The sequence below is a fragment of the Macrotis lagotis genome, chromosome X (genome assembly GCF_037893015.1).
Source record: "Macrotis lagotis isolate mMagLag1 chromosome X, bilby.v1.9.chrom.fasta, whole genome shotgun sequence".
Lineage (NCBI taxonomy): Eukaryota > Metazoa > Chordata > Mammalia > Peramelemorphia > Peramelidae > Macrotis > Macrotis lagotis.
In genome coordinates, this window is record NC_133666.1 from 406,166,406 (window position 1) to 406,454,763 (window position 288,358).

The window sequence follows — 288,358 nt, forward strand, 5'->3', positions numbered from 1 at the left end:
GAATATTCTAAAACCAAGAGAAATTCATATGTATAAAAGCAAAATAAAAATCTTAAGCTCTAATATTATTTTTTTAATTTAGACTCCCCATTCAGGTATCATATCTTCTCTTTTTTGAGAAATGGACTTCAAAAACTAAGGCAATTTTTTTAGCTTAAATGTTTAACTTCTTTCCTGTTTACTTACTTTCTTTTGAGTGACTCTCTCTCTCCCTCTCTCCCTCTCTCCCTCTCTCCCTCTCTCCCTCTCTCCCTCTCTCTCTCTCCCTCCCTCCCTCTCCCTCCCTCCCTCCCTCCCTCTCTCTCTCTCTCTCTCTCCCCCCCCCCTCTCCCTCCCTCTCTCTCTCCCTCCCCCACCCCCATCTCACACCTCTCCTTGAAGCCAGTACTCATGGGGAAGATGCCTCTAGCAGGGACAGGAAGGAAAGTGAACAGCTTTCCCATGAGGTTAGGCCTAATTGGGGCTTTATGGATCACTCAGCAGGGGTTCTCTTGATAATAGTGTCAATAGAATTCTCCTCTACCAACTGTCTGACCTTTCTATAAACTGTTTGTTTTTCCTTCCACCACACAAAATAGCTGTTTATATGTCATGCCATTGTTTATCAGATCCATATATTTAAGTTTGTTACTTATTGAAAGCTTATCAAATCAGAAAAATCAAATAATCTTAAATCCTTGACATTTAATTCACCACCTTTCAATATGCCTAAAATATCATTATTGGAATTTCATAGAATTATATGTCACACAGTAGGGATTTTATGAGTCAGTTCTAATTAATAAATATAAAGCAGAAGCTTTTAAAATTTCAGAATTTAAAAGAGCCAAAACCATGAAAATTGAGCATGTTTCATATTTTCAGGCATGTTTTTTAATTTGCCAACAAAAATCTTTAAAATGCACAAACAAAATAGTTATGAATCCCTAGGGAATCTGCTCCTTTTATTCCTTCTCTGATTGACTTTGTAGCTAATTTATTCAGAAAGAAACCCTAATTTTACTTCTTCCTAATCTCTTAGACTAATTAATGATGATGCAGGGTCTAGTTTAATGTCATTGTAATGCTTTTATGTAAAAAATATGTGCCCATTGAAAGCCTAATATTCCGCCCCCCCCCAATTTCAACCTCTTTAAGTATCCAAGGACAAAAAAGTTTTAAGCTTTATTTACATTTTGTCTACCTCTTTAAGTATTTATATAAACAAACCAAGACTGTTGCTTTCATTAACATGTAACACAGGGTCCCATTTCCTTACCTCACAGAATTTTACTGAAGTAAAATTCAATGGCCAAAGGCAACTTGATCTCCTACATGTATGATTCTAGATAAAACTTTACAGTACAGAAAAAAACTCCAGATTGTATAGCTATTGACAGTGCTTAATAAAAACATCTAGAATAATGGTGCTCCTGGTTGTGTTTCCAATAGGGATGTGATTGCAGTACACTGTGGATTAGGTTACCAGTCCTTTGAATTCTGACCTTCTGTCTAAAACAGCTTTAGAGGTTACTTCCCCCCCCCCATTTGAGAGATTGCAAGGAAAGGTTGGGGAGGGGGGACATTAATGCTGCTTGAAAGAAGAAAAAGTTTTGATTAGTTTGTCAAGATTTGTACCATGGCAGTCATTTTTTTTTTTTGCTACAACTATTGCTTTCCAGTTCTGAATATTTAAACTATATGCCAAAATCTGTCATGTGACTTATACAGCTTTACAAATGTAATTACTTCCTTGGTGAGCAAAAGATTTGTTCATGATGTAACTGCTATTAAAGATCAAAGCCAATCACTTCAGTTTAATTGAAATTAAAGCAAGCAATAGGGAAGCAATTGATGGTACTATGAAACAAGTTATCCATGAAATTGCTTCTTGTAAACTCAAATATTCACTTTCTCCTTTTCTTTCCAAAATAGAAAATTTTTATGAACTACAAATATTTATCTATTCTTGATCATCATTACAAAGTGATTTTATTAAATGCTTCAAATTAAGGATACTTATTTATATTATATTCAGCTTAATCAAAGATTTTTTTTTAAGAAAGTTATAAACCAACCCTTAAAATATGCTTAGGAGCAATATCCCTAGTGATTGGAAATAGTTAACACCCTATTTTCTTTGAAATTTCACAAATTTAAGCATTTTAGCTAAAAGACTGCTACTTTTCTGGATGTATTAAATTTTGCATGTGTTACCTTTCAAAAAAGAATGGTACAACCCTTGACTCACCTAGGTTGCCTAATGACCCAGTGCTCCATCTACTGTTGAATAGTGAATTTAACAGTGTTATTAAAATGGGGTAGCACAACAATGTAAATATTTAGGAAAAATTTTAAAGCAGAATACAAATAAGCTGTTCATAACCATGCTTGGTTGAGATGTACATTATTTTTGAAGAAGTTTTTCAAAACTTTTAGTTGGGTTGTAATTCAAAACTGGGATACAAAAAAGCAAATTTCCAGCTTTTATTACTTTTTGTGAGAGGAGCTGCCAAGATTGGTTTTGCCCATGCCAGGGGAAAAATGGTGGAAAAAAAGATCCCCTCAGTCTGCTAGGCTGACTCATGTCAATATAAATCTAATATATTATGTATAGTGGACAAATTATCTCATTGCTGTGACCAAACAGCCCATGTGAACCAGTTTGATTGTAATAATTTAGAGAAAAGAAAGAAAACTAAAGGAACTTCATAGGGTGTAGTTCTCTTTGTTGTTTTGGAGAAAAAGTAGACAATTAGTCCTGTCAAATGCTATCATTAATGATAGGTTAAAAATGTTAACAACTTTTTCATTCTTCCATTAAAATTTTGCTGCTATTCTATTATTAGCCATGAATAGATTTTTAACATGTTCACAATTTATATTAACAATTATTTTTAAAAACTCCATAGATAATCATTGTTGAATTTCTGAATTCATACTCCATAAACATATTATGTTTGACAATAAATGATATGCTCATTAAGGATTCAGGAAATGGGCTGTGTTTTCATATTGTGGTGTCCTAAAAGCACCAATCTAATTCATCACAAGTCATTTTCCTTGGAAGTTTATAATTTTCTCCCTGCTAAGAACTCTTCATGGTAGAGGCAACTAAAAGACAGCTAAATACTGTTAGATAGTTTAGTCAATTTCATATCATTCTTAAAATATATTGTGGATGTTTTCCTTGGCAGAGTTTCAGCAGCAGTTATTGGGAATTTAATTCAGGATCATAGTACTGGATTTTGTAACTCTTGTGTCAATGGAGAAAGAATAATTCACGTAAGTGACAAAGGAAGCTTCCAGGAAGCATGGCAAAATCTTTAATTACTTCATGAATTTTTCTACCAGCAGTTACTTAGAATATTCAGAAATATGTAGTCACAAAACAAATCATGAAAAAGATAAATGATAAATCTGGAATTAGTCTGATATTCTATTAATTTTGGATGATTTTGTTATTAAAATGCTGAATACTTCAAGGAACAATTGATATAAATAATATGAAAGAAACAGTGCAGTCTTTGATTTATACATGTTTCCTTTTAAAAAAAGCAATTATTAGTCTCTAGCTGTATTTTTAAATTGGATGATACAGTTTGATATACATTTATTCTCAAAGGATAACAATGTCACATGCATTAAAGATTCTGATAGGTTAATGGATTATCCTCACAGGTAACACAATGCATATTTAATTCTGAAGTATTTAGTTGCAAGGTTAAATAGGAAATATAAAAAAAAAGCTAAAACAAATGTTTCAGTGAGATATGTGTGTGTGTATATTTATGTATATATGTCTTTATAAAGGATATTTTATACTCCTATGAAAGTAGTACTATCAAAACTAGAAAAGATCAGTATCTTTCAGCCCTTAAAGATTTCAGTTTGTTGTTTTATGTTCATTGTATTTGAATTGAATAATCTAATTTTAGAAAATATACAATTACATTTGTGCATTTTCTCATAAAGTCTCCTAAATCTTTTTTTTCTTTTAGAATTTTAATGGAAATAATTACTTTTCTTATCTTTGTAATCAGTACAGATTGGTTCCTTCTTTAATCTTGAAACACTAAGAAAGCCTGTCAAAATTTCAAACTTTAGTAAAACTAGGCATGTAGCTAAGCAACAGCTTGCTGTGTAAGATAAAACCTGTTTGGAGATGCAGTATAGGGAATAATATTATGCTTTTTATGGCCTTCAAATATTATGCTATAGTTTGATATTCAAAGTATTTTGCTTTAGCAACTAAAATAAACTTTTGAACATAATATTTTTTAATTGGGAAATAAGCATGATACTGATCTCTCTATGCCTCTATTCACATGAATTTTAATACTAGATTGATGCAACAAATTAACATTCATTATTCCCTCTTACAGCACCTGCCTTTATTATCTGTATGGTATGTTATTTAATTTTCAGGAGTTAATTTCCTAAATTATGCCATTGATAGGCAGGAAAGTAGTTTATACTTGTATAACTTCATTGATCAGTTAGAATTTCATGATAAACACACAATTTTTCTAAGAGATAATCCAAGTGCAAGTATACAATGAACACAGTACATGCAGGATGTAATAAATGATGAACTGAGTTGTTTTTTAATACTAATCCTCCCTTCCTTCCTCCTCCCCTCCTCCCTCTGTCTGATCTACTAGAAATCACGACATTTAATTTTTCTTAATTTATATTTAAAGCTATGAATAATAAGTTCAAAAAGATTCCAGTGTGACTATACCAAGCTGTGGCAAATGTTCCCTTCATTGTGTTAAAATGGGTATTACTTGTTTATTCAGATGACTTGAAGTATTTATATTGATAAATGCCAATCTTTAGCTATACCATTATGCCAATTAGTGGCTGCTGTGAATGTATCATACTTTTGGTACTTTTCTTCATAATTGCACTCAATAGGTTGTTTAAAGATAGCTCACTTAGCTGTATAAGAGCAAGGAATTAAATTTTAAATTAAAAATGTATCATGTAAATATAATTCAATCTAGTTGAATGATTTTCTTATTTGTGACCTCCATTGCATATCACATCTGCTAATTATTATCTTAAATGGTTAGTGTTTCCTATATTTACCTATTACACATTTTTATAAACTACCAAAAAAATTTGGAGATTTTGAAGTTTGGTTATAATTTTTAATATTATATGGTATATAGTTCAACTCATAGATTTTTATTGGAATAACTGAGATGCTATATATATATATATATATATATGGCTAAATAATTCAGTTATCAACTCAATTTTAAAAGAGATGGTGTTTTAAAATTTATCTTTGGTAATAGTTACAATTTAAAAGTAATTACATTTTCATGATTGATAGATTAAATGAATAATAAGTACATTTTATCTGATAATACTAAAACTTTCAATTACAGTGATATAGTTTATGAATTGTTAACTTTTTTCCAAATAATATCTGTTTACAGTATAAGAAATAGTAGGTAGCAAGTAAAGTAGTTCTATATCTGTTGGGGATATGGACAGGTCCAATAGAAATTTATTTATTTTGAATGGCTTCCCATATATCCAAGATTCCTTTCTTGTCTGTACTACATAAAATAAAATCTTAGGTGACGCTTCATTACAGGTTTGCCAAAGCATTCTCTTTTTCTGAGGAATTTAACCTGGCATCCTTTCGGGTACAAAAAAAGGTCATTGCTTGTATTTCATAAATAGAAGCTATTTCTTGAAACAGCTGTCATTTATACATAAATAAAGAAAGGTAAAAAATAAATCTTATTAATCTGTAGAACCAGGTTGGTGAAAAAACAATACTGTACTAATCGATGTCCTCAAAGCCTAATTCAAACATCACATGATTTACCTGTAGCAACCCAATTTTAACAAGGGCTTCTTTATAAATCATTACCATGTCTTTTTTTTTAAATGGACTTTGTTTTTTTGATAGAAAGGTCTTGGCACCCAGAAAAAAGGTTTCATATAATAATAAAAATAGTTGGAAAAAACACCTTAATATATAACAGAAAGGAATTTATAAGAATTCCACTTTATTTTTTTATAATATAAAACTTATGATGAAAGTGGCAAAAACACAGACATTTGTACTTAGACTTTGATCTAGGGCTTGTCATGTGAAATATGTGCTTAGATTTTTTATTAATGGGTTTAAATATTTAGAATAAATATATTATTAAAATCAATGACTTTCAACTTCAGAAGTCATTTGATAGTATAAAATGTAATGTTAAGAAATTGTAAAAATGCAGTTTTAAATTATATTCTTAATTATAATATTCACTCAAAAGGTATAGCATTCCATAGATTCTGTGTTTAGTTACAAGTATCTCAAATAGCAAGCTGCAAAGCTCCTAAGTATATGAGAAGAGACTTTTCTCCTAAAATGGATTTTAAATTAGAGTATTAAAGACTGAATCCTATTCATACACGTGATAATATAGAACTTTATGAAAAGGTAGTGTTCTAGGAATGTTGGGAAATGCCTTTATTACAACTCCAGTAGATTGACCATAAAGCTTTGAGTTAGAATTTTGTTCATTTGTAAATTAGACTTGGGTTTTTTTTTGTCTTGTTACTTACTAGAAGTTAGCAAAAAGTAAACTGACTTCCAAACCTGTAAATCAGGTAAAAATTATGGGAAAAGATTTAGAAAGCATTGGTTCCACTAGTTTCCAGAAGGGACAACAATAACCACAATAAAAATCTTTGGAAAAGTGCTTAAAAATCGGTTATACAGCAGTTCGCCAAATAAATGTATTGGTAGTTGCTGCTATTACTGAGGGTGTGCTGACAGAGTGCTCCCACCAAGCAATTCTCACACAACTGTTTAATCCAGATAGCAAGAGACTCATTCATTTACATAAAATAAATTTTTCTAAAGAAGCAAGATCGAGTCAGACAGAAGAGTGCCCATTTCAATTGTTACATTTAACCAATAAGGTTAGGACAAGAGAATAGCTGTGGTTTGCGTTGCAAAAACAAAACCAAAAAAAAAAAAAACGAACCCTTAGGCTACATGGGCAGACCTACAAGACTGAGCAAACAAATAGGAGGGATGAAGATTCTGCTGTTTCTTTGTCTAAGGATCTTAGATATTATCTACTGCTGTTTGGTGAGGGGGGAAGCCCACTGCTCAAAGCTGTGACTAAAGAGAACAGTGGGAGCTGATGGCTCAGGGGTTGGTGCTAGATACAAACTCTCTAGTACCACTTCCGACTTTAAGTCTTCCTGTTAAAGTCCACTGTGGTGGTTTTCTTCCTCGAGGAACAGTTTTCTCACAGACACTCAGCAGTCAGAGCCTCCAGCAGCAATCTGGGAGCTTTGCCTTTAGCTTGGGTTTGCCCTCCAGAGACGCTGCACTTCTGTTCTTAGGCTCCACTGAAAACTTTTAAAAATCACCCTCACAGTCGTCAGCACAAAACTATACCTTCCCCCAGGAATCTAAATATGCACAGAACGGAGATTTGTTAAACCAGAGAACGGGAGAGGAGGACGGGAAGCTAGTGGATGCAGCAGCAGCAGCAGCAGACAGGAGCTCTGTAAGTACAAGCTGGTTGTTGATTGTGGAGACTGAACAAAACTGTCCTGTGGGCAAAGTCCCAGATAGATAACAGGAGGGATGAGATTGTCCTTCCCCCTCCCTCCCCGGTAAAGGGTTTTTCCTTCTTTTTAAACGCAGAACAATACTTAGACCTGGCCAAATTTGTGAGGTAATTTCTATTGCTTCATTTATCCTGATGTGCCATTCTAAGTAGTCTAATTATTTACCTACAAGCATGATTCTAATAGTTAATGATAGATCATCCCCAAACTTTTAAGTTAACATGTATTCTATCTTTACACTGTAAATTTAAATAGGGGAAATATTGCTGGGCTGTAGTAATTTTTCACGGACACTATTTGGCACTTCTATGATGAATGTCCTCTCCAAGTTAATTTGGAATGGAGAAAAGTGCTTTTATGCATATGTTCTATTGCTTATATGCAATAGCAATAGCAATATTTTTCATTGCCTTACTCAAAATCAATACCTGAACATGAAGAAAAAAAGGTTAAAATTTGGCAGAATGCAAACTAAAGATAAGTTGGTAGCATATTTTAGAGGAAAGGCATTTTCTTTAATATGTTTAAATTTTCCCCAAAGATAAAAACATGTGAATCCTCAGAAAGAACTTTTTAAACTGGGAATATATGCATTTTTATGCAAATAAAATCCTTGGCTTTCATTGACATCTCATTTGACTTATAGATACAGATCTATCACTTTGAAATCAAGCTGTTGATTTTTAAAAGATCATTTAGCTTATTTCACATCCGAAGTTAATACAAGAATCACCAACTATTTGTGAAAGTATATGTCCTGGAATAAGTATTTTAAAATAGAATTCAATACAACAGTTCATGAACTTAACAAAATTTTGATCTGTCAATGTATTTAGTAGGTTTTCCTTTTTCATGTTTTGACTCCTAAGTGAATGGCAAGGGCGAAATAGGGGAAAAAAAGTTAGTGATAAGTTACAGTGTAATGACCTTAAAACTTTGTCCTATAACTTTTTTGCAGATATTACTTCATACTATTCATTTTTGGAAGCAATATACTTATTTAAAAACAGTACTCCTATGTTGTCAGATGCTTGATATTTGACTGCCTTAACGGCTAAGGCCCAGTGTACTCTCTGAGTGAACAGCCGTAGATTTTCAAACCTGAAAATACTTTGCGGTGACAGACAGGGAAGCCTAATTGAGCCACTGTTCAACATTAGGTTGCCTACTATTTAAGCATACAATTCCAAAGGAAAGACCAGTCTTATGTGTTAGATAGATATAATATATTTTCTTAAAAGAAAATTACCCCTTGGAATTTTTTGAAAATCAGTGGTATTTTCTAAAAATCAGGCTTCATTGGAAAGGTAATATATACTCAAAGAACAAATCAGTTTACATTTAGTCAGATGTCAAAAGTATTTCATTCAAAGTTTACATAAATGTTTCTAAGTCAACTAAACTTTGAAATTTCTAGATTCTACGCAGATCAATTATTTAATTATTCCTATTACACAAGAATTCCATTTCTTTATTTGCTTTGAACTATGTGACCAAGTCAAAAATATAGTTTGTCAGATGAAGAGAAATCCAAAACTAATTCTATTTGAAAACATTTCATTTACAAATCACATATAAAGGATTAGAGAATAAAATTAGTAAAGTGTAAAGGACACATGTCTGCCTAGAGATGCTGTTGAATTTGTGTTTTTGCTTTTTTACAATAGAGTTGCTGTGGGTAAATTCTGATTGGAGAAAACTTTTAACAAGAAAAATATTCTGCTTGGAAAGCAGGATTATCATTAAGACAGGTTTTCCCTATGAAATAGTCTGATAAAAAATGCCATTGTCTTTCGGATTTTGTGGCTGAACAAAACTAGCTTGCCTGCCAGCTCTATTTATTTGGATAATTTTGGTACTTTCACTTTGAAAATTTCTTTTCAGTTAAAAAATGTTTTGAATTACAGTCATTTTATAAAAATTGCTTTTAGCAAGCAAAAAAAAACTATGGAAAATCCATAATTTAGACAAGTACCTATGTTTTATTTGCTCTGTGCTGCTGAGATTTAGAATCCCTTACCATTTACAGTTTACTTTTCACAGAACATTATTAACTTTTTGGCTTCATACATGATCTTCTGTCAGATGCTTTTGATTTGTAATTTAGCAAAGTATAATAAACAGTGCAAAAGTCATGAATTTTCTTCTGCATCCCTAGCTCTGTGGTAGGGAAAATGTGATAAAATGTATACCTTAAGTCTTGTTTGATGATCTCTCAAAGCAAGTTTGCCTTCTGGAAATAATTTCTGGGGTTGAAGAGCATGGTATTAACAGATTTAATGTGGCTATTCAATGGATTGGTGAAGTACTCTGTGAGGTTTAACAAAATGAGAGAGACAAATTGAACATCAACAAAACTTACATCTGTGAAGAATTATAAATTTAATTAGAAAAAAAGGCAAACTTAAAAGACCTCATTAACTAATCAGAAGTCAATGTTACCCGTTTGAGTTTCTTAAATGTAGAATTCTGTGACTTTCTTATTGATTTTATTTTCTTTTATAAAAACCTCTCCATCAGATATTCCTATTTTGTAAATAAAAGAGGAAATGCTTTAAAATTAAGCATTTGAATTATATAAAACTATGTGTGATACGTTACAGGAAATACATATACAGAAGTCACTCAAAACTCCAAATAATGACGCTACAGAGAATATGTTTTACAAATATATAAAGAAATGTAAATTTGAATTAACCAGATGCCTCACTATATCTCTAATGAAGTTTAGTGAAATGTGTGTGTTTTTTCTACATCCTAATGAAAATAACCTTAATCAATTTTGGAAGGTACTATAACTTAGAATCTTACTAAGTATAGCAACATTTATTAAGAGTAATGCATCATAAGAGAAAATCAACACCACACAGAAATAGGTGTCCTTTTGGATAAGTCATTAGAAGCGTATATTTCCTTACTGTATTGTAATGTTAGGCTACATATAAAAAACTAAAAGCATGTGAAGTGTAGCATTTTGTAAACTGTAACTAATTTTGCTCACATCTGTGTCTAATTGTTGTCTGCATTCGCATTCTTGAGAGTAGATTTATTTTTCCTGGACCACTATGTGGATTCAGCTGACCAGCCTAAGTGAGGATTAGTTGTTTTAAAGTTATTTTGATTAAAGAGTCATTTTTAAATACAGTAACACACAACACATGGTTTAAATAATCCTTGAGACACAAAGGAATATATCTGAAGTATACTTAATGAAATGAAGATCATGGATGTGGACTTTCAGAAATGTTAGAGTGTAAAAAGTACAGTACATGATAACTTGTACCAAGTTCAATGGAAATAAGATGTAGTCTTGAAAACACCTTTAAGTTGTTTTTTTCTAAAAGAGAGTGTTTAGATTCATTTGTGCTCATATTAAAATTTCCTTTAGGGTTAAAGGCATCTAATTTTCAAATTGAAATTCCATAAGTTAAATCTCAAATATAAAAATATAATCATTTCAAATTATTTAATACCAAAGTGATTACAAAGATATCTAGTAAATATATAAATAGAAATATCAATAAAATAATTTTTTGTAATCAGATAGTGTCATCTAAATAAGCTCCCATATGACTCAACCAAGATTACTTTTAAAAGAGTTCTCACCTATAATATATTCCAGATATATAAAAACAGCAAGAGGAAAATATATCTTTGAGGCATATTGCTGTACTTTCTAATCTTTTTATCTTGAGCTTAAGCATTTTTAAGACTTTTAATTTCTAGAAACATGTCTCTGCTTCCTCAAACTGATTGTTTATTTGAATATTTTAAAATTTTATTTCTCATCTAATCCTTGACACTTAATTTTTGAATTAAGGTTTTTTTCCCCATATTTACAAAATAGAAATGCATTCTTTGAAATAACATCTCATGTCAGACTTTGAGAACTTAATTCTTACGCAAAAATTTTCTTAATTTTAAAATTAGAAATAACAAATTTCAACCAATTATGTTATCTGGATAATATTTATACGACTTAAGATATTTTACATTTCTTCCCTAGTCTGTAATTATTAATGATAGCAGTTCAAATTGAAGGAAGACACATAAAAAATCTGGAATTAAGTAGCATGGAAATAATAGGTAGACTATATATACTCTTAACTGGTGAAGACTTACCTTATGCTTCCAAATCAACAGCTAATCTTCACCTGAACTTTTTCACCTGCTGGCGATTTTCATTGTCCCTGGAAGAAGGACTGTGATATCAAAGACTGCATATTAAACTATTCATTGCATCCTAACTAAAGACATCTTAGTAACAAAAGGGGCCTTCATAACACTGTTTCATCAAGGTGTTAAGTTGATTATTGAAATACTAAATATACAGATCTTCTAGTCAAATCTTAAAAACTGATAATTAACTTTCTGATTCTGAAGATAATGAAACAAGATTATTTTCACATGAGAAAAGTAGCATGGCTTGTATGTGGAATATGCCATGGAAAATACATTTTTCACATTTTAAGTCAGGCTAACATAAAGTGGAGTTTCCCAGAAACTGTTTTTGTTAAGGTTAAAGGAAAAATAGTAAGAATAGAAAAAAATCAATGTGATAATGATAAGTAATTGCCAAGACTTAAAGGGGAGGGTGGTAAATTTATTTCAACCAGTGATAGCAGAAGATGAAAGATCTTTTAAGGATGTTGGAGGGTTAATGTTTGAACTATTTGTGTTAACCGTGTTGATTGGGTGAATAGCTACCTTTCCTAGGCACCCTTTCCAAGCTGCCTTCCCCAGGCTGCTTTGCATGTTGATTGGGGGGAGGGGTAATCCAGTTTGCAGCTGTCATAGGCCAGTGATGAATCACTATCCCGTCATTTGGCTGCCTTCCCCTTTACACAGGGTGGAGGATAGACCTGCAAGAGGAAACAACAGTTAAGACTTCAACTTATAGACAATATGCCTTTTACTGCTGCACGATTCCCCCTTTTTTTCCCTTTTGGTTAAAGGCTATATTGTCATCCTCAGCCATGTGCTTTGCAAAATTAAGCCTGGACACTGAGGCAGAATAACAACAGCGTCTAATTTTTCTCCCTGACCACAGGTGCAAAAATCTCAAACCAGTTCAGATGTTGCTGTTTCCTCAAGTTGCAGGTAAGGGCATTACTGACACTGGACTTTTATTGAGGAGGATACTTTATAATCCCCATCAATTTTTACATAGTTTCTTAATTTCTTACTATTAATAACAAAAATTTTCATTGTAAACCATTTAGCAGATTTCTGTGCATGTAAAATTGTTGTTTGTAAGAAGGGATGGAATAAGGAACTGAGCTTGAAAAAAAGTGTTATGAACCAATAATCATTTTACCAATTGTAAATATCTGGCAAGTCCATAGAATTAAGTATCTGCTGAAATAGATCAGAATTCATTGCATTTAAAGGAATTTATGGTTAGAACTAAGTAGTGAAGGTAAATTTGATTAGTTTTAAAAGGAAAAAAAATAGAAAGTTTTTAAACTTCTTATTGAAATATTAAGAATATTTAAATAACCCTGCATAATTGATTCAACTGAAATATTTAACTTAAAAATTTAAATTTAATAGGTTTGAGTTAGAAGGTGAAGAGTAAAGTATACCACCTTATGTGAGTATATGTACATAGTTACATGTGCAAGTTGTCCCAAAAGTCTTGTTGCAGTTTTAAACTATTAAAGTTAATGTTTATTTAAGTTATTAAAGTCTAAAACTGCAGCAAGACTTTTGGGACAACTTGTATAGCACATAAATGCATGATATTCATGTACTTCTACATATATGTATTTATAATATGTACAGCCTCTTTTGAGAAAGACAAACTTTAAGTTATTAAAAACTTAGATGTCCTGGAGAGTTAGAAAATAAAGCAACATGTAACTATGCTTTTTTGTAGCAAAATAAAACCCCTCTCCTCACCCCACCCACATCTATTAATAAAAACAGATTACAGAATATAAAATGGCAATTCTATTTGGTGAACATGACTAGTGACTTCTGTACCTTTAAAGAATAATTAACTGTTGAATATAAGAACTTTCAGAGGGAATTTCACTGTTTTTATATTATTAAAATGTGAAGTTATAGCATTGAAGTAGAATTGTTCTTATTTCCCTGACAGCTGAGGTACCAGCAAGTGCTAAGGCAGCCTAATGCCTGTATGGATTCCCTGTAAGTTGGCCTTATCCCTTTTCAATTGGGCACGCTGTATATAATCCACAAAGCAAACAAGTGAGCCGACATAATAATGTTTTAATGCTGCATTTGTTTCAAGGGAAACAGAGGAACAATTAAGTAGTTTGCCAGAGTAAACACATGCATCAGGAATATCTCATTCCCTGTCACTAGACTGTAGGCTTCAAGTGTTTTATTTGGTTTGGAGACTCATTAAATTACAATTGGGTGGTAAATTCTGAGGGAATACACAGTGCTAATTTATTGCTTCTTTGGAGCATACTCTGCCATAAAATGATAGTCCTTTAAGTTATGTATATACATAGGTAACTTTTCTGTTGCAAAAAGTGTTTTTAAACATTTTAACAAACATTTTAAACAAACATTTAAACAAATCCTGTTTCGTATTTTTGAAACATGATTGTAACATACATATGTGTGTGTGTATTTTTAAATCATGCTATGATCTTTGATAGATATAGGCTTTGCTATCTCTCATTAGTTCTTAACATATTAGGACTAGAAAAAGTCAACATAAGAAAATCATTTGGATCACAAAAAAATCCAAGAAAAATTTGTACAAATATATTTCAAAGAAGATATCAATTAGAGAGCACATTAAGTAATGGTGTTATAAATTTAATACATCTGTCAAATGGAAAACTTCTTGTTTTAGGTCTATGGAAATGCAGGATCTAACCAGCCCACATAGCCGACTGAGTGGTAGTAGTGAATCCCCCAGTGGTCCAAAACTTGATAACGCTCATATAAATAGCAATTCCATGACACCCAATGGCACAGAAGGTGAGTGGTTTTTTTTTTCTTTCTGATTATGATTTAATTATTATTTTCATTTCTTAATGTGGAACTCTTTTTTTGAAGATTGCTATTGTTTGAAATGATTATATTCATGAATGTCACTATTAGTATTTTATTTCCATTGCTGAAATGATAATTGCAAATAATTAACTTTCTATGTTATTCTAAAATGAATTATTTTGTGTTTACATACAATGAAAAGTATTGCTCTTGATTATTGTTACTTATATCCCATTTTTCTCCATTCTTAAATATCAATAACTGGTCATTGATAATTTTTTCAATTAAATGAACAATAAAAATGCCTAATTATCTTCTTTTATGCTACTCTTCAATAGACATAACTAACTTTGGTAAAATGTGAGATTTCAAAATAATAAAACATTTTGTTTATGTACTGATGTTATTCAAGCCATGGCTATATTGAAAAGTCAAATCACTGGTTTATAAAAATTTAAAATAATAAAGCATCTTAGTATTAAAATAAGTAATTCATCTTAATTAAATTATGTTGTGAATATATTTTTAACTCATTTTTATAGTTTCTAAATAATAGGTTTAATTCATCTATAGAGTTCCATATCTGATTGCCTATTTTAGATACCATGTATTTGGGTATTTTTTAAACTTATTTACATAGATGTAATTTAGAAATCATTAGCTATAATAACATGAATCATGCTTGTCTCTGCACAGAAATACAGTATCTTTAGTTTGATTACTCCTGGTCCTAGAAGAGCAGAGACAGCGAACCACTGCAATTTCTAAAACTTAAAATTTCTGTATACTGGGAAAGAGATTTTGTTTCCAGTAGAACTTCAGGAAATTGTATCTCCTATAAGTCATTATGATAAAAAATAAGATATTATATAAAATAAGCTGTTTTTCAGATAATTTGAGATTTATATTTTTGTACTCAACAGAAATTTTTAGTAAGATTTTAAATAGCAATTGATCCTGTAATTTATAATAAAATGATGACATATTAAATTGGCTTCCATTACTTCAGAAAGAAATTATCTTCTTTAGAAATAATGAATTACTATCCAAAAATCTTTTTCTTCACTTACATTAGAAAAAAATACCCAAACTTTATTTGAATTGTAGGAATATAGAAGAATTTTTAGATTTATGTGACATCTAGCACAAAGTCGAACAATTCTTGTTTTCTTTTTGTTTTTCTTTTGGCCTTTCTCTTCAGGTGACAACATGACTCTGCTCAACACTGCAGCCTGGTTTTTAAATATGAGTACTCAGACCACTGCAGGTTTGTGTGACTGTGGTGAACACAAACACACAGGTGTTAGCGGACATTCACAGATCCTGGCAGAGAGCTTAGGAGAAGTGTCACAGAGAAAATAGGCAACCCTTCCAAAGCTTCTTGGTCATTTCAAACACTGGGGAAACCACCTGAGGGTCATTGTGTAGTATACTAGTGGATGATAGACTTAAAGACAAGAAGATAGCTTCAAATCATGCCTCTGGCATGTGTGACTAGGGATGTGTCACCTCAGCTTTCTAAGCCTATGAATTATAGACTTGTGGTGGCTCAGCAAATAAGAAACAATATATTTAAGTTTGTTAAATTATTCATCAATTATTTTGCTCATAATCCATTTTCATTTATCAGGGAAATGCCTCAACCATAAGTTGAAGTGGTTTTAACAAATGAATTAAGCATAAGTAATTAAAAAAAAAGCTTTCCTACCCTTTTATTGAACATAATCTTGTTCAGTATGGAGCCATATCATTTTGACATATCTTAAGTGTGTGATAACTTTCTCTTTGGAATGCTGCTTTGTTGTGATGTGTGGTTTGTTATTTTTTCTTGCATGTGGAATGGTTAAGCTTCTTTAAGCATACACATTTTACATCAGTTTAAAGGTGATTTGGAACAGTGTAGTTTTGTAAATTTTGTATATCAGGAGATTATTTTTGTTGTGAGCAGTCAACCATAAGAATCTAAAATCCCAATTCAGTCAACAGGCTAAGTGGACACTGCTCTATAACCTAGAGAGCCTAAGTTCATTTCCAAATTTCCAAGCAGAAAAGGGAGATGACAAGGGAGAAGCATCTGCCATATAATGGCTATATCAAGGCGGCTAGGTGGAACAGAGGATAGAGCACCAATCCTTAAATCAGGAGAACCTGAGTTCAAATATGACCTCAGACATTTACTAGCTGTATGACTCTGGGCAAATCACTTAACCCTGATTGTCTTATAAAAGGGGGATGGTGGCAATAAAATGACTATTATAAAACTTCATATCACTTATCTGGCTCAACACATTTCCAGACATGTATTGCACTGATGTAAAAATGGAATTTTTTAGATTGATTTTTGTATATCATTATTGCAATTTTTATATTCTTGCCACATATAAGGATTTAGTTAGCCTACTGAACTGTGTAATTTTATGTCCTTACACTGCTTTGAAAGAGTAGACCTTGTGTTTCAGAATAAGCCAATACCAACCTGTTCTTTTTGAAATGATAGGGTTTAATTTATATTTAATATACATAAAACTATTCAGAAATTTTTGGAAGATTCGAAGCTAAGATTATTATTATCCAACTTAGGCTTCAAATTAATTGATTATTGTTCCTATCTCTTCCTTTATATGTTTCCTTCATAGAAGAATGAAGATTAAGAGATGCTACATTACTGTTGCCCAAGAATCCTCTCTATGATCTTGTCATTAATGATATAGATTTTTCCTTGTTACATTTACCTATTTCAAAACAAATAAGATTTTTGCAATTATCAATAATAAAAATAATAGCTAACCATTATATATGAGAAAATATTTATAAAAGTACTTAGCACAGTGCCTGAACATATAATATGTGCTACATAAAATTTTTTTCTTTCCCTCATTCCTCTTTAAGGTTTGCCAAGGGGTTTGCAATTATTATCTCACTTTTATCCTCACAACAAATCAGGCAAGTCTCTTGTGGATAATGATGATATGGAACACTGGAAAACAAAACAAGAAAACTAAATCTTAAACTCTTATTACTAGAAACAAGTCAAGATGTCAACCTCTGCTCTTCACAAAAACAAAATATTGATTCAAAAGAAGGGAGAAGCCAATGATCAACATAGTTTTGTTTTTTTAGAAATTTAGGAATATAATTGGAAATAGTTTTATTAATCAGTTCCAAAAATCATTAGACCAGCAGGGCCTATATATTTTTATACTCACTTTGCCCACATTCTTCCTAGCAATCTTAACACTTCTTCTACCTATTTTAACTTATCACTTCTCTTCTCCAAGAAAAAGAAAACACAGGGATTTGTTTTCAGGAACATCTACCATCACTTCATCAGAAAAACAAATGGGGGGAATGTAAAGGAAACACAGTGTGTCACATTGTATGTGTAGCCTCTGGTTATGAGGTCAACACATGTCTTTTATGCTCTAGTACACAGGCCAGTGCCTATTTTCATGGTCAATCAAAAAGATAAATAGAAAGAAGACATGCAACCATGATTTTAAATACTGTGCTTTTCCTTTCTAGTCTCATCTTATTTAGAATAATAAGTGCTGATCTCTTTGTAATAATAATAATAATAATAATGATAGTTTTTATGCAGCGCTTTAAACTCCACAAATCTAGGCTTATAAGGTTGATAAACATTTAATTTTATTGTCAGTACAACCCTGGAAGACAAGCATTATGATTATCCCCAAATTAGGAACTTGAAGAAAACAGAGGTAAAGTGACTTGCCCAGTGTCACAAGGCTAGAGTCTAAGGTCATATTTGAATTCATATATTTGAATGTACTTGACTCCAGGCCCAGAATTCTAGCTATTGATCCACGTTACTGCCCATATCTTGTGACTAATTCTTTAGATTCGTCTAGTCCTTGCAGTTCCTAATTTTTTCTGAGTGTTGCTTATTGTTATTGTCATTTCTGTCATCACCATTATTATTTTTCAGATTCTCCTCCTGATTGTAGTTAAAATAAGGTAATAAATAAGGACATGTGTTAGCCATAGAGAAAAAAAGTCAAAGTGGAAGAAATAGAATAAAGGGAGGAAATTGATGAAAATTTTTAACACAATTTAGACTTATGTACACACATATATATTTCATAGTTTTTTTCATCAACACAACAAATATTTTAGTTTTGAAAGTACTATAGTCACAGGGGAGGATCAAGGCAACTTATAGGGAAGACTATCTTTCTCTATACCTCTTTATATTCTTACTTTCTCTACTGTTATCAACATCACATTTAATTTCAAGCTGGAAAGAACCTTAACTTTTTTTCCAGTCTCATCTATGACTTTACCTCATGATGTAACTAAGACCTAGCCAATTAAAACAAATTTGATTAAATCTTGAATTTCCTAACTTGTTATTCAATGTGTCACATTATTCTTTTGATGATCTTGGTGGACTTGGGGAATTAAATCTAAGGAAGCCTTTAATGATTTGATGTGAAAACTTAATTTGTAACTTCTCCCAAGAATAGTTGTGTATTAAGAAAGCAGCCTAAGGAATGATGGTCTGAGAGGGATGCTTTGATGTTACAATAGAAAGAAACTGGAACTTAGGAAATGTAGGTGATAGAAAAGATTTAAAAAAAGAAGAGTGAAAGTGGAGAGTGAAAGGACCACAACTCCAATACTCTGTCTTATTCTACATGCATGACTCTGGGAAACTCACCAAACATTTCAGAGCCTCGGTGCAACTTTCCTAGGCTATGTTTTCTTCATCTGCAAAATGAGATTTCTGAAGACCCTTCTGGCTTGAGAATTCTATTATTATCCTAATTTTTGAGGCAATAAGTCAGTTTTTTTCCTTTAGATCTCTGGTTGTCATTCATCTATTTGGAATTTAGGTTGAACATTTTTTTATTATAGGTTTTTAGGTACAATTTTTGAGGGGGTGCTATTTACCTTAGAGCTATAAGTATTACTTTTCACTTCCCCTATAAACATTAAACCAAATTTAAGAAAATTCTTATTTTTTTTCAACACATCAATTGACTGTTTTATTTGAGAGAAGCCAAATTAGATGTGATTAGAATCTTCATCTGCTACACTATGGTTTGGATGGCAATTTAAAGAGCAATTCTGAGATGATAACTCATATTTATAATATGATGCAGAGAGAATCTTAAATTAAGTAGTTGAATTGTATAGATTTTGAAATGAACTTTAGATATGTTTGCGTTTAGAAGGAATGATTGGTTAATTTAATTTTCATGTCTTTTCTTTAATTATAGAGGATATATTTATGATATTGTTTTTAGGCTTTTTTTTGCAAGGCAAAGGGGGTTAAGTGGCTTGCCCAAGGCCACACAGCTAGGTAATTATTAAGTGTCTGAGACTGGATTTGAACCCAAGTACTCCTGACTCCAAGGCCGGTGCTTTATCCACTATGCCATCTAGCCACCCCTATTTATGATATTTTTAAAGATATCTTAAAGATGCTCCATATTTTTCTCCTTCTTAATATGGTTTAATGTAGGTTGCTAGTAACATATGTGTTTTTTCTCATGTGTTCTATTATTCTAACAAATAATACTTCCATATATGTGTGCTTTCTCATTTACCTATGACCACACCAAGAAATAAAAATATTTAGATAGATAAATGAATGGATAAATAAACAAATAAATACATAAATAAACAATCAAATAGTTTAAGGGTAGGGCAATGAGTTGGCGCAGTGGATAGAATCCTGGACCTAGAGTCAGGAAAATTCATCTTCCTGCATTCATATCTAGCCATAGACACTTACTAGCTAAGTGACCATGGGCAAGTCACTTTAGCCCTGACCTTGGTTTCCTCATCTTTAAAATGTGTTAAAGAAGAAAAATAGCAAACCACTATAGTATCTTTGCCACAAAACCCCCAAATGGGATCAGGAGGAATTGGACATGATTAAAAAACAATTGAAAACTACTAAAGAACAACTTTTCTTGCATCTCAGGATAATTCATTCAAAACATTTTAAACATTTTAAAGGATTAAGATGTTTAAAATGTTTATGATTAAATATCCTGAAATACAAGAAAAGTTGTTCTTTTTCATTCTTGTTCATCTATTTATTCTTTGTAAAATTTAGTGTTTGTGGACTTGGAATAAACACATTGCAGGTAGAAATATTTCTAAAATGCAGCATATTAACTTGATTGCTTGTGATTGAACTATTGTCCTTCTAGGAATATTTCTTCAATATTTAAAAAAATAACAAGAGGCAGGAAAATCTTTGTATAATTTTGATGTTAGTGTGTATTTTGTAGTTTAATATCTTTATATAAAGAAGATTTAAAACTTATTATAATTCACTGATGCTTTAGCAATACCATTGAAAATCAACCCCTTGTGCTATAGAATATAATTCTACCACATAAGACAAATGTATATGTGTGTGTGTGTGTATATATATATATATATAGCATTCAATCCATCCACTGACCTCTAGAAGCCCAAAGAAACTTTATTTTTTTCTATTAATCATTTCCATGGTATGAAACCAAAATATAGTTGATAATGAGGTTCCATGGTACTACTTACACAGAGTTCAAAATACAACAGATGTGTAAGGTAACTTTCTTACTAACTTTCAAAGTATCAGTTTCATTTTAATTAACAGGCTCAGTAAGAAAAAGTGTGATTGTCACCTTTTGATCTGGTCTCGTTTTCATAGTCTTGTTTGTCACTTAATTGAATTTCTGATTTCATTAGTATGTTTACTGCCATATTTAATAGATACCTATTCCATCTTTTCCATATTATTTAATTCTTATTTCTATTTTCACATTATTTCTTCATAAAGGGTTCTGTTACCAAAACAAATGAATATCTTTCTTTTTTTTCCCCTTTTAATGCCATGGTGGTGGGGGGGGGCAGAGACACCATTTGGGCTATATCTGTTGACCTTCTTTCACTATATATTACCAAACTATCAATATAATATTCATGGCAGGGAGGGCTGTTTTTCCTTTTGTGTTGGGCTAATAATAATATCGATCACTTCAGTACTTGAAAAGATTTATTATTTCATCAGTTGTTTCATTCATTATAGCATTTATAAGCATTTATGTTTCAGGCATTGTGCTAAACATATGGGATCCAAAGGCCAAAGTAAAATAGTCCCTACCTCAATTATTTTTCAGTCAACCAGGCATTAATGTAAATATAAAATAATTCTGAAGCAAATACTAGCAACTGTGGAGATCAAGATGGGCAGGAAATAGAGGAAGTAGCACATGAATTGAGCCTTAAAGGGGACTAAGAATTCTATAAGGCAGAAGGGATCGGAGTGCATTCCTGGCTTGGAGTCAATTTGACATTCCAAGACATAAGAGAAAGAAGATGGAATGGAATGTTTGGGGAGCAGTTATTAGGCCAGTTTGTAGAGTATATCAAAGAGAGTAAAACACATCAAGTCTGGAAAGGTCAATGGAAGCCAGATAATGAAGTGTTGTTTTGAGTGACAAGCAAAGGAGATGATTTCTTTTTCCATAAGCAAGTCTCTGCCACTGGTGGAGAAAGTGGATTGGAGAGGTTTGAGATCTGTTAGGAAACCATGCAATGGTTTAAAACAGAAGTGGTGATGTCTTAAACTAGGTTGAGATCATGTGAATGAGAAAAGACAGATTTGAGACAATTTGTGGAAGTAGAATAGACAAGATGGGACGATTGGATAAGAGGGACCAAGAAGATTGAAAAATTGAGTATGTGACCCTGACTGACTGGAAAGACAGTTATGTCCTTAACAGAAGTAGGAAAGTTAGGCAAAGGGGAAAGTATGGGGACAAAGATAACGATTTCTGTTTATTGCCATGATAAACTTTAAGACACTTATGAGATATCTAGTTGTTAGTTACCAATAAGTCTAATACATGCAAGCTAGGAATTTGGAAGTGCACCTAGGTTTGCATGCTTTTGTGCATGTGCATAGATGCATGTATTTGTGTATCTAGTTCTATCTACTGGGTGTATTCATATATATATATATATATATATATATATATATATATATAAAAGGATATATTTATATACATGTATCTATAGTTATTCATAAAAATAAGTTTTTATGTAGATATAGAAGAATTTATAAATATAGAATTTTTGCCATAGAGAGGATAGTTGAACCCATCATAACTGACAAAATTACTGAAAAAAGATATAAAGAAAAAAGAGAGCCTCTGACATAACCCAGGAATATATTCATACATACTAGGTAGAATCTGGACTGTAATCCAACGGAGATGCCTGAAAAGATTCAGCATGATAAGTAGGAAAAGAAATTTTTAAAAATCATACCTAAGACAAAAGAGACAAGGGGCAATGTTAACTCCTAAACTCACAAGGTAATTTAGAGATTGTGGGTAAACTTGGAGAATATAAATTGCAGGTGAGCAATGAGGTCAGAAGTTAGATTACAAGGAATGGAGAAGAAAAGGCAAGGAGAAAGAAATGCCCTCCATTATGAGTTTAACAATAACAAGAAGAAAAGATATAGAATGGTATCTTGAGATTATAGTAGGGTCAAATAGTTGTTTCTTTAAGAATGGGGAGAAATTGAGTATGTTTGTAGAAAATAGGAAAGGAGCCAGAAGATAGGAGCATATTTAAAATTATAAAGGAATTGAAATAATTGCAAGGTTAAACTTTTAGGGCAGACAGAAGGAAATAGGATCCAAGATATAGGTAAAAGGGGTAGACCTTGATAAGGACTAGGTGTCTTTTTTTTTTTTTATCAAAGATGAGACAAAGGAAATAAAATTATTAAGGTTTATATCAATGATAACAGATTGAGGAAAAGGAGCTCATGACAAAGAGTCCCTATTTTCTCAGTGTGAATTATGAAGATATCTCCTTTGTTGATCATGAATTGATGTCAAAAATATTTATCATTTGGAGTCAACTTTCTTAATGAATTTATAACTAGAGTGGGTTTCAGAAGATAGACTGATATCAGGACTTATACTTGAAACTTTTAGCACTTGATAGGATTTAAGTAAAGTATGTTCTGTACTGGTACAAGTTTAGAGAACCTTGGTGAGTCATAGGAATTGGGCTGTAGTAGAAATATTATGCATTAAGAAGGAAATTTTGATAACACTTTCAAAATTCTTTCAGTCTCAGAAAGCATTTCAATTTAAATGTTAAGTCGGTTTGCAATTTCCCCTTTTGAGTTTTCCTTCAAGAATTTTGTGAAGTTCACCAATAAATCAGATTTAACAAACGAATTAAGACTACTCCAAGGACTATTAGTTTTCTTACAGGAATCATAGATGACATAAGACATCACATAAAGATGATGATAAGGTATTCTCCCTGAGTGCTACCAACACAATATCTTTGAATCCTTGAAAACAAAATTCCCTTTTCTTGAGGATTTGTTTATTAATTGGGGAAAATGAGACAATGTCTCTGACCAATATGATAATTTTAAATCCTATCCCTTCAGGAATATTGCTAAATTCTAAGGTATAAAAAAGCCATGCTGAGATATATATGCCTAATTACATTTTTAATGGGGATTTTTTTAAGCTTGTTATCTTAACTTGATTTATTGCATATTGTTATTCTGTGATGTAGTAAAAAGAAGGCTGGAACAAGACTTAGGAAATCTAGATTGAAACTCTAGTTTGATGAATACATTATAAGTTACATGATGAAAAACAAGCCATTAACTGGTTTGACCTTATGTTTCCTCATCTATAAAAAGAAAGAAACTCATATTTGTATTGCCTATATCCCAGAGTAGTTTTAGATAATTTTCTTTGTAGACTTTAATGCCCTGTAGAAATGTCTTTTATTGTGATTTTTATTGATCACAATTCTGAAGGGGAATTCTGATAAACTCCTAATTTGTGTCAAAAAAAACCTGTAATGCATTTTCAGACAAAAAGTAACTTATAAAGCATACTCATTTTTTCATTTTAATCTGCCAGGCACAGTAGAGAGGGTCTTCAATTTTTATTTCAGTCCTTTCCTGTTACCACTCAGGGAAACATTCTAATGAAATATCGTTCATGATGATTATGATGATATATACAAACACACATTTGCACCCATACACATTTCATGCTCTTAAAATCAGTTTAATCCAATAAAATATGAATTAGAAATGTTTATCCTATCACTTCTTTTGTTAATGAAGAGGCAACACAGCATTGAAAATTCCTACTATGTTGTATTTATATTGCCAGATTCAAAAAATATTTTGTCAGCATTTTAAGATAGCTAATATTTTTAACGTATCAAAAAGAATGTTTGGATAATGATAAAATTGTGAAAATTTATTTTTATTCTCTAATTCCTTAGTGCTAATTCATAAAAGTGATATTTCAAATATAAAACAACTTTACAATTTTCTATACAAAACTATAACAGACTGTCTTAAGGCTCTCAAGAAATTTTTCTAAAACTTTGAAAATAGCTATTTCCTCATGAACTTATGTTGCATTTATTCCATTTAATCAAAGTTAAAATTTGAATTTTTATTCATAAAACTGTGTTCATATTTATAACTGGATATTCCATATACTTCTTTTTCATATCTGCTAGAACTATACCTATGTTAGCAATAACCTTGAGGTTTCTAGGACATCTGAGGATACTGTATCTTTCTATTGTTAACAATTAAGCAAAAATATTCAGGCTGTATTCACAGCTGAAAATACAGCAAAAAAAAAAAAAGCCAGACTCTTCTAGCTTGGATAATAAGGGAGAAAAATTGGAAGAGTACATTATAAGAAAAAGACACTAAGGGAACAAGAATATTTGGACATTTGGAAGTAGAAGGGATACTTGGTATATGTTATAAATAACTAGGACAACAGAAATTTGTGGATTTTTTCCTATATAAAATTGAATCTGCCCAGTGACCTGGGAATTGGGCTTCAGGATGAATGACATACACTTTGATACTTGAATAGGTGTTTGATCTCATTGGTGTGGGTCCCCTTCCAGTCCTATACATTACAACCTATCCAAACCTTTTAAAATATTTTATTTATATATTTTAATTTTATTTTTTATTATTTATTTATATATTATATATACATATATTTAATTTTATATTTATTGTTTATATAAATAGGCATCCAGGAAATATTTCTCTCTATCCTTCCCCACTTCTAGCCTCTGTCCACATTTTTTAAAAAGCATAATTAAGAGAAAAAGTCAGAAAAATATATCAACACCCTTAAAAAACAATCTATACATGGGGGAGGCTAGGTGGATAGAGCACTGGCCCTGGAGTCAGGAGTAATAATTACCTAGCTGCCACTTAACCCCATTGCCTTTCAAAAAATACATACATTATATAAATATAATTTTATTCCACATGGACCTCTCTGCAAAGGAATTGCTAGGAGGGGAAAGGTATTTTCTTTGGGATCAAACTTAGTCTCTTTATAATTTTACAACATTCTTTTTATTGTTTTGATAGTTATTCTATTTTCATTGTAATCATTGTGCATTTTGTTAATTGTTTATGCTTACTTCTCTTTGCATCAGTTCCTACTATAAGTTATTCCATGCTTCTTTGTATCTATTGTTTCCTACATAAAATTTCACTACACATTCATGTGCCATTTTTCTTAATTTATTCTCTAATCACAGGGCATATATTTCATTCGTATTTCTTGCTATTATGAAAAGTGACACTTCAAATATTTTGTTACATATGGATCCTTTCCTTTTTTGTCACCTCCTTAGGACATATACCTTGCAGTGGATTTTTCTGTCAAAGGGCATGGCCATTTTAGCATTTAGTTTGAATAATTTCAAAGTAACAGAATTGCTCTATCAATTTACAGTTCCTCCCAAAATGCTTTAGTGTCCCTACATTTTCACTACCTCTTCAATATGGCTCCATCTTTTGTCATTTCCTATTCACACCATCTGACCTGTATGACTTCTCTTCATCTTCCAGTAAATCCTCCAATAAAAGCTCCTTTTACTAGTGGTCCACTTGATATTCTAGGGACCTTGCTCTAGACCTTTTGACATTATGTGATACTAGTGAATTGTATGAGTCAGCCTTTTTGTTAATATATCATCCTCACTCAATTGATTCAATTATATTTAGCAAGTATTTATTAAGAATCAATTGTATATTAGGTACCCTGCATCAAAAGACAAAAACCCAGCATTCTCTGACTTTGCTTATATGATGTTAACCCACTTCATTTTTCTGGCCATATGGCTCTTTAATGACATCTTTATTGCTGCTTCCAATATTCATTTCTCCATGGCAACATATCATAGTTTATTTATTTCCACCATTTATCACCTTAAAAGAATCTTAACTCTCTTGAAAAAGTGTTATGTGATAAATGGACATCCTTCTGTTAACATTAGCCTCCTGTGATAGATTGAAAACTTATTAAGACAGTGATCATGTCTTCTTCTACTACTTTATTCTTGTACTACATCAGATGCACAAAAAGCATTCTAATATTGTTGAATGAATTATGAACTATTTGATGAATTACTTACATGGCATATTTTTTTAATTCGTCTGGGTAGATGTAAATGGACAAGAGGTATGTATGTATGTATATTTGACTAAGGGTAGAATATGTATGCATTTTGTAGGCTAACTAAAAGATCTAATGATTTTCTTGACTCATTTAGTTGATGTTCTAAATCATGAGCAGGTGATTATCTACATTCAATTTTCACTGATTTCATGGAGATTAGAACCATATCTTGATTTTCTTTAAATCTCTCACAGTACCTAGCATTGAACTTTGCATATAGTAAGGACTAAATAAATGGGTGTTGGATAAATGTATTAATTGCTGACCAGTTGGACGAATGAAGAATTAATATAAAAGCTACTTTGCTATCTAATCCATAATATGTTTAAAAGTTATAACTATCAATGATTCAACTATTTTGTGTTCCTTTGCTTTTTTTTAACTTTTCTTTTTTGCTGCCTTCTATTTGAATTATAAGTATTTTACTAGAGGGGCAAAGAAAGGAGAGGAAACACTTCTCAATAAGTTTTGTTTGTTTAATTTATGTATACTTTTTCCTATAATCCTTAATTAGTCCCTAATGATGCCTAAATCTCTAATCCATCATAAATTGAGAAATGGTTTTATCTGAATGCATACAATCATATAAGTATTTATTGAAATTCTTTTTGCCTGCCTTACAACAGTTTTGACTGTTATTGATCCCACTAAACCCATGGATTTTTCTTTTTTACAAAAACTTTGCTATGTAATATAATTTCCTTTTTAAAAATCCCAATCAGAACTGTACAGTTCTTTCTATGCATCTTCATTCTCTTTGTCCCATAGTTCTATACTATCTAGATTTTTTCCATATTTCAGCTTGGTCATCCAACATGCCTTTGTTACTTGTCACCTGAAAATTTGATAAGCATAATTTTTATGGCTTTATCCCCATTACTGTTATGGTTGAGCAGCGCAAGGTAAAGGACAGAACCTGTAACTTATGTAGAAACTTCACCTCAAGTTGGTCATCAACTAATTAATACTTATCCAACTATTTTAAAATACCATTAAGTCTTCCATTCTGAATTCTTAGTATTTTTCGTGGTCCGTTCTTACCCTTCACCATTTTTATGTTCTGTTACTAAAGTCTAAAGTGATCTGAAAGTTGTCCACCAATGTTGTTGTCCAACCAATAGCACTGAATTTCTGGTTAAGAATATTTAATACAGAAGTATAGGAAAGCTTCTGAAAAGGAAATGAAAAATTCTTATAATGGAAATAGTTTTGTCCTTATTCATTATCATTTAAGAAATGTTGATTTGTTCTACAATCCCTTGGTTATTTTCTCTAAGATTCTGAGATAAATCTATTCCTGTTTTCTTTATTGTGGTCCTAGAAAGGATACTAAATTTGATGTAGGCTGTTACTGGAGATTAGGGTAACCACAAACTTTTTTCTTCTAAGGATATTCACCACTAAACCTGTATTTTAAAACCTAAAATATGGTCATAAAGTTGTTTGTATCTTTTCTTTCCTAAATTCAACTTGAATCAATAAAAACTCTCAAAAAAAGTGTATTCTACACAAGGTAGATAGATGATCGGCAAAATTCATGGTTAGAATAAAGTCATAGATAGCTGGTATCTTAAATATTAACAATAAGGAGTACCAGTGTATTTTTAAGCAAGGAAGTGATATCATTAGTTCAATGTCTTAGAAGTCTTATTTCAATATTTGTGTCAAAATATTGCATGGGGAAGAACATGGAAGCAAAGAGACTAAATTAAATGCCATTCTAACAGCTCATGTGAGAACTCCTCTTAATTAGGGTTATACTAGTTGATTGGTTAAATGGGAGCAAATGTGAGAGAGAAATCACAATATTTGACCACTGATGTGAAGAAGAGGGAAGAATCAAAATTTGAGGTAGATTCACAAATTTGAAGATCATCAGTGTAGAGATATTTATTGAACCCAGGAAAGATAAATGAAATCACCAGAAAGACGTTCAGGTAGAGGTGACAAGCAGTTAGTTGGTAATGTGTGACTACAGTATGTGTTGAGATGGAGACTAGATATATGGTTTTGGATATCATCACAAAGAGGATAATTGAAGTTCTGATTGTGAGTTTATAGAGAGAAGGCTAAGGAAAAAACTTGTAGAAGCTAATTCTTAATGACCACAGTCAGACATAAAAACACTGGTTATGCTCAGCATATTTTAATGTTTAATTTTGTTTGTTTTATTTTTTAGGTTTATATATTGAGGTTTAATTGTTAATTTTAAATTTGTTTAATTGATTTTGCTTTATAAATAAAAATAGTGTATTTCTATTTTTCATTGACCATTCAAGAAATTTTTACCTTAAAAATTACCCCAAAATTTCCTAGGCAAGCACTATAATGAAACAGACTATGTCGATTATTATTTTTCAAAATATGTTAGAGATTTGAGAGGTCAGATAGGAGAAAAAGCAGATAGCAAAGTAGAATAGCAAGGAGATATACTAAAAACCAGGATAGAGAGAATATCAAGAAGGGTGAGGTGATTGCCAATGAAAAAATGTTGCAGAAACATCAAGCAGGATAAAGAGTGAAGAAAACAGTCCATTATTTTTGGCAGTTACAAATGGATAGTCCTATCATGAGAAAGAAACATTAGACTTGTTTATGCTTAGCTCCAGAATATAGAAATAGAATTAGTGGGTAGAAGTTACAAAGAAGCAGATCTAGGTATGATGTACAGTAAAAAAGGAAAAGGGGGTAATTCCTTAATAATCTGAGCTAATTCAAAAGGGAATTGGCAGTCTATAAAGCAGTGGATTCACATAATTGAAGAATTTTAAGAAGTTGTAGGAATACTTCTTAATGGTCTTGGGCTCATGAATTTAGAACTGATCATCTAATTCAACTGTCTTTTTTTTATAGAAGAAGTTGTAAGAGGTTAAGTGACTTGCCTATGGTTGTATAATTAGAATGTTTCTGAGATTATTTTTCTGACTCCATGTTCAATACTGTATCCACTATGCTGTGTTTCCTCTACGAGCCAATTCATTTATTTTCCTCTCTGAGCCAATTTATTCATTGACTTGGTAATAAGCAAGTGAAAGCAGGAAAAATGAATTATTATACATAAGATTTTAACAGATAGAAGCAACAGTTTGAGAGTATGTCAGGGAAAGGATTTTTATAGGATGATCATGTTTGTAGGCAAAAAGTAATGAGCCAGTAGAGAAATATTAGAAGGAGAAGGAATTATCTATTTATACAAGTTCCCTAAGGATACTGAAGGAATTAGATCAAAGGCATGGATGGGAAGAGGGAAAGGGACTTACTCTTTTGTAAAGAAAAGGACATGGTCACCCTTTAAGCCTGGAGGGAAAGGGAATTAGGTAGGTGTGGATAGAGAGGTTTTTGAGATGTGAAAGAGTTGAATGGAGGTACCTCACTTATCATAAATCACCCTAATCTCCTGTGTAAAGTAGGAGATGAGGTTATCTGTCAATTAGAAATAGAATATATAGAATATGTGAAATCAAATAGAGTACTAAAAGACCAAATTTCTATGTGAGGTCCAAGGAGAGAAAAAATATTTTCTGCTGAAGTCTTCATATGTTTTGAAGGATCCATAGGATTTCATCAGGTAGAGGAAGGAATTCCAAGGATGGGAAAACAGCATGAGTGAAGTTGTCAAGGTGGGAAATAAGTTATGTGAAAGAAAAGAGAGTAACCCTTTAACTGAAACCTGGAATGCTCGGAGGAGAGTAGTGTGAAGTCTAGTAACAGTTTGTAGAAAGTCTTCATAAGACAGGGGGACATAATTGGATGTTCATATGAAAAATTAACTTTGTAGCAATGTGATTTATGAGTTGCAGTTATCAGAGACTAAAGAAATTATTACAGTACAGGGGAACAGTATGGTGAAGGGGATCTGTAGTTGTCTGGTAGTGGTGATGAGGGAATAAGAGATGGATATAAAATATAGATGAGTAGGATATTGTGAAGACAACTCTGAATTTGGATTACTGGTTCCTGGCTCTGGTAATTAACTATCTATGGGACTTTGAGCAACTCAGGTTGCCTAGGCCTTAATTTTCTTTTCTATAAATTGAAGGAATTGAACTTGGCCTTTGAGAGCCTTTGCAGTCGTAACAGTCTATGGTTCTAGATACAATTGATAGGACTTGACAATTGCTTGGATATAGGTCTCAAGGGAAAATGGTTGAAATTCCAAGATGGTATGCCTTAAATGACTCCATCATTATTCCCACACCCATTGTAGAATCTGAGACTGTTCTCTCCTTATGTTCTTCACAGGCCAGGCAATGGAAAGAGAAAATTCCGCAGCCCTAAAGCTCTGAGGATGATTTCTTTAGCCAAGGATAAGGGTAAAGATTTTAGGGAAACAAAGAATCAGGAAAATGAAGTTGGGAAAGGAATCATGTAATAAAGAAAATCTTTTCTATGACGGTTCGTTTTTCACTTAGAACCAGCAATAATAATAATAATAATAATAACTAATTACATTTTAAGGATTATAAAGCCCCAGCTTAAAAAGAATGCAAAAATTAGAGAGATAGAGACTTGTTGTGTGAAATGGATTATAATTCAAAAGAGTTAACAGAGAAGGAGAGTATAGATAGAAGACAACCACTTGAGCATGTCAGGGAAAGGGTTTTTATAGGATAAATGAGATTTGATCATGTTTGTAGGAAGAAAGGAAAGAGCTAATAGAAAAGGAGAAGAAATGATATATTTATACAAGTTCCGAAAGGAGCCCGAGGGAATTAGATCAAAAGCATGTATAGCAAGAGGGAAAAAGGACTTAGTCTTGGAAAAGAAGGACAATGCCACCCTTTAAGACTGGAGGGAAAGAGAATTAGTTAGGTGTGGATAGAGGTTTTGAGATTTGAATGAAGCTGCTTATCATATAATGACTTGAGAGTCATCAGTCTTGAGATAATAGTCAAAGCTATGAGCATGGAAGGAGAAAGTATAGTAAACATTCTTTTTTTGTTGTTGCTGCTGCCAGATCAAATCAGATCAAATCAGTGTCAAAGTTGAACCCAGCTCTTCTGACAAGCAATCTTAGAATTTTTCTATGACACCATATGAATGTTATAACTTTGCTCGTTAAGAACAAAAGTGAGATTCATGTCCTTTAAAAAGGGCAAGGTTATTGCAGTTCTGGACATTTACTAATGTGCACACAGACGGTAACTCTTGGGGGGAAGAAAAAGATTGTCTCTCTGTTTGGGACCAGAGAGTACTACTTATGAGATCAGTCCTGGATCAGTAAACAGAAAATGAATTGAAAACAATCATAAATAGAAAAGTAATAAAAAGAGTAGAATGAAATCCAAAGCCAAAATATGAGAGAAAAAGAAAGTTTTTGTGGTCATTAGCTATTCCTGGAAAGATGAACTGAAGTCAGATTGTAAAGGTTTTTTTAAATATCAAAAAAGAGAAGTTTGTATTTTATCAGAGCTTCTTGAGCAAGTAAAATGTCAGACTCAAATTTTAGAAATACTGCATAAGTTTGGCAGCTGTGTAAAACAGAGTTATCCAACATGCAATTCAACACACTCTCAAACTTGGCCCAAAGCAGATTAAAATGAAGTTTTTTTTTTTTCTAACTTTAATGTGTTGATGTTTTAATGATATATAGATACATATGCACATATGCTAGACAGAGAATGAAAGACATGCGATTTTCAAAGTCAATATTCAGACTTCAGTAATCCTTATTTATTGCTTAATAGTCCTTGTTCTAGTTAAATTTGACACCTCTGGTATAGAGGATGGGAACCAACTGAATGCTTGGAGATATAAAAGTCTAGATTTAGAATATTTGGGTAGTAGATATATTTAAAAATGTAATATATATATATATATATTTTAAGTATTTAGAATTTAAATCTATATTTAGGTTATTGCTGAAACCTACCTGAAAGTATATAAAGAAGGAAGAATTTATTAAACACCTCTATGTGCCAAACACTATTCTGTTTCACAAGTTTTTCTTGTTCTTACAACAACTTTGGGAAGTAGGTGCTGTTATTATCCCTACAAATTAAGCACAACAATTTAACAAGCAAACATACAGTTTCAGGGACTGTTTTTATTTAAAGTATATATTATCTTATTTGATACTGGGGATATGTAATATTATTATAATTTTTTACTATTGAAGAAATTGAGGTAAACAGAGAATAAGTGACTTGATGAAGGTCAAAGAGCTAGTAAGCCTTGACACCCAGGAATAGAGTAGATAGATAACAGTTTTGTGAATGAATAAATGGCTGTTAGGGCATTTATTAAATGCTGTGTAGCAGACACTATACTGAGTGATGCCATATCATTGAATAGCTCTGATTAAAATATCTGATACTTGAGAGGTATATGTTATATACATATGTAAATATAGAAAATTAAAGAAAATATATAAGATCAAAAATTAAGTCTTGAGATAATCTACACAAGAGAATAGATATGAACAAAACCATTTTCAAAAGAATAATGCAAATTATTAATAATCATATAAAAAATCTTCCAAAACACTAATAAAAATGTAAATTAAACATTCATATTTCAAATCATACCCATCAAGTTGCAAAAATGATAGAAGACATTAGTTCAACTATCTTGTTCACAGCTCTGCCAGTGATGTATCAATGTCTCAATCCTCCCACAACCTCTCCAACATTGATCATTTTCCCTTTTTCTCATCTTAGCCAATCTGATAGGTGTGAAGTGATATCTCATAGGTGTCTTAATTTGCATTTCTCTAATCAGTAATGATTTGGAGCATTTTTCCTTTGATTATATATAGCTTTAATTTCTTCATTTGGCAATTGTCTTTTAATATCCTTTGACTATTTATCAATTGGGAAATAGTTCAACCATTCTAGCAAACAATTTAGAATTAGATGAAAAGATATACTGTTATTCATATACACTGGGCATATGCTGGGCATATACACTAGGATTCAAAGACTAAATAAAAGTCCTATATATACAAAAATAGTCATCACTTTTTGTGATAACAAAAGGGAGGGAAAGTGCATATTCATCAATTAAACAATGGATTAAAAAAACTTGTGGCATAGGATGTAGTGAAATAGTATTGTATTATAAGAAACAGGGAGATGCTGATAAATCTAGAAAGTTTTGTATGAATTAATACAGAATGCGTTAAGCAGAACTAGAAAATCAGTATGCACAATGATTGCAATAATGTAATAAAAAGAAAAAGAAATCCAAATCTTTTTAATTATAATGGTCAATTTGAGATAAGATGAGGAAATGCTTATTCCTCCCACATGTATGATTAGTCCATCTACCTTATTATATTTTTCTAAACTTATTTGAGAGGTTATCAGCCATTATCTGTTCCCTATGCCTGTTCAGTCTTCTCCTTTGTCATCTTTTTTATGTTTTCTTCTGGTGAACTACTATAATTTAATGTATTTAGTTATTAATTTCATATAGATGACTCCAGATCTATGTATGTAGACCTAATATCTCTGCTGAATCACAAACACATTTATCCAACTGCTTCCTGGAAATGTCTTCCTGGTAGACCTGCCAGCATCTTAAACCTAACAGGTTCAAATCTGAACTCTTTTTTTCACCAAATTTGCCATTCCTCCAGACCTTCCTATATCTTTTGATAATATCACCATTTTTCCCAGACTTAAAACTGCAGTCAATTGTTTTATTTTATATTTTCAATTATTTTTTTTACCTATGGGGAAAAGAAAAAGAAAACTCTTTTCACACACACACACACACACACACACACACACACACACACATATAAAATCAAATAAAACAAAATCCCACCCTGACCATAACCAAAAGTATATGCCTCAATCTGGAATCTGAGTCCATTATCTCTCTTAATCAACTTTGACTCCTCTCCATGTTCAGTCACTCCACAAATCCTGTCATTTCTCCCTCCTCAAAATCTTTTATATTGTCTCCTTCTCTCTACTCCTTTGTTCAGGATCCCATCTCTTAACACTATAATTGTCTTTAATTGTTCTCCTTTCTCAATTATAACCAGTCCTCACAGAATAGCAGAATAATCCTCCTAAACCACATCTGTCCACAATCATTACCTTGCTTGAAAATTTCATCTTCATCTTTTGAATCTAGAATAAAATACAAACTGTAGCATTGTATTTAAAGTTCTTTATGATCTACATCTAACCTTTCTTTATAGATTTACTTCCTAAGTCCCTTCACATATTTTATGTTTCTGTCAAATGGAACTACAAGTTATTCTCTAAATCCACAAGCTTTGTTCTGTCTTCATGCATTTATACTTATTATCCTTATTCCTAGAAGATATTCCCTTGTTATTGAAACCTGATAAAACCTTCTCTTCCTTGAAGCTTAAACTCTGGTATTTCAAGGACCAGACTTCCAAGGTGCCTTCCAGTTATATTCCATAACCCTATAATCTTCAGTATAGCATTCCCTGAAATCTCCTTTCAACTCTGCTGGAAGTATTTTCTCCCTAAGGTATTTTGCATTTCTGCTTCATCCCATCAAAATCTCCCTGGTAGTCTACTTATCTGCATATTTGCTGTATTTCCCTTTTTAGAATGCAAGATTCTCAAGTACAGGCTCTATTTTTTTTTAATCTTTTTATTCCTCAATGTTGAGCATAGCCTTTTGATGAACCCTGGGAGCATTTATCAAATGAAACATGTATGTAAACATAACACATATGTATGCATGTATGCATATATATAATTATATAATAATGACTCTTTATTGTCATATTTCTAATTCTTTCTCCATGAGGAAGGTACTATAAAGCTATAATGAAATAAGCAAAAATGTACCTAAGAACTAAGCAAAACTGTTTTGCCTACATTTCAGTTGGTATTTGTAGTATTATTCTCTCAGAGAAGATTTTATGTTCTAATAGCCTAGTTATTTGGAGGAGAGTAAGAGAGGATTTAGGAGATAGGATGGAGAAGAATGGCATTGGGTGAAGGGAGCCAATGTGAACTTAAAGGTCTATAAAACATCTATATCATAAAGACTTTTGGAATCACTAACTCTTCACAGGAAAAGCGACCTTAAAACTTTTTTTAGTGCCTTCTAATACCTTTTACAATTTATTTATTATGTATTTTATTGCCTATGCTTGAATAAGCTACTACTTTGTAATATGTTACTTATATAGAGTAGAAAATTGTCTGCCATTCATTGGCCGAGGACATAATTACAGAGTTTCTAAGGTACACTCCATAAACTTAAATCTCCCAGTTAAAAAAAATACACCCCTAAGTAAACAAGTAATTTGCAGTTAAATTCTTATACCTCTTTCAATATTTTTTTAGAAACTGAGTAGAACAAGATTGACATCAGAAGACCAGAGTCATGTTATCCTAATTTTTTAAAAAGTGAATATAGTACAAGGAGTCTTGAGAAACTGAAGACCAGTGAGCTTGACATTTCATCTTTGTCAAAATTCTAAAACTAATTATTAAATGGATGGCATGTCAGCACTTAGAAATTGGAACAATGGTCACTAATAGTAAGCATGGCTTCAATTGACAGGTTTACTAGACAGGTAAATCAGGATAACTTGCAGACAGAGTATATCTGGGATTCATTAAGGAATGTGATCATTTTTCACATTCGTTTGGACAAGATGGAGATAGGTGGACTGGGTGATTAGATTTTGGTCCACTTCATGTGTAACTGCTTAAATTACCTCACCCACCGGAGTGGTAATTAACACAAAGAGAATAGAATACAAAGAATCAGTCTAGAAGAGATTTCTAATAACATGTCACATGACCATGTCCTCAATCTTGAGGCAAACAGGGTTAAGTGACTTGTATTCCACTGAGTCAACTCATAATGCCTGTAAAATTCCTGACCAAAGGGCCCTTTCCTTGGCACCACTTCCTTATGTGTATTAATTCCTCCTATATAATTCCTTGGGGGCAGGGACTCTTTTGCTTCTTTTCTATTTTTAGTCCCAGTTCTTAGCACAATATTTAGCACTTAGTAATGACTTCATGATTATCTTTTCATTCATTCATTCAGTTAATTTATTTTCATGCTAGGACAGATTGGAGCTTTGAATTAAAACTAATAAGATAGCATTCAATGAAAATAAATTTAATGGCTTACATTTGAATACAAAAAAATAAACTTCACAATTACAAGATGGGGAGGAATTTTTCTGAAAAAAAAAGTGAAAGTGTAGATTGCAAACTCAATATGGCCTACCAGTAGAATGTGATAACCAAAAGAGTGAATGTGGTATTGATTGGGCTGTATTTAGTATAGTTTCCAGAAATAAGCAATGATAGTACCACTTTCAGACATCATCTGGAGTTTTTTGTTTGGCTGTGATAGTCATAATTTCAGAAATAAATTGATTGGATACAGAATATCTAGTGAAGTATCCTGTGAAAATAGGTTGACAGGACTAGTGCAGACCTGGACATGTTCAATTTGAAGAAATAAATTTCTAGAGGGAGAGAGGGATTAGATATATTCTATGTGGGTTTTCTTTCTTTTTTTTAAATTTAACTATTATTTATTTATTTTTCTAACTATATGCAATGCTAGTTTTCAACAAACTTTTTTTTTGCAAAGTTTTGAGTTTTACATTTTCCCCTTCCTCCTCTCCTTCCCCTCCTCCCCATATTAGAAAGCAATCTAATATAGGTCATACATATGTAACCATGCTTAAATATAGATCTTGATGATCGATTTTTGACAAACATGTTCTATTTGACACCAGGGGATATACAGTCAGTAAAAAAAAATGAGTTAAAGCTGCAAAGAAGCAAATTTAAACTTGATGTGAGGAAAAATTTTCTAATAATTAAAATGGATAGCAACAGACTGTTTTACATGGTTGCATCCCTCCTTTCTTAAAACTCTCCAAGCAAAGGCTAGATGACTGTATTTTGGGTTTATTTTAATGGGATTTCCTTTTGTGTATTTTTTGGAAAATGTGACTTCTTAGATCCCTTCCAATTCTCAAATTCCATGACATGCGTATATACACCTATTCTTCTTGTAATAAAAACAAAATTTCCTCAAAAAATAGATGAGAGAAGCTTAAAGAGAGATTAGTTTGAGATCCAGCTAAATAAAATTATTCCCCAAATGCTCATAGATGCAAGCAGAAGAAGGCAGCAAACTGGCGTCTAATAAAATATGTCTGCCAGGATTTTTATGTGATTTATTTTCATTGGCAACAATAGTGGAACCACCACATTTGGACTCAACCCAAAGTATGTACTATGTTGAGAAGTGGCAAGTGCACATAAGCAAGTGAAGCATTAATTTTAAAACTTTCAAGGATTGAGCTTCCTAAAATCTCAAAAATAGCCAAAGAAATGGAAAAGATAAAAAATAATTCTGTTATTTATTATGATTTCTACAACATCTTTGGAAATGTTCCATATAGCATTTAATTTAAAATACTCTTGATTTAAAACTTTAGAAGGGAACATGTATATTTTCCTAAGAAATTATATATATATATGTATATATATATATGTATATTTAGTATATATAGTTTTTTTGAATTTTTTTATTTAAGGCAATAGGATTAAGTGACTTGCCCAAGGTCACATAGCTAGGCAAGTATTAAGTGTCTGAGACCAGAGTTGAACTCGGGTCCTTCTGACCCCAGGGCCAATGCTCTAACCACTGCACAACTTATCTGCCCCAAGATTTTATTTTTAATCAGACAACTGACTAAAGCATTTAGAGAATATAAAATCCTGATGTGTTTATTGTAAATAATTTTTAATGAGTAGTGCAATTTATTGAAGTAAAATGCACTAATGAAGACTCTACTCAGTCACAATATTTTTCACATGTACTTCAAAATTATAAATACTTTATGACAAGACACTACTATAAATAATGTTGCGTTTCACTGTTTTCATAAATATTGATGTCAAGCGAAGTGCTAGTACACTCTAATATCATGGAAGCAATCCTGCACAACATCCAATGAAAATAATGGCATTTTGTTCTTGGCAAATTTCTCCAAAATGTCTCTGTTTACAAATTTTATTGAGCAACTATGAAATTCACAGTATTGATCAATAGCTGTGTTTGATCATTTACACCAGAATAATGAAGTGGATGAAAAAAAAAGCATTACAGGCATTATGATGTTCCTGTGGACTTTCAGTCCAAAAATTAATTTATTCATATTAATATTTTAGTTAGATTCTTGAAACAAATTCCCAAAACTGAATAATAGGAAATTGCCTGGATAATATTGAGAAATTGTTTGATATTTCCAATACTTCTAAGGTTCTTAATGTTTCAAATATCCATCTCTTTATCAAAATTATCTTCTATGTGTCAATAATTAAACACTATGATTTGGGAAAAATGAAGAGAAAAATATTTGTTAAACAAACTTCTATATGCTTTCATGATTTTCATTCAGCCAGTAATAGAAAGGACAGTAATGAAGATATTAATAATTAGAAAATAATTTGATTTGGATAACTAACTAGAATGATAGACAATGGGAGAGAATAGGAAGACTTTTGAAGTGATAATACACACTAGATCATAACTTTGTCCATCTCCTAACCCCTCACTATTTGACAAGTTGCTCCCATGCCTAAAAATTGTGGTCCTTCTTCACTCCTGTCTCTTAGAATCCTTCAACTTCTTCAGAGCTGAAGTACCTCCTCCTACATAAAATATTTCTGGATCCCACCTAAGTCAATTGTTAGTGTCCCATTTAATCTTTGAAAACATACAGCAAGTTGGCTAGTGCATATTAAGAACCAAATAAATGCTTCCTGATAGATTGATTGCTCAAGAGAACTCAAAAATTAGCACATTATGGGTATTTGTGGTGAACTAATGGAGGGAAATGAAATAGAGTCCACTGAATGGGCAGACATGGATACATTATAAGCTGGATCATTGGAGGGAATATTCACATCAATAAGATCACGATCACAGATCCATAGAATGTATTGCCTCAGATAATTAATGAGAAATTTACAGTGTGTATGTTCTTATAAGAGGTTCCTATTGTTAATCATACAAATGATTAAAAATCAATTCACTTCTAAATAATTTATTATATTTGCAACATTAAGATTAAAATATCTTTAACTTTTGGTTTAAGTATAAGAAGATATTATATTAGGAATTGTATGACTGATCAACTTTTTTAAAGAATTGTCTACAATAGTTTTTTTCTTATATTTGTTAAAGTAATTTTACTTATAAGTGACATTAATAAATATTATTGATGCTCTCAAAACTGCATTTAATTTCTCCAAATTCTCCCACAAGGGAAGGATAGCATTCTCTTTTTGTTTCCTATAATTTTGATAGCTGATTGTGGTTTAGATTTATATACATGTGTTTAATGTGTGTGTATGTGTGTGTAATACACCATGGCTCTCTAGATAATTCATAGATATACACACATTATATAGGCTATTTCTTTTTTAGTTAAAACAGAGCCAATGAGCAGCAGTGAGATTGCTACAACAGCAGCAGACGGATCTTTAGACAACTTCTCAGGATCAGGTATGAAGCTTAGTCCTTGTGCCAAATGCTCTTTCCTCTTCCTTTCTACTCCATTAAGGAACAAACTCCTTTACTCATCTTGAAAATTTTATGACCTCATTTAAATGATGTGATTTATTGATAATTTAATTATTATAATATCATGCCTAAAATCTATCTATGGGCAATTCAACAAAAATTAAGCCAAAGAGGTTTGACTTTACTGATGGCTTCATGAAAAATAGTATACAGAAGGGAAGACCCTTAAATAAATATAAAGAGCATATAACTAGTGGAAACAGGTACTTTTGTGGTAGAACATATATATGAATATATATATATATATATATGAAATAGGAAGTGTTTGTGGTAATATTTATAATAGTTGCAAAGAACCAAAGAAGTATGGACTTGCCACAACAGCATCATAAACCAAGATGAGACATAATTGATGTTTGATTATGAAGCATTTCAGAACTTTTTCTGGGAGAAAGGTCCTATGCTAAAGATGCATTTATGTTTTAACTGCCTTAGTATGTCCATCTAGAAAAAATACATTGATTAGAGATATAACCTTTCAAAAACATATAGAATCAGTTATGTGTGATTTGAATGTTTTTGATTCTTGCAGTCTGAAATATATTCATTCAATCACTGAATTTTTGTTTCTCTCAAATGTTGAAGAATACAATATCAAAAGAAATAAAAAGCTTAGATTATATATATATATATATGAATCTTAGCTATCATGTTTTTGAGTTATTGTTGACAATTGATAATCTATAATTTATATATTATATATATATATAGTATATATAAAATGTTGTTTTAGAGCTAGAAACTAGTCAATGTTTTTATAGTAATCCATTTCAGAATTAATGTATTCTAATCTGGGCCTAGAAGGTAATTTGGATAGCCTGTTATGTCCTTTTTAAAACAATTTGTTTCCTCTGCTTTTATTACATTCCCAACAGTAGTTAGTTTTGTATACATTTGGAATGTATATAGAACATAACACTGTTCTAACAGTCACTTAAAAGTATAATAACAATATAATTCTGTCCATGTGAAGTGTTGGAAATGCTTAGTTAACATTTTAGATGGGTTATTTTAGGTATGTAGAAATCTATATTACTGTCCATATTTTCCCTTCTTTTCTAGCAATTGGAAGTAGTGGCTTCAGCCCAAGACAAACACATCAGTTTTCCCCACCACAGATATATCCTTCCAAGTAAGATGTATTTTCTCTTAATAAATATTTTAATAAGAAAAGTTTTGCCTAATTTCAAATCATAATTGGTTCCATGTGTGAAATCATAATTTAAAATCAAAACTTGTTCTTCAGGGAGCTTAATATATTTACTTCTCATTTAAAGTAGGTATTTGCTTTAACTATTGTTTAGAAGGTTTCTTTTCTATAGAAGTGTATTACAATGTCATATAGCAGAGTTATGATATAATTGTTACTCAGAAACCTTGCATGTTTCCATCTAATGCATGGGCTTTCTATTTTCTGTCATTTTTGACAAATAGCAGACCATACCCACATATTCTCCCTACCCCTTCCTCACAAACTATGGCTGCATATGGGCAAACACAGTTTACCACAGGAATGCAACAAGCTACAGCATATGCCACATACCCACAGCCAGGACAGCCATATGGAATCCCCTCATATGGTGAGTACATTATTAGCAGCATTATGTAATATTTTATGCTTGTGTATTTAAGATTCACTTGATGGAGCCTTAGTAAGACTCAACTCTGAACCAAATTTTCAGAAAGTATTTTCTTATCCTTTGGTTTCCAAATTCCCCACAAGATTGAATATATATGTATCTAGCATCGGTGATAGGTTGCATATTCTACATATACTTTTTAAATTTTAATACTCTTTATGTTAGCTATTTAATTTTTTTATATTTTTACACTCATAAAACATCATTTTATGCATTTTTTTCTTAGAAAAGAATGAGTGAAGTTTAGTATTGGGACAGTTTTCTATTTCTCAGAAATCCAGCATTTCTCAGGGGAAGTAGAAGAGAGAATTAACAAGCTCTCCTTATGCGCTTTTCTACGGCAATATTGTTGAAGGTCAGAATAATCAACAGTCAGGAGAATGAAACAAACATTATTTTCTATAATGGGTTTTGGGTGAAGGCAGATCAGGAAATATTTGAAGATCATGTATGCATTCAAAATGTTCATATTTGGAGATTTATGGTTAACTCTGGTCTGAAAAATATGGATCTTGGAATTCACTTTAGCCCATATGAATTTTAAACTATCTTTTAAAGTCATATGACTTTAGAGCAAGCATTCAATATAAAGTTTTAGTCATTTGAAGAGTGAGTTTTTGGCCATTTTTCATCATGATTATTTTAAATAGTGATCACTTCAGTTTATCCATAGGTGTTGCTTTTATTACACAAGTGAGATGAAAGGAAGGAGGGGAGGGGAACTGTACTCTAATTCAGTGTGGTTTCATCAGGTTTAAGCATTAGAAATGAAGATATCTAAGTTAAAATTCACTTCATGTGCTTTATTCTTCAATTGTCTTGAGTTTAGTAACAAATATTTTGCTTTCAAGTATTTTTTAATATTAAAACTGTAAGAATATCATTTAAAGACACAATAGAAATTAGGATAGGGAGTTCTGTTCTTAATCTGTTTCCTTCAATGCCTTAGGAAACTTCCTTGATGTCTTTATAATTTAAAAATTCGCCTAAAAATGAAATGAGAATAACAAAGATATTGTGCATTTTAGATCTTAAGAGCAGTTTTTTTAAGTATCGAAGTAAATTTTTTCTTTTTAATTTCCCCCATGTCCTTCCTTCTTATCCCTCCCCCTAAATACTCAAATAGTTATTCAGAGAATTATTTTCCTGTTTTTTCCAAGCTGGAATTAAAACACTTGCACATTTATAGTTATTTTTAATTATGGTCCAGATGTAATGACTGGATCTCTTTATTACCAAGTTCTAGTCCTGACCTTGGGAACCTTAGCATTGGTAAATTTTAGCATTGGGAACTGTTTTATGATGTTATAAATGCATAGAGAGGCAACATGATGTAGCTAGCCTCAATCTTAAAATTCCAAAAGTATGAGTTTAAGCTCTGCTTCTAACAAGTTAGGTAACTAGGCAAGTCACTTAACTTTTCAGAGTCCTAGGCCACTCTTTAAGACTTTAAATAACCAAACAGTTGTTGATCTTAATTGATAGAGTTTTGTTAGTGAGATTTATTTTTAACAATAAGGGAATTTCCAACACCAATGAAATCAGATCTGAAATAATAACAAAAGGGTCCAAAGGATTCAAAATTTCCATTTTATAATATTAACTATGATTTAAACAAAAGGAGGAATTAAACATTTGGAATACATGAAACCAGTATAAAGAGGGGGAAAAAGAAACTGTTGACGAACATTGTGTATTTTGTATGCAATTTTTAAAATAGTGCATTTTGGAGAGACAGTAATATGATAAAGAAGCCTTTAAATCAGGAAGATCTAAGTTTAAGTTCTTCTGAAACATACTACTTCTGTGACCATAGAACACAGCCATCACATTTCTCAAACTATTCTCTAAGGAAATAATTCACACAAGAGTTGTTGATATGGACTGGGAGGAGATTTCACAATTGGACATAATGGATCCAGAATCTCTATTCTCCACCCCCCCAAAAAAATTATAGATAAACATTTTTCTTCCAAGTTCCCTCTAACCCATCATTCATCATGATTTGAATGCTATAAATTTGTTCCAGGAAGATATCAAGAGGCAAATTGCTTCCCTTTTTACTTAATTCTATGCCTGACAAAATTCCCATTGACTTTAAAGAGAAATATTCTGGTAGAATCACATTTGTTGTGAACAGAGAAAAATGGAGCAATCTTGTATACACATTAGATCTTAATATCCATTTTAAGAGTTGGTTGCTGAGGCAAAGCCAACAGGGGTTTCAAAGTTCCCAAGTGCTAAGCTTGTGGGCAGCTGGCAAGAAGCAAAGATGACATTTTTGTGCCCTGTTTAACCCATGGTGACAGTTGGGTTTTCATTTTCAGCCTCATCCAAAATCTCTTATTGAATAACACAGATAAAAGAGAATGATAGGAATGCACTATCCCAATTCTTTGAAAAAAATAGTCCATATAAATCAAATTTCATCCCTTAGTGTTATTACTTGCTTTACAAAAAAACAGAAGTATGTATAGTTAAGATAATTTTTTTTCTAGATGAATGATTTGGGCAGAAAAAACTTGAACTTTTTTTATATTCCATTTTAGAATAATTCTTTATTTGAACTTGAAGGTTAATGATAAAATATCCTTGTAAATTTATATTCCCTTGTTCTTAATAAAAGTTTAACAGCTAGTTGGTTTGTGACTAAATCATTGCTCGTTGTATGCTATTATATTTCTACCAATTTTTGAATCTGAACAAATAGATAAGCTATTACTAACTGATTTAGGTGCATTGTGGGCAGGCATCAAGACAGAAGGTGGATTGTCCCAATCACAGACACCTGGACAGACAGGATTTCTAAGCTATGGAACAAGCTTTAGTACTCCTCAACCTGGCCAGGCTCCATACAGCTACCAAATGCAAGGTCTGTATCTTTTTTTGGCATTATATTTTTCCCCTGATTTCATTTACCAAGGGGAATGGGGAAGAAAACCTTTATTATATACCTATGGGCACTGTGGCAAGCATTCTACTGTTAATCTCATTTAGAATACTAAGCTGAATTCTGTAATAATAATCATGTGCCCATATAGTATAAAGTTACTGAATTTGGAGAAAGTAGACTGATTAAATGGAAAAACGTTTTAGAATATTTTAAGTGTATTGTTTTCATGCAAAGGAAATGCTTTATTATGCAATATGGTCATGTCCTGTGTTAACAACAATAGCAGCAACAATAACAATGACATAGTCTTGCTGTTTAAGAGGAAAGGCTTTGTAACTGGAGCCAAAGTACCTGAGTTTGAATGTCATCTCTGCTCTTTTATGTGTGACCTTAAAAAATCATTTAACTTCCCTGGGTCTCAGTTTCTTTATCTGTAAGATGAAGCATTTGGTTAAGACTAAATGACTTCCTTTCATTTCTAAATCTATGATCCTAAGAAGTTCATCAATGAAAAATAAATGAGAAATAAATGAAAAATAAAAATAAATGATTTGTTCATTTGTTTTTTAGGGATATGGTATTCTACCTTCCTTGATAGGAATAGTAAATGTTAACAAAATATATTAAACACAATCCTGAAAATAAACACAACCTTTTAAAATCAATACCTTTCTTTTTCTTTTTCATATACCAAGGTAAAAATGTTTCATGTCCCAGTCATGGACTTAATATCTTGCTGTGTATCAACTTTGTATCAACCTTGCTGTGACTGGAGAAGTTCATCACCAGATTGACTGCAGGGTGATTGATTTTTTTTAGTCATGACAATCCCCAAAGGTCATCTACTAAGATAGAGAAGGAGTACTCCACACCATTGGTTTCCATGTCTTTAGTGGTTCATGAACCCCTTTGGGGTTTATGATGGATGGTCAAAGAGATTCATGCTTGAAATTCTTAAATAGCACCTTAGTAAATTATTGCCCAGTAATGTTACGAATACATTTTTCCTCTGGAAAAGGCTTAGGTATAGGTCTGGTTATGGACATTCTCTGGTATCCAAGTATTGTTATTGTTGTTGGCCAGTAATGTCCAATGCTTTGTGACCTCATTTGGGGTTTTCTTAGCAAAGATACTGGAGTGGATTGCCATTTCCTTTTTCTAGTTCATTTTGCAGATGGAAAAACCTGAGGGAAAAAAGGGTTAAGTGAGTTGACCAAGTTTATACAACTAGTAATTCTCTGAAGCTAGATTTGAGTTGAGGAAGATGGGTCTTCCTGAATCCAGGTTCAATATTCTATCCACTGTTCCACCTAGCTGCCTCATTATCCAAGTAGAACCATTCTGGCTAAGTCATAGTTCCTTAGCCTTAAAAGGATAATGATTAATTATGATAATGATTTTCCCATCTCAATCACTTAATAGATATGTGACCTTAGGGAACCTGCTTTGTTTCTCAATTTTCTCATTGTAACATAAGGGTATTGGGCTAGATCATCTCTTAGGTCCCTTCCAACTCTGTGACTATGATTCTTTGATAGTTTTTACTATCTTTAATTTTGCTATAATGATTCATGATGATAGTCTAAGAAAAGAAGGAGTTGTAATTTGATTAGGAAGAGGGAGTAATCATAGTGATGAAATCAGTAAATCTTCAGTAGTTCTGAAATGGTATGAGTGCTTATTTTGAAATTTATTATTTTTCTGATGAACCTTTAATATCTTGGTTAATAGAAACAACAAATCAGGCTTCTACATTACCTTTTAATAGTTGAAGTCACAAATAGTAATCCGGATTCCTTAGTCTCCAGTAGAATGACAGTGGATAATAAACTGAATTTTTGTTTGTAATAAATGTTTGTTGAATTGATTAGAACAAGTTATTTGCATGTAATCACTTCTTAAATGCTTGAGAATGAATGTTTCTTCTATGATGTCTTGTCTTTGTTATAAATGTTTAAAATCATTTAAACTTTTTTTCTATACTACATAACTAAGTTTTATTACCAATTTTTATGGAAGAATAGAATCTTGACTATGAAATTTTATTCTATGAATTTTTCAAGGTTAAAAACTTTCTTATAAAAGTGTCTTGGAGGATTGATGTTTTATATATATATATATGTGTGTGTGTGTGTGTGTGTGTGTGTGTAATGTTTCTTCTTTAAAAGATCTCAATAACCATTTATCTTCCCTGTCACAGGCCCAGTTAACGTGTTCTGAAACCCTTCTGTTCTACATTGAACTTTTTTGAAAATGATTCATATTATTTCCTCTCACAATAAAGAAGAAAGGATAAAGAAATAATAAGGAAAGAAGGAAAATCAACTCACTTCTTTCCTGTGCTTTCAAATGCAAGCACAAGCAAAGTGTCATGCTAATTCTTTTAGTGGATTAATAATTGGCATATCAAATGCTTAATAATGTTTGCTCATTGATTTCAGATGTTAATAAAGGTTTAGTCCAAGTAGAAGGTAGATACAACCAACCATTTTAATACATGGAGAATTTTCTACCCTTCTTACTAGCATACTTATTGTGATTTTATTATTTTTTTTTGTTGTTCAGGAGTATCCCTGAAATATTGGTTTGGTAAAGTGCATCCTTTATGCTGTGATTTCCTTGAAAGTAGGGACTGTTTTGTATTTTGTATTCCTAATCCTTAGTATAGTGTCTGGCACATTATTGTTGTCATTGATCCTTCATTCTCAACAACCAATTTTTGGTGATTTTACCTAGGTAATTCTTATTTAAAGAAATTTTTGTGATGATATCTGCGTCTTATTTTTTAAAATTCCAATAATACTCAACATGCACTCAACAAGAGTAATTTTAACATCTCAGAAACATTTAAATCTTGTAGGAGTTATTAAATGAACTATGTAAGAATACAGATATTTTAGTCTTATGCAAAATGGTAGGAAGAACTTTGTATATGAATTCACCTCTTGCCTCTGACACTTATTAGCCTTGTGACCCTTTGGCAAATCACTTAATCTCCCTCAGCCTAAGTTTCCTCATTTAATAAATAAAGAAAATACAATTCCTATATCCTTCCTTTCCCTGGAAGGGAGTTGTATAAAGAAATTGCAATCTTAATATATTCTAAAACTTTGTACAGATTTTTTTATTTATCTTCTATTCTTTTACTTATATGCCAGGTTAAATGTTTAGTGGTTACATTTCTCCATGGTAACATAAAAATACTTGTCTTTATTACTCAGTGTAGATCATTGAAGACCTAGAACATCTCCACTGAATGTATAGTGTTAGCATTTCATATGTATTCCTGTCTTTCATTTTTTTAGGGTATTTCATATGTATTCCAAGCAGCCAACTGAACCTTATTCACACTTAAGAAATTAATCTCCTCATTGAAGACCAGTCAGTCAGTGCAGCTCAGCACAAGAGCATCTAATGGATGCAGTAGGGCAGTGACTAAGTCATTATAAATTCTGAACTGTGCAGTGCTTGACAATTCTGTTATTCTGCATAGCAGAGCTTATATAATAGTAAGCCCAAAGCCTTTTTGAGAATATGAATTCCAAATATCCCCCCAGTGAATGACAAAGGAAGAAGCATAAGAAACTTGTGCAAATTTTGCTATTAAGGAAAGGGAAGGGATGCATTTGGGATAGAGGGAATTGGTTCAATAATTTTAAGTGTGGCGAGAACTGTATCTACTGATATAGACTGGCCACTGCAATTTAGCCTATATGATTTATATTTTGCAGAGATTACCTGTGCTAATTTAACATGAGAAAATAGACCAGAAAAAGGGCAGCTCCAGGAAAAGCAAAATTAAAAGAAAGATAGTAAACACCAACTATGTGCTAGACATTGTGGTAAGTGAGAAACATATAAAACAAAGCATTACTTGACTTCAAACAACTTTCCTGATATCACAAAAACCAACTTATAAAAAAGATATTTACATACATTAATGGATCCTACTTAGCTTAGAAGGGGAACACTAGCAGTCAGAAGACATCTAATATAGGGGTTACTTCAGCTGAGTTTTGAAGGAAGCTAAGGATTGGGAGAGACCTGAAAGGAATTGATTGGTGACAGCCTGAGTCTGGTCATGGAGACAAGTGATAGATTGTTGTGTTTGAAGAGCAGCAAATAAATCAGTTTAGTTGAAACATGGATTGAGTGAAAGGGAACAATATGGAATAAACCTGGCATGGAAGATTTGAGACATATTGTAAAGGGCCTTAAATGCCAGAGTAATTGACAAAAAATGTTGATGGAATTGTACAGGTGGTTAGCTATTCAAATGTCTTGTAACCGAATCATTGAACATTGTTTTGCCTTTCACATATATGATTCAAAGTAAATGACTTAGGTTGTGGACTTTTTAAAAAAAAGTTATATGGAACATTTAACTGGCAGAGGTGAATCAAGACAGTGTTTTAAAAAAAATTTTTTTTTCTTCAGAGAAAGGCTTATCCATTGTACTCTGGATGAGTTGACTCTGTGATTGACCCAAATATAGGAAACTTGAGCTTACAATTTGTGGTAGTAGGATACTGATTTCATGCTTTTCTGTGAAAGGAGAAAAAGACTACATAGAAACACTTGCCATCATTAAATTCATTTTTAATAGTTGTAAAAATCAGCAGACTACTTTAGTAAAGCAAAAAAAATTGGTAATTTTTGTCTTAACATTTCAAAAGGACATGTTTTAAATATGTAGGACTCTTCTTTCCTTAACAGCAGTAGGAGGAGTTGGTCCATGGGTATAGAATATTGCATAGAGGACCAACCCCCCCCCCCAATATATTGAACATAGTGATTTTTAAAGTCTTTCTTATATGGGATGTCTGTTGCTATTGTTTGTCCTTCATTCTCAAAAAGGAACAGTGACCTCACAAGGATGATGTCTTGGCTTGCTCATGAATTGGATTTTAGTGAGACAATGCTGCACAGAGCTGATTCCCTAGTTTTTGGAGGCCAGCATAAATACAAAAATCAAGACAATTGGTGATGATTGACAATGCAAAAGCAGAGGGATAGAATTTAGGAAGGAAAGTCTTTTAAACATCACCTTCATTTATACATTTTTACTTATTCATATTTGTATGTGTTTGTGTTTGTACATGCTTGTGTATATTTATCTTAACTTTTCCTTTCCCCTTTCCTAGGATTCAGCCCCTATAAGAGAATAAAAAGGTAGTCCAGCAAAATTAACAGCAAATTATTGAATGTAACAATATATCTGTATCCTGTGCCCATAGTCACTTATTTCTACAAAGAGAAAGGGAAGTTTTCTTATATTCTTTGGGACCAAGTTTGCTTAAGATTTTGTGCTCAGTTTTGTTATTTTTTCCTTCTATTTATATTGTTATCATCATTGTATATATTGCTTTCTTGCTCTTACTTAGTTCACTTTGAACAGATTAATTTTTTCCAACTACTTTTATTCTTCATAGTCATAATTTGCGTCAACTCATTTATATTCTATTATATGCATGTACAACAATTTGTTTAGCCATCTCCCAATCGATAATGAGCTTTGCTTCCTGATCTTTGCTAGCATTAAAAGGCACTGTTATCAATATTTTGTCATATAAGGTACCTTTCTTTATATCATTGACTTTCTTGGAACATATTATTTTGAATCAAAAAGTCTGGACATTGTAGTTTCTTTTTTTTTGATAACTCCAAATTGTTCTCTAGCATAACAAATTATATACTTCTTTAAAAATGAACAGCAATTTTATACTCTTAGAAAGAAATTTTGCTTTTATAATTTTGATACTATGGGATTATGGTGAAGTATCTGACACCTACTGATAGAAAGTATACTTTGACTACCGTAGAATGAAATAGCTCAACAATTGAATAAGTAAAACTTCAGTTTGAGGTAAATTATTGCAACTTTCATTAATGCTTAAAATATATAGCCTCCTGCTTTTCCCTTCAGAGCCTTAGGCTATATGCTTATTTTTTAGTGGTCAGCTTACTAGGATTTTATTGTAAATTTCTTATCTTAATACTATAGCTAATTACTGAAGCATCTTTCCTAACTCTTACATAATTAAGATTTTTACATGTTGATTGACCTCTGCTGCTCTCAGGCACTGGGATATTTAACCAGCAAAGCCTGTTAAGGTAACTTTATTTGAATAGTTTTTGTCAAAATTTCAAGGACAGTAAGATTGGACATTTACCCATAAAAATACATGTGAAGACTTTAGAATGTTTATCACCAAGGCAAAATTGTATGGGGGTAGATAAATAAGCTCTAAGACAAGTGGAAAACCTTTAACAAGGATTTTTAAGTGACATAAGAAAGCAGGGAATACCTTGATTTTTTAAATAGCCCATCTGGCCTTCATAGGCTTTTCCCCAGAGTTTCACTAACGTCTGCCACATATATTGTGCCCTGATGATAGACATAGCCCATGGCAAAGAGGCCAGTGAAGGAAAGCAAATGGACTTCTGTAGAAAATACACAAGAGACAACAACCTCCTGCTCCCTGATTAAATGCTAGAGAAAGGTCCTCCACATGGGAACTACAGACAAGACCCAGCAGGTTCCAACATTCTTCCTACCCTGGCTGAGATTCCTAGCTTTAATGTGGGTCCTTGTTCTTTGCTAAATAGACCTTTGACCTAGAAGTTACTGCTTTTATCATGTTTGAAGTTATAACTGGGAAGTTTATTTTAGGTTAAATCACTAAAACTTCTGTTATCTTTCATTTATAGAGTTTCAGATTTTTTTCTTTATAGATAGCAGTATACCCTGTGTTGACACAATTCAGTTTAATTAACAAATCAAGTCTTTCCCCCCTTCTATTATTACTTGGCAATCATAATCCTGGATGGCCCAGACGTCTTCCAAGAAGGCTGTTTCTTGTTTGTTACGGTTGGTGAGACTACTACTCTTCATCTGTAGGAATCAATGATGTTGACAAGATGAAAGAGAATTTTTTTGTGATTATGCTAAATAGGAGGTCTATTTATTTACCATTTTAAACAGTTTCTCAGCTAGAAAAGATAAGATTATTTTAAAAACTCAACTTTTAGATATAACACTTTATTTTCTATCTTTTTAATTATAAATATTATGGCACTATATAAATATGAGTTGCTATCATTATCAATATTATCCTGTAAATATCCTGATTTCTACCTTGTAGGTTTATTTGTACAATTTTCTTACTTTGAGTATCAGTTCTCATAAATACATTGTACATGAAAATGAAATGAAGAGTCTCTTTATGTAGTTTAGAAGAAAGAGCTCCAGATTCAGTTTCTGGTCCCTTTACTTGCTCTATAACCTTTTTAAGGTTGCTTTAATCAGGTGAAAGGCATTTATTAAATACCTTCTACGTGAAAGGTACAATGACGGTCATTGAAATTAAAGGAATTGCGATTCTACTGGAACCTTATTTACTCCTTTCATAACTATTTCCTCAGCTATAACTCAATGAGACTTCCTGATAAAAAGTATAAATATATAATTATAATATTGTTATATAATAAATATAAAATATATTGTACCCTTGCCTTGATGGGAAAGTTTTAATAAAAATAAAATATGTATCTAGTTTTAATCCTGATATATTATTGACTGAATTTTGAAGGCCTTTGTCAGCAAAATAGAAATCCTCCCCAGGCCCACCCAAAAAGAAGCTTCAAGCATTGTCTAATGACAGACTATTATCCTAGTTTTATTAGAAGAGTCTTAACACCCAAATTATGACCATCAGACATTGAATTACTTTGGCCACAAAAATCCATAAAGACCCTCTCCTAAAGTTGCAATATAAAGGGTTCCAAAATGAGTCAGTGTAAGGAATGCCCCATTTAAGAGACTGAAATATTACAGATTGATATTCTCAGAACAATGTTGTCTCCAAACTAGTCATCTATTTGACTTTACTCTATATTCAGCCTTCTCTGGGACAACTTAATAAAATTTTTTATTCATGTATTTATTCATTCATAGATATATTCTCCCATCTCTACCACACATAGGAAATGAATTCATGGATTTATCATAGCTTTTTATCTTCCCTAACTTAAATGCTTGAAGAGTTGAAAGGGAAGGACAATCATTTTCTAGATCTCAATTAAAAAGCCTGAGGTATTAGAGTTGGCTCATAAGTAATTTTGATCCTTGAGGAATGTTGTACATAATCATTATCTAAGTTTTGTTCAGTGTTTATTCTTACCTATAATCTCATATTTGATTAAGAAAATCTGACTAATACTTCTTTTCTTCCTTTTCAACTATCTTATCCCTCAATCTCTTCCCTAGTTCCTAAAATTTGTCCTATTTTGACAAAGTGATTCTGTAGTGATTAGCCCCAAAGTCAATGAACCAATATAACTGCAACATAAAACTTAAACTAAGCTCTTCTTGACTTTGAAGCTAGTGCTCTCCTCATTACACCATGATGTCTATTTTATGTTTTCCTAACTCCTATAAAAAAGAAGGAATCATAGCTGTATTTATTTGTATACTGTCTTTCCTTGTGATCTACAATAGTACTATACCAAATGAGGTTTGGAATCTTTATCCTTGGGGACATCTGAGTGGCAAAATGAATACAGCACCAGTCCTGGAGTCCTGGAGTCCTGAGTTCAGATCTGTCCTCCAACATTTAATAATTATCTAGCTGTATGACCTTGGACAAGTCACTTAACACTTTTTCCTTGTAAAGAAAACCCTCCAAAATAATTATCCTTAAACATACCTATTAACAATGTTATAAATTAATATCTCATATTTACAATGATTTTATATCATTATGCCTAATATCATTTACCTAATTTGCTTTGCTTACCAGTAATATCAAATATTTAGAATTGCCATTTTATATTATTACATTTTTGATAGGGTTACATAGGATTAGGTTTTTTTGATGGGGATACTTGAATATATATTGAATTCTTCAAAGTTACTTATATAAGGGGGAAAAATTAGTCATTGTTTTAAAGACAGACATTTTAGGGATGGAGCAAAATTTATGTGGAGACAGAGGCAAGTGGTAGAGTATGCAGTAATTCCAAAAAGATTGTCTAGACACTTTAAGGGCTTTAGAAGGCAGACAGATGGGGTGCCTCCTAGGTGGTACAATGGATAGAACACTGGCCCTGGAGTCAGGAAGACCTGAGTTCAAATTCAGACTCAGACACTAAATAATTCCTAACCGTGTGACCTTGGGCAAATCACTTAACCCTATTGCCTTGCAAAAAGAAAAACAAAAATAGGCAGGCAGATAATTTGAAGTTTATCTTAGAATGAGCCATTTGAGCCTTTAAGGAACTAAAGGAAAGGTGAATGTAAAAGAATCAGACTTGTGTATTCTTGTGTTAGTAATATCAATACAGCTGCTACAAGGACTATGGATTGGAAGAAAAGAGACTGGTTGCTGGGAAACTAATTAGGATGCTTTAGTAGTAGTCCAGGTGAAAGATAAAGGTCCAAAAAAGGCAATGAATATATAAATAGGGAAAAGGAAATGGATTCAAATCATTTTGGGTATGTAGTATCAAATCCAAAAGAAGATAGCTAAGATGATATAGGAACTCAAAAAACATTATATGAGAACAGTATAGGAACTGGAAATCTGTAATCTTTTGAAATGGAGCAACTTAAGAAAATAGGATAGCTACCTTCCCATATTTGAAAGGTCATTGTATTAAAGAGAAATTAAATTTATTTGCATAATTCAAAGGGAAACAAGTGGAGTTTATAGGCAAAAGGTACAGGGGAGCAGATAAGGAAATATGAAGGAAGAATTTTCCTACAAACCTATACACTAAAGGAATGGGCTCATCATATATTTATTATGCTCCTAGTTACTGAATATATACAGAAAATTAGGGAAAACTTAGTGAAAGATGCTAGAAAAGGGATTCCTGTGTGGTTTAAGAGATTGAATTAGATGACCTTTGAAATCTCTTGCAAAACTAAGATTATGTGATTCTTTTACTCAGCAATAAAAAGGGAAATACATAAATGTATGTCATAAAAGGAATTGTACACATATCAAACCTAATCCTTAGATCTAAAGTTTGAAGAAAAAGCCTCAATCAAATCATATAAAAACCCTGAATTTTATTCTATTATTGGAATAACTTGTCATCCCATTTGAAATCCATACACTCTGTATAGGAGTAAAAATAGCTGGCATCATTAACAATTGCAAATCCAGTTATCAAATAGTAGTCAGAGACAGGGAAATGACAGTTTGGTAACTATTATTACATAATACATGAGTCTGCAAAACCACTTTGGTAATGTCCGTGATCTTAAGAGTTTTCTAAACATCTATGAATTGTGTGTTGAAATTTATTGATGCTAAAGATGCCAGCTATAGGAAAGTGATCTTTTTTCTTTTTTTCCTGAACCATAGATTCAGTTTTTTGGATTAAAAAATTTCTCTCCTCTGTAGAAAGAAATTATTGTTACCTGTTGGATTTTTAGAATTTGTTTTACTCTTTAATATCTACTAGATGAGATGTTCTTTGGTTACATCAATTTGTTCCATTCAGTTATACCCTGCTAGGATAGTCTTTGTTGATCTTCTTTTTCAATCTTTGACTGCCTTTGCTCTTGGAAAAGCATTGACACAAAGCAACACAGAATTTTGGTCACACTGTTTTAATGTTACCATATCTTTGATTCAGATCATTGATTATTGGATTAATCCTAAAGTCCCCTTTAGGATTTTAGTTCAAGTATAATAGAAGAGATTATGTAAAAACTCTAAGCATCAAATCAATAATATATTATATAACTCCTATTAATATATTGTTAATAATGCCAATGATTACCTCTGATTAATTTAATCTTACTCCAGACAAATAGGAAGCATTAGAAAAGACTAATTTAGAGAAAAATTTGTTGTTATTTAAATAAGATTTTATAAATGTATACTACTGTATACTTTAGTATATACTCTCCCTGGAAGGAAAATACTTTTGAAAGTTGCCTCAATTCTTAACATGCCACTGGGGAGTCATTAAGTAAGTAACTACTTCAACATTCTAAGTGGTATCCCAGTAAAGTCTCCAGTCAGCCAGCAAATGTATCTCAGATACTGATGTAGAGTCTTGCAAGTACCTTTAAGTGTAGGTGGTCACTTTGGTACCATTTTTGTAAGTCATAGTATAAGTTATTCAGTAGTATTCCAATGGCCTATAGGTCGACAAATAGTTTTCAAAATTACCTCTTCCAAAAGAGTAGGCTTCCACAGGAAGGAGAATCATTATTCTAAAAGTAAACTTTAAATGTGTGTATAATATTGAAATAAATAAATAGTATATAATAGTTGTAGGTAATACAAGGTATCCTTCTGTTGCATTAAATTCACACCTTTTTTATAGAAAATGTTGATTTGTACAATCATTTCAAATCCCTATCCATTTGTTCTGTGTGAAAGATAATACTTTCATATTTAAAGTCATTATTAGCACTACAATTATATATATATGGATAATGATTAACAAATCCCTATGCAGAAAAATTTCATCCATATGAAAAATTAATATGAATTTAATAGACTGGTCATTGTTTTTGCAAGGCACTGGGTTTAAGTGACTTGCCCCAAGGCCACACAGCTAGGTAATTATTAAGTGTCTGAGGTTAGATTTGAACTCAGGTACTCCTGACTCCGGTGCTCTATCCACTGAGCCACCTAGCCACCCCTTCATTTTGTTTTTTAATGAAAATAATTTTGTTCATTTAAATTGGAGTTGTTTGAGTATATTTTACCAGTGTACAAATGTTCTAATTATACTTATTGCCGAAGGTAGATGCACAAACTATTTTTACTTGTATGGTACAAAAAAGTTATATCTTTGCTCAACTACATTATACTATTAAAAATGAGTCAATGTGACTGAGACAGAATTTCTCAATATGAAATATTCTTATGTTTATATTAATAAAATGTAATTTTTGAAATATGACAGATTTTTGTTTTTAGAGCTGTTAATTGAATATCATACATATATTGACAAAGGAATATTGTATGAATACAAAAGAAAATCTTGGAAATATTTTCTCTCAGTATGTTTGATATAATCATAACAGATTGTTGGGGCAAACTACTTGAAAGTAAGAGGAGAGACTTTGTTTTTAATTTTTAAAAAATTTTCTCTTGTGACTTTTTCCAGATTTTTCTCTTATATATCAAATTCATATTATTGACAAGTTCTAAGAGTAGGAACTTTGTGATTATTATATATCTCAATAGTTGTCAATGAAGTAATTTGTAATTGATCATTGGAAGTAAATCCTAATAGATAAAATTTTGGTTCAAGTTTTCCATGGATTGATATATATAATAAATTACCCTGAGGGCTTTAATTTGAACATATTTGCAAGAATATACACACACACACACACACACACTAGTTAATATATGTGTATGTTAAAAAAGGTAAATATATAATGCACATATACACATATGTATATCAATTTATAAAGCATTTATAGTTCTCCAGAATAAAGGTAATAAATGAACCTACATATTATTTTTAAAAGCAAAAACGTTCATGGAAGGACTGATGGTTTAGAATTAAAATTTTTTTTGTTATATAAATTTCAGGTGAACCAGGAAATCCTTTGGTTCCAAATTCTAATAATTTAGGCCTATAGATTTATGGATTTGGAATTAAAAAGAATTTTAAAAATCAGCTATATTTCTCAGTCTTAAAGATCTAAATAATTTACTAAATGTTTAAATTTAATCTTTAACAATTATAAGCTAATATTTGAAATTATTAGTGTATCATACCATATGCAACTACATCACAGAATAGTCCTGATAGAGCAAATACTTTCCAGAAAATTTTAGTAATCATGATTTCTGTAATATATTTTGTTCCAGGTAGCAGTTTTACAACGTCATCAGGACTATACACAGGAAATAATTCACTCACAAATTCTTCTGGATTCAATAGCTCACAGCAGGTAAATTTGTAAAGTAAAAATCTAAAAATATGTGGAATTATATAAAATATGTAATAGATGTTCCTCCATTTTTCTAAAATGAAGTCTGATTTTATTAGATTTCCTCTGCCCCCATTTCTTTGTATTTGTTTTTTTTTCGTTAAAATATTTATTAATGAAATTGTGTATTGTTTAGTGACAGGCTTAATTTTTGCTAGTAATATGCATCTTTTTTGGATGGAAAAGTGTCAAAAACATTCTCAGTCTTACATAAGATTTATGTTTGCAAGTATAAACAGATCAGCCTGTGTTTATTTTGTTTGTCCTACTGTGTGAGGTGCAGAGAAAACATTGCAATATAAACATATGTTTGCTATTATGATTTGGAAAGTTTAATGCAGTGTTTTGACAGAATCCCATTATGTTGTTTTTTGGTTTGGTAGGAATATGCATCTTATACCAGCTTTGGCCAGGGTCAGTATGCACAGTATTATAATAGCTCACCATACCCATCCCATTACATGACAAGCAGCAACACCAGTCCAACAACACCTTCTACAAACGCAACATACCAGCTTCAAGAACCTCCATCTGGAATCACCAGTCAAGCAGTTACAGATCCCACTGCAGGTAATTATAGGAATTTTATTAGTCCTGCAGGCCATATTTTTGCTGGTTCACATGTATTTCAATGGTTAGAACAATTTTGGCAAGGCATAGAACTATATTTAACTATATTTAACAAGAAGTTGTGATGTACTGTTTAATATATTTCATTCTTCTATTTTTATTTAAATTAATATTGAAGTTTAAAACAGGAAATACTAATTTTTAATGATATTATTTTGTTATTGTTATCAATAATTGTGAATTTTTATATACAATTTTTAAAAGATATAATATTCATGACTAGAGATGATATATAATAGCACAATAGCTTTACCTAGGAATAGGAAAATATATTAGTCATCTTCATAGACATAATTCTATATGTTGCATCCTACATACATTGTATAGAATTCTATCATTATATTCATTATATCCTACATCAAATATATTGCATTCTATACATGATTTTTTCTGTAAATGTTTGTTAGTATTATGCAATTTTCTATAAAAATCCAACTGTCATTGAAAAGTTTAGTTTTTAATATAGATGGACCTCATGCTTTAAATAGGGTTTGGCCTAAAGCATTATAGATTTAGAGCTAGAAAGGATCTTAGAGATAATCTAATCCAAACTTTTCATTTTATTGATGAAGAAAATGAGTCTAAAGGTCATACTGATAATATGTGACAGGCCCAAGATTTGAACTCACCCCCTCTAACTCTTAACCTCATGTTTCTACTCCATAAGACACAGTGACCTTCTGAGATCCCTTACAGTGCCAAGTCTATGATATACTGCTACTATTGCAATCAATAAAATACATGTATTGTTCAGTAAACAAAGTCACTGTTGTGGTAATATTGCCTGGTAGAATTTTTCCTACATTACAAAATGGAACCAACTTTTTAAGGCATGAGATTCTCTATTCTTTTTCACTTTGTTTTGGTGAAAGCTCTTGCCCAGTAAAAGTGAATGGTCCTCAAAATAAGAGAACAGAGCCCACTGAGATAGACAGGGAGAGAGAGACAGAGACAGAGAGAGACACAGAGAGACACAAAGACTCAGAGAGAGAGACAGAGACAGAGAGAGAGAGAGAGACAGAGAGAGACACAGAGAGACACAGAGAGAGAAAGGGAGGGAGGGAGAGAAAGAGGGAGGAGGGAGAGAGAAAGAGATAACTATTACATGGTGCATGGTGTGATATCTAGATAGCTAAAAATAACGTAGCACCTATAGTTTAATTATATTATCATTACAAACCTTCGCAGTTTCTATTTTTAAGAATAATTCATTCTTTAAAAGATTGAATTTTAGAAGTAACCTAATGTCTCAGTGCTCTAGAAACCTTTCTAAAATTATAAGGTACAGAAAAGGTGTTGACTATCACTTGCCTAGAAATTCTCTATACTAATGAACTCCCAGGTTCAATATCCCTTATATACAGAGGTAGGAAAATTAAACATAACTCTTGAGAACACTTTATTAAAAGAAAAGGGATTAATTTGTAAATATGTCCCCAACCTGACTTTAACAGCTCCATATAATTGTTGTATCGTTCAAGTCTAGAGTTTCTTAACTACTGGTCTTTTAAATAAAGTTGTTTATATTTCCTTGAAGAGTATTAGGCTAGTATAATATCTTCACACAGTAGTAAACTTTCAGTATATATATTGTTGCCTTTGTACACACTCAAATCATGTAATGCTCTCATTCATAAGCTACATTTTGAGCTTGAAAGGCATTAAAATATATACTTATTCCACACATTACTCACAAATGTATAAAAAAGTTGTAAGGAAGGTCAACTTTAGAATTTAGGACCCTTCTATCTTGATTTTATCATTCCTCTTATTTGTTAGATTGGATGTCCATAGGAAAGATGGTAAATTTACCCCACACCCTTTGTAAAAACTGTATCATTCCGTTATTTTAAAATGCTTATTTAGTTTTGGAAAATTTCCTGGGGATTGGAGAAGGCTTTAAACGAGCAGAATTCATTCATTGGTTTGAAGTTTGCTATCAAAAGCATGTGGAAGTGAGTAAAAGCAATGTGAGAGTGGTAGCTTCACTTCATTTGAATGGCACAGAAAGAAGAGGATATGAGAAAAGTGAAAAATTGCTATCATTTTGTTATTTTATCAAGGAGAGTTGGATAATGTAAAAAATTCACTGAGGTTTTCTCCTTATTAGGATGGTATACTGAACTCTGGCTAATTTTCCCCCCATAACTATTATTGATTATAGTGGAAATGAAGTGTCATACAAAGTCAACATCACTACTCCTAGACAACCCAAGCAACGGTGATCTTCTGTCTTGCTGACAAAGCATCATCTCCATATCCATAATGTTAAGATTTTTAATATCCTATTTTAGATCCTAAATCAGCTTCAATACAAGTTTTATTTATAAACTAAAAATGTTTATTTGAATAGGTATCTGATATTGTAGAATAGATGCCATTCTCTTAGAACCTCTACACACACACACACAGCGACATACACACACACACAGCAACATACACACACACACACACACAAACACACACACATACAAATTCAAGATGTCTTATGAGTATACCAGTTTCTGGTCAAAATGGAAATATTTAAAACGTGTTTCTTTTTATACAAACTTTCATATTTATACTTAACTCCTAGGAGTTTGTGTGATTAGAAATTGAAAAGAAGTAGATTATTTCCAGAGTTAAAGGAAGATTTAGTTGATGTTTATATTATGTTGGTGTTGTATTTTTAAAAAGAACCCAATTAATTTGGCAACCATTAAGTTGTCTCTTTCTCGTTCTTCATAAAACTAAAGACCAGATGCACTTGATGAAAGAATAGTTTACTGATCTTTTGAGAGCCAATTTTAGGGGCTCCTTCAACTAAGGTTCTGGGAGATAATCTACCAAATATGTAAACTCCATAATGGTAGGGGCAGTGCCTTATTTAAACCTCATCTGCCAGAGAAACTTATTTAGTTTTCTATATAAAATAGGTGCTTATGAAATTTTAGTTGAAATGAAACTAATTTTTTACGCTGATTCTAAGAGCGTAGTGTGCTACTGTTCTCATTATTTATGAAAAGATTTTCCATCAAGATCATGGTAATTGTCTTTCCTAAGTAGTAATTCTGAGATAATAATTTAGCCTTTTTTCATTATTTTAGTATTTTCTTTGACTTTCAAGAGGTATTTACATTTAGACTGCTGCTCAGTCCAAGAAACCTGGATTCTAGTTATATTTTCATCCTATATCTTAGAGGAATTAATTTAATTCTTTCTGCTTATTATATCTCTGTTTCTTTAAATGCAAATTTCAATTTTTACCTTTCTTACAAGAATTTTTAAAAGACTTATGAATTTGTAAGGTTGTCCTGATGATTTTTCCAAAAATAATTTATAAAAATATAGTTTTCAGAATCTGTAAGTTCTATGAAATGTTCAGTTATTATATATGAGTGTGTATATATTTTTATAAACACACACCTATATATACACACACACACATATATATAATGTATAGATATATATATGTATATAATAGTTCCTTATATGTCCTAAGTATAGCTCTTATGTAGAATGAACTCATTGTTAAATGCTGATTCTGTGTTCTTCTTTGAATGTGCATATGTAATCCATTAAGAGTAACATAAGTAGAATATAAAAGTCCAGACCAAAGTACATCATCAGTCTATTTCAAGAATACAGTATTCTTAAAATAATTTCTTTAATATTTTTTCAGGGATGTATTAAATATCAAAACAAAGAAATCATATCACTTAGAAATACATGAGACCATAGCCAGTCTTAACTTTCTACCAAAATTTAGTGAATCTTCTCATTTAAAAGGACTTTATACAAAGACACTTCTTTCTTTAGTTCCTTATCTATTATTAAACAACAACCACCAAAAGAAATCCTGTGTGGTCTTTAAAAGAATTTTCCCCTGGGGTCTAAAATCATCCAGTAAGTTAGTGACAGGCTTAATTTTTGCTAGTAATATGCATCTTTTTTGGATGGAAAAATCATCCAGTAAGTAATGTATGACTAAAGCTTCATTTTGTGTGCTAATTATGTTTTTAATAGATTTTTAAAAAGTTGTTCTGTTATTACTTTCTAGATGCTTCATTTTAGGAATCAATTATTTGAAAAACATAATTTGATTGCTGAACAACACAAATAACAGAATTGTGGAGTTAAAAATGTACTACTTCATTGATAATTTGGTGTAGTTATTTTTTTTTCAAATGGGGAAACTGAGATTCAGAAAAAGAAATGAAAGTTCCCCAGTTTTAATAGTCTTCTTAAGTATTATTAAAGAAAAGATTTAATGTTTCAATTATGGTGGGGAAAAAAAGCACAAAATGAAAATTACCTTACATTGCCAAGGAGAGAGCTAGAGTCAGTGGTAAGACCACTGTCTCCTAAGTCAGAACACCTGGGTTCAAATCTGTCCATCTTCAGCCTATCATTTAAACATCATGAAGATCAGAGATTTTGTCTAGATAACTTTTGAGGTCCCTTGCAGTTTTAAATCTGTACTGCTATAAATTTCAGCCCCTTAAATTGTAGTGCAGCTCACAACTGGAAACACTGATTGGAAGATTTTCTTTTGAGGGGAATGTGATTTCATTGATATATAGAATTCCCAGGGAAGAAACTTCTAGTGCCAATGGAAATCAGCATCTGTTCTGCAACTACAACTCTATGCCTGATGGGCATAAGAGAAGCTAAATGACTTGTCCAGTCACAGCCAGCAAAGATACTTGAATAGAGACCCTAAGGCCAGCCTTCTTTCTACTACAGCACTCTGCCTTCTCTATGGAAAAAAAAATGTTCTTATTGAAAAGATATACATTTGTTTTAGAGAGAAACTTCATGTCATTTAAAATAATTTTATAATTCTTGGAAGACAATGGTCTTTGGTGTATTGAAGGGAGGGAAATATTCATAAAGGATAATCTTTTAAGGTCTCCTCCCAATGTCTCTGCTTCCTCTCCTTTCTTGTCTCCTTTCCTCCTTATCTCTTCTTTCTCCTCCTCCATCAAACGACAGATTGAAGAAAGTACCAATTTTACAAGAATTACCCCTTTTAAAATTAGTTGCAAGTATTTTCTCTCATTTCAATTGACCTCCTGAAACACTTAATTCTTTTATAGGAGAAGTAGTATTCTTTTATCCTTTCAAAATATGTTGAGATGAAAAAATAAAAAAATGGATTTTAAGATGTTTTCTTTTTGTGATGAGATTTGAACCAGTACATTAGAATATCATTCCTTAGCCACTGAAGTGTAAACAGTATGTTGTTACCTTGCACTGAACCCTTAAAGCTTAAGGCATATCATTACCAAAGTAACCTAATATTTTTCAGTGATTCAAGATATTTTAACCATTTAGGTAGAAACAATATTGTCATAAAAAGAATATTTCTAACTCTTCCTAAGTGTTTTTCTCCACGTCTACCCAAGTCAAATTTGATCTACATGGAAAGTAATTTATTTCAACTTATATTTTAAAATTCAAATTTTCTTTTTAAAGCTAAATAATATATTTAATCTGGGTAGCCAAGTGGTGTAGCAATTACATTGTTAGGCCTAGAGTCAGGAAGACTGCAGTTCAAATTTGGTCTTAGCTATATGTACTAACTGACCCTGGGCAAATCATTTAACCCTGCTTGCCTCAATTTGGAGAAGGAAATGAAAATCATTCCTATATCTTTTTCCAAGAAAGCCTGAAAAGGGGTTTCAAAGAATCAAACCTGACTGCAAAATAACTAAACAACAATAAATGTGTTTAAAAGTTAAAGTACCAGATTTTATGTAGAGGATTTATGTATTACCTTGTAAATATATGTCATAGATGAATTAATGTTATACACAGTTGCAATGTTGATTACTTTTATTATTTGTTATTTCAGTAGTATATATATATCCCTGTCAGAAGTAAAAGATATCAACATAAAAATATTAACAGAATTCATTTGCTTTAGCTTCATATCTCTATGATATATACAATAATTTCTAAATAAACAAAATAATTTAAACTTTTTAATTTTCATGCTATAACATTAAATTATATAGATAATTAATTTTTGAATTGCTCAAAATCATGTTTCAAAAATCCAGTTCTTTAGTTTCAGTGTCATTTTGGAAATATCATAAGAAAGCAACAATTATTCTTTTTTTCCTTCATAATGAATGATGTTAGAAAATTTTGAATGAAGTTACATATTGATTGCAAATTGACCAAGAAAAAAACAACCACAAGTTATGTCAATCTAAAAAATGTGATAATGAAATAGACATGAGCAGAATACAATAATCACTTATATATGCTTAACTGGTTAAGGTGGTGTATAGTAAAATCTTGCTAATATTGAATTTCAAATGAGAGGGAAAAATCAGCATAAGAGGGAATTCAATATGCATGGGAAACCATTTGCTCCTTCTACTTCTTTGATCCCTGCCAAGGCATTAGAAAGTAGAGCAGAGAGCCTCATAACAACACTGAAACATTCTTGTGCAGAGTTCCATGAGAATACTAGACCCTCAAAGGAATTCAGTAAGACAGGGTTCAAAACTAGGTAGCTGTCGTTACTAATAGTGTATGCTGGAAACTGAGGCCACGGCTATACTACCAAATGCTAATTGTGGCAAAAGTCCAAACATTTCCAGAAACAAGCATACTGACTTGGTTTTTGCTGAGTTAAAATTTTTGAAAATGTTTAGTCCATACTTGCACATTTTTACAGATGGGCCTATGAACAGCAGTCAATCATGGAAACATTTGCAAGACTGCAATTAGTTAAGCTCAAAAACAAACCATTTCACTGTAAAAGAAATGAAACAAACATTTTGGAAACATTTGTCAGCAAAATAAATATTTGTAGCTAAAATAACTGAACCGGTAAGATGTGAGAAAACAAAACAGATGTTTGGTTTTTTTTGTTGTTGTTGTTGTTTTGTTGTTGGAGTAGGGCTTTTAAGGCATTCATTTTATTTTTCCAATGGAAAAGTCACTTTGTCAGTAAAATTTTCAAGTCAGTGAAATGAAGTCTACCCTCTATTTTCTATAGACAAAGAAATTTAGCTTTTATAAAAGATTTCAGGCAATACGAAAAGTGAAAACTCATGCACTTAATAATTGTCATTTTATCTACATGATGCTCAAATAAGCACTCTGAATTTGCTTTTAACTGATTTAGGTAGTTATTCTGATCCTACATGATCCAAATGCACATAGACTCCAATGTGCAATAAAAATTCACATGTCTAACAAAACACAAAAAATTTTCTTCAGTGTTTAGTTTTAGAATCTGAAAAAATTGTTAATTTTTGAGTATCACAAAGGACTTCTTCAAATTAATTTAGAAGAACTTTGTGTGAGATTTCAGATATTTTTGTACTCTCTCACTTCCAAGTTAAGAATATTCAAGTTGAGAATGGATGAAGGTTAGCAGCTATCTCTTGTATTATATATCATATCTCCACCATACATATTTTGCATAGAATTATAACTGATAAGTATGAGAATAAAATTAGAATAAAGGAAAATTTATGAAAGCTATTACTAATACAGCACTAGTATAGTTATACGAGAGGTTTTAAACAACATATTTCTTGCTGAATCAACCATATAGTATTGTGAGTGAAGTTTCATATAAAAATAGTAATGGAAATTCAGGACTAGAAATTGTAAAAATAATGTCTCCCTGTTGAAATGAATAATACAATTAAGAAATAAGGTGAGATGAAATGCAAATTATATATTTTAGAGATGCTTCAAATTATAATTACTAAACTTTCAGGTGACTAATAGATGGAAAGTTAGGTTGATGATGGGGCAGAGAGAGAGAGAGAGAGAGAGAGAGAGAGTGAGTGAGTGTTTATTTTGCTTTCATCCATCACAGGACCTACTGTCTTCTTCCCACAGCATCCCCTTGACCTGGGGCAGAATGAAGAACTCATTATCTTAGTCACTCTTCCAACACTGACTCCTCTTTGCTTTCTCAGAAGAAGCATGCACGTCCCATGCTCCTCACTTTTCTCTTTCATCACTTGTAGTTTATGGCAGCTAAATATTAGAATCATTCCAAGGAAAACTACGAGTCTCAAAATGAAATCAGGGTCTTTTTCTTTTATAAAAAGAACACATCTCTGGCCAAAAATAACCTTTGAAGTCCTTAGAAGTTCAGTTCAGAATTTCTGTCTACCTCCTTACCTGCTAATGAAAGTAGCTTTTTCAAATATACAGTATTTATGTTAAGCTAAAAGTTAAATGTGCTTGTATGATCTAACTTTGGAAGCTAATCCTCATTTAAGAAATTGTCATGTTTTCCCATAGTTATAATGCTTTGGGGGAAATGAATTATTATTTCCAGGTGACCAACTTACAAATGAACTTTTGAAACAATTCACATGCAACTTTGACTTTATGCCTTTAAATCTGATATGATAACCTTGTATTTCATGTCGTGGAGAATGGGAAATCACTGAATATTTAAATTAAAAAAGACCTTAGATGTCTAATCCAACAACTTTGGTGGAGGGAGAAACATGTGTGAAGAAGAGTGACTCACCTAATTTCACACATCTAGCATAAAAGCTTTGTGAATATTCATGTTTCTCTTCTATTCAATATTTTCTAAAGAGAAGGTTGAGAATACCCAAAATGCATATTTACAAATGGAGGAAATATATAAGCCTGAAATAATGTTTGAAAGGGTTATTACTTCCTGAATATTGAATACAATGTACTGTGGAGTGGGTATATAGTCCATTAATTAAATCTACTTTCATCAAAAGACCAGACCTAGGATTGAGAATTCCCTTCTTTTGTCAGTTTTTGAAGACATTGGGAAATATGGACACATTTGGGAATTATTCTAAGCAAGTAATTAAAAACATTCCAAGACATCCCAGAGCTAAGCATATATTACAAGGAGATAAGAGATAAAATGAAAGGACTTCTAGACATCAAAATATTCATAAGAGTGGTAGAGAATTAGAAATGGAGTACATGACTATCGGTTGCAGAATGACCAAAAAGGTTGTGATAGATAAATAACTTAAAATATTGTTGCACTCCAAGAATTTTTATAATGAATGCAAATAATCATAAGATTTATATAAACTGACATAAATCCAAATAAACAGGAAGATAGCATAAACAATTATTATAAATAAATGGAAATACCACCACTAAGAAAATAAAACACTGAATTCTTTGGAATTATAAAGACTGAGTTTGTTCTTTAAAAAGATTAAATAAGTGTGCATCTCCTTTCTTTGCAGAAGGATGTATAGAATGTGGTAGATATATATATATGTGTATATATGTATATATATATATATATATATATATATATATATATGTCAGACTTGGGTTGATTTTGTTTCATTTAAAAATATATTATAAGAAAATATAGTTCTTTCCATAAGGAAGGAATTAGGAAATGTGGGTGATCTAAAAAAATGGTAATTATTTAAAAATAATCAATCTATTAGGATAGAGTAAGGGATCTATATATTGTTGTTTATAATTCTTTTGCCTCATTCTTATCTATCATCTCCTTATCTATTTGTTCTATGTGATTTCTTCATTTGATTACAGAATTTTCTGTGGAACTTTTTTTTCTCATTTAATTAGTTAGCACTTATTAGATCATATGCTAATTGACTAAGCACATTTATTAAGTACTTGCTATATGTCAAACATTGTGCCTTAGTACTTCTCAACCAGACTTTTGCAAGTATCTCTTATGATCTATCTGCCCGATTAACTTTTTCCAGTTGTTCTCTGCTGATTTTCATATATATCTAATGAATATTATTAATTTTGAGTTTGTATTCAGTAGAAAAAAGCATTCTTCATTTGAAATTTCTTGCTTAATCATTTTTCTTAATTTCAATGTTCTACTCTATCTTCTATTCTCTTAAATGCCTAAGAAATCAGAAAGAACAGCTTTTTCCACAGTTTATTTTGCTATTAATTAAGTAGTAACTGTCAAATATTTGCAATTAGCAAATATATATATTAAATGCTTATTGAATGTTCTGCAATGGAAATGCAAGTAAAAAAGGCAGTCACTGTTCTATGAGAACCTACATTATACCCATGGTCAAAGATCTTTTTTTTTTAATACATATAGAAAATATGTGATTTCTTCTGTGATTTGCTTCAATTAGGAAATTCATATGAAGTTCCTTCCACTAGTACAGGCTAGCATTTTATCTTTATTATTCAGGTTTAGAGAACTGTCTACAGTATTGAGATTAAATAACAAGCGTAGACTCAACCAGTCACTATGTGGCAGAGGGATAATTTGTTATTAGTCTTCTGAATTTGAGGCTAATTCTATGCACTGCCATATTGCTCATACAAAATAAATACATTATGAGTGGGGTGCTGCAACATTTTTACCACTCCAGTTCAACCACTTCAGAGATGCCAAGGGGATTTTTCTCAAGCACATCTCTGAGATTCTCACTCTCAGTAAGCTTCAGTAGTTTCCTATTACTGTATATACTGATATCTATACTTCTTGAATCCTCCATTAAAATGTAAGCCTTTAATAACAGTAATTGTTCTGTATTTTCTTTTTTTGGTATTCTAACAGAATAACTTTATTAGATGCATAATAACTAATTCTTGATTGATGGATGACATACAAGTCAATATATATTTACTGAGTCCCCTTTATGGTACTGTGCTGAATATTGGGGATGTTATAAAAGAAGACAACCCTTCTCAATTAAGTGCCAATCAGACTTGGCAGAAAGAAATTGGTTAATCAATCTGAAAACAAAAGAAACCTATATATAATTGGGCACTAAATCTTATGTTACAAATAAGTGATTTATAAATTTAGAAATACAGTAGATTTATTGCAGAGCATACAAGAAAATATTGTTTGGGGCAATCAAATATTCTGGTTAATAATAACTATCAAGGTAATAAAATTGCCAATTTGCAAGCAAATAGAGTACAATAAAATACATAAACTTAAAACTGTATTAGACATCATTTGATCATTCTATAATAATGCAGATAATATCTTAGGATCTTATATTACCTCAGTTTCATCAATCAATCAATAAGCATTTATTAAGTTCTCATTCTTAAGGAATTGGTTCATCATGATGAACATGAATTCTACATCAGTTAGAGACTTATATATAGAGAATTATATATAGAGAGAGAGACTTATAACATTATTGATGTCATTCTCTCTACTGGAACTTTTATAGATCTATCCATACCTTCTCATCTTGTACACTGATTTCCCATGTCATTCCATAAAACTTCCACAGATAATCTATCCAATATGCCAGAGATTCTTCTTTGCATTATAAAATGATTAATGAACTTTTTTTGTTCTCATTCTTGTTTTAATTTCTTTTTTTGCTCTTACATCCATAAACAAATTTCATTATTCACTTTTAAGAGCATGAGTTCTGAATTCTGCCCCTTCTTCTCACCCCAGTCCCCCTCATTGAGAAAGCAAATTATTTGATATAAGTTAAAGATGTGCATGAAAATCATTACCATTATAGTGTCATTATAAAAGTAAATATAACTCCTAGCCAAAAAGGGAAACCTCAAGAAAAATAATCTATTCAGTCTGCATTCATTCACCATCAGGTCTGTCTTTGGGATAGTTGGTATTCTTTCTCATAAGTCTTTCTGAGTTCTCTTGGGTCACAGTGTAAGTCATTCACAGCTGATCATCCTACAACATTGCTGTTACTTTTTATATAATATATTTTCCATTACTTCTAGCCATGTAAGTTTTTTTTTTACTGAGAGTATCCTGTTCATTATTTCTTATAATAGAATAGCATTTCATCTTAACCACATAACACAATTTTTTCAGCTACTCCCTAACTGATGCACATCCCCTCAAATTACTAATTCTTTGCCACCAGAAAAGAGCAACTATAAATATTCTAATATACATTGATCCCTTTTCCTTCCTGTTTTTCATCTCTTCTGGAATATAGACTCTTCTAGGTCAAAGGGTAGGCATGGTTTTATAGCCCTTTGAGGAATAATTGCTTTATAGAATTATTGAATGCTTCTCTAACAGTATATTCAAGTCACATTTTTCTCAATCCCATTCAACATTTGTCATATTCTCTTTCTGTGAAATATCTCAATTAATATATTAGATATTACACAGTACCTCAAAAGTATTCCAGTCCCATTTCTCCTGTCAATGGTAAATTAATACATTTTAAAAATAATTTAAATAGGTTGCATTGATAACTTCATCCAAAAACTTCATTTCTTTTAATCATTTATCAATAGGGAATTGGCTCTTATTTTTTTTATAAATTTGACTCAGTTCTCTCTGAAAAAATGAGGTCTTCATTAGAGAAACTTGTTTCAGTATTTTTCCCATAGTTGCTATTGCTGACTATATTTCCTTCCATCCTCTTCCCCCCACCCCCTTTATTTTATTGTTTCTCTCCTTTCACCCATTCTCTCCTCAAAAGTATTTTGCATCTGATCACCCCCCTCCTATAATCTTTCCTTCCTTCTATCACCTACCCCATGCCTTTCTCCCACCTCTTTCCTCCCCAACTTTCCTCTAGGGTTTGAAAGCTTTCAATACCTAATTGAGAGTGTATTTATTCCTTCTCTGAACCAATTCCAATAAGAGTAAGGCTCACTCACTCTCCCTCAGCTCCCCCTCAACTCCACCCTCTTCCACTCTGCTGCAAAAAGTTTTTTTGTCTCTTTTATGTGAAATAATTTACCCCATTATACTTCCCCTTTCCCCTTTTCCCAGTACATCCTTCTCTCATCCATTAACTCTATCTTTTAAATGTATTATCCCTTCAAATTCAACTCCTACCTGTGCCTTGTCTATATATGCTCCTTCAAACTGTCGTAATAAATGAGAAAATTCACAAATTTATTATTATCGTCTCATTCAAGAATATAAACAATTCAACATCATTAAGTCTCTATGATTTGCCTTTCTTGTTTACCTTTTTATGCATAACTTGACTCTTGTATTTGAAGATCAAATTTTCTGTACAGCTCTGGTTGTTTCATCAGGAAAGTTTAAAAGTTCCCTAATTCATTGAATCCATCTTTCCCCCATGAAAAAATAGGTTCAGTTTTATCAGGTAGTTGATTTTTTTATTGTACTCCAAACTCTTTTGCCTTCTCAAATTATATTCTAAGTCCTATGTAGAAGATGCTAAATCTTGTGCTATCCAGATTGTGGATACACAATAATTTGAATTGTTTCTTTGTCTGCTTGTAATATTTTCTCCTTGACTTGAGAGTTCTGAAAATTAGCTGTAACATTCCTGTGACAGGATTTTCTGCTTCCAAATTGTCTTTAGCAATCTCTGGGTTGAGAGATAGGGAAACTGCCACTGCTGCTAGTGATCCAATCATTTCTTATAATATTCGATTGAGAATTTTTTTCAGGATGTGATTGGTAAATTCTTTCAATTTCTTTTTCCTCTGTTTCAAGAATAATTTCTTGAAATTTTTTTTGCTCATGGATTTCAGGTAGATAAATAATTTTTATTTTTTCTTTCCTGGAACTGTCCAGGGAAGTTTATTCCCAATGAGCCATTTCACATTTTCTTTTAGTTTTTCATTCTTTTGGTTTTGTTTTATAGTTTCCTGATTTCTTTGTTTTATAGTTTCCTGATTTCTCTCAAAGTCATCAACTTCCCTTTGTTCCAGTCTATATTTTAAGGAATTATTTTCTTCAGAGAGCTTTTGTATCTCCTTTTCCATTTGGCTAATACTGTTTTTAAAGGTGTTATTCTCACTGAACTTTTGGATCACTTTATCCATTTGACTCACATTGGTTTTGAAGATGTTATTTTCTTTAGTATTTTTTGTATCTCTTTCACCAAGTTGCTGACTTGATTTTCATGATTTTCCCCACATCATTCTCATTTCTCTTCCCAAATTTTTTCCTATACATCACGTACTTGATTTTATACATTTTTGAGCTCTTCCATGGCCTGTAACAAATTCATATTTTTCTTGGAGGTATTTTGATCTTTCATATGACAAAGTAATTGTCTGTGGTGGGATTTATTTTTCTTCTGTTATTTGCTCATTCCCCAGCCTATGGGCTTGATTTTAACTCTTAAGGTGGGGCTCTGTTTCCAGTGACACACTGTCTCAAGCATTTGAGAATTTTTGTAGTTGTTTTCAGAGCTACCTCCAGGAATCTGCCAAGTTCTCAATTCCTCCAAGGTTTTATGAGAGGCTATGACTACTCTTCTCATTTGTGCTCTAGTTTGTGGATGGCCAAAGATTTTATTTTTTCTTCCCTGAAACTTTGAGGAGAGTCCCTGCTCAACTATGGCAGTAAGTTGTAGTATACTTCTACTCCAGTTCCTTTTGTATCATCCAATGTCTTGCAGTGTTGGGAACATGCCCTTTCCAGATGAGATCTAGCCTTTGTAGAGAGATAGTCCAAGGCACAGGTACTGATAGATAAATTTAGTAAGCTACTTTATCCAACTTTCTGTCACTTCAGGAGGGAAGTTTTTGTTTACCTGATTTCCTGATTTTTCCTTTGTGGATTGGATGGCTAGATCATTCTTTCTCTCTCTCTCTCTCTCTCTCTCTCTCTCTCTCTCTCTCTCTCAGGTTTTTGCAAGGCAAACAGGGTTAAGTGGCTTGCCCAAGACCACACAGCTAGGTAATTATTAAGTGTCTGAGACCAGATTTGAACCCAGGTACTCCTGACTCCAGGTCTAGTGCTTTATCCACTATGCCAACTAGCCGCCCCTGATCATTCTCTTCTGAGTAGCCAAGGGTCTGATTGAGGAGATAGGTCCCTGTGTTTGATGCATTCATTCACTGTAATCCACAAGCCAGGAACTGTAAACTTTTTTTAAACAACTACTGTGTGCCAGGCCTTAAGCAAAATATACCTATTCTCAAGAAGCTCACAGACTAATAATGGTAGATGAGATGCAAATAACCCTGTCTAGGTCACATACAGTATAAATTTTGAATAATCAAATGGCAAAAAAGCAATAGTATTAAGAGGCATCAGGAACCAGTTCTTGAAGAAATTCAGTGAAACCAGGAGACAGAGATGAGGAGGCATGGAGTTAAGATATAGATTATCTTGTTCAAAAACCTTCAAGAATGAGGCAGGTAGGTGGCACAGTGAATAGAGCACTGGCCCTGGAGTCAGGAATACCTGAGTTCAAATATGACCTCAGACACTTAGTAATTACCTAGCTGTGTGCTCTTGCACAAGCCACTTAACCTCATTGCCTTGCAAAAAAAAAAAACAACCTAAAAAACAACAACAAAATAAACTTCAAGAAGTCCAGAGTCACTGGATCACTGTGTATGTGGGACGGGGGGCATAAGGTGTAAGAAATAAGGAAAGGGAATTGTTGTAGGTATAAGGGTTTTCAATATCAGAGGATTTTATATTTGTTCTGGAGGTGATAATCATTTAAGGGTTAAGTCACTTAATCTCTATTATACTCAGTTTCCTCATATATACAAGAGATAATAATAGTGCAATGTTGAAGTTCAAATGAAGCAAAATTTATAAATCACTTTGCAGATCTTAAATCTTATTATATAAATGCTAGCTATTAATAATGATTAATTATTGAACAACCAGAAGTGTATGGTTGCATCTTTCAAAAAAGTTTTTATTTTGATGTTATATGTAAAGTACTTTAAAATCCTGAGAAATTTATGTCAGTTGCTAGTGGATAGAGAATAGAATAGAGTATTCTAATCCTTATAGTTTTATCATACATTTTAAATAAATACTATTTCATGAATATGTGTCCCTACAAATGAAATTTAGGGTAGATATGGAAGTAGAAATTCAGGACAGATTTAAGGCCTAGATGTTGAAAAAAACAATAAAATTAAGAGATGAGGAGAATTTTTCTCAAAGTTTATGAGAAGATTTTGTGTTCTATCTTGGCTAGAAGGTTGAAGCAGGGCCTATATTTTCTCTAATATTTGAATAATATTCCCTATCATATTGAAAAAAAAATTCTTCCTGGTGCTAGAGGACAGAATTAAGAGTAATGGATAGAAATTGTAAAGGAACAAATTTAAGTTAAATATAATGGGGAAAACTTCCTTAGAATTATAGTTGTCCTGAAGTAGAATAAGCCCTATCTGGAGTTATTGAATTTCCCCTTGTTACAATTCTTCAGGCAAGGTTGGATGATCACCTGTTGGATATATTACAGGAAAAAATTTATTTTTCTGGAATCAACAAAACTAAGCAACAATTCAGTGAATCTGCCAGTTTAGGAAATGTTTCATAGGCCTAGTCCTTTCTATAATGAAGGAAAAGTGATGGGTTTTGATATCCCTTCTTTGGAACTAAATTTAGTCAAAAGCATCATTTTTATATTGCTTGGTTAACATGTGTCTCTCCTGACATTTCATGATGATTCTTTACTATTTTATAACAATTACCTTAGATTTTCAAAAACTGAATTAGAGGCCAAAATTGTCTGAGATCCTGCAGCAATGGAAAAGCCTAATGATGAAATTTTAGATAATAACTAGTCCAGTTAAATTTAGAGAAGCAGAATACTAATAAAGTTGATTATAAGGAGATGTATTTTTTTCAACCGTTGGAACACATGAAAATGTCTAGTAGATTCACACCAATAAAATCATAGTCTTTTCTTTTCTTTCTTTTTTTTTGGTGGGGATGGTGTGAGGTAATCATGGCTCAGTGACTTGCCCAAGGTCACATAACTAACAAGTGTCAAGGCAGAATTTGAATTCAGATCTCTGACTTCAGGGCTGGTGCTGTATTTACTCCATCATCTAGTTGCCCTGAAATCATGGATTCTTGATGCAATTAATTAGAAAGCAAGAAGCAGGTTAAGAACCAAATCTTATTCTTGGTTCCATCATCCTCTCTCCCCCAATTGTTGTTGTTCAGTCATTTTTTAGTCATGTCTGACTGTGTGATACTATTTGGGATTTTCTTGGCAAAGATACTAGAATTGTTTACCATTTCCTTCTCCAGTTCCAGATGAGGGAAGTGAGGTAAATGGGGTTAAAGTGACTTGCCCAGGGTCATACAGTAAATGTCTGAGGCCAGATCTGAATACAGGAAGATGAGACTTTTTGATTCTAGGTCCAGTACCTTATCCACTAACCCATCTAGTTTCCAATTTTATTCATCTCCTTTAGTTTTGAACCATTATTGTAATGATTAGAGTAAAATATTTGTCTCATTAAAGAATCCATTTTTATTTCTAGCTATATGCAACTGCTTATAATTAAGGTGTAAGTTTCATGTTTTCATTCAATACTCATTCAACAAATATTTTTGGGAGCTATGTACAATGTATTGTAGTAGATGTTAGATATCTAAATGAATAATAAAGTCCCTTCTCTTAAAAAGCCTACAATCCCCAGTAAAAGGAATATTCCTCATAAAATGCTATATTGCCCATAACTTCCATAAAATTATTTTTCAAAAACAATCTTTCATTTTTCTAAAGTCTATCAAATTGATAAATCAGTTTTAAATTATCTGAATAAATTTGCATTTAAATGAAGTTGGAACCTACTTTTCCAGCTTCCTTTTCCTCTGCTTTGCCTAATTTTCTCCATATGGAGCAGTTGGGCAGAGAGAATATACAGTGGCAGAATCTTTCAGGCTGCCCCCTTCTTTCAGAAATGTAGCCTAACCCATTGTCCACTATCATCAGCATCATTTGTTGTCTGCATATAATTTGAATGTGTTTGCTTCCTCCAGATTCAAATACAAAGAATCCAATAAACAAGCAATCCTCCTCAGCCACAAGGTCATAGGCTCAAGCTGCTTCTCAGTTTACTTCAGTTATGTTAGGCTTAATGCCAGCTTGTATCCACTCTATCGTATGTTGGAACTCTGAAAACTACTCAGGATGGTTGTGTTGAGTGCCAATATCAACAGAAGAAAAGTTTGTAATCCACCCTACATTTGGACATTGCCATCTTCAAGATTTTTTTTTAAAGTCTTCCAATTCTTGCCTGTCTTGAGCATTCCAGAGGGAGACAAACTGTTTTTAATGCCCACTTTTCTTTTTCTAGTTCTGGTTAGGCATTTTGACAAATAGAGTAATACAGCTGATTTTGTCCCCCAGCCAATCTTATAAAATTGTAACCCCCCCATACAATGTCCTTATGTACTTGAAATATTTAGTATTTTCTATAATCTCCACTTTGCACATGAGAGGTAAGTACCTGTTCTTTGCACTTTGCTATTCCCTGTGCTTTAAAAATGTAAACTTAAAATTCCTATTAATTTCAAGATGTTTAGATTCTTTATACTTTTATCTAAAATTTTTTTCTAGTTCAACACCTGCCTTTTTTTGGTAGCACTGCTAAGAAGTTACCTAATATGCACACTTGCTTAAATTGCAAGTTATTTATTTAGGGAACATGATTAAAATTTCCTTGATAATTCTTTCCATTGGGTGCTTGATAGATATTCAGTAGAATGAAATTCTTTTAGTAATAGATCATTCTCACTATAGACTATGCTAAGTTCAAACCAAGCTAAACTCTTAAATTAATCAAGTTCATCTGGATCAGTGCCAGTATACCTAGCTTCTTAAATGTTTAGATATGAAGCTGACTCATCAACAGAGTAGTTGTGACATTAAAAAAAAATCTCACAAGGTAATAGAAATTCAGTTTGTGGCATAACATTTTAAGTTTTGGCCAAATCGTGGATTAAGTTACTTGAGACAATAGAGTATAGTAGAGAAAAAGACCAGATTGAGATTAATTTGATCTCTGTTCTAGTCCTGGAACTCCTATTATTTGCTTTGTACCCCAGGATAAGTTAGGAGTAAGGGATGGCAAACTAGTTGGAGAAATAAAGTAAATGTGAGTACATAAAGTGCTATAAGACAGATGAGGAGAAATCGTCTGAAGAGGTAGGGATGGTTTATGATGAGAAAAATAAAGTTCTATGAAAAACTGTAAAGTGATGTCTAATTTCACAGATAGAGATGTCTCAGTTTCTTTAGTGTAAGAGTAGATGAATTTTAAGACCCCTTTAGGAGTAGATTTCTGCCCATCTGATCCAGGGACCTTTGCTCTACAAACATTTCTTTAGACAGTTTATAATCAAATAATAACCAGGACTTACATTTAAATTGTGTTTAAATATGTTGAATAGTGTTTAGTCACTTGTCTCCTGTCTCCATTTTTACATGTTTTTCTAATTTTGAGTTATCATCAAAAAAGTATTGGAATGCCCAGATGGGCATGGTGCTATACAAAAAAAAAGATAAACATAGTCCCACCCTGTAGGAATTCATAGTCTAAAATAGGTAACAGACAAGTACACATAATCAGCATTTCATTATCCATGGTAATAGAAGGTATATCTATACTTGCTTTAGAAAATTTAAAACAGCATATAAACCAAAAATCAAATCTATTTATCTTTGGAATGCATTTTATATCCCAGTCTAATTATGTTTTGCTCAGGCTATAGAAAAATGAGTATACATTCACTGAACCATATGTGACTGATGGAAGATCCTAGCCATGAACTTGTTAGAGTATACCAATATGGGATTCAACTAAACTACTTCAAGTAACACATCAAGTGAATTCTTTACGAATGAATAATTGATAGTTTACTGTAATCAGTTAAGAGATATCTGATAAGCATCTACCAGCTACCCAACAGAGCTGTTTGCAAGACTGGAAAATTTTGTCCTCTATGGACTCTGAGCCTTCACAGTAATATCTCAAATTATGTTGTTGTTTGTTTTTTGCAAGGCAATGGGTTTAAGTGACTTGCCCTAAGGTCACACAGCTAGGTAATTATTAAGTGTCTGAGGCTAGATTTGAATTCAAGTTCTCCTGACTCCAGAGCAGTGCTCTATCCACTGCATCGCCTAATTACTTCTCAAATTAATTTTAACATGAATAAATGCAATCTATGGTAAATGAACTTTTCTGGCATTGAAATTTATATACATATACAACATGATATTCATGAATATTACTAATTTCATATTTTGTATATCTTTACTACATACAGTAACTTGCCTTATCACTCCTGCCCAGCACTGTGATAAACTTTAAGAACAATTCAATGGGATAAAATATGATAAGGAACTTCATACATTAAACAATAAAAGAACTATTAAGCACAAAACTATATGGTGCTTACTTAAGTATAAGAGGATTTTAGACTAAGCAAAAACCTAACTTTATGTTGGAGTCATCAGATTTTTTTTAACATGATAAGATAGCAACTGAACTTGGAAGATGAAGTAGGACTTAACATATTTAATAGGAATAGGAAGGAAAGAAGATACAGTCAATGAAGTGGGAAAGATTATGTGTCATATGGGGAATATGATTCAAATATAGATATGGCAGTCCCCTGATCTTACTGTCACATACAAATGATATATTTCTGTGTTCATGAACTCTGAAATTCCCTTATTTGAACAAACTCTGTTATCATTTAGCTTCCATCTTATAATACATAACCTTGTTTTTCATACATGCCAAAATCTCTTGAACATCTATCCCTCATTTTTTCCCAGATTGTCATCCTGGTACTGTCTATATCCTCCTCCTTTTCTCATATTGCCTTCTTCATGAAATAGTTCATCTTTCCATTGACCTTTTTTCCTTGAATTCCACACTCCCTTATCCTATTACCAATCTAGCCCTGTCAAACTTCTACCTTGAATTATTCTCACCATCCACTGCCTTTGCTTCTACACATGTACTACTGAACAAAGCTGTGGAAAATCATGAAACTGAGTTAACTGGATCCACTACAGATGTATGTTCTATAATCTTAACTTGGTCCTCACTGCAGCAAAGAAATCCATTTATAACTCTTTAATTGATTACGTGATCCCATTTACACAGTAATTCTTCCAAACCTTTTCCTCATTTTTTTAAACATTCCAAAGTGTAAGACCCACTTTCTCAACTGAAATCCTTGTCACAAATTATGCTTTAAAAAAGTAGGACCATTTTCTGGGAAATTTCTCTTCCCATTTCTCTTTGCTCATCTCATATCATTGCCCAAGTCCACAAGAGTGACTTCTGCCATTCCCTCCTCCTTCACCTCTCTTTCTACTCTCACTTTAGAAGTTGCCTTTTTCCTGATCAAGACAAACTACTCAAGTACAAAGGATTGTATTCTATCTTGTCCTCTCTAGCAAACCATTCCTTCTTACTAATCTCACTTACTAATCTCCAGTCTTTCCCAGTCTACTAAATCATTCTACAGTTTTGAATCTCAGCTCTGACACCACCTGTATTACTCTGGGCAAATCATTGTACCTTTCTGCTCCTCAAATTTCCCCATATGTCAGATGAGAAGATTGTACTAAATTAAGCCTCTTCTACATCTGGATCCTGTGACCCTTATGAGGGGCCTAGAAACACTGACTTAGACAAGGCCATACAGCTATTATAAAACAAATTGAAATCAGGTATCCTTTCTAGGCTATTTAAAATATGCTGTTTCCCTAATTCCTAGAGGGATAAAGATCTATCCCTATATAGAGTCAGAGGTATAGTGTAATGAATTATAGGATCAAAGATTTAAAACTTGAAGTTAGAACTATAATCTTAGAGAACCTCTATTTTATGAATAAGAAACATTAGATCCAGAAAGGATGTGACTTGTCAAAGGTCACTCACATAACTCATTAAATGATAAAGTCAGGAATTGAAAGTAGGTCTTCTTACTACAAATAAGTCATCTTAGTTGGGCAGGACAGATCTCTTCACTGGCAGATATTTGTGCCTAGCTGCCAATAGTCATATTTACATCTATGAGTTAAAACCATCTTAGAGGACACAATTTAAGCATTATGGAGAGAATGGAAGATATAAAGAAAAATTTAATTGTTGTTTCTGTTTAATCATTCAGTTGGCCCTCCCTACTCTTTGTGTCTCCACAGACCATACTGTCCATGTGGCTTTCTTGGCAAATATACTAGAGTGGTTTGCCATTTTCCTCTCCAAATTTTATTTTAGTTGTAAGCAAAACTATCAAGTCTTCAAGTCCTTCTCACCTTTCACCTATTATAATTGCCCCCTAATAGCATGATAGAAGGGGTGGTTTGCTAGAGAGAACAAGATGGAATAGGTTCCCTTGTACATGAATAGTTTGCCTTGATTAGAAAAAAGTCAACTTCAAATGTGAGAATAGAAAGAGAGGTGAAGGAGGAAAGAGGTTAAGGAAGTCAACTGAATAATATGAGATAAGCAAGAGGAAAGGGGAAGAGCCTCCTTGCCTCTAGCTTCTACCCTCTTCAAATCATCCTTCATTATTGGAAATAGATGAAATTATCATCATCTTATTGAATAGGGCTTACCATATTACTCCCTGATCAAAAATGTTTAATGAATTCATATTGCCTAGAATAAGGATCCTTCAATATTTTTATCATACTCCCCTCTCAGAAAAGAATTGATCATCCAACTTACCTTTCCAAACTTATTTCACCTGACTCCCACCTCAAACACTTAACATTTCATTCTTTTTGAATAATGCTATTGCCTCATCTACTCTTTTCTCATTTCATCTATTCAGTCTTTCTCTCATACCTTTAACTTGCTAACTTTTCATTTGAAATAATCCAAGGAGTCATCCTTTCACTTTCTAGAGGAGGAAATATATGCATATTAGTGTATTTATAACTTTATAAATTATATATAGTTGTATTAGTATAAATATCTGCCAATGATCTAAAATATTTCTTAAAAATTTTATGTATTGATACAAATATGTGATATGCATATTAGTGTATTTATAACTTTATAAATTATATGTAGTTGTATTAATATAAATATCTGCCAATGATCTGAAATATTTCTTAAAAATTTTATGTATTGATACAAATATGTGATATCTTTGAAATACCTATTATAATTATGTAAAGTTTTTAATTTCCATCAATTGTTCCTGAAAACTAATAATGAGGTATTATGTTATTATATTTATAAGTAATGAATTCCAAAAAACCCACTGAAATTTTTGTTTAGAAGAATTTAAAACAGATTAGAAAATTCTATTTCCAAGGTTAAGTATCTTGATATGAGTTTTTATAAGTGACATACATTATTTTCAGCAACAGAAGCTTAATTTTAAGTCTTGTTAATCATAATGATGTCATCATTAGTTGTTCTCAAGAATATTATACATTTAGTATGAAGTTCGTTGTTCATGACAGAGGGCACAAATCTTTATTTTAAATGTTCTTGGTCATTTCATTATTTTTAGCCAACTTCTTTTCAGATCTAATTAGATCAGGATTATAGTGTGCTCATGATGTGGATGATAAATGTTTCTTTAGGAATAGAGGAGTTAGATCTATTATTTTTCTTACTTGTGCCTAAATTATTAGTGTTATCTTCAATCCATGATTTTTGTTGGGGTTTTTTTCAAAACTTTTTCAACCACTTGTCCAATGTGTGAGAACTATTTATTTGGGGTTCTTTGTGTTGTAGATCCCTTAGGTATTCTGGTAAAGCCTATAGACTGCTTCTCAGAATTATGTTTTTAAATCATTGAAAGAAATGCTAAAATTCAGTTAGAGGTTAGTGAAAATAAAGTCAAAAATTTTCCCATCCAATTTCATGAGCTCCCTGAAATCTCTTAACATACCCCTTGTGGATCAGTGCAGCTCAGATTGGGAACCCCGGTTTAAATAAAATTAGGTACTATAATTCATGTAATTATTTATTCCAGAATATATAAATTGAATTGTTTCACAAGTGTACAAGCAAGTGAGGATGTCAATTTGAACCCTTTCATGTTGTGGAATTCACATTGTTCTCACATACTAATGTACCATATATCATATATGGCTATTGAATGAAATTTATAGTGTTATTAATAATGTGCATATTAAATATTAGTAAAGAATAATTTCTTTATTGTCTTAGATAGAAAGAAAAAGTTCCACTTCTTTTATTCTTGCATCTCAAAGGACCAACTTGAGCATTCCATGAGTTATATGCACCATACTATAGAAATTACTGGTCAATAGAATAAATACATTCAGTACCTTTCACAAGCTGGCTTCAACTTATATTTATACCCTTATTTTTAATCCTTCCCCCTGAAATAGTCTGAATTTCAGTTCAAATGACAGGGTTAGCTTCTTCCTTTTGGTTCAGATGTTCTTATGTTTAGAGGACTAATCCCTTAGAAGTACATACATTGAACTGAACTGATTCCACAGGCCATTCTCTCATTTTCTAGATGAGAAAACTAAGGCACATAAAGGCAGAATTACATATCCAAAGTCACACAATGTTGGAGGCAGGATCAGATGCAGGTTCTCTGATTTCAATTGCTGTTTGCTTAACCACAATCTTCTCATGTCTACTATTAAAATTCATTGTCGCTCTCCGAGTTCAGGTCAAGTATTATCTCTTTCCTGAGGTCTCCTCTACTCTAAATGAAAATGTTTCCTCCTTCCTTATGTTTTATGTTATTTTATATAGCACTTGTCTTGAGTCAGTTCTTATCATTACTTTGAAACCAGAGACCACGTCATTTCCTTTAAGTTTACACTCTAAACACCAAACACAGAAATTGTCTATAATAGACTGTTTGTTCAATTTAACTGATATATATTTACAAGGAAAAGAAATAATCTGAGATATGATTAGAATGTTAGTTTAATCTTTGTGAAGACATTTCATATTAGAGTTTGGAAGAGAAAAAGACATTTTTGAGTAGTGCTTTTTTTCACTCATTCAGACCATTACATGTGGATACACATATACACATAGGTTCTCCCTTGGTCTCTGTCTCTATCTCTCTCTCAACTTTCATTCTTTAAATTAATTTTAAAAATCATTGCCCATGCAAATTTTTTAACAAGATACACAATAAAGGCAGAAATTATTTGCAATTAAACCAAAAATTTGACAGATGGAGTTGCCTAATACTATATAACACTTGATTTCTTTTCACCTATGTAACATGGTTCCCTCATTCATTTATCTCAGGATTCCTGGTAAATATCTTCTCGAAAATTTTCTTCCTCTTCTTTAAGTGACTAAAGATTAAAACGCTTATCTTAAAAAGTCCTTTTCATCCTCTCTTTTATTCTATGTTTGTGAATGGGAGAGATGTATACATTTTATTCACCCTTTCCTCAATCATGACAGAATATTGCCCCTTCCCATATGATCTTTCACCCTCTTTGCATCTATATATTTAGATCTACATTCAGCTTACAAACAAAATAAGAGATGAGTAGCCTCTCTGCTCAGAGAACGTGTGCTTCTTGAAGGGTGGAAATAATAATAACCAGGTTATTATGACATATATTAGGTAGGGGGTTGGATGTAGTAACTTTTAAGATTCCTTCCAACTTTTAAACTGTATAATTCTTTGACAGTTTATTTCACTATAAAAATAAATAATTCAAAGCTTGGAAAATCTCAGAAATGATCTCATACAACTCTTCATTTTATACAAGAAGAAACTGAGACCTAAAGAAATTCAACAACTTCTTGAGGGCACCCAGTGACAAAATCAGGACCAGAGCTCACATATGCTTCTTTCTAGTGAAGTTCTCTTTTCAGCATGCCATACTGACTCTTATAATTTGGGAAGAATAGGGGCAGGGTAGGGAGAGGTCATGATCTAGGTTTCATCAAATGGGGTAATTCCTGATCCAGCTCAGCAACTTGTCTGTAACTGTATGATTTTAGAGAATTGCTCCAGTGAGAAACTATTTGATTTGCTTATGATAAAACAGCTAACAGGATCTGAAGCAAAATCTTCCTGACCCTAAGACCTGTTCAGAAAAAAATTTAATAATTTTTCTGCTTTTATTTTGTCTTTGTGTGTATGCAAAACCATTGTTTTTATGTATGATACGTGTGTGTAGATTGATATTTTTGTAACAGCATCAAGCATATGTTCAAGGTGATAAAATATTCAACTTTATAACATCTGGGTTCCTAAATTTTAAAGCTAAAGATCATTTTCTCTCACATAATTCTTAAAAATAATAGGTATAGACCCTGCAGGATGCCCAGGGAGGAATCCAGGAACTGAAATCATTGTAAGACCACAGGGGAAAAATTGTTTACAGAAAGATTAAAAAAACTAAATAAGTGCTATATAATTTAGTTAAGCTAAGCAATAACTTAACTGAGGAAAGATGATTTCCATTTCTTATTAAATATATGAAGGAATATAAACAGTGATTTATATTTATTATATATACACAAATATATGTATGTATGTATATATATGTGTGTGTGTGTGTATGTATATATATATATATATATATATATATATATATATATATTTCAATGCTGAGATTATAACAAGCAGGAAAATTCTAAAACAGAACATTTCAAACAAATTTCAACTCAGCAAGAGAGATTATATAAAAAAATATTCCAAAGACAATTGGTTGAAGCCCTATTTCTTTTTAATATTGAAAACTAGATTGGAAAATATACTGTAAGGCAGCATTTTTTAGGTTTCCTAAAGAATAGGCAGTTATTTTTGTTGACCTTCTTCCCCATTCTTCATTCTGTTTTAACTAATAAGGATTGACTTTTTTAAAAAATGAAATAAAAAACAGAATAAAACAAAGGGAGCATTATACCGTTGGAAAATTTAACATTGTTGATGTGATTAATTTATGCATTTTCAAAGATGATATGATAGAAAATATAGTAGAAATATGCAGTTAGGTTTCAAATGTAAATCATATTACTACACATAGAGATGTAAAAAATTCAGGATTATGACCCTGTTTAAAAGAAAGTAGTTTGTAAATTTCTTTTAGTAAGCATTACATGATTATAGCATTATCTCTCAATAGAAAAAAACCATTCTTAAGTAGGGGTAATCTCTCTCATCTCCCTAGTAAAATGATTTCACTTAATGTTGTTCATTTATTTATTCATTAGAGGCAAATTATTTGGAGCTTGAAGTAAGTATTTATTTTCATGGTAACAATTATCTTCCATAATACCTAGCATTTGGTGAAAGTTAGTATATTGAAAAATATTGGAGAAGTGAATTATGAAAAATATTTTAGGAATAGTAGAAAACCAGTTTTGTATTGAATTTCTTAATTTATTAGTGGTATCAGAATACATATTTTCTCAAATTGAATATACTAGTAGAATACTAATCATTAACCCTAATATATTACTTTTTTTAAATATTCAAGTAATTTCTCATAAGTGAACAACAGCATATCACAAATCTATAGAGGAAGCCCTCTGGAGTTTTGTAAAGAGTGATTTCACCTGGGATAACATTAGAGAGGCAATTTTGTATACAGCTAAACTCCTATCTTCAACTCAGAGTCTGCTTTTCTTTTCATCCTTTTTCCATGAACCAAAAAAGTCTTCTCTGGGATATTAGTCAACTAGAACAGCTACTATGACAAATTAATGATTTTCTTGGCATAACCAGGCACTATTTATTTAGATAACTTCTGGAGAATTTAAGAGGGAACTGACAAAATATTTTTGCTACTATATAACGTTGAACATATACTGTTCTTTTACAAAGAACCATAGATGGGAAAATAAACTATATTAAGTTATAATGTGATTTATTTTGACGAATTTCAAATCAAAGTGTTATTGTGTAATCACACTGATGTTAATGGTTTTTGTCCTTTAAAAAAATCTATATTCCTATCTAACATTTTTGCAAACTAATTGCCTTCCAAAAGATTTCACCTGTATCATTACAGGTTAATCTATAATTAAGGTTAAATGAAGTATAAATAGTTATTTAAAAAGTTCCCTTTGAACTAAAACAATTGGTACCATAGTATTAAAACTAAAAGGTGAAAGTCATTTGTGTATTTCAGCAGAGTACAGTACAATCCACAGTCCTTCAACACCTATTAAAGATTCAGATTCAGATCGATTGCGCCGTGGTTCAGATGGGAAATCACGTGGGCGGGGCCGAAGAAACAATAACCCTTCACCACCACCAGATTCTGACCTTGAGGTATGTTATATGCCTGGACCCAAAAGGAACAACTACATGGTGGTCCTAGGTGTATTTACATATGTAAACCACAAAATAAGTTTTAGTTCCTTATTTGTAAGAGAAATTACATAGTAGAGCAATTGTGACTTCTTGATATTTCATCTCCCCCCCACAGTATAAAAGCAAATTATGTATCTATTGCTTATAAAGTCAATTTTATCCACAAATTCCACATTTCCCCTAATTTCCTATTAAATAGTAGGAATTCTATAAATTATTATAATACCATAATATAGAATTTGACATTTTTTATTTTTTTTTACTTATGGCAATAGGATTTAAGTGACTTGCCCAAGGTCACACAGCTAGGCAATTATTAAAGTGTCTGAGGCCGGATTTGAATTCTGGTCCTCCTGACTCCAGGGCCAGTGCTCTATCCACTGTGCCACCTAGCTGCCTTGACAAATTCTTTATAAAAGTAGTAAAGAATGGTTCTATATTAAGGCAGGTCATTAGCATTTTTTAATTAAAAAACAGAAGACCTTAAAAATAGTTCTGAGTCCACTATAATAAAAATTTTATTGCTTGTCAACTTGTAGGCCAAAGGAAAACATTTTAGTCTACTTGTCATTTTGTATGGCAGTGGTAGTGGTTAGAGAGAGAGAGAGAGAGAGAGAGAGAGAGAGAGTCTGTGTGTGTGTGTGTGTGTGTGTGTGTGTGTGTGTGTGTGTGTGTGTGTGGCAAGGGGGGGATGGGGTGTGGTTTGAGCAAGGAGAGAATAGAAATAAGAAAGCATTATAATCCTTGGGGTCCTCTTCAAAATTCTTATAGTTCTTATCACCAAATTCAACTGTGGTGTGTAGGGAATGACACATTTTATGCAAGTATTATTTTAATTGCTAAATAATTTACCAAATAACTCCACCTTTGGAAGGGTATAAAATCCCAAAATAGCATTTCGTTATTTCTTCTTAGCAGCCCTTAAATTCCTACAAGGTAAGAATCTGTTATAAAATGAGGATCATCAAGTTACAGAACTACTAAAACTTTGCTTTTTAAAATAGAGAGGAAAATTGAATAAGGAACAAACAAGAATCTGATGGTCTACTTTTTCTCTGTCTATACTGGAACAAAGAACAGAATAGTCCTGCCTCTTCATTACAGAACTAAGACTGAGATTGTGCCTATTCAGCAGGTGGATAACTAAATAATTGTATACATATTGTTACATAGGACACTTCCTTGTGTATATGTGTGTATATATATATATGCATATATATATATATTTTTTACTAATATAATTTTTAGAATTCTGTTGATTAAGTTTAGTAGGATTATTGGATATCTAAAAGCTGTATCTGATACTCCTTTATTTGTTGTTGATGTCTCTGATAGAATATTGAAAAAATTGTGTTTTCAGTATTTCAATATCAATGTTAATTTGAGTCATAAATTTCTGTAATTTGTACAAAGACACATTGATTTGATTCTGTTTTTGCAGAGGGTTTTCATCTGGGATTTGGATGAGACAATCATCGTTTTCCATTCCTTACTTACTGGATCCTATGCTAACAGATATGGAAGGGTGAGTTTTGAGAAGCAAATAAGCCAATTTGTAGCTTCTTTGAACTGAGGTTTAATCTTGGCATCCAAATAACAAAATTAGCTACAGATAATAATTTAGGAAAGTACCTTTGAAATTTCCACTGGGATATGTATGTTCAGTGGTTTGTAATCATTTATCACAATGGAAACAATTTTTTAAAGGAGTTATAAAAAACCTCCATAGTCATTTTAGGAGAAAGTCTTTCCTTTTAGAACCAAGAAAATAATCCTGGGTCTGATACTGAATGAATTTCTATAGAATAGGGTATCAGTGCCCACAACTTCCATTTCTTGATCGGCACAGTGAGAATATTTTAGAAATGTTATAATTTCTTATAGTCTGAAATCAAGAGCATCTTAACCTAAAAAACAGAATAAACACAAAAATGTAGCTTCATTCAAACCTTTTTTTTTGACCTAGGAAAGATGCCCCCAATCTTAGCATATTTTATAGTTACAAGTTAAAGCAGATAGAGTAGGTGGTCCTCATAGAATTTTTCCTCACTGAGCTCAAAAGTTGAAAGAAAACTAATTTGAAATATCACGGGGGGATGTCCCCAGCTTTTTTAACATTTAAGATGCATGTATCTTGCTTTAGAGAGAATAAATTTAACTTTATCACATTTTATTTTTAGTACAGATTTGTTTGTTTATTGAATCTTTATATCTATATTCTTTTCTTTATTTTAGATGGAGGAAATAGGTCAAAAAAATTCTGACCTATTTCTAAGAACACTGATTATAGATTGAAATATGTCATAAATTGCTGACTAGTATTCAGGTCATTAGAAAACCTGAGTCTACAGGACTTTTATGTAAACTTCTGTTCATAAGCCTGTAATAAACATGATATGGAATTTTTTTTCTCCAAAATAGTCTCCCAGGAATTAATGGACACTCTGACCAGACCTGGAAGCTAAATATCTTATTTTAGGATACTCTTCATTTTCTCAGTGATTTGGAAGGTCTTGAAAAAGAGTTCAGGTGGCTCAGTAGGAAGCCTGATTTAACTCATCTTAGATTTACTGTGGTAGGGATAAATATGTGGTTGTACTTTACTATGTATGTTATAAGGAAGTGAATGCTGGACAATGGACTAGCAGTTCTGTCTCTATAGGAACCAGTTACTTGAGATCTAGCTTAGTCACAGGGGGTTAGATGATTGAATGAGAAGGCTATTCAGTAAGTTGATACTGGATTTCATTGATATAATACAAAATTAGAGCAAGTTACAGCAATATGTACTTCCCCTAAAAAAAGTTTGAGAGTGTCCCTCCTTCGTCGTAATCCTATCTGTGGGAAGAATGTATAATGGGGGTGTTATGAGGAAATGTTGTTTTATAATAAAGGTGATGGGAACAAAGAGAAGGAATGTTGCACACAGAACAGCATGTAGGAAGAGGAAAAATCATAGTATCTTCTGGGAAAAATGAAATCCATAAGAGTCGCCATAAATCTGTTTTTAATAGTTACTATGATACTTATTAATTTACAAAATTAAAGGCATACTATAATCTCCTCTTTTATCCTGGTAATATATTAAAATGCAAGCAATGTAAATATTAGACACCTGAAAAAGGAATTATTAGGCAGTTCAGCAATAGACAAATATTTCTCCAAAGGTTCATATTGGTATTGCCACTTTGTCAGATTGTGTAGGACCATGGTGCTTTGGGGAGAACCAGTTGCTGAATCTCTTCAACTTTTTGGGACACCATTTTGTTTTATTTTTTGGCAAATATACTATACTATACTGTACTGTACTATACTATACTATACTATACTATACTATACTATACTATACTATACCTGACACAGAGAAGTTATTTAATGAATGTTTGTCACATTGATTCAATAGTTACAACCAAGTCTATCCTGATACCAACTGTATCTGTAATAGTCAGAATCCCTCAGTCAAATTAATAGACTTAATTTTAAGGTACAGGTGCCTTACTTGTTATAGAATTTAGTCAATTAGCTACACAGTGAAAAAAAATATTTGCTATTAACCATTTTTATTCCTTTTTGAAATTGACTCATACTGACAGTAAAGGTAAACAATTAAGTTCTGCTGGTGTTAAGAGACAGAGGAATTTTGATTCTTGCCATATTTGTCTTTAGACTATTGACTAAATAACAGTTATGTATGAAATGACAATGTTAGATTTAAAAGATACTGATTTATGCTCTGTAAGGATTAATAAGGAAACTTTCATTTCTGTAATGCTTCAAGGATTATCAACTTCTCTTACCTGAGCCTGATTTACAATTCCATGAAAGCAAAGTATTAGCAAAATTATCTGCATTTTGTTTGTGAGGAAACTAAGGCTAACAGAAATTAAACAAATTATCCCATTATCCAGAGCTATTAAATATTCAAGGTCTTCTTGTCTCCAAGGTAGAATTCTTTTTAGTTTACTATGCCTTTCAAAATATAAAGAAATACAAAAGAAGTGTTTACTCAAAGAACTTCAAATCCAATTATAGATTTTATATATATATATATAATATATATATATATATATATGAAAAATTAACTCATATTACTGAGAGGCAGCATGACATAGTAGAATATTAGCCTTGAAGCTAGGAAGTCCCACCTCTGACCTCAGGCTGTGTGTCTGGATAAGTCATTTAACTTCTCAGAGATCTAGGCAGCTCCCTAAGACTAGAAATTAAGGAACTGATGACCTTTGATAGAGGGAGATTTCTCTCTGTATCTCTAACCTTGTATGCCACAATCATTAGTTCACATAAGTGTCATTGGTTGTTATAAACTTAAGTGGACTGGAAGACCTAAGAAAGATCAACAAAGGAGATAGATTTGCAATTGAGATAGAAGTTATCCTCAGCTGATGGAACATCATTAGTAAAGCTGTGAATGCATAAAGCCTTTTCAGAGGACAGTAAGGAGAGTTGAGCAGGAGGGAAGCCATGGAAGATGAGGTTTAAAAGGTAATTATTGTCCTTTCCTACAGTGAAGAGAAAGGCTTCCTGGATTCCTTCAAGTCTAAAATAAACTTTTATCTTCTTCAACAAGTCTTTTTTTAAGACCTTCTTGACCCTCTGGGAATAATCTAGTCTAACTTATATCTCTCTTGTTTGTACATAGTTTCTGAAGGTTTTTGAATAAGGAGAGGACAGTAATATATGTAAAAATGAAGAACAATTTGATGATAGAGAGTGGGAGCTGGTGGGAGGCTCCTATAGTTATCCTAATGTGAAATAATAAAAATTTGGAACTAGGGTGATGGCAGCTGGAAATAGAAAGAAAAGACAATTATGATGAATTGATACAACTTAATAACTGATTGGATATAAGAAGATAGTCTTTCATTGCTTGATCCAATGTGTCTTTTTTCTAGCTCCCCTCTATCTTGGTTTCTTTCAATTCCCTCTCTGTTCTTATACTGTGTGGTTATCCAGTACATTAAATCCAGCTGTTAATTTTTCTTCATGCTTAAAAGGAAGTTTAGGATGACAAATTTCTTTTTATATTTTTTTATTATGTTTAAAGGGAGTGTACTAAGTAAGGAAAAACATTGAAAAGCTTGAATGAATCTTCTCATTACCAATTTAACATTCAGGCATTAGTTGTAATATAATTGCAGGGATAAAAACACTGATTAATAGTATTTTAATATGCATAAAAAGAAATTACAAGCAAGTGTCTGCCATAGTATTCCACCATGATGATGATAGCTTAATTGAGATTAAGACAGATTAGACTTTAGTAAGTATGATCTTTCAGATTTGTAACTGATTTATTAGGTTATGAACTCTATGAGACAGGAATCATGTTCAATCTGATGATTGTATGCTCTCTTTGTATATTGTAAGTTGTTAATATATATTTTTTGCTGAATTGAATTTATGATAATTGGATCTTGTGAAAATGGGGTTGATTTAGAAAAGGGTTAATTTAGATTCTATAGAAGTCATAGCTCTCAGCAGGTAGGCCATATACTATACTTAGGTGTGTGGTTTTTCCAAAGCAATTTTTAAAGGAATTGCTTTCAGCATAAAATATTTCTTTATATCTCAGATAAGGGAACAAATTTTTGAAGCTTATCCTTAATCCTTCCATTGTTAGCCGTCAACCTGTTAGGAAAAAAAGCAAATCAGGTCCCCATAGTGCCTTTTCCTGTTTTTCTGCTTCTTCTTTTTCCAAAAAACAAAGAAATTGAGAGGGCAGACCTTTAAAATGTCATTCAGGCAGCATTTGTGGCTGTAATATCAGCATTCTAAACAAGGAATTGTTTAAGGGTTTCAACACTGGTATTTCTTCTTTTGGTTGATTTGTACCTCCCTCAGAGGTTTGCACCTGATTTGAACACACTTTATTAGATAGTCACCTTGAACTGCAAATCCTAATAAACATGCTCTCATTGTTCCTCTGCTCTTCTGTTGTACCATTACTGTGCTCAGTAATTACTTGGCAGTTGGTGGCTTTAAATTGCAAAAAGGGGCTCAATGTAGTGTATTTTATGGACCTTTTCTTTGATCCCACACATGCAAAACCAGCACTAAGCCTGGTACTCTAGACAGGAACCTAAATACACATTAAAGAACAATTGATAATAAGTTATATTTATCCAAAAATTAAAGTTTAAAAAGCACATGAAATATATAGGTTTTTAAGAAAAATTAACAATGCAAGATAAAAATTTCACAGATCATCCTTCTTTAAATTACCCCAGTGGAACATACCTACAAGAGAGATCAGAAGCAACTGCTTGCATATTAACCTTTTGCAAATTATCTAATTTTTTAAAGTATATTCTAATTTTCTTCAAGTAAGATTTAATTCCAGTACTTTGGCTTCATTATTACTCCTGAATATTATTAATTTGCCATAATTAAAACATTATATTGACCTAGTCATAATTTTTTGATTTCTCAACTTCTATGCCCTTAAATCTACAAGACCACAATACTTTTTATAAGTTTTTGGTTAGGATTCTTTTTTTATAAACAAAGGAGAAAAGGGGGAAAATGTAGATGGGCCTAAAGTTGTATATAAATTTTAGGTATTTTGGCAAGGGGGAAAGATATGCATATATAAGTATGAATAAAAATAGAATCAAAGTAATATAGTTTTCTTTTTAAAAAATCCTTAAAATGCTTTTACTGCTATTTCTTCATCTGTGAGTCTTAAAATCCCCTTCCCTACTTTTTCATCTTTGCTTCCTGATTTCCCTGGATTCCTTCAAGTCTTAACTTCTTCAAAAAGTCTATTCTTAGACCTTCTTAATCCTCTGAGAATAATCTAATCTAACTTATATCTCTCTTGTTTGTACATAGTTGTTCATATGTTGAATCCACCATTTGATTGAGTTCATTGTGAACAGGAACTGATTTTTATTATATTTGAGATTTGAGTTTTTTTCCTTTGCATTTCTAGTACTTAACACAGTGCCTGATGCATAACATTTTAATAGATTTTATAATTTAATAGATTCTTATTGACTAACTTATAGATCAATTAAATCACTATCCTTGATTTTAAAACAAAGTTTTTAGAGAAATTTTAATTATAAATGCTAAAATGTTAATGATAACATTCTGTATTGATGTAGACTATTTCTAGGACATAAAGGACCTCAGCATTTGATTTTTTTTATTTATGAACTATTCTTATGTGAAAACTGACTTTGTCATTAACTTTCTTGACTGCATACAATCTGAATGCATTAGTTTTGCTGAGTATTTTTGTAATTCAATTTTAGCTAATTCACTGCTAATTCAATAATAACAAATTTAGAAAGTACCTCATTAAAGTTCTTAAAAGAGAAAATATTTAGTTCTCGAATCTGGATAGAATGGTCCTTTGTTTTTACACTGAAAAAATGACTTTGTTCATATTCTCCTAACTTCAGAAAAGTTAAACAGCTTTTCCTTAAATTTTTCCACAAACATTCATTTTGGGTACACAAAGAGCCATAGATAGTTTGAACCAAAATAAGCTTCTAGAAAAAGTAACTGAAATTAGATTAAAAAAAAAAAACCCTGCAACCATGAGTTTTGTCACAGCTACTATGGGATATAGCTAAAAGTAATTTCATGCATGTATGTATACATGTATATACATATATACATAATAATGTATATCATATAATGCATATTCATGGATATATGTAAAACATATTTGTGTGTTTTGTATGTGTCTATATATATAGACACATATCTATATATCTATATATCTATACATATGTGTGTTGGTATTACTATGTGAGTATGTACACAACATATATACCTTCAAATTACATTATTCATAGTATTCAAAATGTTTCTATGATTTATAGCTATAGTATGGGGTATTTCTGGCATGGGATAGCTCACTCAACACTCTACATATTAATCCATTATTTAGTGCATAGGTCCTAGGGAGTCAGTCAATCTATTAACATTTATTAAATGTCTACTATGTGCCAGTCACTGTGCTAAATATTAAGGATACAAAGAAAATCAAAAAGCATTTTCTGCCCTCAAGTAACTTATAGTTTAATGAGGAAAGAGATCATATTTAAAAAAGCTAAAAAGAGGGAAGGAAGAGAGGGTACCTTGTGGTCACAAGGTATGATGAAGCTGGGTAATGTCCTTACCCCCTCCATAAGTGGAAGATCAGGAAAGATCTTCTATGTTCACTCTCCAATTTCTTCAGTCTGAGAGAGGGAAGGCATCTGGGGAAGTACTGAAGAGATGGGAATTTTAGAATTGATTCCATCTTGTAGGAAAATAAATTGTTGGAGATAGTAAGGCTAGCAGAGCAGCCAGGTACAAATAATGTACAAAGAGATTTAGAGATTTAGTTTCCCAGAGTAAAATAGCAAGAAATATATGCAGGAAGAAGAATTTGAATACGGTTCTTTCTGGGATGGCATTTTTTGAACCTTAGATTTTTAACCTCAAACCCATTTTTCATATACTAAATCTCACACTCTTTACATTCACACACTCACATCTATACATTCTCATACACATTTGCACATGAGAAATTTATTTTAATGTTGCTATCTTCTGTTTGGTATCATTTTCCTTAATATATATATTTTTTATCTTTCCTTGGCATGAATTTCATTAGAATACTATTATTGTTGTACATATTTCAAAGATGCTAGAATAAAGCCAGCTTATTTTATTGGAAAGAACACTAGATTCTAGTATTGATTTAACCACTCTACTAATTATTTGACTTTTAATGACTCAGGCTCAGTTTCTTTATTTATGAAATTAGAATACTATTACCTCTCATCCTACATCATTAGGGTAATTATGCCAGATTGATGAGATGATGTATAACAAAGAAAAAATGAAAAGCTGTTCAAATTTGAGTCATAATTATGGTTAGATAGTAACACAGAATAAAGTGCCATGCCTGGAGTTAGGAAGGCTCCTCTTTATGAGTTCAAATCTGGTCTTAGAGATTTACTAACTGTGTGACCATGGGCAAGTCACTTAACCCAGTTTGCCTCAGTTTCTTCATCTGTAAAAAGGAGTAATCCCAAAATGGGGTCACAGAGTTGGACACAATTGTAAATGACTAAACAACTAGATAGTAGTGAGTATAATGATGAATTTCATAACAAAAAAACAAGAATTAAGGACCAATAAGAATAAAGAGATGATAAAATAAGATATTAAGTATTTGGAGCAATAGGGAACACTAATTGAATTTCAGATATTGAATGAAAATGGGTGCTAATAATTCACATTGGACCAAATAGGGATTTTGTTGGCTACATTTAGGAAAAAACAAAGTATATAAGTTTATTATTCTCTAGACTGTGACTTCTTAAAGTTAAGGATTTTTTTTTGTGTCTCCAGTTATTAGTACAGTGCCTAACAAAAGGTAGGCACTTAATGTTTATTGATTGATTGTTGGATTGTATAAAAATTGTGTCCAATGATGTCTCTTTATAGTTTGTGAGGATATTTTTTGTCTTACTAAATGAATTGAGTGAATTATTTTTAAAGACATTGTAACCAAATATTGCAAACTTGCCCATTTTTAAAATTGTTCACCATCAAAGCAAGTCTGAGTCATCAGAATGCTGTCATCAGCCTAGCTTTCAGATCTTTCCTTTATCCTAACCAAACTCATAACAGGTAAACCACAATGTAAATAAAAGCATCCTCTTTGCCAACCTGCCAATGGAGCCTGGAAAGAGAAAAAGTACTTTCCCTTTTGCAGGAACTAATGCCAAGCCTAAGTAGTCTTTCAATTAATTGTTTATGTCGGTTTTGCATAAAGTTCATGAACCAGGTACAGGAATTTGTCATACTAGAAATGATATCAGATGAGATATTACCATATCCTTTGAAATCTTATTAGTCTAGTTTGGTAATTCATTATTTCCAGTATTTTTGTTCTCATTGTGGGTACCACCATGTATTGTAGATCATAATCAATTTAACATCTTACTAGGAAAATATTTGTGAGTTACTGTGGCCAATACAAGTGAATTACCCATTAGACAACCTTTAGATAATGAGCTCTGAAAGCTTTGCTAGACTAGACTTTTGATGACACGCATGCAATATATTTCCAGACCCATGTTTAAAGCAAAAACAGTTTGCCAGCGCTCTTTGCTAATATAGTGTTGATTAACTGATGCCAATTCCACGGGCCCATTTCTCAGCAGTCCAGGATGACCTCCACAATACAAGGAAGCACTGTAGTATGAGAACAAGAAATCCAGGATTCACTAGTCAATTTATTCATATCAATCATAAAATGTAATTTAAACATTTAAAACCATGACAGTTAGTGCTGCCATATTATTAGGCCACAAATTACATTGATCATCTGCCCCATTAATGTAACTGCTTCTAAATATTTCTCCAATCAAAAAATATAAATATACTTTTATATGATAAACACAAATTATTGCTTTCTTTCTCCATTATTTCCTGAGGACCCAGGAACTAGTCATCAAGTATTTATCAAGAATTAACTATAGAGTAATCTAGTATTTATCAAGGATTGACTGTAGAGTCAAATCATTTTTTGGTTGGCTGGATGATTTTATTTTTGGTCCAACATGTTATTGGTATGGAGAAAGTTCTAGAGAAGAAACATTATCACAAAGACAAACACATGTCTTGCAACTTATAATCTTATAGAATTGCTTCAGGTACTTAGAGATATGGTGAATTACTCAGGGTTACACTGCCAATTTAGTGTCAAAAAGAGCAAGGCTTTAACATAACTCTTGATTCCAAGACCACTAACTCTGTATATATACATATGTATGTATGCATGCACATGTGTGTATGTATATATTATATTAAGAATAAACCTTAAAGATTCAAACACACTCTCTGCCTTTCAAGAAAATTCAAAAGTAGTAGATGTAAAAGAAAAACACATACTCAATGAAAATTTGTAAGCAAAAATACCAAATTTGTTCTAAAGTAATAAAATTATCAACAAAGGCAGGTTAGAATTTCAGGAAATTCATTAACTGATTGATTTATTAGCTTGAATGTGCAAAGGTTATTTATCATTTGAATACCATTCTAACAGTGCTTGAGGTTTACTTGGGGAGAAGGGATAATTGCCACTGGGTTTTTAAAAATAATGACTGCTCACAAATAGGATTTTTTTGTTTATTTAGCATAAAAGTCAAAGTAATTTACACATCCCTTTTCTGGAGAAATAATGTAACATTTAATTTTCTTTTCTCTTTTCAAGCCATTTCACTCCTCTGCTTTGTTTTCATGAAGAAGGATCTATGAATAGCACAAAATTATATATTTTGTGCAATGATATCTATAGAAACCACCCTAATCTTGCACCAATCCAATTCCATCCAACAAGAATTTAATATTAAAGGAGCTGTGGTAGGGCCTATGGGGTCAAAAACAGAAAAGAAAAATAGCCCCAGTCTCAAGGCTTATGGAAACTTTCAAGATATACTTGATACTGAAATATGAATATTTGAGGAGTTAAGGGGCACTAACAATATGGAGGATAAGGGAAGATATCCTCATTAAGGTGACATATGAACTTAACCTTTTTTAATTGAAATTTTATTTTCTTTTTCCAGTTATATACTATGGTAGTTTTTTTTTTAACATTCATCCATTTTCATATTTATGAGTTACGTGTACATTTGTATTTAATGTGTTTATATATTCATTTTGTATAAGAGGAATTACAACTAAGGGGAAAGAAAGAAAACCATTAGAGAACATAAGAGAAGTTTTTGAGAAGTTAACATAGTATGCCTTCAGATTCCATGGTTTTTTTAGCCTGGATGTGGATGGCATTATACATACATAGCAGGTCTCTCAAGGTTGTTTTTGATCTTTGTAAGCTGCTAAGAGGAGCTGCATCCATCATAATTCATCATCTCACAATATTGTTGTTAGTGTGAACAACCTTCCCTTGGTTCTGCTCTCTTCTTTCAGCATCAGATGAACTTAACTTTGAAGGAGGGTCCAGATCTGAAGAGGCAGAAAGCATTACAGGGATGGCAGCAGCCACTGCCAGGAGATGGAGACAGGTTATCAGACTGCCCAATTCAGCAAAGAGCTAATGGTGCAATTTGGCAGGAACATGTGTGAGGAGAAATGTATTGGGTCTCAAAAGACATGTTGTAACCAGATAGTGAAAACCTCAATCCCAAGCTGAGTTTATATTTTTTTCTTGGAAACAAAAAGACATTGACACTTCCTAGAATTAGTGAATAAAATGCTGAGTCTGAAATAAGAAAGACTTAGGTTCAAAATCAGCCCCGGATACCATGCTGTGACCCTGGGTCAATTACTTCACTTTTATCTGCCTCGGTTTCTTTAAAATAGATATAATGATAGAATTTACTTCCCATGGATATTGTGAATATCAAAGCCTGCTACACAGTAGACCCTTATAAATACATGTTCCCTTACCTTCCTAAAATAAACATGAATGAGGTGGACAAAATTGTGCTACAAGAATTAAATGTCAGGCTAGACTTGGCTACAGACAATCACAGTCAGGGAGGTTCAGTCATCACTGGCTTCCTGTTTGGAGCTACTTGGAAAACCTTGTGCCACTTCTATAAAAATATAGGACTTCACTAAATAGGATTCAGTGTACACAGAGTGGATGAACCTAATAATTAAATGTCCTCTGATCTTGTTGGATATTCTCCTATGGCTTTGAATGTGATGTTTTTGTAGCAATCATTTCCTGGCAACTTAAACATTTGTTGTCATAAAAGAAATAAGAAATGTTAGATTAAAGTTTTGGTATGTGAGAAAGTTACCAAATTTAAAACTGATTTGCACATTTTCTTCCAAACTCTGTTTTCAAATCAGTATTTACTGAATAACTACTGTTAATGGTGTACTATATCTTTTTCCTCAAATCAGAAAAATATTGGACATTTTAAATTGATTAAAATATTATTAATTTGAACATAAAAATGAAAATTATTCCTGATTTGAGGTTATAAGAATGGTATTTAGTTTTACTAAGATTGATTGAGGCACTGTGCTAAGTCACTCAGGACTACAAATAAAAATAAAATTGCTTTCAAGTAATCTGAATTCCTACTGCATAAAAGAAAAGATGAAGCAAATAAAAAAAAATAAAATAAGATGTGACAAGCACAAGGTACAAATGGAATTCTAATAAGCAAATAAGAAAAAGAAAGTACATTCCAAGAGTAAAGGACAGTGGAAACAAATGTTTGGGAACCGTTGGTCAGGTTTGGAGACTGGTATATAGTCAAGTTTGTCAAGACTTGAAATTTATTCAGTAGTCAATGAAGACTCGTTGAAACTTTCTGAGTTGTCATATTTGAAAATTCCAGCCTTTGCTCCTGTTTCTGTCTTCCACAATCAAACAAAATTTATAAATTATCTTCTATATGATGGCCTTTCAAATAATTAAAGTCAGCTACTTATATCACATATTTAAATCTGACTTTAGACACTCATTGTGTGACCCTGGACAAATTACTCAAAACTCAGTATGCCTCAGTTTCCTCAACTGTGAAATGAGGATAATAAAAGTACCTACTTCACAGGATTGTTGTGAGAATCAAATGATATATTTGTGAAATACTTAGTATAAAGCCTGGCAATAGAGTAGGCACTATATAAATGCTTGTTCCCTTCCTCTTTTCAGACTAAATATGACCAGTCCCTTCAATTGATACTCAGAGGATGTCAGCTCAAAGACTGTCACCATCCTGGCTGCCCTCTCTAAAAATCTCTCCACCATCCTTTATTAAACTGTGGGGTCCAGAGCTCTACGCAATAATCTATTTGTCATTGAGCTTATAACATCCATATTCCTGGAAACAATGTGCCTTTGAATGCAGCCCAAGATTTCTTTAGATTGTTTTGGTTTCTATATTACACTGTAGACTCATATTGAGCTTGTAGACTATTGAAATCCCATGGCCTTTTCCAGAACATTTGCTTTTTATTCATCCCTCTCCTAACTTCTATTTCTAGAGTTTGGATTTAGTGTAATAATTTGTAGAATTGGGATTTAGTGTAATAATTTACATTTATCCTTTGTATTTAACCTAAATGTCTAGTCTATTAAGATTCTTTTAGACGCTGCTCTATCATCCAGTAAATTAATTATCCCTCCCAGTTTTTTTTGCCATTTGCAAATTTGATGAGAATATCATCTCTGCCTTTATCCACATCTTTGATAAAAATATTAAACAACACAGGGTCAAGTACAAATCACTAACTTAATCCACTGAAAATCTCCCATTTGCCACTTAACCATTAGGAATACTCATTAAGACCAGCCATTCACCTAGTTCAGAATTCCTTTGATTATATTATTGTGTAACCATACCTCTCCACAAAAATTACATGTGATACTATATTAAAAACTTCACTAAAATCTAGAGGAATTATTTCTACAACATCCCCCTCATCTACTTCTTTTTTAATACTGTCAGTAAAGGAAAACCAATTAGGCTGGCATGGCTTGCTCTGGATGAAACCACATTAACTCTTTTTTTTTTTTTTTTAGGTTTTTGCAAGGCAATGGGGTTAAGCGGCTTGTCCAAGGCCACACAGCTAGGCAATTATTAAGTGACTGAGGCCATATATGAACTCAGGTACTCCTGACTCCAGGGATGGTGCTCTATCCATTGCACCACCTAGTTGCCCCAGCACATTAACTCTTGATAATTTTTATTGTTGTTGAGTCAATTCAGTTGTGTCTGACTCCATGACCCCATTTAGGGTTTTATTAGCAAAGATACTGGAGTGGTTTGCAATTTCCTTCCCCAGCACATTTTATTATGAAAACTGAGGCAAACAGGATTTTCGTGATTTTCCTGGTTGATGTGTGAGGCCAGATTTGAATTAAGTCATCCTGATTCCAAACTTAATCATATCTACTGTGTCACTTTTGCTGTCTTCTCTTTTTTAGCAGTTTAGCAATTATCTCTTTAATGATCATTTCAATAAAATCCTAAGTCAAGTTCACTGGCCTGCATTTTGTATGCCTTATTTTATTTTTTTAAATACATTTGCCCTTTTCCAATCTAGTGGCACAACTCCCATTTCCCACAGGAATAAAAATATCACTGTCAAAGTGGCTCAGCAATTATATTTGCCAATTCTTTCAGGCTTAGAGGATTCAGTATTTCAAGGCCAGGTAACTTAAATTTGTCATGGACAAATCAGTGTTCTTTTATTGTTTCTATCTTATACAATATCAATTCCCATTAATTATTCATATTCTTTGTCATCATCCATTACTTGATAACCATAAAACTAAACATTTATAAAATTGATTGATTTTCTATGGAATAAGTTGTATTAAAAAGTTGAAGTGTTATATATATTTTGAAATGGTAAAGTAGTTCACTTGATGGAAGATCAGTAACAAGGCTATGTCTTAGTGAATTATGTTAATTAGGTAACAGTATCAGGGAATATATATTTTAGAATTGGTATTTAGCTAAATGTAATGAGTCTTTTTACTGTTGCACTTTAAATTATTTTTTAACATAGCTATGTTATATTATATCATTTTTATTAGCCTGATCCTATGGCAATTCAAAGTTAGTCAATATAGCAGCCTGGTATTTTTTTGGATAACAGCTATTTGAGTTTTCATTACTAGCTAATTTTGCTCTAACATACCATATGATCATTTAAAATTTTCCAGTATACTTAAGTATATCTTGTGCCCTTAGACATATTAGCTTACCTCACCTGAAGGAGTAACATTCCATAAAACCAAGAGATCCCTATTTCACTTCAAATGCTTATAAAAACATTTTTAATTTTTTCAAACTATAATAGATTTATAAACAGTCATTTAATCCTGAACATTTCCTAAATTCCTCTGGTTAGCCCCATAACTAAGAGTAGTGGGTAAAGAATTACTAAGATACAAGTTAAGGTTTGTTTTATTTAATAATGGAAGTGAGATTGTACATTTCTGTTAATTCATGAGGAAATAAAAATATAATCCCTGTAATTGGCTTAGAAACTTGCATTAGAATTAGTAATAAAAATGAGCAACTAGCACTCTAGGAAAGGAGGTGACAACCCTACCTATAGAGGGTAACTGACCTTACTATACAAGGAAAAATTATCCAAAAGTAGAATGTGTTACCTTGAGATATGATATATGTCCTCTTTTCTTTAATTGGGTTGTATAATCACTTGGTAAACATTGATGGAAGGATTTTTTTTGCTTTATTGTTGGGGGAAGGGGATGAATTTGATTAGATGGACTCTCCATTCCCCAACAACTTTGAAAACTTCTGAGATTTCTTTCAAATACTTTTCATCTTAAAACTTAAGATAATCTTTTCTAATTTCCATGATGTGTTTTCTCTAACATAAAGGCAATTCCTAGTGGATTCCATATGGATTGTTTATGTTTGTTGAGGTTCATTTCTGAACGTTCTTGATTTCCTGTCCACAAACTCACAAAATCCTTGTTTTCTTGCTTTGCCTATTTTCTCTATTGAAAACTGACAGTTTTTTCTGTATTCTCTTATTGCCTCAACTTTCTTTACTATCAAACAAATGTGTTCAGAGAGGACTAAGTATAGTAAGAAGTAAGGAAAATAGTGATATTCTGAAAGGTAGCTCAAAACATCTCTGATTTAGAAAGCAAGGAAGCTAATATATGATGTCATAATGATCCTTGATAGTATTCACTGCCTGCCTTTGACCTTGAACTCATACCAGTAAGTAAGATTGTGATAAAGCTGTAAACCAGACTCCTTCTTCTTATTGAAACAATTTTGTTTCAACCAAGCAACAACCTCATTATTGCCTACTACTGTAAGAAAAATCAAAAGTTTGAACAGTTATTTTGGAAAGACAAACATGAAAGGAAATAGGGAAAATTATCTAACTTCTGTTATAAAGAATTATTTCTTTATGCCTTGTACTGTAGTAGTCATTGAGAGGGATGAAAATGGTAAAGACAGCTTGGTGCTTAGTGAATAGAATGAAGGACTTAAAATAATAAAGAAACTGAGTTCAAATGCTACTTCAGACACACATTAGCTGTGTGAACCTGAGCAAGTCACTTAACTTCTCTTAGCCTTAATTTTCCCATTTGGAAAATAGAGCTAATAATAGCACCTATTTTGTAGGCTTATTGTGAGGATCAAATGAACTTACATAAGTAATCCATTTTTGCAAATTATATAAAGGGCTATATAAATGCTAGCTACAATATTATGAATCATGCTACTGCCTACTAAATACTTGTAATCTAGCTGTTAAATAATAATGAATAAATAATATGGCAATATTACTTCTTGTGTTGCTAAGAAATTTCAGTTATGCCTGACTCTTGGTGACCCCCATTAGGGGTATTCTTGACAAAGATACTGGAGTGATTTGTCATTTCTTTCTCCAGCTCATTTTATAGATGAGCAAACTGAGGCAAAAAGTACTAAGTGATTGCCCAGGGTCATGCAGTTAGTAAGCATCTGAGGTCAGCTTTGAACTTAGGAAGAACAATCATCTGGATTCTAAGCCTAGCACTCTGTAGATTGTGTCACCTAGCTGCCAATACTATTAGGCTTGATAATAAGTAACATTTATATAACACTTTTTGGGGTGCAAAGCCCTTTGCAAGAAACTTATTTGACCCTCACAACAACCCTGGGAAGCAGATACTCTTATTACCCCCATTCTATAGATGAGGAAACTGAGGTAGACAGAAGTGAAATCACTTATTCAAAGTTACTCAGGTAATAAGTGTTTGAGACAAGATTTAAATCCTGGTCTTCCAGACTCCACTATCCATTGTGTAACTAAGATGCCTCTAATGTGTTTACAAGTTCCTTTCTCCACCCTCTACTGAGACTGTAAATGTCTCCAGGGTAGGAACTGTTTTTCATTTTTCTTTATATTCCCAGGACCAACATGGTCCTAGGAAAATGAACACATGAAATATGGTAAAAATTTAGTTATATAGACACTAAATTCTGTGGAAATGTAGAAAAGGGTGAAATTAATATAGCTGGATCATAAATTCAGAGTTTCAGATTTGAAAAAGACCTCTGAAATTGTCTAGTTTAACCTATCATTTTTAATTGGAAAAAAAATATGAGACAGAAAGTTAAAAAGACTTTACCAAGGATATAAACCAAGGTAGCAACAGAGCCAGCACTCAAACCCAGATTTCATAATTCCTAGTTCTGCACTCTTTCTAAAATTACAATATCCTACCTCTTGAATCCTTGGAGAAGAGTGACTCCTAAGCCTGGAAGGGGCAGTTGGATTTGGGTAGATAAAGAATAAAAAGGAAATGAAGAAAGACTTGAAATTTAAAATAAATAAACTTGATCAGTGATACTGCTAGTTGTGGCTTTACTTGAAAAGGAGTAGCTCTTTGAGTTTGTATTCTTTTACCTGGGGGCACTTCAGCAATTATTTTTAAGTATCTAACTTATGTCCAGCACAGAGACATTGCTGTGATTGGACAAATTCTCCACTGGCTCCATGTGCTATAGTGAAATTCTACTGTTTCATTCCTCAGTTTCTTCTTCAAACATGGATCACTTACAAGGATAGACAAGAGAGGCTTTGAAAATTATAGCTTTGAAAGTACTCATAATGAGTTAAAACTTCTTTGCCAATATAAGATAGCATAGCTATCATAAAAGCTTATAGAACATTATGTATTCCTTTTTCACTCATTTATCAGAGAAGGTTATCTATCAGCATTGTTGCACAATGCCCTTTGATTCCTTGATTTAATAAAAGGCCTGAAAAGGGAAGCCACAGTGACTTCACATCATGAAAAACACATGGGTTTGTCCTCAGTGCCAGAGTATCCCAAGGACCAGCCAAGAGGAATCTGAGGAATGGTAGGGGGCAGGGAAGATGGAGCAGTTTCTTCACTCAGTCCTTATTGGGTGTTGGGTCAGATTTCCTAGGCATCATTTGGCAGAATAAATGCACATTTCCTTTAGGGAATACCATCTATTGATTGACAGACATGGCTGTGTCCTATAGTGCTGACTGTGTGTTGACTGGATAGCTGACACCCAAATGGCAGATCTTCTATGCCAGCATGGCTTCTAGAAATCAGAGGAGGGACAGTGCAGTCATCATTTGTTTCCCATAATAGTTCAGGTCTGGTTGACTTTCTGTGTAAATGTTATCAATGCCCATTCATGTTTTCTAACTAAAATATGTTGAGAGCAAAATAATACATTTTATAATTCAACTGTTTTTGAAAGCTAGTCCCAAGTATTTATGACTGAGAATTTAAATTGACTGTGTTATTGAGACTATAGTGGTTGATTATTTGGATTTATCAAGTATGTGTTTTTTCCTTTTATTTTTTATTTTTTAAATGTTTCTGTAACTGCCATTGTTGTACTTTATATTACTGAATCTTTAAATTTTAAATTACTTTTGGTGCTACAGTTGGGAATTTTTTTATGGGAAATAAAGTAACATTTTAAGCATTGGTTGTTTCCATAATATAATCTTTAGATGCTTCTTAATTTAATATACTTAATGACACATTTTACATTCTGCTTGAAGTCTAAAACTCTTATGCTTCCTTTTTCTGTATTGAGAACCAGATCTCACTTGAAACCATGTAAGATTTCATATGACAGGAGATGTGTTACTGACTCTTAAAATTTGTCTTTTAGGATCCACCCACTTCGGTTTCACTTGGACTGAGAATGGAAGAAATGATTTTCAATTTGGCAGACACACATCTGTTCTTTAATGACTTAGAAGTAAGTAGTAATTATTTTATGTCAGTTATTTAGCATTTGTTCCCTATTATATCACATGAAACAACATGATATAGGGAACCCTGACAGGTAACAATGAAGTAATTACATTAAGAGAAATAAGACTAGGGAAATAAAAAAGAAGTAAAATAATTTTATATCATATTCTTATCTGAATACTGAGTATGTAAAGTGGCTATGGCATAATTATAAATAAACATTAAAATGTAATATCTAGTTTAATAAAAATTTAAATTTGAATTTTTCAGATTTTAATAGGTTTCCCTGTAGTATGACAAAATTCAACCTTAGAACCAAATACAAATCATGAATTTTTCATATGTTGTCACTTGGGCAGATTTGCCCAAGCTTGGTAGCTTGGTTGCTGTTCTCAAGATAATGAAGTTTCATTTTTGGCCTTCTGATATCTGCTGCCCTAGCAATACATTTCAAAATGCCAGTGACTTTCTTATTACTTTATGACTTTTTTTTCCCCTTTCTTGACAACTTTGAAAGATTGTGGTGAAAACTTTTATGGTCACTGAGGGACCTTATCCTTCTGTGATCTTGGGTAGTTCACCATTTAAAAGCAAAAAATGGCTGCTGCTTCTATCTTCATTATGACAAAACATGACCATAGCTACATTTCACCCTCATCTTAATATAGACAGTTGTTTATTTAAAATCCTGCCGTTAAGCAAGCTTGTGGTAGGGCTGCCAACAGGCATTAATCATCAAGTTGTTGTTTTGCTAGATTTTGTAAATGTATGTTATTTCAGACAGAAGACGGAATCTGAAGGATTCAAATACAACTTTTACTGATCAAAGTTAATTGGCAGCAATTGGCCTTTAAATATTTCCTCATGTTTCCCTTTTTAAAATCAAGCAAAATGCACCTTATTTAATAGATGAGCCAAAATCATTTGAAAAATGCCAGTGTGTGACAGAACTTAAATGTGGTTTGCTCAACATCTGTCCTATATTTTGATTTCTTTTCATCTGCAAAGAAACTACTCACAGACGATTTGGCAACTTACAGTGCAATAAAATTATTTAAATGTGCTTTATTTTTTCTTCCATTCCAAAGTGAAGTATTTATTTTTACACTTAAAGTAAAATACAAGATTTCTTGCATTTTAGAGTGTTTGCTTTCATTAAGAAAACTAAATGCAAGACATTGCTGCTTAACACAAAAAAGTTCTAAAAGTGAATGAAGTGTTTAGGATTTATTTTCAGACTTTTAGAAAAGATTAATAATTATACTTCTTTTCAAAAGCTGTTTCTAATTCATGGTTGTGTTTCACTCCATAAGAGAGCAGCAAACAGCATTCCATATTTTACTAGTATGTCAAAATGCCTTTTACAAAGTTTCCATTTGTTTCTAATGACACAGAAGAGTCTTTAATTCTGTCCTGGATACAACCATGTAACTCTTATTGATGTTAATGGGTGTTAATAGCACACATCAAGAAGAAATTAGCTATAATTTGGTATGGTTTAACCATAGCTTATAAAATGGCAAATCTACATCTGTAAGATGCCAAAACAATGAGTTGAAAAGTGAAAATTTGGGAAAACTAGTGTTTGGCTTTATATATCTTTAACCCCACAAATTCAGTCAGATTTATTAAAAATTTAGTTTTCTTATAACTTTCAGCCACATTAATGTGTGTGAGAAAATGTGTGTGTGTGTGTGTGTGTGTGTGTGTGTAGATATCACTTAAAATAGTACTCTTCCAAAGCTGAAAGCATATTAAAAATTAGTGCTTTAATAATGGGAAAAATTATGTAGGATCAAATTCACATAATACTGATACTGAATAATTCAAAATATTTATTAAGTTAGAAGGAAGAAGGTTGAAATATTTGGACTAAATGTTTAGCAATGGTTATTAAGATTAATGAAAAGTTAACTTAAACATAAAATGTTTGTCTTTTTAAAAAAATTGATTCTCTAGGGATCTTTTTTCTTTCCCTTATTGGTGAGGCAATAATGACATGCTTAAGTACATTCTGAAATGTATAACAAATAGGTTCCTTTGGCAAATGTCAGAAATTCCTGGTACTTGCTTCAGTTTTTTCCAGTATTTGAATAAGTAGGTTCATCTTTGTGCTTATTTCGGTCCTTCAGTTCATCCATATGTAATATGACAGAAATGGAATCTATCATTGGTCATAGTTTCTTTAAGAAAATGTTGCTTAGTGGCAAATATAAATATATTGGTATAATGCTTTTAAGAAGACCAAAATTATCTCATCAGGCAGGAATGATGTGGTAATGCCTGATTTCACACTCCAATTAGCAGTGTGTTGTGGTAGGGGACTTGAATGTTTTAATTTATTTAAATTGTATGTTTTTAGCATTTGAAGCCTACAGTAGAAGTAATTTCAAGGAGGTTAACAATTTGTTGGTTAGCCTGAAGTGTGATATCTGAACTCTATTAAAAAAAATTGGCCTTACTTCTCTTTATAAAAACTTTAGTTACTGCCAGCTACCCTTCTGCATAATTTAGGTTTTTTTCCCTCCTACATCTTTGGCATATTAAATATTCTGCATAATGAAGTATACTGTATGAAGAGTTGCCAGTAACATTTGTGTTATCTTGGTATGTATTTAAAATGGTAATTTTCTGTCTGAACTTAAAAGGGGTAAAGGGTAATAAACCAACTTAAGATTTTTTTCAAATGAATTTTGAGGTCTATGCAATTCCTGACAAAACCTTTTTCATTTTTGAAACTAAATTTGGAGAGCATTTAATTTTGTCAAAAATATATTTATAAGATTATAATAAATAAATCTTGTTTGACATTCATTCCCAAACCAAGAAAAGAGGCAGGTTTTGTTTTTCTGTGACATTAAAATGTTTAAAATGTGAAATTTTGTGAGTAACATATAGCTCTAATTACTTTTAGAATTTATGATTCCTCCATCAGTGAATGATAGAAACTATAGCTCTCTTACAAGCACTTACTTTCCTACTGATGAGTCTAAGTAACATCTCGTAGATCATTTCACAATAAATATCTCCATGTACAATATGATGATACATATATGGAAGCCATTTATTAAGAATGACAATATGGAATTGGAGTTTCTCAGTTACTTAACAAGAAGTATTACTCTTTCTGACTGAAAAGAGAGTTCTTTCTATCAGATACTTCTCTTAAGATAATATGTATGTTTCCAAATAATGCAGGAGGAAAAGACCTTCAGGAAACCTTAATTTTTTCATTTACCTTTTCACAGACTAGTTCTCTTGTTTGCAGTTTCCTGGGGGGGGGGAGGGGGAAAGGGGGGAAGGGCGACAGAGGAAAAGTGTTTTGTAAAGACCTGACAATTTATAATAATAATAATAATAATAATAGTAGTAGTAGTAGTAGTAGTAGTAGTAGTAGTAGTAGTAGTAGTAGTAGTAGTAAAGCAGAGACTTATTTTAATTTTTTTCTCTTTAATTTTGAAAGCTGTCACTTGACTTTAATCTTATGATGATTGCTAGTGTTGTTGACAGTGTATCCAACTCTTTTGTATTCAGGCAGCCAATATTATGCCACACACTCAAGACTAGTCACATTCAAGTCTTTACTGCCTCAGGCTACTGCTTCTACAGGGTTCTGTTCCCTTAGCTCCTTACCACCAACCCCTTCAATGAACAAAGGATTTAGGAGTGGGGGTAGGGAGCATGAGGAGAGAATAAATTGAGAAGTTAAAAGTAAATCTTGAATGAAAATTTCCAGCACCTCAGCCAGTGCCCTAGCTATTTCCCCACTAGATAGCATGATAACAAGATGTTGTCATTACCTGGGCTAGAATTTAATCATGCCTGATTAGTAGACTAAATTGTATGAGTATTAGAATTTTCGAAATGACCTCTCCCAGATAACATTTATCTAATAATTCTCCTTTATCAAACCCTACTCCAGATTTACATTCATAATTTATGACTTTGCAAATATGGATAATTTTGTTATATACTTAACAATATAACTTGATATTTTTTTTAATTTCACATTTAAATATTGTTGGCAACAAAAGGGGGAAAAGTTTTGTCAAAATTATAACCACCCCCCCAAAAAATTATAATCACCCACATTGGATATAGAATTTTAATTAAACTGCTTTGTACTAATAGAACAATTATACTCTCAGAATTAGAAGGTCGCAATAAGGAATTGTATATAGAGTTATGGGTTTTAAAGCCAAAAGATCAGAGTTTGAGTTCCAATTATGCCACATACCAGCAAATTACCTTGCACAAGATTATCTTGCTCCTCTGAGATTCTTCTTTTTCCTGAGTAAAATGAAGTTTTGTACTAAGTGATCTCCAAAGATCCCTATTAGCTATAATTAAGAAAGCAAGGAACTTAAATCTGTGCTAAACCTGATTTCATTCCAATCAAGTCTTTAAGGTAAAAACAGAATTTTTCTAGGAAGTTTACTCTTTCCTCCAAAAAGGCCAGGGGATTATGAAATATAGAGATTTTGATTGCTCTGGAATCTAGCTAGTTTTCTACTATTCAAACTTTAGAAACAGCTAAAGTGGTACAGTGGATAGAGGGCTAGATTTGGAGTCAGGAAGGGCCAAGTTCAAATCTAACTTCAAATTTTTTTTTTCTGTGTAACCTTGGATAAGTCACTGACCCATTATTTGCCTTGATCTCCTGAACTGGAAAATGGGAATAATAATAGCTGTATATATTGTGTTATCATAAAGATAAAATAATATTTGTATATTTTTAAAGTGTTTAACACATTGCCTGGTACACAGTAAATGCTATAGAAATGGTAGTTTATGCTATAGAAATGGTAGTTTATTATCAGGTGGTACCTAGCTTTCATTTTTTTTCTGAGAGCTAAGAAAAGTATAATGACCAAGATGTCTGTACATACATACCTGCATGCCAGTCAGTTAATAAAAATGGATTAAGCACTCTCTATGTGTTTAGTACTGGGAATATAATACTAAAAGGAATGAGTCTCTGCTCTCATGGAGTTTGCAATCTAATGTACATGTGAAATTTAATGTAAATGTCTATGGAGATTGGACAAAAGAAGGCAAAATATCCTGATTTATAAAAGGGAGAAATGAGTCCTGTTATTGAAATTTACTCCAATTCTTACAACAATCCTAGAATATGGGGACTGCTAGGTGGTGCAGTGAATGGAGTACCAACCCTGGAGTAAGAAGGACCTGAGTTCAAATGCTGCCTCAGAGACTTAATAATTTCCTAGCTATGTAACCTTGGGCAAATCACTTAACCCTATTGCCTTGCAAAAAACAAATAAAATCCTAGAGTATATTATTAAAAGATAAATTGGTCAGTCAAAATCTAGAAAAAGAAGTCCAAATCTGAAAAAAGGGATCATAACTTCAACAAGAAAAAGTCATGCCAAAGTAAAGCATTTGACAAAATCTCTCATGCTGTTCTTATGGACAACAAGTAAACTTTAATTACCCAGTTAATTGTATTCCAAACTGGTATACATCCTAGGCACAAAGAAAAATAATGATTTGGAGGGAAGTAGCTAGTGTAGTGTGCTAGGAATCTATTGTTGACACTGGGTTGTTTAATATTTTTTTCCAATGACTTGGAACATACTTATTTAATTGATAAACAGTAAAATTTTAGTAGAGATAGCTGATACTTTGTATGAATCATGATCCAAGAACTATCTTGATCTGATCTAAGGGCTGGCAAATTATAGCCCACAGGGAAAATCTGTTCAACAGCAAAATTTTACTGTATAAAAAGCATTCTTAGCTTGTTGGGCTTACAAAAATAGGTGGTAGACTGAATTTGGCCTGTGGATCATAGTTTCTTGTTATCCCTATTTTAATAAAAGGAAGTTCACAAAAATCACAGAATTTGAGTGTGATAATTTATTTCAGTGACCATACAGTTCAACTCCTATGTGGAAGTAATTTGATGGACCCTCATTCGTTCTTTTTTTTTTTTTTTTTTAGGATTTTTGCAAGGGAAATGGGGTTAAGTGTCTTGTCCAAGGCCACAAAGCTAGGTAATCATAAAGTGTCTGAGACAGGATTTGAATGCAGGTACTCCTGACTCCAGGACCAGTGCTTTATCCACTGTGCCACCTAGCTGCCCCTCATTCTTTCTTCTTTAGACTGAATGTGCCTTGTTCCTTCCACCAATCCTCATATGATATGGACCCAAGACCCTTCAGGATTCTGGTTCCTCTGAATGTTCTCTACGTTTCTTAAGTTGGGCTAAAGAAATCAATTTCATAACCAGGTGGAGGAAAAAAAGGTTAAATATCAGTTTGTTTTATAAGACCTAAGAGTATTTGAAAACTATAGACTAAGTATGAATTAATATGGCATCAAAGACAGCTAATGAAATGTATAAACCATATTATGGAACCAGAGAGATGATATTTCCACTATAGCTTTATCTATACCACGTCAGGAGTGTTGTATTACATTTTGACGTCCCCCAATTTAGGAATGATAATTTGAGAATGCCCACGAAGGTGAAGGCAACTCTAAAATCATGATATGTGAATACTTTTTTTAAAGAACTGGGAATGTTCAGCTTTAAAAAACATGATGAAGGTGACATTGGAGCATGTGTTAAAATGTTTTAAGGGGGGAGCTAGGTGGCATAGTGGATAGAGCATTGACCTTGGAGTCAGGGGGACCTGAGTTCAAATAGGACCTCAAACACTAAATAATTACCTAGCTGTGTGACTTTGAGTAAGCTCCTTAACTCCATTGCTTGCAAAAACAAAGTAAAACAAAATTTGAAGATTTGTCATGTGGAAGAAGGTTTAACTTAGTCGTAGGTGAGAGGTGATGATGGCAGTAAACAGATTGTGTTTGATATCAGAAAAAAAATTCCTAATAATTAGAGATAAAATTAGAATGATCTGACCAGAGGCCATAGATTTTTTTTTTTATAGTGGAACTATTTAAGCAAAGCCTAGAAGATCACTTTGACAATATATGGTAGGGGGTATTCTTGGTCATATGTCTGCCCTTTTAACTTGCAGTCTCTTCTATCTCTGAGTGATCTGGACATAATGTGTTCCTGATGTAAAGAAAATTGATCTTTTATTAACCATTTTTGAGTATGGTTCACTTTCTTTTCTTCTCCTCTATGTGTTATAGAATGGAGCATACCTATTTTAATTGTGAAAAAATATTGTTTTTGCTAATAGTATAATTGGTGAGGTAACAATTCATTCTTTTGCCATTGTTGTTATTATTGAATTTTTTTCACATTATGCCTAATACTTCATCTTCGTAAGATTTTGTTTTACTTTCATTAAAAACTGGAAGTTTTAAAATTACATTCAAGAAACCCTTTCATAATTATTTTGTTGCATTTTTATGTCAGAAACATGATAAAAATTTAGCCCATGGTCATAGATTTACCAGAAGTTAAATCCATTAATTCAACAAATATTTAGTGTATATCTACTGTATTCTTGGCACAGGGATGACTAAAATATGAGAACTGAGATCTTACAATTAATGATCTAAGTTTGAAACCCTTCCATGAGATCTAAGAGATCAAAACTGTTTTCAGAATGATGCTGTTTTATTTCTAATCCAGTAAATACTAATAACCATTAACCATATAATTGAAAGCTCTTTGAGATCTCCTCAGCAATTTTTAAGAAGTAAATTACATTTTCTTTTATCTTTCTTTCTTTCTTTCTTTCTTTCTTTCTTTCTTTCTTTCTTTCTTTCTTTCTTTCTTATAGTTTCCCCTTAGTTCTAATTTCTCTTTCACAGCATGTCTAATATGGAAGTATGTTAAACATAATTGTACATGTCTAACTTTTACTAGATTGTTTACTGCCATGGGGAGGGGTAAGGGAAGGGAGAGTGTTAGAAAAATGTGCAACTCATAAACTTGCAAATTAATAAATATTGAAAACTACCTTTGCATGTAATAAGAAAAAAATACTTTTTCTCCTAAAGACATAAAGGATAGGCCAACCCCCCCCCACTGTTTTAACTTTTTTGTTGTTATTCAGTAATTTAGACATGTCTGACTCTTAATGACTCTGTGGACCATATTGTCCATGAGACTTCCTTGGCAAAGATCCTGGAGTGGTCTGTCATTTCCTTCTATAATTCATTTTTTACAGATGAGGAAACTGAGGCAAACAGGGATTTCTGACTTGCTCAGTGTTGCATAGTTAATGTCTGAGTCTGGATTTGAACTCAGGTACTCCTGATTCTAGGACTGACTCTCTACTCTCTGTGCCCAACAATTAGAATTTTTAAAGGAGGAAACTACCTGTGTGATCTTGGTCAAGTCACTCACCTCTCTGGATCTCTGTTTCTTTGAGGATAAAATATTAAATGTTTAAATGAAGGCAACATGGGATAGTAGGGAAAAAAAAACATGTTAATTCCCTAGAGCATTTTAGGTTGATGTAAATCATATATCACAGCTCTGCTATTTTTTACTGTGAAACATTGAATGAATCATTTAACTTTCCTGTTGCTTAGTTTTCTCATCTATAAAATAAAATAGGGTGAACTATTTAACTTCTCAGGTTCTACTGCTATGACCTCTAAGATCTTTTCCAACTCTTGATCTAGGATCTTATAATCAAAATTTTAAATAACCAAGTAAATGGTTTATAATGTAATTCTCTAAGCAACATCCATATTGAAGATTATTGTTTCCTATCTAAATGTTTCTTTTACTTTATGACTCCATAAAATTACTTTCTTTTCTCAGATACAATATGAGATTACATATTTATATACTTTATACAGTTATCACAAAGCTGAGGAGCACAGTCCACCCCATCACACCCTAGGAACTAGAAAATGCATGTAAAATTTTTGGCCTTTCTTTTGTACCAGATGTCTGATTTTTCTTCTTTTTATCTCTTATAAGGTGTTTTTCAAGTTATTGTAAAATAAGGTTTGATAATACATAATTCTAAAAATATATTTTAGTGATATCTGAGTTTCTAAACTTTTCTGTGTCATCTGCAACCTCTGCAGAACTCCCCCAAAATGCCCATTTTATTTCTTAAGCCAACTCATGAATATATCAAAACCACTATGGGGAAAGTTGTTTTGTAGAAAGGATAACTATATTATTCCAGAAAATGTGTGGTATTATCATCTACAAATTGACCTTTTTAACATTGGCATATTATTTTAGTATGAAACAAATATTTTATGTTATTTCTCCCCTATTCAAATTAAAACATACAACTTGGGTAAGAGAATTCTCCTAATGTGGATATATACCAGATCCCAAGAACAGGAGCAGACAGACATGGAAACTTGCTGCCAATCTTTCTCATATATAATAAAAAGAAAGTTAAATTTCAGCTGTCTTAACTGATGGCCTTTAGTGTCATTTCTGATAGGCTTTTGCTTTGAACTAGAATCCTTGATTTTGACAGGTGTGCAGGAATAATGGAGGAAGAATGATGGTTTTTTTTAAAGCTACATTTCTTTATATTGCTAGGAAGTTTGCTTAGTACTAAAAATAAAAGATGTCTTCAAAAACAAAAAAGCTTTGAATAGGGCAGAAGAAGTACTGTAACTCCAACTTCCCAAAGTGTGTTTCAGTTGCTGTCTCAAGAGGCCTCTCCCATTTCAGCACTATTACAATAAAGTCTCTATCTGGGCTCAACAAAGTTCAATACACAAACATATTTTTTTTAAGACTGAAGGGAAAAAAAACCCATGATTCTTACTAGCATGAGCTTGCACAATTTCATGGGACAAGAGGAAGTTCACTTTGATGATGTTTAATTTTAAAGTTTATTTCCTCATTTTCAAAAAAAATGGTTGAATTTTTCCCTATCCTCCATTGTAGTTGCTATGGGAAGTTCTCAGATCCAAGATTTTGGCCTCAGATAAAGCTTTAAGCTGTTTATTTGAGAATGGTTTATTTTTTATATTTATTTTATTCCAGTTTTGATGAGATAAGGAATGACTAGGAAAAGACTAAGCAATTTTAGGTAAAACAATTTGAGAAAACCTAGAGTTTAAAAATAGGAAATGCTTGACCTATAAACACTGAAATTATCAAAGGTGTGAAAAGTCAAAAATATTTTCCTTATTAAGAAAATGTGGCAGGCGGCTAGGTGATACAATGGATAGAGCACTGGCCCTGGAGTCAGGAGAACCTGAGTTCAAATCTGGCCTCAGACACTTAATAATTACCTAATAATTACTTAACCCCATTGCCTTGCAAAAACTAAAAAAAAAAAAAGGAAAATGTGTCATATTACTTCCTTTATTTTACAAAATAAATTTATCTGAATTTTAAAGTAAGCTCCATTTACAATGAAAGAGTAGTTCTTGCTACTTACAAAAATATATATTTCAATTACAACCATAATAATAATAAATAATAATTTCTTACATGTATTCAAATAGTCTCATTCTCTCTCCTCTCCAATTTCTCTCTCCCATGACTTCCTAATTATCTGACCCCTTTTGACAATAGAAAAACAAGGAAAAGGAGAAGCATGATGACAATGATAGCTAACATTAATGTGCTGCTCTAAGATTTCCAACAGCTTCACTGATGGTTTTTCGTCTTTAATCTTCCCAACCACCCAAGTAGTTGTTCTTATTATAAATGAGGAAATTGAGGCTGAGCTAGAACTTGGTTAAGGATACAATATTAGTAAGTCATTGATGCAGGATTCAGATGCTGATTTTCCAGGTTTGAAACCCACTGTGTTACTAGCTACAAAGTTCTTAGATTTTTTATTTAAGGCTCTCCAGAACTTAATTCCAAGCTCCAGTTTAAGCATTAGTTTTCATTATTTCCCCTTCCACAGAACCCCTGCAATTCCTCATTATTAATTCTCCATTATTCCGTTACATCCACTGTCTAGATCACTCCCTCCTCATCTTCACCTGTTGAAATCAGCCTCTTCTTTCAAACCTTCTTTCAACTCAGATGATACCTCTTTCATGAATCCTTCCCTGAGTTCCCTCCATTTCTCAGAGTGAACTTTGCTCTAATCATACTCTTCTTTGCTCGTTTTGTTGAAGTCTTTTCCCACCTATTGAAATCTCTTGGTATCAAGGAACTGTTCCAACTTTTATTATATACCTCATCTCTCAATACCTAATGGATGCTTACTTAATAAATACTTGTTGAATTGATTGAAATTTCTGCCTATGATCTCCCCCCACTCTAGTACCTAATGAATTTTGATATTATGCTCAATCTGTCAGTCTTGCAAATTGTAACCCTCTAGGAATTTTTGTCATATTATCTTCAGTTCCATTCTATCCTGCTTTAAAGAAGCCTTCCTCTTTTATTTTAGTATCATTTTTTAGCTTCACTTTAGTTGCTCTTCTGTTGTCTCTTATTGATCACATTATGTGATCAGACAACTTCCTTGAGATTAATCACACTTCACCAATTAATATTCTTAAAACAATTTTAATCATTCCACTCTCTTGTTTATATATCCACTTCCTAGTCTCTAGTATGCAAGATCTTTTATAATCAGTATCCATCTTACTTGTCTAATTATATGTTCTATTAATTCTCAATACTACTCAGCTAGTACAATTTCTTTTTCCCCCACCTTTAATATAAAAACATGCTTATTTCTTTCTTTGCCTTAGCTAGCATTCTCTCCTCTTCCCTAGTGTATAGTGCCCACTCTGTCCACAGCTCAATTTCTGACTCCTCCCTAAAGCTTTCCCCAACCATCATGTAGTGACCTCAGAATTTCTGTACTCTTTGCCTGTCTTAAGAAGCAATACACATGGTGTATGTGTATACATAAAGTTCCTGTCCCTAAGGAGTTTACATGCTAGTGGTGAGAGTAGACATATAAACATGGATTATGGTACAAAAGAGAGCATAATTGCTATTGTAAGTGGGAACAAGATGCTTTAAGATTTACAAGGAAGGAAAGGCAATATATGACAAGGAGCATCAAGAAAGACTTTCTGAGTCAGGTGGTATTTCAGTTGAGGCTGATGGGTAGGATTTCAATAGAAAAAGATAAAAGGGAGTTTTGAACTTCGAGGAAAAAAATATGTGAATACATGAGCAAAGATTCAGAGGTAAAGGAAACAAGACTTTCCCCTCAAACTATGATTAGAATTATTTAATTCAGTCTTAGTGTATATAAAGACTATGAGATGAACTTCAAAGCTATGCTAGTGCTGTATTATGGAGAGCCTTCAATGTGAAGCAGTAGCATATTGTTGAGCAAAGGAGAAAGATAATCTGTTTCTAAGAAAAATGGAGTGAAGGATTGAAAAGAATCATTTGAATTTCCATTATTAAGATGGGGTAGGGGACAAAGGAGGTAGTATTCTTTTTAACATCTCAGTGCTTTAATTATTTTGAGTATAAAATACTTGATACTTTGTCCTAACAAATTTTATAAATATATCAGTAAGATTAACATATTCATGTCAAAAAATTATTTTCAAGAAAAGGAGCATGTTACAATCTATCTCTATACACACACATACCTACACATATGCATTTACACATAGTTTATTGTTAGAGCAGCAGGACAGATCTTATACACATTGTCTGAGTAGCTGAAATCCATCTTAGAGGTCTTGTGCTCCCCCCCCACCTTTTTTTCAGTTCTTTCAATGGAATAAAGGGTTAAAATGAAGTGATTGCAGAAAGGGATAAAAGGTTTCCTGAGTTGAATGTCTTCCCCTTGCTTCTGGCAGCAAGTTTGCAATAAAGGGGGAATGACTTTTATGGGAATGTGCTTATTCACAGCAAGACTACAGTTGGTGTCAGTATGAAAAATTCTTCTTTAGTAGATTCTCTCAGCAGGAATAATAGATCTAAAAGAAAAACCACAGAATTTACAAAGAACATTGACTGGTGCCAGTGACAAATTACATTTGCAAAATGATGAGCAAACCCATTGAAAATTGAGAAATCAGAGTAGCAGTAAATCAAAGATGTGTTTCTTAGAGCAGTTCGACCTCAGTATTGAAAAGACATTTGTATTAGCTGTGAATATGAGTGACTTTCCTTTTACTTTTTTTTTTAGTTCCTTCGATAATAATTATTTTTATACAAATGAAGCCTTTATATTCTTACTTTTCCCCATCTCTTTTTAATGTGTACTAAACATTTTAGATAAGAAGGCTATCAAAGAAGCTGCTATCAAACTCCTATGAAATGAATACTGAGTGATTAGTTAATGTATACACTAAAATAAGAGAAAAATAAAGCATTTCTTTGTTATAAGGATTCTTAACTTGTTGTCCATGAACTTTCCTTTTTAATATTTTGATAACTGTATTTAAATATAATTGTCTCTTTGTAATCTTATCTAATTTATTTTATGCATTTAAAAACTTTATTTTAAAAAAGTGTTGACAATGTCACTAGTTAGTCAAAAGGGCCCCAAACTTAAGTCCTTCTCTAGAAAAAAAATATTTATGCCTAAATGTTAAGTATGTATAGCAAATAAGGACAAACTGATATATCAGTAAAATGTATATAGTAAAAATTAAAACAAAACTTGGAGCAGTTAGGTGGTGCAGTGGATAGAGCACTGGCCCTGGGGTCAGAAAATTTTGAATTCAAATCTAGCCTCAGACATTTAATAATTACCTAGCTATGTGACCTTGGGCAAGTCACTTAACTCCCTTGCCTTGCATAAACGATTTCTTAATTAAAAAAATTAAGATACTTGAATAAGAAAAATAATGAGAATGATTTTAAAAAGCTCTTATTCGAGTAGCACCTTCATTAATATGTACTAGAATTTCCAATGGAATTATGTCAATTTTTGAGACAAAATATTGACCAACTCCCTTTTGTCTTCATTCTTTATGATACATTTATTTTAAAAAAATCCTCTACTTTTATTTAGTCATCTCCCTCCTGCACACACACACACATATTGTATTTATATATAAAAACTAAGCTTTTAAAATATAGTGAAACTGACACTTTGTGTTAATATTGCACTTTCCAAGCTTTGTCTCTCTTTGTGATAAAGCCATTGGAAAACGGACCAGTCAATCCCATGTTAAATCTGATAGGTGAATGACTTTTTTCTGTTATTAAATAAACCCAGTTGATTTTTGAGAGAAAAATCTCCCATATTTGTTATAGCAAATACATTTTAAAAACATCTTGAACATGCCTACTTCCTAACTCATCATATTTCATACTCTAGAAGAGAAGATTGAGGATCCTAGGATTTAGAATATGCTCCCAACAACCATAATTTGATTCACTGCTTTCCTATAACTTAAATACTCCTGTTTGTTACCCTTAACAAATCATTGACAGAAGCTCTCAGTAAAAGTTGAAATATAATATAAATGTGGTTCTCCAAGCATTTTATGCCACTCTATCTTAAGACTATAAATATAAACAGGGTAATAGGCTTGAATAGTTAACATTTTAGTTCAGTTAATCTAGCATAAGGCATCAATCCTGGATAAGCTTGGTTCCAAACTGGTATAAACAGAATTTTTATTTTTTTTAAAAAAAATCACTTTTTAGATGATCCCATAAAGAATACCAAAATAATTTCATTAAAATACCCTTCTTTATTGTCAGGCCCTAAAAAATACTGGTAAAGTGAACTTTTTTTGCGTTTTCTGTATGATATCTAGTTTTCTTTCATTTTGATTCAGTCATTTTGAGCATATATTACATATATGTGTAAAATTATATGTTTTCAAAGTCATTTATTGTTTACCTGCTACAAAACAGAACTTCAGATAAAATGTATATAGAGAAAAATTTCATACAAGTCTGTTACAATTCCTTGACTTGCTCATCCACAAGTTGCCAAAAGGAATGAAGTAAATTTCAAGAACTCTCTTTGTTCCTTGTATCCTCTGCTTGACCTACAGGTAATTGGCACTTTTTTTTTTCTTTAGCATAAAGTAATTGTGGTGGGAAAGCAGAGAAAATATGTAGGTCACAAAGTACAAGTGAAACAGGGATGACAGCTTCTGCCAATTGAGTGCCAGTATTGAGAAGCTGCGAACCATAGAACCTGCTTTTTTCACATGGATTCCTGTTGTAGATTAGAAGGAATTTCTTGATAATGGCTGAAACAGGTCTCAGCCAGCATTTTAGCTTTTGAATACATCTTTTTGAGGCTTTGTCATATTTTTAGAAAATGGAATTTTCTAAATATGGAATTGTTATTCCACATCAATAATTGCAAATTCTTACAAGAGTAATTGAATTGTCAATTTTTTTCAGAAAGGAATATAAAAATAAAAATCTGGTTTTAGTAATAACTAATAATAAACTAATCAAAAATTTCTGAATTATAGTGGCTCATATTTACATGTCAGATTCAGTTATCAGGGCTAATTAAAAGTAAGATTCTATACATCTTTTGACTCACTTTCTTCTTCTACCACTTCCCTTTCTGCCTTTGAATATTACCTCCTTCCCTGTGTTTACCTTCCTGTATCCACCCTCTCCCCTATCTTTCCCCTTTCCCTTTGCCCCTCCTTCCCTTCCTTCAGTTATTTTCAATCTACCCACAACCTCTGCATTATAAAGAAGCTCAGGAACTCTCCACTTTGCTTTATTTTTAAAAAGAAATTATAAAAATATTTGAAAAGTCAAAAGTTGACCCATAAGTCACAGTGGGTCCAGCTCTGCTAAAAAAAATCTCTGCCACTCAAAAACTAATCACCTTATAAAGTCTTCTGTATTACTGAATTTGCCTAGAATAGGGCAGCATAAAATGGTCTACTTTATGGCATGATTTGATTTTAGAGTATTACAGTTCACTTGTTAGAAGCAATATATACTCATTACACAGCCTTTTTTTGTAAATATGCCTCAAAAATACTATGATTGTCAGGGAACCCTATTGTTAAGTATAACACAAGATTGAACATTTTATTTAGAAAAGATTGGTTCAATTTTTAAAGAAGGTTTTTAATTAGATTTCTCTGGGTAGAAAGGATAAAAATGAAAGGAGAACAGAATCTTCAAATTATTTCCTCTTTGCTCACTAACTTCTAGCTAGTCTTAAAAGACAAGCTGGTATAAAAGCTAAGTGACAATAAATAGATGGTTCTCAAATTGTGGGCTTTTTCTTCTTTTTTTTAACTTTGAAAAAACAAAGATTTAAAAGTTTACAGGATGATAGATCTGGAGCTAGAAAGGACTGTAAAGATCATTTAACCCAATTCCCTCCATTTTACAGATGAAGAAATTGAAGGCCAAAGAGTTTGGTACTTTCCCAGGTTCACATAGTTACTGTCAGAAAAAGTCTTTCTGACTCCAAGGCCAGTATTCTCTCTACCACATCAAGATGCCTTTCTACTCAACAATATGGGGCTAGCTTTCTTATACTAAAAAGTGAAACCAAAGCAAATATAAAAGGATATTTAGATTATAATTATCAAGTTTAAGCTTTGTAACTGTTGTCTTTTTTGAGAACATGTTTACAACATTATTCATTTTTTTCCTTTTAGAATATATATACAAACTAAACATCATAGAGTATCTATCTGCTTATTCAAAGACTATGGATTTATTTGAACTTATTTGTCAAGTTTTGTAGCTCAGAAATAGAGGGGGATCAATGTGTTAGCAATAACATCCCTGTGATTAGCAGGTTTTGCTGGTACAGATAACAAGACTCATTGTGACTGCCTTAATTTCTTTTTTCTAATAATACTCCTAAATAAATTGAATACTATAGTGTATTTTTACACAATTATGACACAAGTGAAAAGGTTTGAGGGAAAATACAACCCCTATGCTATCAAAGCAATGTAAATATTTGCAGAAAAATTCTGCCATAACTTAATATTTTGCATGTGAGACTCTGTGCAAAATTGTAGTTATTCCTGGGGCTTGATCCAAAATAACATGTCTGTGAGCAAGCCCTTGGAAGGCCAGAGATGATGATGGAGCAGAAAAAGTTAGATTGAGGCACAGAGCCAAAAATAATGCGCATGCACATGTGTGTGTCTGTGTGTGTGTATGTGTATGAGAGAGAGAGAGAAGAGGAAGTATTGTAGAGACAGATATTGCTGAATGAGTATAGACCAATTTGACTGTCTTTTGCCACCATCACCAAAGCTGGTACTTCAGATAATATACATACGTATACACACATATATACAAAATTAATTGATACTTACAAAGTAATTTAATGCTTATAAAGCACTTTGTATATGTTTATACATCTATACATACATATACATCTATACATATACAAATTGCTTTATAAAATGCTATGAATTATTATTAATGTTTTTTCATTTTTTCCAAGAATCCATGCACTTACCTTGCTTAAATTCTTATGATCCCAGGGCAACAGTTGATGAAATTTATCAATTTTATTTATTTTATTCTTCTATGAATCATAGACTATAATATAGAGGAAAGCAGGGAGAATATAAACATCAGACTTTTCATTTGTGATATTATCTGAAAGGTATCTGAAAATTTGGAACAACAGAATGTCACATGAGAACAGAACATGATAATAACCATGGTAATTATGTATATTTCGATTGCATTTTTTATTTATAAGACTTTTACAATACTTTATCCTTATAATAATTGCATAAAATATGATGGTGGTAATCTTATTTTACATAAATTTACAGAAAAAAATAGAACCTTTGGGAGGTTAAATAACTTCTACAAATTCACACAATTATGAATTTATTAAATACCTAGCAAGTGCCAGTTATTGCTAGGCACCAGGAATGTAAAACCTAAATATCCTCAATGCTTAAGAGACTTCACTACTCTTTTGAGCCTACAGCAAGGAAGTATGATGTAGGACATAGAGCACTGGGTATGGATTCAAAAGGCTGCCCTTCTGCTTATTAGATATATAACTAGAAAGATAAAAATGTAAGCCTTCATGCATGCAAATAAATTGAGTTTGTTTCATTCTTTGTATCTGGATCTCTAGAAGAGTTGAGGGTACATAGCAGTTGTTTAATAAATACTTGTTGACTGATTGATGTGCAAATTAAATAGAAGGTAATTTCAGCAAAACAGCTTTATTTATCTAGTTGTGAGAGAAGTGAGGATCTTTGGGATTATGTGACTAATAAGCAGAAGGATCAGCCTTTTGAATCCATACTCAGGGCTTTATCTCCTACATCATACTCCCTTGCTTGTGAATGCAAAATAGTCCATTTAATTATTTACTCCTCATCATCCAAATCAAACTCAGCTGTTCTGTCATAACTCCAGTCTCAGACTCATCTATTTCACGGTGCCAGCTCTATCATAAAATGGGAGTAGTGAAAATTTGACAGTCTCAGAGCAGATTTGGTCATACCAGTTGCAGTTTTCTGTAACTTTCTAATGATTTGGTTGTTTTGTTTCTTTTTTTAAGTATTTGGATGTTCTGCTTTCATGAACCAAAAATCTTTCAAATACGGCAGAGTTAAATGCAGGATCTATCCTAGGCCAGCCATAAAATGTTAAAATCAACTTCAACATCTTCCTTCTGCCCTAATAAGTATCCCTATCTCCTTTCCTATATAACCCCAGTTCCAACCACCAAAAGTAGCCTCATACTACCTTCCACTCAGGACTTCTCTCCTTTAGTAGTATTCTGTATTCCAAAATGTTCCCTCTACCATCATAACTCATTCATTTTTTATAAAAAAAGGCTTGTCAGACACCTATTATAAGCAAGATATTGTATTTGTACGCTGTGGGTAATAGGAAGATCGATAAGGAAACAGATAACTGTACGTAGAGGGTTTGCAATATAATAGAATACAGACTTACAAATAACTATACCCAAGTCATAAAAAGAGGTTTCCAAAATTGTATTGATTTAAAGAAGAAAGACACAGTCAGGGCAGCTAAGTGGCATAGTGAATAAAGCACTGGCCCTGGAGTCAGGAGTACCTGGGTTCAAATCCAGTCTGAGACACTTAATAATTACCTAGCTGTGTGGACTTGGGCAAGCCACTTAACCCCATTTGCCTTGTAAAAACCTAAAAAAAAAGAAGAAAGACAGTCAATGAGATAAAAAATGTAATACTTAATAAATTGATATATCACCAGTAATTTTTCTCTCAGTACTTTACTATGAGAAGATGGCTGTGCTATTCTAAGGCTGAGGTTAGGAATTATTTTGTACTACTATATAAGCTAGATGGATGTGGATATATTTCAAATTGTTATTGGAGACAGCAACCATACTGATGAAATGAGAGATCCATCAAAGCTGTGCTATCACCTCATCAGTGTAGAAAATAATCAGAGATGTCCATGCTATGCTATGCTATGAAGGACTATTTGCTTACTGTTTTACTGCATTCATCTATGTCAAGAACATTTGTACTTAAAAGAGAATGCTAGTTATGCAAAAGAATGAGTCTTGATGGTGTTAAAGACATTGTAGCAGAAAGGTGAACAATATGGGGATCTGAAGGTCTTTCTAATTCTCCATGATGTCCCCAAATGACTACTGAACCCTTCTAGACATGGACTCTTAAATTAGAGGTAGAGTTCAATATGTCAACTGAAGGTTTTTTTGGTAAAGGATTTCATGAAAAAGGGGGAGCTTCAGTCACACCCACCAAGAGCTATTTACTTTGAAGCATTCGTGACTTTCCACAGTCACAAATGTTCTCTTTCAACAATTCTTCTACTTGGGTCACCAAGTTCCCTTCAAGTCACAAATCAAGCTTTTATTGATTAGTGGCCCCCATAGAAAATCAATTTGTATTTCATTTTTATCTATTTTATATTTACTTATGTACAAACAAATTGGAACTCCTCCTCAACACTAGAACATAGACTTTTAAAGGGCAGGCTTATTTCTCACTTTTGTCTTTTTGTTCCCAAGACAGAGCATTCCCTAGATCATGGTATTTGCCAAAGTAGTTGTTGACTACTTAAAAAGTCATCAAAAATGGTAGTCATGATTTGCTTCAGCACAAAGCTGCCATTTGGAATGTGTGCAGTAGTGTGTGAGAACCAGGTTAAATAAAATAGTGATTGCAGATATTAAAAAAGAATTACACTTTTCAAATCCATTAATAAGGATGAAAATTTAGGCATACCTTAGCATGGTCATCTGAACTTCTCCCCCTTTTCTTAATAATTTTTTGGTTTCCATATCTATTTTCTCTTCTGTTTTTTGGGGGAATTAAAGGAGCAGTAGCTTCAAGATGCTGAAAGTTATTTCCGTCTCACCTTTTCAGGGTCCTGCTTCATCATAGCTCAGAACAGAGATCCTCTCTATCCTTATACCTTCTGGATATCTCCTATGAAGAAAGAAGCCTTGCTCAATAAGGTTCACCCCCTTTTCAAGAGTACTCTGAAATAGAGAATCGATACTTGTCATCCTTGGACCAAAAAGATTTTTTTTCTTGTTCTGCCACTGCAGGATGAGTGAGAATTTATTATAATTGCCATTATTCTCCCCTAAATTTTGAGAACCTCAGGGAGAAATCATGGGCTGATTGTAGTTCTCTGGAGCCTCAAAGCTCAGTTGCCTGTTAGAGTATGTAATATTCAGGAATCATAGTCTGGGTTCCTAAACCTTGAGGTATTCTATGGCCTCTGGAAGCTCATGGTGACTCTGTCCACCAGTCTCAAACAGCTTTCAGAAGACTCCTTCACAGGTCTCAGTCCATTTGATGATAATTATCCTTAAGGATAAATCTCATTAGAGTAAATTTTAACCCTCAAAATGGTATGAAATTTGGGGAATAGCTTGAACATCATCCTCCTTTCTAAAATTTCTAGGCTCAATTTGGTCTCTCAGAGTAGGCCCAGTGCAGGATGCATCTTATTTTAGATTAAAGAAGTAGAAAAACTTGTCCACACTAAATGCATGCCCACATTTCAGTTGACACATCATCTAGTCTACAGTAAATTGTGTATCATGCTTTTTGGCATCTATTTTACCTATTACTCTTCTCCTTCCCGACCTCCAGCATTCCCCTCTCCTAGACCTTATGAATGGGTTAATGTAAACTCCAAATTACAGAATACTATAATCTTAAGGTATGATATTTTTTAAGCAAATTACATAGTGTAGATCTTGAAAAATAAGTTACCTCAAAAATGATAAAGTTTCCACCAAAGTCTCTGATTATATATATATATATATATATATATATATATATATATATATATATATATATATAAGCTTTAGTTCTATTTGCAAGATTTGCTGTTAATTGAATTAATATAGCCCAACTATCCCAAATATGTCCTGGTGGTAATGAACTCCCTCAAATTTATATGGTCCTTTTACCCTGTTTTACTCTGTCAAAATTCTCCATCTTCAAACATCAGTCTATTTTCTCAGTAAAAGTTTTCTTCTCTCTTGGAAAATGATGATTTTGAACTATGCATGTTGGACAATGAGCCTATGCTGTCATTAGAAATTTATTATAAATAATATATGTTTATGTAGCATGCTAGTATCAAGTAATATATTTATTAATATTCTACTGATAATCCAGTGCAAGTCTACCTGGCTAAGTGAAGTTATTTGTGTGATTTAGTTATGTTATAATATGGAGCAGTGGTGTCAAATACAAATTGAAACATGGGCTTAAACTATACACTGGAATCCCTCCAGGTTACTCAGCTTTTTTAGAAAACCAATAACATTATTATATTAATATTATTGATGTTTTGTGTTTTATTTATTTTGCTAAATATTTCTCAGCTACATTGAAATCTGGTGCTGCCCACATTCATGAGACTTACTTGGGTTTGAAAATCTTGCTATAAAATTAGTCTAGCAAATCAGGGATGAGGAGGGGAAGGTAGACAGAGATCATAGTGGGTAAGAATTAAGTGCAATTGAGTACAATACTCCTGAATTTTTTTTTGTTGTGGTTCTTTATTGCAGTTGCCCAATTTGTGACCTCTCCTTCCCTGCCCCCCCCAAAATACATCTTTTACTGTGCTCACAGAACTTGGCTATCAGTGGAAAGTGGGGCTCACCTTTCAGTAACCTTGAAGCAGTCATTACTAAGGTGAAAGGCTGGGAGCCTGAAGAGGAGTAATCCTTTAGGTTAGGCTAGGGAATAAATAAGGTTGTTCTTAGTTTAGTTTACTGCTTTTATCTTCTCTTTTAGATTATTAGCTCCTTACAGGCAAGACCCCTCTTCTTCTTTGTCTTTGTAATTCTATTCATTACTACCTAATACATTGGCTCATATGCAGTAACTTCTTAATAATATTGAATAAAATTCTCTCCTTTATTTAGTTATATAAGTGGTTGTCTTCATCATGCCTTTTTGTTGTTGTTTCTTTACCTTTTTCTTTCTGCTCCCTATTATCATCTTTTCATTGATTATATAATTATAAAAAGTATATGTCAAAAATTGTTACATGTGTGTATGTATCCACTATTTTTCTATAATATATGTACATATATGTATATATATAATTTCTTATATTTATACACAATACCTCTGATATTTAATATGGCTTGGAGCTTTGGAATATCTTAAGCTTGCCTCCCAGCTATCTAATTTTCTGGATTTAAAAGAATTGATTTGAGAAACTAAAACAATCAGCTCATTCTCCAGAAGAAGGAAAAGATGCTAGTTAAATTATACCCTAGAAACACTCTGAAAGACAGCAATTGTAATGTAAGGATTCACTGTTGAGTTTCAGATAAAAAATAAATTTCAGAAAGAAACTGATGAATGTGCAAATCTCTGCAAAACCAAATTGTTCTCTTTCAGCATTCCTTAACATTAATCTGTTCTCTTGGGGCATTGAGAGTTTCCAGCAGCATGTCAAAATCACAATAATGTACCAGTTTATCATTAAAACATGCTTTGGATGAGATGTCATGTCCTCTTGTTTTGAGACTGAAAAGCGTTATGTATAGGTTGGCACATATTACACTAGAAAATAAAAAATATTTTTATATTTATATAACAAAAGCACAAAAATTTGAATTTTTCAAATGCCATTTCTGAGATGAAAGAACGGTTTACCTGTAGTTTCGTTCTTTACCTGAATATGCATGTTTTAGAAAATCAACCTTTAATATGCTCTTTTCTTCTGAAGTTAATTTTTCTTGAATTTTGAGTTTGCATTTTTGTTGAGACTTTTATTTAAAAAAAATTAAGTTCTGAGGAACTGCCTTGTCCCTCCATTCAAATGTCATTTCAAACAAATTGCATTAACTGAATGCTAATGCTCAACAGTTACTGACATTTAATTAGTTAGACCACTGACTTCTACTTCTAATGGCTTCCTCTGCTTGAGAACAAAAAAGCCCTCAAAAAAAAGGCACAAGAAAACAAACACAGGATGTTTAAGAATGATAGCAACAATGGCTTATTAACAGTCACTTAAAGATAATTGACTTCTGTCATCCCTAAAGATTTACAGTTAATTTAAGAAAAGCATGTACCTACCACCCCAAAAAGCTATGTTAAGAATTCTCTCTTCCTTCCAGGTCTAATGTTAAGCAATTAAGTTTTTATTTAATAGTTTTTAAACATTAAGATTGGGAAATAATAGTGAAAATTTTTTCTTAAATTAGCTTCCTATTCTGTGTCCTCAGCTTCATTCCCCTCTCTTTCCTATCCCCTTAAAATGAGAATTTCCAAGTTATTCATATTTCTTTCTTTTATGTAAAAATAGTTTGCTAACAATTTAAGGAATAAGGTTAAGTTTGGGTAACTAGCAAAATTTACTTCTTTAGCCTTGGTACACTGTCAAAAAGACCAAATGTATAAAAAGATAAATATCATTACTTTCCTGAAAAAAAGGTTTTTAAATAGCTTTAGAAAGTTTTAAAATTATGATCTCTGTTTCAAAAAAGGTAAATTCATAGTCCAATATATGTTGAAATCACATAAGCTCTTCCTTTTTTTCTTATCTGAAGTGGCTGACCTCAGGAGAGGAGGAGAAGGTTACAAGGTCAAAGTCTTTTCCTCCTTGGATCTCATTGCTTGCTGAGTGAGGGTTGGCTGGAAAATGGATGTTTTAGAGCAGAGGTCAAGGGTCATGATTTTAATTCTGTTAAGGAACAGCTGGTTTGAGTTTCTTTCCACTTCTATCTCCCCCTCCCTTCTTTACAAATCCACAGAGTGAAAAAAATTTGTTCAGAAGGAATCAGTAACATAAAAATACATAGTTCCTGTGTTTTAGTACTTAAAACGTGTCATCTTTGTTTTATCAAGAGGAAAAGAATGGATTTTATAGAATTAACTATACATGAGACCTGTCAAAAGCTTTAGTCCCTGGAATCTGTTTAAACATCAAGTTTAATAGATCATAGGATCATAGATTTAGGTGGTTGTTTGGTATTTTTTTTAAGCTTTCCCTATCAAATATGAAGGATTGAATGGAACCGCATGTTATGAAAGCCTCTAATGCATCAGATATTTGGAGACAAATTATGAAGTGTGGCACATGGACTTGAAAGACCAAAGTGAGCCAAATGTTGAAAGTTGTAAGGATAGTCACATTTCTATATGTGCTCATACTGTAGATCTTTTAGTACGTACACTCTGTCAGGTGCAATTCCAGGACAGAATTTTATCTTCTCATTTTGAACAACAGAGAGCCCATTAAAATTCTGGCTGTTTGAAATTACATGATTTTTCATAGTATAATGATGAATTGGAGACCTTAATATGAGTGTGCAGCAATACTTACACATAAGTCATTGAAGAAAGCATAGCTTGACTTTTATTTATGTTTCTGAGTCTTTCATGCTTTTTTATTTGAAGACACACACATAAAGAATAAAACTCACAACTCCCAAATAAATGGCAAACCAATAACAGATTTTTTGTCTGCACTCCTCAGAAACGTTGGCCTCAGGCTGTGTTGGTGTGTGGCTCAACAGCAATCAGGGGTCATAATTTCATTGGCGGTTAGCATCAGGTTTAATTTTTCTAGCATGTTACATTTACCAAAATGTCTGGTTTCAGTTATGTTCGGGCATTGACTGAATCCGCTTTGAGCTGCGTGATGTCTTAAGGTACCTGAGGTTTATGGAACACATATGCTAATTGTTTTTAACCACTTTCCTTTCTAAACACAAAAATGTGTTTTCTGAAAACCGTATAACAGTAGTTGTTAATGACAGTGCTTATTTCTTACATTAAAGTACTTACAAGTAGGTAAAAATGGTAATTTAACGAGACTGCCACCTACTGATTGACACTGTAGAAAATGCCCCAATGGGGAGAATTGGTGGATGTTTTTATTAAAAAAAGCATTTTCTATATTTAATAAAACTTTGGTTTGACTTTTCAAAGTCCAAATTGTAGTTTGTTTTATTTTGCTATTTTTTAAATTATTGTTTTATTTCAGGAATGTGATCAAGTTCATATAGATGATGTCTCTTCTGATGATAATGGTCAAGACCTAAGGTAGGGTCATTTTAGATCTAAGTAATAGTCTTCAATTAGCAATGTAACTGCTAAGGTTCTAAATATTAGAAGTGAAATCTCTTCTCAATTAACATTGTGATTTTCTTGCATCTGAATAGCACATATAACTTTGGAACAGATGGCTTTCCTGCTGCAGCAACCAGTGCTAACCTGTGCTTAGCAACTGGTGTTCGAGGAGGAGTAGACTGGATGAGAAAGTTGGCTTTCCGCTATAGACGAGTAAAAGAAATCTATAATACCTACAAAAATAATGTTGGAGGCAAGTAAACCACAGTAAATATCACATATCATACTTTTGTTCCAATAGATTGTTGTTGCTCTTCAATCATTTCAGTCTTGTCTGACTTTTCTTGACATATGAAGTTTTCTTGGCAAAATGCTTTACCATTTCCATCTCCAGCTCGTTTTTTAGTTGGGAAAACTGAGGCAAACCGAGCTAAGTGATTTGCCCAAGGCATACAGATAGTAAGTTTTCTGAAGGCAGATTTGAAATCAAGAAGATGAGTATTCCTGATTCCAGGTCTTCTAGGTGTTCTAGCCACTGCACCACTTAGTAGTCATTAGACACATTAGAAAGTTATAATTCTCAATACATTAAAATGATTTTGCTTCTTAGATAGCATTTTTATATAAGCACCTTTTAATTTATTTCCATTCACCAGATTCTATTTATGTATTCTTAAAATCTTGTCACTTGTTTTTCACTTCCATCAGTGCCAGACAGAGCACTGGAGTCAGAAAGCTTGCTTTGAGATTCAGCATCCGTAACTTGTGAGCAGCATTGAGGTTCAGTTTCCTTATCTAATCTGTAAAATGTGAAAATAAAGTAAGATAAGATTTTCGAAGAACTTTGTAAAAATAGCATCCCAAATAGAAATTGAGATGTTTTGTTGTCAGGGATAGCATTTGAGGAAATAAAATGCTATTTGAGGGGAGGGATTCCTTTTGGCTTTGTTTTTTGGATACCCAGAATTTAGCATAGTCCCCAGCACATAGTAGGTTCTTATTCATCAGTGTGCTTCCCCCTGTCAAATCCACAGGTCTTCTTGGTCCAGCCAAACGAGAAGCTTGGCTCCAGCTAAGGGCAGAAATTGAAGCTCTAACAGATTCTTGGTTAACACTTGCACTGAAAGCCTTGACACTGATTCATTCTAGGTAAGTGGCCACACTCAGAGAGTATTTATGGTAGGATGATTGAAAGAGTGTTTCCAGCAAAATGTGTCTATAGTTTGTCCATAGTTTGCTTTCAGGTGGGTTTCATTTGGGGAAGTTAATTTTCAACATTTTTTTCCCCTGGTTCTCACAGGACAAACTGTGTGAATATTTTAGTAACAACTACTCAACTTATTCCAGCCCTGGCAAAAGTCCTGCTGTATGGATTAGGAGTTGTGTTTCCAATCGAAAATATTTACAGTGCGACAAAAATAGGTGAGCTATTTTTATCATCCACTTTTCTGCTGTAGGCTACTAAAAATAAGAGACAGTCTATGAAACTTTTATCTGATGGCTAAGTAATTACCTAAAGAAGAATCATTTGAGCAATTTTATGTCATTTTCAAAATTGGCTTGAGATTTTAGGAGATATAAAAGTAGTATAATCCATGTAGTTAGCTGAATTTTTTTCATAAATCTTTATATATCTGAGTATGATTAGGGCATATGCATATTTGTTACACTTCACTTGGAATCTATTCTGAATAATACAAAATATCATTTTTTTTTCTTTTAGATTGTAAAGAGCAAAACCTCTTTGTTTCATAAGCTAAAACAAGCTGGCAGTAAGGGCTTAATGTAGAACAAAAATGTAATTTTGCTATTTTTTTATTTAAAAATTTTCTGGCGTCTTTTAGGCTATTCAATCTAACTGGTATTTGATAGCTTACGTCATGCTAGGAATTTTGGGGAATGCACAAAAATAAGATCCAGGAGTACAGGGCAGTTAAGGAGAAAAGGTATATAACTACATGAAAACAATTAGAGAGATTTTCAATTTCTAATACATATGATTTTTATAGTAAGTAATTATGAAGTTGAAGAGGAGAACTTAGTGTGAACCAGAGTTGTCTGCATAGGTTTCACATATGAAGAGAGATGGAACATGATCTTTGAAAAGTAGATAGGAAAGAAGAAAAAGGAAGAAATATATGAGGAGAGGAAAAAGAGGGACAATATACCTGCAGGCATGAAGGAGCATGAACAAGATGTATTTTGGGAATGGTATGAATATATATGCATTTGTGACTAGTGTGAATATTCTATAGACACACTATATAAATTACAGCAGTATTTGAATGGCATAATGAAAGAGGTTACAATTTTGGTATAAGTCCCTAGCTTAGGAAGTATTATAAATTCTGTAGCAGTGAAGTTGCGTTATAGAATGTTTTAGGAAGATATTCATCTGTTTGGAGCAATTTAGCATACTCTAGGAGTAGGGAAAGAGTAAAGACAAGGAAAACAACACAATGCTGTAATTCAGTTGTGAGGCAATGTAGTGAGTGGTATGAGTAGAGGGGTTGGCAAGAATCCAGTGTTTCATTGACAATCTCAATTCTTTTATCAATATTGATCTTGGTGAGACAAATTTGAGCATTTTTTGGCAATGCATTAACTGAAAAGCAAAATCATAGTCCTTTGTCCTCAAAAAGCTCACATTCTAATGTTATTTAGTCTAGCACTATTTAATAATTAACATGCTTAGTTCATTATGCATCAATCTAGCTTTATCAAATTCCATCTTTCAGTCTATTTAGCTAGTTAACAAGTATTTAATAAGCTTTAACTATGTCCTGAGCACTGTGCTAAGTACTCAAAATTCAAAGAAAGTTAAAAATAGAATCCCTGTCCTCAAGGGAGATATAGATAGATAGATAGATAGAGATTAGATAGAGATATTATGTGGTTATAGGTATGTATAATGCATGTATATATGTATATACACAAATGTGTGTTTCTATATGTATCTGCATATGTCTGTGTATGTAGTTATTTCTATATATATATATATATATATATTCTATTATATAGTATGTTCTAAGGAGAGAGATAAGAGGTGAACAGTTATATACATACAAGATATCTCGGTTGTAAAAGGAAAAGGCATAATTAGTATAGGGAACTGGTAGAAATTCTTTGTAGAAAGTGGGATTTGAGTTACCTTGAGAGAGGCCAGTGGAACCAAGGGACTGATGTGAGGAAAGAGGATATTTGAGGCATAAGGGAGCACCAATGCAAAGGCAATGAGGTGGGATTTGGAGTTTTATGCTTGACCAATAACAAGTAGACCATAGTATGTGGATCATAGAATATGTACAAGGAAATGTAGTATAAGAAAACTGGAAAGACAGGAAAAGACCAAGTTCTAAAATGCCAAACAAAACATTTTATATTTAATACTAGTTTTCAAGGATATTCAAGGATTTTCTAAGAAGGAAGGTACAAGCTTCAAACAGAAAACCTACATACAGATAAGAATTTTAAAATGCCCTGAAATAGAGCTCTGTTTTAAAAAATATACATTTTGAAAGACAGGAATACCCATTCAAGGCAAATAAAAATCTTCTCTCCTATTTGATTTTGGGTTTTACTCTTCATGACCCCATTTGGGGTTTTCTTGGCAAACATACTGGAGTGGTTTGCCATTTCTTCCTCTAGTTCATTTGATAGATGAAGAAATTGAGACAAACAGGATTAAGTAACTCGCTTAGGATCACACAGCATCTGAGGCCAGATTTGAACTCACAAAGATGAGTCTTCCTAACTCCAGACCTGTTGCTCTGTTCCTTGAACCACACAGCTGCCCTTTTATTAACCTTCTAAAGTGTAATTTAGGGGCAGCTTAGGTGATGTAGTGGATAAAGCACGGGCCTTGGAGTCAGGAGTACCTGGGTTCAAATCTGGTCTCAGACACCTAATAATTACCTAACTGTGAGGCCTTGGGCAAGCCACTTAACCCCATCTGCCTTGCAAAAAAAAAAAAAAAACCTAAAAAATAAATAAAAATAAAGTGTAATTTGGTAATTTACTAAAGTCATGGTTACAATAGAATACAGTAATCCCTATCTGCCCAGATTAACAGTATTTTGCAACATTTGTAATTTATGTGAGGTGGGCCTTACTCCCTAATAAAGAGGAGCTAAAATGAGAATGAGAAATGACAATTTTCATCCTCTAAGAAAACTTAAGTGCAGAAGTGTACTACTTAGAACAAAATTTATTTTTATTATAAAAATAGTGAGTTCATTTTAAATACCTTAGTACCTCTCCAACAAAGGCTAAAAATTAAAACAGGAAAATATTTTGATGATCAAAAAAACAAAGCTAATATTTTCTTTCTATGGAAATATGTTGTTTATTAGTAAAGGACTTTATAGGCAAAAGTAGAAAATGGCTGTGTAGCCTTGGGCAAGACACTTAACCATTGCCTCGCAAAAAAATCCTTTAAAAAATAAATAGAAAATGGAAAAAATAGATTGAACTTTTTGTAATTTTTGGGTTAAAGTTAGTGTCAGATGTGGTATAATTGGGAATCTGAAGCCTCAAAAAATTCAGGATTAGAATAATAGGCAAAATACCAAAACTATATGAGGATTGCTTGCAATAAACTAACCTTTATAGCAATAGTTCATTTTAAAAGAAAATTGCATGATTTCAAGTCAACTTGTAGAAGATTCTATTCATTTCATAAATACTAACTTTTAAATATATATGTATATATATATAATATTTTAAATACTTTATAATATAAATTAAATTCTCCACTGGACCTGAAAATGATCCTAATGAGAAACTTTTATTATTTTTTTCTGAATTGACAATTTCAGTGCTAAAGGGAAGCGTCCAATAAGGAAACTATACCTAACAATAAAGAACAAATAGCAACTATCCTGTATCTTCTAATCTTAGAGTTTTCAAGAGTATTGAGTGCTTAAGTGATTTGCTCAGGGTCACAAAGCTTTGGCTTTGTGTCAGAAGCAGGACAAAGTTTGAGGCTAGTGCTCAATCAACTATATGTGCACCAGTGTACCTTAATGAAACTTTAATGCTGAATTTATATTTTATCTTCTTAATATAAAAATGCTTTGCCTAGAGCGGGCAAAATTGAAATACCTTTATTTTTATCAATTTCACATTAAAATAATGTTCTTTTTCCTATAAAAAAAGAAATATCTGTCATTTTATTTTTACATGTATTTGTTTTTCAGAAAAAAAACAAATTACTATATCTAGTTTTACTATTTTATTTTTATGCGGAGAAAACAGGCACTATTTATCTGTGTTTTATAAAGTGCTTCAGTATTTCTCTAGAATAGACCCATTAGTGATTTGTGTCCTTTGAATATATACATAGCAATCCCATTTTGTCAGATGCAAACAAGTATTTCTGAGACAAAATACAAATATAAAGCAGACATTTGTTTAAGCAAACAGGTAATTTGTTCTCCTGTATATCTGATACTTATTTGAAATGGATGCAAGTACACAAGCTCAGCCATTCATATTTTGATTCCTATTTATAAGCTGTGCCATTGTCCACTAGAACAAGTCTGTTTGCAACAGACTCAGAGCTCTAGTTTTTTTCCAGGAAGAGACAATGATTACATTAACTGCAGCACAGGGCAGACAGTGCCTCAGACAGACACTGTAGTCTAAAGGAAGGACTGACATAAGAAAGATAATGAACAGATAAGCTGGTAGTCTGTATAGAATTACTTTTATCCTATTTTTTTTGTCTTTAGGAAAGTGTTTTATTGAACTCTGGTTATCTAGGTATGGGATTTTCCATTCAGAGCAAAAACTCCCATTATTTCTTTATTCTGCTCTAATATATTATTTCAGAAGCATTCTCACAAAAATATCTCAACTGGATGTGACTATCTTTTTTCAAAAGAAACATGATGAGCATGTCCTAAAATGAATGGTAGACTTTAGATAAAAAGAACCTCCTAAATTTTATTCTCTTGCTATAAGAAAAGCAATTCTAATAATTTTCCCCCATTTTTGCCCTGGTTAGTTAAGTTTTAAGCTATTTTTCAATACAGTAGTTCAGAACATTATTTCTTTTCATATCTATACATTAAAGAAATTGTGTGTGCCTGTTGAATGGATAGGATTTATTTTCGGTTACTCTCAGCATTGCAGAGCACAATCTTAAAACTCAAGATAATGTGCATAGAATTGTCTATCTTTATTCTCTGAATGGACACACATACACAAATATGTGTGTGTGTGTATATGTTTGTGTATGATCTTTGAATTCCCCAGTTCTTTTAGGTTCTTGTTTATTCAAACCTAGTTAGCTAGTAGATGTTTCTCTCAGTTATTTCTTGACTCATGGAAAAAACACAACAGTGAGTAATATAAATATAAACTTCAGACAATTTGATTGATGAATTCTTTGTTCAGAAGGCCTGAAATAACAGATTTCTCCACATATTATATTAATTTGAGCAGAATCTAGTTGAATCATAAGCTTTAAGTATATGATGTGAATTAGCAAGTTGTGACATACCTTTTATTGAACTGTTTTATTGTCAATATTCTATTGTCCACACTTTTAAAAAAATTAAGGGTTTTTTTTCCTACTTATTTCTGTTCTTAGGAAAGGAAAGTTGTTTTGAACGAATAATTCAAAGGTTTGGAAGAAAAGTTGTATATGTTGTTATAGGAGACGGTGTAGAAGAAGAACAAGGAGCAAAAAAGGTAACTCTTCCTATATGGTTGGACTCTTATTTTAACTGAATAGGTCACTCAAAGGACACTGAAATATTATGGTAAAAAAGTACATTGCCATGAGAGGAATTCATCTTTAGATGTTAAACATTTCTCATGATTGCAGCTGTTCAACCAAGCATTTATTTTCCTTCATTGTATTAGGAACTTAAATGTTTTCAATGAAAAAGATACAAAATGACACTCTTTGAAATACAGCAGTATATGAAGGAAAACATTTCTTGGGATAGTTCTAGCTCTAAATATTTATTTCAATATATGACCAATGCAGATCTTTTTTTTTTTAAAAAAGCAGTATGCGTGAGGAGTGTTAGAGTCTCATTTTACAGGTAAAAACTTCTCTTATCTTAAACTGTCCCCCTCCTTGTGAAGTCATCTTTTCCAGAACACTGGTCCTTCTCCAGAACGTAAATTATAGTCAAAGGACCATGATCTTAAGGATTCTATTGTAATCCTCACAGTTGCACCAGCAAATAAATGTAATTCTTTCATGGCTCTTCATTTTATTGTTTTGTATACCTAAAGAAGTAAAGGCAGATTTTTTTTCCCAAGGTAAACACATATTTATTATTTAGTCAAGCTTCATTTTAATTTCAAAGGAAAAGGAAAGTTGGAGTATTTTGCATCTGAAGTAAACTTCTTAAAGCTTAATAGCAATTTGGTTCTAGTTCTGATTATAGAAATACTCTAACTTTTTAGTCTAGGTTCAGGTTTACAATGATTTGCTATTTACCAACTTCAACAATTTAACATCTCCCTTAATCTGTTTCTCAGTTTTTCCCATCTTTAATCTAGATAGTAGCTCATGCTTGTCTATCACACATGAGTGTTCATATTATAATCTAAATGATGCATAGTATTAGGATATTAAAATTTAGATAATATTTTGCAGAATATAAGCAAATTAAGTTCATAAAAATTCACAAATATTTTATATATTATATCTTGTAAGATGTTTTGATTTTTCCCCATTTTAGTTGTGTCCAATTCTTTGTGATGCCATTTAGGTTTTTGCTGGCAAAGATGCTAAAGTGGGGGTGGCTAGGTGGCTCAGTAGATAGAGTACCAGCCCTGGAGTCAGGAGTACCTGAGTTCAAATCCGGCCTCAGACACTTAATAATTACCTAGCTGTGTGGCTTTGGGTAAGCCACTTAACCCCGTTTGCCTTGCAAAAACCTAAAACAAAAAAGATACTAAAGTGGTTTGCCATTTCCTTCTCCAGCTCATTTTACAAATGAAGAAATTCAGGTCAACAGGGTTAAGTGACTGCCCCAGAGTCACACAGCTAGTAAAGAGTGTGAGGTTGGATTGACTTCACCACCTAACTGCCCATGCTGTAAGATTGAAATACTCATAATTTGCTGCTCATCTCTTTTTTTCTGATAAATATTGAACACACTTTTCAATATTACATATAGTCCAATGCAAATTTTCCATAAAATATGTTAAATGTCATTAAATTAACCAACAGAGGAATTTGTTCAGAGCTAAACTCTCATACATTGATTAGGTTATCTCCTTTAAATATTACTTAGATCCATATATTTAGGAACATCCTAACAAATAATACAATTGGCATTTTCAGACAAACTTTGACCTTGAATTGAGCATCATGTCTATTCTGAGTGATGCAGTGGTTAGAATACTGGGCCTGGAGGCAGGAAGACTAATATTTGTAAGTTCAAATCTGACCTTAGATACATACCACTTGTGAATTATCACTTAACCCTGTTTGCTTCAATTTCCCCATCTGTAAAATGAATTGGAGAAGGAAAGGGCAAACTAGAATATGTAGCAAGAAAGCCCCAATGGAGTAAAAAAAAGAGTCAAACAAAACAACTAAACAAAATACTACATTTACATGGTGGTCTTATATTGTCTTATGTGGGCATGATAGTAACCCTCAAATCTAAGTTAATTCCACGTCTGCCTGAAATTATTGTGGAACAAATTAAAATTCCTACAATTTTACTGTTCCAACTAGATGATCTGAATGCTTTCTCGTTAGCTAATGGACTAGTTCAGGACTCCCTAAAAAGATCTAGCTCTACCAAGAATTTGAAAAAAGTGTCTTAGAATCTAGGGGATGATCACAGAGTCATAAAGGAAGCTATTTGCCCAAGAAATTCATAGTTGAGGTTTGGTAACATTTAATAGTTTGAGTGATAAAAATCACCAATATTATAGATTGCATGTCCCAGTTCCCTTGTTGATCAGTGACATTGTAGGGAAACATATCTGTTGGTTCTATCGGATCTGAGTGCAATATAGTGAATCATGAGATTTCCCAGATTTACTAGTACTCTCCAAACCCACTCCTTCCTAATTAGCTGACAATAACTCCTGAATGGAGTCCAGATCCATTTCATCTTCTTGGCAGAGTCTCGAGTTAGTGACAACTCAGCTACATTGGACCTCCTGGAAGTGTCTTCATGAAGCCTATTACTGGCCTGTATTTCAGGAAAAAGAACCAAGGTTGAAGTGAACTTAGTGGTAAGCCAAAATGGACACTTGCCAACACATGGGTTTGCCTTGGAGGCTGGTATTTTTTAAACTCTGGCATTTTCTGGAAAGAAAAAACTCAGTGGTAATTCCTATTAAAGGTACCAAAATGGTTGCTATTCACCTTGTAGTAGCCAATGTAATGTATCTGAAGTTAGCCACTTATAATGCCAGGAAAAAAATCAATAAATTCCATTGAACAAAATCAAGAATATAGTTATTGATTTTTCTTTTACAGAACCTTCCTAAGATAGAATTTTTACGTTGATTTATATTGTATTATATGTTTTATATATTTAAATATATATATGTAATATATAAACATGTATATTTAAATATGTACATTTAAGTAAAATATAAAGAAATAAAGCTATACGTTGTGAGGTATTTTTCTGTAACATAATTTTTTTGCTAATTAATAATGCAATAGTTTGCATGAAATGTTAATTTTTAAGGTTACTTATCTTTTGTTCTTATATCATGTTCTTTACAAAAATAGTGCTTACCTTTCCCCCAGTAACATTACTCAACACTTCAGCCTTTTCTGAAAGATTATGCAGAACGCTGGTCCTATGAGTTCTACACATTGAGTCAAAATTCCCATCAAAATAAGGATAGGTGAAGTAAGAATCATTCTATTAGATATTGCCAGCTTCTATCTGTATGGTCTTGGATTTGTACTAGTTTTTGTGATTCAATAGGGGAAAAAATTTCCAACACAAACAAACAATTTTAGTGATGATATAGTAGAACTAACTTCATAAACAAAATGATCTGACTTTCATAAAAGATGACAAGTGAATTAATTTTTTTTTATATCTTAGGAGGTAACCTTTCTAACACTATGCCAAAAAGACTAGAGGTCAACCTATAGTGATGGAAGAATTTTCCTTATTGGGGAATTTTCTATTCCATTGTGATAATAGTTCTAGTCCCTAAACTTATCTCTCTATAATAAAATTCAACAAATATATTAATGATCAACCTTGACCCTAAAGAAAAGAGGAAGTGTAGCTCCTTCTCTTCTTTACAGCCTATATATATATATATATATATATATATATATATATATATATTGAATTATGTATGTTGAATGTCATTGAATATCAGTTAAAGTTATTTAGTTTCTTTTGAATAATTTTTTCACATAAAACATTTACTAAAACATGAGACCTAACAGAAATAGGGTAGTAAAGATTAAATATTATGAATCTTGTCTATATTTTAAATGGGGATTTGTACTTAGATCAGAAATTCAAAGGCATGTGTCATATTTGCACTTTGTTGAGAGACAGTTCTTCAATAAGTATTTATTAAGTGCCTTCCAGATGCTATGCACTAGTGAGCAAAGACAAAAACAAAACAGTTGCTGCCCCAAGAGAGTTTATATTCTGTTCAGGAAAAAGGAACAGATATAGATAGACAGTGTTATTGTTGTTCATCCTACACTTCTGAGGAGGGTCAATGACATCACAAGGGTGATGTCTTAAATTGGATTTAAGTAAGGTAGAGTTGTGCAAAGTCATCAGTCTCATGGATATAGCCATAAATGTAAATGAAGCTATATCAGTGTCCTCCCATACATGTATTAAAGGGGAAGACATCAGCAAACTTGGGGAGAATCAGGAAATTTATCTTCTCAGGTAGCACATGAAGTAAATCTTGAAAGATGCTAAGGAATCAAAGAAGTAGAGGTGAGGAATGAGAGCATTTCAGGCATGACAAACTGTCTTCTCAAGAGAAGATAATATCCATTGTAAATTAACTTCAGTACATATTTTTTCTGAAAAAAGTAAAAATTTTCCAGCTATTTTTAAAATTTCAGAATATCAATTCATTCCAGCAAAAGATACAGATGTAATGAGTCCATCATTTAATCGTGTATTTTATTTTATTTTTTCTTTCATACCTAAGTAATTATTTTGGTCCTTCAGTAAAGGCATAAAATTTCACTATGAGTCTTATAGAAAAAATTCTTATCTGAGTCTAATAGAAAAAGTTCTGATATTTTTATTTGTATGAATAAATTATGAGATGTTTTAATCTTAAAATAAGTAATATTACAAAAATCTAAATTTAGAGGGAAATAAATCTATAATTCAGGTGTGTTTCACTATACCTTAAAGTAAAATAAATCATGGGGTGATTACCCTCATGATAGAGAGATGCTTTGCTTTGCAAAAGGAATTAGCACAGAGCTCCTTCCTTGTGCACTGAAAATGTTTTCATTACCAAAAAAAGCAATTCATAACTCACATTTAAAGAAAATGTCTATTAGAATTAAATGAGGGTCATATATATCATGACCATTGTCAGTATATTTGTACATTTGTCATTTCCTCTAATTTGATCTTTATGATGGAGGTGGGGGGGAGGCCATCCAAGAAGATGTAGATTATTTATATTGTTTTGTTTCTGAACTTAAATGAAACTAATTAGTAGCTGGGTCAAAAACACAAAATTTAACATTGATTTATCCTATAGAAGCAAATTCCAATTCACATCTCTTTAAAATTTTCCCTCACTCCCCCTTTTCAAGATGGCTTTGTTTACCTGTCAGTTTCATATATCCTTTTACAAGCTAATACAAAGATTTTTTTTCTTTTCCCTGTAGAAATGTCTTTCATCTCTTCAAATAATGCTCTCTTGCAATAAATGACTTAGGGTACAAAAAATGCAAACCAGTGAGAGTTTCATCCTTTGTTCCTTTATTGGTGGTCAATGAAATAGAATTCTGTGGAATAGGAACAGGAGCAGAAGTCATCCTTCTGTTCTTTGCCAGAAAAAATCCCTGAGCTTTCTTCAGTAATTTAATCTAAAGCAGTAATTTCTAAAAATGAAAAACAATCTCCAGAAGGCACAGTTAGGAAACCATGTCAAAAGAACAAACCATTATTCTGAGAACATTATTTTGTCTCCAGATGAGTAAATCTTGGAAGTGCTCTACTAGTCACACTGTAAGGAAGATGTTCTTTATTAGATTCTATCAACCTTATAAAAATATGTTTGGGTGACTATATTTAAATTTACTTGATTTCCTTAGGCTTCCTATGTGTTTTCTTTTATGAATTGTGAGAACAATTGTGACAAGAGGTCCCTAGGCTTTGGATCATTTGGAACTAGGACAAAAAAGGGCTAAGAATCCATAAAATAGTGGAATTTGGAGTCAAGATCCCCACAGGATCCACATTCTGCTCCCTTTAAGACTACTTTTTTGATTAGGCACTTTTAACTCCCTGGGCCTCAGTAACAAAATGAGGAAATTAGATGATCTGTAGGTGTGTTCTAGCTCAAAATAAACCCATTTTTCATTTTTAACATGTGATATTGAGGTTCAAAAGAAATCTCATTCATTTTTGGAGGCAAAGTAAAATGTAAATGTAAAGAAATTGAAAGATTATGTATTAAGTGAAAGTAATGAGGCAAATAAATGATAAATGCCTTGGGCATTGAAATTTCAAGAAATGCAGATATAAGATTTATGTCATCATAAAAGAGAATTTTTAAAGTAAAAGTAGTGCTTTATTTTGTAATTTTTCAATTGAAGACAACTTGTTTATATTACAAATAATTGTATATACATATACATATATATGTATATGTATATGAAAAATCAAGAGGGAGTAATTTGGAAATAGGAAATAGATCTGTGAATCCACTATTATGAGGAACTCCACAGTAAGGAAATTTCCCCTCCCAATTCAGGTTGACATTTTGTTTACAGAATATGACCTTAGAGAGTTGCTTAGAGAGGATTAGATGTTAAATGACTTGCTCAGTCTTGCTGATTTTGAGGCTAGCTCTTTATCCACTGTCCCATATTGCTTCTATAATAATAATAATAATAACCATAATAATAATAATAAACATTTCAAAGAGAAATGCATTTTCTCCTGTGTTTAAATATTGGAATTAATAATGCATATATTACTTAAATGCTAAAATTATGGATTAATCACTATGATACTTGATTATATACAGATTGATAGAAAATAATTATGAATCTGTTGCTGAGGGAAATTTTTTGAACTCTTCCAAAAATAAATGATATTTCACAGAATTCATTTTCCTCCTAAGGAGGCTATCATCTGACTAAAGCCTAAGGATTACTCAGATTAGAATGGAGTACAAGAATTGTGGTATATACTTCTCTGAAAAGTCTTTAAAAAGAGGCAGCTAGGTTGCACAGTGATTAGCACCAGGCCTGGAGTCAGAAGGACCTGAGCTCAAATTTGGTCTCAGATATCTAAGAGCTACTTAATTGTATGACCTGAGGCAAGTCACTTAATGCCATTGCCTTGCAAAAGCCAAAAAAAGAAAAAAGATGTAATTTAAAAAAACTCCTTCAATATTATTACAGTCCTTCAGCAAACTGTTAAAGTACTTATAAATTAAATATATGTATATATATATGTATATATACATATTTAAATAGTTAAGTTCTTTTTGATAAATATTTATTCAGACTTGAGTGCCCCAAAATAAGATATATCATTAGAATTATATACAATTACATGGTTAAGGGTATATTTGTCTGCAGATAATATATTGAAAATGCATATTTAGACAAGGAAAGAGAATTAAAAATTCTGAATGTGTCTTCCAGGGGAGAATTTAGGTCTATAGAGTTAGATCTTTTGGGTCATTCCCAAAGCTTTTAGTTCTTGACCTGCTATTCTTCTTCCTCTATAGCTTTTTGGTTAGTGAACCAATGTTGTGTTATTATTTTCTATTATCATTTGTATCATCATGATTCTCAAATATAGATCTCTAGCCCCAACCTTGGTTCCAAGTTTCTGCCCTAAATTTCTGTGTATCCATAAAGAATATGTCCTTTCATCACCTCAAATTCAGCTCAACCAATAACTGAACTATGCTGAAGGTTACCCTTCCTTCCACCTTTACTATTTCTATCATTAGTGCCACTATTCTCAAAATCACTCAAGTTTAAAAAAACCCTGAAATTTCCTGCATTACTTTTCTTTCTCCTATTCTTTAAATATAATAAACCATCAAGTCCTGCCCAATACTACTTCTGACAGCCGTTTCACTTTTGTTCTTCTTTTTCCATACATTGGAGTTAGAGATGTATAATAAGAATTGTTGGGTTATAGGTGAGAACAAAATCTCAAAATCTGTAAGACAGGATTAGTTCATTAAGTGAAAAGATATAAAGGCAAAGATTTACTCAAACCTTAGAATGGAAGAGTAGAGTCCAAAAGCTAAATCCATAGGTATTCTTCACTTCATGACCAAATTATAGATTATTGTCAGCCTCTATTAGTTTCTGTGACATAAACTGAACTGAAAAATACTTGTTTAATTGAATATTCCCTCCTCCTACCTATCCACTCAGTGGACTAATTCCAAACTTGCCTTCCTAAAAACAATTCTTTAAGAACATTTGTTCCCTGTTGCCTACTGAATCATATCTAAACTCTACTTTCCCAAGTCTTACATATCTTCCAGGGTAGCTAAATGGTACAGTAGATAGATATCCTATCCAGGAAACAGGAAGATCTGAGTTCAAATTTGACCTCAGACACTTACTAGCTCTGAGATCCTGGATAAGTCATTTAATCTTGCATGCTTCAGTTTCCTGATTTATAAAATGAATTGGAGAAGGAAATGGCAAACCACTTCAATATCTTTGTCAAAAAAACCCTCAAATAGAGTTACAAAGAGTCAGAAACAACTGAACATAAACAAAAAACATCCTTCAATGTCCACTAAAAAGCATCACTTTTTTCAAATTGCCTTTCTCATACAAACCATCCCCCTTCATTGGATTTCTGAAGCTCTTGTTAGCTTTCTTTTGGAGTCTATTTTATTGTCCTGGGTTAGTGAAAATACTGGAGTCAGGAAAACCTTGCTTTAAATTTAACCTACATGACCTTTGCAAACCATCTTATTTGAGACTTGGTTACCTTATCTGAAAAATAAAAATAATATTACTGATATTCACTACCTTACAAGATTCTGAGAAAAGTATTTTATAAGGCTTAAAGCACCACAACAAACACGAAAATATTGTTTCCCATTTCACATGTCATCCCAGGGATGTAATATACTAGAAATCACAGGAGTGGTCTTTTTTGCATTCATTTTGCATTCCCCCACAACATCCAAAATGGTTCTTTGAACACATTCAAGAATTAACATGGAATCATGTAGCTGGAATCATCCTCAGATATCACCAAGGTTAATCCTTTCATTTTGGAGATGAAGAAAGAGACTCTGAAAGATTAAGTAGTTTACAGAAGGTCACATACCTTTAGTAGCAGACTCAAGATTAGAAGAAAGATCTTCTGATCTAGACCAGTACTCCTCCCAGAATACTGCACAGGCTCTTTGTTTGGATATGTTGGTTTGAATGGGTGTGAAATGTTTTCCCAAAACATTCATTCCAATTTTACTTTCAGAGAATTGCAATACTTATAGGATGTATGCTCACCTATACTTTAGCAAACATTCACTCTAAAACACACCAGAAAATGATTGATCAAACTTTTACTTAAATACTTTTATCAAAGTGAACCCACTAACACCTGAGGTAGATTGTTCCATTTAGGGACAGTTCTACTTATTAGGGAAGTTTCTTTTATATCAAACCAAAATCAGTCTTTCTCAGCCTCTAACCATTGTTTTTAATTCTGTTTTCTGGGACCAAGCAGAAAAATTCCAATACCTTTTATACACTATAATGCTTCAATCCTTCATACAGAAGATTTACAAAGCCTAACAGTACTTTTATACAATATTGAAACCCAATATTAGAATTTTCTTGCAGGTGACATTCATTGGAACAATCAATACTTCATTGCTAGTGAACAGATTAGGGGGCCTAACTGTGCAACATCATACCTGACTGCTTACTGATAAACTAAAACACATCTTCTGTCCCAGCTTTCCTTTATCTGTTGTCCCCCACTGTTTCTTAAATTAGGGACTATTTCACCTTTGCTTTTGCATTCCTAGCTCTGAATATTTGCTTGGAATGTTGTTTGTTATGGTTCAGTCATTCAGTTATATTCAACTCTTTTGACTCTGTACACAATACTGTCCATGGAGTTTTCTTGGCAAAGATACTGATATTTCCTTCTCTAGTACATTAAGGCAATCAGGAAGGATTAAGTGAATTAACCAAGACAGCTACTAAGGGTCTGAGGTCAGATTTGAACTCTGATCTGACTCCAAGCTCAAGGCTCTATCCACTGAGCCACCCAGCTGTCTCTGGCACATAATACTTAGCAAACTTTTGTCTTTCCAACCATCCATCCAAATATAGGTAACGGGGGGGGGGTAACTTCTGAATTAGTTGGCTTATTCTCTTTGACATAAAGCTTCAATCCGGACATATTAAAAAGGTCACATTGTATTATATCTATTCTTAGAACTTTAGGTGGTAGGGAAACATTGATTCTCCATTCTTTCTGCCTCTGTGGTATCTCCATCTCTTCTCTCTGTTCTGTCTCTCTGTCACACACACACACACACACACACACACACACACACACACACACACAAAGAGTGCAATAACTATTCACCTAATCCTACTACTGACCAGTATAGAAAATTTGACATATTCCATTTCTAGCCTGGATCAATTTCTCCCTCAGGGAATCTGGGGGACTCACCATATTAGTGTTATAATTTTTCCAGATACCCAACAATAGGTTTAACCACTGTAGCTCCAAACTCCCCAACTCAAAATGACTACCAGTCTCAGGAGCTCCAGGCTGACTCTGGAGTCCAAGAACATTATTTCAGCTCCCACTTTTAAGGCTTTCTCTCTCTGTGTGACCTTGTGCAAATCACATTATTTTCCAGATCTCTGTTCTTTCATCTGTAAAAATAAGAGGGCCTCCTCAGTCTCTACCCAAAGCATGAATCTTGTCTATGCAGAACAAGCTGAGCTCAAAAACCTCCTGTGTTGGGAATTTTTTATACCACAGGCATTCCATTCAATTTCTTTTATTTTTCTTTTTGGACAGCTCTCGTTGCTAGGTAGTTTTGCTTTATATTGAGCTAAATATGTCTCACAGTAATTTATGCTTAATAGTTCTAATTCTGCCTTCCAGAACTGAAGACTCAGTCAAACCCTTTTCCAACTTTAAAACGTCAAAAGAAAGCAATCATGGCCCCTCCTCCCAATCCTTTGGCTAAATATTCCCAGACCCTTCAAACAGTCTTCATATGATGTGGTTTCTAGTTTCTCCTCCCAATCAAAATCTGGAAAGAATTCCCATGTTCTCCAGATCCCCTCTTTGTCAGTAATGAGAATGGAGTTAATGCTGGAGGCATGAATATGAGCCTGTATAAATTCTTAAGGACTTTATGAAAGTTTTTGGTTTGATTGTGACCTACATAGCCAGGATTATGATATGAGCTTCTCTATTCAAGCAGTTTACCTGGTTCATTTGTGCTTAACAGATGTAGATGATATATATTCATTTCTTTTCTGTAATCCCTTGATTGATGCATTGTTCTCATTCAACTAGTTGTGGTAGAATCAGTTTTCAGTATCCCTAGTGATTATGTAAACAGCTTAATAGATGCTCACCCACTCATTGTTCATGTGGGTCTCTGCTACAGGGATTTGAAATTTCTCTGAAAATCTTCTTTATTCTTTATTCATTGGGAGTTTCAAATTAAGTTGTTTAATTGTGCTGGATCAGAAATTGCCAAATTACTTGGCTTGATTGCCAAAGAGAACTTAGAATATAATATCACATAACCAGATATCTTCAAGATGACCCTGAATAAGGCACTTAACCTGTTTCTAAACCTTATTTTTCTCATCTAGATAGAGAACTAATGGTACTTTTGTTAGTACCCCCTAAAAGGTGTATGTGAGGTAGAATCTTTTCCAGCCCTTGAAATCCTTTATCAATAGCTATATCACTACTATTTGACATGCCACTAACCTGATTGCAATCGGATAATCAAAGCAATTCCACTTGTTTTTCTTTTGTTTTTATAGATTAGTGGTGATTATGAATGACTTCTTTTTGGGAAACATTGACTTCTGAACTCTTTGTCATTCTCCTTGTGTGTTATACTACCATATATACTCCCCCAGATGACTGTACTCTAAACAATCTATTTATGGCTATAGGGACAGCCTCTATAAGCTTCATAGGATCAAGACCCTAATGTTCATTTGGATAAATGAAATTTCTCATCTTTTTTATTTCATCTATTTTTAACTTGTTTTAAGTTTTATTATTTTACCTCATGCTCATTTCTAGATAAATCTTACTCCACAGTGAATCTTACTTATATCCAAAACAAATTAAGTAAAACCAGTTGACGTAGTGACTGCAACTTAAAATGCAGACAGCATCCAAAGGCATAGTCCAAAAAAGAGGATGGCACATTTCCTCATCCTGGGGCCAAAATTAATCAATATAGCATTCAGCTTTATTTTATTGTTTTCATTATTATAGTAATGGTATATAATGTTTTTCTAATTCCATTTACTTAACTCTGTATCCATTCATACATATCTATGCTTGTTTATCTGAATTAATAATATCAATTGCTTCCTGTAATTATTCTTTTTTGTGCGCCACAATTTATTCATCCACTCTCCAAATGATGGAGATTTTCTATATGACTACTTAGAAAGATGAAAAGGAAGAGGAAAGAGTCATTGGAGTTTGTGACATTTCTGGTATTAGAAACTATAGAGAAGTGATGTTGTTTGTGAATTTCCTTAATATTCTTTGGTGAGTAAGAAATTAAAAAATATGAACTAGAATTATAGGTACTTATTGTCATATATACTTATTTGATTTTATTCTTAAAAAAAGACATTTTTTTTTACAAATGGATAATTTCCACCATTCAGTTTTTGGTATACTTAGGATAGCCATTAGTTTTAGAACTATAAGGCAACTTGCAATCCAACTTTGTCCTTTTATGAATAAGGAAATCCAAGGACCAGAAATATTTTAACTTGATAAGGACACATAGGTAAAAAAGAGATGTAGGTTTTAGATGCAGGGTCACTGATTTTAAATGCACCAATGTACTACTCTATGACATTACCTTTCATTTACTTGTCAAATGACTGCAGATGTACACTTAATATTGGATAGTCAGTTTTTCATTACTCCAAGAGGATATCATTGTCATAGACAATTCAAAATAATTTGCAATTCAAAGCCATTTACAATGGATGAGAGAACTTGGAACCATGTCAAATCAGAAAGGGTTTAGAAGACCTAAAGGTTGGTAAATAGAAAACTTGGGTCAGCTGGGGTCAGAGATGTGGGATATGATCTCTGCCTTCAATTGTCAATCTTGTAATTTCCCATTTTGGAAACTTGTTCATGTACCAGTGGGACTAAAAATATTAGAGAATAGGAAGGGGATTCAGATCATACAATTAGAAGTATGAAAATTAGTTATAGGAAATTAATATTCATTCAGTGTAAGGAGAAATTTCCCAACAGTTATAGCAATTCTAAAACAGGGGAAATTAGATGGTACAGTGAATAAAGAACTGTGCTTGGAATGAGGAAGATTAATCTTGATTAGTTTACATGTGGCCACAGACACTTAGGCAAGTCATTTAACCCTTCTGGCCTTAGTTTCCTCATCTATAAAATAACAGGAGAAGTAAATGGCAAACCATTCCAATATCTCTAAAAGAAAAAGTCAAATGGGGGTCACAAAAAGTCAGGCAAAACTGAAACAAATGAACAGTAACAACTAGAATAAGAAAGTAAATCCTCCTTATGTTGTGTGTGTGTGTATGTGTGTGTGTGTGTGTGTGTGTGTATATGTGCCAAGTTTTTGTGGATATTATAGAGGTAAGCGATGCATCAATGCAAGTTGGACTAAATGGTGGAAGCAGTTCCAATGCTCAGGCATTTGGCTTGGAGTCAGGAGGACCTAGATTTCAAAAACTGCCTTGATTACTCACTATCTGAGTGCACAATGAAGGTGATCTGGGCAAGTCATTTACTCTCTTGGTACCTCAGTTTCTTCATCTGTAAAACAGGGAAATTCGGCAACTTATTAAGTCCCTTCCAGCTTTAAATCTGTAGTCCTATGAAATTATCAGAGGTCCCTTCCCACCTCCCATAATGGGATTATATATCATGATGTTAAGCCTTTATTAAACTCTAATTATATGCCAGGTAATGTGCTTAAGAAATATGATATATTATTAGTTAGACAATGTATGAACTTAATAACTTATCTATATTTTACACATATAATTTAATCAGTGGTCCACCATTACCCAGGAATTTCAGTGGTTGAGATGATCTGAGAGCATACTGCTTAGTGGGTTTTGTATTGACTTTCAGATAAATATACCAAATAATTACCCAAATTGATAGCAATACTACTTCCTATGTGCCAAAAATCTGCATTTTGAAACTGCTCATATTTCATAGATTTACACTTGCAAAAAACTACACTTTAGCCTTCATATTATTTTTTGCTTAAAAAACATCTTTGCCCTCTGAAAGAAAGGTGATGGTTATCTCTTCATTATTTATGGAAAAAAATCTTGCTGATGCTTCAGAATTCAAAGTTTTTTGAGCAGTAAGACTTTATAATCATATTTTCACCCTTCATGGATGAGGTTATCTGTGTTTTTTCCTGTTTTTGGTTTATTCAGGTGGTGCTCAAGCATGCATATGGTTTAAACCCATATTTCTAAGCTTCTCTAAAAAAATACAATTTAAACATTCATTTAAAAAATTTCCATATGGCAATGCCATTTGGAGGTCATTGCAAAGAATAGCCAACATAAACCACTCCAGTGAAGTTACTTTAGATATGAGGAAAACAAAGTTTTGATATATTTAAATTACTACAAACCACACTTGCATGAATTGTTACAATTACAAACTGTTTAAAATTTAAGTTCTGACATTATGTTGTATAAATGTTTCAAAAAATCCAGTGTTCCAAACTTTCATTTCAGCTAATGTTTTCTTTAAAATAGAATCAGTAACCATGTTGCAATGTAGATCTTTCTACTTCAGATCTAAATGTATTCTGAGTAAATCATTTAACTTTTCTCATCCTCAGTTTTCATATCTGCAAAATGAGGGCTTGAAAGACAGTAATAATAGCACTTTCTTCACAGAGTTGTTGTGGGGTCAAATGAAATTCCATGTGAATTGATCTCTGAAAACCGTAAAGTTCTATATAAGTAATAATTATTTTTATTTAAGAACTCCATATCTATTTTTGAAAGGCACTCTAAGTAATTAAAGTTTTTAAATTATTGTACTTTAATCCTATCTCATATTCCAAGAGGTTTTAGTTTTTATTAAGATAGACGTGATAATGTTGACCTGCAGTGGGAGGTTTCTAAACTAATTCCAGAAAGAAATGATAAAACATTTTTAATTGATTTCTAATTAGAGAAAGGTAGCATGCAAAAAAATTCATCAGGTAAAATTCCTTTTCTTTTGTTTGTTTTTGCCATATACAGCATGCAATGCCATTTTGGAGGATCTCAAGCCACTCTGATCTTATGGCTCTTCATCATGCCTTAGAACTGGAGTACCTGTAGCAGCCTGAGAGCACTTTGAAATTCCCCTACTTCCTTATGTCCAAGGACAGTACACAGGAGACCTGCGTCTTGTGACAGCATTGGACTAGAATGTTGTGGTTTCCACTTTCAGATACAAAACTGCAACTGGTATTAACCTATGTCCTTTCAGTAAACAGAGGACCATGCCTTTTCCTTCAGAACGGCTGTCGATTCTAGTACTGTGAACCCAATGGGAAAAAGACAAAAGCCATGAGAATGTCCTAACCATGTGTCTCTGCCACATTAGCTACACGGTTCAAACCTGTGAAGGAAGAAAGACCCTAAAATGCTTTGATTTGTAGCATCTTCAATGTGACAGAAACTGCTTCTTCAGTACAGCAAACTTGATTGCACAATGAAGACTGGGATTGCTTTATTTTATTTTATTTTATTTTCTCAATACCAATGGAATAATTTTCTTGTAAAGAAGGTTGACTTTTGGATATCTCCTACCCAGGGTACTCTGTACATCCCTACTTATTTATAAACAGACTTTGTTTTTGACATCAAGTAAATGGAAGGACATTTGATGGGAGTTAGATGCTTTCAGACCTCAGCCTTCTTCTGATAGACACAGCAAATACTTGGATTTTAGCACATTGCGAAGTAGTTTAAAGTATGTCTAATTTAAACAGATGTGTACATCACTGAGACAATCATGTACAGGAAGAATTTTTTGTGTAAATTTGTAATAATGGATGATTCTTTTACATATTGCTTAGGGAGATGCTATTGAAAGGTAGAAATGCCTTGCTAGTGAAATATAAGAGGCAGCATGGGCATAATGTCTCATGGTGCACTTATCAAAGGGTTGGGTATAAATATGTAGATAATGGATTTTTTTAGATAAATTTGTCAAGACCAAAAGCATGGATGTCAAGTGTCAATCAGGATTTTGTTTTTTTTTTTCCTAGCTGTTTTCTTTCCTTCAATTCTTCTGCTTAAATGAAAAAGGTCCATTAGGACATCATTATTAAGAACAGCAAGCCCACAGCCCCTCCTCTCCAGGAAGTTTCTCAAAAGAGTTGAAGAAGGAAACCCAACACCTTCCTTGTTTCAATTTCAGCACTAATAGATGTAGCTACTTGAAGAAAAAATAATCAAATGCCTCATCCCACAGAAAGAATGTAGAGGCTGGATATATTTCATTAAAATGTTTCTTGGGTGGAATCCATCAAAATTTTCATTTAAATAGAAAATTAAAATTATTCTAGTGTCCACATTCTTTTGTTAAGGAAAGAAAGGAATATCATAGCTCTATGAAACTGGGAAAAGATCTGCACCCAGTCCTTACCTTTCCTTCTTTTCCTTACCTTTCCTTTTCTTCTCTCTCCTTTTATTTTTTTCCATCTCTTCTCCTCTTTTCTTTTCTCTATTTTGCCTCTTCTCTCTCCTTTTTCTCTCTCTTCTCTCTTTTTCACCCCAATTCAATTTTCTAAAAGCAAGATCCATTGCCAGCAATGAATATAGAAATATTGTTTTCACCAAGAAGCTGGTATTTCTTTCTGCCTACCTTGTGGATGAACATATACATCTGGTAAGTAGAGGCTGTCATATATCTCTATCTGGAAGGCAATTTCTCCCTTAGAGTGCTCAGTTTATTAGTAAAACCATTTTCTTGACCTATATCTTGCCCTTTTCCTCAAATCACTGTATTGAGGAATTCATCTCTTCTAATTCCTTGAGAAAAAAAAAAGCACCAGCTAACCAGGGAAGCTAAAGAGCACCTCCATCTACTTACTAAGGATTCATAATGCTGCTACTAGAATTAGTCATTTGTGAATTCCCCAAATTGCTTTATCAACCATATTAGACTTTTTATGTTTTGCTTGAAGCAAAGACTGATTGGCAGATTTTTTTTTTAATCTTGCCTTTTCTTTTCATGTTTCTATAATCAGTATGCAGACCGGGGAAAAACATTTTTTTTCTGGGCCTTACTGTATTAATTTTTTTAAAAAAAAAAAAAAAAAGGTGTGTTGTGTCCACAATTGTGTACAGGATTTTTCTTCATTAATTTTGCGTTTAAATTAATAAAATTGATTTGTGAAATATTGAACAATTTCTCTTGGACTTGTGTCTTTGATATTTCTATGCCTCCCCTTTAGGTTCTTGATGTCAGAATTTGTGTAGCCTTTAAAGCTGTATCCTTTCTTTCCTGTCCTGACAAGGGAAGTCATATGAAGAATTTGTAATAATTTATAAATCTCATACTGATATAAATTAAAAGCAAGTAAGCTATTACTTTCATCACTTGGAATAAATGAAGAAACTCAGAGCCATAAATGCACCAGAAGTGATTCTACATGGTTAGCTGATCACCACAAAAATATATATAAAGTGACCTCAGCACAGCATTATCTGATACCACTTTCTGTTCTAGAGTACAATTCATTGGTTCAGCAAATATTTATTAAGTTCTCATTTGGTACCAGATTCACTTGTGGGAGATAAAAAAGAAAATAAAATCTCATGCTTGTAGAGCATATGACCTTGTAAAGGAGAAAAGAAACATACACAAATGATTATAATTAGAGAGTATTTTATACATATATATGTGTGTGTGTGTGTGTGTGTGTGTGTGTGTGTGTGTATATATAACAAAGAGGTTATTTCCAAATGAGGAACATCAGACAAGACTTAATATAGATCACATGTGAGTAGAAATTGGAGAGATAGAGATGAATTAAACATTCTAATCATCCCCAGATAATGAAATGATCAAATCAGATTTAAGCATATTTTCATTTCATTTTTTCTCTCTTTTTGGACATGAGTAATGAGGGAATTTGTTTTGCAAGACTGTTATAATATGCTATTATATTTGAAATGAGTAAAAATTAATTTTATATTTTTAAAGCAAATTACAGTGCCTTTTTAGGATGTTTTAAAAGGTAAGTCTTCATGAAGGAGAGATTTCAAATTATTGAAATGATAAAAAATGTTTATCAATATGAAGAATGGAAAACATGCTGAAAATTATCATTCAAATGATTTTCATAAAATTAATATCATTTCAACCTTTTGTTCAAAAACCCTCAATAATTTCCATTGTCCACAAGAGAGTCCTGCCACGATATGGCCCCCAACATGCCTTTCAACATGCCTTACACAATTTCTCCATTACATTTAGACTGCTTGTTAGTCACTCTCTCCCAAATGTTCTTCCCTCCATACCTATTCCCATACAGAAATTTCTCCCTAGAGTGTTTCATGAATATCAGAGAATTAAATATCAGTGATGGATAAAAGAAGACTTCCCTTCCCTTCCTAAGTTAGCCTTAAAAGAATTGAATAAAAGTTCAGAACTGGAGTGGGAATGTTTTGGGTAGTGATAAGTCCAAGGAGGTAATATTAAACAAGCAAGTTTGCTCAAGATTGTGAAAAGCCTTTTAGACCAATGATGTCATAAGGGGTGAACTAGTGGAAGGATGGAAAAAAAGAATGTGTATATTATTTGTAATAATAATCAAAAATTACAGAATTTAAAAATCATGGAATTCTAGAAATTTTAGAGATCCAAGGAATAGGCAAAGAATACATTAAAGCAGGAAGGACTCATCATTGAGGATGTTAGAGGGGAAAAAAAAGTGGACAAAGGAATTGGAAGTGACCTAGGTAGAACCCACAAATAGCATGTAAAATTCAAGAATGGTGTTTGTCTCATTGATCTATCATTTATGGTGAAAATGGAATCCAGGAGACTGAGTGCTACCAGGTAGATGGCAGTGCCAAGGTGACGTCTACAAATGATCAAAATGAATAACATCAATGGGATGTTATGAATCACACCATTTCAGGTTTCACTTATTAGTGACTGACAGTTGTTTGTAAATGAACCTGAAGATTAAGATGCTTCAATGTTATTCACAAAATTGCCTATTGTTTCATCTGATTCCAGTTTCCTTATTTCTGCAAAAATCCATCTTCTTAGAGCCACAAAAGAATACAAAAAGCTGAGCTTTGTAGCTGGTTTCCAAGTACAATTAAAATAACAAGCAAACTAGCTTATTATCCCTTGGTCTCATAATGTCCAAGGTTCTCTATCCATAGGGCCAGTGTCCAGAAGTCTCTGTCTCTCCATGGAGTCATGTCTCCTGAGGTAGTTCTACCACCCTCGACTATCTTTTTCTGAAAAATTTAGAGAGCATTTTGTGAAACCTGTCCCTGGGCCAAAATTTCTAGTTCTACCTTTGTATTGCTTTAAACCCTGCATATTCCTGGTAAGGTTAAGGGAGTTAAGAATCTTGGATTGAGGCAGGTAGGTGGCACAGTGAATAGAGCACTGGCCCTGGAGTCAAGAGGACCTGAGTTCAAATTACATATCAGACACTTAATAATTACCTAGCTCTGTGACCTTGGGCAAGTCACTTAATCCCATTGCCTTAAATAAGGAAAATAAAAATTTTACAAAGAATCCTAAATCATCATAACATCAGAGGAGCTAAGATTACAAATAACCCAAATGACAACAATAACATAAAAGGACTCAGTGGGGTTGAGTCAACTGTAATACATTCATTCACCTTGCATGTTTAAACTGGCCTAAAAGGCCCAATTGAAGATATGTGCCCTGAGAAAGTGTTTTCCTTTCTTTGGGCCTGTTTCATCCTGTGTAGAATTAAGGGATTAGATTAGGGAATCTCTAAGATTCATTCTAGTTCTAAACTCATGTGCTTTTATATTACTAGATAAAAAGAATCAGATATGATAAAAATGAGAGTAATATCCTTAGTTTAATTAATGTCTTTAGAAGCATCTTAGAGCATGGCTTTCCAAAAGGGTGAATTGTTTTCATTGCTGATTCTCAAAGTGTGTTCCATGGAACTTTAGGAGTCCCTGAGACCCCTTCAGGGAATCTACAAGGTCAAAATTTTTTAGGCACTTCTTTTTTAAATTTTTTTTTTTAAATTTAAGGCAATGGGGTTAAGTGACTTGCCCAAGGTCACACAGTTAAGCCATTAATAAGTGTCTACGGTCACATTTGAACTCAGGTCCTCCTGACTCCAGCAAGGTGGTGCTCTACCCACTGCACCACCTAGCTGCCCCTGAGCCACCTAGCTACCCTTCAAAATGATTTTCATGATAATATTTAAATATTATTTTTCTTCTAAAATATTCTTCCCTTTCCCAACTAATTAGCTATGTGAGGTCAAATTTTCTTCATTTACCTGTACTTCAAACAAAACAACATATTCCAAGAAATTGAATATAGAAGTAGATATGAGAATCCAGCTGTCTTCAATCAAGCTGGACATCAGATTTGTAAAGATGTGTAGAAAAATTCTATTTTGTTAGATTTTTTGTTTGTTTTAGAAAATAGTTATTTTTTAGAAAAAAATATCTGAGATCAAATTTGAACTCAGAGCTTCCTGACTTCAGGTCCTTAATTGTATCCATTGTATCACCTAGCTGCCTAGAATGAATTAATATAAGTTCATTTAATGAATTTATCAGTTTTAACTTCTAATAAAGTAAAAATTGATGGCTATAACCCATATAAATAGAAGTTTTCTGGCTGTTCTCAACAATTTTTAAGACTAAAAATGATGAGATCAAAATATTTGAGAACCACTGCTCTATAGCAAATTTATAGAAACCAAAGACAAGAATTATACGAGACAACATGATGGACATGTGATCTTTACTGTTGTGTTCACCCACACCAAAGAGTCATGGATCCATCAATGTCTCCCTCCTATCCCTAAAATAAACATATATCAAGAGAGATTATCTACATAGAAAAGACCATTTTGTAAACGTCTTCACTTTCTACCTTAAAGTGATCTTTGATTATGCTATCCAGCAACTGACCTCTATATAAGAATGAATGTTCAATCATCTGTTTTTGATAAGTGACGGCAACTGCCAAGCTCATAAAAGGATTTAGGGGAAGGGAATGAAAGGTGTGGAGACTGGACAAGAGTGATTTGAAAAGCACTAGTCTAGTTACAGAATGAAGAAAAAACATGTCCCTGAATTTGTGTATAATCTCAAATTTTACTTAAAATCAGGTAGTTTTAAAACTGACCAAGTCTAATTTCTTCATTTTATGAAGGAAATGATGGCACCAAGAGGCAAAATGAGTTAAAGGATCTGTATTCAGAAAACCTAGATTCAAGTCTTACTTCTGACATTGATGATGTTTGTGACTTTAGACAAATCTCTTAACTCTCTGGGACTGTTTCTTCTATAAAATAAAAGCATTCTTTTGAAGGGCCAGTCTGAACATACTACATTTGCTTCTAAGCTTTGATTCCAGCTCTAAAGATATCATCACCATATCTCCATAGGGTCTCCACCACCATCTTTGCATTCCTGTGCTATCATTTCCCATGTAAGCTCCTTGAGGGCAAGGACTGTCTTTTTTCTTATATTTGTATCCCTCACATCTAACACGACACTGGCAGTTAAGCTAGTTGGCAGTTACTTTCCAGAGGCAGCCAGATGGCATAGTGGACAGAGAGCCAAGTCTGGAATCAGGAAGAGTCATCTTTCTGAGTCTAAAGCTAGCCTCAGACATTTACTAGTTGTGTGACTCTGGGCAAATCACTTAACCCTGTGTGCTTCAGATCCTCATCTGTAAAATGAACTAAAGAAGGAAATGGCAAATCACTCCCAGTGTCTTTGCCAAGAAAACCCTTAAATGGGATAAAAAAGAGCTGGACATGACTCAACAGCAAAAACTTATCTTTATAGTATAAATTGGGAACAATCGACAAAGAAAGAGTGCTAACAGCAAAGAGGATTGAAAAATTCTTGCTTTAGAAGGTGAAATTTTAACTGGTACTTGAAGAAGGGAAGCTAGAAGTTCGAGATGAGGAGAGATAAATATACACTTAATCAGTGAATCAACCTAATGGATACATACTTGACCCTAGTCACAATAATGTATTTCACATTATATTTTAAAATAATTTTCAATTTAACAAGCAAAAGGGAGCTTTATATTATTGGGGAATTCTATTCAATGATTTCTAGAAACAGAGATGAAAACAATTATAAAATATTATCTGTTTCCTCCCTAAAAAACAGTCTTTAGAAACCACTAAAAGTAGATCTCCCAGCACCTATTTGTGAGACAAAGGGGAAAAAAGGATATATCTTTACTAGGTAATTTTTTGATTTTCATTGAGAATGAATTTTCTGATCTTTTTCTTCATCTATAAGTTGAAGGGAAGACAGCCATGATACTTTTCTACTGTACTCAATGGGTCTAAAATCAGGGAGACTCCTCATGAGTTCAAATCTGTCCTCAGACACTTGTGAGAGGCAAATCACTTACTCTGTTTGTCTCAGTTTCCTTGTCTGTAAAATGATCTGGAGAAAGAAATGGCACCACTCCAGGATCCTTGCCAAGAAAAACCCAAATGCAGTCACAAAGATTTGGACATGAATGAAGTGATTCAATAGCAACAATTGGTCTTTCCAAAGTTAAAAAAAGTGTCAATATTATTCTTATTCACTTTTTTCTGTTTTCATGGAGGATAATTTTGGGGAGTGTGATGGAAACCAAGACTGTGAATTCATTATTGTGTAAAACTCCTGATGAGGAACTTCTTCCACTGCAGATTTCCTCCTTTGTCTGAAACTGAGAAGTTAAATTAATTGTTCAGATCGGAAAAGTCTTTTGCATGATGGAGGGGGAATCTTGAGCTTATGTCTTACTGATTCCTAGGAGGATTCTCTATCCACAATACCATGTTCTTTCTTATATGCTTCTAAATTCTGCCAAACTTGCTTTTCAATAGATGAATATGATATGAACTATCTTGCCCAAATCCATGTAAAAGACATTTCCCAAACTGGGGTATAGAGTTGTTTCTTGAATGAATGATCATGTAGAGGTCATGTTTATTTTTATGACACTTGCCCATGGTGTAGGAAGTTCCCTTTCATGCATTAGCACTCAGACACACTGCCCAAGCCCCAGTTGCTTCAGCTGTAATAATACCACGGATCCCAAATTGGCATTGCTGTTTGACAAATCCAAAGAACTAGACTTAATAAAAAACACTTTCCTCTTCCCTCCTTTAGTGTCTCTCACAACATTTCCTGTTTCTTTCTGTTTGGGGTGTTTTAAGTGTGCAATTATGCCCATTGACAGGATGGTTTGTGACAGAAGAAATGCAATGGTTTGTAATTTGGGAAACCTTTGGCCCTGCTGACTGGAGGCAGGTTGTTTAGAAAAAGGAAATCCTGAACTTTGCTTACTGGCACACTCTGTCAAAAGCAATAGATGTAAGAGGGGGAAGTGGGGAAGGAGAGAGATGCACATAAAATATCACTATCTGCATATGGGAGTTTTTTTTAATTGTTCACTGAAAAGAATGATGGATAGGACTCAAAGTGTAAGAGAGAACACATCATTGATAGGCAACAAGCCTCAATTGAAACCATTGCTTCTTTGTACTATCGTATATATTCCCTAGATATATTCCCTAGAATTGCATGTTACTGGTGAGAAGGCATTGTTTGATATATTTGAAGGGTTCTTTTATAGAGAATTGTTCCCTGCAACAATTCCTTGATTGATGTCCTTTGAAAATAAGATTTCCTGCACTAATTCCAAAATGAAGAAAATGCCACAGTCTGCACATCTCCTGCCTGTCTTTGCCACTATAACATTTTAATAAAATTTCCAAGACTTTTCCCCAAGTAGATTTAAACAAACATGTTAAAAGTAAAAGGGATTCTGATATTTTGAATCCTCTGACCCATTTTTCAGCTTGAAAATATCAAAAGAACACACTTGCAGATTATTTTGTTGTTGTTGTTGTTGTTGTTGTTGTTGGGCCCTTCTGTTTTTCCTGCTTCATAAAATAGGTACAAGGATCCTAGGAGTTATAAATTTTTGTTGATTCCAAGCTTCAAAAAGGATGAAATTACTCATTATTCTTCTATCAATGATAAATGGGCCTGATTTATACAAATGGAGAGAGTCAGCAGGCAACTGGACATGCAAATTAGAGTTCTGTAAGTGATAATGAAAGCTGGAGGAGTAGATGAGGTCACCTAGGAAAAACATGGGGAGAAAAGAGAGTTGACAACGGAACCTTGGGTGATAACTCAAAAGTAGGGGTTGTGATGTAAAGGATAAACTAGGAAAGGAAACTAGGAAGCAGTAAGCAGATAGGAATAGACGAGGACAAATTTGCATCATGGAAGCCCAAGGAGGAGAACATTCAGAAGGAGAGATGGTAAGCAGTGTTTAATATAGGAAAAGGTCAAGAAAAGGATGGAGAAATAAAATTACAATGCAATTTGTTAGTGTCTGGTGGACCTAGCATCTTACTGTGTCTTCTTGTGCCCCCTAAACATAAGTGCTCCTCCATTTCCCTTTTCTTGCATGCTCCACACTTGATATTCTATGTCCTCAACCACCTTCTCCTCCTTTGCTGCAATCTTAGAAGCTAAATTGGCCTTCCTGCTTGCCTAGGTGACTTTCTACACCTGTGTCTTTGATCTCAACTCCTGGATTTGGACCCACTGGCCGTTCCCTCTCTTGGTCTTATTCTAAAGTGAACACTACCTTCTTGCTCCATCACCAGTGGCTGCACATAAGTTTAGCTCTCCCCTATTCAGTAATGTACTGATAGATACTTTAACAACTGGCTCTCTGAAAAGAATATATACAGTCCAATACACATTTCTGAATTTAACCTAAATCATCAACATTTTTTTTAAGTCTAGACAATTAATAAAACAATAAACCAAACCCTGGTTTTTTAATTAACAATTAACTAATAATTAACAATTAAATAATAATTAACTAATTAAATAATAAACTAAATAACAATTAACTAATAATTAACAATTAAATAATAATTAACAATTTAAAAAACTCCCATAATTTGTTAGTATTAAACAAATTATGAGGCATAGATACTCATATTGAAAATTCAGTGATTGACTTTTGACTGTAATGTCTAGAAAGATTATTCTACATTTATTACTTCCACATTTATGCTAGCTTATCACTACTCAATGCCTTCAGATGTGACTTATGATCCTATCATTTCACAGATACAAAATTAATAGCCTTTTCCAGCCTTTTCATGATATTTTTCTATATTTGACACTGCTTATTATCCCCCCCAAGCTCCCATGATACAGATTTTTCTTCATTCTACTCCTATCAGCGTGCTCCTTCTCAGTTTCCTTGCCGAGTTCATGCTTTTCCTCCCAACCCCTCCTTAAGGTTATCACCCAAGATATTGTTGTCAGCTCTCTATTCTCTCCAGACGCCTTAACCACTCCTCTAGCTTTTATTATCACTTACAGAACTCTAATCCTACAATTCTAGCTGCCTGCTGAATATTTCCACTTGAATATATTAACCCCCCTGGAATCTTAAACTCAAAATATTTGCCCAAAAATAAATCCCATAACTCAACCTCTCAAACTTGCCTTTTCTCCCTGTTTCCCCCTTTCTGATGATGACACCATCAGGCACAGAATACTCTTTCACTTTTTCTTCCTCACTAAAGTGGAATAGGGTATAGAGCCCTGAGTCTTGGGTCAAGAAGACTTGAGTTCAAATGTGACCTCAGACCCTTACAAGCTATGTGAACCTGGGCAAGTCACTAAACCACTATATGCCTCATTTGCCCAACTATAAAATCAGAATCATAACAGAACCTACTTCACAGGGTTGTTGTGAAGATTAAGTGAGATAATATGTGTAAAATGTCTAATTCAGTGCCTGTTACACAATATGTGCTTATAAAATGCTTGTTTTCTCCCCTATATCTAATTAATTGCCAAGCCCTATCAATTCAGTCTTCACAGTAACTCTCATTTCTAGTAACACTCATCTTAGATGGCCACCAGGCTATTCAGGCTCTCATCACTGTTCATATGAACTATTTCAATAACCTCCTAATAGTCTCTTTGTCTTCATTCTCTCCTTTTTCTAACTCATCCATTAAATAGTTACTAAAGTAATACTGTGAATTCCCAATTATGATTCATCACTGCCATGCTAACAAACCTCCACTAAATCTCAATTGCTTATAGCTTAATATTTAAAGTCCTTCAGAAACTGGTTCTAGTCTATCCTTCTAACCTAATTTCATAGTACTTCCTTTCACAAAATTTTTGTTTAAGCTAATCTAGACTGTTTACTGATTGAACTCCAGGCTACATTCTATGAAAGAGGAAATGTGGTACATTGGAAAGAATGCTGTACTTATAATCACAGAGTCTGGGTTTTAATCTTAATATTGAATCTTAACATATTAATATCAGCAACTGATGCTGAAGTCATCATGGGCAATGGATTATATCAATTTCTATCATATATATTATAAATAGTATAGCACCTAGATATTTAAAGGAAAATCTATACAAATTCTATATAGAAATAGCAAATCTATAATATTTAGGAATCTTTACGTATCACATTTAGACCTAGACAAATGTAAAAACAGGAAGTAAACAAATATGATTTGAGAAGTTTTAGCTGTGATAGATCTCTGGTGAATCCTGAATAGAAATTGAAAAGAGTTTATATATTTCTTAGAACATGAATGGAACATTTACAAAAGCTGTTACAATTTTACAAAACTTATAGATAAATTTTGAAAAACAGGTATAACAAATATATCTTTTACTTAAAATAATGCAACAAAATTTTTTGTTTGATAAATGTTCATTGAGCAAAGGACTAAAAGTTTGGAGACTAAATTATTTTATCCTAAAGGAATGATAGATCACAAATCAAAAAAAGAATAGATAATTTCATCAAATAAAATTATAACATGAAAATTTGTGCTGAGAGAAATAATTATTAATGACCAATATCTTGGAGAGATTCAAATCTCTTCCCTTCTTCCAAAGTCCTGAAAGTTCAGTAATGTGATGGCATTAAATCCCCTGGATCTGGGTCAGACCCTACCCAGCCTCATAAGAAATTGAATCTAAGATGAGGAGATTCATTGTGTTCTGCACAAGACTGGGTAGAGACAGATTCTTTTATAGAGTGTTCAAGACTAGAGGTTTCAAAGAGATAGTCTTTCTGTCCAAGGTTAACACTTGCAGCCCCTCATTGAAACACTTACTTTTCAGGAATAAACTGTGAGCTCATCACTATAATTGTTTTGTTCTCAGAGATCATCTTTTTATTAATAACTTCATTAATAAAATGATTAAATTACCCAGAAACTATGTTTCTCAAATCTTTTTAATCATCACTGTTGGATAGAGCCAAAATAGTCCTTCACTGATGATGCAGCTAGATGACACAGAGAATAGCCCTGAAATCAGAAGAACTTGAGTTCAAATCTGTCCTCAGAAACTTGACACTTCTTAGCTTTGTGACCTTGGAACAAGTCACTTAACCCTGATTGCTTGAATCCAGAGCCATCTCCAATTGTCCTGTTCACTGAACCCAGATGATTCTGGAAGAAGCAAAGCACCACCTCACATAAACCAAGTCAATTGCTTGTCATGGCATCACTAATCTGATGTCATGGTTTTCTCTGAGTATGAAGGACAAATATCACCATTATCATATCACTAAACATTTTCAGCATAAATTAGAAAATGATCAGATAATAAATCTGGCAGACAACTTAAAAATTACTATTAAAAATTCCAATTAAAATCATAAAATAAATAATTAAGTCAGAGAAAAGATTAACAAAATTGAAATCAAAGGTGAAGTACTAGGTAGAACAATAAACTTATTTGAAAAATATATAAACTATAAAATAATTTGACTTTTAAAAAAGAAAGAGGAAAACCAAAATTCCAGTTTCAAAAAGGAAAAAAGGAGAATTAAAACCAAATGAATAGAGAAAATCATTAGAAATTAGTTTTCCAAATATATAAAAATAAAATCAGCAACTTTAAGGAAATGAATAAACATTTGTAAAATTTAAAATGCCTCAATTGACAAGAATGAAATAGAAAATTATATGATCCAATATCAGGAGGAAAAATAGGAATCTAATACTGAATATTCAAAGGAAAAAGGCACTCTAGAATGAGATAGAATTTCAGCAAACATTTAAAAAAATCAATTTCAGTTTTATATAAACCCTTTGCAAAAATAAAAAATGGGATGCATCTTCTATATTCTTTATGTGATGTATGTGTGTCCTAGATAACTAAACCCAGAGTCAAAACATAAAAAGAAAACTATAGATTGATTTCTCTAATGAATATAAATCTCCTTCCCCAAATTTAATAAAGCAAAATACTACATCAATATATTAAAAAACTCTACCCTCTGATCACATTGGATTTATATAAGAAATGTAAGCTTGGTTCAATATTAGAAATAATTAACAACAAAATATCCAAAAATTTTGACAAGATCAACAAAAATGATTTGATTTTATTAAGAGTTGTGGATTTTTTGAAATATTACACGCTCACTTCTGTTTTTTCAAGAAACACCAAGAAACATAGGAATAAATGCACATTTATTTAAAATGATAAGTAACATCTATCTAAAATCAAGAGCTAGCATTATATGCAATGGGGATAAACTAAAGTTCTTTCCAAGATCAGAAATAAAGCAAGGATATTTGTTGGTCAAATAATTTTTTTAAAAAGCAACCTTTAAAAATTTTCCAAACTTTGCCAATTTCTCCCATGGGTTTTGTTTAAACAATGTTTAATTTAATTAAGAGTATTTTATTTTCAGAACCTACAATATAGTCTATCCTTTCTGACATTAAAGGATATCTATAAGACTCCCCACCCCATCAGGGATATAGGCCCCAATCAGCACCAGTCAATGGAACATATATATCTCCTAATATATAAAATTCAAGAGGAAATAATAGAAAAGCAAAGCTCATTCAAAAAATTATTAAATGCTTAAAATAACTGAGATAATTTGCCAAGGCACAGTAAAGACATATGAATGTAGTTACAAAACACTTTAAAGAAATAAAGAAATAAATTAATTTAATATTCATTGCTCAATCTTGGATTACATCATTACAATAAAAATAGCAATACTTCCTAAATTAATTTATAAACAACACTATGCCAAAAAACAAATAATAGAACTTGACAAAATAATAATAACTATACAACTATGGAGGGACAATAGATCTACAAATTCAAAAGAAAAAAAAGAAGAAAAAGTAGGAAAGATGAATAGCCTTTATAGATTTTTAAATTATGAAATAGAGAAAAAATCATTAAAATTATTTGTTATTCTCTAAATTAGAACATCAGGTCAGTGCAGCAGGGAAGATAAGAAAGAATCAGAAATGACTAAATCAATGATTCTTGTCTTTCCTTATCTAAGAAGACCAAAAATGGCATCTCTGTGTTCCCAAAAATGGCATCTCTGTGTTAGAGACAGATTACACTGTGTCCAACTGTGGCTGAACAGACCAAAACTAAATCAATAATCAAATGTTCAATAAGTCTGAGAATATAAATGATTGGAAAAACAATTTCCTATATGACAAGAGTGAGAAAAATAGAAAAACATTAAAGAATTTGAGTATAGACCAACATTTTCCACCATATTTTAAAATAAGCTCAAAATGGATATGTGACCTAATAGTAGTAGATATGTAGTAAAATTCACACCATAAAAAGAATTGGAATGAACAAAATCAAATGCCTTTTACAATGATGTCTAGAAGGAGAATTCCTAACCAAATAGGGATCAAAAATGATCACATAATATGTAATAGGTAATTTTCATTATCCCAAATTGAAAGACTTGTTTGAATTCCCAAAAGCAAACTGGTAGAATAAAAAGAGAAGCTGCCAGTTGAGGCAGAAAAATATATTGAATGTAAATGGCGGTAATGTGATATCAACTAACACAAATATAGTTAATCAACAAACATGTATCATGTACCTATTATTATGTACCAGGAATAGTGCTGGGTGCTAAAGGCACAAAGAGAGACAAAAGATTGTCCAAGTCCTTACGGAACTCAAAATTTAATGGTGATATACATATATAAATTGGCAAATATAGACCCAATCAAAGTTGAAGAGACTAGGGAAAGACAGGAACTGTTGGTTGAACTATCAATTGTTCTAACCATTCTAGAAGGTTAATTTGGAATTATGCTAAAAAATTTTTAAGTGACTAAAATGTCCATCCCCTTTGAAGGACTGACATAAGGATTTTATTGTCAGGCATACTGCACACCCCTCCAAGAGTTCAAGAGAAAAAGAAAAATCAGGAAACAACAAAAAATATTATAACAGCATTTTTTATGTCATTGAACTGAAAACAAAGCAAAATCTCATTGAATGAGGAATACATCAACAAATTGTGGAGCATGAGTTCAGTGGATATTATTTTTCTATAAGCCATGATAAATATAAATAATTTTAAAAAAGGATGGAAAGAATTACCTGAATGGATGCAAAGTGAAATAAGCAGAGCCAGGAAAACTGCCACCATAACAATTACAATGTTGTATGTAAAAATATCAAAAATGAAAAAGTGCTACTTGATTATAATGACCACTTCCCCCCCCAAGACAAGTGGTGAAAAAAATACTCCCCCTTCCCTTCTCTGAAGAAGATGGGAAGATGGAGAGCATGGGTATAGAATACTCTCTCTCTCTCTCTCTCTCTATATATATATATATATAGAGAGAGAGAGAGAGAGAGTTAAATATATAAATATGTGGGCTGTATATATATAATAGAGAGAGAGAGAGAGAGAGAGAGAGAGAGAGAGTTAGATTTGGTTGATGATCTTTCTCTGTATCTCTGTCTGTCTCTTTGATTTCATCTCTTTCTATTTTCTGTTTTAAGGGATCATTTAATTGGTTAATGAGGAGGATAAAATTCAGAATTGAAGAAAGTAATGTAAAAATAATACATATTGATAATTTTAAAATAAAAGCAAAAAATAGAACAAATCAAAAGAGATGATGGGAAGGAAAATTAAATGACAGAGGGCCAAGAAGGGCAAGGATGTTGTTATGTCTAACCACTGGAATCCAGACATCAGAAAGAACTAACCCAATTAACAGAATCTCCATCTGCTGACTGAAATCACTGTGTGAGGGGTCTGGACAGCCCTCCTGTCAAGACAAATGCAGAGGGTTAAGAGGGCTGCTCCCTTGGGATCTAAAAAGAATGATCAAAGTCACTTAGGGCCCAGTATTCAGGGAAGCAGAAGGCAAAGAGCAGGAGAATTGGCAAAAGTGGGGGAGGAAGCCAGACAAAACTTGCATAAGACAACCTAGATCCTTAGAAAGGGGCTCTCTGCCCATTATCCCATCTGTGTGTAAACCACTTACTGAGCAATCACCATGGACTCCATTACCTAGCATACTTGGATGCTTCAGAAATCCCAGAGACTCCAGGGACTTTCCATTTTTCCCAAAGCAGCTAAAATGCAAAGGGGCAGGTTGCAAGGAGAAAAAAACTTATGGAGGAAGCACACACCCTTTCTGGAACAGTCTTGTTTTGAAAAACTCCTGCCCTCAGGCATTGAAAGTATTTCTTGGCCCAGTGGAATCAAGAGAGGTGCCATGGTATCTCCAAATATTCTTCCAGTCACTGATCTTGATATTTATTTGCAACGCCCTTACAGGAAATCATTCTTCTGTGTTCCATGAAAAATAGTAACATACGGGAACCAGGGAAACAACTCACCATTCCAAACAATTCAAATTTGAGGTAGAAAAAAATAACTTTCACCATCACCAACAGTCCACAGTATCAAATGTAAAAGTCTCAGAATTTAATCAGGAATGCTTTAAAATAGATAGCCTAGCATTCAAATGATAAGTATCTTGATTTTTAGATTTCTTATTGAACCTCTTTACCACTAACCCATTCCAAACTCTCAGCACTGGCTCCACATTTTCAAATTGTCTAAATCTAAACTGAGCAGTTAATTATTCAACTTTTCCTATTATCATCTTAATGCCTGGAATCTGAAGGGTTTATCATTCAGTATCTAGGTGTTGAGATCATCTCAGACTATGGTATAGTGGAAAGATTTGTGACCTAGGATTCAGGAGACCTTGATTCCAGTCTTATCCCACACTTAGATTCATATGAAAAAATGAAGATAATTCTGAGTTTATTTTCTCTGTCATAAAATACAGATAATAGAGTCTTAGCTCCAAATGCAGAGAATGCATTTGGAAACAAAGGATATATGTTCAAATCCCAGTGTCATTTAATATTGACAAGTCATTTAAACTAATGAGCTCCCAATTTTCTCATGGAACATGCTGGGAGGTGGCAAGTGGAGAAACAAGGAATGGAGGGTAAGATAACCTATGAGATTTATTCAAGCTTCAATTTCAAATAAATATATTTAAATGAAAACAATAACACCTGTTGTGTTTGCTGTTGTTCAGTCTTTTTCAGTTATGTTTGAATCTTCATGACCCCATTTGGGGTTTCTCGGTAAAGATAATAGAGTGGTTTGTCATTTCCTTCTCCAGTTCATTTTAAAGATGTAGAAACTTAGGCAAACAAGGTTAGTGACTTGTCCAGGATCACACAGTTAGTGAGTATGATTCCAAGCCTAGCACTCAATCTACTGTGCCACCCATCTGCCCCACAGTTTTATAGTAAGGATTAAATAACAATCTATGGAAAGTGTTTTGCAATCTTTCAAAGTTTACATAAATGTCAAATTTCTATAACTCATCCTACCTCCCTCATAGAATTTTTGTGAAAAAAGAACTCATTCAAAAGTAATCTATAGGGGCGGCTAGGTGGCGTAGTGGATAAAGCACCGGCCCTGGAGTCAGGAGTACCTGGGTTCAAATCCAGTCTCGGACACTTAATAATTACCTAGCTGTGTGGCCTTGGGCAAGCCACTTAACCCTGTTTGCCTTGCAAAAACCTAAAAAAAAAGTAATCTATAGCTACACATCAGCTTCTTCAAACTAATTGTCAACCTTTTTTTTTAAGTATGAAAGTTTCAAGTCAGTCAGCTCTAAGTTCTTAGTCCTATGATTCAATTAAATCCATTTTGACAAATTTTTTAATGCATATTGTACTCTAGAATGTAGGGGATATAAAAATTCAAAGTCTTCTGTATCTTCAAGAACTTTATGCTGCACCAATGAATTTAACTGGTACGGAGATGAGTAAGTATAAAGGACTGGGAGATGTAGGGTATGAGGAGATGACTCAAATAGGAGAAAAGTTGAGCTGTGTTTTGGAAAAAAAGCCTGGAATACTAAGGGGCAGCTGGGTAATGCACTGGATAGAGCTCAGATTTGGAATCAGGAAGACTCATTTTCATGAATTTAAATCTGATCTCAGACACTGAACTAACTGTGTAAACCTGGGCAAGTCACTTGACATGTTTACCTCAGTTCCTCATTTGTAAAATGAGCTGGAAAGGGAAATGGAAAACCACTCAATATCCCTGCTAAGAAAACCCTGAACATTGACATGAAGAATTGAGAATGATTGAAAATAGCAACAGGGATACTAAGTGACAGAGATAAAGGGGACATTGGAATGGACTGTGCAAAAGTGTGAAGATAGGAAATAGAATGTAGACCAGTTAGACTGTTATGTGAGAACAAAAAGGACAGTATTATGATATTGGACTAGAAAGGTAGATCAGAGTCCAATTCTGAAGAGTTTTAACCAGTGGGAGAAGAAATTAGGGCGGCCCAGGGTGTAGATAATTACGTTATCCAGGAACCTGTATATCATACCACATAGAGAGCTACTCAATTTATCTCCATGAACAGATAACCTTAAAATCCACACAATAGTCACACTTGTGATCTAGTACATTAGAAAAGGATTTAGGATGATCATATTTATTTGTATGAGAATTAGAATTTAGGATTGCTCAATTACAAACAAAATTGAATTGACATTAAATTGGCATTAAGAGGGGCAGCAAGGTGGCATAGAGCACTGGCCCTGGATTCAGGAGGTCCTAAGTTCAAACACTTAATAATTGTCTAGCTTGTGTGACCTTGGGCAAGTTACTTAACCCCATTGCCTTAAATAAAATATTTAAAAATTGGCATTAAGGACAGACATACATCTAACTCTGCCATGTGCTTCTTTTGCAATTTACCACCATCTGCTCCTGGAAGGTGAAGAGGGTCAACTTTTGTTGGTAAGACTAGTAATCAAGTTTCACAGTACAAAAATGATAACTTATCAACTGAAGTTGAATTTGTACATATGAATAAGTCTCTCTTTCCAAGATGATGAAAGAGGTTCTACACCATCAAAATAAAATCTGGGTATTTTCCCTTCTTTAAAAAAAATAGAACCCCTTCCCCATAGCAAGCCAGCTGTAACTGATGAAAAAAATATCAGTGTAAAGGTGATATAGTCTCAGTGCATTATTCCCAAGACCTCCAGGAGAAAACAGTTTATTATTTTGGCAATCATGAGTAGCTGTATTCTTAACATTAATGTTCAGAAGTTAACATAGCTCATTCTATTTATAGTTTAGTACACCCCTCCTCCAGATTTTTAAAAGTTTTAGATAAACTAAGCAGTTTGAAGAATGTGAGTTAACAGAATAATGTGATATGACAGAGATAATCTATAATGCAAAACCAGTACCTCCTTCTGTGGGTTCTATTGATATTCCCATTTTTTTCATTTTTCTAGGAGAGACATTCCTCAAGTAGTATTCAAAAAAAAAAAGGAAATCTCATTTTCATGCTTCCATCAGAAAAACCAAGTTATGCTGTAAACCCAGACAGCACACCCAGAATTCTCCTTGACGTATGGGATATGCTTTGTGTGTGTGTGTGTGTATGTGTGTGAGTGTGTGTGCATATAGATATGCAAACCCATATAGGTCCTGGGTTGAAGAAAATTGGGAGATCGCCTTTTCCATTGCAATTTTCTACATTGCATTCACACTACACCTGTGACAGTCTTGTAGTAGGAGTTGACCCTCTTCACCACCCAGTAACAGAAGGTGTTAAATTGCAAAAGAAGCACATAGCAGAGATAGACATATGTCTAACCATAAATCCTAAGAGGTATGTGCTTAATAAGAGACTTTCACAGTCCAAGAGATGTCTGTAGCCATGGTACCAAAAAAAAATTCCTACTAAAGAATTCAGCCATATGACCTGAAATAATAATTGATGAATACTATCCAAGAACTCCAACCTTCTGTGTAGAGTAGAAACCATTTCCTAAGCAAAGTGATTCCAAATATAATCTTCAAGTCAAAGGAGATTTCCTGGGAAATACTGGTCTTAATGATTGTGTCATGGGTAGCCTAAAATTCATGAATTACCAAATTTCAGAGTTCAAGGATAAGACTTTCTAGAGGAGGAAGAGGAATTCCCAAGATTTTTTGTAGAAAGAAGAGGATTTTCAAAAGGAGAAATATTAAAGTCACTGAATAGAAGATGGTGGAGAAGAAATCAATGTCATTGTATTTGTTCAGGGAATACTAGAGGAATGATGGGGTAAAAAAGAGTTACCATCTCACAGTTTCAGTGGAGTGTTGTTGGGTTTTTTTCCCATGAAAGTTCAAGTTCCCCAGAGTAGCACCATAATTCTGAATTTTGTACCAATTGAGAGGCATCCATCCTATGCCAGAAACCATGCTATACTGAGGATAAATAATAAAAGTTTAATAATCCAAATGTGCATATTTAAGTTATATAAGTTGCAAGCAAAGGGGTGATGAGATAACCTTGAAATAAAAGTCACTGGTAGCTGGAGGAGGAGGAAAGAAAAAGAAAGGAATAAAGAGAGATTCCTTGGAATATTTGAGTATTGTTTGTGTAGCAACTCCTTTGCTTTTTTAGGGATCCCAAACCACAGGGGGTCCTGTTAGCTTTGAGTGAAGAAAATTAGGGATCCTTTGGCTTATCAAAGGGTTCTTCCAAGTTCACTTCATTCTGAGTGGAATTACAAAATGAATAGTTTCTTTTTTCTGTGTCTATATGTACACTCCAATGAATCCATTCAGTATCACATGTGCTCTCTGGATCTAGTTTTGAACTCAGCTGAGGACTTTCATTGTCTATTTATGCTATATGGTGAAATCAAGGCCATCTGACACCCATGTTATTACTCTAAGTACTTATGTGGGAAATATAAAATCCCTTTTACCACATCTTTAGAAACCTGGCCATATGCTATATTTAGAGATTTTGACAGAATAAAGCCTGGGTGGTAAAATAACAACAACAACAACAACAACAAGAGACTAAATAGATCAGTCCTTGAAATTATGCTCAAACTATTCAAAGTCTTTGAAGGACCTGGGCCAGGGCTCATCTGGAATTTCAATCTTCAGACTGACCTATGGAACTGAAGGGATTAATTGAAGATCTCACCAGTGATTTTCACTTTGGAGTGCTGTATTTATTTCAAGGATCAATTCACTGAAGAAATTCATGCTCAGGACCTGTCACCACAGAGAGAGAGGTTGATTATCAATTGACTCCAACTACCAGGTCCTATTTAGAACCCCTCTACATTTCTTGAAAACTCATCTAGGATAACTTTATAAAACAAAGGTAGATTGTTTGCCCTAAATGGCATTAATAGAGCCACCTCTTTCAAGATAAATCTATATTTTTGTTCTTGTTTTTAAAGGATTGATCAGAGAATTCTTATTTAAGATAGGAAGTTCTGATTTTCAACCTTTTCCAAGTTTTAACTCCCTTTGATAGAGTCACACATATCTTAGGCACTTTCCCAAGACTAATTTTCTTTCTAAGCTAAATTTCTTGCCTTGTTTTGGACTAAGTTAGCACAAATCAACCATAATAGTTTGATAAGTTTATCTTTGTTTTCCTTAATATGCCATAAATCAGATTATCAGGAGAGAATCCTTTGAGATTGTCCTAAAGAACTTTTGGGCGGTATTCACCCAAATACTTTCTATTTGAGAAGAGTTTTGGTTTACTTTTTCTATTTTCCATTACTCTATTTTCCTAATAGTTTTAAAAAAGTTTTTATCTAATCATTTCTTTTAGGGGGAAGGGGGAGTTTGAGAGAAGCCCTTATAAGCATAAACTCTACTTTTTAAAGTCTATTCATTAATAAGTTCAACATGAATTTATTAAGTACCTACTATGTGTCAAAAGAACAAAGTCAAAAAATTATACTGTCTGTTCTCAAGAAGTTTACATTCATTTGTACTCAAAAAAGTACAGAAAGTTAAACAGAAAACTTTGTGTGTGTGTGTGTGTGTGTGTACACATATATAAAGTAGATCCAAAATAATTTCAGGGGAAATGGCATTAACAAGGTGTTTTACATATCCTAACTAATTCATTAAAATCTCTCAGATATACTCTGTGAAATTGGTACCACAAAATATTGTTATTCCCATTTCACAGGAGAGAATGTTGAGGTTTTTGCAGCACTTTTGACTTGCCTATGGCAACACAAAGCAAGTCAGTGTCAAGGGTAATATATGATCTAAGGCATTCTGGACCCCAAGACCAGCACTCTATCCTCTATATCATCCTTCCCTGAAGGCTGAGAATGTATAAATCCTGCCTCATTAAGAGAAGGTTAAAAAAGTCAAAACGTTTCATCTTTAACTTTAAGTGAAGTCAGGGCATATGCCCATTACATGTCTCATGGTAGTTTTTGAAGTTTCAATTAATGCAGCTAACAGCTCACAATATTTCAGCACTTGTCCACAGTATATTTTAAGATGAGTTCCTCAACTAGAAGGAGTCACTTGAGCTGATGATAGCTATTAATATTGCCAGGGAAGGAATTATGTTCCCAGCTGCAGAGCCCACCAGAATTTACCTCTATGGAAGTAATAACACACCATAATTTCCATGATTTTTACAGCAAAATATTTGCAGAAGAAGGACAAGTTATGTAAGTAAATATGGACTATACTCAATAGCATAAATTACATTCTGATGGAATTCCACTGAACACTAATTTTAACCAAAAAGAAAAAGAAAAATATAGCAAGTAAAACAATTGTAAAGAAACTAACTTCAAATAGAAAGAATAAAATTATCAAGGAAACAGGACCTCGCAATAAAGTATCGGGTATAGTTTGTCACAAATCAATTTCATCTCAGCAGAGCCAAAATATGCAGTGTTAGCAGGCCTAAGTCATTAAAACTGAAAAATAGTGAGGAGCAAGTACAGAAACTATCAACTAATTTCTTTGCAAAATCACTCAGGTAGATTTGGAGGGCAGGGACTGATTCAAATTGTCTCCTTCTATATAATTAAATAAAAAACCTAAAATATTCTTATAAAGTCTATAGATTTAATAATATACAAAGATATTTGCTGTTAGCAAATTATTATATGCTATATAATATAAGCTATATATTATATGCTATATATATTGAAATTATAAGCTATATATTATAAGGAAATTATTATTAAAAATTAGTTCACTCCAAATCTGGTCAATTTTGTAGTTGTTTTTTCCCCTACATCACTAAAACTGTACTTTTACTTATATTTTATCAACAACAACAACATATGTAATGCAATATATAGCAAGATCCTTGTAAAATGGATTAACTCAGTTTTTAAGTCACTACCAATCAATCATATCACTTAATTAATGAATACCCATAAATAGGAGGCATAATGGTGGGCAGTGAGAATAAAAATAAAGTGAGAAAGTCTTTGCCTGGCTAAAGTCTGTTCAGTTGACATTGTAGAAAGATGCAAAATATTAAAATATAGCCTAGTAAAGGATATATTAAAGAGATGGAGTTAGTTTCATTATGCATTCAAAGGTACCAGGAAACATTATTGCATGGGACACTCGGTCAACACAGCTGGTAACACTCAGAATCAGTTCAGCAAAATCAGTTCAGAAGAGTGTTAGATTTGCAATCAGATACCAATCTGAGTTTTAATTCAATTTCTGCCACTCAGATCTGGGTGATCTTAGGCAAATAAGTAGTAATAGCTCATATTAAATTGACATTATTCTCCTTTGATTCTCCCAAAGTATTTATGAGGGAGGTACTACTATTATTCCCATTTTATAGATGTAAAAACTGGGGGTCAGAGAGTTTAAGTAACTTGTCCAAGTTCAACTAGATACAGTATCTGAATAAAGATATGAGCCCAGCTTTTCTGACTCCAAGTTCAGTCATGATGCCTCTCTTAATTTCTCAAGGCCTCCATTTTTTTTCATCCATAATATGAAGTGTCTGAATGAAATTATTTCAAATGTCATTTCTAGTGGTTATTATCTGAAATAACCCATCGTCCTCTGAAAAAAAGAGCAAGTAAAAAATTGTTTGTAACAACCTCACATAATCTTTTCATTTATATATATATATATATATATATATATGTATAAATATGTGTGTGTGTGTGTGTGTGTGTGTGTGTGTGTGTGTGTGTATAAAATGATTCTTGGTGATTTAAATAGGAAGGTAAATGCAGTAAAGTCCAGTCTTAAACTTGCACATCATGAATACTATCTTCAAAAAGAGTCAGCAAATACTGCATGAGGTAAACACCAACCAACACCACATACAAGAAGAACAAGAGAACAAGGAGACTTCTGGGGTGGAAACAAGATGGCAGCATGAAGCCAGGAAGTTTCCAGAGTTTATCTCAAAAACTTTAAATGAAGCCTCTAAACAGAACGTAAAGCTACAGATGATACACACAAAAAAAGTGAAATAAATTTTCAACTCAATATATTGTGGAGGGAATTCGGTATAAGTTCTTTCTCTTTTGGGTAAAAGGGGACTTTAGTTCAGTGTAGGCTAGAGAGCTAGAAATCTATGAGAAGTTCAACCACAAAACAGCTTGAGTCAATGTTCAGTCAGCCAGCAGAGAGAGTACCAACCCAAATGTGGAAGATTAGTTCAAGCCCTAGGACCATTGGTGCAGCAGACTCAAACGGGTTGAACTACCCCAATTTGGGAAGCAAATCACTGCATCAGCAATGTCTTGGCATAAAGTAGGAAACAAATCTCTGCATAGGCAACTCCCTGAGTTCAAATATCAAAATGATCTAAAACAAACAAACAAACAAAAAAGAGTATGAAGCATAGATAGGTACTATCTTGATAGGGAAGATAAAAATGCCATCTCAGAAGAGGAAAACAGTGACAAAATGCCTACATGTGAAACCCCAAAGGAGTTTATGAATTGGCTTCAAGCCCAAAAAGACCTCTTGGGACAGTTCAAAAAGCATTTTAAAAATCCAAAGAAAAGAGGAAGGAGAAAATGGAGAAAACAAAGGAGACCTATGCATAATTATGATAAAATTAGTTGATGAAATCAACTCCTTTAAAAGTTAAAAATGGTCAACTGGGAAAATGAGGAAAACAACTCATTTATAAGTAAAAATCAATGAACTGGAAATTTAAAAAATAACTGAAGAAAATATAACCCTAAAAATTAGAATTGAACAAATGGAAACTAATGAATCTTTAGAAATTAAGATTCCATCAGAAAAACCAAAAGTCTGAAAAAATAGAAGAAAATATATAGTACCTCTTAGGAAAATGACTGACCTGGTATATAAATCCAGGAAAGATATTTTATGAATTGTTGGTCTACCTGAAAGCCTCAGTAAAACTTCCCTAATATCCTAGAATAAGAAGACAAAATAGTTCTTGAAAAAAATCCATCAATCACCTCCAAAAAGAGATCCTAAAATTAAAAACTCCAAGGAATACTCTAGTCAAATTTCAGAATTCTCAGCTAAAGGAAAAAATACTGCAAGTAGCCAAAAAGAAACAATTTAAATGTCAAACAACCACAGTCACAATTATGTAGGACTTTGACATTAAGCATCAGAGGACCTGGAATGTGATATTCTGGAGTGTGATGTACCTTGAATAACAACCAAGATCAACTACCCTGAAAAAATCAACATATTATTTCAGAGGAACAAAATGAATGTTCCATGAAATCAAGGATTCAAAATTTTCTGATAAAAAGACTAGAACTAAACAGAAAAATTGATCTTTAAATACAAGACTCAAAAGGTGAATAAAAAGGAAAAGGGAAAGGAGGAAAAAAACACTATTCAATAACATTAAACTCTCTATATCCATACATGGGAGGTCAATAGTTGTAACTCTTGAGAATTATATTTCTGTTAGGATAATTAAAGGAAACATACTTAGAAAGAGGGTATGAGTATAAATTGAATATGAAAGTTATAATGCTTTAATTGATATTTAGCTAATGAGAGTTCAATATAGTTGGAGAGTTTGTACTTACATGGAGTTGGTATAAATAGATCATGAAGTGATCTTGCTTTGACATTTTAGTTAATGAGGGTTATATTTCTATTGGGACAGAGAGAGGGAGTGTATTTAGAGGGTTTGGACACAAGTGGATCATGAAGTGATTTTGATTTACTTGATACTTAAGTTACATTTAGAGGCAGTGGACTTAGAGGGGGAGGGTATACATGATCCATGAAGTGATTTTGATTTACATGTTCTTTTGCTCATGAGGATTGTATTTTTAGAGGGTATTGGAAAAAAAGAATGTGATATAAATTAAGTGTACTTGGACAGAGGCTGTGGGTGTGAGGTAATGTGCCTATAAGGTACTGTTGCTTGTAAATCATTCAATCAATCAATCAACCCTTGAGAGTTGTTCTTTTAAGAACAGAAAAGAGTATATTTTGACAGAGAGGTTGTGGGTAAAAGACAGGGCTAAAATAATCAAGACTTGGAAAAAAGGATCATAGAAAACGACTAGGTATTTCAGAATAAATAACATCATGTGAACGGGCACAAAGACCTATTCATACCTTGATGTGAACACCAAGAAAGTCCTAATCTCAACAAATTTGACCCAAAGTTGGACTAACATAAAAATCCAATTAGGTTTAAAAATTTACCCTACCCTAAAGGGAACTAGGAGATGAAGGGAAAAGAAAGGGGGAGAAAGGACTGATAGCAGGGAGGGCAAAAGTAAATTTAAATTGAAAGTTCAAAAGAAAAGTTAAGGGAAATGGGAGAAGGGAAAGAAAATGGATAATAGGAAAAGGGGATTGATCAAGAGACAGAAGTCAAACAAAACATTGGTGAGGGGGGATAAGGGTAAAGGTAAAGCAAACATACAAACACAGTAAGATAGACTGGAGAGGAGTGAATGGGATGAACTCTTCTATAAATGGGAATCAAATAGTAGAGTGGATTAAAAACCAGAATCCTACAATATGTTGTTTCCAAGAAACACAACTGTAACAGAGATATACACACAGGGTAAAGGTAAAAGGTTAGAACAGAATATATTATGCATTAGTGGAAGTGAAAAAAAAAATTAGGGACGTCAATCCTGATATCAGACAAAGCAAAAGCAAAAATAGATCTCATTAAAAAGGATAAGGAAGGAGACCATATTTTCTTAAAAAGGTACTATAGTTAATAAAGTAATATCACTATTAAACATATATGCACAAAATGGCACAATGTTGAGGTTTTTCAAGGAGAAGCTAAACAAATTACAGAGAGACATAGACAGCAAAACTAAAAGTGGGGAACCTTAGCCTCCTTCTCTTAGAATAAGATAAATCTAATCACAAAATAAATAAGAGTAAAACTAAGAAGGTGAATAGAATTTTAGAAAACAGATATGATAGACCTCTGGATAAAATTGAATAGGGATAGAAAGGAATATATCTTTTTTCTCTGCAGTATACAGCACCTACACAAAAACTGACTACATACTAGAGCATAAAAAATCTCACAATAAAATTAGAAAGGCAGAAATATTAAATGCTTCCTTTTCAGATTATGGTGCAATAAAAATCACATGCAATAAAGGACCATGGAAAAATAAACCAAAAACTAATAGGAAACTAAATAACATAATTTTAAAGAATGAGTGGATAAAACAGCAAATCATAGAAATAATCAACCATTTAATTCAGGTCCATGACAACACTGAGACATCATACCAAAATTTATGGGATCCAGCCAAGCAGTTTAAGAAGAAATTTTATATCTCTAAATTCTTATATTAATAAAATAGGAAAATAGGAGATCAATGAATTGGATGTGCAACTAAAAAAGGTAGAAAAAGAGCAAAGTAAAAATTCCCAATTAAATCCCAAATTAGAAATTCTGAAAATCAAAGGAGAAATTAATAAAATTTAAAGTAAAAAATTCATTGAACTAATAGATAAAACTAAGGGTTTTTTGAAAAAACAATAAAATAAATAAAAATTTAGTTAATCTGATTTAAAAAAGAAAGAAATACCCAAATTACCAATATCAAAAATGAAAAAGTAAACTCACCACCAATTGGTGATGAAACAAAAAGTAGTAATTTGGAGCTATCTCACCCCACTGTTTGTCAAAAAATTTGACACTCTAAATGAAATGGATGAATATTTACAAAAATATAAGGTACCCACATTAAAATAACTCCATTTCAGAAAAAATAGAAGAAACCAACAATAAACTCCTTAAGAAAAAAAAAATCTCTAGGATCAAATAGATTTACAAGTGAATTCTATCAAATATTTAAGGTACAAAATTTCCAATTCTATGTAAACAAATTTCTTTTTAATACCAATATCATGCTGATATCTAAACAAGAAATAGCTGAAATAGACAAATAAAATGATAGACCAATCCCTCTAATGAATATTGATGCAAAAACTTTAAACTATTTGAAACAATAACTTCAGCAAAGAAGAAGGATATTAAATTTAAACAAAGAGATTACAAATTATTACTAGAATAACATATCATGATCAGGTAGAATTTATGACTAAACAAAAAATTATAGGCAGGAATGGTTCGATTTTAAGAAAACAATTAATATAATTGACCATATCAATAATAAACTAACATAAATCATATGATTACCTCAATAGATTTTGAAAAAGTCTTAGACAAAATACAGCACATATTCCTATTTAAAAAAAAAGAGAAGAGGAATAAATGGAGTTTTACTTAAAATGATAAATAGTATCTATCTAAAATCATCAACAAGCATTATATGTAATGAGGATTAATAAGGAGCGTTTCCAAGATCACAGATAAAACAAGGATGCTCATTATCACTACTATTCAATACTATTAGCTTTAGCAATAGGAGAAGAGAAAGAAATTGAAGGAATTGGAAAAGAGAAAAACAAATTTTCTGTCTTTGCAGGTGAGATGATTTTGTACTTTGAAAACCCTAGAAAAATCAACTAAAAATTACTTGAAACAAAAACATTAGAAAAGAGGCAGGATATTACATAAACTCACATACATTATCAGCATTTCGATGTGTGTCCAATAAAGCCCAAGATCAAGAGATAAGGAAGTTCCATTTAAAATAACTGTAGACAACATAAAGTACTTGAGAATCTACTTCCCAAGACAAACTCAAAAACTTAATGAATACAATTTCAAAGTACTTTTCACACAAATAAAGTCAGAGCTAAACATTTGGAAAAGTGTCAATTTTTCATGGTTAGCTTGAGCTAATGTAATAAAATTGACAATTCTACCTAAATTAAAATAATTATTCAGTGCCATACCAATCAAACTACCAAAAATATTTTACAAAGCTAGGAGAAATAGAAACAAAATTCATCTGGAGCAACAACAGGTAAAAGTATCAAAGGAATTGAAAAGGCAATGCAAAGAAAGGGGCCTAGATGTACCAGATCTAAAATTATATTATAAAGTGACAGTCATCAAAACTTCCTGGTACTAGCTGAGAAACAGAAAAGTGGATCAGTGAAATAGATTAGGTATAAAAGAAACAGTAATGACTATATTAATCTACTGTTTGATAAACCTAAATACAATAATTTCAGTAATTAAAAACTCACTATTGGACAAAAACTGCTGGGAACACTGGAAAATAGTATGTTAAAAACTAGGCAGTGACTCATATCTCACACTCTATACCAAAATAAGGTTGAAATGGGTACAGGATTTAGACATAAAGGGTGATAGCATAGACCATGTAAGAGAACAATAGATACTCTGTTAGATCTATGGGGAGGTGAGAAGTTTATGACCAAACAAAAAAAATACATAAAATTATAAATTAATAAACTGATGATTTTGACTATAGTAAATTAAAAAGCTTTTTGTAAAACCAATTGTAGTCAAGATTAGAAGGAATGCATTGAGCTGGAAGCAATTTTCACAGCTAATGTTTCTGATAAATGATTAATTTCTAAAAATCAAATTTATAAAATTTCAATTCATTCACCAAGTGATAAGTGGTCAAAAAGATATAAACAGGCAGTTTTCAGATGAAGAAATAAAAACTATTTATAGTCATGTGAAAAATGATCCACATTATTATTGACAAAAAATGCAAATTAAAAACAATTCTGAGGTACCACTTCACCCCATCAATTGGCTAAGATGACAAAAAATGAAAATTAAATACCAAACTAAAAGGACAAATAAACTAAAAAGGAGGCTCAGTGTACAATTCATTATAGCACCTTCAACCAAGGCTGAAGCAATGTGTCTACTAAAAAGGGGAGAATTATGTAGATAAATAAAATATGCACCAATAGCATGAATTATATTGATGAATTTCCACTGATTTTAATTTTGACTAGAAAGATAGCTCATATTTATCTTGCATTTTAAAGTTTGTAAAGCATATTTTAAATATCTTATTTGATCCTCACAAGAATACTGGGAGTGAGGTTTTATTATTATTCCCATTTTACAAGTTAAAGCCTGAGACACAAAGTGATTAATGACTTGCTGAAGGACACATAGTAGTAAGTATGAGAAGCTGGATTTGCATTCATGTCTTCTTATGTCCCAAGAGGGGTGGAGCCAAGATGGCAGAGTGAAGGCAAGAAATCCCAGTAGTTCTTCCCTAGACCACTCCAAATGACTTTCAATAATCACTCTAATCAAATTCAAGAATGGCAAAACCCACAGAAAGACAGAGTGAAACAATTTTCTGGTCCATGATGACTTGGAAGAACCAGAAGAAGGGTCTGTTATACCCAGGTTAGAAAGGGTCCAAAGTGTAGCCTGGACCATGCTGGAGCAAACTGGCTCCAGACATCCAGCCCACAGGACACCTGAATCCATGGCATCAGTGGTGTTTTCCAGACCTTTCTGCCCAGGGATTGTCAAGGATAATTAGGAAGGTCAGCTGGAAAACTCTGCTGCACCAGAGTGAGGGGGAGCTCAGTCCAGCACAGGTCTCAGCACAGCCCAGGCCTGGAAATCACAAACAGGTCTGGGAATCACTTGGCATGGAGCCACCTGGCAGGGAAGCCACCTGACAGGAAGCCATGCCAAAGCAGCTATTTGCAGAACATTCAGCCCACAAACACAAAGGTAAGGGGGGGGGGGTGTCAGTGGAACTTGCAGAAGTGTCTCTACTATCCCTGAGGCAGGACTCTGTTGCTTTGCTCATAATTAGATCCATGTCCCAGTCTGGGTCCCAGTTTCATGACAAAGAGTTTTACTGAAATAGCGCAGCAGAGACCCTCCCCACAGTTCCAGGACAGAAGGGAGTGCTTGTGGTCATCCACAAACCAGAGTACAGGTCAAGAGAGTAGTCAAAACCTCTCATGAGACCTTGAAGGCATTTAGAACTTGTAGATCTCCGGGGTATATCCTTGAAAACCCTCAAAAAACTTGGAAAACCTGGAAATAGAGCCCCACTTAACAAAGCGTTAAAATCAAGTCATAAAATGGATAAATGAACAAATAACAGAAGAAAAAAATCTCACCATCAACAATTACTTTGGTCCCATGGAGGATCAAAATATACACTCATAAGATAAGAAAGTCAAAGCTTCTATATCCAAAGTCTCCAAGAAAAATATGAATTGATCTCAGGTACCAGAAAAGCTCAAAAATAATTCTTAAAATCAAGTAAGGAAAGTAGAAGAAAATTTTGGGAGATAAATTAGAATAATGTGAGAAAATCATGAAAACCAAATCAGCAACTTGATGAAGGAGATATCAAAAAAAAGTGAAGAAAATAACATCATAAAAATCAGTTTAGATCAAATGGAAAAAAATATTCCAAAAGGTCAATGAGGAGAAGAATGCCTTAAAAAGCAGAGTTGGTCAGATGGAAAAGGAGATTAAAAAAGCTATCCAAAGAAAATAATTCCTTCAAATGTAAAAGGGAGCTAAGGGAAGCCAATGACTTTGTGTGAAATCAGGAAATAAAACAAAACCAAAAGAATAAAAAACTAAAAGAAAATGTGAAATATCTCATTGGATAACTGACCTGAAAAACAGATCCAGAGGAGATAATTTTAAAATTATTGAGCCACCTGAAATTTATTGCCAGGAAAAAATCCTAGACTTCATTTTTCAATAAATTCTCCAGGAAAATTGTTTTACAAAAGGATAAAGTAGAAATTGAGGGAATACATTGATCACCTCCTGAAAGAATTCCCAAAATAAAAGCTCCCAGGAATATTATAGCCAAATTCTAGAACTCTCAAGTCAAGGAGAAAATATTACAAGCAGCTATCCAAATATCATGAAGCTACAGTCAGCATTACACAGGATTTAACAGCATCTACACTAAGGGCTCATAGGGTTTGGAATATGATATTCCAGAATGCAAAAAAGTTTGAATTATGACCAAGAATCAACTACCCAGCAAAACTGAACATACTTTTTCGGGGGAAAAGATGTAAATTCAATGAAATATAGGACTTTCAAACTTTCCTGTTAAAATGGCCAGAGCTGAAAAGAAAATTTGATCTTCAAGTATAGGACTCAAGTGAAAGATAGAGAGGATCTTTGAGGGATTTGATGATGTTGAACTGTGTATCTTCCTGCATGGTAAGGCAATACTGTTAACTCCTATGAACCTTCTTATTTATTAAGGCAGTTAGAAGGAGCATTTAAGGCAGAGGAGGAAGCTGAATATGAAGGTACAATATATTATAAAGATAGAGCTAATGAGCAAGAGAGGAATTTACTGGGAGAAAGGGAAAGGAGAGATAGAATGGCCTAAGTTACTTCACAATAAAGAGGAAAGAAAAAGCTTTCGCTGTGGAGTCGAATGGGTAAGGTAAGGGGGAATGAATGAACTTTCATTCTCATCAGAAGTGGCTCAGAAAGAAAATAACACTCAATTGGGTATAGAAATCTATCTTAACTTGGAGGAAAAAATAAGAGGAAAGGGATGGGAGAAAGGGGATGGGGAATGGGGGGGGTGTAGGTGATAGAAGAGAGGATATCATGGGAGAAGGAGGAATAGGATGGAAGGAAATATAGCTAGCAATAAGAACTATGGGGGAAATATTGAAACAATATTTCTGATGGACTTATGATAAAGAATATGATCTATCCCAAAGATAGAGCTGATGGTATCTGAATACAGACTGAAGCACACTATTTTTTCCTTCTCTCACTTTATTTTCTTTAGGTTTTTTTTAGGTTTTTACAAGGCAATGGAGTTAAGTGACTTGCCCAAGGCCACACAGCTAGGTAATTATTAAGTGTCTGAGGCCAGATTTGAACTCAGGTACTCCTGACTCCAGGACTGGTGCTCTATCCACTGTGCCACCTAGTCATCCTCATTTTATTTTATTGAGGTTTTGCTGTCTTTGTGGGTGTAGGAGGGATTGTGTTTACATTTACATGAAGACTATTGTAATAATGTGAAAAAATAAATAAATAATACTAAAAATAAATAAATGAATCTTCCTAAGCATGTTATAAACATCAAGGGTTCCTTGATGAAAGTAGAATAAGATTTTTATTCAATTACAACAGAAAATTTTCACAACTATTGTTTTACTGAGGTTTCAAAGGGCATTTGACTCAGTGGAACAACACTGAAAAAATAATTAAAGGTATTCTCAAATAAGGTATCATTTATGCATATGTTACATTTATTAAAATCTAAGCCAGATATATCAAGGACACAATTTGTTCAATGATCCATTGTGTATAGCCATCAAACAATGCATAAAACAGGGTCACAAAGATTTATAGAAGGAATGTGTTGGAAAAAAAAGACCAAACATAAGGATTCTCCATTAATGATAAATTTCTCTAAATGCTTCTGTTCTAAGAAGGTGAATTAATTGCCTTGAGACCCAGAATACTGCAAACTCATGCTATAAAATCTTTAACGATTCAAAAAGATAAAAATGAACAAAGAACACATGCCTTATAACAGTATATACATATGGTTTATTGACTATATGTCTATCTATTTTCATTTTCTCAACCTCTATTTTTCTTTCTTCCTTTCCCTTTCTGCCCCCCCTTCTCTCTCCATATATATATATATATATATATATATATATGTAAAAATAATTAACATACACACATGAACATTATGCTATGCTATGTTATACTACATTATATTTGTTATATTATATTGGATTATTTATATGTTATATTATTTTATTTTATATGTCATATTATATTTATATGACTGATAGGTAGTAGATTGGATAAAGGGTTGGATGATGACTTGGAAGCTGAGAACACATCCAGACTCTAAAACTTACTAGCTATGTGATCCTAGGAAATTCTTTTAATCTCTATCTACCTCAATATTCCCAATTATACACTAGGGATATAGTACAGGATTCTTATGAGAATCAAAAGAGATATTTGTAAAGTGCATTAAAAATCCTAGCTGGAGTAGTAAGAGAGACTTGGAGCAGGCAAACCAACTAGGTTTTGCAATAGTCCGGACTTGAGGTAACCAGAATGATTACAATGTCAGAGAAGAGTAGGGGGCTGGTACAATAAATATTGTAGAAGATGGTGGCATGAAACTAACATGCTCCCAGATTTTTTTCCCTGCCAAAGATAAATGAAGGTTCTGCACTGACATTCAAGCTACAGATCTCACCATGAAAAAGAGAAGATTCAAAGAAATTTTCAATGGTAGATATCATGGAGGATATTTGGTGAAGGTCTATCTCTTTGGGGGGAAAGGGGAAAGCCCAGGAGGTGGGAGAGCAAGAAAGCTTTTAGCCACAGTTCAGTCTGGGTCCCAACAATATGACAGCAGAGATCCTGGCAACAAGATAGTAAGCCAGCAGGGAAGGTCCCAACCTCAAATAAAGTCTGAACCGTAGGAACAGCAGGGCAAAAACATGACTGGGTCAGGAACAAAACACTGCTAAGTCAGAACCTGGACATAAAGGAGGAAACAAACCTCTGCAGAAGCAAGGCCTGGACTGGATAAGCAAAACCTTGGCCAACAACAAGCAAGGGATCAGACCCCAGCTCCAGCATAAAAAGGTTGTATCTATACTCCCTATATCCTAGAAGCAGAGCCAAAACTACAAAGATGAGCAAAAAAAACTAAAAGAGCACTCACTGTAAAAAACTGCTTTACAGAAAAAAAGATGATAACAATGCCATGTTGGAAGGAGAAATCAGTGAAAAATCACTCATGGGGAAGTCTCCAAAGAGCTTGAAAATAATATAAAAACCAAAGAAGAGAGGAAGAAGAAAAATGGAAAAAAGAAAAGAGAGTCAAGTGGGAAAATTATGAAAAATTGACCATAGAATTCAAATAAAACCTTAAAAATTAGAATTGAAGAAATAGAAACCAAGGAAGACTACAATATTCCATCAAATAAAATAAAAAGGCTGAAAAAACTGAAGAAAACAAAAAAGTACCTTTTAGAAAGAACAATCTGATCTTATTTCCAGCAGAAAATATAACCAGTGAAAGAATACATATAACCCCTCCAGAAAGAGACAAGGCTATAAACTCCAAGGATTGTTATAGACAAATTCCAGAACTTTCAAATAAAGGAGAGAATACTGTAAGCAACAAAAAGAAAACAATTAAAATACAAGGAAAAACAAGCATACTCACACAGGACCCATCATCCTCAATATTAAAGAACTGAAGGACCTGGAACACCACATATTGGAGGGCAAAGGATCTGAGATTACAACCAAGAATTTACCACCCTGCAAAATTCAGCATATACTGTCAGGGGGAAAAGATGGATGTTCAATGAAATAGAGGACTTCCAGAATTTCCTGACATGAAGACCTGAATTGAACTGAGAATTCAATTGCCAAACACAGGACAATAAAGGTGCATAAAAAGATAAATGAAAAAAAGGGAAAACAAAACAAATGTAAGTCAAGACCATTGAATTGTATACAACCTTAAAAGGGAAGATTTAACACTTCTAATTCTTGAGAATTTTACTTCTCCTAGGATAATTACAGTGTCTAATATAATTGAAGAAGATTGGACTTAAAGGATATATGTATAGTTGTGTCTTGTCTCTCCACTGAAGAGGTCCAAGGTGAAATCTCTATGTTTGAGACAAAAAGCCTTGATGAAAACCAGGGGTGTTAACTCTAAACTTAAGTGTGCCATTATCCTTTGATCCACTTTAATTCTCCTGTGCTGAATTTCTCTGAAGAAGGTATCATAAACTGGGTGGTCCTGAATCAGTGACTCCCATAACTTATAATCATTTGTAAGGTTTTCAAATGAGACCTTCAGAGCTTCCCAGTACTTAGAACCCTTTGAGATTCTTATAGCTAATTAAATCTGGGTTTGGTTTAATCATTGTTTAATTTAACAAACAATTAAGTATTGGGAAGGAGTAAAATGTGAAAGAAAATAGGCCTGGGGGGAGGGATACAAATAGTTCAAGAAATGATTTAGCTTTGGATAATACTTTGACTCATGAGGAGGATGGTGTGTCCTTGGACAGTGCTTGAAAAGGGGGTAAGGTAAAAAATGATTATAATTAAATTTTATGTAATTTAAGACAATGTTGCTTATTAAGCAATCAATCTGTGATGGTACTTTGATAACAATATGAGCTTATCAAACAATCAAATAATCAAACTGTGATTGATGATACCTGATTAATAGTGCTTGAGTGATTAAGAAACAACAGGGGAAGAGGCACCAAGATTTATAGTTTTAGAGGGAAAGAAGGGAGAGTGTGAACACTGAGTAAAGTCTATTCAATAGATTTGACCCAGAGAGGGAATAAAATACATTCCCATTTGGGAATAAAAATCTATCCTAAACTACAGGGAAGGGGGGATGGGGGAAGGGAAAGACAAGGGAAGAAGGGGCTGATAAAAGGGAAGGAAAAGTGAAAGGATGAAAGGATGAAACTGAAAAGGGAAGGATAAGTGAAAATAAATTGAAAGTTACATTTTAAGAGAAAAGTTAAAGGGGAAAAGGAGTAAAATTTTGGTGAAGAGGAATAAAAGGAAAGGAAAGAGAAAAACCATAAATGGAGAAAGATTGAATGGAGGAAAATGCAGAATTAGTAATCTTAACTGTAAATATGAATGACGTGAACTGTCTCATAAAATGGAAGTAGATAGTAGAATGGATTAAAAATCAGAATCATCCAATATGTTTTTTTTTTATAAGAAACACATCTGAAACAGAGAATTATACACAGGGTAAAGGTAAAAGGTTGGAGCAAAATATATTATGCCTCAGCAGAAGTAAAAAACTCAGGGGTAGCCATCCTGATCTCAGATAAAGTAAAAGCAAAAGAATTGATCTCATTAAAAGGTATAAGGAAGGAAACTACATCTTCTTAGAAGACACCATTGGTAATGAAGCTATATCATTACTAAACATGCATGCATCTAGTGGTATAGCATTCAAATTCCTAAAGAAAAGCCTGAGTTGATTACAAGGAAACATAGACAACAAAAGTTCACTAGCAAAACATTAATAATAGGGGACCTCAAACTACCTCTCTCAGAACTAGATAAATCTAACCACAAAATAAACAAGAAGGAAGTTAAGAAGGTGAATGAAATCTTAGAAAACTAACATGTGATAGACTTCTGGAGAAAACTGAATGGGAATAGAAAAGAATGCCTTTTTCTCAGCAGTACATGGCACCTATACCAAAACTGACCATGTAATAGGGCACAAAAATCTTATAAATCAAATGCTGAAAGGCGGAAATAATAAATACACACTTCTCAGATCACGATGCAATAAAAATTATATGTATTAAAGGGTCATGGAAAGATAAACCAAGAACTAAATGGAAACTAAATAAATTAATCTTAAATAATGGGTGGATCAAAGAGCAAATAATAGAAATAATCTATAATTATATCCAAGAAAATGTTAATAATGAGATATCATATAAAAATTTATGAGATACAGCCAAGGCAGTTTGGGGGGGGGATCTTTATAGCTCTCTAAATGCCTATATGAATGCAGTAGAGAAAGAGATCAATGAATTGAGTATGCAAATAAAGAAGATTGAAAAAAGAACAAATTAAAGATCCCCAATTAAATACCAAATTAGAAATGCTGAAAATAAAGGGAGAGATTAATAAAATTGAAAGCAAGAAGACCACTGATCTCATGAATAAAAAAGGAGTTGGTTTTATGAAAAAATTCAATAAAATAGACAAACTTTTGGTTAATCTGATTTAAAAATATATAGTAAATAATCAAATTACTAGTATCAAAAACTATAATGCTGAATTAACCACAAGTGAGTAGGAAATTAAAGAGATAATGCAGAGCTACTCTGCCAAACTGTATGCCAACAAATTGGATAACTTGAGTGAAATGGATGAATATTTACAAAAATACAAACTTCCCAAATTAACAGAAGAGGAATTAAATTACTTCAATAATCCCTTTTCAGAAAAAGAAATTGAAGAAACCATCAATAAACTTCCTAAGAAAAAGTCTCCAGGTCCAGATGGATTTATAAGTGAATTCAACAAAACATTTAAGGAACCATTAATTCTTATTCTAAACAAACTATTTTAAAAAATAGAAGAAGTAGTTCTGTCAAATTCCTTTCATGACACCAACATAGTGCTGATACATAAATCAAGAAGAATAAAAACAGGCTAAGAAACTTATAGACCAATCTCCCTAATTAATATTGATGCAATTCTTAAATAAAATTTTAGCAATGAGATTATGGCAAGTTATACCTAAGATAACACACCATGATCAGGTAGGATTTATACCAGGTAGGCAGGGATGGTTCAATATTAGGAAAACACTCAGCATAATTGAATATATCAGTAGCAAAATGAACAGAAATCATATGATTATCTCAATAGATACTGAAAAGGCCTTTGAAAAAATTCAACATCATTCCTATTAAAAACTCTAGAAAGAATAAGAATAAATGAAGTCTTCCTTAAACATAATAAAGATTATCTATCCAAAAACCATCAACAAATATTAATAAATTTGGAGCATTTCCAATGAAATCAGGGGTGAACAAGGATGCCCATTATCACTATTACTATTCAATATAGTAATAGAAATGCTAGTTGTAGCAATAAGAGAAGAAAAAGAAATTAAAGCAATCAAAATTGGCAATGAGGAAGCAAAGCTTTCATTCTTTGCAGATGATATGATGGTGTAGTTAGAGAAATCATATAATGTCATCTAAAAAACTCCTTGAAACAATTAACAAATTTTGCAAAGTAACAGAATATAAAATACACCCACATAAATTATCAACACTTCTATATCTGGACAACAAAACCTAAGAATGAGAGATAGAAAGAGAAATTCCATTTAAAATAACAATAGACAACATTAAATACTTGTGAATCTACCGATTTGTTTGTTTGTCCCAAATGTTTGTTTGTCGCAAGACAAAACCAGAAACAGTATGAATACAATTATAAAGCACTTCTCACCCGAATAATGTCAATTGTTTATGGTTAGGCCAAGCTAATATAATCAAAATGACAATTCTATTCAAATTAAATTACTTATTCAGTACCATAGCAATCAAATACAAATAAATATTTATTGAGCTAGAAAAAATAGTAACAAAATTCATCTGGAGCAACAAAAGGACAAGAATATCAAGGGAACTGATGAAAAAAATTAAAGGAAGGTGACCTAGCTCTACCAGATCTAAAACTACACTATAAAGCAGCAGTCATCATAACTGACTGGTACAGGTTAAGAAATAGAGTAATGGATCAGTGGATTATGAAAGGTTCAAAAGAAACCATGGTAAAGGACTACAGCAATCTACTGTTTGACAAATTTAAAGACATCACCTTCTGGGATAAGAAATCACTATTTGACAAAAATTGTTGGGACAACTGGAAAGCAGTATAGCAAAAAATAACTATAAACACATCTCACACCCTATATCAAAATAAGAACAAAAAGGTACAGTATTGAGACATAAAGGGTGCACCATAGATAAATTAATAGACCAGGAAATACTCTAGCTATCAGATTGTTGGAAAGGGGACAAATTTATGACCAAACAAGAAATAGAGTAACTATAAACTGCAAAATGAATGATTTTGATTATATTCCATTTAAAAGTTATTGCACTAATAAAATCCATGCTGTCCAATTTAGAAGGAAAGCAGAAAGCAGAAAGCTGGGAAACAATCTTCACAACTAGTTCTGATAAAGGTCTCATTTCTAAAGTATACAGAGAATTGCATCAAATGTATAAAGTTACAAGTCATTCCCAAATAGATAAAGGGTCAAAGGATATGAATAGATAGTTTTCAAATGAATAAATTAAAGCTATATATAATCATATGAAAAATGCTCCAAATCATTATTGATTACAGAATTAAAACAACTATGAGTTATCACCTCACACCTATCAGATTGGTTAAGATGAGCTAAAGGGAAAATGATCAATGCTGGAGAAGTTCTAGGAGGATTGGGACATTGGCGCATTCCTGGTCGAGTTGTGAATGGATGCACCTATTTTGGAGAGTAATATGGAGCTATGCCCAAAGAGCAGTTTTATAGCAGCAATTCTAATTCTAAGCCTTATCCAAAAGAAATCATAAAAAATGGGAAAAGTTCCACATGTTCCAAAATATTCATAGCAGCTCTTTTTGTAGTGGCAAGGAACTGGAAATTGAGGGACAGCATATTAATTAGTGCATTGTCAAAAAAGAACATGACTATTATAGATTATTATTGTTCTATAAGAAAGCATAAATGGCCAGACTCTAGAGAAGCTTGGAATGAATTATAGGATCTGATACCGAGTGAAGGGAGCAGAACCAAGAGAACAATGTACACATTAACAACAACACTGTGTGATGATCAACCTTGATGGAAGCAGCTCCTCTCAGCAGTTCAGAGAACTAGGACAACCATATTAGAATGGCTATGGACAATGCTATCCCCATCCAGGGAAAGAAAAACAAAAAAAAATAAAACATCCTTCATAATCTGGTGAATACTTTATAAAAATTGCTGCTTATATATCTTTCCCTAAATCCTAATTCCTCATACTGAAAATGAAAAATTGTAAGCATGTTTATCAAAAATACGTACGTACAATGTAAACCTGACTGCTGCTGAAGGGAGGAAGGTGGGAAGAGATGGTGGAAGGAAATTTTGTAATTTAAAAAATATACATATGCATATGGATGAATGTTGAAAAAAATTTCATAAAATGTATTTGGAAAAATAAAATATCAATAAAAAAGAAATATTGTAAATTCAGCAAGTTTTAGCAACAATTTGGTTATGGTGAGTGAAAGAGGGTGAGGAATTGAGGATGACTCATAGGTTGTAAGCCTGGGTGACTTAAAGTAAGGTGGTACTAATAGAAGAGTGAAGAAGAAGGAAGGAATTTGGGAGGTTTTGGCGGGAGGAGAGAAAGATGAGTTCTCTTTTGAACATGTTATATTGTCTGAAGAGTATCCAGTTAAGATGCCCAATTGGAAGTTAGAGATGTGAAACAGAGACTCAGGAAAGAGATTAAGGCTGGATAAGCAGATTTGAGAATCATCAACAGAGAGATGATAATTAAATACAACAGAGCTGCTGAGATCATGAAATGAAATGGTATAGAAGAGAGGATGACCTGGGATTGAGTTCTTTGGACACTCATGATCTATCAGCTCTCATTAATCCAGTGGTACTCAACTACTATTGTTACATCCAGACATGCATGATTGTGCATATGTGCAAACACACATACACACACATACACACAAATACACACACCCCTCCATTTCTCAATTCCATGTCTTTTCATTGGCCATCCTACACATTGAATATTCTCCCTCATCACCTCACATCCAACCTCAATCACACTATGTGCCTTTTGCCAACTCACTTAATCTCTATCTGCCTCAGTTTCTTCAATTATAAATAGGGATAATACCGTACCTTAAAAGTTTCTTGGGGGATCAAATGAGATCTGATTTGTTGAATACTTCAAATGTTTATTCTGATTCCCTCATAGATATATAGTTATTTTCATGTCATCTTCTCCTGGAATGTAAATTCTTTGAGGAAAGAGACTGTTTTTGCTATTTTCTCTATTCCTGGTTCTACAGCTTTGTGGTACAGTGGACAGAGTACTGGCTCTGGAGTGAGGGGGGAGCCTGAGTTCAAATTCAGCTTCAGACACTTGAAATTTATTAGCTGTGGGACCTTGGTCAAGTTGGTTAACCCTGATTGCCTCGCATCCAGTGAAATCTCCAGTTGTCCCGTCTGGCCACTGGACCCAGAAGTGAGGTTGGTGACTTAGCACAGCGGCTCTTCACTAAATCCAATTTACTTGCTAGTCATGGCATCACTTCCCTGGTGTCATGGTCTTTGAAAAATAAGAACAAACACCAACATCATCATTCTTGGTCTTCCAAAATGTGGCACATACTAAAATATTTGCTGACTGACTGACAGGCTGAATGCTGTATACTTCAAGAGATACATAAGAATTTTTGTGATGTGAAATAATTCTTGCTAGATTTCTCTTGCTTAAAGTCACTAGGAAAACATCATTTTGTAAAATGTATAAAGTTTCAAAAGTTTGTTTTGTTTTCTTGGTTTTTTTTGTTTGGGGGGGATTTTTTTTTAGGTTTTTGCAAGGCAATGGGGTTAAGTGGCTTGCCCAAGGCCACACAGCTAGGTAATTATTAAGTGTCTGAGGCCGGATTTGAACTCAGATACTCCTGACTACAGGGCCAGTGCTCTATCCATTGCACCATCTAGCTGCCCTGTTTGCTTGTTTTTAACAGTATTTACTCATACTAAGGAGAGAATGCTTTGAAAATAGATATCTTAAAATGTTTCTATTGCAATACTACTTTTTTGATGTTGAAAATTGTGTAAATGTTTCACCTTTTATATCTGAACACTTAAATTTTTGAAAGTTTTCTAATTCACTAAAAAGTTTTTAGAATTAAATCTCAGTGACTTTTGAAAATATTTGACTAAAACTATGAAAATGCAATACTTTCTAATTAGTTTGCATAAACCAATAAACTGAGCAGCAAAAGGAAAGATGAAAATTTACTAATTAAATGGTTTTTTAATTTGCATATTTAGAAGATAGAATTGAAAAAAAGAGAACCATGATTTAAAAAGTACAACCAAAAATAATCTCACCTATCTATATATACAAATCTTATGGGCGTCTTTTTCAGTGCTGATAGTCCTAATAACCAATTATTGCAATAAACTGGATTTAATTCAGATATCTAAACCATTTTATATGAAATTCTTAAACTTAGATTCTCACAAATAATAAAACATATTCAATCACATTCCTTATACAAAATTATTGATGATAATTTCAATAATGACAAAATATTTTTGTATCATTAATAAATAGCATTTAAAATATGTTAATATTGCTTTTTATCTTTCTCACTTTTTTCATTCTTTTTTATACAGATAATGTATATGATATAATAGTAGAGTAGTATGTGTATATGTGATTTACAGGGTATGCACTCAGAAATTCTCTGCTGATATGGGTAAATAATCAGAGAAGTTTAACAACCACTGTTGGACAGAGTAACTATGATGTAGGGAAAAGACTAGAGATGCCCAGAAATTTACAAGAAAAAAAAATTGAAGAAAGAAGCCAACAATAAAATCCATGAACATCTGTTGGAGCTCTCTTCTCTGTCAAATGCAGAGCAGCCAAAAATTTATTGACTTGATTTAATGATAATATCATTCTTCAAAAGGTAGAATAACCAACAAGGGGGAATTCATTCTATATCACATCTTCTCTATTAAGAAGGAATTGTTATTGGAGACCAAAATGATGGGAAATCTTGGGAGAAGTAAACACTTTATCTAGGGTTTTCTTTTAGAAAGTAAACCACAAACTACCTTTCATTGTACATATTAAGAAAGTTAATTCCAGAGGGTTCAGTAAAATAATAAGATCTTTTGTATTAAATGCTGCAGAAGTCAGCTGACTGAAGGGATGTGAAAAATCTCAAGAATGAAATCCTATAGATATATAAATAAGCCTTATGAGGAAGAATTTGTCTATAGAAAGTGATATATAGTCAATGCACAAGGAACACAAATTAAATTTTAAAAGATAAGTGTAGAAATAAAACAATCAGGAAAGGGATACAAATGAAAGGTAGGGTAAGAATAGCATGAGTACTAAGGCTCAAAATAAGCTAATGATGGCAAAGAGCTAAGGACAGTAAAAATCAAAGCGGGAGACGTAATTTTAAGTATATTAGCCAAAAGATAATTAATAGAATTACTACTCAGTTAAATAGAATAATACCTATGCAGAGAAGATTGAGCTTTTTCAGTCTGATCTTGCATGTATTCTATGTAAAGAAGAATGAATTTTACCCTGGATAGTATAGAATAATAATGGTAAAGAAATAAGAAAGGATCTAGAAAACAACTTGCTGCCTTGAATGAGTTCAAGTCTCTAGACCCAAGGAAAAAACAGCCTTAGTTATTGAAAGAATTGGAAGATATTGCAGTCACGTTCAGGAATCCTGGATGGAGAATTGAAGAGCTATCACTGGATTCAAGAAAGGTCAATGCTATCCCAATATTAAGGGGAAAAAAAGAAACACAGTGGGGTCTGTTACCTACAAATTTGACTTGAATTTCTACCAAATTCTAAAATGGATTATTAGAAGAGAGATTTTTGTTGTTGATGTTTTTCATTCATGTCAGACTCTGTGACACCATTTGGAGTTTTCTTGGCAAAGATACTGGAAATGAATGCCATTTTCTTCTCCAGTTCATTTATGAGGACACTAAGGCAAATAAGTGACTTGCCAAGGAAACAAAACTGGTATCTGAGGTCACATTTGAATTCAGATCCCTTTGAATCCAGTGCTGGTGCTCTATCCACTGTAGCTGGTGCTCTATCCACTGTAGCTGTCCCAAGGAGTTTCTAGAAGCATATTTGGACATGGTATTAAAAAAAAAACACTTTGTAGTAGTGAGAGTTACTTAAGAGTAAAATGAGTTGCCTTAGGAAGAAGTGGCATTTTTCCTCAGTGCAGGTACTGATGTAAAGGTTGATGGATGACTTTGTTTATGCTTGAGATCTTGTTAAGGTATAGGTTGAACTATATTGTCTCTGAGGTCCTATTCAAATCTGACATTGACACTCTGAGTATGAAAAAGTTGATGGATTGTGTACACCAGTGAATAAGGGTCATTTATTCATCTAATACTAAATAGTCATGATTTCCATAAATTTCAGAATATGTTAAGAATTTTTTAAAATTTTTTTAAAATTTATTTTTTGTAAGGCAATTGGGTTAAGTGGCTTGCCCAAGGTCATACAGCTAGGTAATTATAAGTGTCTAAGGTCAGATTTGAACTGAGGTGCTCCTGATTCCAGGGCCACTGCTCTATCCACTGCACCACCTAGCCGCCTCATATGTTAAGAATAAATTGAAGGTGTGTAAGAGTAGTAGGAAGGGAACCTGACAGCATTTGAATCATTAATAACTAAAATTGGGGGGTTTTATATGAAGAAGTCTTTATATATCATCTTGAAAAAACATTAATTTTAAACAAATGTACGGACAAGACATTTTGCCAGACCTACACCTAGATGGATCAAACAATCCATTTCCAAACATGTATTTACTGTCATGTTTACACTTGCCAGAGCCTATCCTTAAATCTTCCAGCTTACCTTGTCATGTCATTACAACACATTCTGCTTCTGATATGAAACTACTCACAAGAAATCTCTCCTTTTCTAAATGAAGAGAATGACAACATTGTCTGCACTTGGCTCAAAGGTTCTTTAAAAAATATTAAATGACACAATTCTGAATTGATCTAAAAACAAAATAACTTAGTATAGTTCTGAGCAAAGGAAACTTCAGAATTGTTTAAGTATCACTTTATCTCTCATCTTGGTAGCAATAGGATTATAGTTCATTGCTTCGTGATGCTGGGTGGCAAAGAGAAATGCCTCCTTTGGATTATAAGTATTTGTGGAACAGATTCACTCTCTGGAGCTTTCTTCAACTTTTGTCATAATGTTTATCTCATCCTTCAAATACCCTTGAGCTTCCCTAAAGATAGTAATAATTAGTTTGTCACATGGATTCAGGAACAGCTGCATGGAAGGATTAACATCAGGAAACAGGAAACTTCGAAGGCCTGCTGTGCATACTTTGTGCTCTTCAAAATCAACTCCAAACCAACCATGGAAAGCCACTGTCTAAGAATTACACCAATGGGTCTTGTTGAACAATCTCATTTTGCTGCTCTAGCTTCAAAATTACTAGAATGGTTTTGGAAACCAGACCAGGGACAACATTAATGTTCAAAATCCTGCCAGATCCTCACACAAGTTTTTAACATCAACCACTATATTTGGTACAGATGAAAGAGGAATGAGAAGCCCATGGAAAATATTAGTATTGCAGTTGCAGATTTTCCTGTACATTTCAGGCATTCTGTCCTATGTAATGTTATGATAGTCTTAAGTGACTATTGTCTCAAGTGTCCATGTCAAACTCCTAGGGACATATCAGACCATGGATTAGGACCCCAAAAGTAATAGCAAGTAACTGAAACAGTAAAAGAATTAGGAGAATTTTCCTTCCCAAAGAATCTGTATCATTTAAGTAGGGGAAGAGCTATATTTCCAAAGAACCAAGGTTCTTCTCTTCTAGTCCAGTGATGGGCTTAACAGGAAAAGGGAAAAGAAATTAAATGAAAACAGGTTTCCAAGAAAAATGTAGGTACTGGCCAAATCAATGTCCAAAAAAAGTTAATTATATCCTTGGTAAAAAGACAGTTCAAAATGTAATCCATCAGGAAAAAAAAAAGACAGACTAGTCCAAAAATATTCCTTGAAAGGGAATCCCAGTGTAAGAATTAACTCCAACTTTCATGGCAGTAATTACCAAGCCCTCTTCATCTGGTCATTAGGTTCACCAGGCCACAAACATTACAGATGAAACTTCCTAATTTGGCAAACTAAAAAGCACCATCCCCATCCTGAAGGATAGGGATGTCCTACAGAACAGCTCTCTGCTAAGTGTTGCCACAAATGAAAGCAAAGGAATCCAACAGAAGTTGTTCTATAAATGCTTCTTAAATACCCTCGGGATCCATAACCCTAAATTCAAAGTGGGGCCAGTTTCTGGTCATCAGTTCTAACCATGTTGTTACATTCCTTATTGTGACTTTGATCTGTCTTTACTATAGTGGCCCCTTGGTCTCTCATTTTGACAATGGCATAGGGAGATGAGAGTGAGAAAGGCACAATTCCAACAATTGCTTTTTTGTGTGTGTTCTCAAAATCTGGGTTCAAATTCTGTGTTACTACATTTAGAGACTTTATGGAAAGGCACCAGACAGGGACCTGAAGAGAGAGAGCTTCAGTACCATAGTGAGACCATTAATTATATGTATGTGTGTGTGTGTGTGTCTGTGCATATATCTATACTAAATACTATATAAAATAATCCTATATATCTATATTATATTTTTGTTTGTCTCTAACATAGTGACATTTTGGTCCTTTGTGATAATGGACAAGAACGAACCATATATATTTATATACATATATATATATGTATATATATACATATATATATATATATATATATATATATACATATATATATATATATATATATATATATATATACATATATAAAACTCCATTCTTGTTCTTTACTTCTTCGCATTATCAGGTATGAATTCTAGGATTCATTTTTATTAGTTTCTGTTCAGGTTCTCATCTTTTTTGGTCCCATAAAAGAATTCTTTTGCTCTTCATCAGCTACCTCTGAGATCTTTCTAATTTACTTAGATCTAAAACCTCTTGTAAATATAGTTCATTCATTTTACTTGCTCCTTTCCTTTCTTCCTTCCTTTCTTTCAAAATCTTTCTTTAAATCTTTAAAAATCAACCAAATAGAATAAAATAAATTACATAATGAAAACTAAAGACATTAAACACACTGCTGCATGTGGCTTACACCACATGCAAATGTTGTACAAAACAAATTAAATTGTGTTGGTGAAATATTAAGTAAAAACACATTAAAACCTGGAAAATGTTAATATGTGCTTTTCTAAACCAAAATGTGGCCTGCAGGGATCCTTATATATGGTTTAGTATATAAGGATATTTATTTGATTTTGACACCACCCTTATATACATTATACCAATAGGTCAATGATCTATTATCCTGCTGACGTTTATACTTCCTTCCACCTGCATCTTCCATGCATAACAATATAGCATGAAAGCTGTCCTCAGATTCTTTCTTTCTTTTCTTGAAGGGGAAGAAAGAAAATCAGAGTTAAGTGATTTGCCCAAGGTTTCATGATAGCTAGTTTCTGAGGCTGGATTTCAACTTAGGTCCTCATGGCTACTGGGCTTGTGATCCACTGCACCACCTAGATATCTCTATCCTTGGCTCTTGCTAAGGATCAGTCCATCTTCTTTTCTAGGCTTACATTTATCAGAAGAAATCATTTCTCCTGTATAATCTGTCAATTTATAATGTGTATTTTATGCTTATTTAATTTAATAATTTATATGACACTTCCCCTTGTTTGAAATATATTGAAGTCTGTTCAAGCTATCATGAACCCCACTCTATTATTTTAAGATTCTTAATTTTAATTATTTGGGAACTAAAAATCTCAGCAACAAAGAGACAGGAATGTGCTGAAGTTTTAACAGGTTCCCTGAAAAAATAATATAAACAGAACGCATTTTTAAAGTTTAATTTACCTTATTAACATATTCTCTATCACTTTCTTAAGTCTAGACAAACAACAACAAATCAATACTCATGAAATTTTGACAGTTGATTTATTCAAGAGAATGAGTTGGTCTGAGATGGCTCCAGCACATCACTGTTAGTGTGCAGTGTCTGTCCCAAATATATGTATTGTAGATTAGTTCTATGGGCTGCCCATTCAATAGCACAACGTACTCTAATGTATACATAATCATATGTATTCCTTTTTTTTTAGTTTTTTTTGCTAGGCTATGGGGTTAAGTGGCTTGCCCAAGGCCACACAACTAGGTAATTATTAAGTGTCTGAGGCCAGATGTGAACTCAGGTACTCCCGACTTCAGGACCAGTGCTCTATCCACTGTACCACCCAGGTGCCCCTTATAGTCATACATATTCTTAATCCAATTATATGGAATCTTTTGAATGATTATGGATTTCATTCAGTAAGTAGACTGCAATTTTAGGAATGTTGGCAAAATGTCATCTAGAAGCAATAAAACCTTGTCACCTATATGGAATCCCTCTATGATTTAAAGTATTTGCCATAATATTGTATTTGCCACAATGACAATAGCAAACACCCTTGGAGAACATATATACTTTTGTTCCTTCATTGATATTAATAATCAGATATTATCAATTACTGAAACTAATTCTTGTCATATCTTTCAAGGAATCTTGTTTGATTTTGGCAAAAGCCTGGAAGTATACTTATAGAAGGGAAGCCTTTAAGGCAATATTTTCTTTTATAATCAACAAATAAGCACTGTAGGGTCTTACATTTTCTCCATCTTTCAAAAGCTGGGTGATTTTCATGGTTCAATAGAAAATATCATTAATGATAATCTGTTATAAAAAGCTTGTCTCACTTCATTTAATGGTGACAGCAGGGGAGTGGAGCCAAGATGACAACAAGAACATATAGTGTCTTAGGCACCCTCTCATAAAACCTACAAGCTAAGGACTCTAACTAAATTTTCAAGAGACAGAATCCACAGAGGGACCCAATGAGGCAGTTCTCCTACTCAAGGTAACCTGGAAAAGAGCAGAAAGGCTCTGCTCCCGGGGGTTGGAGGGGCGGCTCACCAGAGGGGTGGCCTGACAGAGGGAAAGAACTTCAGCCTCCTGGAGGCAGCCCCAGGGCACTGGGAACCCGGCTCACAGCAGTGGGGGTGTTTCCTGACCTACACCCTGGGGAGCACTGAGCACAAATTGGGGGAACAGCTGGTGGACCTCTGCAAGAGTGAGCACGTGAAGCCCAGCCCTCAGGGCACACAGAGAGCAGCTTGGCCAGCACAGCAGAGATACAGGAACAGAAGCAGGCAGAGCCAGTAAGCAGGAGCCCCCAGGGCATGAGCCCATTGAACCTAGGGAGAGGAGTGAAGAGAGAGAGACTGCAGAGCTCTGTCCTCTGCCCCTGGAATAGGACTCTGGGGTTCTGACCACATTCAGATCCTAATTGCAGTCTAGACTCCCCCCGCATAGAACAGCAGAGGCCCCCTCCACCTCAGCCCCATAGCAGAGGGGAGTGCATATGGTCATTCACAGACCAGGAGGGAGAACAGAGCCTCACACACTGAGACTCTTGTGGCAGTGTCCCAAAACTCAGGAAGCACCCCAAAACAAGGCTCAGTCTGGGAAAATGAGCAAGCAGAGAAATAAGAGGAACACCATTGAGAAATATTTTGTATATGAGCCCAAGAAGGATCAAAATACTCAGTCTGAAGATGAGGAAGCACAAGCTCCTGCATCTAAAGACTCCAAGAAAAACAGAAATTTGGCCCAGGCTATGACAGAGCTCAAAAAAAAGACAATGAAAATCAAATGAGGGAGATAGAAGAAAAACTGGGAAAAGAAATGAGAGAGATGCAAGAAAAACATGAAAATGAAGTCAGCAGCCTAGTCAAGGAAATCCAAAAAAATGCTGAAGAAAATAGCATGCTAAAAACCAGCTTAGGTCAAATGGATAAAACAGTTCAAAAAGTTATTGAGGAGAAGAATGCTTTAAAAAGCAGAATTGGCCAGATGGAAAAAGAGATAAGAAAACTCTCTGAGGAGAATAAATCCTATAGACAAAGAATAGAATTCAGGGAGATTGATGAATTTGAGAGAAACCAGGACTCAATACTTCAAAACCAAAAGAATGAAAAATTAGAAGAAAATGTGAAGCATTTCATTGAAAAAAACAACTGATATGGAAAACAGACTTAGAAAGGATAATTTAAAAATTATTGGAATACCTGAAAGTCTTGATCAGGAAAAGAGCCTTGACATCATTTTCAAAGAATTACTAAAGGAAAATTGCCCTGATATTCTAGAAGCAGAGGGCAAAATAGAAATGGAGAGAATCCACTGATCCCCCTGAGGAAGAGATCCCAAAAAAACAACCCCTAGGAAATATTATAGACAAATTCCAGAACTCCCAAGTCAAAGAGGAAATATTACAAGCAGCCAGAAGAACACAGTTCAAATATCATGGAGCTGCAGTCAGGATAACACAGGACTTAGCAGCAACTATATTGGAAGCTCATAGGGCTTGGAATATAATATAACAGAAGGCAAAAGACCTTAGAATGCAGCCAAGAATCAACTACCTAGCAAGGCTGAATGTCCTCTTCCAGGGAAAAAGATGTACTTTCAATGAACCAGGGGAATTTCAAATGTTCCTGTTGGAATGGCCAGAGCTGAACAGAAGATTTGATCTTCAGATACAGGACTCAGGTGAAGCATGGAGATTGGAGGAGAGGGGGAAAATATGAGGGACTTAATGATGAATTGCATGTATTCCTGCATAGAAAAATGACACTGATAATACTCATATGAACCTTCTCAGTTAATAGAGCAGGTAGAGGGAGGTTTTATAGTTGAAGCATAGGAGAAAGCTGAATTTGCAGATAAAATATGGTGTAAACATGGAGTCAATAGAATAAAAGGGAAATGTAATGGGAGAAAGAAAAAGGAGAGGGGGAATAGGCCAAGATATTTCATATAATAAGATTTTTCTTTATTACAATGAGCTATTGCAATGATATGGAAGGGGGAAGGCAAGGGGGAATGAGGGAATCTTCGCTCTCATCAGAGGTGGCTAGGAGAGGAAACAGCGTATATACTCAATGGGGTATAGGCATCTGGAGTAAGAAAGAGGTGGGGGACAAGGGGAAAAGGGGGATGTGAGTGATGGAGGAGAGTATGGACCATGGAGGTAGAGTGGTCAGATATAACACATTTTCTTTTTTACTTCTTGTAAGGGGCTGGGATTGGAAGGCCTGTCCAGGACCATAGGGCCAGGTGGATTCTGGGCCTAAGGGGTGGTATGGGGGCTCAGGGCCTCTTGGCCTCAGAGCAGGGGATTTGTCTGCTGCACCACTCAGCTACCCTACAGCAGAGTCAGAGTGAAAGGAGAGAGAAAACATAGTACATGGTAGTGGAGAAATACGAAAGGAGGGAGTGCAATCAGCAATGGCAAAGGTGGAAAAATATGGAAGTAACTTTTGTGATGGACTTATCATAAAGAAGGTGATCCACCCGTGACAGAGATGTTGGTGTTGGAACAAAGACTCAAGCATATTTTCTATTATTATTATTTTGTGGGTGTGTGCAGGGCAAATGGGGCTAGGTTGTCTGCCTGGGGCTGCATAGCAAGGTGATCATTGGGTGTCTGAGGCCAGATTTGGACCTGGGTGCTCCTGGCTCAAGGGCTAATGCTCTGTCCACCACTGAGCCACCCCTACTATTATTACTATTTCATTTTATTTGGGGTCTTTTTTTTTCCTTTTTTTTTTTTTTTGGTTTTTACAGGGCAGTGCGGTTCGGGTGGCTTGCATGTCACACAGTTGGGTGATTGTTGGGTGTACGGAGCTGGATGTGGGCTCGGGTGCTCATGGCTCCAGGGCTGGTGCTCCGTCCATTGTGTTACCTGGCCATACCTACAATTACTACCATTGTTTTTTTTAATTTTAACTTTTTTCTCTCTCCTTTACTTTATCGCTCAAGCGAGTCTATATTTATGGGGGAGGAGGGGTATTTTGTTTACTCTTAAACAAGAATATTTTATTAATGTATAAAAAACAACATTATTTGTAATGATGACATCGGTTACAATGCAATATAACATAACATCTATTGGATATTAATTGGAACTCAAATTGATCTAGGATCTCATCAATGGTAATATTTATTCAAATGATGCAGATCCTAGACTATCTATGTTTGTTCATCCTGTTTAATTCTTATCCATGTCTTTCCATAAACTTATCACAGATAAAATCTCCTCTATTAGCAGTCATCTTCACTTTTAATCTGATATTGTGAAGACACCATCAGAACCCAAATGCTGCTGAAAGATAATTTCTTGCTCTTCCCAAAACCAGGTCAACTTTTTTTTAATCTCATGGTTTATTGATGACATTTGGCATATATTAACAGTTTGCACATCCACCATGAATGTCTTCATTGCTCTATGCAAAATATATTTTCAACTTTTTAAAGACTGTAGTCTTTAAATACAAGTAGTCTTTATATACAGCCACATAATGCCACCAGTATAATAGTGGTTAAGTTTTTGTTTCTGGGAGAAGTTTAAGATCCTTAATTTATATAATTCTTATAACTTATATAAAATATGTGTAAAATTGTCTTTTTATAGTATTCATATAAGATGTTACAAAATCATGGAATTGTAAATTTAGAAAGGGCCTAGCTCAGTAATCATCTAGTAACTCACATCTGCAAAGAATTCTCTCTGTAAAAATAGCCAATGAATGCTCGTCTACCCTGAACTTGAAGATCCCCAGGAAAAGGGAAACTGCCACCTCCCAAGATATTCCATTTTTACAGCCTCTGACTATTTATGAGATCCCTTCAATGCTTGGAAACAGCTATTAAGATTTCCCTCACCACCACCACTACTACCCTAAATTTTCTCTAAACACCTTCTAAACATTCTCAATTATTTCAATGAATTCTCATATTCCTCTCTGGAAATCTGCTCTGGCAGTTTTCCCTTTGAATCATCTCTTCCCTTTCCAGTTTTCAGTCTCTTCTTATCCACTTATTTCTTCTCTGCTGTCTTTTAACCATGCCCAACTTTATTCCATTCTTTAAAAAATCTTAACTTGACCCCACTATCCCTTGAGCTACTACCCTATATTTTTCCTTCCTTTAATGGACAAATTTCTTAGGGAAAAAGTTGATTACACCCAGTCTCCACATTTTCATTCTCACCAACATCTTACTCATGAATAATCTGGTTTCCACTAATCAAGTAAAAGGGGCATCAGGGTCATGCAGTGGATAAAATACTGGTCCTAGACCTAGGCTGACTCATGTTCCTAAGTTCAAATCTGACTTCAGATACAAACTGTGTGACCTTGGCTAAATCACTTAACCCTGTTTGCCTCAGTTACCTCATCAATTAAAAGAATAGCTAAAAAAAAATGGAACGCCACTTTTCCAAGAATACCCACATGGTACCACAAGATTTAGACAGAATAAATAATAAGATTCAACTGAAACCACCTTCTCCAAAGTCACCAGTGTTTATTGTTAAATCCAGTGACCTTTATCAGTCCTTACCTTTCTTTACCTTTATTTCATAAGAAAGGACCACCCCTTAATGAATACTTTCTCCTGTTATAGTATCTACTACTATTCTGCTATGGCTCTCAGCTATGTAAAACAACTTTCTTCAGATAATTTTGCATTATCATCCATCTGTTAAGTGGGAATGCACCTAAGGGCTCTGATTTGGTTTCTTCTTCTCTCTGAATTCTCTCTCTTGGTTATTCATCCACTCTTGTGCATTCAGCCTTTAAATGTATGCAGATGATGCCTAGAAAATAATAGTTCCAGTTCTACTTCTCCATGCCAGTGGACACTTCTTAGATTCCCTTTAAATCTCTGGCTCAATCTGGCCAAAACATTTCCCCCAAAACCCTTCTTTCTTCTTAATGCCTCTATTTTTTTTTTGAGGATAACAATATTCTTTCAGTTACCTAGGTTCCTATGCTAATAATAATAATATATAAATTATATAAAATAATTGTTCCTTAACCCTTTATACTCACTTATCCCCATGTCCAATCATATCCAATATGTTTAGAGATCTTGTCAACTTGACCTCCATAATATGTTTCTATCCATCCCATTCTGTCAACTCACGGAGTCTTGGTCCTAGTTCAAGTCCTCCGGTCAGCTAGGTAGTGCAGTGGAGCATCTGTCCTAGAGTCAGGAGAACCTGAGTTCAAATCCAGCCTCCAGACACTGAATAATTACCTAGCTGTGTGACCTTAGGCAAGCAAAAAAACAAAACAAAAAACAAAAACATAGCCTCATGTCTGAGATCAAAGTTGGAGTTAAGGTTACTATAGATGTTCAATTGTTTTTCAGTCATGTCCAATTCCTGATTACCTAATTTGAAGTTTTCTTGTCAAAGATACTGTAGTATTTTGACATTTTTTTTTCTCCAGTTCATTTTACAGATGAAGAAATTGAAGCAAGAAATAAGTTAAGTTACTTTCCCAGGATCATATAGCTAAAACCAAATTAAAGTACCAGAATCAAATTAAAATGTAATTGGGAAATATTTAACAAAATAACTAAAAAATATAATGTATATATAACACTAATATAATATTTTCTAAGTCAACACACAAAAATCCATATATACAGTGGTACCCATTTCTATTTGTTCGATATCACTTTTCTAGAAAAACTAGAATTGCTGCCTGCTGATCCCCATGTGTGAAATGCTATCGCCTTTTTTTAATTTGTTAATTTATTTTCATCCATTTGTACATGCATATTTCCAAGTTACAATATTTTCCTTGAGCCTCCCTTCTCAACCTCCTCCCCTCAGCAGGGAAAAGTCAGGTTAGCATTTTACATACATATTTTTAAACATATTTACATATTAGTAATTTTTGGCATGAGGAATTGGGATAAAGGGAAAGAGATACATAAGAGATAATTTTTATAAAATGTTCATCAGATTCAGAAGGGCTTGGTTTTTTTCTATCTGTTTTGTTTTGTTTTGTTTTGTTTTGTTTTGCTTTGTTTTTCTTCCTCTGGTTGGGGATAACATTGTCCATTATCATTCAAATACAGTTGTCCTAGCTCTCTAGACTGTCTAAAGGAGTTGCTTCCATCAAGGTTGTTCATTCCATAACATTGTTGATGTGTACATTGTTCTCTTGGTTCTACTCCCTTTGCTCAGTATTAGATCCCATAAATCATTCCATGCTTCTCTAGAATCCGACTATTTATGGTTTCTTATAAAACAATAATATTCCATAGTATTCATGTACCATAACTTATTTAGCTATTCCTCTTTTGATAGGCATCCCCTCGATTTCCAACTCTTTGTCCCTAGAAAAAAAAGAGTAGCTATGAGTGTTTTGGAATATGTAGGACTTTCCCCATTTTTTTTACAATAGCTTCTGGATATAGTCCTAGAATTGGAATTTCTTGGTCAAAGGGTATGAACAGTTTTATTGTTCTTTGGGCATAGTTCCATATTGCTCTCTGGAAAGGATGGATCCATTCACAATTCCACCAGCAAGGTATCAATGTCCCAGTCCTCCTAAAATCTCTGCAACTTTGATCATTTTCCCTTTTTCTCATCTGGGCTAACCTAATAAGTGTGAGATGATAACTTGCTGTTTTAATTTACATTTCTCAAATCAAAAGAAATTTGGAGCATTTTTTCATATGATTATGTATAGCTTTAATTTCATTTGAAAACTATCTGTTCATGTCCTTTGACCAGTTATCAATTGGGGAATGATTTCTGATCTTATGAATTTGATACAATTTTCTATACATTTTAGAAATAAGACCTTTATCAGAACTCCTGGTTGTGAAGATTGTTTCCCAACTTTCTGCTTTTCTTCTGATTTTGGCAGCATTGATTTTATTAGTGTAATACCTTTTTAATTTAACATAATCAAAATCATATATTTTGCAGTTTATAAATACTCTATTTCTTGTTTGGTCATAAACTTATCCCTTTTCCACAAAACTGATAGAGTATTTCCTGGTCTATTAATTTATCTATGGTGTCACCCTTTATGTCTAAATCTTGTATCTTTTTGTCCTTTTTTTGGTATAGGGTGTGAAATGTGGGCTTATGTCTCGTTTTTGCCATACTATTTTCCAGTTTTCCTAAAAGTTTTGTCAGATAGTGAGTTCTTATCCCAGAAGCTTTAGGTTTGTCAAACAGTTGGATGCTGTAAGCCTTTACCCTGGTTTCTTTTAAACCTATCCTAATCCATTGATCCATTACTCTATTTCTTAATCAGTACCAGGAAGTTTTTATGACTGCTGCTTTATAGTATAGTTTTAGATCTGGTAGAGCTAGGCCACCTTCCTTTACCTATTTTTTCATCAGTTCCCTTGCTATTCTTGCCCTTTTGCTGCTCCAGATGAATTTTGTTACTATTTTTTTCTAGCTCAGTAAAGTAGTTATTTGGTAGTTTGATTGGTATGACATTGAATAAGTAATTTATTTTGCATAGAATTGTCATTTTTATTATATTAGCTTGACCTAACCATGAGCATTTAATATTTTTACAATTATTTATATCTCACTTTATTTGGGTGAAGAGGGCTATATAATTGCATTCATACCATTTCTAGGTTTGTCTTGGGAGGTTGATTATCAAGTATTTAATGCTGTGTACAGTTATTTTAAATGGGATTTCTCTTTCTATCTCTTGTTCTTGGACTTTGATTTAGATCCTGTTACTTTTCTGAATTTGTTAATTGTTTCAAGGAGTTTTTCAGATAATTTTCTTGGGTTCTCTAGGTATACCATCATATCACCTGCAAAGAGTGAAAGCTTTGCTTCCTTATTGCCAATTCTGATTCCTTTAATTTCATTTTCTTCTCTTCTTGCTATTGCTAGCATTTCAAATACTATATTGAATATTAATGGTGATAATGGGCATCCTTGTTTCACACCTGAATTTATTGGAAATACTCTGATTTTATTCCCATTAAATATAATATTTTTGATGATTTTAGATAGATATTAATTATTATTTTAAGGAAAATTCCATTTTTTCCAAACTTTCTAGTCTTTTAATAGGAATGGATGTTATCTTTTATCAAAGGCTTTTTCAGCATCTATTGAGATAATCATGATTTGTGTTAGTTTTACTACTGATATGTTTAATTATGTTGAGTGTTTTCCTAATGTTGAACCATCTCTGCCTGCCTAGTATAAATCCAGCCTGATCATGGGGTATTATCCTGGTAATAACTAGCTGTATTCTCATTGTTAAAAGCTTATTTAGGATTTTTACATCAATATTTATTAGGGAGATTGGTCTATAATTTTCATTGTCTGTTTTAATTCTTCCTGGTTTAGTTATCAGCACCATGTTAGTGTCACAAAAGGAGTTTGGTAGAACTCCTTCCTGTCGTTTTTTTTGAAAACAGTTTATGTAGAATAGGTATTAATTGTTCTTTAAATGTTTGGTTAGAATTCATTTGTAAATCCATCTGCACCTGGAAAATTTTCTTAGGGACTTTATTGATGGTTTCTTCCATTTCTTTTTTCTGAAATGGGGTAATTTAAGTAATTTATTTCCACCTCTGTTAATTACCTCAGAATGTTAATCAGTTTGTATTTTTGTAAATATACATCCATTTCACTTAAGTTATCTAATATATTGGCATATAGTTTGGCAAAGTAGCTCCCAATTACCTTTTTAATTTCCTCCTCATGGGTGGTTAGTTCACCCTTTTCATTTTTGAAACTGGTAATTTGGTTGTTTTCTCTCTCTCTTTTTAATCAGATTAACTAGAAATTTGGCTATTTTATTGACTTTTTTCATAAAACCAACTCTTAGTTTTATTCATAAGATCAATGGTTTTCTTGCTTTCCACTTTATTAATCTGTCTCTTGATTTTCAGAATTTCTACTTTGGTATTTAATTGGGGATCTTTATTTTTTCTTTTTCTACCTTTTTTAGTTGCATACCCAATTCATTGATCTCCTCTTTCTCTATTTTATTCATATAGGCATTTAGAAATATAAAATTTCCCCTTAAAACTGCCTTGGCTGCATCCCATAAATTTTGCTATGATGTCTCATTATTACCATTTCCTTGGATATAATTATTGGTTATTTCTATTATTTGCTGTTTGATCCACCCATTATTTTAAATTGATTTATTTAGCTTCCATTTAGTTCTTGATTTATCTTTCCCTGACTCTTTTCTTTTTAGTTTTTTCAAGGCAATGGGGTTAAGTGGCTTGCCCAAGGCCACACAGCTAGAATTAAGTGTATGAACCGGATTTGAGCTCAGGTACTCCTGACTCCAGGGCTGGTGCTCTATCCACTATGCCACAAAGCTGCCCCCATCTCTGACTCTTTATTACATGTAATTTTTATTGTTTCATGGTCTGAGAAGTGTGTATTTATTATTTCTGCCTTTCAGCATTTGATTATAAGATTTTTATGCCCTATTACATTGTCAGTTTTGGTATAGGTGCCATGTACTGCTGAGAAAAAGGTATTCTTTTCTATTCCCATTCAGTTTTCTCCAGAGGTCTATCATATATTAGTTTTCTAAAATTTCATTCACCTTATTAACTTCATTCTTGCTTATTTTGTGGTTAGATTTATCTAGTGCTGGGGGGGTTGAGATCCCCCATTATTAAAGTGTTGCTATTAAATTTTTGCTGTCTATGCTTCCTTGTAATCCACTCAGTTTTTTCTCTAGGTATCTGGATGCTATACCACTAGGTATATACATCTTTAGTAATGATATAGTTTCATTACCAATGGTGCCTTTTAAGATGTAGTTTCCTTCCTTATACATTTTAATGAGATTGATTTGTGCTTTTACTTTATCTGAGATTAGGATCACTACCCCAATTTGTTTTTAACTTCTGCTGAGGCATAATATATTTTGCTCCATTCTTTTTCCTTTACCCTGCCTGTATCTCTCTGATTCAAAGGTGTTTCTTGTAAACAACATATTGGAAGATTGTGGTTTTTAATCCATTTTTCTATCTGCTTCCATTTTACGGGACAGTACATCCCATTCAAATTTATAGTTAAGATACTATCCATGCTACCTTTCTCCATTTATATTTATCTCTTTCCTTTTCTCTTATTCCTCCTCACCAAAATTTAAATACCTTTCTCCTGTGACTTATCTTTTAGGAATTTAACTTTCAGTTTATTTTCACTTATACCTGCCCTTCCCTTTTATCAGTCTCTTCTTCCCATGTCCCCCACTTAACTGTAGATTAAGTTGTGCTTTTAAACCTAAGTGGAAATGTATCATATTCCCTCACTAGGCTAAATCTATTGAATTAAAATTTACTCAGCATTCTCCATTCTTTCTCCTCTAAAATAATAAATCTTTGTACCTCTTCCCTTCATGTTATTTATTGCACTAATATTATTAATCAGGTATCAGTAAAATTATTTGAGCTTCATAAATTTCCATTTTATCAAGATATCATCACAAATTATTTACTTGATTGCTTGATAAAGAGCATTGACTCAAACTGCATCAAATTATAATTATGATCATTTTTTACCTTACCACCTTTTTAAGTATCTTTCAAGTACACACAATCCTCCTCACAAGCCAAAGTATCAATCAACACCATATCATTTCTTGAACAATTTGTGTCCCTCCCCCAGACCTATTTTCTTTCAAAGTTTACCTCCCCCCCTCGACACCCAAGGTACTTAACCCCTTGTTAAGTGAAGTACAGGTTAATTCAAATCCTGATCTAATTAACTGAGAGAATCTTGAAGATCTTTACTTACTGGAAGACTCTAGAGGTCTCACCTGACAACTTTACAAATGATTGTTAAGTAACAGAGACACTGTCTCAGGACCTTGTAGTTTATGATGCCCTCATTAGACAAGGTGCTTAGCTCCTTATGATTAAAATGAGTCAAAGTATAATGAGACACTTAAGTTAAAGTTAACACCCATGCTTTTTTTCAGGGCTTTTTGCCTCAGACATAATCACATCATCTTGGACCTCTGCAACTGAGAGACAAAACCTAATTATACCCATATCCTTTAGGCACATTCTCTTCAAGTATATTCTACCCTCTAATTATCCGTAGAGAAGTAAAGTTCTAAAGAATTAGAAGTGTTATATCTTCCCTATTAGGGTTGTATACAATTTGATAATTGACCAACATTTGTTTAAAACAGTTTTTTTTTATCCCCTTTTCATTTGCCTTTTTTATGCGAAGCTTCAGTCACCTATTTGGCGATTGAGTTCTCTGTTCAGTTCTGGTCTTTGTGTCAGGAAATTCTGGAAATCCTTTATTTCACTGAACATCCATCTTTTCCCTGACAGTATATGCTGAATTTTGCATGGGCAGTGCATTCTGCTTTGTAATTCCAGGTCCTTAGTTCTCTGAAATATGTTATTTCAGTTCTTCCAATCTTAGAATATTGAGACTGATAGGTCCTGTGTAGTCTGATTGTGTTCCCTTTGTATTTGAATTGTTTCCTTTTTGCTGCTTTCAATATTTTCTTCTTTATTTGAAGGTTCTGGAATTTGGCTATTACAGCCCTTGGAGTTTTTATCCTGGGATCTCTTTCTGGGGGGGGGCAGGGATTCTGTGATTTCTTTCAATGGTTATATTGTTGTCTTGTTCTAGTAGATCTGTGCAGTTTCCCCTTGTAATTTCTTGCATTATGTTTTCCAGGTTATTTGGCTGGTTCAGCCCTTCTAGTAATCTGATGATTCATGGATTGTCTCTCTTGAATCTGTTTTCCAGGTCATTCATTTTCCTTAAAAGGTTCTTTATATTTTCTTCAATTTTTTCAGTCTCTTAATTTTGTTTGATGGGATCTTGTAGTCTTGTAGATTCACTGGTTTCTAATTGTTCAGTTCTAGTTTTTAGGATTTATTTTTTCAATTAGTTTTTGTGTTTCCTTTTCCAGTTGTTTATTTTTACTTTTAACAGAGTTGATTTCTTCAGTCAACTTGTCAAAATTTGCCTGCATGAATTTCATTTCTTTTTTCCATTTTTCATCTTCCTCTCTTATTTGGCTTTTAAATGTTTTTTTAAGATCTATGATGAGCAAATTTTGAGTCAAATTTATAGACTGTTTTGATACATCCCCTGTGAGTGATTTTCCATTGCTTTCTTCTTCAGTCATGGCATGGTGATCATCTTTATCTGTAGTTGTCTATAGTGAGTGCTCTTTTACCTCTTTTGTTCATCTTTGCTGTTTTGGTTCTGTTCCTAGGATATATGGAGTATAGACCCAAGATTTTATTTTGCTGGGGCTGGGGTCTAATCCAAGGCTGTTGCTGGACAAAAACGTTGACCATAGAGTCCAGGCCTTGCCTTTGCAGAGGTGTGTTTCCTCCTTTATGTACTGGTTCTGACTTAAGAGAGAATTGTTCCTGACGTAGTCCTGTATTTTACTCCAGTGTTCTCAGGGTTCAGACTTTATTTGGCTTGGGATCCTCCCTGCTGGCTTGCTGTCTCGTGGCAGGGACCTCTGCTATTGGCTTTACCAGTGTCCCTTCCCCTTTTCCCCAAAGAGACAGACCTTCACTGAAGCAATACTGTCATCTTTACCTTTTGGAATCCCTATTATCCTTTAAGAGTAAGCTTATATGATATCTCCTTTTAAGGATCCTTTCTTTGATTCATTCTTTTCCAGATTGCTCTACTGACTTATCATCATAGGACATTATCTACCATGCCATAGAAAACTCAACTCTGGACCACTCATCACTCTGGAGAGACTTTTTATCACTGAAACTTCGCCTGATTGACTGTTTTATTTTTCCCATAACCTTCAATTTAAGGAAGAGGTTAAAGGTAAGGAGGATACCAAAGATGCCTTCATTACTCTCCAGGTTGCAGTAATTTTGTCTACCATATCCCAATACCCAGTATCTTGTCCTCAACTTCCCTTTCACTTCCTAATTTAATGTTGCTTTCCCCCATTATGGATAAGTTCTTTGAAATCAGAGACTGTTTCTTTCTGACTCTACTTGTATCTTCAATACTTAGCACTGTGTGTAGTTCATAGTCAGTGTTCAATAAATGCTTGTTGACTGAAGGGCAAGAAGGAATAAGCATTTACATATGATCAAGTATGTGCCAGGCACCATGTACATATTTTAATATTATTTTATATAAACCTTTAATATAATAATTTATACATGGTTATAATTTTAATGTAATATTTTGCAAATCTTATTTCATTTGATGCTCCCACAACTTTGACAAGTAGATTTTGTTATAATCCCTATTTAAGAGTTGAGGAAACTAAGGCAAGCAAAGATTAAGTGACTTGCCCAGAATCACACAGCTAATATCTAAGATTGAATTTGAACTCATTTTCCTGACTCCATGTTCAGTCCTCTTATCCATTGTGTCACTTAATACCTTGAAGTCTCAGGGGTTTTTTCAGACAAATCTACCTGAGAAGTTCATTTTTTCAACCCAAGTATATAACTTTAGATTTATAACTACAGGAATTCATGTTATCAGTTTCAGTCCAATATTCTATCATGACAAAATCATCTATGGTGTTAGCTAGCATCTTCCAACTCTGAATAATTTTCAAATTTTATTATCATTTGATCTATGCTTTTATACAAGTCATTGATTAAAAAAATGTTAAATAACTGTAGAATGGCTGCAAATTTAATATTGAAGCCAATAACAAGTACTTCAAGAATAATCAAATATTCAGTTCTGAATCCATCTGACAGTATTATTTTCTAGTCAAATATTTCCATCTTTTTCATAAAATTAGCATGCAATATCTTCACAAATGATTGACTAAATTTGATGCAAACCATGTCTCAAGCATTATTCTACACTTTTCTAAACTTTCAAAAATTGAAAGAAAATTAGACTGACATGTCTCTTTTTTCATTTTTTCTTTTTTTCTTTTATTTATTGAGTTTTAAAATTTTTCCCCAAATTTCCTTCCCCCCCAACAGAATGTTTCTATGGCATACCCTAATATAAGTTGAATGTTATAAGAGAGAAATTATATTAGGGTAAGAAAAATAAAGTATAGAGATAGCAGAATTGTATAGTAAGATAATGTCAATCTTTACTTTGTTTCCATATCATACATTGATCCAAATTGAGTGTGATGAGAGAGAAATTATACCCTTAAGTAAGAAACAAATATAAGAGATAACACGATCAGACAATAAGACATCTGTTTTTTCTAAATTAAAGGGAATAGTTCTTGAACTTTGTTCAAAATTCACAGCACTTTATCTGGATACAGATGGTATTCTCCATTGCAGACAGCCCAAAATTGTCCCTGATTGTTGCACTGATGGAATGAGTGAGTCCATCAAGGTTAATCATCACCCCCATGTTGCAGTTAGGGTGTACAGTGTTTTTCTGGTTCTGCTCATCTCACTCAGCATCAGTTCATGCATATCCCTTCAAGCTTCCCTGAATTCCCATCCCTCCTGCTTTCTAATAGAACTATAGTCTTCCATGTCATACATATACCACAGTTTGCTGAGCCATTCCCCAATTGAAGGACATTTACTTGATTTCTAATTCTTTGTCACCACAAACAGGGCTGCTATGAATATTTTTGTACAAGTGATGTTTTTACCTTTTTCATCACCTCTTCAGGGTATAGACCCAGTAGTGGTACTGCTGGATCAAAGGGTATGCTCATTTTTGTTGCCCTTTGGGCATAGTTCCAAATTGCTCTCCAGAAAAGTTGGATGAGTTCACATATCCACCAACAGTGTAATAGTGTCCCAGATTTCTCCAACAATGATCATTATCCTTTCTGGTCATATTGGCAAGTCTGAGAGATGTGACGTGGTACCTCAGAGAAGCTTTAACTTACATTTCTCTAATAATTAATGATTTAGAGCAATTTTTCATATGGCTATGGATTGCTTTGATTTCCTCTTCTATAAATTGCCTTTGCATATCATTTGACCATTTGTCAATTGGGGAATGGCTTTTTTTTTTTTAAAAAAAATATGACTCAGTTCTCTGTATATTTTAGAAATGAGTCCTTTGTCAGAATCATTAGTTGTATAGATTGTTTCCCAATTTACTATATTTCTTTTGATCTTGGTTACAGTGGTTTTATCTGTGCAAAAGCTTTTTAATTTAATGTAATTGAAATCATCTAGTTTGTTTTTGATGATACTGCTCCCCTTTCCATAGATCAGACAGGTAAACTAGTCCTTGATCTTCTAATTTGCTTATAGTATTGTTTTTTTTATTTCTAAATCCTGTATCCATTTGGATCTTACCTCAGTAAAGCATGTGTTGGTCTAATATAAGTTTCTTCCATACTAACTTCCAATTTTCCCAGCAGTTTTTATCAAGAGAGTGTTTTTTATCCCAATAGCTAGATTCTTTGGGTTTATCAAACAGCAGATTACTATAACCATTTCCTGCTATTGGACCTAGTCTATTGCACTGATCCACAACTCTTAGCCAATACCAGATAGTTTTGATGACTGATGCTTTATAATATTGTTTTAGATCAGGTAGGGCTAAGTCACCTTCTTTTGCACTTTTTTATTGAATCCCTGGAAATTCTTGACTTTTTATTTCTCCATTATGAATTTACTTACAACTTTTTCTAACTCATTAAAGTAATGTTTTGGAATTTTGATTGGTAGGGCATTAAACAGGTAGTTTAATTTTGGTAGAATTGTCATTTTTATTATATTACCTTGACCTATCCATGAGCAGTTGATACTTGCCCAGCTATTTAAATCTGATTTAATTTATGTGAGAAGGGTTTTATAGTTTTTTGGATGATTTCTTGGGATTCTCTAGGTCCACCATCATGTCATCTGCAAAGAGTGGGTTTTGTCTCTTCCTTCCTAATTCTAATAAGGAGTTATTTTCTTCAGAGGGCTTTGTTATCTCCTATTCCAGCTGGCCAATTATGCTTTTTAAGGCATTCTTCTCCCCATTTGCCTTTTGTTTTTTCATTAGGCCTAAACTGGTTTTTAACATATTATTTTCTTCAGTATTTTTTTGTATTTCTTTCACCAAGCTGTTGGTTTGGTTTTCAAGATTTTTCTGCATTGCTCTGATTTCTCCTCCCAATTTTTTCCTCCACCTCCTTTAATTGCTTTTCAAAGTCTTTTTTGAGCTCATCCATAGTCTTGAGCCCATTTTCTTTCTCTTGAGGTTTTGGATATGGAAGCTTCAATTTTGTTGTCATCTGAGTATGTGTTTTGATCTTCCATGGGACTTAAGTAATTCTCCATGGTCAGATTCTTCTTTTTCTGTTGTTTGTTCATTTCCTCAGCCCAAGACCAATCCGCAGCACTTCCAAAGCTTTGGGTTTTTTTTTTTGTTTTGGGAGGGAGGGACACCCCACTGGAAATTTTATTCCTCTGAGTTCTCATGCTCTCTTTCCTGTGCTTTGATATGTAGATGTCCTACCCCCATACTTCCCTCTGCCCTGGAACTATAAGGAAGAGTCCTGCTTAGCTATCTTAGTATGGAAGCCCAAACTGCAACCTGGATCTGAGAGTAGGCAAACAGCAGAGTCCTACCCCAAAGGAGAGCAGAGAAATCTCTGCAGTCTTTCTTGATCCCCTTACCATCTCTGAGGATGCAGGCTGCTTTCTCCAGATTCTTTCTGAAAGTTCTGTGCCCAGTGCTACCTCACTCCACACTCATTCTGTTGTCATAGAATTCTTTCCCCACCCCTTCAAGCTGTTCCAGGATTGCATTGTGACAGGGTATTTTTCCAGCTCTGGGTTCTGGTAAAACCCACCTTTCCCATGGAACTTCTAAGTTATCTTGGATTGTGAAAATGTATCACTCAGTCTTTCTGTGGGTTCTGCCCCTCTAAATTTTGGCTAGTCATAATTTGTTGACCTTTGGAGTTCTGAAGGGAAGGAATTCCCAAGAAATGCTTCCTTCACCTACGTGTCTCTTTCTTGATGAATTCATGTTATCTCTTTTACCAGTGGTTTCTTCTCTAGATAGATTTGCTAACCATTTCTTTTATGATCTGATCTAAAATTTTCCCAATAATTGAAACTGAGCCCACTAATTTGTAGGGCTTTTTATCTTCTCTGTTTTGAAAACTGGAATGACAAAAACCTTCCAGCCAATATAGCAGAGAGAACCCAGGCTCATTTTTTTTTGTTTGTTCTTGTTTTTAGTTTTTTTGCAAAGCATTGGGGTTAAGTGGTTTGCCCAAGGTCACACAGCTAGGTAATTATTAAGTTTCTGAGGCCAGATTTGAGTTCAGGTACTCTTGACTCCAGGGCCAGTGCTCTATCCACTGCGCCACCTAGCCACCCCAAACCCAGGCTGTTTTAAACACTCCTGGCTTTCCATGAGAACCAAAATGAATCAAAGCTTTTAAAAGATTTTAGAATGACAGAATCCACAGAAGTAAAGAGGGGGAACATGTTCCAGCAAGGTCTGACATGGGAAACATGGGTATGGGCATTGGGATGAGGTCTGGTAACTAAACTGAGAATCAAGGTGGAAGCCTTTGCAACATGAGTGATGGGCAGACAGGGAGAGCTCCAGCATCACTACCAAGTACCTCAACTGGTCTGAAAGTCTTAATCCATGAGTCCCATTTTCCCAGAGGAGCCCCTGGCATTCCTGAAGGAGGGCCTGGCCCATGAGTTCACACCTTTCCCCAAGTCTAGGGTGTGGGCAGTGGACTTCCCCAGTGCTAACTATTCAAAGAGACCCTCTGGCATTTCTACCCCTAATGTCCTAGCCAATGACTTGCCTAGATCCAGCCCCTAAGGCCTAAGGAGTGGGTGACCAACATCCCTATCACAGACAATCCAGAGAATGTTTCTAACTTTCCTTACTGTTTGGCCCACCAAGGAACTCCCTGGAGTTCCTAACCCTAGTAAGCAAAGCCTCTAGAGTGCTCATAGACCAGAGGTCTGTGAACCAGCCTCAACCCCAACCCAAGGCCCCAGGAAAAGCTAATATCCTAAAATGAAAAAAAAGACCAGCACAAAACAGGGTCTATTGAGGTTTTCCTTGGAGATAAGGATACTAGATCAGGGAAGAAAGAAAGAAGGGATGCTATATGTGAAGCTGCAGAGGAGAATATGATTTGGACTCCATTGGGCTTCTAAGAAAGACTTCTTAGAAGAAATCAATTTAAAAAATGCAAAAATTTGGAAAAGAAATGCAAGACAAAAATTAACTTTATGAAAAAAACTAAAATCTTACAACAAAATGACAGAAGAAAACAAAACCTTTAAAAATACAATTAGACAAATGCAAAAAAGAAAATAATTCCCTCAAAAATATAATTGAGCAAATGTAAAAGGATAACAACTCTTCAAAAATAGGATTGATCAAAGGAAATGCAAAAGTTAAGTGGAGAAAATTCTTCTCTGAAAAAAAAAAAGATTAGAATCTGTGGAAGCAAATGACTTTATGACACAATAAGAATCTTTAGAACAGGGGCAGCTAGGTGGCGCAGTGTATAAAGCACCGGCCCTGGAGTCAGGACTACCTGGGTTCAAATCCGGTCTCAAACACAATAATTACCTAGTTGTGTGGCCTTGGGCAAACCACTTAACCCCATTTGCCTTGCAAAAAAACCTAAAAAAAAAAAAAGAATCTGTAGAACAAAATAGAAGAAAATGTAAAATACCTCATTGGTAAAACAACTGACATAGAAAATAGAACCAGAAGAGACAATTTAATATTCATAGAATTACTTAAAAACCTTGATTTAAAAAAAAAAGTCTGGTCTCCATTCTTTAGGATATAGTTAAAGAAAACTGCCCTAATATCCTGGAACCAAAGGGCAAGATAGTCATTGAAAAAAATCCATTGAACACCTCCTGAAAGGGATCCCAAAATAAAAACACCATGGAATATTGTGGCCAAACTCCAAAATTATCAGATCAAGGAGAAATTCCTATAAGTACCCAGAAAGAAACAATTCAAAGGCCAAGGAACCACAGTCAGGATTATATCCTGGAGGGCAAGGGAGCTTCCACTATCCAGCAAAGCTGAACCTTCCCTTTGAGGGGAAAAGCGTAACATTTAATGAAATAGGTGACTTTCAGTCTTTCCTGATGAAAAGACCAGAGCTAAACAGAAAATTTGAGCTCCAAACATTAGATTAAAGAGATATATGAAAAAGGTAAATAGGGGATAAGAAAAAGAAACCATTATCCAATAAGATTAAATTGGTTACATTCCCACCTGGGAGAAAGATTCTCTTAAATATTGAGAATTGTAACTCTATTAGAGAGAATATACTTAGACTGAAGGTTAGACAGGAGGAAGGGGAGATTGAATGGGGCAAATTTTATCACATGAAGAGGTGCAAAGGAACTATTGCAATATGGGGAAGAAGGGAGGAAGTGAAAACCACCTGAATCTTATTCTCATATGATTTGGCTCAAAGACAGATTAATGCACTCATTCAGCTGAGTTTCAAAATTTATCTTACCTTTCAAGTATTAGGAGGGGAAGGGGAAAAGAAGGACTGATAGAAGGGAATGAAAAAAAGAAGGGGAAAGGGGAAAGAAAAGGGAAGGGTGGATAGAAGGAGGTAAACACATTTAGGGAAGAGTTTTTCAGAAGCCATATACTGAAAGGGGAAAAATATAAAAGGAGGGGAGCTAGCATGGAGGGCAATAAAGAGCAATTATAACTTTGAATGTGAATGCAATAAACTCTCCCATAAAATGGAAGCAGATAGCAGAGTGGATAATCAACCAGAATTCCACAATTACTTGCTTACAAGAACCATATTTGAAGCAGAAAGATATGTACAGAGACAAGTAAAATGCTGGAGTAGAGCATATTATGCTTCAAATGAAGGGGGAAAAGTAAGAGTAGCAATCTTTATCCCAGACAAAGCAGTTGCAAAAATAGATTTCATTGAAAGAGATAAGGAAGGAAAATATATCCTCCTAAAAGGTAACATAGATAATGAAGTAATTTCAATACTGAATAGGTATGCAGCTAGTACTAAATATGTATAACATTCAAATTCTTGGAGGGAATGCTAAATGAGTTACAAGAAGACATAGGCAGCAAAACTCTACTGGTGGGGAATCTCAACTTCCCTCTCTCAGAATTAGATAAATCTTATCATAAAATAAACAAAATTAAGTTAAGGAGGTGAATAGAATGTTAGAAAACTTGGGTAAGTTAGTCCTCTGGAAAAAATTGACTGGGGATAGCACAGAATATTTAAATAAACTATCTCAGTAAAAGAAATTCAACAAGTCATCAATGAAATCCCTAGGAAGAAAAATCTCCTGGACCAGATGGATCAAACAAACATTCAAGGAATAATTAGTTCCAATTCTAAATAAACTATTTGAAAAAATAGGTAAAGTGGGAACTATGTCAAATTTCTTTTATGACACCAATATGATGCTTATACCTAAACCAGGAAGAATTAAAGCAAAGAAAGTAGACTATGGACCATTTTCCCTAATGAATATGGATACAAAAATTTTATGTAAAATATTAGCAACGTCATTACACCAATCTATCACTAGGATAATACACTATGATCAAGCAGGATTTATAACAGGAAAGCAGGAAAATATTAGGATAACTATTAGCATAATGGACCATATCTATAACAAAACCTAATAGAAATCACATGATTATCTCTACAGATGCTGAAAAAGCTTTTGACAAAATACAGCACTTATTCCTACTAAAAACATTAGAGAGCATAGGAAAAAATGGGTTATTCCTTATCTATCTTAAACCATCAACAAGCATCATATATAATGGGGTTATATTAGAAGCATTCCCAGTAAGATCAGGGGTGAACACACAGATGCCTATTGCTGCCATGATTATTTAATATTGTATTAGAAATTTTAGCTTTAGCAATAAGAGAAGAAAAAGATATTGAAGGAATTACAATCAGTAATGAAGAAACAAAAATCTCATTCTTTACAGATGAAATAATGGTATACCTATAGAATCCCAGAAAATCATCTAAAATACTACTGGAACAATTGCAACTTTCTTAGGGTTTTTTTTTGACAGGGCAATGGTGTTAAGTGACTTTCCCAAAGCAACACAGCTAGGTTATTTGGACTCAGGTCCTCCTGACTCCAGGACCAGTGCTCTATTCACTGTGCCACCTAGCTGCCCCTCATAAATTTTATGAAAACAACTATAAAACACTTTCACAAAAATAAAATCAGATATAAATAACTGGACAAATACCAATTGCTCATGGGTTTTCCAAGTTAATATAATAAAAATGACAATTTTATCTAAATTAAATTACTTATTTAGTGCCCTATCAATCAAACTTTCAAAAATTACTTCAGTGAGTCTTGTGATAGAAAATATCACCCACATCCAGAGAAGGAATTGTGGAGTTTAAATGAAGACTAAAGCTTATTATCTTCAATTTTTAAAAGTTGTCCTAGGTATTATGTAATTTTGTTATCTCTAATACTTTCTTCTTTTTGGAGCTGATTCTTCTCTCATAACTCATTTAGTATCAATCTGTGTTTAACATAATTTCAAATGAGAGTCTACATCAGATTGCTTTCTCTCAGGGGGAGGGGGAAGGGGAGGGAGGGAGGGAGAAAAATTGTAAAACTCAAAACAAAGCAAAAAAATGACTGATAAAACTACAATTGTATGTAGCTGGAAAAACAAATAAAACATTTATTTTAGAAAACAAAAGTAAATTGGAATGATATTTGCCCTCCTTCATTCCTATAGTACTTCTTCTCTTTCATATTTTGTTGGGTTTATTTTATTTATGCCTTGACTTTCTGCAACTCATTTATTTCTGAATCAATCTTTTCCTTTTTCCCTTATCTAGGGACCCATCATTTGTAATAAAGGTTAAGAAAGAAACAGAGAAAAAAAGTGATTCTGCAAAATCAACCTACATCATGTTGGACAATAGATACAATATTCTATCATAATTTCCCTCCTCTGCAGTGAGGGCAGGAAGGTATAGTTTCTCAGCTCTTCTCCAGTATTAATCCTTGTCATTATAATTACAATATTAGAGTATGGTTTTCCTAGTTCTGCTTATTTCAATTTGCAGTAGTTCCTAAAAGTTCTCTGCTTTTTTCACAATTTCTTCATATTCATTATGAGTTTTGATAGATAATCATTACTATATTACCTTGGACAATCATTTAACTTCTCTTATGCTTTTCTTCTGTCTCTATAGAGAGAGAGTTAAATTAGATAACCCTGGGGCAGTTAGGTGGCACAGTGAATAGAGCACTGACCCTGGAGTCAGGAGAACCTGAGTTCAAATCCAGCCTCAGACACTTAATAATTACCTAGTTGTGTGACCTTGGGCAAGTCATTCAACCCCTTTGCCTTTCAAAAAACTAAAAACAAAAAGCCAAAAAAAATTAGATAACACTTCAAGTTACTTATAACGCTAGAGTTATGATCCTTTGAATATTCATGATTCTTCATATTTCATTTACAGTAATTCAACAAGCATATCTACCTGGTCCTTTAAAACTCAAATGTGTTGTTCATCTAAAAGCAGTTAATATGGAGCAGAAGATAGAGCACTACATGCAAAGTCAGGAAGATCTAAATTCAAATGTGATCCCATGTACTTCCTAGCAAGTTGCAACCTTAGTTTGCTTCAGTTCCTCATAAGTAAAATAGAGAAAATTATAGCCCCTACCTCCCAGGATTTCCATGAGTAAACAATGAGATATATTTGTAAAGTTTAAAGTTCCACATAAATTCTATTGCTGTTGCTGTCACCATCATTATTTATTAAAATACTCTGGGACAGGGCATTTGAATACAACAAGAGGAAGTACATGCTTTCTTACTTTCTTCTTACTCTTCTTGGCCATCAGTCTCCCTACACTCATTTGTGCTCTGTCATCATCTATATATATTCACTACTCTCCTTGTCAGAGAAAACGGAAAGAAAAAGAATTGACCAACTCTACCTTCTCTGTTTTGGATAGGACATCCTGTCCATATTGAGCAGTTGTGGTTCCATACATCCTCTTCTCCCCAATATAGCTTTTTTAAAAAAAATCCTTCTTTATATACTTAGCTTTCTTCACCAGAGTTGTAGACCTCTTGATACTCTCTTTGCTAAACTATGCCATGCTCTTCTAATCCTTCTTATGTACTGTTTTAGATCTACTTATTTTTTCATCTAACTGAATTTTATTATCTGAACAATAGGTCTCTTTTATGCACTTGGTCTTTGGTTTTATTGTCTTGCTGGCTAGTCTTTTGTAACCACTTTTTTCATGGTTACAAATCTCTTCTGGGACCCTACAATAACACAGAACTTGATACATTTAATACTGATGAGGAAAATATTTATAATTTCATTTTATTGTATGTCAGATCAACATAATTATATTTCCATTAGAATAATGAGGATTACCTTTAGATGTCAAAGAATGGCAAAATTGCATTTTCCCTTTTTCATTAAAGTTTAAAAAATGATATTAAACATTATACTATACTTGGGGAAAAAGAAGCTTTTGATTGATTTTAAATTAAATTGGCACTTTGTCTTGTATTATTGCATCTTATTAGCATTAGCATTTAGGATTTTTTATTTTGCTGCATAAAATGTTATTCAACATTTTGCAACTTTATAAAAGGCAAAGGTTTACAATTCTCACTTCAAATATATTCATTTATTTTAGTTTTATGTTTTACAAAAATGTTCCTATTCTCAATGTCCATGTTATATTATCTTACTGTACAATATTTCTATATCCTAATAGGGCACAGTTCTCAATTTCATGATTTAGATTCCTTGCACTGATTCTTTTGCATTCTTCATGGCTGAGAAATATTTAGCCCATATAGTCCATTGCTGTTAACTGTGATTTTAACCTCCATGTGCCTCCATTCACCCATTTCCAAAAATGTGGGAATATCTCACAATGGCTCTACTGAGGATTAGCCAGAGTAATTCAAGTGTTTTGAGAGCTTTAAATGACTAACCCCTTGAGACTGAAGTATTCACACTACATCTGAGTGTTTTTAGAATGGCATGGCATTTCTAGAGTCTCTGAATGGGTGGGGAGAGGGGGATTCTCATTTTGTCCTGCTGCTTTGTTTCCAACTTCAACATATCATGGTCTATTACCAGTCACAGCATGGGAAAGGACTTCAAAGCAAGAAAAGGTAAAACAAAATATTAAACCCTAGATCACTTTAAATAGCCATTTTTCTTAAAGACTGAGAGTGGTAAACCACTGATTGGAAATTGTGATCCAGGGAACTTTAAGCAGAATAGGTTAAAAGGGAAAACCTATGTTTTCCTCTTACATGGAAAGAATGGAATTTTTCCTTTACCTTTGTTCTGTTGAAATTCAGCAGAAAGCAAAAATTGTTTTCATTTTAATAGCCTCTTTCAGTAAGTTCATTTGATTGCCCTTGAGAGATGATTAATGGTTCAAATTCTAGAATTCATTAGAAAGAAAGGCACTGGAAATCATTATCATGTGGAAGTGAAAAAATGAATGAGGTGCTTGGGCAAAGTATTCACTTGACTTTCAGAAGTAAATTGTCATTGCTACCTGACTATAAAGAACCGAATTGCAGCAATTCTCTGAATAATTGAGAAGTTTTGCTTCAGTGCTTTACATTTTTCAGGCAGAGGTGTTTCTAGATTTCTTTTCTTTTCTTTTTTTTTTTTTTTTGCGTTATCTACTTACCCCAGTGATCCTCTATAATTTGAACATAGAAACTCAACATCAAAGAATATAATTTTAGTGGCCAAATGTTGACATTGGGTACAGGAACTTTAGCAGCATGGGGTTGACAAGGGTTATTAACTAGAGCACAGGTGCTATTTCAAAAATCACTTTTTCCCAAAAAAAATACATAAATAAAAACACAAGGTAAATCTGGACAACCTCTTATTATCAGATTATAATGGGAATTCTTGTCCATCTATGTCTGGCTAGATGGACTCAGAAGTTCTCTGAAATTCTGTTCTTCTGGGATTCTGATATCTTCTAAGTTGCTTCTACTGCCTTTAAGTGCACAAGCAAGCAATGTGAAATGTTTAAAGACAGATAAGGACCTGGGTAGGAAAATAGAAACTTTTTGATGTTTTCTTCAGTGCAACAACTATTGTTGTTAGTATGTTCTTCATTTTCAAAGAGCATGAATGACATCACAAGGTAATATCCTAACTTGCATGTGAATTGGATTTAAGTGAGACAGAGTTGTACAAAGACTCTTATGGTATCATTGAAGTCCATTGGCAGGACAAAAGTCAGGATGACTAGTGAAGGCTGAGGATGCAAAGGATGGTCTTGGCTCCTTTGATGTATAACCAAGTTTTAAGCACTTCACAGCACTTGCTTCAATTACCTTCATGGTCACTGAAACAAATTGTTCTCATCTACCTGTTCTACTAATAAGAGTCTTCACATGCTTGGGGTTGACATTCTCTCCAACTCATCAAAGGGTTTAAAGACAATTGGTTACCATCAACCATTAGCCTGCCTGCTGAGATTGTTTTACCTAGATTTGGCTGCTGTGCATGCTACAGCTTCCTGGAGCCACAGGTGAGAGTTGGATGAAGGTGGACACTAAAGATGCTTGAGTAGCTCCGAGAGAATGAGTAGCTCTGAGAAAGGCCCAACAAGCCTTCACACAAGTGGAACTAGTCCTCTCTGAACATCCCATTTATACTTGTATAGTAATAAGAGTTTAGAGAGCTGTGAAGAGGTCAGATATTAGAGACTATACTTAAATCTTGGGAAAGTTCTAATGCCTATGTCTATTTTCTACTCACCAATGTCTCTTCGTGGGATCAAATCTCTATTTTTCCCATCTTATTGTATGAGTTCCACTTCTTAAAATCTCTAGTTTATTCAAAGCTCAGTTCAGACTTAAAGCTTTTTAATGATTTCACTACTACCACCACTCTAGTTACTAGTCTTTCCTACCGAAATAACCTTTAATTTATTTTATGTTTATGTTTGGTGTATTCAATTTTCTGTTAAAAGAACATAAGCTCATAAACAGCAGTGTTTTGGTTCTTGTCTTTGAATTTCAAGAGTTTAGTACAGTTCCTAGCATACAGTGGGTGCTTAAGTGTTTCCTTGATTGATTGATTGGAAACTCAGCACTGATGCAAATTAGAAACTGAACAGTAATTGCCAAATTAGTAGGAAAACTAGAAGTACCTAGTAGAATGAAAAATGCTGTCCAAAGACAGAGTTGTGGTCAACTTCAGGTTTTACAGATGGTGAAAGAAATCAGAAAACCCTGGATTAAATATGCATATAAATATATAAATGCTCACTTCTATTGAAACATAATTTATTAGAATCATAGAACTTTAGTATTGACAGGGACTAAATAGAACATCTAATCTTAGACTCTCATTTTATAGATGAAAAAACTGAGTTATATAAACTACCCAAGGTCATATGATTCCTGACTCTCAATCTAATAGTTTCTTCAACAGATCTGAATGCCTTCCAAGATTCTTCTGTAATTCAGATATTATTTCTCAGTTGAATGCTTAGATAATATGTCATTGCTCATGTATTTTCATTTTTATTAAATTGTGATTAATTTATTCCCACAAAAATATCCAGATGTGAAAGATAATTTCCTATCTGAATATTGTTGGTATTATAGATTAGGTCTGAATTTTCATCATTATCTGAGAACTAGGGAATGTAATCATGGCAAGATCATGGTTTATGAAGCACTTTGTAATTGATGAAGCACTTTCACTTATGAATTCTAATTTGATCCTCCCAACATCCCCATTTGGCAGCTATGGCATATATCTGTGTTTTTTGTATTTAACAGATTAGGAAGCTCAGAGGAAACAACTTCTGGTTAGTAAGTGGCAAAGCCAGGACAAAAACTGGTCTCCAGGCACCCAGTATAAAAATTCTTTATCATTTGCTTTCCAACAGTATAAGTTGTGTCACATTGTGATATTTATTCCTAAATATAGCCAGTATCAGTGAAGTTCTCCCTAGTTCCAAGTCCAGTTCTCTTCCCACAAGATCATGCTTGCTCTCACAGGACTAAAGATGGGGAAGGCCTGTGATTTCATTGATGTAGAGAACACAGGGATGAGAAAACTCCCTCTACCAATGAATACTGTTCTCTGCAACTTGGATTCTAAGAGAGTTATCCAAGCTTTAGGAAGGTTCAGTGATTTTCCTGAGATCACACAATCACTATGTGTCAGATGTGGGATTTGAAGCCAAGTTTTCTTGGTTCTTTCCAGTTCTCTGTCAACTAATCTGTGCTGCCTCACATAAATATTTAATCATCTATTTTACAAATGAGGAAAAAAAAGGATCAAAAAGGATTAGTTTCCAATGGTCACTCAATTAAGAGGTATCATAGTCTCACCTGCCTTGGTTCAGAGTATGATGCACTGTTAAAAATATTGGCTTGCTTCTTACAATAATATTATTACTTTTAATTATAGTATATATTTAGTGTTATATTAGAGTATAAACTACTTGAAGGCCGGGACTATCTTTTTTTTCCTTTTTTTTTTGTATCCTCAGTGATTAGCACATTGACTGGCACATAGTAGGTCCTTAATAAATGTTTGCTGATCAATTGGTTACTTAGTTTTACATGACAATTGTTATTTTATTCTTTTCTAAAAGTCTTTAACCCCGATTTCACTTTACAATCCAACAATTGTAGCTGCGCAAAGCTGATAATTTCCTCCTCCAAAAATTCATAGGCAAGGGGCGGCTAGGTGGCAGTGGATAAAGCACCAGCCTTGGAGTCAGGAGTCCCTGGGTTCAAATACGGTCTCAGACACTTAATAATTACCTAGCTGTGTGGCCTTGGGCAAGCCACTTAACCCCATTTGCCTTGCAAAAAAACCTAAAAAAACTAAACAAAAAAAAATTCATAGGCAAGAAGTTAAGTTCTAGCAATATAATTCACATGCTCTTACTATAAAAATTCTGGGGTCTGTTTGGAAGTAACTCAGTGTTCAAACAACTGTCATTTGCTAATGTAGTCCAATATTCTGGGCTATAGAATAACTAAAATTCAGACTTGACATGAGTTCACTATTGGAAAAATGGTAGATAATTTAGTGAGCCTGGGAAATCATTAAAGTTCTCTACACCTAATTTCTTCATCTTTAAAATATTGGAAATAATACTTGCTTTGTCTCACAGGATTATTGTAACAAAATTACTATGTAAATAAGTGATATGGAAAATGAGTTATTCTTATAACCATTAGGTTGGAAAAGATGTCAAATGAGAAAAAGGACAAATGATGGAAGAGCTATGGAAAAATAGGAACACTAATTCATAGATGGTGGAACTACAAATTGAGTCTGTCTAGAAAGCAGTTTGGAATGCTCTTCATATAGTCACAAATAAATCAGAGAAAGAAGAAAAGGATCATGTAGATGAAAATATTTATGGCAGATCTCTTTGTAGACATTCCAAATTGAAAACTAAGAGTATAACTAGGAAATTATGGTACAGGGATTTAATGAAGTATTATTATTAATTAATGAAGTATTAAGAAATGAAGAAATGATAGTTTCAGAAGAAATTTCTTTGAACTAATGAAACTTCTATAAGTTTCAAAATCCTTATATGAACTAATAAAGAATGATATTAGCAGAACTACAAGAATAATTTACATATGAATAATAGTTTTATAAAAAATATTAAAAACTTTAACCTTAAAAGAGATTTAAACTAATACTGTCATAAACTCTTAGTCCAGAGGACTAAAGATGAACCATACCTCTGCCAGAGAGATGATAATTTTAAAATCCAGAATGAGTTACATATTTTGCCAAATGTGGGAATTTGTTTTGTTGGATTTTTTGTTGGATTATGCAGATTTGTTGTGTTTTTTTAAATTATTATTCAATAGGGAGTCAAGTGGGAGGAAAAAATAATTTTCTTAATAAAGAAGCTTTTTAGGGGGTTATCATTTAGAAAGAATTTGAAAATTTGGTCAGTGACTTTAGTAAAGTTGGGAGAAGTTTGGGGAAATGAGGGAGAAATTTGTTGAATATACAACAGATTTGTCACATTGACAGCTAAAACTATAACAGTATAGATGTCTAAAAGCCTGATAATAACAAATCAAATAAATAAGTTTTAGAGATAGCCATATATAAATACAAATTAATACAAGAAGGGATGAACAGCACAAAACTACCACCACCACCCACCTACTACATACATACACATTTACACAAGCATGAAAGTATAAAAGATAGAACAGTTGTACCAGAGTTGAGTTCTGAACATGCATAGATAAATGGTGAAAGGAAAAGAAGCCAATGGAAGAGTATGTAAGAGAGAGAGGAGACCCATAATACTTGTTTTCTATCAAGACTTTAAGAGTTGTACAGAGCTTCCATATACATTTTTCTTATTTGAGCCTCACAGCTCTGAGGTAAATGTTACAGATATTATATATTCTTTAACAAATGAGGAAACTGAGGCTCAAGAGAATTAAATGACTTGTTCATAGTAATATAGTAGGCAAGTTTCAGAGGCAGAAGTCAAACACAATTCTTGCAGATTCCAGGTTCCTCTTTCATTACCTTAAATGGGAGATTTAAAAGTATCATTAAAGCCATAAGAGATAAAGTTTAATCAAGAAAGGAGTGATCAATATATTAACACTTTCAGCCAAGAAGTGAAGAAAATGTAAAATGGACTGTGAATAAAGAGAAAATAATTGATAAACTTTAAATAAAAGAAAGATTATTTTGTGAAGTTTTAGAATAGTCTTATGGTAATTTCTATCAATTAGAATGATTGAACAATGAAAGAACAGTTTTACAAAGCAGTGAGCTGATATCACCAGAAGTGTTCACGAAGAGGCCAGGAAAATGATGTAAAAGAAATATACCAGAGGGAGTTTGGAATAGATAATCTGAAAAAAATCTAAGTATAAAATTTCAAAATTTAGGGCAGCTAGGTGGCGCAGTAGATAAAACACCTGCCCTGGAGTCAGGAGTACCTGGGTTCAAATCTGGTCTCAGACACTTAATAATTAACTAGCTGTGTGGCCTTGGGCAAGCCAGTTAACCCCATTTGCCTTGCAAAAAAAAAAACACCTAAAATTTCAAAATTTAAAGGAGTAAGTAGTGAGGAAATAGAATTGGTAAAACCCTTAAGAAATTTAGTCATGAAAAGGAAGTGAGAAAGAATTGATGATGAAAGGGAGTAATGAGCAGAATCAATTGAAGTTTTTGTTTTAAAATGGGTTTTTTAAGTTTAGACGATGTGTGTGTGTGTGTGTGTGTGTGTGTGTGTGTGTGTGTGTGTGTGTATGTGTGTGTGTGTGTGTGTGCATTAAAATAAAAGGAAAGAAACCAGGATAGAGCCCCACATTCAAGGTACTGAGGAGTCTATAAGTGTTAGAAGATGACACTCAAAAATTAACACTACATAAATATATAGATATTGGTGCCATTGAACCCTGCTCTGAAGAAGAGATGAGCCTTTTAGCTTATTCCCAAAGCTATGTCAGCACAGTCATCTATCCTTCCGTGCAAAATAATGTATTTAAGGAATCTTTTTTGAGGGGGAGCATGGGACTGTAAGTAGGGAAGTGGCCACTAGCATTATAATACATACATTTTTAGTCATCCTGAGCTCTCTTGGACTTTTTCTTGAGCATCCATCTCCTCTAGGCACATATTTCCAATGTCAATAGCATCAAGAAAAAGCTACATTATTTTCTAACTCTTACATCCCACAATGGATTATGTTTAGAAAGAAAACATATAAATCAAGTGACATTTTTTCGGAGGTGCGTTCTTTTTATCAGCAAAGAGCAAGAACATTTGTGACTTGATAGAGAAAGAACATGCCCTTTTCAGGTTGAAATGTACTTTTACCTCTGCTACTGGTTTAGAAATGTTCTTGATATACACAAAGGATTTTTTTAAAAATAAAAATGCAGTGCCTCAGGGAGTGCCGCTAGTTTAAATAACACATGAAAAGTATTTATGAGCCCCTTTTTATGAGGTGGTCAAAGCAAAGACCATCCAGCATGTAACATAAGACTGGCTTAAGAAGAAAGACTTTCCAAACCACATTGGAGAGTTAAGCATGAATGGAATTTTATTTCAGTCTCTATTGCTTATTTAAATTAATGATGTTTTCAGATGGGGCCTAAATGATAATGCAGATCAAGGTAGGGCTTGCCAGGAATAGAATACACTACTCTATTATTCAAAGAATGTTATTAAGTAATGTTGAAATAATCTGAACTAAAGGATTTAGCAAAAGTAGGTTTCTGGACAATGATGTGGTGTGGAAGAAAGAGTAGTTATAATAAGCAGAAGTTCATTTTGAGATATCTGGAGTGAGAATTTTGATAGGTCTAAGGTTTCAGGACAGTTGTCTCTCTGTTTTCATCTACCCATCATGTTTTGTGAATGTGGCAATCCTATTTAATAATAGAAACTAGCAAATTGTTCTCTATATACACCAAGGGCCCCACAATGTTATTACCACATCTCCTTCAGTCACCATGGTCTTGTCATACTATGATGATGTAGCTGATCCACCAAGAGTAAAGTGCAAACCTTGAGGGTTTTTCTTTTCTAGTTGTAAGATTTGAATGGCTTTGCCAAGCACTCCACAAAACCAAAAGCATGTGTCTGTTAGCCAGTTGGCATACTGAACTAGAACAAAACTAACCAACCCACACAGGAATCTAACCCAGATCCATGGCCTCACTGACACCCTATTCATACCAACCTGAGAAAATTGACTGTATAATGAATTTGAATATTTTAAATTCCCTTGCTTAGTCAGTAAGGAATCCTGGACTTAATCCAAGTTAATAGATTTTCCACTGAAAAACTTGTCAATACTACCAAATCAACACAAAATAATAAGCTGAAGCTACATATCTTTTGTATATAGTAGTGGTAGAGATGCTCAATGTATTTAATTATTGAAAAAATGAATGAACCTACTCAAAACAACAATATCAGAAATCATACATTTCTAATTTCAAAAGTAACAAACTGGGTTCCATATTATCTTAGTTAAAGAAGAAATATGCTCTTGTTTGTGTGTTTTTATACAAAAGTCCTTAAATATGGTTAAAGGTTAAATGGAAAAAGGCATACACACACAATAATCAATGAATCATTCATTCCTATGGTGCTCAAAACATTCAATTTTATTTTTGAATGAATCAGAATTGATTATTTTTGAGTGATTTCAGAACCAACATGTCTTATCAGCTTCCCCACTCCCAAAATAGTTTGCCTTGTAACTTGATGACTCGATGACTGGAATTGACTCATCCAAGATTATCTTTATATCTTTTGAGTGACTAGGAAAGTGATGGTACCACTCAACAGTAACAAGTAAGTTAAGAAAAAGGTAAGGTTTTGTTTTGGGTTTTTTGGAAGAGAACCTGTTCTATTTATTAGGTAAGATATTAAGAAGTAAAAGTCATACCCCTAGAAATAAGTCACACCTACAGAAAAACAACTTACAGAAAATATAAGAGAGCATGTGATCATCTGCCAAATGTGGAGTACAGATTGTACCCTTATTTTGACAATGTAAGCTCTATTACTTGCTCAGAGTTCAGGCAAGCAGAACCTATGAATCAAACATTTTCAATATGTAGAGGGTCACACATAATCACAATTTGATTCCTTAAATGGATATAAACTTCTGCCCCCACCTTGTGTTAACAGATTTAAAGATGGTACCCCTGTAGGACAGAAAAATAAGAAGCACCCTGTTAATTTGTTCTTGTCTCAGACCCACTCAACCTTGCCCAACTTACTTAAGTTTAAGAACTTGATTTCCCCATCTATGAACTGAAGGTGTATTTGCAGATGAGGTATACCACACTTGTCTGATATTTATTTACACTATAATTGCAAACTACTCCCAGTTATATTCATTCTGTTTAATATGCTTTATAAGAGTCAGATGTGGAATTCTCTGTGGTTGTTCTTTTAACTCTGTAAAAACCTTAGGACAAAAGGAATTCAAAACTAAAAAGGAACTAAAAAAAACTGATTTCAGAATCAAATGTTTGAAATATTTCCCTTTCTAATTTGCTTTGTAGAGAAATGGAATACAGAGCATTAGTCCAGACTTCTTTCAAATGAATCCTAATTACATGCATGTGCAAAGCCATCAGTGAAGCCTAGTTTTGCAATTAAATGCTTGATTATGCTGAATCCTGGGTGTTCCTTATTCTTTGCATCTGCCTTCCTCAATGCACACAGTAGTCTCTTTGCCTTGAGCATAACTTCTTTAAAATGTTTAAAGGCCATATAAGTGTAATTGTGTGTCCAATTAGAAATCAAAATTTCTAAGTTTAAGCATGAAACTGAACCTCAATTCTACTCTGCATAGAAAATCTCAGCTGAGAAATTTTATAAGTCTCTAACCCATGGCTCTGCACCAACAACAGATGAACAGAGCAAGAAACGTGCTAAGCCTACATTCACTCAAGGCATTTGATTTGTGTCTTCCAGCATATTTCAAACTTGATGGTGCTCAAGTCTTTGAAACAGAATAAAGTAAGATTTAGTTATTTTCCAATAATATTTTGAAAGTCTTTAATTTCCTCCTACTGTTAAGAGTAGAGCAAGGAGGAGTGATTGGAAAAGAGTCTTTTGATTCTCTTACAATTTTATTTCTGACCTGAAGGGAATTGTTCTATAGTTTGTTTTCCTAACCCAAGTCTTAAACCTATTTTCTGAGTTGACCTATCCACTGAAAACAAGATTATTTCTTATAAAGAACTATGGATTACCCATTCACAAAGACAAATTTTCTCAACATAGCATAACAGTTTAGAAAATTCTAGAGCAAAGAGGCAATGCTCATTGATAGGTAAAAATCATCAGTAGTCATTTATTATTGTGTATCAGGGATTGTACTAAGTGTTGGGAGTATAAATGGAGATAAAAGAGTATCTTCAGTGATCTAACAGTCTAATAGGGAGAAAACATGGAAATAACTAAAGATAAAGAATTTATATGAGGGATAAATTAGAAATAATCATCAGAGGGGAGGTTCTAGAATTAGGGGAAATTAGAAAAGGCTTTCTATGGAAAATCTATAAGATTTCAGTTGGAATTTGAAGAAAATCTGAGAAGTTAGGAAGCAGCTAAATGAAAGGAGAACATTCCAGACATGGGGATCAAACTTAAAAAGTACCCAGTTAGAGGGGGCAGTTAGGTGGCACAGTGGATAGAGCACTGGCCCTGTAGTCAGGAGGACCTGAATTCAAATTTGGCCTCAGACCTTAATAATTACCTAGCTGTGACCTTGGGCAAGTCACTTAACCTCATTGCTTTAAATAAAAAAATATATTTGTTAAAAAGTACCCAGTTATGAGATAGAATATCTTGTTCAGACCAGTGTCCTTGTGTAAGGGGAAGGGTGGTGGGAGGAAGATTGGAGATGAGAGGATGTAATGAATATAAAAAAGACTAGAAAGGTAGGAGGGAAGGGAAAGTTATGATGGTGTTTGAATGCCAAACAAGAGTTTAATATTTAATTTAAGGTGTGATAAGAAGTCACTGAAGATTATTGAGTAGGGGAATGACATAATTAGAACTACATTTTAGGAAGACTACTTTGACAGATAAGTGAATGAAGGATGGATGGTATGGAAAGATTTGTGGCAAGCTGATCAATCAGTGTGCTATTAGAATAATTCAAGTATTAGGTGATAAAGGTCCCTTTATAAGCTAGTAGCAAAGTCAGAGGAGAAAAAGGAGTTTGATCCAGGGATTTAGAAAGTTAAGCTCAGTAGACCTCAGCAATAGATTGAAAGGAGTGACAGGGTGGGGGGAAAAGAGCAAGAAGACAAGAATGACTTCTAAGAGAGAGATGAAATATGGGAAGAAGTCTATATGTATAGGGATATTTATAGCAGCTCTCTTGTGGTGGCAGGAAGCTGAAATTGAGGGTATGCCCAGCAGTTGGGGAATGGTTGAAAAAATTATGCTATGTTACTGAGACGAAATGCTGTTCTGTTATGGAAAATGATGAACAAGATGCTTTTAGAAAAAAAACTTTTACAAGCAGATGCAATGGAAAATATATCTTCTACAAAGTAACCACAATATTGCAAGATGATCAGCTGTGAATGGCCTATCTTTTCTCAGCAATGCTGTGATCCAAGAGAATTCTGAAGGACTTGTGATAAAAAAAAGTATCCATCCCAAAGACAGTGCTGATCATGTCTAAATATAGAAAGAAGTATACTTTTATTTTTCTTGTGGTGCCTTTTTTGTGGATGGAGGGAGTCAGGTTTACTTTTACAACATGATTACTATTTTTTTTCATAGCTACCTATTTTTAATCTACACAAATAACTTGCTTTCTCATGGGGGGGATGGGGTGGAAGAAAGGGAGAGAATTTGGAACTCAAGGTTTTGGAAGTAAATGTTGAAATTTGTTTTTGAATGTAGCCAGGGGAAATTTTTTTTGAAAATAAATAAATAAAAAAATGACTTCCAAGTTGTGAGCCTGAGTGACTAGGAAAATGATGGTGCCACTCAATAGTAACAAGAAAGTTAGGAAGAGGGAAGGGTTTTATTTTGGTTTGGTTTGATTTCAGTTTTTTGGAAGACAATAATGAATTCTCTTTTGCACATGTTAACATCTATAGAAAAGACAATAGGTAACTGAAGATGTGAGAATGGAAATCAGCAGAGAGGTTGGGGCTAGATTGATTCCACTAAAGTTAATGAGATCACTAAGTAAAATAGTATAAAGGGAAAAAAGAAGAAGGCCTGAACACTCCAGATTGAAGTTTCCTAAATGAAGATCTAGTAAAGGACACTGAGAAGTGGTAGGTGGGAAGAAAACCAGGAGAGAGTAGAATCACAAAGACCTAGAGAGTTAGAGAGTCAACAGTGTCTAAAACTGCAGAGAGGCCAAGAAGAATGAGGCTGAGAAAAGGTCATGAGATTTGGAAATTATATTAGAAACTGGAGAGATTATTTTCTGTTCAATGATAAGGTTAGGTGCTAGTTTAGAAAGAGTTAAGAGAGGGTTAGAGGAATATACAAAATTACCTTACAGTTGTGAAGCCCAATTGAGATTGCTTAACCCAATCAACATAGTTTTGTGATTTTTTTCCAACTTCATTCAACTGGGTATTTGTAGGACTAAAGAAACCAGAAAGTGGTAGTGGTCCAAGACTGTGCTTTTACAGAATAAGTACAATAACAGGATAAATGCGATAAAAGACTAAAGAGAAGATAGCACAGAACTGGTTTCCTAATGGATCAAGATGGGGAAGAAAGGAGATAGTATGATGTTTGACCTTCATTGTCTCACATCCAGGGCCATTCCCTCACTCAAATCCAAATCATGTGCTTGTCATGGCATCACCTTCCTAATATCGAAGAAGACAATGACATTAGGAAGGACTGGGATTTGAGTGAGGGAAGGGTGCTGTGCTTTGTCACCCATTTCACTTTCTCCTCTAGAGCTAGTGACCAGATATGAATCAGGAAGACTGGAGATAGCCCTGGATATGTGGCAATTACAGTAATGGCTTGCCCAAGACCTCAACACCTAAGTAAGTATCAAGTATCTGAAGCTGGATTCAAACTCCCCTCCTCTTGAGGGCACTGACTTTAGAGTCAAAACACCTGAGAGTTCAAATCTTGCATGGGGACTTACTAATTCTGTGATCTTGGACAAAATTACTTAATCTGATAGTATCACATTTTCATCTTCTGTAAAATGAAAGATTTTAGACTGGATGACCCCTTCCAGTTCTAGATCCATAATCCTAAGTCCATGAGAGAAGTACAAGCTAAAAAAAGTATGCTGAAAGACCTACAAAGAGAAAGACCACATTTCTCTGGGATGATGAAGCAAGGCTTTATAGAGGAGTTGGGATGGGACTATAAATGGTTCTTGAAGGAGAAAGAGGATTCTAAAAAGGGGAGAGAAGTGGGAGGATGTTCCAGGTGTAAAGAGAGTAACAAACAAGATTTATTTTTTGATGCAAGATAGAAAGTATTTCAGTCTTGGTGAAACTTACAGGGTTTTCTATGAAATAAGGACAGAAATGTAAGGTAGTATCAGATTATCGAGTTTAAATGCTAGAAAAAGAGGTTTTAGATTTATTCCTTAGCCAATAGCAAGCAACTTTTGAACAGAATGGTTACATGGTTCATTGAATATTAGAGGACTGAGACTCATGCTTTAGAGCTGGTGATATACTTAAAGAACATTTGATCCAAGCCTCTCATTTTGTTTGTAAAGAGGCTCAATGAGATTAGCTGTTTTTCAAAAGTCTTAAGGTTGGCTCTATTACCAAAATTCCTTAATATTAAATCCAGTGTTATTTTCCACACAACCATTTGGACTAACTCATACCTAAAACATAATATTTTAAAGAGTTAGGTGAAGTGGTGGATAAAGTACTCGGCCTGCAGTAAGAAAGACTTGAGTTCAAATGCCACCTCAAACACTTATCTATATGACCCTAGGTATGTCACTTAACTTCTATTTGTTTCAGTTTCCTCAACTAGAGAATAAAGATAATATCAGCTCCCAATTCATAGGGTTTTTGTAAGAATAAATAAAATATTGTTGTTCTTCACTCTTAAAGAGGACCAAAATGACCTCATTATGTTTGAGTCAAATTACAGTGTATTTGACTATGGCTGATCAGCTCATAATGTTCTACCACAGTCACTCACAAATAGTAATGTGAACATATGAGGTGTTATCACTAAGTTTGCATTTGTTGTGTTTCTTTTGAGTACAAAGTAGGCATTTCATCCCACCTACAGTTGAGGAACTTCATAATGGCAAACTCACCAATCTAAGGTAGCTTATTCCATTTTAGGATGGCTCTATTTAGAATTTTTCCTCATATTCCACAGGGGGAAAAAAATCTCTATTTCCCATCTATTTATACTACTTCTATCCTGTGGTGCCAAGAAAAACACATCTATTCCCTCATCCTTATCATATTTCTTCAAACATTTGAATACAGCATTGTTACATCACTTAGGTTGAACAAGATGATCTCCTAAATATCTTCCAATTTGGGATTCAGTTTGACTCATTATACATTCCTTAAGTGTCTGCTAAGTGCATGGCACTGTGCTAGTTATTGAGAATATGAAGAAATAAAACAAAACAGGCCCTACCCTCAAATAGTTTTCATTCTAATGAATGTATATGATATATAAGAAAAAAGGAAAAAAGATAAAATGCTCTAAGTATATATGAAAGTGGACAGAGAATTAGTGCCTGAAGAGATCAGAGAAGTATATACAGAGAAGATGACACCTGATTTGAGACTTGAAAAAAAGACAAATATTCTGAAAGATGGATCTTGCAACAGGACTACAGAAAGTAGTGAGTCATAGTCCAGAAAGCTTTCACAGAAGTTAAACACAGAATGTGAAATATAATTAAGAGCTTGGTTGGAATATGAAGAGTATAAAGCAAAGTAACAATATCACAAGAAAGACTGAAACAAAATAAGAGATGTTCTTTGATGATAAGATAATTTTGTTCTATAGGAAATAAGATACTGAATAGCACGATTGGAATTGTGTGCTTTACTTCAGAAAGTAACTTTGGGATCTATGTGAACAATGGGTTTGTGAGAAGAATTGAGAGGCAGGGAAAACCAATTAGGGACCTCTTGGACTAAGATAGATGAATAGTGATGATTCTGAATTAAAACAACATTATGAATGGAGATGGGAGAATAGATGTGAGATATTGTGGAAATGAAAGGAACAAAAGATGTGGAGTGAGAGGGGTTAACATTGCTCACTGGAAATAAAATATTATAGAGATTTACTGTTTTCTGTATAGTCCTCTTCTATTGTACAGTGTATATGAAAATGCTCTTTTTATTTGGTGTCTGTTAAGTTTTTAGATAGGAAAATCATTTAACATATTATCAAAGAAAAAGAAAGAAGTTATAAAGTCTTGTAAGACTGTGTATTATATCACAGATTCCAGGAGGACAATAATCTTGCAAATGGACATGTTAGGTTTATATGCCAGAGTCTTTGTGTCCCCTCAGCAGGGAATCATTAACTAACTCATCGACAAACACTGACTAATAAAGTATTTACTCTTCCAATAAGAGATTTCCTTATTTTCCATGGCACTCACAGAAAATTATTATTCTTCATAGCCTATGAATTTGCAATCTTCTCAAATGTTTGGATTCTAGCCAATATGAGAAAAAACATGGGATCTATCACAATTTGATTATTCACAAAATAATTCTAATGGTTCAGTTCTTCTTCCTTTCTTCATTGATATCATATTCTCCATTCTCTACCCTCCAACAAATTTGGATTCACCTCCACTTCCTCAGTTTTTTCCTTCAATTTTCTCTTGAAGTATTTGTCCCATTCTTTTAAAGACTACTGCAAACTTTCTGATATGTTAGGAAGTATAGAAAAGGAAACTAAGGAGATAGGCGAATGCCCAAGAAAGAGGAGAAGGAAAAGCACCTGAAATGAAGAAGGAAAAAAGATCGAAGATGAGAAGTTGCAAAATTGGGTTCTATACATTGTACTCTAATTCAACTTGTGATCTCATCAATGGGACTATTTTCTCCAACAATGTTGATAAAAATCTATCAATGATTGTCCTGCTTATACAACTCTTGTCCATGTTCTTCCATAAGCTATCACATCCAATTTCCTAGGGGTCTTCCTCATATCCTGTTGACTTTGAATGGATATCCAATGGACCATATGGGCCATTCATCTGTTTCCCCCTTGCTCTTATTACAACTAGCCCATCTTTGTTTCTAGTCCAACATTTCTCTGATGGTTTTATACTGCTTCTTTGACATGTCCTTAATTGAAATTCATTGAAGCCTGCTTACATCAACCATTTATCTTTCCATTGCCCTTTGAGTGACCCTCACCTTTAGGTTTTAGGACTATAGATTTCCTTAAGTGGAAGCTATGCAACAGCAAAAGAAAAAAATTTGGTGCTACAATGATAGGCCTTTGTTTCTGGGGGAAAGTTTGGAGTCATTTAAAGATACCATTCAGGACTAACTATATTTCTTTTATTAATTCTAACCGAAAGTTTCATTAGTATTTTAGCAACCAAAATATATTGTTTTGCATATTATATTGTGGAATATAATGCATGCATCAATACATATTACAATTACTTATAGTTAACCCAAACTTCAAAGGCCATTCCACATGGATTGTTTTTAGATATGATCTTAGCTATCTTAAAATTATGATTCTTTTTTTTCATCATTCTGACTCTTCATTCCAGGCTACTGAGACCTTTTTGAATTCTGATCCTGACATTACCTGTATTAGTGATCAGTTCTAGCTTTGAATCATTCAAAAATTAGATAATCATGTCATCTATTCTTTCATCTAAATCATCAATAAGCTTGTTGAGTGGGACAGGACCAACAAGATCTTCTGCTGTGCCACTTGAAATCCCTTTTGAAGTTGAAATGTTTTCAGCTATTACTTCTTTCAACAAAAACTGTGCTCCCAATTCTAGTGAAAGAAACCCCTCAGAAAATATAATTGAATACAAGTTAACTAACCAAGCCTAGAATCCTATATAGTATCAGATAATTTCTCCAGTTATCATAACCAACTCAAGCTGTGCTTGCAACTCACTCCTATAGTCAGAAAAGATAAATCAGAGCTCCCCTAATGACCTAATTCTCCAGAGACAAATAAGGATCACATTAAATCCTTGTGGTTTGAATCCCCCCAGGCAAGATCTACATGGAGTCATACAACTTCTACAAAAGGCCCAAAAGGCACCAAACCACACATGACAGTGGATGAAAAACTATGCTGAGACCTTGACCTTGTCCCAAGTTGTCCTTCCTCACTGCTACCCCAATGGTGCAGCAATATATTCTATCTTAAGAAAACAGTGGGGCTAGTCTAAGAAAAAAGATGTCAGTGAGATTCCAATATAATATTATATATTCTTATTTTAAATCATAATCCTAGAACTGAGAAGTCAATGATCTCATGCTCCTGACCAGAATTTTTATGGTTTCTATTTTGATTTTATGTGCCAAGAAGGTCCTAAATTGTCCTGAGGAATATGGCCATTATAGTCTTAAGGTAAACCATGTTCTTGCATTTGTTGTTATTGTTACTATTACTACTACTTTTATTATTATCAATCATTAGCAATGATATTTTAAGAATCCCTGATTCTTTGCTGCGAATATTCTTTTAATTTATTCAAAAAAATCCCCTTTTGACATTCATTTTAATCACTGCTGTGATTAAATATATAAATGATCTTGATGGTGATGATATAAATATTTTTAAAAGTTTATTCACTGAAGTAATTTATTTACAAAGCATATTTTTTCACAGAAATCATTGGTCAGTTTTTTGTGAATGCCAACCTTTCAAAATTCTTTTCTTTTCTCAGACTTCATAGATTTGAATTAGATATTCAGTGATCTTGTTAATATGGATCAGGATATAAGTGTAAAGGGAACAACTTTCTGATTTGGATAATTTTATAAATAGAAAAGATCAGAAAAAGATAGTTATACTAAAACACTGAGAAAATAGTAAACAGAAAAGAGATACTCATTTAGAGTAAAGATAGTAATAAATGCCTTGTTCCCCAGCATCTAAATTGTATATGAAAAATAGGAGGGCCTTGGTAGCTAGTTTTTATTCCAATTATGGAATAATTGTGTATGGCTTCATTGAGTCTTGGGTGCATAAATGTTGATTGGAAATTTTCTCCATGACTCGACTTTGGGTCATTAGGATTGGTTAGAACCTTCATTAGTTTCTGAGAAGTGGAAATCCCTCAGAACCTATCCAAAGGAAGCTATCTGTAAATGCTCTATAAATCCCAGTTTTAGATCTCCACTTTTGCTGAAAGAAATAATGCTTCCTGAGAGCTTTGCCTGGAGTGGAAAGCTAGAAAAGTTCAGCAAATGCCAAGTTCAGAATTGTTTTGCTATTTCAACAGAAGAGCAAAGAAGTAACCTCTCCCAGGAGAATGGCAGATAAAGGAAGAGTGATACCATTCATTACTTCATTATTGTGCACACTATTCCTGAGGAATACAAAGAATATCAAGGACCTCAATTGAGTGGTGTGTTGTTCTAGGATCACTATATGACCAATTTATTGTGCTTCCTTGTTAAGATTCTGGAAGTTTGTGCCCTTTCCCTGTTTTCCCCAGTTGCTCTGTTTATTGGTGGAGAAATGTGCTACAGGTTATAACAAGAATATTATGCTTCCATTATTCTTTCTTTATCTTCTGTTTAGTAAAAGCTTCCAGTATAGTTAAGGACATCATCTTGTCTTCTTTCTTCAATGAGATCTGTAGTTACAGTTAAAAGTAGTAACCAAGGGGTTATTCTGAGGACCTTTAGAAAATGTGTTGTTTCAACTTATTCATTACCTCTGTGATCTCCTAACCTGCTAATATGAGGTAACTTTAGTGATCAAGATAAACAAGAGAGAAAAATCAGGGAAAATGCAGTTTGTGCAATGCCATAAGGATTATCATGGAAGATGATTTCATGATTCTTTCTACAGAAAGAAATAATGTATATAATGTGTGAATGCTTTTACAAGCACATGCACACCTATTCGTATGTGTGTGTATATATATATATATATATATATATATATATATTTGAATGTATATATATGTGTGTGTGTGTGTGTCTGTGTGTCTGTGTGTCTATGTGTGTCTTTCAGTCCCAAAAATGATTACAAAATAGACAATTTCAAAGGAAACTACAAAGATTTTATGATCCGATGTAGAATGAAAGGAACAAAGCTAGGAGAACAATTTATGCATTGCCAGCAACATTATATAGAAAATCAACTTAAAAAAACAAACTTTAGAACCCCAATTAATGTAATCATAACCAGGAATAATAATATTTGTGCTTAGTTTTCGAAGAAGGCCATGATATCAGGGGAGGTGATACCACGGCAAGCATGTGAACTGGATTTGAGTGAGGGGGTGCTGTGCTCAATCACCAGCCTCACTTTCTCCTCCAGAGCCATCTGAGCCATCAGTGGCCAGATATGAATCAGGACCAATGGAGATAGCCCCAGATGTGAGGTAATCAGGGTTAAGTGACTTGCCCAAGGTCACACAGCTAGTTAATCAAGTATCTGAATTCATATTCAAATTCCTCTCTTCCTAACTTCAAATTCAGTGCTCTATCCACTGCACCACCTAGCTGCCATAATCATGAATCTAGAACACTGAAGATAGATCACTCCATTTGTCTCCTATTGGAGAGGTAATGAACAAAGAATTCAGAGGCAGACATCCTTTTTTAGGGCATGATAAATAAAAAAATGGGTTTCTTGTGATGGTGTTGTTACTTTAAGGGATAGGGAATTCCCCTTAATAAAAGGAAGAGCAACGGGAGGGATAATAATAAATGTTCAAAGAAAAAAACCCTAATTATTTGTGTGTAAGTATAATATATATGAATTTTATATGCCTAATTGATACATTTCACAAACACCCATTTCTTCATTTAAAAAAAGAGAAAACCCGATAGGAGAAGGAGCAATGCCATGGAAGAAAAGGTATATGGTAGCCATAAGAGATAGTGATCTTTATGGACACATCCTGTACCAGAAGAAAGGACTGTGTGAGCTTCTAGGGATATCTGGTGCTCAGAAAGTTGAAGGAGGTGGGGGATGGATATGGATCTAAAGAAAAGACAGCATAGCCAATGTGAAGGAGATACAGCAAGGATAAGGGGTAGAACTAGATCATATAGTGTAAAACCCAGGCTAATATCCACCATAAGGCACTGCTTCTATCCAATATCACAACTTTTTTCCATAAATGATTATTGATTTGAAATAAGCAGTGTGGCATGATGATATACAGTACAAGAATTATAGACAGGAAAACCTGGGTCTAAGTTTTTCAAGTGGAAATTACTGACTGGGTGACCATAAACAATATTCTCACCCTTCTGAATCTCAATTTTTCTCAACTGTAAAGTGGGGATAATTTCTCCAGCATGTTCTTGTAAGCCTCAAATGGGATAATATATAAAATGATTTACAAATCTTAAAGCACAATATAAATTTCAATTACTGAATAAAAGTTAAGTATAAAACATAATAAGAAATAGTTGGTGAAGTGGATAAGAAAACTGGTCTCAGAATCAGGAAAACCTGGGTTATGCTATAGGAGATAAGGAATTGAATTTACATGAGTTTAAAAGTAGCCATCTCTAAGTTTGGAGAGAGGTGTTTGAAGAAATTTACATAATAATTATGTTGAATATTGGAAAGAAATAGTAAATTGTATACCGTAGATATGCAATTTCATGTACAATCATCTATGTATTGTCCTATATTATGGACATGAATGTTTTATTCCATAAATTAAAAATAAAGTAATTTTTAAAAAGCTATGACACAAATGATACAAGCTTCTTTTGGGGGGGTCATACAGAATCAGTGATGGCATCAACTTCATTGCCTATTTTTTTGTTATGATGGATGATGCATATATACTCATTTTCATCCTGATGAATTAGTTTGGGAATAGCAAAATCCACATCATATTTTACCTGGTATAAAAAAAAACATGTACTTGTACTTCCTATGAAAAGAATAAATTATATTTCTCAAGCTCAAGGACAGTGTCTTTTCTAAGGATTTGGGTTCCCATGATCATAATGATTCAATTTCTATCCCTAAGACAAGATGTCTGAGCACTCTGCCTTGCACATACATAGTTAGAACTCAAGCAATATCCACTGAATGAATGGTCAGTATAGCAGGATCAGTATTAATTCTTTTTTTTCAATAAGAAAATGGAAACAGCTATGTTCAGTAACTGAATCAAAGTCCCTAAGGGAGTCAGTGGAAGCCCTAGGACTGAATAGATCTCCAAAATGAAAACAGGATCAGGGCTGTGTCTATAACCCAACTTTTCCAATGCATATGCTTTTCCTATTTAAATTTCTCCATGGATGAATCTAAAGCTACAGTTGACACACAATTCCACCTTCTACTTCATAATTTTAGCATCGATGAAATGAGGCCTGGCCTCTCCACAAAGAAGCACTCTGTTTTGGCCAAAATAGTTCAGTTCTAATAGGTAACCAAAATAACTGTACCATGATAAAAGGTATTACATGCAACATTTCTCAAACTCAAAAGTCGGTAATATTAGATCCTCAGTTGAATTTCCCCCAAGTGAAGATCTGTGCAGAAATAATATTCTTATACAATTTTAAAAATGGGATACTAAGTTGGTACCAAGGTCAAAGCAAGGAAAGACTGCATTTGACCAATCAATTCCTGTGCCCAATTTTCCTTCAAATGGGAAGTGAGAGATCATAAGTCAGTGTAAACAAGCACTGTAAGAACCATACTGTGAAAGGCTGGAAAAAATGTCTCTCCACTATAGGGAATAATTAATAGTGGTTCTTTCTTAGCTTTAGAGTTTTAGAAGGAATTAAGTCTTCGAGAGAGCTAAGGGAGATGTTTGAGTACAAGGATTTGAACTCTCTCTATTCCTTCTCACTTCCAACTATATTGTTAACTACCAGAGGTTAGGGATTATGTTGTTTTTAATATCACTGGAGGTGTTTTTCTTGTTGTTTATATTTTTTTAGGTTTTTGCAATGCAAATGGGGTTAAGTGGCTTGCCCAAAGCCACACAGCTAGGTAATTATTAAGTGTCTGAGACCGGATTTGAACCCAGGTACTCCTGACTCCAGGGCCAGTGCTTTATGCGCCACCAAGCCACCCCTGTTGTTTATATTTTAATCTCTGTATAATTCTCCTGGGATGAGATCAGGATAGGAATAGACCTGTGATTTTGTCAGTATAGGAAATGCTCAAGTGTTGAAACCTTCCTTACCAACATAGACTGGCATCTTCTATGCAATTTAAAATATTATAGTTTCAAGGATAGCCCTTAGATAATCAGAACTCATAAAATATGACAAAGCCTATTCAGGTATAAATTTACTTTTGCATGACGTGCATTCTCTTGTGCATCCTAGGAAGGAAATAGCATCAGAATACTGAGACCCCACAATACATATTTCTAGTTACTATCAGGCCATGATTTATGAACATATATGTATATATAGTTTAATATGATAATGTAATATGTTATGATACGTGATATGAAATGTGATAAGGACAGCCTGGTCCTTAAATAGGAACCTTAACACTTTATCTGGGTAGTTTCTACCCTTTGATTCTAAAAGGCTTTCCAATTAAATATATTGTAGTGGACATTTTTTTTCTGATATGTTTTAAATACTCTTCATTGGGGGGGTCATACTTTTATCTGTCATCAGTTGCAACCTAAGTTAATATTTAATACCTTAGTCTGCAACCTTCTACAAATAACAATGGAACTCAGAATAGGTATTTTAGGAGAAAGAAAAATAGAAGTTCGCACAAGAAGAGAACAAACAGCGAAAGGAGGGCACCTTATGATTTTTGCCTTGTTTATGCTTTCATTGAGGCATAGTGAATTTCAAATTGTTTATATCCAGCTTCTTAGAGCTCACCAACTCCATTAATAATACATTGGTGTCTCTATTTTCCCATATCCTCTCCAACATCTGTCATTTTCCTTTTCTTTATGTTAACTAATCTGATACGTGTGAGATGGTACTTCAGGGTTCTTTTAATTTGCATTTTTCTAGTCAAGAGTAATTTAAAGCATTTTTTTCTAAGTATAGATAGTTTTTCTTTCTTCTGAAAACTTTCTGTTCATATCCTCTGACAATTTATAAATTGGGAAATAACTCATATTCTTGTAATTTGAATCAGTTTATATGTTTAGGAAATGAAACTGTTTCCTAGTTTCCTACTTTCCTTCTAATCCTGTCTTCATTTTATTTGTGCAAAACATTTTTTTTTAAATTTGATATAATTAAAACTATCCATTTTATACCCTGTATTCTTTTATATCTATTTGGTCATAAATTCTTTCCTTATCCAAAAATGTAACAGTAAAATACTCCATACTCTCCTAATTCACTTATGATATCACCGTTTATTTCTAAATCATGTCATTTTGATTTTATTGCAAGATATGGTATGAGGTGTTTGTCTATGCTTTACTTATTCTAAATTGTTCTCCAGTTTACATAAATTTTTGTCAAATTAGAAATTCTCATCCTCAAAGCTTAGACCTTTGGATTGGCCAAACACTGGATTATTATGAACTTTTACTACTATATATTATGTACTTAATCTATTTCACTGATCAATCACTTTATTTCTTAGACAATACCAGACTGTTTTGATGATTATATCTTTGTCTATAATTTGATATCTGATACTGTTAGGCAACTAGATGACTCAGTAGATAGAGTGCTGGGCCTGGAATCAGGAAAAAATACCCCTGAGATCAAATCTAGCCTCAGAAACTTTCTAGCTATGTGACTCTGGGCAAGTCATTTAACCCTGTTTCCCTTGGTTCCTCATTTTTAAAATGAATTAAGAGAAGGTAATAGCAAACCACTCCAGAATCTCTGCCAAGAAAACCCCAAATAAGGTCAACTAAGAGTCAGACATTACTGAAAAAATCAAACCACAACTGCTAAGCCATATTTCTTCACATTTTTTCAAGGATTGCCTTAATCATTTTGATTTTCTTCTTCTTCCAGATTAATTTTATCATTTGTTTCTAACTCTATAAAATAATTTTAGGGTAATTGAATTGTTATATCTTTGAATAAGTAAATTAATTTAGGTAGAATTGTCATTTTTATTAAATTAACTCAGCCTACTCATGAGTAATTAATATTTGTCCAATTATTTAGATCTGACTATATTTGTGTGAAAACCAAAGAGAGTACATTATACATACATTATACACACTTATTAAATATTTATTGAATTTTGCCAGAATTTGCCAACCCATAAAATGAATTAGCTATCTATTGAATCTATTGAATACCTTGCCAAAATCAATCAACCAGCAAGCATTTATTTAATATACACAGTCTCTTTATGTAAGATAGGAGATACCTGCTAAGAGACAGGAATAGGAAGGCAAGAAGGAAAGAAACAAATATTTTTATAGTGCCCACTATGTGGCAGATTCTGTGCTAGGTGCCTTATGAAGATCACCTCATTTTGGGTCATTTAGGTGGCACAGTAGATAAAGCACCAGTCTTGGAGTCAGGAGGACATGAGTTCAAGTCCAACCTCAGACACTTAATATTTGCCTAGTTGTGTGACCTTTGGCAAGTCACTTAACCCCATTGCTATGAATAAAGTATAAAAAGGAATATTGCCACACTTAAATCCTCACAACAATCCTGCAAGGTAGGTACTATTATTGTCCTCATTTTACTGATAAGGAAACTAAGGCAGAAATAGATTAAGTGACTTGTCCAAGGTCACATGGTAGAAAATGTAAGAAGTTGTTTTTGAACTCGTCTTGCTGACTAAAAACCCAGTGCTCTATCCTCTGCATCATTTTTCGAAGGCGAAACAACTCTGCCCTCTAGAAGACTGAGTTTTGTCAGGGGAAACAATATGTGTCTCTAAAGGTATATATTAATTAAATATAAAATTGATGCAAGTAATAATGGGGGGAGGCCCTTGCAGTTGAAGAGATCATGTTTAAAATAATGCTTTAGCTGAGATTGCTTTCCAAAGAACAGCCTCATAAAGTGCCACTAAAAGGAGGGTCACCCAGTAGGCTGCCTACTTAATGATAATTTTATTAATCTTGGCAAACCAAGATACAAGGCAAATTTCAAAATGGCTTTGAAACTTGTGTAGTATTGATCCACTTCAGCAGTGATGGTGGCAAAATTGTGGAAAATGAGGTTTGGATATAGGAACCATCCAAAGAGATGATAATCTAACCCATAATGATATGAACAAAGGAGGTGATAGGCCAGCTGTATACTTCCAAGGTCAAGACAAATTTGGAATATCACATTAACTTCAAACATTCATTTAGCTGTTGATACTTTAACCCTTACTTAGTGTTCAATGAATGAACAACCTCCTAAAAAAACCTAAATTATGCTAATTTGCATTCATGCTATAAGTGAAAGCAAAAGACACATGGAAGTTGCAACTGTATGGAAATATGGTTCAGAAGTTATTTTTGGAGAGGAATAAAGTAATAAAAAGCTAGATGGCACAGTGGAAAGAATGCCAGACCTGGAATCTTCCTGAGTTCAAATATGGCCTCAGACACTTATTAGATGTATGACCCTGGGCAAGTCACTTAATCCTGTCTGCCTCAATTTCTTCATCTGTAAAATGAGCTAGAGAAGTAAATATCCCATTATCTTTGCCAAGAAAATCCCAAATGAGGTTACTAAGAATCTGACATGAATAAAACAAGTGACCAACAATAAATTTGTTTAGCACTTATTTGTGGTGAATGCTAGAGCAAGAAATCGAAAAGTAAGAGTTGCTATTCTCAGAAAGGTCAACTTCTAAAACAGAGATAGATGTTTTAGCTACATCAGATATGAAGCAGTGGCAAGGTGAATAATGATTCTTCTTTATTGTTTTTCCATTAATAGACTCATATACATTTCTAAGGTTGAAACAGTTGATCCTAACAAAAGTTTCTTTTCTGGGTCTTTAGTAGCTAGCACTACTCAGAAAACCAGGGCTTCCACACCTCGAAAGGAAATTGCAAGATATCTCCCAACATTATTACTTCCTTGGATGATGATTTCCAGATGGACTGGAAGATACTGCTATTTGTAGGCATCCTGGGTACAATGTTCTGAGCTAACTCTAGGCCTCTGAAAGGAAGTGATAGTTCAGATGTTGGAAATGTTTTAATAGGCTGGTAATACCAACTCTTGTGTCTCCCTCAATGGACCTTGATGTTTCAGTTAGGGTGGCTTGTAGGAGCAGTTAGTGTGGATGGTGATTGAGATGACAATCTTTGTCCATAGTACTAGCTATTTTGGATGAAGACCAAGACCTGGTAGAAACAATAGTATGAGAGTCACTACTATTCCCCAAATAAAGGATTTGGTGAAGGTGGGTTTACCTCATATTAAAATGCAGCAACAATATTATTTCATGGTCTTCTTAGTAATCTTATATTGGAGAACTTTTGAGTATTTTCATGACTACCACACACTAATTGCACTTAATGTATTAAAATTTTTTGCAGAGATTGAGAATACAGAATTTTTTTAAAAGGGCTTAAAAACTACAAAAGAAAAAAGAATCAAATATTTAAAGCTAGGAAAGAACCTCAGAAATCATTAAGTTCGGGGGGGGGTTAGATGGCAAAGTGGATAGAGCATTGGCCCTGGAGTCTGGAGGACCTGAGTTCAAATGTGACCTCAGACATTTAATAATCACCAAGCTGTGTGGCCTTGGGCAAGCCACTTAACCCCATTGCCTTGCCAAAAGAAAAGTAATTAAGTTCAGGACTCTTGTTTTACAAATGAGAAACTGAGATGTGGAAAGTCACCCAATTAACCAAGTTGTATAGAATTTCACTATATTGCAGTATGTGTGTGTGTGTGTGTTTATTTTGTGACTTTAAAGCAAATATTGGTATAGAGAGGGTTACAAAACATAATGGGAAACATTGTTTAAGTAAGAAATGAGAGAGTTAATGGTTTTTTGACTGTACAGAAGCTTTAAGCCTAAGTATACATCACGAATATCTTTTCCAAGAAGAATATTTGGAGCATTGGATATTAAACAACATTAAAAAGTTTAATTATATTTAACAGAGAAGAAATGACTGAATATCATTGTCAAATTCATTTTCAATAAGCTGTCAGTGTACAGTATAACACTAACGTATTAGAGCAAGGATCAAAAACAAATTAGAAGAATAAAACATTAAAATATATAGTGCACAAATGAAGAGACTCCAATCTGATCTACTTAACTACCTATTGATCCCCCAAAACAAGAAAGGGACAAAATAATAGATACTGATACAATCTATCACCATTCTCTAAGGGAATTTAACCAGTATAAATTCTCACAGTGAAGAGACTAAAAACAGCCTTATCCAGCAAATACATGATCTTCTTGCCAAGCATAGAGATAAAGGAATCCAAGGGCAACACAAGTTCAGAATATAAATTTGTTTGTAAAATTTAATGGAAGAGAATGGTGAAAGATTATGAGTACTCTCAACTCATAAAACAAGAAGCAGTGGAGGGAACAATAAGTTTACAGGAAGTTTGGAAGGAACCTAACTAAGTCAGATCATTCCAAAGGCATTTAAGGATGAAACTGAGAAAAGAATGATGACCAGACAAAAAAATGATAAATATCTGTGAAGATATCTATTACAAACTTATTTTTTTTAAATCTGACAATGGAGCCACCATATTGAATTCTAATAGCAGACCCAGAAGTGATTCAAGAGAAAGTAGAAAAGCATAAGGATTTAAAGAGTAGTTGAAATAGATCAAATATATATAAATCAGGTTACACCAGAACCAATACTCTTTTGAGAGTAATGAGACTTCTAGTTTTGAGATAGCTGCAAGATATGGGAAAAAAATTCTTGGAAAAAAATCATAAACCTTATTATGAAAAAATTGAGAAAAGAACAGTAACTACCACCACATATCCCTAGCTAAATTAGGACGACTCACTACAAGATTCAAAATACAGGCTCACTGAATTAGAACAATTTGAAAACGAAGCAGATAGTCAGTTCCTCCTATCCCTTTTTGATGGGGCAGAGGTGATCCAGTGGACAGAGACCTAAGCCTGGAGTCAGGACCTGAATTCTAATTGTCCCTCAGACACTTGACACTTACTAGCTGTGTGATCATAGGCAAGTCACTTAACCCCTGATTGCCTTGAATCCAGGGTCATCTCCAATCATCCTGATTCATGTCTGACATTGGACCCAGATGCTCCATAGGAGAAAGTGAGAGGAGAAAGGTGACTTAGCACAACCCTTAACTCTAATCCAATTCACTTACTTTTCATGGCATCACCTCCCTAATATCATGATCGTTTTCAAGAAGGAAGGACAGACAGCATCATCATCATCAACATCCATTTTGATACTTTCATTTAATGACAAATACCTCTCCAAATGCATAATTAAATCATCACCTTGCATCCATGCTAAGAGAAAAAAGAAACTCACTTAGAAGATTCCTGCATATTTATTACATCTACCTGGAAATAGAAGTAAGATACTGCTGTTCTTCAAGTTTGCATCTAAGTGAGAACAATGGCATAACCACTCCTTAGATTTTAACTGTACAGCAGCTCTAAAGACTTATTCCCAGTTTTCTCAATAACATGTGTTAGTGTTGTCTCCTTTTGTGGGGTTCCAAGGTAAGCCATGCTAGCATGACTCATTTAGTCACCTAAGAGTCATAAAAGACCTACTCACATAAAAAGTTGTTCTTTCAAAATTGACAAATGTCCCAAAGTAACTTGATTCACCACATTCTTCATGCTGACTAGACTCTTTTTAATAAAGAGAGAAGGACTATGCCTGCCAGAACTAAGTGATGAATCTTTGTTGAATAATCTTTCTATTCTATGCCTAAGTAAACCTTTTATTGCCTACCAAATGATCTACAAATATCTCATTACATTCCAATATTGTTGTTAAACTGAAAAAGGACTATCCTGATCTAAGTTCAGTAACTATTATGTTTATGTAAAAAATCGTTAGCATACTCAAATCCAATGATTTCTCATTTGGAAATATATCTTGATATATCATCCAAAGGAAAAAATTATGAATACCAAGATTTTCATAGTGGTACTTTAAAAAACTGAAAATAGACATATTAAATTCAATACTTAAATAGCTCTGTGACTTCAACAATTTGAAAGTTTCATCCAAATCTTCAGGTCACTGTTCAGTCATTCTTATTCATCCTTTGTAATTCTTGTATATGACTCACTTTAACTTTCTCACAGAAAATCCACCTGGTGTGCTAAAGGTCTTCCTATCTTTCTCCAGACAGTCCAGGTGAATCAGTAGAATATCAGAACTGTTGAGTTCTTATTCCTTGTAAGACTAATCCGTCTTCTTTTCTTACCATATAAATTTTTTGATATCTTTTAACTCTTATTCTCCAAAATTCTTTATTGGTCAGATCTTGCAGTCTATTTATGCCCATAAGGTATATCTCCATCACTCTGGATGATATTGATTTTAATTTTTTAGACAATTTTGTAGTTGATACCCTGATGACATATAAGAACACTATAATATAAATATTACAAAGATTGCCCTTTTTGGTGAATCTTTATATAGTTACAGAAATTTTTGCCACGTCCCAAAACATAAAAACACAAAACAAGTATAGATATGTATTCACAAAATGAAGAGCCCCATAGGTCATTCATCCAAAAATTGTCATAATTTTTGAAATAGACAGTATTTATTCACTTGCTTTTTTTATTTGTGAATGGTCTTTTGAAGGGTTACTTATCTCTTCAAGGAGGTTTAACAATCTCTAGGACTTGATGCAACTAGAACAATATTATACATAAAGAGGAGGATCTGGAACATGTTACCCTCCACAGAGAATGTCATTTCAATTTGGTCTGTGTAACTGATCTCAGACATCCCAATGTAAACATAATTGGCATGAATTCTTCCTCATTTTATTCCTGGCTTGATGGTGATAATATTGGGTTATTAAAAGCTTATTTTTGCTATCATGTACTTTAAGGAATCTTGGATAATTTTGCTGTGTATAAAAGACATCATGCTAGAAAAGAGCATTTTAGGGAGGCATTTTACTGTACTACATCAAATCTTTTTTTTCACAATCAACCAATAATAATCACAACTTTTCATCCATCCCTTTTGAGTTTCCATTACAATTAATTGTTCTTTTTATTCTTATTCATTTTTTTTAGATTTTTGCAAGGCAAATGGGGTTACGTAGCTTGCCTAAAGCCACACAGCTAGGTAATTATTAAGTGTCTGTGGTCAGATTTGAACTCAGGTACTCCTGATTCCAGGGCCAGTGCTCTATCCACTGCACCGCCTAGCCACCGCAGTTTTCTTCTTATAACATCATAATCTATGTTCTGTTATTTTGGTTCTTCTTTTTTTTCCGTTACTGTTTTCATGAAGTTTTGTTTTCAATATGATTTTATGTTTCTCATGTTGATCTTAATTGCATCTTACTATTCCATTACATTTATGTACCATAATTTACTAAACCATTTCCCTATTATAGTTTTTGAAGGCTTCTTCCAAGGTTTTCACAAAGAATTTTCAACAATGGACTAAAACTTCCCTGTTTGGAAACTGAAAAGTTGTGACATTATGCATTAAAAATGTATAATAATAATTAAAAAGCAATTTTCAATATATATTGATATCTAATATAGTTTTTAATCAAGGGGCAGCATAGCATCATGACTAGAGAGAGGACCTTATAATCAAAAAGTACTAGGTTCAAATCTTTTTTTTATTCTTTGCATTGTTTATTCTTTATTATTATTCATGGTTCTAAGGATCCTCTGAAGAGGAAGGAAAGGAAGAAAGAGTATATATATATATATATATATATATATATATATATATATATATATATATATATGCCTGAAAAGTGATTCCTCCCAAGAAAACTAGATGAAAGAGTGAAACAGAGATTACAGCCAATGAACTCTGCCCTCCATACTATTGCAAGGAGAGTGGAGCCATTGCCTAGAGAAAACACAATGACCAGGTTTCATTTGTAACATCTGCTAGAGATGACAGGCTAAGTGCAGGAATGGGAACTTTTATTATCAGGATTGGAAGAAAGATCACCTATTTGCAAAATTCTTGTGTTGAATTATTAAGATCTAAAACATCATAAAATCTCCTAAACTAGATTCATAATCAATACAATACAATGCACATTGATTAAGCACCTACTCTATTCTGAGCATTATGCTAAGTACCAATCATTTAGAAGAGTTCCACCTTACTATTTATTGAAGATAAATCAAGTGGATGAAGAATCTTTTTCCAACCTATGAAGTAACAGTTTGATTGAAACTATAAAGATTTTAAAACTTAAGTCTACAGTAAAACTTTTGGTACACCCTATTTATGCAATGATACCAGCACTCTGAATTGTCAATCTAATTGAATTTTATAGCCTGCACAAGAAGGATTCTTCATCCAGTGTTTTCTTTTTCAGAAAACAGAACTATATTGAGTGAATGGGACTTAGTGTAGTGCTGGAATACAGTAGATGCTTAATCAATGTGTATTGTATTGTATTATGAATCTAATTTAGGAGACCTTACAGTCTTTCTAGACCTTAACAATCAGGACAATATATTGCTAATAAGTGTTCTTCCTTCAATTTCTGATAACCTAAATTCCCACTCCTTGCCCTAAAGATTTACTACACTAAGACTTCTAATAAATTCTATATATTGAACAGACATTCTGATTGGACAGAGAATTGAGATAAAAATTAACTATGATAAAGATAAAATAGATTGTTTTGGAGAAATTGTGCAGTTCTTTTAATGGCCTCAAACTTGTCCCTGAACCATTTTTTTCTTTTGTTTTTCATTTCATTTTATTTTTTTTCAATTACATGCAAAGATTGTTTTCAACATTGATCCTTGAAATATCTTTTCAATATCAACATTCTTCAATATGTGGTTCAATATAACTGAATCAAAGAATACCTCAATCCCAAGAAATTAAACTTAAGCATCACCCAAAGGATAATGGTAAGAGTAAACTGCAAGATAATAACAATGAAGAATAATTAGAATGACTGTAAGATACTATAAGAGATAATAAAAAATAGTAGAAGAAAGTTGGTAAGAAAGGAAGACAAGAAAGGGCAAAGGAAAAAAGGTATTTATCCTTACAATGCCAAATGATCTAGGAAAAGGCCCTTAGCAAGTTGGCTGTACCCTCTGTAGAGAATTTATGGGAAAACTCAAATAAGAACTGCCTAGGCAGGAAAGGCAGAGATTCAACCCAGGATAGAAGAATAACCCTACCACTATATATAAGAATACCCTTTTATTTTAGTCAAAAATCATCATCTATCTTAGCTCAAATTGATTTGGAACAAAATATTAAAACTTAGGAAAAGGCTGACATTTCTATCACTTTGAATAGATATTTTTGTGGAAAATGTTTGAGAGGACATGGTCAAGCATGGTCCAGCATGCCCAGGTTGAAAAGTTGCAGAAAAGCTATAATCTACATTGATATAAGAAGAGTCTGCATTGAAGTGATGTCAGATTCATTCAAGTATAAGCAGCTAGCTGGTACAGTGGGTAAAGTGGGAGTCAGGAAAATATGACTTTAGATCTTATTCAACACAGTTACTGGCTATTGTAACCCTAAGCAACTTTGTTATCTCTTTCAGAATCAGTTTCTTCATTTATAAGATTAATAATAATAGCACCTAGTTTAGACCATTTGCTGACAGGATCACATGAAATAACTTATGTAAAGTTCTTTGTAAAGGTGAAAAATGTTATTTAATGTTAGGTTTGATAATTACTGAAATATCATATGTAGTTTTGTGTTCTACACACAGGAGGCACTTAATAAATGTTCAAATTAATTCCAACTTTCCGATTCTGATTCTGTCTGCAGAGCATTGTAAAGGAAATACAATAGGTTTGGGTCCTCCTTTAAGTTTAAGCTTAAATTTAAATTTAATTTTAAATTTAAATTGCTTAATCTCAGTAGACCTTGGTTTGTACTCAATAATATGAGAGATGAAATTAAATGAACTGTCATGTTCATTTCAGCTCTAAGATTCTGTGATTTTTATGAACATATTTCAAGGGGGGGTTGGGAGGGGGAAGACCAGAGGAGAGGAAGCCAAACATTTCCGTGATGAAGACTACACCTTGAAGACCCCTCTCTCTTCTACCCTTCATTCTCCCACCTTTCTCTCTGTGGGTCCTCTGGCAGCAATAAGAAAACAATTTTCTGCTCCCATAGCTCAGCAATCCTGGCTTATGATCAGCTAGTTCTTTTCTTGCATGTAGATCTGTTTTTACTTCTGGCACTCACTAGGGGCTTAAATGTTTCCGCCTTCGAGCCCCACCTCCCTTGAACTGAGCCTTCACACCCTCCCCTTTGTTCAGGGCTTCAGTCAAACCTCCTCCATCTTTTCTTTCCTGCTTCATTTGTACAGCACTGCATCAGAATTGTAGATTCTGATCTTACAAAATAGCTTTGGCATTTAACAAAAACCCTGCAGGGAAAAATAAAAAGGCCCTAAAGTCTCAATGCAATCATGCTCATTTTAAGAACTTCAGTCATTTGTCCTTGGCTCATTTTTTCCCAGAAATGACTGGCACCAGCAACTTGTTTCGTAAAGGCAGTTGGCCCAGGTCTCGCTTGGCTGGTCTTGCGGGATGATTTCGGTTACCCGTTTCGCTTGCCAAGTCCTGTATTCCCCAATGACCTACTTTGGATTTGAAATTTCCATCGAGACCACCTGCCTGGCGTTAATTAGTTATGGTTTCTTATTTTATATGCAAAATTGCTTTAATTTCTTTGAGCTGGCATGGAGATGGGTTTTCCCTCCTAGTTCTACTGTACAGGGAGCATTCTACCCTGTCCCAGTTATTCAATCTATCCCAGCATGTTGTCTATAACCAGGGCCGAAAAAGTAGTCAACCAAATCCAGAGAGAAGACAATGAGTAGTCAAGGGAAAGTCATGAGTGTTTCCCAAACCTTCCTTCCCTTACAACAGATAAACACAAGTCACATGCAAGCAAAAAGGAAAAAACCTCCCAATACAAATACCTTTCCTAACTATAGCAAAGAGAATTGTAAAGGAAATGTGTTATCATATTTAGTGACCCATAATATGTCTCTCCTAATGCATTTATTAATCACCAATTACTATATCAAATTCAACTGTTTATCCAGTTACTTTCTTAGGGATACTAGGGAATTCTCATTCCAAATCTACTGACTTCCCCTTTAATATGTACAATTGTAAGTGAACAATTTCTCTAAGGTGAAAAGCTATTCTATTCAGGGAACTTCCTAAATTTGGGTCTATCTCAATTTACATTTTTTTTTCAAATTCAGCCCAGCAATGGGCATCAGCATGTTAGAGACAAGATGTATGGCTTTCTGTGAAGGAAAGATTTGGTGCTGACAGATAAATGGAACAATATAAGTCCTCTGGAAAGTTCAAAAGCTCCCCTTTCTCATGAATAGAAAATTAGACCTGAGTTGGATAGTAGGCCAAGAGCCATTGACTATCACAAGGTGGCACCTTGGGATCATTTTGATTTTATGTACTTTAATTTTCACATCATCTGAGGCCAATATTATGTAGTGGTAGATAACAAGGTACCTTTATTCTATTTCAATTTTATGTGAGTGTCTAATATTATCACCATTCTCTTGCATTCACTTAAATTTAAAACTGCCAGGGATTATATTTCCTCATCATGTTTGAGCTCACCATTTAGAAAAAATGACATTCAACTTGAATCCTGGCACCAATCATTCTACAAAAGGGCTGTACTCACAAGTATCACCTGATATCCTATCAATTTTTATACACCATTGCAACGACAAAATAATCTGAGGTTCATTGGACAGAGAAATGACATGGAATTGCTCTCTGTCACCATGTAATATTTCTCTGAAAATTGGGTTATTGAATAGTTTGGGACAATGAAGAATAGCACCAGTCTTTAGACCTGGAAGGTTTCCACTTTTCCCCTATTCCCTCTGAAGTCATATGAATTCAGAGTCAACTAAGGTCATATAGTCAAGTGGAATAAGCAATGGATTTGGAGTCCGAGGAGGCCCTGGATTCTAATAACTTTGCAATGTTGGACAAGTCACTGAAACTCTCTGGGGTTAAAATCTTCATCTGTAAGATGAACAGGCACAACTAGATGTCAATTAAATGGGAGAATTTTTCTGTGTAAAGCTGGGTTAGCCCTAAAGAGAAGTCTTAGAAGTCTAAATCCTAGTGTTTTATGAGAAGATTCTCATTAAGAGCCATAGCTGAAAGCCACCTGCAGCATGGTTCATGATCAATGCAACTGAACATTCATTAAGTACCTACAATGGACAAAGCACTGTCCTAGATAGTGGAGTTCAAAGAGTAATATCATCCAGACAATAACCACAAGGCATTAAAGTTTTAAACTAGTCTGGGGTTTGACTTAATACCTATCAACTGAAATGTGAAGTTATGTCTCTGAACCAAGGATGAAGAGGATTTTCAAACAAATGTGCATAAGCAAATTCACCCTAATTCTATTTAGAGTTGTATTAATCAAGCAGCCCCTAAATTACAAATTAATTGTATTCTAGAAGTTAACCTTATATATTTATGCATTTTTAATTTCCTTTAGTTTATAGTTGAATAAAATTCAAAATAAGAGAAATGTTTTAAACTAGATTATCTTTCCAACTCTGAAAAGTTTGGAAAATTCCCAGTTTATAAAAATGTGAAGCCCTGGGAAGGAAACAGGGCTATAACAGCAGAATTATTTGCTTAAAAAGGAATTATATTAATAAATAACATTTAGAAGGAATCAGCTCCTTGAGAAAAGGAATTGCTTCAATTTTCTATTTGTATCCCCAGAAACTAGCATAGTATCCTTCACATTGACGCTTTAATGAAGGCTTGTTGATTCATTTGCCTGAAGGGCCCCAAAAAAGATTATATATAATTAATATTTTTGAGATGTTTCTAGGTAGTAGATATTTTGATATCTGTTTTTAGTATATAAGAAATTATGTAAAATTATGTACCATATTATTAAAAAAAAAGTATCAGAATAATATCAAGGAGACTAAAGCCTAGAATGAGCTGAGGCTTATCTAAAATGCTGCTGATTACAAAAAAATAGCTTTTAAATTCATGCTTATAGGAAAAAGGAGAGCAAAGAGTAGACCTACTGTTTGAGGCACATGCTGTAATCATTAACAGATGACAGAGAGAAAAAGAGGTATGTCCAATATATAATCTGCTCAATCTTTTGTCATGGTAAAGGATCTTTAGTCTGAAGAGGACAGATCAAATAGGATTTTTAAAAGATCCTATGGGGGTGACTAGGTGGCACAGTGGATAGAGTACTGGCCCTGGAGTCAGGAGTACCTGAGTTCAAATCCGGTCTCAGACACTTAATAATTACCTAGTTGTGTGGACTTGGGCAAGCCACTTAACCCCATTGCCTTGCAAAAAAAAAAAAACAAAAACCCTAAAAAAAAATTAAAATAAATGAAAAGAACCTATAGAAAATAACTAGGAATTCTAAAAGAGTTGTATCTCACTGGAGCAAATCCAAAATACCTGTTCCCTTTTTTCTATCCCTTCCTTTTTCAAAGGAGCTTACTCTTACTAATCATCTTCTTTCTCTTTAGTCTTTAGGCTCCTTTCTCCTGAATCTTCTTTTTTCTGCCTACAAACATGTTCATGTTTTCCAGATTTTGAAAAGTCTGTCCCTTTATCCTGACATTGTATCAAGTTCTATTCCCTTTTGATATCAAACTTCAAGAAAGAATAATCTATTGATTTTACCCATTTTCTCATGACCCACCTGCATAACCCTTTGCAATATGGTTGCTGAATCCATCATTCTAAATAAACTTTTTATTCTACAAGAAAACTTTTCTCCAAGAAACTTTTTTATTATTCTTCATTGCTAGATTCAATGATCCTTTCTCAGTCTTCTTCCTTTTTGATCTTTTGCAACATTTAACACTGAGAAAATATCTTTCTACTGTATACTCTCTTTTCTTGACCTCAAGGATGCTCAGAGAATCACCATATTTTTGAATTGGAAAGAACATCAAAGGACATAACCCAGACAAGTAGTCATCTGGCCTCTGATTAAAGTCCTCTAAGTAGAGTCCAGCATAGATAACAGATTAGGAGGAAATAATACAGATTAAATATTTCCCATACCTTCTTCATCCAATACCTAGAAAGATCATCAGACCAACTCCTGATTCACACAAAGAAAAATCAGTGAATCATTTTTCCTTCCCAAGTCAACATAAAGAAAGAAAGCTTTGCAGACACTGAGAACAGGGGATAACCATGAGAATGCCCGAAAACAGAGCTTTTGTTCATGCAGACTAAACTGGGACATGCTTCTGTGCTTTAGGGAAAGAGGAGATCACAGATCCCACAGAGATAGTCCTGAAGTTACTCAGGAAGCAGAAATTAGAGATAATTGGCAGTTCTGTTACTAACTCCCTACTTTTGGATCACAAATATACTGTAGATTGAGGAGAGCATCTCTACTTAGGAAAGAGAAATGAGGGAAAGAAGCAGTAGCTTGGATACAGGTATGTGTTTGCAAAAAAACAACAGCATAAGTAAGCAGCACCTGGGTGGTTCTGACTCTGGAATGAGTTGTCCATATTCATTCCCTAGTCTGGGAAACTTGGAACTATGTAGAAAAAGTAGGGAGTTCAGACTAAGGGAGAGTTGTTCTATCCTACAAAGATCTTCAGCTGGTTGGGTAGATTAGCAATAGTGTCCTGGAGCTTCCAACCATAGGAAAGCCTGTAGCTGTGTTAGCCAGACCCAAAGTTGAGTCAAGAACTTATAAAGTTCAGAGCATGCAAGAAGTGAACAAAATTTTTCACAAATCAGACCACTGGGGACACATGGAAAGTTTGCAGATCACCAGTCTGAGTTACCCCTAAAATCCTTGAAGAATGTGAACGCATGCGCACACACATATGCATATATATATATATATATATATATATATATATATATATATGTTTAATATGTAGGTATATATTAATATATACCTGCAGAATAAGTAAATAAATAAATAATAAAAACACACCTGCAAAGTAGAATGCAGAGTTAGGAGGGGGAGGGAGTAAAAGACAGGGTATTTTTCTGAAAGAGATTAGTCATCAGCACAATGAGTTCTAACCTTTAAGAATGGATGACAAATACAGGTTTAAAAGGAAAGAAAGAATACTAGAGAAAGGAATTGTGATAGGGATCTGGGTAAAGGAAAGAGAAAAGGATAAAAGGGCAAAAGCAAATTATATTAAGCATAAAGTGCTACTATGGAAAATGCTCCTTTCTCAATACTCTCACCCTCTTTGTAAAAAAAAGATCCAGAAGTAAAGAAGATAAATTTCAGATAATTTTCCCCTACTTTTCTTTCCCTCTTCCACTACTGTATTCTTCTTTTTTCCCATTCTCTTAAAATCAAACATAATTTGAATATAAGTGGTTTATCCTTTCTTATTCTTATATCATTGTTCATTTGTGTTTACCTTTTTACATTTCTCTTCACCCCTACTTTGAACTTCAAAGTTTCTATGAAACTTTGGTCTTTTTATCCTAAATAGTTAGGAGCCTTCTTTCATTTAAGATTCATTTTTCCTCTATAGCAGTATATTCAGTTATACTTTGCAAATTATTCCTTTTTTGTAAGCCAATAACCTTTGCCTTCTATTTTTTCAGGTTCTCTGCTCCTTTATAGCTGTTAAATCATGTGTGATCCTTACTGTGATTCTGTGCTACTTGCATTTTTTTCTCTTTCTGGTTGCTTGAAGTATTTTTAGTTTGACCTGGAAACTGGGTTTGGGTTATAATGTTCCTGATAGTTTTCATTTAGGGATTTATTTCAGGAGGTGAATGGTAGATTATTTCTATTTCCACTTTATCCTTCAGTTCTAAGAGATCTTTCTGAACAATTTCCTTTTAAGATTTTTTTGAAATACAATGTCTATGCCCTTTTTTTCATCTTGGCATTTTGATAGCCTAGTGATTCTTAAACTACTTCTCTTCACTCTGTTTTCCAAGTCAATTGTTTTTTGCTATGACATACCTCAAATTTTCTTCTATATTTTCAGTTTTGACTTCTTTTGAGTGTTTCCTATTGCAATATGGAGTCATTGACCTCTATTTGATCCATCCTAATTTTCAGTTTTTTTTTTTTAACTTGAAGTTTATTGCTTGGCCAAGGCTTTATGCCTCTTGTGTCAAGTTGTTCATTCCTTTTCCAATTCTTTCTTCCATAGATCTCATTTATATCCCAATTTTTTTCATCAAGTACTCTCATTTCATTTATGACAACATTTTAACTGCTTTTCAACTTTTGCTGTATTTCTTGCAGGAATTCTAGTTGAAATTTTATCTTTATTATGTTTTTCTCTAAGGTTTTGACTTTAAATGTTTGGGGGGGCATTCTTTTTTTAGGTATGCATCTTGAACTACTTTTAATGGTGAGATATTTTGTTTGTTCATTCTCCCAATCTACTTGCTGACTCTTTTGACTTATAGTGGACTATGCCACACTTCGGGAAGTCAGGAACTTGTACAGCTCAGGTGAGGGCAGTAGCAGTCAGATTTTGCCCTGAATTAAATCACTTGAGTGCTAAAGTTTGCAGATCTCCAGCCTGTCCCTGAGATCCTGGAATAATATAGCACTCAATACCATAAGAAAGTAGCAACAGAATGAGCCCAGACCTCTCCCCAATGTGACCCAACCCATCTTTAGGTTGCTTATCCCAGTGTATAATAAAGTTTTGGCAATATATTCTTCAATCATTTAGGTTTTGAATTTTTTGCTTTTGCTGTTGTTGTTTTGGGCTTCCCTTCTAACATCCTCAAGAATCCTTTCAATGTATGTATAAATTAGGAAGAGACATTCATAGGTACTGGACGTGTGAATATATCAGCAAAAGGAATACTAAATAAGGAAATTTGTTTTACCAAAGCAGGTGGCCACCTTCTCTGAAATTTGTCATCTAACAGTTGCCTAGAGAGCTAAAAATATAAGTAACTTGGACAGAATCACAAAGTCAGTACTCAAATCAAGATCTTCCTGGCATCGAATACAAATGTCTACTGGCCATACCACTGATGTTGCTATCCTCATAATAATGTTATATAGATGAATAATATGCCTTGAGGTAACCCATGGGTTAGAAATTACTAGAGAAGAAAAGACTGAAGAGGACATGATAGAATGAAAACTAACTTTAAGTACTTGAGGAGAATATGAAAGAAGGAACAGACTTAATAGCTATGCCAAATGGTAGGTAGAGTAATGGATCAGCAATCAGGAAAATCTGAGATCAAATTTTATTTCAACACTTCCTACATGATCTTGGATAGGTCACTTAACTTGCTATATTCATCTATAAAATGGGAATTTACCCCCCATCCCATTATTGTCATAGAATAAAAAGAGAAAGCATTTGTAAAGTCCTTTGCAAACCTTAAAGTACTATATAAAGACAATTTAGTTTTAATGGTGGTAGTGGTGGCATTGACAGTGATGGTAGTGTTCCAAGACACAGCTAGATACCCTGGTGGAAAGAGCACAGACCTGGTATCAGGAAGACCTGAATTCAGATCTGGTCTCAAACACTTACTGCTTCTGATGATGAAGATAGTTTAATGTTCAGACAATTCATTTGAGTGACCTGAGTTCAAATCTAATCTCAGACATTTCTTGAGTGACCTTGGACAAGTTACTTATCTAATATTTGCCTCAGTCTCCTCATTTTTGAGATGAGAATTATAACAGTGCTTTGTTCCCAGGGTTGTTGTGAGAATTAAATGAGATAACTTCAAACCACCTAGCATAGTACCTGGCACAGAATAATTATTATAGAAATTGATAATTATTATAATAATTATTACAGTAGACATAACATAAACCAGTGAATAAAAAAGCATAGGGAGGAAAATTGCAGCTTAATATAAATGATTACTGACAAATCATCTAGTTGAACATAAAATAATCTGTTTCTTCACATAGTGAGTTCCCAGTCAGAAGTTTTCAAGTAATGAGTAGATGACTTTTTTCCCTAAGGTTATGAGAAAGATATTTTCTAAGAATCATTTGAACTTTTAGATTCTACAATTTTAAGTATACATATTAGTCATAAGATATATATATATATATATATATGCACAACAAACCATTAGAGTATTTTTTATAAAATTTCAAAATATATTATTTGCTTTTTAAAAAAATAGAAATAGAATCAGAGCTAGACCTATATTCCATTTCCAGGATCTTTTTTCCTGTTTTGGAAAATTTGAATTAGAAATCATATTTTATCTCCAACTTTATTAATATAACCCTTCTCTTAATCAATGTTCTTTTCAAGGGCAGACTTCCTTACCTTTATGGAAAGGTTTAAACACCACTCTATTGCCATCTGCCAGTTACAATTGCCCAACTCATCAATTTTTTACTACCTCTGCTGCTTTGGGCTAAATGCTTTTACCTTCTGAAGACTGAGCAACTCTTGCTATTGTATGACTATTATCCTATGTTGTGATTTTTTTTCCTCCTCAACCTAATGTTTAAATTTATGCTTCTCTTCCCAGACCACAAAATGTGGCACAGTTCATACTGTGATACAAGCTTAATATTTAAGTTCTGAGTTCTACTTCTCACCCCAAACCCATATTTTCCTTCTGGGCTATCAATTTGAAAGAATTTTCTGTTAGATTTTAAACTGGACATTTAAACTGAAATTTAAAATTGAATTGATTAAAATTAAAATTAAAATTAAATTTTTGGGCTGTACTCCTGACTCTTCCAGATTCTGTCTGCAGTGCCTCAGAAACCTCTTCATTCTGGAAACTAACTTCATCCTGTACTGCACACTTTTGAACTAACTACCTTCTGGCTCTGTGGCCTTTCCTTCTGACTGATTTGTTATTATTAGAACCTCAGTTTTAAGAAGGACGTTCAGATCAACCATGTTTTCATTCTTCTCCAAACTGCAATACTAACTTTACCAAACTTTCTCTAACAGAGACCCACCCCACCCTATCAACTTTCCAAATAGAAAATTGTGACTGGTTAGTTCTATAAATTCTTCCAGTAACTAAATCTTTCCCTATCAACAAGTCCCTCCAGCCTATTTTCTGGCCACCTGCCTTTTTCATCAATGTTATCCAAAATCACTTCCAAAGGCTTAAACACCTGTCTCCACCATCCACTCATATTTTCATAGGGCATATTCACTAAAGACCTATCTCTTCTTGGGTTTATTTCACTCTCAATTTCTTTTCTGTAATAGATTCTTTTATCATGTATTACACTTTCCTATTATAAACAAAATTCCCATATATTCTTGATTTTTTTCCTTGAATAACTTGTCTCTCCTTGCTTTAAATGAAATTTGGATTTCACTTGATGAAACCACTTCCCTAGGATCATGCTCTAATAGAATCTTTTGATAAACATTACTATTAATAGGGCAGATTTCTAGGGATTCTTAACATGGGGTCTATGGATAGCAAACCCATCTGTAGACAGATTTCAGAGGGGTCTATTAATTTGGAGAGAGGAAAAAGTTCATATTTATTTCAATATAATTGGTTTCCTTTATAGCTATAAAAGACCAGGCACTTATGTGGGAGATGCTAAAGCCTTGGGAAAGGACAATCTCTGTTCCCTTACAATGTGTGGGAGTCACCTTTTCCATAAACTGTGTGATCCAAACAGATTATGTCTTGAAAATTTCCAGATTGGGACAGGTTCTCCATTCCTGGAAGCATCTAGAGAAGTAAAGCTCCTGTTCCCCTTGTAGTCCAAGAAATGGGCTTGAAGTTTTATAATGCTTTGTCTGTCGTTTTTCCATTCTAGACACAGGCAGGGAGTGCTCAAACTTGGACTCCATGGAAAACTTGGAGACTGGATTTTAAGTCACATGTTGCGACTAGCCCTTCCAGGAAGTGCCAAGAAACCTGGGTGCCCACAGAGACTTCGGATTTGGAATTTTAGAGGTGGCTTGGAATATGCTATATCAAAATTGAGTTAAGCTATGTAATGTAATTCTTTCTCCAGAGACAAAGGTGGTAGGGGAGGATTATGTCCCGATGTGTTGGATGGGGTCGAGCTAGGGGTGAAGAAGCACTGAATAATTGCTCTTATTATGCTTTTTATGTATTTCTTTGAAAAAGCTAAAGTGAATTGAATTATTAAATGGAAGTGGACACAAGGGACACTTAAAATTGGAGGAAATGGAAAGACTTGCTTAAATTGATTCTGAAAAAAGTGAGCAGAACTAGAACATTGTATACACATTTATAGCAATTTTGTGAGATGATCAACTGTGATGGATACAGCTCCTCTCAGCAATTCAGTGATCAAGGACAATCCTGAGAGACCTGCTATGGAAAGGACCACTCACATCCAGAGAAAAAGCTATGGAGTCTGAATGCTCTGAATGCAGAGCAAAGCATACAATGTTCACTTTTTAAAATTTCCTTTGTTTTTTTTTCCTTTTTTTCTCATAATGGTTTTTTGCTCCTTAGTTCTAATTCTTCTTGTAAAACATATTGTTCAACACATTTGTTCATGTACAACCTATATCAGGTTGTTCAATATCATGGGAAAGGGGAAGGGAGGGTGGTAGAAAAAATAAACTTGCAAAAGGATAAATGCTGAAAACCATCTTTGCATGTAATAAGAAAAAATAAAAAAAATTATTTTGGAGGAACATTATCATGAGGGTTCTCTCTGTGTGTGTGTTTTCCTCTGTCTCTGTCTCTGTCTCTTTCTCTCTGTCTCTTACTCTTTCTGTCTCTCTGTCTCATTGTCTCTCTCTCTGTCTCTCTCATTGTCTCTCTCTGTCTCTCTGTCTCTCTCTCTCTCTCTCTCTCTCTCTCTCTCTCTCTCTCTCTCTCTCTCTCTCTCTCTGCCTCTCTCACTTTTTCTATTTCTGTGTCTATCTTCCTATCTTTCTGTCTGTCATCTGTCTCTCTCTCACACACACACACACACACACACGTACACACACACACACACACACACACACACACACACACACACACACAACACAATCTCTCTTGTAAATGACAATTCTACAAAATTCCTACCAATCTTTTTCATTTTTTGAAAACCATGCCATTAAAAGTCATTCTCTATACTAACAAATTTGGGGTTGGTCTTCCATATTCCTCACTAGCCTACAGTCGTTGAACTTAATATCTATCCTAAATATAAATAAATCCAAGAAAAAATTTACATAACATTATTATATATTAAAAGGGAATAACAGTTGTATATAATTGCTGCTTCACACTCAATTATCTTTTTATAATACTATGTTATGTAAATGCCTGTTAATTTTTTAAAAATGATACTATTAAGACATGGATGACCAGAAAAAGAAGTTAACTGGTTAGGTTTGAAGAGCAAAGGAAGTACTATACTGATAGCTACCCAGTATCATATGAAGTCGATCATTTGTGGGGATTTATTGGAAAGACAGGTATGAGTATTACACAGGATTAGAAGGTGTGAGTGGGCTGAGAGCTACGCTGATGAAATAAGTAAGTATATATGGTAAATACAGATGCATTGGAGCATAGGGCAATTTAATATAGTAGTGATTAGACAATTTAATTCTATTGAGAGATGGTACCTATACTTAGGTTTTTATAATTCTTTAAATTTTATTTTATGGCCTATATTTTTGTTAATATCCAGCACATTCCTTTCCAGGCAATGAGAATACTCCAAAGACATTCAGAGTGCACTTCCTACATAGTTTATGATATTGCCCAAATTGAAAAGGCACAACCTAGCAGGTTAGAAAAAAAAAAACACTCTATAGGACTAGTGTGCAAACAGTTCTATTTGTCTATTCATCCACATTAGTTATATCTATACAAAAACAAAAGACAGAATCAACTGAATAAATAAGTTTCAATCTTCAATTAGTTTCAATGGAACAACCACTTGGGTAACTGGATTTTTAACTTTTTGACCAGATGTGCTATATAAACACAGCTTGAGTAGATGGGTTGTTTTTAACAAAAATACTTAACAAAAATTACAGACCTATAAAACCAAATGTTCACAAACTTTTTGAAAGTGCTGTGAAAATACTGTTAACCAGGAAGATCCAAATCAAGTCTGCAAATATTACAAATTTGATTTCAACTTTGTTTTTTTTTAATTTTGCTTTGCTTTGGTTTTTGTTTTCTTAAGCTTTTTGTGCAATAAATTTATATTCTAGATGCCATATGACAAAGATTAGCTCTACCAACCCTATCTAGTACTACATTTTATCCATAGCTTTTAGGGCAGGTAGATAATGCAGTGGATAGAGTACCAGACCTGGAGTTAGGAGGACTTGAATTCAAATTTGACCTTAGATACTTGACTTTATTAGCTATGTGACCTTGGGCAAGTCATTTGACCCTGATTGGCTCTCTTCTAGAACCATCTCTAGTCATCCTGATTCATATCTGGCCACTGGATCCAGATGGTTCTGGAGGAGAAAGTGAGACTGGTGACTTAGCACAGCACCCCCTCACTCAAATCCAATTCACTTGCTTATCATGGCATTACCATCCTGATGTCACGGTCTTCTTCAAGAATGAAGGAGCATCATAGCAGTCATATGATAAATAAGCGGTCTAGCACAGTCATGAAGAAGATTTGAGGGTTCTTGATGGTGCTGCTGTGCCACGTATGTGTGTTTGGGTGTGTGTTTGTATGTTTGTGGACATACGGGAAGTGTACATTTCAAAGACTTGGTCAGGTGGGTTTTTATTTACTGTATAAAAGAGCATGGAAAAAATGTTTGACTGAATATCAAGTTTTGCAAAAGTAATGGCATTGTTTTTCCAACAAGGAAAAAAGCAAAATGTTTGAAATTCCAACAGTTACAGAAATGGAAATGAGACTGTCCAAATTTGAATTCTGCTCAAGGCATTAAAAATGGAATGGATGCCATTTTGAAATATGTTTGTTTGTGTGTGTTTGCCAGATCTTTTTCTTCTTGCCAGTTGCTTGGGGGGGAAAACCCTGAAATGTCATCCAGTCCTAACAGAGGACAAGTTACCCTAAACTTGGACTGTAATTTTTTTAAAAGGAGGAAAATTCCTCAGTGTTACAGACAGCTAAGGGAGAAAACCAAAACCAGGAACATAGTTGGAGTGCTTTTCTCTTTAGAAAAGAAGCAAATATTCTGCCGTTGGCATTTTTAATACACAGCTCTGCCACCACTGCAACACTTCTATGATGTCAAGTTAATACTAAGCAACAAACAAGGAATAAGATCTCATCACAGGAACCTAATAGATGAAACAGATTTTGCTTCTGTTGGCTGTTCAGAATGATTTGACCTCATATGTTTAACATTACGCAAAACTCAGGAAACCACCTCTTGGCCAAAGTGGCAGTTTCTTGCTGAGACCCATTCGGAAATGCACAGAGAGTCTTCATAAAATGGTGAGGTCACTTTCTAAAGGAATTTTACTAGCTGTGCTGCCTGCTCTATACCAACTGTTCTACAGTTAGATATTGGCAGAGTGGCTGGGGCAAAAATGCCATTCCTCTTAGCTGACATTAAAGCAGATGGATTGAAATTACAAAGATATCTTCCTAGGAGCCATGTAGCTCCTGTCCAGAAACAACCTTTAAAAGGAATTGCCATCTAGTTTCAGATGACCCAGAGCCAGGGTAAAATGGTCTTTTCAAGTCAGTCCTTTGTCAAAGGAACATATAACCCTATTGAAATGTAATGGGCACACATATTAAGGGTTCCAGGTTACACCAAAGGTTCAGTGAGCTTGACGAGTGCCATATAAATAAATGAACTTCTCTTTGAATAGAGAACCCTCACCTGTTTCAAGATTAACAAGCCTAAGTGTGGGTCTGAAGAATTTGAATCTGAACCAAAAAACTGTTTATAACCAGAACCTCCCAGAAAAAAAAAAGTATCGTGGATACAAAAGAGTTGTCTTAATCTAGGAATTCGATTCAAGACCATCTAGGATGCTGCTTTACTTTCCCCCTAAATGCATAGGACTATCTTAGGAGTATCTAAAGAGGTGAAGATCTAGAAGGAATACAGGTCCTGGATGGGTTCTAACTGACACACTTGAGTGGATGTCTAGGAAAACCCAGATGCTCAATCATCCACAAAAGCTTCTGCCTGGGATAAAACAGTTGATAATATATGGGGCTGTTCCAGGATGAATAAAGTCAAACACTGGTAGATGCTGCCTAAATAAATACATGAAATCTCATGCCTTGTTGTATGATAGGCTCTGCTTCTTAAAGTGTCTCTGATACAGCTAATTTTAGATTGCTCACAGACTCAAATCTCTATTTGGAATTTACTGAAGCAGGTTTCATTTCTAAGTGAGGTGTCTGAACTTAAGAGACAACATGGTCTCAGGAAGATCAGGATTCAAGCCTAACTTCTTAAACGTTTTCATGGGACCCTAGCAAAATCATGTAAGGAGTAACACATAGAGGAAACACTGTCCTTAGAATCACAGGACTTGACTCTGAATCCTGGCTCTCTGTCCCTTTTGACTTGGATAGAGCACCAGGTCTGAAGTCAGGAAGGTTCAGCTTCCTGAGTTCAAATCTGGTTTCAGGCACCAATTGTATGACCTTGGATAAGTTCTTTAACCCTGATTGCCTCAGTTTCCTCATCTGGAAAATAAGCTGGAGAAGAAAATGGCAAACTATGCCAACATCTTTGACAAGAAAACTCCAAATGAAGTTACAAAGAGTAGGGCACAACTGAAGTAACTGACCAATAAATCATTAAGTCTCTTTAGGCCTCAAGTCATCATCAGTAAAATCAGGAAGTAGTCCTATATGACTTCTAAGGTCTTTGCATCTTCCCCTCAAAACTTTTGCCTATAGTACTAAAATTTATTCCTTTTATTTAAAAAAAAATCAAGTCCAAATTATCTTCCTCCTTTCCATCTATTAAGAAGGCAAGAAATCTGATCTGCATTGCACACATGAAGTCATACAAAATTATATTACTTAAAATTAAAACATTTTCCATTAGACATTCAGGGGGAAATAGGCAATGGGTCAAATCAGACAATTCTGCTATATTTAGTAGTAAATTTGGTGGAATAAAATATTATTGGCTAAAGTTAGTTTTGGGAATAATTCTGGACTTTGATTTCTAGATGTTCTTTTTGTTTTCTGTTTCTACAGTTCATTGAATTTGCTAAACTGAAAAATCTATAAACTCATATTGTTCGGCTTGCTTTCAATAAAGAAATAAAAGACATTTGAAACCCTAATGGCAAAAAAAACTAATCAAATCTGTACCTTCCTTTTTTGAAGGAAATACAATGATATGAAAGTGACACATGTCATCACTGATTTCTAGGAATCAGAGAGAAAATATACAAAAAGTTTAATGAGCAGATGAATCAAAGGAAGTGGTAACTGACATTTTGAGCTAGGGAATATGACAATCAGCAGTTGGTTTCCCAGCCAAATCCTCTTACAAACCTGAAATGCTAAAAGCTTCACAGAGGAAATAAATGCCTTATTCTGAGGAGCAGAGTCTTCAGGGACAGATCTGTTAACCATCAGTGAGTGTGTTTCATCTAGCCGCACATTTCAGACAAGTGAAAGAGAGCTTTTGTGTACCTGCCCACAGACAGAAGCTGGAAACCTTTGGCACAGGAAACTCTGGCCTTGCCCTCAGGCCCTGAAACAGATAACAAATATATACAGTAAATGTATATGGAGAGACACACAGCAGTCTTCAAAAGCTTTCCTTCAGGCTAGTTCTCTGCAATTCATACTTACTGAAGAGAAAAGGGAAAGAAAGTCAACTTCAGGTCAGAAAGGAAGTAGGGGATTTTTTTTTTTAGCAGAGGATTTGGCATTTGTTTTCCAGTCCAATAAAGTCAGAAAAGCTTTTGTCGGCATTCAGTCATTTCATTCATGTCTGACTCTCAATATCCTCATTTGGGGCTTTTCATGGCAGAAATAATGGAGCAGATTGCCATTCCTTTCTTCAATTCACTTTCTAGATGAGGAAACTGAGGCAAAGGAGGTTTAGTGACTTGACTAGGTTCACACAGCTAGAAAGTGTCAGAGGCACTTCTTTTTACCAAATCTTTTTGCTGCCAAGCCAAGAGTTCTATCCACTCACCATCTAGTTGCCAACATAAAGACTCAAAAGACTTTCCAAAGACCATGGATTTTAGTTGAAAGGCAGACTTACCTAGAGAAGTCATCTTTAAATAAAGGTGACTAAGAAGTTACTTACAACACAATCAATTCATATTGCTTTTTGAGTCATTCTAAAGGGAGACAGCATGGTTGTAATGGAAAGAACCCTGACTCTAAAATTAAAAGTTCTGGATTCAAATTCCATATACTACCTCTGGGACTGGGCAAATTCACTTAACCTTCCTGGGTCTCAGCTTCCTCATCCTTAAGAGAAGAGATTGGACTGAATGACCTCAGAGGGAACTTCCAGGGTACCTAAGTATATAATCCAAACGAATATGAAAGAGAATATTAAAGAGATGTTTGACAAATGCTTTCACTAGTGAGAGGCAGGTGGGAGTAATTCAGGTACCACATAAGGTACCATAGACCCAACAACTGCATTGACCAAAGCTGCACTTTGGTCAATCACTATGCTAAAGGGAAAAATGCTACTCAAATTGAAAAGCTATAACCAGAGCCAACAGAATCAGTCTGTTTCCTGAAGCATGAGTCAAATACTCAAGGGCAATAAATAGCCTTATGAGTAGATTTGTTTATATCTGTAGCTGACAAATTTCCACATAGAATAGAAGTAACTTTTCATAAATCTGAATTTCTAAAAATAAAAAGAGTTTTGAAACCACCATAAATTTCTCTATCTGTAGTCTCCGTGTCCGATAAAAAACTGATTTTTTTCCAGCTAGTGGCAAAGAAATGATGTCTTGAAATGCCTAAAAGTTCTAACACTCAGACTGCAATTTAAGAAATAACAATGACCAGAGTTAACATAATTGGAATCAATTTTGCATCTCAATGAGGAACTAGGGTTGGTAGTGCTAACTCTGAAAAGTGTGCTTGTGTATGTATGTATGTATGTGTGTGAGAGAAAGACAGAAACAGGAGAAAGAGATTTTTAATTTCTCCAAGCAACCAGTACATCATGAGAGATGGGGGGAGGAAGAGAATGTCACTGGAAAGAAAAGGAAAGTTTTTAAGGGATGCATACCATGAAGCCAACTAAAATGAGTTTAATTTGCTGTGGCTGTATGACAATACTGAGGAAGGCGCAGTCAATCACAGAGACCTTTCTGATTGTTTCTGACTCGGTAATTTGAGTAGATTTTCTCCATAATGGTGCCTTTTTCACACAGCAGGCACTTTTGAATCCCTCCTGTAAATCAGGGGTGTCTACAGGGATTTGTTTGGCTTTTTCCTTCCTTGTTTCTCCCTCTCCTACTCCCTCTTTTTGGTTATTTGTGAAAATCAAATGGTCCTGCTAATTCTTTTCTGTGAAATAGTTTGGTTGTCAGGCCCCAAAAGTGGCACGTTAATGATTCTTGACAACTTGCTCAATGAAACTCAATCTCCAAGAATATTCACCCTACATCCTGCTTTTTATTCTGCAGGCGGAATAAATTACTTTTTAAATGTTCCTCTTGAGCTCTGGACTTGTAGGGAACAAACCTGATCATTCAAATTCAAGTTTGGCATTCATGTTGTGCCCCATTCACAATGACTTAGTTAGCTCCATACTATATCCACAAATTTACTGAGAACAAATTGGATGCTAATTGATTTACCTCAAAGTAACATAAAATCATTCTCATGACTAGCTTTATTATAATAGTGAAATATTATTTAATTTGTTACCAATTTGGTATGAAAGTCCAATGAGAGACCAAAGAATGATAGGCTTAATTCTATCCTTCTTTCTCAGTTAAAAATTCATTAAGACTACATTGAGAAGTTTGACTTGAGATTATACCAGGGAAGAGAATAAACATTTATATAACTCTATTCCAAGTGTTTCTCAAATATCATAACATTTGATCCTCACAGCAATTCTGGGAGACAAGGATTGTTATTTTTTGCATTTGAGGAAACTGAGGAAAATGGGGGCTTAAGTGACTTGCTCAGGGTCATATAACTCAATGAACTCAGATCTTCCTGACTCCAGTCCTAGCATTCTATTCATGTACTACCTGCCTACAACACTTAAGTCAGCCTATGCCCTATTTATAGCAAAAATCACAAATTTAATTAAATAATAATTACACTAAAAGCCTGTAGAGATTCCATTCACCAGTAGTGAGTAAGCCTATCACATTTTGCAAAACCTTAATATACTAGAAATTAGCTAAAATCCATGGTAAAACAAAACACGCTGACGTATATTCTAAAAAGAAATTGAAAGCATTGCCAATAAAACAGTCCCTGCAGGCCAAGTTTTCTTCTCATGCATGCTCTCCAATAATCCTGCTTTGAGCCCAATTGACATCACATAGGTATTTACTTAATAAATATCACTGAATGAATGAATGAAAAAAAAAATGAAGGAATGAAATGTGATTAAATTCTAGGCTATGTTTTTAAAGCCAATGGACCCTGAATGGAAAATGTTCTTAGAGTTAAAAAAAAAGTAAAAGAAAAAGAAAACTGCTGGAATAAATGTTTTCCTTAAGCTTATAAGCATATGTATTATTATTCATAATTTTCTTTTTATAGAATAATGACTCCCTTGCCTTAAAAAGTTCAAAATACATTACAAACTTTTTGTTAAAATAAAATGCCATGAGCTCAGTATATATGAATACACTCAATGTTTGTGGAATAAGTGAATTATTCCTATAAATATCTTCATGAGCATGAGGCCCTGATCAGCAACCACTGATGTTTTAGTAAATATTTAATAAAAAGGTGATATAAAGATAGTATAAATCACAAAGGAGTCCAATTTATTTTCCTCAAAAGTAGAATTCACTAGCTGTATCAAACATAGAAACTATCCATCTGACCACAAGAAAGTCATGATTTCTATGAATTATCATTTTTTCATGTACAAAAGAAGGGGCTAAAACTCATTAATTCCTCCTATGTATAGAACTGTTATTCTCTCTAAGTAGAAATAATCCCTAGTTAATCAAAAACATTCATTAAAATTTAACATGGGCATGGTAACTGTGCTTTATACCGGTTATACAAATAAATAAAAAAATTATAGTCTAATGGGAGAAAATTTTGAATACCTATAAGTCTATCCATAATTCATACAAATGAATATAAGGTGGTTAAGGATAAATGATAGCTTTTTGTTTCCTATTTAGCAATCCTTCCAAAGAATTCTTAATGAAAAAGAAAGCTCTGTTCCTTATACTTTTTCCCTTCTCCCTATTTTCTTAGCCAGTTCAATAACAGTATCACATTGGAGCCAGGTAACCTTGGGCTCAGGTTGCAGAGGCCACAAGTTCTAGGGTATCCCAACTCATCATAGACACAAAAAAGTATTGATAAAAATGAAATATGAAGAATAAAACAAAATAATTATAAGTGATCCTCACAACCAAGTGAATATCACCCTATTTGCATGAGGCATATTGTGCTGGATAAGGGAATTTCTGAACACACCCAAATTAGATCAGTCAATTGTCCTCACTTATGAGGTGGAAGGAAGATGCTGGGCAGAGGTGGCTGGTTGCCAAATCTGTTCCTTTGACAAACTCAACTCTTCTTCATCAGGATGAGCAGTTTGGGTTTACCCAAGGAAGCTTTGTTAGACCCTCTTTCTCAAAGATTGCAATGGAAAGAAGACTTGTAATGGTCAGAAAAGCTGACAAGAGCAATCTAGGTCTCCAGGAGAACCATCTGTAAGGGAACAGGGTAGCCTGCAAGGCTGTTTGTTTGTTTTAGATTTTTTTTAGGTTTTTGTAAGGCAATGGGGTTAAGTGGCTTGCCCAACGCCACACAGCTAGGTAATTATTAAGTGTCTGAGGTCGGATTTAAACTCAGGTACGCCTGACTCCAGGGCCCGTGCTCTATCCAGTTCACCACCTAGCCATCCCTCTGCAATGCTGTTGTTGAACCACCTTTCTCACTGCCCCCCATCCCCAAGAACCCTTTATGCTTTCAGGGGCCTGCCTTCACCATAGTTAAGGGAATGGTCCCTTTCTCAGGGCCTTTATAGGTAGACTTCTTTGGGATTCTCAAGAGACAACAGCATCCAACAATAGGATGGGATGGGAAAGTGAGCTGTTCTGGATCACAATAAGTGTCAGGATTCAAACTTAAGTCTTTCTTTCTCCAGTCCCGCCTGTCTCCATTGTATCACCTATCTCTGAAAGCTTGGAAAGCATAAATTTGGATTTGGTAACATGTTTTGTTTTGTTTTTATTGTGTAGTAAACTGAGGAGTTTGGTAATCCATGGGTACAATTCAAGGAGCCAGATTTCAGTTCAATGTAAAGTGCTTCTTGAGAGGCAGCTTAACCTATTGAAGACTGGCCACAGACACATACTAGCTGTGTAACCATAGATAAGTCACTTAAACTCTCAGTGCCCTAGGCCAGTATTCTCTAAGCAGTTTTGACAATGTAGCCCTGTCATTAAAAAAAAAGTACTTATTTTAAAATTATATGCAAATATTAGTGCACTGATATGTTACATTATGAACCATATGCAAAAATAGACAATATAAAGGAAACAAAGGTGAAATAATTTCTAAATATTTATTTATTAAGATAAACCTTTTTTATTTCACTAAAATATTAACTTTTAGCAAGAACACTATGGTCAAATATGCTTAGTTCTTAAGCAAAACAAAATTTATGTATATCCTGGCAGATAGGGAAGATAATTATTTTAGCAATAAATATTCAGTTAATTTAATTGATATAGTTAGCCAAGAATGTGAATTTTTAGCTACTTTATTGAAAGAGATACATGATAACCGTTAATAATAGGTCATAATTCAGTTGTTTTCATATTACTCAGAGAAATCACTTTTAGGCTAACTACTGAATCTATAAGCTCACTTGTCCAAGGAGAGTCAAGGATAGGAAACTCCCTCTAACTCTGTAGGCTTGCATCTTCCCTCCAATTAATAGCCAGTTACCTAGATCCCTGAAAGATTTTGACTTGCCCAGGGTCACACAGTCTGTTTGTATTAGAAACATGTCTTGAAACCCAGGTCCTCCTCCATCCAAGGGCAACACTCTGTTTGTGATGTTATATTACCTCTCATGATTTTTTACTGCTCCTAATATGGTTTCTTTAGTGAAGTTCTTTTCATCTATGTTTGATTTGAATTGGTATGTTGCTAGTATTTTAACTTTTGTTTACTTAATAAATTTTATACAATTAGTTCCAGTCAGATGAGATTCGGAATGATTCTACATTCTCTCTTTGCTTTTTCATGACCGTACACATGCATAAAATGTCCTTCCTCTTTCCTTAATTCCTCTAGAATTCACTACTCCATCTTCCTTTCAAACCTTTCAGATGTTTTCTCTTCAAGTTCAGCTGAGATATTCTCTTCCCTGACCCTCCTGACTATAAGTTCTTGAAATTTTTTCTTGAAATTTGTGTTTGTTTTTATACTCAGTATAACCAACTCTACAATATGGCTATTTGTATCCATGTTGTAAGATGTAAGCACTAGATGGTCTATTTCCAAAGATTATTAGAGGAAAAGGAAAAGAACCTAAATGCTTGAAAGTGTTTGTATCAGTTCTCTTTGTGGTGGCAAAGAACTGGAAATTGTGGGGAATGGCTGAACGAGTTGTGTTATATAAGTGTGATGGAATACTACTGTCCTACGAGAAATGATAAGCTCAATGATCTTAAAAAACATAGAAAGACTTGCATGAAAAAGAACAGTGAGCAGAACTGAGAGTAAAAGCAATATTATTTTAAGAACAATTTTGAATTAATAAGTAATTTTGACGATTATAAATACCAAAATTAACTAGAAAGGACATATGAAGAAAGACAGTATCTACAACCAAAAAAACCCTGACAATTAGAAAAATGTATGGTAATCCACTTTAGGGCAGGATGAGTGGGGTAAGGAAAAAAAGAAATTTACACAATAACTTTATTGTATATTTAAAAGGAACAGCAGGATGCACATAACAGTTTTCCAGTTTCATGTGTAATTTTCTTTTTATTATATTATGTCCTGAAAACACTTGTATTTATTCCAAAAATTAAAAATAAATTTTTAAAATTAAGTTATAAGAAGTGAATAGAGCATCAGCCCTGCTGTCAAGAGGACCCGAGTTCAAATCCGACCCTAGATACTTAATAATTACCTAGCTGTGTGACCTTGGGCAATTCACTTAACCTCACTACCTTGCAAATAAATAAATAAATAAAAATTAAGTTGTAAGCTCCATAAGGAAATATATCTTTTTAGTATCATGGCCTAATCAATAATTATTACTATGCATCAGGTACTATGCAAGGACCTGAGATATTAATACAAAAATGTGATAACCCTTGTCCTAAGGGAACTGACATTTTAAAAGGGGTAGTCAATGTGTTCACAGATGAGTAAAAACAGGTCATATGCAAAATAAATGCCCAGTGACTTGGAGTAGAGCTTACAATTAGAGGAAATAGGAAAGGTCTTTTGAAGGAGGTGGTATTAGAGCTGAGATTTGAAGGCTATCAAGGGTCCAAGAAATGAGGCACCCATAGCCTGCACCAAGACATGGAGAAAGGAAAGGGGTGTTAAATATATATGTGATGCTTCTAGACAAGTTTCTAGAGGGCTGAGTATATGAGAAAAATTAATTTGTAATCAGCTTGGAAAAATTGGCTAGAACCAGACTATGAAGGACTCTTTATTGGATTGGAAAATCAGTGGAAAAATCACTGAAAATTCCTGAGGAAAGGAAAGACACAATAAAGTCTGTACTTCAGGAAAAAAATCAGTTGTGCAGAGGATAGATTGGAAAAGTGAAGAGCTAGATGCAAGGAGAACAATTAAGACAGTAATTCCAGCAAATAGTAGTGAGGACCTGAAGTAAAATTATTAATATGAGTGTTGGCATGGGTTACAGTAATCATCCAAATTTATAAAGTCATTTCAACTTTATATAGTTGCATATTTTTAACTCATGATCCTACTTGTAAAATGGTGAAAGTAATAAGCTAATTATTCTAAAACTTCATCAATAAATCAGTGTGTCACACATTGGCCCATGAATTTTGTAATATATTTTTAATCAAATTCTTTAAAATTGAAAAAAATTTGCCTGGACCCTTCAGGGTAGCCCTGTACAATAGTGTACTCATGGGCAAAGGCCAGGTTTGATGGTATTGTACAGAATAAATCCTATCATTTTCTGACTTACAAATTTATAATGGCTTTTACAAGAGTACATCTCCAAGCATGCCCTAGGAAGATGCATTCCAGAAAAATGATATCAAGTGTGAGGTGGTGCCTCTATGATGTATCTACCACCCATGTCTCTTCCCTCCTTTGTTACTTATTTGCTGCTTAGGATCCAAAATGATTGTTAATTGCAATTCAAGCAGAAATCATAATGAAGAGCTATTGAACTTGTCCTTGGGAAGAAGAACAAGAAAATGTTTCCAGACATCTTCAAGCATTCCATAGGGGAGAAGTTTAAATAAGTTAAGTAGCTTATTCAATTTGAGAGCCTAAGAGTTTAATTTTGTATTTAATAAAGTTCCCTCAAAAGCTATTGATGAAAACTTAGTAGATGATATGTGGAAAATATAGTGAACATATATAAGCTGGACACGACTCTGTGAAGCAGAATACTCCATCCTTTTGTCCCATGGGCCTAAACTATTCTTAAACATTCACAATTGGAGTTGAATTCCTAAAGTTAAAACAGTTGTTTTTCAGAAGTCAGCTGTTACAAATCAAATTCTTGGGAAGGCTAGTCATATTAAACCATTACCATCTTAAAGTAAATGAATTAATTAACTTCAGTTGCATTAGCAAGACTCTGAGCCATTGAGACAGAGGAATAATAATTTTTATGGAAAAGTTCTATAGGAAGTAGAGTTGTAAAGGACCTTGGAGATGTTCTAACAAAATTCCCTCACTTTGAAAATGAGGGAACTGGGACTTATCAACTTGTCATTTAACCAAGTTCACAGCAGTAGTCAGGAACAGGAACAAGAACAGGAACAGGACCAGGAGGTGAATACAAGATCTCTGACTTCATTTGGAGAACCATTTTCATTGCATCACAATTGAAAAGAGAATGAAAGAAAAAAATCTGAACCAATGAAGATAAGCTTGAAGAGAACCCTGCAGAGATGGTCTGGAAGCTGGGGGGAGGGAGGAAATAAGAAAGAATGTAGGAGGAGGAAGAAGTGGAAAGAAGATTAAGGAGAACATAATCGTGGCTTATAGACACTGGATAAGATGGTTATAGAAAACATCTTGAAAACTTTCCCATGGTGATCCCTACCATGCTCCCTGCTTCCATTTTTAGAACTATCTATTTGAACTACAGATATTTAGTGAATATAATAAATATTTATACATCAATCATAATCACAGTCTTATTCTACCAAGAATAATCAAAGCAAAAATCACTTACCATTATACAGTAAGTGTAAGAAAAGTAGTACATATTTATATAGTATTTTAAAGTCTCTGAAGTTTTATACCTTTCATTTCAGCTGCATAACAAACCAAGAAAAAATTTATTATTATGCTGATTTTGCAAGATGAGGAAATTGAATCATAAAAAGTTGTGACATGATTGTTGATTTAGAGTTGAAAAAGATGAAGGTTTTTCTTACCTAACCTCATTTTACAGGTGAGGAAACTGTGCCCCAGAGAAACTAAGTAATATGCCTGCCTGTTATCATGTAGTTGGTAAGAACTGGAATAATTTGAACCCAAAGTTTCCTGACTGTAGGTCTCATATTAGAAACATTAAGCTTCATAGTATAAGTAAAATTTATGTTTCCCTCACCTCATATAATGCTCACTATTACTGTTATAATTACAAAACTTATTTACATAGTGCTCTTAAAAATAATCAAATCAATGATTTTGCTTTTGCAAAAGGCCTGACAATCTGCTGCTCTGTGGCTTCACTGACAATTCTGATGGTGAATTCAACCACCATTATCTTTCCTGACCACTATTCCATGTGCTGGGTATGTTATATCCCCTTAAAGAATGTATATAATCTGGCCTCAGACACTAAATAATTACCTAGCTATATGACCTTGGGGATGTCACTTATCCCCATTGCCTTGCAAAAAAAAAAACAAAAACAAAAACAAAGACAAAAACAAGAACAACAAAGAATATGTACACTTTGAGGGTAGGGACTTTTTTAAATCTATATCCCCAGGACCTGCACCAGAGTATTAAATAATTGTTGGTTGACTGAGGTAGCCCAATTCTATTGCTACTTATGTGACTGACCGCATTTGGCAGAGGATTGGAATACTTTGAGATATTAGGGAAATTTGCAATCTGAAATACATAAATGTACTATTTCTCTTCCAAGAATCAACCTCTTAAAGCAAGATGACATTTACTTTTGGTAGCAATTTGCAGAATGATGGGAGCTAAAATTGATAAACAATGAAAGATTGTGGTCAGAAACATAACATTTCTAGTTTTATACTTTGGTGATGACCATGAATGAATTGACCAAGAAAGATCAAAGGAATTAACCAATTTTTATATTTTGATGATGACTGAAGAAATTGGCAAAGAAAGGTTAGAAGTGGGGTGGCTAGGTGGCATAGTGGATAAAGCACCAGCCTTGGAGTCAGGAATACCTGGGTTCAAATCCGGTCTCAGACACTTAATAATTACCTAGCTGTGTGGCCTTGGGCAAACCACTTAACCCCATTTGCCTTGCAAAAACTTAAAAAAAAAAAAAAAAAGGTTAGATGAATTGACCAAGTTTTATACTTCAGTTATAACTATGAAGGAAGTGACCAAGAAAGGTAAGAGATGTTTTGCAAAGTGAAACTGGACTTGTCCTCATTGATCAATTCTTGAGCTACATAAAGATGTAAATTCAGCAAAACTCAATTGCCAAAAAATGGATTGAGAGGTGGTGTTTTCTTTTGCAGGCAAGGAAATCTAGAGTAAATATGGCAGAATGAAAACATTATTTTAAAAGTTAGTATTGTATACACATACAAAACAATATTTAGGACTACTTATTCCAGTTAACAATGTCTTAATGATAAATAGAAATTAATGTAGCAATTAATATGCAAAGCACTCTCCAAACATCTCATTTCATTCTCACAGCATCCCCTTGAAATAAAGTATAATCCACATATAATCAGGCTATTTTACAAATAGGAAAAATAGATTCCTAGAGGTTTAGCAAATTCCCCCAACCAAATAGTTAGTAAATAGTAGGGCCAGGACAGATTATCTGATTATAAATTTAGTAGTCTTTCTCCTTCACCATGAAATAACATTAATAGATGTTTCCATTATCAAATAAGGCATAAAACTGAACAATTAATTTAACACAGCTCTTTCAAACCTGAAACCACCACTAAACTCAGCTTCTTCCTTAATATATATATATATATACCAAAATATTTGTATATACCAAGGATTATTAATCTGTGAACTTTAAAAAACATATCTTGAGAACTATACTTTTGTATAACTAAATTTCCTTCTTCATTAAATGTATTTTAGAATGAATTTGCCCATTTAAAAATTATTTTGAGAGAGCAAATGTTTCAATAGATTGTCATGGGTCCATGTGACAAAAAAAACATTTAAAAATCCTAAGAGAAACTACCTTTAATCTTTCACATTACTAGTATAGATAGTCTGGAAGTGCAACACATAAAGGTAAAATGAACAATTTTAAATCTTATAGGACCAGTTGAATTGAAAAATAGAATTTCAAATCTCTGCTCACTCTTAATACATTATCCTGTGTCCAGGTCTCTTCTAGACCTCATTGTCAAAATTGCCAGTGGAGGGGAGAACATAAGATACATTTTAAATTGTGTGCATTGATTGATCAAATGCAGCTATGATTTGATTCAAACCAGAAAATATTTATTAAGTGACCACTATGTCCTAGGCACTGTCTTTACCCCATATATGTACATGCTCTGATAATGATTTATTTATTATTCCCAATGACTTGGCTTATGTAATATTCAAGAAAATTTAGACAAAGTCATAAAAGTCCATTGGGACAATTTCAAATAACCTTCCCATTCTTTATTATTACTATTATTATGCCTCCATTTCCTTCTCTTCCATCCTCATTCTTGGACTTGCAAATGTCAAATCCACCTGCTGCTTGTAGCCATTAAGTAAGACAAAGTTTTAAAATGGGGCCACCAATGGGAATTGGGATTTAAATCTCCAGCAAGAAATCTTACTCAGAACTTTTGACAAGACATTATGAGGCACAAAGAGAATTCAGTGTTTATGTTCTATATAAGTGTGTCCTTTCCCTCATCCCTGTCCCTATCCACTAAGTCTTTCCTGATTGGTCAATTAATATATTTGTTAAGTAATTGTATAAGATGATGGACTACCACCTAATAAAAGTCTTTAAAAGACTTTCTGTAATGCTTTATAGAAGTACAGAATTCCTGAGCAGGAATTTCCTTTTTAAACTATCCCTAATAAGGAAGTATCTAATCTCTTCTAGAGGGCTTCCAGTGAAACCTACTTCTTCCTGAGGGAACCCATTCCATTTTTGAACACATCTAATCTTTGGGAAATTCTTCCAAAAGAAAATCAAATATGCCTTTCTATTCATTCTGCCATTTAAAAAGATTGCTTTGTTGGTTTAGGATTATGAATAGCTCTAATTTCTGAAAGTATCCATGTTGCTTTTCAGTCATGTCTAACTCTTCCTGACCCTATTTGTATTTTTCTTGAAAAGATATTGCAGCTGTTTGCTGTTTCCTTGTCCAGTTCATTTTACAGATGAGAAAGTGACATTCCCAGGGTCATACAGCTGGATTTGCACTCAGGAACATGATTCCAGATTGAATACTCTATCCACTGCATTACCTCACTATCCTAGTCCTCTGCTAAATTTGTTTTCAGCCAGATCAGGATCAATGTTATTCAGTAGCTTTCTTGTTGGGGACATTTTTGAACTGCATACCTGAAAACAATTACTCATATTCCTTTTTGAGTAGGGGACAGGGGAAGTCTAACTCTTTTAAGTTTAATACGACTTAGTACTCTAAGATTTACCTTTATCAGAACCATGGTCCCTCATCGGGGATACTCCTAAAAGATCCTAGAATAGCGCTTTATTCATTCTGTCT

General features: G+C 33.4%; 1 protein-coding gene across 11 annotated transcripts; it reads left to right on the forward strand.

The window, feature by feature from the left end:
- Positions 1 to 7,388: 7,388 nt before the first annotated feature.
- Positions 7,389 to 155,692, forward strand: EYA1 (EYA transcriptional coactivator and phosphatase 1). 11 transcript variants are annotated; one of them, XM_074207096.1, is made up of 18 exons: positions 7,389 to 7,520; positions 12,635 to 12,684; positions 14,417 to 14,544; positions 40,500 to 40,577; positions 41,718 to 41,787; positions 42,090 to 42,235; positions 45,030 to 45,167; positions 58,043 to 58,125; positions 58,548 to 58,734; positions 86,568 to 86,710; positions 88,194 to 88,277; positions 106,414 to 106,503; positions 131,755 to 131,813; positions 131,933 to 132,093; positions 132,875 to 132,989; positions 133,141 to 133,262; positions 138,436 to 138,536; positions 153,532 to 155,692. In XM_074207096.1, the coding sequence occupies exons 3-18, from the start codon at positions 14,421 to 14,423 to the stop codon at positions 153,610 to 153,612; spliced, it is 1,782 nt and encodes a 593-aa protein (XP_074063197.1). In that variant the 5' UTR covers positions 7,389 to 7,520; positions 12,635 to 12,684; positions 14,417 to 14,420; the 3' UTR covers positions 153,613 to 155,692. The 11 variants fall into 11 exon arrangements, with proteins under 11 accessions (XP_074063197.1, XP_074063198.1, XP_074063199.1 ...); XM_074207097.1 differs by having other exon boundaries at positions 86,571 to 86,710; XM_074207098.1 differs by having other exon boundaries at positions 45,045 to 45,167; positions 86,571 to 86,710.
- The last annotated feature ends 132,666 nt before the right edge of the window (positions 155,693 to 288,358 follow it).

What these genes read in the sequence shown, in the direction of transcription:
- EYA1 (XM_074207089.1), top strand. An exon ending in ATACAGCTACCAAATGCAAG is followed by an intron (nt 45,168 to 58,042) that starts GTCTGTATCTTT and finishes ATTTTGTTCCAG; the next exon opens with GTAGCAGTTTTACAACGTCA. An exon ending in TGTTCTTTAATGACTTAGAA is followed by an intron (nt 106,504 to 131,754) that starts GTAAGTAGTAAT and finishes GTTTTATTTCAG; the next exon opens with GAATGTGATCAAGTTCATAT.